The sequence below is a fragment of the Lissotriton vulgaris genome, chromosome 2_2, assembly GCF_964263255.1.
Source record: "Lissotriton vulgaris chromosome 2_2, aLisVul1.2, whole genome shotgun sequence".
NCBI classification, from domain to species: domain Eukaryota; kingdom Metazoa; phylum Chordata; class Amphibia; order Caudata; family Salamandridae; genus Lissotriton; species Lissotriton vulgaris.
In genome coordinates, this window is record NC_141688.1 from 177,572,469 (window position 1) to 177,840,093 (window position 267,625).

General features: G+C 46.0%; 1 protein-coding gene across 1 annotated transcript; it reads left to right on the forward strand.

Moving 5' to 3' along the window:
* Window positions 1–121,488: 121,488 nt before the first annotated feature.
* SVIP (small VCP interacting protein) lies at window positions 121,489–243,087 on the forward strand. Its single transcript, XM_086959493.1, has 4 exons — window positions 121,489–121,727; window positions 136,591–136,641; window positions 215,096–215,209; window positions 241,616–243,087. Exons 1-4 carry the CDS (start codon window positions 121,665–121,667, stop codon window positions 241,628–241,630), a joined length of 243 nt encoding a protein of 80 aa, XP_086815619.1. The 5' UTR covers window positions 121,489–121,664; the 3' UTR covers window positions 241,631–243,087.
* Window positions 243,088–267,625: the final 24,538 nt, after the last annotated feature.

Genomic DNA, 267,625 nt, shown 5'->3' on the forward strand with positions numbered 1-267,625 from the left:
GGAGTAAAATGGTCCTTAGGCTAATAATTTGTCAAGGCCAATACTTGTTGACTGAAGTGGTGTTAATATGTTGTTTCTTAAGAGGGCAAGATGCGGAAAATCCAACGGACAAAGATACGGCCAGAGAAAGTTTTAGTGAACATCTAAGGGAAAGGCACTGATAAGATGAACTGATAAGGTGCCCTAATGAGGGAGAATGCACACGATTAATGTGATGGCCTGTTCCTAATGTATATTGACAGCCTATGAGATACTATACTGGGTACACAGTTATGTGGAGATGTGGAGATGTATTTGAACAGATCATCAGTGGGGGTTGCCCATGGAGCGTCCTGTCATGGATGTAAATGAGGAAGACAAAACCGGTCCAAGGATGCTTGCTTCCAGTCCAGTGAGGACCTCGCCTGGTAGTTCGGGCTGGACTGTACCCATTGGGTGCAGGGGCTAGACTGATTTGCATATGGCTTTGTACAACTGGGAAGGAATGGGGAGCAAATAAAATGATGGACTTAGGCCCAGATCTCTGTACTGGGTGTTTGTATGACATTGTTCTGCATTCTGTCCATCAATTGTTCTTTTTGCATATTAGAAAAACTCATAGGAAAAATAGTGTTTAGTCTCCTAGTAAATGGATGGTGAAAATACATTAGTTAATCGCATGTAGGATTGAGAATGTTCTTAGAATGTTTGTAAATTGAATGTTTGTTTAAAATATTTTTGCACCAGGCAATTAACGTGTATATTAACAAGGCCTTCTTTCACGCGACTCTTGCTCTCACAGTTACACAAATGAGATATTTAGCAAACTGCTTACCATTAGTGATATCTGTGCTAACTATGGGCCCAATTCACAGAACTAACATAAGACAAAATCTTAAACTTACTACCATTTTGGTATTCACAGAAGGCACTTACTCATTTTGGAATTCACAGAAGGCACTTACTCATTTTGGTATTCACAGAAGACACTTACTCATTTCGTTATTCACATAAGTTAGGACTCCTAACTTTAGGACCCCTAAATGCCTCCTGTGAATAGCGAAAGTCTTAAAATTGGAATTTTTCCCAGTTTAGTAGTAGTAAAGTTAGGACTCCTAACTTTAGGACTCCTAAATGCCTTCTGTGAATACCGAAAGTCTTAAAATTTGGATTTTACTCAGTTTAGTATTCGTAAAGTTAGAACTCCTAACTGTAAGACTCCTAAATGCCTTCTGGGAATATAGAAAATCTTAAAATTAGGGTTTTTCTCAGTTTAGGAGTAGTAAAGTTAGGAGTCCTAACTTTACTACTACCAAAATGAGAAAAATCCTAATTTTAAGACTTTGGGTATTCACAGAAGGCATTTAGGAGTCCTAAAGTTAGGACTCCTAACTTCTGTGAATACCGAAATGAGTAAGTGCCTCCTGTGAATACCGAAATGAGTAAGTGCCTTCTGTGAATACCAAAATGTTAGTAAGTTTAGGATTTTGTCTTGAGTTAGCTCTGTGAATCGGGCCCTATAACCTTGTGTTCATCCAGCTCCACCACCCTTGTTAGATCATGCTTTAGAATACAAAGAGCATAATAAAACTGCTTACGTTAAATGATGACGTAGAGATTTTTATGAATTTTGTTTCTGAAATTCATTGATAGAAGTTTTCTACTACTGACTCGCTATTGTTCACACATCCAGCTCATAGTGCAACCTTTAACTTAGGTAAGAGGGTTCTCGTGAGAACTTTCCCTCGTGTAACAAATGCTGCAACAATTGTATTGATCATAACGACAAGTGTACGGACTGTGGGATTTGGAAGAAGCATCAAATGACTGATGACACCACCTTGTGAACTATTCTCATTGGATATCAATAGAGGATGCCTACAGAATTGTTATGAAAGTATGGATCTATATTAATTAGTATTTCTAGCTAGTTTAGGTAGAGGCACCTTTTCTTAATTTCACATTCTTTATCACATCCTTGTTGTCTGAGACTTACCCTTACTCATCATTTCATTAATTTGACTTTCCGGTGGTCCTATCCCTGGAATCTTTCTTCGTCATGAGAATCTACTTTATGGAGAGTTGATTTCCTTGGCTATTTGCATGAGGTGACAACGTTTGGCTTAATAAGGAGCAATGCAACTGCAAGCATCACACTTTTATTTCCAGTTGGTACTGCAGCTGTAGGGAACTCAGCTGGGTTTCCAGAACTACTCTTTATGAGAAGGTTATTTCACACTCGTTCTGCTCCAGAGGAACTGTTCTTGGGTTCTAATTTAGAACAGGCCTTTTATTTAGTTTACAGGTCTTCTTTATGGAACCCTGTGTATTTTTCTCATGCTGACTTCAAACGAAATCTATTTTATATTTCTGTAAACCTACTAAACTGAATAAAGATACATAGAGATTCTAACCTTATGACAAATAAAGGTTTTGAAACTTTCACCACCGTCTCATCATTGACTGATGCCAATTCTAAATGTCATAGATTTTTTTTGTTAATCTGTAAGAGCCCTAATTCATATACAGGGGAAAAGGTCCATGGACCTCTCCGGAGCTGCAAGGATTCTCCTTGGTAAGATTTGAAGTGGGTGTATATTAAGACTGAACCATCTTGGTGAGTCCTTGGGCTCCCGCAGGGCACAGTTTCATTCTGTGGGTAGACAAGATCACTTCATGCTGTGATCAGATGTGGGCTTGGGCCACTGGTCTGATCCTGTTTGCATACCTTATGATGGATTAATGATGTTAATATTCACAGCACATTATGAATGCGCTCCTTTCCTTCTACATGGACCTGCTCAAGGAAAGCAGATGTTCCCAGACCAACAACGCATGCTCGGTCAACAGTAGCAGAACTTGGACAGCTAATACTTTTGCAGTTTTGGTGTGAGCATTGGAGCGTGTACTTGATCGACGTACTCATGAGATTTTGAATAGTTGATATTCACGTCCATGAAAAGGAATATTGTTTGATAGATTTCACTCTATTCAGTGCCAATAAGTCTTTATTAGGTCGTGGGGCAATACCCCCAGGAGACGAAACACGTGTTGACAGAGGGCAGAGAAGCAATAAAGTTTGGGAGTGTGAGTACTGAACCTCAGACTTGTGGAATAATTTCAGCGGACTCTTTGTGCCATGTGTGCCCAAGGACTGGTGGTGTTGTTGTGCTAAAACCTTTGGGTGGTTAAGAGTGTGGGGTGAGCACCCTTCCTTTGGAGCACTGTGATTGTGTTATACATTTTTGCAATCCTTAGTTTTGTGTCATATTAAGTGAGCGGCACCTTTCTCCAGTCACCCTCTGCTTCGTTTCAATAGTTTCAACTACTTGGAATGGTATAAGCTCCAATCTCATTGGAGACCAGAAGATGGTAACAGAACAAACACTAAAAGGATTACTCAAGATACAAATATAGAGTCAAGCTTTAGGGACACAATAGATCTTGTCAGGCTTAAAGTAGGTCCAACATTGTGAGAGCAAGATGCATTTATAGCACCTCGGGATTATTGCTGCTTGAACCAGTTGGACTCAGATTTATTTAGTGCTTTATAGAACGCAAACGTGACCCGTTAGGTTTCAGAGCGCTTTACAGGGATAACACGTTGTATACAAGTATGAAATAGTAAAAAAAAAAACAGGAGTAGAAGGAGGTGAAACATTTGGGGAATAACAGGGTGTATACAAGAAAATTCCATCCAGGAATTACCGTATTTTCCGGCGTATAAGACGACTTTTTAACCCCGTAAAATTTTCTGGAAAGTCGGGGGTCGTCTTATACGCCGGGTACCAAATTTTATGGTATGTTTTCATGCGCTTTTTCATAGCGAGGACTTCACTCGAAGGTGTCAGACCGCTTCACAATAGGAAATAACAAGAAACAACACACCTTATGTTAAAAAATACAGCCACCGGCACTGGCAACGTCCACACCCAGCCCCCGCACCATGAATTGTGCAAGTATCGAAAGCGAGCGTTTTTTTTCATAGCGAGGACTTCACTCGAAGGTGTCAGACCGCTTCACAATAGGAAATACCGTATGTAACAAGAAAAAACACACCTTATGTTAAAAAATACAGCCACCGGCCCTGGCAACGTCCACACCCAGGCCCCGCGCCATGAAGTATCGAAAGCGAGCGTTTTTTTCATAGCGAGGACTTCACTCGAAGGTGTCAAACCGCTTCACAAGCGAGCAAATGGCGCCATGAGTCTTACCTCGACTGCCGCTGCCGCTGTACACGCGCCTCCAACCGCTTGCACATCCCCAGGCAGACGAGGCAGCAGGACGAGGCAGCAGGATGTCCGAAATACGGTATATGGTAACGGGCAGCCAGCGCCGAAGATGGCAGCGCCCGGTGTGTTGACACGTTTGGCACGTTTGGCATGTTTTGGCACGCGCCCCTCTCTCCTTGACATGGGCGTGGGCATAGAAAGGGGACTGTAGAATGTTCCCGAATGTTACCGAAGGCAGTAGAGCACTTGCCGTGATTGGCTGATTGTTGCGAAGAGGAAAGGCAGTCTGGTGAGCAGATACCGTATTTGCTGTATCGTACGTGTGGTGTTGAAGACAGTCTCTGCACCTGTTCATACTGTACAGCACCAGTACATCCAGTGCAAATGGCTGACAGTCAAGAACCCGGCAAGGCTCCAGCAGCACATGTAGTGCAAATGGCAGACAGTGAAGAACCCGGCAAGGCTCCAGCAGCGCATCTAGTGCAAATGGCTGGCAGTCAAGAACCCAGCAAGGCTCCAGCAGTGGCAAGAAGAAGGAAATATGAAGCCAGTTACAAACTTAAAGTTGTGGATTTTGCCACGGAACATAATAACTGTGCTGCTGCAAGACAATATGGAGTGACAGAAAAGATGGTTCGGGCCTGGAGAGCAAATGAGAAAGCATTACGGAGTATGCCAAGGGGCAAGTGTGCATTAAGAAGAGGCACCCCACATTGGCCAGAACTCGAAAAGCATGTAGCAGACATGGTGGCCGAGCATCGGCAAAGCGGTTATGTCGTGACCCGAAATAAAATCCGATTGGTTGCACTTCAGTGGGCCAAATCTAACCCAGATCTCAGCAACAGATTTAAGGCCACTGTATCCTGGTGTACCAGATTCTTGGGAAGGCATAATCTGGTATTGCGGCAAAAGACAAAAATTGCCCAGAAATTACCTGCGGATCTTGATGCCAAAATGCATAGCTTCCATCGCTACGTTATTAGGCTGCGCAATGAACATGGCTATGCGCTAAGTAGCATCGGAAATATGGATGAAACTCCAATGAATTTCGATATGATTGCCAACAAAACTGTCCATCAAAAAGGCGAAAAGACAATTTTAATAAAAACAACAGGACATGAGAAGTCCAGTTTCACAGTGGTACCAGCATGCACAGCTGATGGCGCAAAGCTGAGACCAATGGTTATTTTCAAAAGAAAAACAATGCCGAAACTCAAGTTCCCTGTTGGTTGTTTTGTGCATGTGAATGAGAAAGGATGGATGGATGAAGAAGGGGTAAAGCTATGGCTTGATAATGTATGGAGCAGGCGACCAGGTGGACTTCTACAAAGACGTAGTCTACTGGTGTGGGATATGTTCAGGGCTCATTTAACTCCAAGCACCAAGCAAAGGCTGGCAAGACTAAAAACAGATGCTGCAGTTATACCTGGAGGATTGACATCGTTGGTGCAGCCACTGGATGTGTGCCTAAACAAGCCATTTAAAGATCGCATCCGAGAACAGTGGAATGAGTGGATGGTTAGCGGTGAAAAAACATTCACAAAAGGAGGAAACATGCATGCTCCACAGTTGGATGTTTTGTGCACCTTTGTTATAAAGGCCTGGAACGACATTGATGCAGAAACTGTAATAAAGTCTTTCAAGAAGTGTGGCATATCAAATTCATTAGATGGTATGGAGGACGACTATTTGTGGCAAGGTGAAGAGGATGCCGAAGAAGAGACCACATCATCTGATACGGAATTGGTACCAGATCCATACGATGACTGCCTTACAGATGTACCACAAGATCTCATTGACTTACTTATGAGATCAGATGACGAAGAGGAGGATTTTGAAGGCTTTTAAAGGGAACGTTGTAAATCCTGTAGAAATCGCTTAGATTTATGGAAAGTTATGGAAAGTTTAATCCACTTGCACTGTTTCATGCACTAATTTATGTTTACCGTACCGTACCGTACATGTTTCATGACAAACAGGTATATTCAGAAGTGACAGTTTTTCATATGGTTCTAAATAAAAATATTGCGAGTAAAGCAAGATTGTTTATACAACCAATTTGTTTGAGTTCAGTCTTTGAGTTTGTAAAATAAACGCTTAGGTAACACTGTCCACTGATAAAGCCTTACTGCTCACCCACAGGGAGGAGGACTAGACTAATACGGTAAGTTCAAAATACCGGTACATTCTCGGAATGGCTATGCAGGACTGCGTTGGACTGCGCTGGAAGTGGGGGTCGTCTTATACGGCGAGTATAGCACAAAACCTAAATTTTTTCAGGCAAAGTAGGGGGTCGTCTTATACGCCGGGTCGTCTTATACGCCGGAAAATACGGTATGTTTATTTACACTTGTCAGTGTTTTAACAAACTTGCTTCTGGCTTTCAGTTGTGTCCCTTAGTCAATGAGCCACTGGCATATATCGTGCAGCTATGTCCAGGTCTTTTACACCTAGTGAAGCAGTATTTACTTAGCTTATTTCGTGAATATAATATTTGCTTTTATGCAGAGGGTGGGTGTGGGGAGTCCTTTCAGATAGTGAATCGTGTGTTTTAATTTCTGCTGGAGTCCATACAAGTAATTAATTTCTCTCATTGAGAAAATATTGTTGACCTCTTTCAGAATAATTCTACATTTTGCCTAGGCACATAAAACATTTAAGTATGAAGACACTACATGTAAGAGATATTAATTTGCTATGGTGAGTATTCTGCGGTTTGCACTTTCTGTACAAGAGTGCCCTTCACCATTTTTTTAAGTGTTTTTATATGTGGACAGGCGTGTTAATGTAATTGAGATTATTCACGATGGTGACTAATCAATGTGTTATATCCATTGTGTATAAAAGGGAGAATTGCACTAGTGAAATAGTGAGCGAGTATAAGATTATTTTGTAAATTTACAATTTTAGTTAGGGCTCATATGAATGATTAAAGCATTTTTACTGAATCTTTTTACTGCGTTGCTTTGCATATCAGGAGCTGTATTTCTCATTTGGAAATACATTGTCTTACCTCATTCATCACCACGAGGTAACAGGTGGATGCGGATGCTTGGAGACAGAGTGTCCAGCAGCATGCCCATGCCACTCTGACTGCGCTCAGTTACAGATATTGATCTGGCTCGTTGGACCTTTTGTCTACAATATAATGGGTCTGGACTTTAGTGCACCCAAACCGAGAAGAGTGTTTCGCGAAGGGGAGGAGAAGGTGCAAGGCGGTCTCTTGGGGGAAGGAGGGACTCCTGCCCCTGATTCTGAAGTATGTGACCTGCAGACCAAATGTTTCTGTACTGGCAGGTCTGAATAAGCCGTTCATCGTTCCAGAGTGGATAACCTGTGTCGCTGAGTTTGGTGGTGATAGCATAAAGAGGTAGATGTAAGTAAGTGGCACCGCTGCCAGTGAGGTAGGTCTCCCGAGAGAAGACATAGTGAAGATGTATCAGACATCCTTAGGAATCGGTAAATGCCACTGAAGATCTAGAGGACACGTAAGATTTTAACATCTGCAGGATGCACATTCGACCTAAGAAGCAGCATGCTTCATACTGGCAGTACCCCGGAAGTAAACCGAAAACTAGTTGAGTAGTTTGAAATGTAATACACTTTTTAAATCGAACATAATAATATCTTATGGAGTTTACAATTTCAAGAACTGGATTTTTATTATTTTCCTTTTGGTTTACATTTATATGAAAAAATCCGGAGATAAATGTGAATGCGCATGCATTGTTTATTTCATTACTTATGTATGTCTGAGTTGTACTGCGCAGCCTTCCAGCATTTTGGATATTACTTTCAACTGTGCAAGTGAAAGTTTATTTCCAACAGAGGGCAGCATTTCACAGAAATATTTCAATTAAAGGCTACAAGATTCGAAAAAGAAAAATGGCACGGAGAGGCATTTCTATTTCAGGAGTCCTATACATCAGGGCTCTCTATAATAACTACCAGAGTCTCTCACTCAGCGAGGCCATTCGATATGCACTGTAAAAGGGAATAATTTCGGAAATTAATAATCCTATCTAGCGTTTTCACGCTCTGTGTTTTTCTGATGAGGTGCTGCTGAGTCGTACATGACAGAGACTGAGCGGCCAAAGCACTGTTCACGGCAGAGCAGCAGGAAACGGTCCGCAGGTCGCATCATCACTCCTTTTATTGAGCCGGTGCATAAGGGCTCTGTGCCTGCTTCTTGGCGTTTTGAGCGCATCCAATTACTCGAGCATTTCAAGGTATGCCCTCACGATGGGTGTTCAGGCGGTCCCCGAGGCAGGTTAATAAAACTCCTGCTTTACTATTAGAGGGACGAGGGTGGGCCCTGATGAGACAGAGTGCGGACTGCTCAGCACAGTTTTAGCACCGATGGCTTTATTATCAATATTATTTTTTGTTTTACATATGCTTGTGCAATTCAGATCGCCGGCCTGGAGCTCCTGGTCAACTTCTAATGAAGGAAAGGCTTTGTTTTCAAAACCATATTGTTGTCTTTTGGATTAATTTATAACTGCCAAGATTCGAGTTCGCTTTTCTACAGATTACCACCGAGGTCAGTACCATGCATTGCTTGTCTCCAACCACATTGGCCTTCCTGCTGTGCTTCCCTAGGGCAAAAAAAACGGGCAGGAATGCGCTGTATCTATAAGATAAGGCGCATTGCTGTCCTTTTCCCCTGCGCCGGCGCACAATGGGCTGCCTGCGCCAACGCAGGTGCCTTTGCACGATGGTGCAACGGTGCCTGCATTGCGGGGATGATTATTTTAGTACAGGAAGGAAGACCTTTCTGTAGAAAAATAATCACAAGAGGCTTTTCCTCTTTCTACGTGTGCTCTTTCTGCAGTACACATAGAAAAAGGAAAAACAAGGAGAAATAAAGATATTTCTCCCCGTTGCGCCTCCCTTACACCTCCAAGCTTTTGACGCTGCCTCAGATTTACGATTTCTCGTAAATCTGGGGCAGTGTCAAAAGGCCATGGATGTTGCTGGGAACACCCCCAGCAACACCCATTGCACGCCCCTTTAACGCAGAACACTGCGTTAAAGGGACTGATATTTATCAGGCAGCATTAAGAAAAAAAAGTGGCTTACAGGGGCCTCATAAATATCACGCAGGCTTCTGCGCCACAAAACGTCACAAAAAGTGACGTTCCGATGGCGCAATAGGCCTTATAGCGCAATCCCTCCCACCAGCAAACGTCAGACGCGTCCCCTAACGTGACACTGTTGCAGGGCGGTTCACGGATCTCGGCTGCAGGATATGAATACACCCAGATCTTAATTTGTAAAATATGAAGTGCAGGTGCTCAAATCTTTGTCGGAGGCCACACCTACTTTTCTCTGGCTCCACCCACTTCATTCATTGACCCCACCCACTTTCTATATGAGCTCCACCCACTTCCTCAACTGGCACTGCAAAAAGACAGATGAATTTCAGCAAAGGAGCCTTCCTCATAGTAAGGTTTGATAGGGGGTTCCCCTACTACTTCTAGGAACATCCATGCTAGTGTCCAACGCTCAATATTTCATCAGCCTCAAATCCCACATGCAGTCTGTCTTAAAAAAACATTATTACCTAGCTGCAGGCGGGTTAGAAAAGCACGACATTCTGATAATACAGTGCTCTAAATGGGATTTTACAGCCACAAGAAACTCACTTAAAGAGATATCACAGAAATACTCCTCAGTCCTGAAGCAACACCCAGGCGGTGTAAAATGCACTGAATGCATTGGGCTCAAATAATTAACTGTATGTCATGAGAAGCTGCAGTTAAACATACCTAATGAAGTATTTGTACAAGTCATCCACAGCCCCAGCCTGTGCCTGTACCTCCCTGAGCTGAAGATTCCTAAAATAAGAACCTCTTTCCCAGTACTGCTCTCTCCTCAAGCCCAGGCTTTCCCTTCTGGCCCTGAATATTCCTGGCCTAGGAGCATCTTTCCATAGTCCCAGCCTATCGCCTCCCACAGCACTGCTGCTATCAGAACACCTGTGACCTGTCCACACCCCCGGGTATAGCTCCCTCTGGCAGCTGTCCCTGTTCTAGGAACCTCTCTCCACAGTCCGATGCTGCCTCTTTTGTTGCAGCATTGTCTACTAAGAGCCTCTCTCTGCCTCTCTTCTCCTTCAGACCCTCTGGAGCCTGCTGCACCCCTCCGATGACCCTCCTGCTCGCTGCCAGAAGTTTGAGGCGAACCTCTTTGCCAGGGCCGGTGCCAGCACTTCTTCCTTTAGCCTGCTGCCTGAGGTACCACCGGCTGGGCCACGGGGCTCAGCCTGGTAAGGGCTGGCCTCAGCCGCCATGACTATTTCAAAAGGAGCCTGGGAAGTGGGAACAGACACCGCTGCAGGGGGTGCGTTCTCTCGAATTACACCACCTCTCTCTGACCCCTGAGTCTCTTACTGTCTGTGACTGTGACCTAAGACCCCCTCTGTGCCACCTTAGTGGCCCTCAGACACACTGTGGCTTCGCTGGTGATGCCTCTCTGACCCCTGAGTCTAGCACTCTCTGCGACCCCCCAGTGATGCCGTCTGCCCCCTGTGTCTGGTGGTACTGTCTGAGGCTGCGAGGCACCAGTTCTGTCCCTCTGCCTCCTGCCCCAAGTGTGGTACTCTATGGCCTCTGTGATGTCGCTGTGACTCTGCCCCTTGAGGCTGGCACTGTCTGAGGCACCAGTGTGTCCCACTATGAGTGACCCTTTCTTGTGAGCAAAATCAAGCAATGAAGACGAGGGGAACATATAGATATCAGGAATTGTACCCATTTGAGTCTAGCTGCTAATGTTTCAGATTGCTTATACGTTATGTGTGACATTTTCATACATTCAGCGGATTTATGAGTCATTCAATGACTAAATGTGTGGCACTTTCTTGCGACCAAAATCATGCAATTAATTCAATGTAAATAGACAAATATCAGAAATCACACTCATTTGAGCAACAAGAAATTCGAACTCTGCAGCAGGTGCTTTTAAGGCGATTATTTAATTTCTAAAAAATCAGCACCCTCCACCACAAACTCAGCTTCAGTTGTGGATGAACCACATGTAACAAAGGGATCTCTGCGACAAAAGCTGCAACCCACTGAGCTATCCACATACAATACGGTTAAATACAATACAATATGCCGGTACCAGTAGGCATATTAACCCCCTGGGCTACTCCATGGTTAAAGTAAAAACTGAAACTGCCACTAGATAAAAGTCTGACCTCTCTCCAGCGGGAACATTAATCGCCTGCCTCATCTCTGACATAACAAGTCTCTTTGCACTGGGAAAATAAAGGCTGCTGCTTCATTGTGCCACTGTCAATTACGGATAGTTAACACTTTTTACTAATAAATCATAAAAGCTGCTAGTTTAGAGAAAATTTCCACTTTCGATGGCACTGCATTTACAGCACAGAGAGAAAAGGTTAGTGTGCCCATTTTCCAAGGCGCTATGCTGTGCTGGAGCCCCCTCCCCATTCTAGTAACAAACATACCAAATGTCATCAGTAGCAAATTAATAAATTAATATCTGACTTGCCCGAATCTCTATATAGCTGCCTGTCGGAATGATCCACGGAGAGGAGCTCCTGCTGGCGTGGCACCGTGGAACTATCTTGCCTCTTCAGAGTTTGAGAGCGAGCCATGCTATCTTGCCTCAATCTGTGCCACCTGCTCTCACTATGACCCAGACTCAGCACAAGTTGGGCTCTGCCTGGACAGGGCGCAGCAAAAGAACATGTGGAGGTCAGGAAGAAGTGAAGACCGGCTTCCTCCTTTTACTCTGGGCCATGCAGTAGGAGGTTTCCTGGGTGCTATGGGGCCCGGTTTGCAGACAGGAAATTGAACATCCTGCCACAGAATGCGTGCGGACCGGACATGGCTCCCCCTGCAACAGTGTGTCAATGCGGGACCTGACACTACCTGGGGAACAGTAGCAGAAAGCAGGTTTGACTGCACAAGTTTAAAGAGTGTGGTATTTGATGCATTTCATTAGGAACATACTTGTCTCTGCAGAGAGCAGTTAGAGACAAGCTTGCAGCATTCTCCTCAATAGTATTGTCTGGACACCGACCCTCCTGCAAGGAGAAAGTGCTACTGGAAGTGTGAATCCTCCGCCCTTGATTGCCCCTTACAACATTTCTATAAATGAAAGCAATACCAACCATACGCTGCACGGCGCCCCACCCCCCTCCTCCTGGGCTCATCAGATCCCACCCTGCGGATCAGGCTGTAAATCGGGCTAATGGAAACTTACGTTAGGATCAATCGCCGCTGAGATGTCAGGATGCCCCCCTGGCCCTGTGTATTTATTATTTTAATTAAGTGAGCTGAGGGGAGAGGATCTGATGCCAGAGAGCAGCCCCACCCTGTAAACTTGACTCTGAAGGGGAAGGGCTGGGGGTCTGGGGGCTTGGGGGTCCTTAGCAGAGGGGTGCCCTGCCCTGCCCTGTAATCATGACTCTGAAGGGCTGGGGGCTCAGGGGTCCTGGGCAGAGGGGGCGTGTGTGTGTCCCCTCGGCCCATTGATCGCGCATTAGCTCTTGTTTCTCAGTGCAGGATATTCAAATGAGCTCGGAGGATTACCCATGACCACGAGACAGGCCTCCTTTATTCTCGTGCCACAACAACACCATTGCCAGGGCCCTTCTGGGCCCCGCCCCCTCTCAGTGGGCAATTATCTAGAAATTTGGGTACCACGAGTCTGGGGGCTCCGGCAGCCTCTGAGATATGGGACAGAGTTACACAGAGGGGACACCACCGAAACACGGAACAGTGATCATCTAGCTTTGTGAAGCTCCTGCTTATTGCCTTGCACTTCGCAGCACCGTCTGAGGCATAGCAGAGTGTGATCTTCGCAGTCACCCTCATGTGATGCCAAATTGAGCGAGATGCTGTAGACCCGGCCCTGTAAATGAATACACCTATCTTTTGTGTACCGGTTTCTTTGCATATTTGTGGCCTGTCGGTTACCAATACACATGATTGGGATTTCTACTTTCTTCAGGGCTCGGCTTATTGATGGCTTACTGCATTTTGAAAGATTTTCAACTCACTCATACAAGGTTTTTTCTAGCTGAACATTATTTTCTTGTCTTTAATTTGTGTCACAGCAACTTATTAATTGGAACTATTGATTTTTTTTAAAACTGTGAGTCCTTTACCATGTCTGGCACTTTAATAAGTCAGCCTCCTCTATTTCTTTGCAAGAAAGGTGAACCACTCCTACCATGGAAGAGATGGAAACTTTTTGTTGATTCCTATTTAGTAGCTATTGGTGGTGAACATTTTTACGCTCACAGGAAGCAAGCAATTCTACTTCATAACCTTGGAATAGAGGGACGTAGCATTTATGAGAACATTGAAATAATCCCTGTGGGGGAAGGTAATGGCGAGCCATCTGATGTGTTTGAAATGTCCATAAAAATGTTAGAGATGTATTTTGGGCCACGTATCAATGTTGTTTTAAAGAGGCACAAATTCTTCATGAGAATCCAAGCACCCAATGAGAAGGTTGGGAACTACATAGCTTCTCTAAAGACACTTGCATGCACCTGTGACTTTGATGACCTCACTGACTCGTTGATACATGATCAGCTGGTCAGGTGCACCAACAGTCCTAGAGTGCAACAGAAACCCTTATCTAAAAATCCGTCACTCAAAGAAGCTATGGCCATCGTCGAAGGAAAGGTAAACACCTCTGGCTGGGTCGAAGATATGAAAGCCCATAAAGCAACAACTGAGGATGCTCCAACACCCAGTAGCACTCATGAGCACTCAAAGGGAGATACCTCAAGATTACGTTGATAATGACTACAAAGTTGTGCGTGGAACCAAGCCCAAACCCTCTACGGACTTTTCAAGGATGAAGTGTTACAGATGCGGTAGTAACAATCATTCTTAAACATAAAGATGATCACTGTGTGATATGCAGTTTATGATCATTCGCAATTGTGGGGAGCAGACATGACTTGGAAGAAGCCAAGCTCAAAATGGGCTAATAACTCCTTCACTCCCTCAATAAAGGTAATACATACCACGCCACCACTATCTGCCAGTGCGTATATGATTTGTGGCATTTCTTCCAATCTGTTAGTTGTAATAAAATATATTTAAGCTAAACCAGCATATAAGGTGTTAACTTTGTGCTGAGAGGTAAAATCATATTTAGGAGGCTGTTGTAATAAGGAGTATGCGAGGAAATAAACAGGTTTTAAGTGATTGACAAATGAAAGTGAAACTGTGTGGTAAAGGGCAAAATACTTATAAGGTCGGTCTCAAAGGCGAGAACTATTGGCTATGCCAATGCTTGGTTTTTTCTCTGATTTTGCTGCTTTTGTTGGGGCTCACCCCCTCCCCTAGGCCGCCTGGAGAACGAGCTGTGGTCCTGAGAGGGGGAGCAAGGTCCAAAAATACAGACCGGCTGGACTTTTCTTTTCCCGCATTTACACAGCAAAGCCCCCCAAATCCCCCCCCCCCTCCCCCATGAAGTTTGTGGGCCACAGCAGTGTGGATTTGCAGCTCCATTAAAGGCAACCAGAAGGGAGCTGAGAGCTGGAGTGGAGCTGTGAGTTGAGAATGGCTGTATTTATCCAAGAAGAAGTTGTGAGAGAATAACACTTGCCGCAGAGGGCTGAAATCCCTGTGGCAGTGGACGGGCAAGGGACGACCAACTGACCCAAGGTAGGTGGGCCGAGCATGCGAGTAATTGCAGGGTGGACTCAACCTAAGTATCAGGGGGTACCCAGGCTCCCGAACGTAATTTGACAACAATGCACTAAGCAGCCTGGCAATCCTACAACAACCTCGGTTATACCAAAGCAGCGGAAAAAGATGTCTCAGTACCGGGTGGCAGGCTAGAGAGAGAAGAAGATCCTAGCTAGCATGGAGATGCCATCTACCATGAAAGTACAGCGGGCTCGTTATGGCAGAGTCAGACCATTTATCTTGCTCTACAGGGGAGAAAACCTTTTTAGAGGAAGACGGAGTGGAGGCGTGTAATGAGTTATTTCAAAAGAGATCTCCTTCAGTGATTATTCCACTCACCTGACTGTGGCAGCTTCAAATGTAGTAAGTACCGCCTCAGGGAGGCCTAAAAATTACCCTTTGTTTAAAAAAAGTCTGCCCAAAATAGACATGTTACAGACAGAGACCATCCTGACTCAGCTAGACCTGCCTCAGACTCAGGTTAACATGATTTCAGCTGTACCTGAACCAGAAGGGTTACCAAATGCCACTGAATTAGCTGGTGTCCTTGAGTCAGTAAGTACAGGTCTAAAGCCAGTCCAAGACAAATATGAAATGGTACTGAAATCAGTAATGGAATCAGATAATATAGAACCACACCTGGAAGCTAACTACGAAGTATTGAGACGTCTTCTGGAAGTGATTTTAACAGAGATTAGGAAAACCTTTTGCAACTACCCAAATGCAACGCTGACGCTGAACAAAGAATTTCTGAGCTTGAAGATCATTATCAAAAAATGGTAAGATAATTTTGCCAGAGCTAAAGAAATTGCAAAGGCTGGAAGTTTACACAGAGATGTTGGAGAACCATTCACGAAGTAGCAATCTGAGGTTTGTCGGGGTCCCAGAAGGAAGTGAGGCACAGGGGGATATTCAGAATGTCTCCCAGTTGATGAACTCCCTTATTAAGAATTATATGCTACCAAATGCCCCAAGTGATTTGACCACCATGAAAGCACACAAGATCCCCAACCAGCGCTCTGCTGAATCCAAGTTTTCACAGACAATATTGGTTAATTTTGCTGACTGTCGCATCAGAGAACAGGTTTTGACTACCACACTTTTTCAAAATCATCATAAAAAATATTCAAATGTGGGTGTTCACAGATTTAGTGGCTGCATCAGTCAGACGTCGTAAGGCTTTCCTGGAGCTGGCTAAAGATTTCAAACGAATGGGGGGGGGGCAAGCCTAGGTTGTGCAACAGGCAAAACGGAAAATGTTGGTCAAGGGGCAATTTCACGTTTTCTCCTCTATTGAAGATGCAAACCTTTTGTTAGCAGAGCTATCTCAAGCTATCTCAAGATAAGGCTTGTCTGTACGATAGGAGGCGTAACCTTTGATTGTGGATGAGGGAGTGTATCTCTAGTTCTTGGTTTTCTTTTCTTATTTTTTTCTTTTTTTTCTTCTTTCCGGTGGGAGGGCAGTTTTTATGGGGGGTCAAGTGCAATACCAGGGCACCTATTTGTCAGGGCAGGGCCTAGGGCTGGCGGGTGGGGAACTCCTCAATGCTGGGAAGGGTGAGGAGGAAGGTGGAAGAAGGTTGAGCGGTGTGGGGGGTTTCGCAGTCAAAAAATGAGCAAGGCAAGAGGTCACGGTATTGTTTGTAAAATTGGTACAGGTTTACATTTCTGAAAATAGAAGCAATGCTGCAACAGATTAACACAATTTCTTGCAATGCAAATCGGCTTTAAAATCGATATCAAAGGGGTGCATTGTTAAATCGGTTAGATACATTTGCTCCAGAAATAATTTTTTTTACAAGAAACTCATTTTAGTACTAATACTCCCAGGATGTACCTTCCAAAGAAATATTTTTCTTCCGCCACTGCAGTAGTTCAAGGAGTTGGGATTTTACTAACACATTCAATTGATTGGCAGGTTTTCACAGTAATTCGGAACAAGAGGGGGAGATGGCTTTGGGTTAAAGTGATAACTGAGGAAATAGGGCTACATTTGGTAAATTATTCTTGCCCATTGAAGATGATACTATAGCGCTAGAACACATTTATGAGACGACAATACAATCAGAAGGCACTTTGATTCTTTAACTTGACAACTCCATTAAAACTAAGCGTCAATTAAAAACTAAGATGGTAAGGTTAATAAATACAATAAAAACAGATTTAGCGCTTGTAGCTCCTTGGAGGGCGGGACACCCGGGCTTACCCCAGTTCACCTGTTACTCTTCCAGATATAGAACAGCTTCAAGACTTGATTTTTTTCTGGTAGACAAATTGTTTGCTAATGGACGGTAGGACTGAGATTTTTGGCAACTACTGTTCAGATGATTTGGCATTCTCCTTTATATTCTCACTTCAGTTTACCCTAAAATGGCAGTTTAACAAATCATTGCTGGAGGATTGTACTTGGTTAAAGGAGACAAAAGCTTTTATGAATCAATTCTTCAAATTTAATTTAAATACTGCTTCTATTTTTATGGTTTGGGTGGCATTTAATTCTGCCTTCAGAGGACAAGTTATCTCCTTTAAAGCACGAATTGCTAAACAGCGTTAGCAAAAGATGGAGGGGCTGCAAGGAGCTGTTGACAAAGCCAGACAAAAAGTAAATGTAGCCTCAATTGAAGAACAATCGCAAAAAATATGGCAGCAGGAATTATTTAAAACTAAGGAGCAGCTAAGGGACTTTTCTTGGTAGAAGAAATCATAGGCAGTAAAGCATATCAACAAAAACTTTATGAGGAAAACCAGCAGATTGGCACATTTTTAGCATGATCTTCCAAACGTCAGAAGAGCTCCCAAATAATAAATCAGTTGAGGGATCCAATATCTCATCAATAATAAAAGATAATTAGAAGATTGCAGCTATCTCTCTCTCACATTTTAAAAAAGTGTACACAGAAACGCAGATTATAGTAGAACGTGATCAAAGCAAGTATTTTGATTCTCTAAAGCTGCCATAGGTATCAGGGGAACATATCCGGTAGTTTGACTCTGTTGGACTTGGCCCTTTTGGCAGGTTCACCCCGAAACATTTTGCGTTCTCCTAGCCTTTTTCTGTAACCTAGTGTTGGTGATTTTAGGCCTCTGAGCACTTCAGCTCTGTGGTTCAGTGTAAAGTGAGTGCGCTCTCTGTGTATGTGTGGTGGAGATGTGTGTCCATGGTAATTCCTGATATGAGAGGAGTGCAGGGGCGAGTTTGGTATGTGCGAACTCGTGAGAATAAATGCTCTGTAATGGTGTGTGCAGATGTATTGTGACTAGTAGAGAAGTGCCACTTATAAAAGTTGCCATTTCTGTGTGCAGTGTCTGCCTGCCTGATGTGAATTGCATGTCTGGCTTGTGATTGACAGGGGATGGCTGGTGTGTCTGGCTCCAGGAGCCAGGATGGGTCTGCCTGGTGGCGAATAAGGGCGATCTGCATGTAGATGGGAGGGAGGAGTTGCACCTGGGACCTGAATAGGGCTGTGCCTTCCCTCCACAATGCTGGCTCCACCTCCTGTGGTGCGTCTGATGTCCCTGGGCTTTCCTGTGAATAGAGAGGATAGAGAGCCCTCCGATGCGCTGCACCCACCTCTGAAGAGTCCCGGGTCCCAGGAGGGGGCTGGGGTGAAGAGGAGCAGAGGAGTCCCAGTGAGCCCGGTAAGTGGGGGCTCCATGTTGGTGGTGCCCTTTGGAGGCACCGTGCTACTTCTGCATTTTAGGGTGGCCCCATCAGGCAGCTGGCCGCCACAACGCTTACAGGGGCACCTCAGGGCCTGTGATCAATGCTCGCTCCAACCTCAGGGCATATTTCATTTTAGAGCGCCCGTGGCTCCAAGGCTGGGGACAAAGTTATTTACAAGTCCCGTGTTCTACCGAGGGGGTGAGCAGAGGTTATCTTTGGCGTGTAACTACCCAGCCCTGACTAGAGTGGTGGTTTCTGCATTGCTTTGGCGCAAGCCTTAGCCAACCAGAAATCCCATTTCTAACAAACTCTACTATAGAATCATTAGAAATTGAGGAAGCACTGAAAAATCTGCCTAATGCTAAAGCTTGTGGCTGTGAAGTGGTAGAAGTGTATAAGAGGTTCCAAGATGAATTGCTTCCAGTTTTATTTAATCTTTTTAATCAAATAAAAGAGGAAGCAACTGCTTCTAATGGATTCAAAGAGTCGGTAGTGATTATTTTTAATAAAAAAGATAAAGATCCTTGTGATCCGAACTCATATCGACCAATTAGTCTGCTAAATACGCGACACTCCTGAGGCACAATAATTCTATGTAACTTGGACTCATTTTAAAAACTTTGTTCCTACCTTGCATTGTGCTCCTCTGGGCATCTCTTCCCACTCTGTGACCCCCGCGCAGCCGAGGTAAACGCTGCCGCGGGCTAGGGAAATTAGCATTTGCCGCCATCACCGAGCCTGACCTCAGGCCACGCCCACTCACACTAGGCCACGCCCCCTCCACCTACATAACCGGACTGATTACGAGCCTGTTATTAGATCGTGACACTCCTGAGGCACAGCCGGGGGCTCTGATAGTTGTCTAAAGCTGTTTTTAATAATTTTGTGTAACTTGGACTCATTTTAAAAACTTTGTTCCTACCTTGCATTGTGCTCCTCTGGGCATTTCTTTCCACCCTGTGACCCCCGTGCAGCCGAGGTAAACGCTGTCGCGGGCTAGGGAAATTAGCATTTGCTGCCATCACCGAGCCTGACCTCATGCCACGCCCACTCGCACTAGGCCACACCCCCAACACCGCCTATAAGCAATGTGCTTTCCACGTACGCGCAGCGGACGGGCGCAGCGGGCGTGCCATTTGCACGCCGAAGGCGTGCCTAAGGCAAGCCTGTGTGGGCCCGTCCGGGCCCAGCCGGCCCCAGGCCCGGTCAATTTGCCCAATTCTCCCACAGGCCGACTCACCTACACCCAAGACAGGCTCCTTGCACTTAACCCCTCGAAAAACTTTAAGTGTAACTACATCTATACAGGAGAAAAACCTTTTACTAACTGTGACCTCTGCAACCCGGCCCTTACCGCGGCAGAATGCCACAGCCTACAGCTCGGTTTTCTTAACTGTAGGTCCCTTCCTAAACATTCCCACGAGATCAACCTCCTTGTCCATGATCACGCCATCGACATTCTGTTCCTCACGGAAACTTGGGTCACCCCCTGCTCTGATTCTGACATTGTCAATGCTCTACCACCTGGCTACCAAATCCACTCTCAGAATAGACCCCTCGGCAGAGGAGGTGGCCTGGCAATAATTTACAGAGAGCATTTCACCTGCAGAACTAACGATGGTAACATCGATGACTGCGAAAGCTGTCACTTTGCTCTACAGATCTCTCCTGTAACTTCCCTCTCTGGTCTACTGATATACCACTCTCCTGGAGCCCCAGCCAAATTCTCTAGCGCTCTTGTCGATACGGTTACCCAGATGGCAACAACAACTCCCAACTTTCTAATCCTAGGAGACCTCAATCTCCATCTACTAGACCCCAAGGACATAGCTGCATCCAAACTTCTCCTGGACCTCACGTCTTTTGGCATTCGACTAGTAAACTCAGAGCCCACCCATGACAAAGGACATCTTCTGGACCCCATTTTTACCAACATCTCTGACCTCAAAACCCACACTCCTTTTCCCCTACCATGGACAGACCATTTCTTGATCCCCATCTACTGGCATCTTTTTGTCCCATCAACCCAACCGTCCATAACCCGGGTCACTGATCGACGATGGCACAAACTTTCGCCGGAAGAATGGGCCGCCACACTCAGAGTCACTCTCCCCCCCCTGGCTTCTGACCCAGTCACTGCGGACATCCAGTTTAACTCCTGGCTCACCCAATCACTGGACGATCTCCTCCCTAAAACTAGCACCGTGAAACGAGTCAAAAGAGTGAACCCGGCTCCCTGGTACACTCCTGAGCTTAACCTTTTACGCAAGGAGTGCAAAAGAACAGAGCGCTCATGGAGGAAGGATAAATCCACAGCCAAAAAAGTTGCCTTCCGCGCCTCCTTAAGAAATTATAAACTTGCCCTACGTACTACCAAAAGCCTATTCTTTGATGAAAGAATAAAAAACTCCTCCTGCTCCGCCAGGGAAACCTTCATCATTTTAAAAGAATTAGTCAAAGTCCCAGACCAGCGGCCAGAGAAACTTCCAGATTCCAACACCTCTGAAGAAAAATGCCACGAACTTGCTAAATTCTTTGACGAGAAAATTCAGAAAATTATCGCTTCCCTACCTCCAGTCGACCCCAGTTTCGATGATGAGGGCTGCCCTAAATCTGACCCAACCACCATCCACCTAAACTCCCTCGGCCCGGTAACCATTGAAGAGGTCTCAACTACGTTGCCACAATCAAAAGCGGCTCCCCTAGCGACCCGGTGCCCTTACGCATCCTCCAAAAAGTGGCTCCTATGATTGACCCTCCTCTAACTGACCTCATCAATTCGTCATTGCTCCAGGGAAATGTCCCCCCCAGCTGGAAAGCGGCTGTTGTCAAGGCGCTCCTAAAAAAACCATTACTAGATCCTCTGGACCTGGCCAATTATAGGCCAATTTCCCTCCTCCCCGGAATCAGTAAAATCACTGAAAAATTAGTCAATAAAAAGCTCTCTCAGTTTCTGGAGTCTAACAATCTGCTCAGAAGCTCGCAAACTGGATCCCGCCCAGGTCAGGGCACGGACATCGCCCTGCTTGCTGCAGTGGAGGAGACCAGAGGCATTCTGGACGCAGGAGGATCAGTGGCAGTGATCCTCCTGGACCTCAGTGCGGCCTTTGACACTGTCAACCACCGGGTCCTAATCCAGCGACTCAGAGACATCGGTGTGGAGGGCACTGCCTTGGCCTGGTTCGCATCATTCCTAAACCAACGCTCCTTCCAGGTCTGGGAGAACGACACCCGCTCCCCAGCAACCCCCCTCCACTATGGAGTGCCTCAGGGCTCCTCACTAAGCCTGACATTATTTAATGTCTACATGTCCCCATTGGAGGAGGTGGTCATCCCGTTCGCAGTGAAAATCATCAGCTACGCGGATGACACTCAGTTAGTGGTGTCCCTATCCCATCCCAACCAAAAACCATCTAACCTCCACAGCTGCCTTTCCAAAATTCAGGGGTGGATGAATAATTCGTTGTTGAAACTCAATGGGTCTAAGACAGAAATCCTGCTCCTTGGTCAAAAAGGGCTCTCCCTTCCTCCTAACATCTGGCCCTCTTGTCTAGGTGAACCCCCGGTCCCCAAAACCGAGTTCAAGAGCCTGGGAATCTGGCTAGAGAAAGACCTGTCCTTCAAGACCCAAGCCAAAAAAATTGCTGGGATTTGCTTCGGGCTCCTAAGATCAATCAGGGAAATCCTTCCCCTGCTCCCTCCCGTCTCCCAGAAATTGCTCATCCAAGGCCTCATTCTTTCTAGGCTGGATTACAGCAGTGCCATCTATCTAGGAGCCCCCGAAGCAACCTTCAATAAATTGCAAAGGATCCAGAACGCCGCAGCCCGGCTTCTCACCAACACTCCGGCTAGATCCTCGGCCAAACCAGCTCTGAAGCATCTTCACTGGCTCCCAGTAAGAGAACGAGTTAAATTCAAGGCTCTCTGTCTGTCCTATAAACTTCTGCAAGACAAAGGCCCCCCCATCCTTAAAAAAAATTCATCTGGCCCTACAAGGCTACAAGATCCCTTCGCTCTGACCATGAACACCTTATCACAGTTCTCAGAGTGAAGAAGGCACGCACCGGCGGATGGCGTTTCTCTGTGAACGCAGCCCGCCTTTTGAACGCCCTCCCCCGTAATCTAAGGATGGAACCAGATTACCTCCGGTTCAGAAAACTTCTGAAAACACACCTGTTCCCCTGATCCCCGTTTCTCTTTTCTCCCTTTCACTCCACCCTCTCGACTGTCCTGATCTCAGGGCTGGGATACTTCCGGGTTACTATGCACTCTACAAAACCCTAAAAAAAAAAAATACAGATGATAAGATTTTTAAAAAAATGTGGGCAAGGAGAATTGCACCTTCAGCCCAACAGGTGGTGCATGCAGATCAGAATGGCTTCTTGCCGGAGAGACTACTGGCAACTAACCATGGGCTGAAAATCTGTTATCCTCGAGGAATTAGCGAATATTTTACAATTTTGCGGTCCGCGAATCGCGCAAAATTGTCAAAAAATCCGCAATTCGCAAGCTAGGAGATTTTTTTGCTTGTTCACGCTACAAAAATACAATCTCGCGCGCGCTGGGTTGAATTACCGTGATTCTGAGTTTGGAGAGTTGTTTTTCCTCCCGGTTTGCGTGCGCTGTATCATTTTGGATCTGGCTGCGTGATCGCGTGAGACTTTTCAACCGCGAGTACGTCATAGCAGCCCGCCATCTTGCACTGCGAGAGTTTAAGAATGCGACTAAGTCATAAAGGCCCGCGGTCACGCATCGCGGGAGTAAACAATTGCGAACACGTAGATGCGACGTGCAGCTGATATCCGGCGGGAGATTTGAACAGCTCGCTTTCCCTAACTTGCAAAAATTGCAATTCTGCACAAGAAATGTACCGCAGGCAGCATAAACCTTCTGAAAATGATGATTTGGATCAGAATAAGTCCTCAGATTGACATTTGGCTGCACTTCTTTGTGCAAGGAGTCCATTTTTGGGAAGGTGGGAAAGGAAGGAAGTGCCCCACAGTCTCCAACTTCCTGTTCCTGTCCTGCAGGCTCCTCCCAGTGCTTTGTCCATGTCCTGGTCATTTGTCATTTGATTCTGCAGCTGGAAGGATTACTTTTTGTGGCTGCTGCTGGATATTTGGATTTGAGGACTTTTTGTTTGGATCACTTTTGGATTACTTTTAGATTTGAGATTTTACAAGCAAGTTGGTGTTATTTGTTTGGGGCATTGCAGTTCCTGCAACTACAATTTTTAAACTTTTTCACAACTTTAAAAAAAATATATTCTGGGTAGGCACAGTTTCCAGTAGGCCAAGGGTTAGTCATGGGTGCATAATACAACTATTTCTGTGAGTTTTGTAGAACTTCAATATCATTTATGTCATGGAATTGATTAGCTCACTGTTATATGTGGATTTTTTATTTTTATTTTGGGGTGCGTGTAAAGCCTAGTAGGCCCAGGGGTAGTCAGTGGTGGCTGTACCAAGTCTTTCTGTGTGGTGTCTTGAATTTAAACATGATTTAGGGCATGGATAGCATTGGATTGGGGTGATTTTTGTGTGTTTTTTGATTTTTTGGGGTGTTGTTGGGGCTGGCCATGTGGGTGGGGGCCATTTGGTGGCCTGGTCCAGGCAGGGCCTGGCCATGTGGGTGCGGGTCAAGGGGCCATTTTTCAGCCAGGCAGTGTGCTTTGTGCCATAGGCCTGCTGCACCCAGTATACCTTGCTTTCACCAATTATGCCCAGGGGTACTCAGTGGTGCATGGACCAAGGGTTTCTGTGGGGTCTCTTGAATCTAAACATCATTTAGGGCATGAATGGTATTGGATTGTGGTGATTTATGTGTGTTTTTCGATTTTTTGGGGTGTTGTTGGGGCCTGGCCATGTGGGTGGGGGCCATTTTGATGCTGGGTCCAGGCAGGGCCTGGTCATGTGGGTGGGGGTCAAGGGGCCATTTTGAAGCCAGGCAGTGTACTTTGTGCCATAGGCCTGCTGCACCCAGTATGCCTTGCTTTCACCCATTATGCCCAGGGGTACTCAGTGGTGCATGGACCAAGGCTTTCTGTGGGGTCTGTTGAATTTAAACATCATTTAGGGCATGGATGGTATTGGATTGTGGTGATTTATGTGTGTTTTACGATTTTTGGGGGTGTTGTTGAGGCCTGGCCATGTGGGTGGGGGCCATTTTGAGGCCTGGTCCAGGCAGGGCCTGGCCATGTGGGTGGGGGTCAAGGGGTCATTTTGAAGCCAGGCAATGTGCTTTGTGCCATTGGCCTGCACCCAGTCTGCCTTGCTTTCACCCATTATGCCCAGGGGTACTCAGTGGTGCATGGACCAAGTCTTTCTGTGGGGTCTCTTGAATTTAAACTTCGTTTAGGGCATGGATGGTATTGGATTGGGGTGATTTTTGGTCTTTCAGTTTTTGGGTGTGTTGTAATAATAATAAATGCCTAGTTGCAAATATTAATTGAAGCGCGACATATGCAACATTTTTATTTAACTGATGTTCCTCTGGCTTCCTTTGCTTTTGGGAGCACAAAGAGAACCATGCAGCAGCTTCACCGTTCATCATCAGTGCCAGGAAGAAGTCCTGCTGCTGTGTGTGCAGCATAACGTCACGTGTGGCCACAGATAACTCGGCAACTCGTGCAACTGCGGCCTAATGTTCTTACATCTGAAGAAGATGGGCCCAAAAAAGGGTGGCCGTAGCTCCTCTACCAAGAAAGTTGCCAGTGCCACTGCCAGTAAGAAGGAGCAGAAGATGTAAGTGGCACGACTTACCAAAGAGACTGGTGTGCTCACAGACACTTTTTTTGGGAGAAAAAAAACTATGCCTGCAGCAGCGGGGTCTGCTGGGACTAAGCTGGGATCATCACCTCCGCTTCATTGGGCTCAACGCCACCACGCCAAGTTAGGCCCAGGGCCATCAGTGCATCAGAGGCAGCCACTTTAGTTGCTCAATCACCATAGACCAGTGATGTTGGTGTTGACTCATCGCAAGAAAATAGCATCCAATCAACGCAGGGTGTAACTCATCTGACGAGTGTTGAACAACCACAGCCGCAACGACAACCACAGGTGCAACAAGTACATGCACAAGGAGATGCGCAAGGAGATGCGCAAGTAGAGGCGCAAGTAGAGGGGCAAGTAGAGGCGCATGTAGAGGCGCAAGGAGTGGTGCGTGGAGAGGCGCAAGTAGAGGTGCAAGGAGAGGCGCATGGAGTGGCGCATGGAGAGGAGCAAGTAGAGGCGCAAGAAGAGGCGCATGGAGAGGCACAACTGCCCACAATGCTTGTTCCTCCAGAAGTAGGGGCACATCAGGAAATCAAGATTCAGGCGGAGGTATCATCCGAGGAAGCCACTCCTCCTGATGATCCATTGTCTTCCAGATCCCCAGCAAGAAAAAGGTCAAGGAGGGCTAGTTCAAGTTCTTCTTCAACCCCCCTTCTTTCTGATGATCTTGATCTAGATTGGAACCCACCAATGCAGTCTGAGTGGGAGGCACGCCATGAGCCGACAAAGGTAGCTAAGCCTAAAAGCAAGGTTCCCGCAAGGCTTTCACTTATGGGTGATGACGATGAACATGCCCAGGATTGTTAACCCGCACAACATGGGTTTATAACCGGGAGGGATACTACAATGCACTTCAATACGGCTATAACGTCGTCGATTTTATTAGATGCCGAAAAGGCATTTGACCGAGTGGGGTGGGACTATCTCTGGCACGTTATGACCAAAATGGGGTTTGGGGGACAATTCTTAAAGAGTATACAGGCGCTGTATGATAACCCTATGGCTTGTATCAGTTATGGGGGTCTGACTTCTTCAGATTTTTTAATTTCTCGGGGCACCCGTCAAGGTTGCCCTTTGTCCCCTTTATTATTTGCCCTTTCATTAGAACCACGATGATATTGCTATAGACTCACAAGACATCATCGAGGCACTTCAAGGGATTTCTTTTGAGGCCTGCAAATTTGGGAAAGTATCAGGCTACAAGCTTAACCTACAAAAGACACAAATTATAGCTAATTATACACCAGCGGTGGCGGTCCCTGAGATCTGTAAAGTTGCCACATATTTAGGCGTTAAAATCACAGCCAAAATACGGGAAATTAATAATATTAACTATAATGAACTAATCAAATCCACCATCTCTTCACTAAACAAATGGCATAGACTTCCCTTGAACTTAATCTGCAGAATCAATTTAATAAAGATGAAGATACTGCCTAAATTCGTGTATCTCATTCGCTCTATCCCATTAGCATTAAACAATTCATTTTTTAACCAACTAGATGGAGTATTCAGCAGCTTCATATGGGGGTATAAAAAAGTGAGAAGATCATTGAAGCTCCTAAAAACTGGCACTAATGAGGGCGGTTTAGATTTCCCCGACTTTAAGCTATATTTTTGGTCTTCATTTGTAAAACGTCTTGGTTCCTTATTAAATAGAGAAGACACACTATTCTTCCATGTATTTATGTTGAAAAGTGACTCAAGAATATTTCTGCTCCGAACCAACGATCCCAATTACTACAAGAGGGTAAAATTTAAGACCGCTCGGGACATAACTAAGATTTGGGGCAGTATATTAACATTTTGCAAGACTTCTTTTTACCATCCGTAGCTGCAATTATGGGACATCCCTGGCCTCCCGGGAGTTTTCAATGATGGTACGGTCTCTAGATGGTCCAGGCTGGGAATCAATGTTTTGGGAGATCTTTATGGCACACAGGGATTTTTAGACTTTTGTACACTCAAACTCATATATGATCTACCTGAAACTATGAGATTTAAACATCTACAGATACATGATTTTTTGATTAACAAAAAACAGATCCATGACATTCCTGATTGTGAGATCTGGAACTGCTTATATTCAACTAAAAAATAAATCAGTAATATGTGAAGCCTACAAGCACCTGAGTGTATTCAAAACAAATGACTGCTCAAAATTAGCAGAAAAATGGAGCAGACAGCTTGGCTTAAACATAACACCTAAACAGATAAAACACTCTTTATCGAATATTAACAACTTAGTCCGGTCATCTAGCCTAAGGCTGTAACAATTCAAAACCACATGTATGATATATTATACACCTGAAAGAATCTCTAAATGGTCTCCCAATAACACCTATAGTGATCGCATGAAATGTCCCAAATGTTCCGCCGAGGCAGCAGATCTGGAACACATGTTGTTCTCATGCCCCAATCTTAGGGAATTTTGGGGGGAAATATATAAGGTAATGAAAATCAAGAAGATTGATCTGCCTATAATCACTGCTGCAACAGTTCTACTTGATATATACCCTGTTTCCTCGCCTTGGTTTGCTCTAACTACAATTTTTATGTCATGTGCAAAATTAACTTTGGCCAGAGCTTGGACCTGCCCTGAATCACCTACCGTATGGGATTGGTGGGCCTTAGTAACAGAGATACATTCAATGGAGTTAGCCTTAGCGAATCTCAGAGGAATACGCTCATTGATCAATATGAAAAGAACTGGGGTAACTTTTTCTAACATGATCATTATTATTAGGTTACTAAATCTCTCTCTTCTCACAAATACCTATGCTTTAGCCTTCAGATCCTTGTTATAATTTTTTATCTTTTTATTCTTTTTTTCTCTTTTTTTTCTTCCTTTTGGTATTTATATGTATATACCCTATTTTCAGGGCAGGAAAAGCAGTATTATTTGTAACATGTAATAAGTGGAATGTTCCTAAGAAAGCATCGACCTGAGAGGATATAATTTCTTCCTTCTATGTAGCAATGATTATATTTTTTTCTTTTCTCTCTGTATGTATTAACATATGTCTTCCTGATCGGTCTGTTAAATAAAAAAAAATGTTTAGAAGCAAAAAAAAGACGATGAACAAGAAGTAGTAGTGGTGGATTCTGCTGCTTATGAACAGTCAGACGATGACCACCCAGTCATCACAGTCGTCACTCCAGCCCCAGGGGGCATGCAGCAGACAGACATTTTTACTCTATCCCGAATTGCTGCTGAGCGGGTTGTGGGCGGCGTGGCACTGGTACCACCACCAACACAAACTAATACAGCTGCCATATTTTCTCTTCAGAAAGGCCGTCAGGGACCTCCATCCAGCTCGATCTCCATTACCTCAAGTAGTGGTGCTGTAACTGTAAGGGCACAGCAGAGTCAAATTCCGCCAAGCCCATTCTCCACTTTATCTGGCATTGAAAGTAGCACCTCCACTACCACCACCAAAAATATCCAGTCCCCAGTTTGGGACTTCTTTAGTATTAGCAAAAAGGCAGAAAACCAAGTCATTTGTTCGATTTGTAAACAAGTAGTTAGTCGGGGTAAGCTTGGTACAACTATTGTACCGGAGGCCAGAGGTCATCTCCAAAAACACCACATCATCTAGTGGAAGGGGCACCTAAGTAACATCAGGAAAGCAAAAAGTACAAATCCAAATGTATCCATTGATATTGCATTTTCTGATGACAATGAGCAGATCGTAAAGGGGGAGTTGAAGAATCAAAAGCGAACGACATTTTTTCTGGTACACACAGTACCCCTGGCAGCATCACTGCAGTGGTAGCGCCCACACCCTCTACCCCAGCAACATCTATGAGGCACACTAAGAGTCTGGGAAAGACACCAATGCGAAAAAGTAGTACATCATTGAGCCTAGCTGGGTTGAAGAAGTCTGTATCATCGTCATCACGTAAAACGGTCCAAACCACCATTAAAAGCATGTTTTGGTCGGAGGCGCCATTTGAATGTAACCACCCAATGGCACGCCTTTATAATGCAATGCTGGCTAAAAAGTTAGGGTGGACCTTCTCCCTTTTTCTTTCGTGGAAGGGGTGGGTTTTCGAGCATTTGTGGCAACAGTCTGCCCTAAATGGAAGGTTCCTAGCCGGTCCTGTTTTGCCAGAGTTGCGTTTCCAGCACTACATCAAGATGTGCTGGAGGTGATTGGGGCTGCTTTGCAGAAGAGTGCTGTTCACACTATCCACCTGAAAACAGACATGTGGAACAGTTGCCAAGCCCTTGATTATATGTGCATCAATAAACACTGGGTATCTTTTGCAGGGATTAGAGACAAGTTGTATGCAGGTTGTGACACTGACACAATTTTCAAGCTAGTCGGAAACATGCAACAGTAGCCATGTTTGCCATGGAGAAATCTCATACTGCAGTAAATATTTTGGAGGAGTTTAACAGTAAGTTCTTTCAATGGCTGCATCCAAGAAAGTGCATGATTGGTTATGTTTCCGCAGATAATGGCAGTAATATAGTTAAGGCCATGAATGTTGGTGACTATTTCAGAGTGCCGTGTTTGGCGCACAGTATTAACATCGTTGTGCAAGATTTCTTGAAGAAAGAAAGCAAAGTCAGCAAGTTACTGACCACCTGCCGAAGAATCTGCACACATTTCAGCCATTCTTTTAAGGCCCGGAAGCAGCTGAGGATCATGCAACCTGCCAGTCAAAGGACTCATCCAGGAGGTGGCAACACGTTGGAACTCAACCTTCTACATGCTTGAGCGTCTGTTTGGGCAGTGCTTGGTAATCAATGAGTATGTCTTTGCACGTGGTTCTTCTATGAAAGACATGAGGCTAGAGTTGGAGGAATGGAACCTAGTTAAAAGCCTGATAGACATGCTTTGTCCTTTTGAGGTCTTCACGCGTGAAGTCAGCAGGAAGGACTGTACTTTGGGCAAAGCTATCCCATTGTTGCGCATGCTAGAGCACCAACTGACTGGCGGTGTCTTCAACGTTCAAAGATGAAAGTGACAAGCAAGACTCATATCAGTTGGCAGAGAGCTTATTAACCTGCCTACTTAACAATGAAAGGCTTAAAAAATACATACAGAACAACATTAAATATTTGCCACTATTCTGGATCCACAGTACAAAAAGGCACTGCCCAGCAATGCATTCATTCCTTTTAACCCCTTGCGTGCGGGGCGTATTTTCCGCCTGTGCTGACTCCGCCTTGCGCGGGCGGAGTCATGACGGAATGGTTCCGTCATCAGCACAGCTCAACCGATGATGATGACGGAACCGTTCTGTCATCAGCACGCAAGTGGTTAATGAAGAAGATGTTTCAAAGTACAAACATTGGCTAGCTCGGTCAGCCACTTGGGTCGAAACAGAAAGGCAGGAAATTGAAGGAACCGGCAGAAGTACTACTGAATCAGCAGGCCATCCGGCGTCAAGGTCAACTTCTATGGCCGAAGGCAGTCACTTTCCCTCACAGCTGTTACCGACTCCAGCAACCGTATCATCATCCTCACCTGCAACAGGCCCAGCCATATTATTGTCGGAAGCGGATTGGATAACTCATCAAGGGTTTGCTCGTTCCAGTGTTGATGCAAATGCCTCAGATGGTATGCAAAGTTCAGCAGCACCCCTGGATAACCTTGAGTGGATAGTGCAGGCCTATCTGGATGACCCAACAGAGGTCTACATTGATAAAAACCCATTGCTGTATTAGTATGGGTAAAGGGGTCAATGGTCACTGATCACCAAGCTGGCTCTAAATTATTTGTCTTGCCCACTTGCAAGTGTGTCTTCTGAATATGTTTTCAGTGCTGCTGGTGCCATTGTAACTTCAAAAAGGACCCGCCTCTCGCCCAAAAATGTGGAGAGGTTAACAATGATCAAGATGAATCAGCACTTCATACCACCAGATTGCAAAATATGTGAATCCACGCAGGAAGAAGAGGACACCGACTGAGGTGACGGAAGTTCTTCTCTGTTAGCTGACCTACTCCCGTCTCAATTCACAGAGTTTGAGGACTAGCTCTACTTCCCTGACACCGTGGCCTGAAAATGACTTCCTTTTTTTTCGTCCTTATTCACTTTTATTCCTGTGTGTCTTTCTTTGTTTTGCAACTTTTATCACAACAAAACTCTAATCACAACAAATCCATCAGCAGCACTGTCTTCATCTTATATCCTTAATGATTTGAAGGAGCCACCGTCTGCATTCCTGAGGTTCACAAGTTCACAACTCAGTCATTCTCCTCTATCTTCCTCCTCCAGACTTCCCCTATACATTTCCCAGAAAATTTTGCTTTGTAGGGGACTCCTCTCAAGTGGGACTGGAATTACTGACTACATGCTGATTGCTGACAGTTACTTCTTAAATTGACAGGAGAGGCTGCCCTGTGGGCCTTCACTTTAAGAACAAGAATACGGACAAAATTAGGAACAGGGAATGAATAATGAGAAGATGGCATGCAGTGGACAGCAATGGCTGTCTGGCTCTGATGAAAGCAATTGTTTGTTTATAATGCATGAAATTAATCATATGTCTTCTGTTATTATTTAATCTTTTACACACTAGATGTAACTCAAGTCTACTCTGTTTATTTTACCTTGTTTAATTGAAATTGTTCTTCAACTTCAGGGGCCACTACGTTGCATTTTCCAATATGCAAAATGTCCTTGGACTCACTGTTTGCCAATATACCATGATGATGATAAGCGTTGATGATCAAAGTTAAATAATATCTTTTTTCTTTACAGTCACTCACTGGGATGGATGGATCATCATCGTCGGTTTACGGAAGAACTTTGGCTATTTCGTGAGTGGCAAACAGGTGAACCAGTCAACAACAACTACTACAGCAGAAGTACATGTTTGTCTAGTCGTGGTATGGAGTGGTCGAGCCAGTGTAGTGTTGTTATGCCAGAGTCCAGACAGCAGGTCGTGTAAAATTGAGGCTATGTGGCTTGCTGCATACAATTAGATATGCTTTGTCTATCTGTGTCAAAGAGGTATGCTACATCAGGTTGCTTCACTCAGTGGTGTCTGCCTTGACCGTCTGCATGGCCCTGGCCTGCAGTGTGCTAATTACTATCCTTGAAAAGGAGACTCAGAGTACGCACTTTAGAAATGATGCTTGTATGTAATACTGTCGCCTCTGAAACTGAAGTGTTATTTTTGCACTACACAGCGTACCTTATATATTTTTCTCAGTGGGGTTTTATTATCACTTCCTGTTTTTCCATCAACAATTACAGGCCGGCTTTTACCCTGTGAGATGGGAAAAAAGATTTATTCAGGCTTACTATTAGCGATCTGCATCCGCCAGGCAGGCAGTGGACTGTGTGTCTGGTCACCTAGATTGATCGACGGAGCGTCAGATGGAATGGAGGAGTACTGCGAATAAAGAGGTATGGGTGGATGCATGCAACTTCCCAAATTCAACAGGACAACTACAACATACTGTTACAGTATCCTCTTCACTTCTCCTTATATTTTAAATAATGTTATTGTTGTGAACTTCTATCAGTGTGACTCTGTGCATTTGTTTGCTCTCTGCTTCAAATTCATCCCTCCAGCTATTTTATACGTTTCTTTGCTATTTTTAGTGAAATTGCGTTATTACTGCAGCCCTGTACTGTCACATTGTTTCTTCATAGTTAGTAAGTTGTATAAAGTACTACTTTTCAGTAACCTAACCATCCATTTAGCAAACAACTTCACGCATGCAGTAGTGCATGCACTTCCTTTATGTCCCTAAAAAGATTTATGGATACCTTTGTATTCAAAGATTTGTTTATCTTCATTTGTTGTTTGACCATGCTGTGTTTTTTTTCTCTCTCCACAAAACTTTCCTAAAAACCCCCATTCCCATCCAATTTTCAAACCATAACCCTCTTCCCCCGCGCTGTGTGGTTTTCATTGAGGTTTGACTAAATGACAACAATAATACCACACACTTGCTTGGGAGGATAAGGTCAAAGCAACAGAAAAATCATTCAAATCAGAATTTCATGTGCGCCATCGTGGATTGATCATCAACAACTTCCTCCTCCTACACATGACGAATCGAATGCTTACGCTGCTGTGTCCTTCACCTTCAATACTATTTCTTATAGTAGCCATACTCCACGCAACTAGTACTTATATTTTGAATGCTTTAGCACTGCTTAGGCTACAATTTATGGCACTGTTCTCTACAATACTATCTATCGTACTGTTCTAATGCTACGCTCAGGCCACTCAATGTTTCATTTCCTTTTTTTCATATGCTGCTACTGCCTGTGTGTACCACTACTACTACCACCACAACAATGACATTTCATCCGTCCAGGATTCCATGCCCAACCTTAATCGCCATTTCCCATGCAGCCAGCCCTGTTCCTAGCCCTATTCTCAAACACGAATCACAGGTAAGATAAGCATTTTGGGGAGGTAGAATAATGGGCTAGGACTCAGAGGAGAGGAGAGACTAACAGTAGTACTAGTAAAGTACTAGTAGCGAAATTGAATTCACTAACTCTGTTAGTGGCACTTTTGTAAATTTTTTGACGTTTAGATAATTCATGCTGGTAAGTTTGAGGGAACCAAACATACAGTAACCCCCGCCCACCACCACGCAAAATAATATGAATGCGTACACTATGTCGAAGTATATCAAATAAATAATTATATTTCCCCTTACAAAAATAAACTATTCAAAAGACCCAACCCACCCCCATCCCTAACCCCAACCAATGTCCATAAGAATATCCCTCAAAAAGTCCCTCTAAATCCCCAACGCCCAATTTCCACCCCCCCCACCCCCAACAGTCTTTAAAAAAGGGGCAAGGGACAGTCACTTCCGGCGGTGTCCTGTTGACAGGTGGTCCTGCATCTCTTTGCGGAGGTCCTGGATCTGGCGCTTCAGCTTCTCAACCGCGCGTTCCAGGTAGTCCACTCTCCGGCAGAGATGGTGTTGATGTGCCATCCAGGCTCTGGGGGGGGGCAGCTGCTGTGTTTGCTGCTCCGCAGCGGCGGGGGGGGGGGTATCAGACCACGGCGCTGTACCACTGGAGGCTGCTGGCTGGTGGAGGAGGATGCAGCTGTTGCCGCCTCCTCCTACTGCCTACGAGCCACCAGCCGCCGTTATTCGGCACAAATGGCCTCCAGCTTCCAGGCCCTGGCCCGGACAGCCATCTCCTTTCGGGTGAGTTTTTTGGAGCATCTATATGAAGAAAGAAAGAAAAATACTGTAACCAATACTCTTTAAAATTAACACAAAATAATTCAACATACAATTGTTTCACAGTAACACTAGCAACTTGCAAGCACAGTATAACATTTTGCCATGTATATTTCCGCCATCTTTTTAGGCCTGTAACATTAGTGGGAGTTTCAGGAATTCTACTAGCAGCACTATTGACTCACTACATAGTCAGAGAGTCAGAGAGTACACCAGTCTTCTTTTTTTCTCTTGTTTTGCGAAAACAATTACTTTTACGTGAACTTGTGGTAGCCGGCATAATGCCAGCTCAGTCAGCTTGCACCAAAGAAAAACAGACACAAGCCATGATGAGGCAGAGTCGCAGACTCGCATTACTTTAAGCAGTACATGCAGGTGGGGATAGGGAAGCTCTTACTTTTCTATAGGGGTGGCACTGGCCATACTCGGTTACATCTAGGGCTACTGCTCAATGTAATTTATATTTCGCACTGCCCCCCCGGGACTTGACTACTACAAAAGGAAAATGAAGATTATTCATTTCTGATCAGATATCCAGCCGATCACATGATCTTTGCTTATATGATGGATGACTTTAGGTGCTTTGTTTTGATAGATTGAGTGAACAACAGCGAGAGGCCACCCATGATTGACACAGCTGAAAGAATATTATTAACATAAGGAGTGAGTGTGGTACCCATAATTGCCGGAGGAAGAGACTTGACTTGATATAATGCGAACTATACAATACATACACAATATATGCTGTGCTAGCAAAGTAATCTACTGTACTGTTAGTCAAGGGAGTATTTCTGAACAATCACAACTTCTACTATTTGGATTTTCTCTGCTTTGCTACTCTGGCATGGACATGCTGTTCAAAGTAACACTCTTCATCCACTGAGCGTCTGCTCCATACACCTCTGCTATCTATGAGAAAGAAGATACCATCCCGGCTTCCAAAGTAAATGTCTATCATTCTTCTTAATGTCTCAACTGGATCAACTTTACTTTTTCTCAACAACCAACTAACACCCTTTTTTTTATTTGGTAAACCACTGTCTTGACTTTCATTTGAGTTTCACCCAAATTATATATTGCAATGCACACCACACATGCATTTTCTGATTCACCCACACATGCAGTCATCTTTTCTTTCTCCTCCAACCATCCTTGCTTCAAGCGGCCATGCATCTGATTCCTTCCTATCAGCCACCTCTGCATGCATTCAAAAACACGTATATCATTCTTTACAGTCATAAATGTTATGACTCGCTCGTCCTTCCTTACACCCTTCTTTACCTTTTAGTTCATCACAACCCTTAAGTTCATCTGATCTGACTTGGCTTCACGATAAAAGTTTCACAGCTGAGTTAAAGTTACATAGAGGGGGCCATTGTTTACTCGAGAACTACTGCCGCTAATGCTATTACTAAGTCAAGGGTGACTGTCTTCTCTGTGATTGGCAAAAATGTAGTTCTAAATTAGTAACTGTTTTTAACAGTACAGTGTACTTGTACTAGTGTACTGTCTACTGTAAAATGTAAAACAAAATTGATACTTGTATAGCGCACTACTCACCCGCAAGGGTCTCAAGGCGCTTGTACAAATACCGCTGTGGAACCCATCCTGGCTTTCCCTGTGAGGCGTCCACTCCTGGGCAGCCCCAAGGTGGAGGCCAGGCATCCTTAGCGTTGTGGGGGCCGTTGTGGAGATTAAGCAAGCTATTGCCCAGAGTTGCAGAGTGGGACTCCATGATTGGAATAGGCACCGAGCCGAGAATTATCAGGTCTGTGGAATTTTTGAGCCCAAGACCCGCCGAGGCGGGGAATTGAACCCTGGTCCCGGGCTAGACCTCTGCATCAGGGTCTGCCGCTCTAAGCATTGAGCCACACTTCTCCACTACATCTGTACAGTACATCATATACCCCTTTGCGAGCCTACTCTAAAATGCCAATAAGTAAGGAGTATATTAACTTACCACCGTCATCAGCTGCTGAGCCATCGCCCACAGCAGATCCTCCTGGTGGCACATGTGGCGCCGCCGCATCAGCCACTGGAGTGGATACCTGCACGCTGCTGGCCCCGGCACTGGTGGTGTTAGGTGCCGCAACCGATGTTGTGACGCCTAGAAAAAACATGTCACTTTTAGATGCCATACACCACCCCCTATTTCGTCTCGTAATGGAAGAAAACGTTAATACAGAAACAATTTTTAATTACTGGAACTGAAAAAAAGGGATCGTTTTGGGGAGGGTGTTAACTTTTTACATGCTAAGCCATAACATGCAACACTTTTTTGGCACAACTGATGAATTGCTTTTTAACGTGCACCATTTTTCTAATTACAGACACAAGATTCCATTGCCCTTCTGTCAACAAGAGCTTTTCAATTTTTACCACCTACTCCTCATCAGCACCAGTACTTGAAGTTCAAACAAGGTGAGGGCTCCAGCACAGTTATTATAATAATTAGATGTGTTAAGTTGAAGTATATTCTAGGGAAGGGTGTTTTAACTTTAATGTCATCTATCACCACTGCTTGCTGGGAATACTGCGCTATTAAAAATAAAGAAATAGTTTTTTTATTTGTTATTTGAAAATAAAACTTTAAATCTAAAAAAGAACGGGTGGTTTTTGTTCACTAGTGAGTGAGCGGAAGGGTTTGCAGTTGCACTACTGCACTTTGCAAGCATGCTTCCGTGACTCTGATAGGTTAGGACTCGGTAGTCTTCTTCTGTTCTTCTGGGTCGTTTAACCATTGGTCAGACACACTAGACAGTCAGTCAGGGGATTGGGGGTTCAACTTCTGTTCTGACTGAGCTATGTGGAAAGTCGAACTGCACCTATCATCAACAATGTCCTATTTCTCTTGTCCATACTTCTGTATGTGCAGAATAGTCCCTGAAACACTAGAGGTATGGTATGTGCTCTTATCAAATCAACAAGCCAACTACTAGCTTATTCTTGGTGGACATTGACATTTTGTTGTTTGGAATTGTCAAAGCACTAACATTAAGAATACTGGAATAGTTAGCAAGGGCAACCCAGAGGACTGCACTCAGTGCCTAGAGCTATTGCTGAATCAGAGTTTTGTTTAACACCGTTTGTCGAATGGGCAAGCTTAGCTACCTACACAGACCGACTCATAATAATAGGAAATAGTAGTAGCACAGAGAGTGATAGTAGAGGCAGGATAAGAATGTAGAAACAGTCTACAAGAAGATCCAAGACTATTTTGTAAAAAATAGATTTAGGAAACAGTTTGGAATGAATAGGTGCTGTAAAAGTTAGGGAAGTATTATTATTAATATTAACAACAGAACAACTTACTGGGGCCAGCAAAAGAGACCTCTGAGGACCTATCCTGCCTACCTTGTTCCTCCGGCGTCGCTGTCGTCCACTTGCCCCTGGGAGGTGCGGCTGATGATCAAGAAATAAACACAAACATGGATGATTGTTTTTTTTAAATATTTGATGTCTTTGACCACAATCTAAAATTATCTCGGGGAAACAAATTACCAACAATTGCACTACATGTTTTGACCTATCTGATCTGGTCAACTAGGAGGATAGTACAGTATTGCTGGATTCGCAGACCGTCTACTTGAAAAGTTATGTAAATCACTAACTAAACCAACAACAAAAAGGTTCTACTACGACTGCCAGCACTAAGCAGACACAGTCCGTCATCATGATTGCAGACCACTAAAAATGTCCTACTAATAAATAACAAGTTATAATATGCTCAACCTATCAATCCACTACTATCTCTTCTTAGTGGCAGCAGGAGTACAAAGGAAGGACTAGACTTGAGTCTCTAGTCTCGCTAGCATTACACAGTTCTGTAAAGTACTACACTCATACATAATCTGATCTTATTTAGGTCAATGAATGTAAAAGCTGTGAAATATATGTAAGAACAGTTAGTAATCAGATTGCTGCTATGCACGTTTGCACTTTATCGGGCTCTCTCTTTGTATGTTTTGAGGGCCATGTAGTGACATGGCACCTCTGAATGCATGTACCTTACTCACTGTTCTCTAAGCCTTTAATTGGTAAATAGAAGCAATCACAGGCATGCACAAATGCTGTTTGTATGTTTTAACACTTTAAAGTCAAACCTATAGGCTTTGTCTATTTTGGTTAAAAGGGAACTATGGGGCAGATTTACAAGCCCCCTGTGCCACTTTTTCGTCATTTTTCCCATGTTAAAAATGACGTAAAAGTGGTGCAGGGGGCTTGTAAATCTGCCCCTATGTTTTTACAGTCACAAACAGTCCAAGTTGCTGTTTACAACACCTTTTTTTCCCAATGTTCGAAAGGGATTTTAGCAGTTATTACATTTTTTCCAAGTCTGAAAACTGCTCTGTGTCTCCATCCTAAATCAGTGTTTGAAAGGAAAATCGTGTAGGTGTCCCTTCCTAACACGATTCGATACGAGATGCATCCATATATTGTGACTGATGTGGAAACATGTTAAAAAATAACTGACTCTGGAGATGGGGTGGTAATGCATTTGCAAAAGGAAAGTGAGGCCCTTGGGACCCCTTCCCCATTCAGAATGTAAACAAATATTGAGGAGTAGGCAGTGGGCATGGGAAGCCCGGTCAACTGGTAAACAAGCGTTTAAGAAATAATACACTTTTAGTTTAACTAGAGAATCTTTATCTTTAAGGAAAAAGGTCAGCATTTGAAAAAATAAATCTTACTTTATTAAAAGGTGATCACAGCATGGTAGTTTGATCACCCTAGCAGGTCACCATCTGTGTAATGGTCTTTAATTGGAATGAGTTTCAATTTACAACCTGCCTCATTGATATTTAGGTAGGCGGATTGACAGCCACTCCCAGTCGGAATTTTTCAAACCCACCTGTTAGCACATTGGTCGGTTTTTAATATTCTTCACTGGTCGCAACAATACCGGCCGTGAATTGTGGCTAGTTTTTGTCAAACTTTTTCAAATCAGGCTTTGGGAGTTTGGAATCACAAGTGCTTGATAAGAAGAAGCACCCCTGACTCTTTCCAAGTGAAATTTTAGAAAGAAAAGTCTCACAAGTTTTCTGAAGTAAAAGATTTTAGAAAACTATTGTAGCAGTCTTGTGGCTGAAAGAGGGCAGTTTAGAATCTTCGTAACAAGACACCTGGAGAAAAACATCTAACTCTGCAGGACATTTCAGAAAACGCAAGGCTCACTCATCTCCACAAAATCGAACATTCTGTTGACGCACTGCAGGGCCCCTTACAAAACACAATGCTCAGTGCAGCTGTCAGAGCTAAGACAAATGATAAAGTACTGCAGTGTGTTTGGAAGCAGAGTCCTGACAGTTTTGGAAAGTTTTGATATACTACTGCAGAGCCTCTTGCAAGCAGCATAACCCTGAAAGTCATTGGGGCTTAGAAACCAAGGACGCCTCGCTCCAGTGGCTGTTAAAGACAGAGACCTGCTGTTCAAACACTGATAGTGAACGCACAGAAACATTGCACTTGATGTATATCACCAGAAATGCTTGATATAGAAAAATGTGAGCTTATTCACATAATCTCACACTAATATGTCTTGGTGCACTTTAGACAGAGGTTCAATGAACATAGCATGAAGATTCACACAGATGAAGGATCTTAGTAACTGGGTGTAACGTCATGACATTATGTCATATCTATGCCAAATGTGCTTGGTTAATGTATTTGATAATCAGACATAGCAAATGCACCCACCATCCTTCTTGAAAACAAGATTACCCACAGTATAGAAAAAATACTCCATATGATGTCCCAGTCCAGTTTTCTTTCATTCTAATGACAATAAAATGTATATTTATAACTATTCCTTCTTGGGCAGCTGAACGTTGAGTATTACCTGATGGTTCCTGTGAGGGTGGAAGAACCCAAGCTGAAACAAGTTGGGAAAATGTCTTTTAAAGTTAAAAATCCAGACTCTGTTTGGATAATAATATAGTCTGCATAATAAACAGTGCAACCGTGCTATAGTGCATTCTTGCAGCAGACATCCGAATAACGACTGTGTGTCTTGATCTTGGTGTAGAGCAGTGGTCTTCAAACGTTTTGATGCCAAGACCCCCCATCAAAATTTTTGAGGCAAAAAGACCCCCTCCTGACATACATTTCTAGAACCTGGTACTCCTTATCATTGAAAACCATAAATGTTCTCCAGAGAAACGGTCAATGGGTTGTTGCTTTGTAGTAACTTTTGAACCTTTTGAATAAATAACATTTTTGGGTTAAAATCACCCGATGCAGCAGATGATGGATTATGTAAAAAATGCGGCAAATCTATAGCTCTGCTAAAATCGCTGTGGCCGCACAATCACCTAATTCCAGTGGCCCTTGGGATAATAGCTGTAATGCATGGGCTGCAACTTTATTGCACTGCATTAGAGGAAAACCATATCATATTTCATGGGATGCTGACAGCTTGGCATTAACACAACATTTCAAGAGTTGCAGTGCACACCTTTTTGAACATATTCCTTAGTTTTGCCATTTGCATTCAATTGTCTTCCTTTCGCGTGCAGCCTGGATAGCGCGATTGCCCTGGTATCACACAGTTAACAGTGCTTCTATGGGGATGGAGGGGAGTTTCCCTCCATATCCAGGTGCACAGCATTATTTGCGATCATCATCAAATGTTATCAACAGTTGTCGAGTTTCAACAATAATTCTTCCTTATAATCCAGAGATTTATTGCAATCTTATTTATTTTTGTTGTTCAAATCACTCATGCGACATGTATATTTCAACAGTTTCTCATGCCCAGATATGCCCATCCGAGCCTTTGTCTAGACACGCCATAAAACATAAAACATCCTCAGTTGCAAAATTGCTGTTACCCAATGCATTTCGGGCTTTAATCATTAGCCCTTCCTCAGGGGGTCACTACAAATGAAAAAACATTGCTATTAAAAATTGGCCTCAATCCGCTATATTCAACATTACATATTATTTTACACAAATTGCAATACAATCTTCTCAGAATCATCCTTGTTCAGCACTTTTCCTCTAAAGGCGGTACGCTATACTACCGCTATCTCGCTTAAAAGAACCATCATTTTCACCTCCTGTGCTTCATATTAATATGTTAACCCTTGCATTCACTACAAATCCTTCAGTAAATCACCAATTCTCCCGCCCTAAAATTTTCCTAATCTCTTGCCCGATCTTAAACCCTCAAAGCATAACTCAATTAGCACATACCTTCGCATCCTATGTTCATATCTATCTGTTCCAAGTGGTCCCCCTTGCGTGGCAATGCAAACTGCCTCTAAATTAACCCACGCAACTTAGACACTCCCCCAAGTTTTAAATTACACCTATCACAACCACCTTACAATAGTCTTATTCACGCTGACTACGTAGCCACAATACACCTCTACGTTGTGTCACGAAAGTGTCATCCAGTATTTTCCCCTACCCTTTGCTGCCTCGAGCGATTCAACTAAATATTATGAACAAATATTGTTGAAACTCGACAACTGTTGATAACATTTGATGATGATCGCAAATAATGCTGTGCACCTGCAGCGAGACGAGACGTACCCGTGGGACGGAAGATCTTTGAAATTAATAGAAACCATCGAGTTTTATAATTCTGCACCAGGACGCTAGCGGCGATCCAGAAGCATAGTGAAACCACGGGGAAGGAGGTGTCCCAAACTATTTAAGGAATATGATAATTTAGAGATCGAGGCAAACCGAAAGACTCAACTAGCGGTCAGTAGGAGCCAAAAAGACTAAAGATCTGCAAATTCAGTCTCTGTCTACAAAAAGGAAAAGATTCTATTTTATACTGAATAAATAAGATGAATTGATGATGGAATGCGAGAAGCTTTAAATACAGAGAACTACACCACAGAACTTAGAGAAAGGAAATGGTCGGTTGAACCTGATGACCCCAAACAAAAATACTGTCCTGATGAAGGTGTGACCATATCCACGGGCTACAACACCAAAACGCGTCAACGCACTTTTTTGTACAGAATTCAAAAAAACCTAGGGGATCCTAGAGATATAGCATTGAAAAATACTGGAAATCCCCATGTATTTATGTGAAGGTTATTGAATCAATCAATCTGTAGCAATATCAAGTGCTCTATTGAAACTAGGGGGTTATGTTGTATGTTCTGTCTCATTGACTGATGATATATTGCATGATTATTCTTGTGGCTTGAAATTAATGTACTTTGCTTCCAATTTTTAAATGTGTTATATATATGTATTGTCTTTTTGAATATGTTATACATACGTAATTGTATTATGCTTTGTTTTTAAACATTGTTTTTTTATATTATGAGATGTCTCTAATTAGATGTAGTCAGCAGTTTTCGACAGAATCCTTACTGATTTTTTAACAAGTATATATTTTAAATAAAAAAGACTGTAATACGTTATGTTCTAGTCTGTGACCAGTGATTTAGACGGGTTATTCAGTGTGTGCGGTGAGTGAGTGAGAATAGAGTACGACACTCGGGAAGTAGCTCCCTTGTCTACGAACCTCTCCAGGGATAGCCCCTTGACTTTAAAGGATATTTGTATTGTACCAGGTTAAGGAGGAATACAAATGTAATAACTTGGAGGGCTGGTCGGTATGTATGAGTAGGGCTAATCTAATAGAATGAGTCACTATGGGTGTGCAAAAACAATTTGGAGGTTGGAAATTTATAGACCTAATTCGCACAGCACTCTCTGCAAATGCAGAGCCGCATAAACAAAACTGTAGGACTGGAAGCATGGGAGAGGCGGATACACCTACCACTTAAAAATCAATGCACCTTGTTCTTAAATTGTATAACTTGAATATGATACTATACTGAATGTTTTATGCTTTATTAGGCTGTAGTAATAATTAGGGATTTTAACTTATTTGGTTTTTAGACACCTATTTTATATTGTTAGTATATTGTAATGATTTTAAATAATCGAACAATAAAAGGCTTTTTCACGTAATTTGGAGGTTGTGAAGTAAAGACCAAATCTTGAAAGGAGTACGGGTTAGTTAAGAATGTTCAAATTGATGACAAACGGTAAGGTTGGGATGTGACGTTGCTGCAAGGGATAACCTGATTTTTTATGTTATGTTATTTTATTTTGTAACGAGCACAGATACTCAGGTGTGTCTCATAGCGGGGCCATAAGAGGGGTAGAGAGTGTCACATTAAATAAATAGATGTGTTTTCAGGAGCTTTCTGAAAACCAAAGGATCCTTGATGTTCTGAAGAACAAAGGGAAGGGAGTTCCATGCCATGGCTGGTTTCTAAGTAAGAGAGCTGCCACCTAACCTCTGGCATTTAAAGCGGGGAGACTGTGGAAATTAGCAAAATTAATGTACCTAAGCGGCGTTCATTTGCCCTCTCCCGTCCCCCTCCCTGTAGGCACCACGTATACCCTGAAATGTTGACCGCATCATTCTGCCAATGAAAGCCCGTGCCCATATGTACATGACAGCCATTTTAGGCCATGACCTCTCTGTCCGTTTTTATAAAATCCCCGGCTTCCCTCCTGCACGCATTTGAGCACCCCCCTCCCACTCTCACATGCATAGACCATGAAACCCAGCACTCTGCGCGACCCTGCTATGAAAGGCAACCCTCCTGCTTGACCCAGGCACCCCCCCCCCATTTCCCTCTTGAAGAAGCATCCTTCGCCTCAGCTGACATATCCCCCCAGCTGTATCTGACTGCCCCTGTTCTCTCATGTACGGGTCATAAGACCTCTCTCTCTCTGTGCGACTCTGACCCTGCGCGCACCCTGACCCCCTCCTTCTCCCTCACATGGACAAGTCATAAACCTTCCTCCTCTGCAAGACCCTGTCCTTGGGAGTCACGGCCGCGCCTGACCAACACCTCCTTTCCTTTCATGAATAACCCCTCTGTTAGCAAACCCTCCCTCCGCGATGGACTGTCCACACATGTCCGAGGCCATCGCCTAAGCCGGGAGATACTGTTTACTGCCCTTTATTGTATGGAGTCATTCCTCTTCAAAGGACCCACTATTGATCCTGGCCTCCTCACCCCCTGGGCTACGATCAGGCGCACACATCCTAATAATCAGCGGAACATTCAGCTGCGTCATTGCCCCCTCTCTTATCTACAGTTCAAGGGTCTCTATTGATAACATATGTGGGGTAGGATTGACACGAGGATTATAGGGATGTCTTTTCTTTGTGTCACAATGTCCTGATTGTAACGCCAAGTGTTTTGCAAGGTATAAAAGACTGAGTCTCAGCTCACTTGTTAGAGCACCTCCCGATGGCACCTTGTTTCGTGTCTGACATGACAGGCTCTCCTCATGAGAATTAAACTCTGTTCTTGATTCCTGCTTCCAGCGCCCGTCTCTTTATTTTGGTAATTATTCAGAATGGGAACTAAGAGGCGTCTTGCGCCAGCAGCCTGGGCATCGATGGTAATATGGGCTCCTGTTCCACAATTGGTGTCCCAACGCGGGGTCCATCAGTGACATAAGGTCCAGTAAGAGAGATCCAGACGATGAGGTGAACATCTAAATGATCGGAATATACCTGCCTTGAGAGGGCCCTCGTCCGGCTGCCGATTGAATGAACTTCACCTATTCTGAACGGACCTCTCTTGAGTGACCTACTGTCCTGACTGGAATCCCACAGGACTGCTGCGGTAAAATCATGGAGTAAGAGAACGATCGGGCGCTGGAAGGAGGAAGGCGAAGAACTGCCCACACGGTCCGGTCCGGGTAAGGTCGCATAAATGCGACAAATTGTGAAATGATTGTTTGTTGGATAATACTAGTATTACGCTTTATTGAAACCTCTGGAGATTCACCGTCTGCAAACGGAGAAAACAACAGGCTCTCCCTTTGCAAGCAGTGAAGGATAGGTAACGCAGACTTTTGTCCCCGTTGTAATCCGTCGTGCCTATCTTCCTCCCCCACTGTTTCCCGAACTATCGTTCGTGGATTATTGTCTGGAGATTCTTTGTCTGCAAACAGGGAAGAACAAGGTCTCTCTTTGCAGGTAGAGAAAGAGTGGGTAACGATAACTTTTCGTGCCCACTTATTCTCCCCACTGAATTGTTTGATTGACCGATTATTCGGTATTGGTTCGTTTGAGGTATTCACCGCCGCCAAACAACGGAGAATAGAAATATTCTGCCTAGTCTTTGCCCGCCGTGATAAGATAGGTAATGCAGACTTTTGTCCCCGTTGTAATCCGTCATGCCTATCTTCTCCCCACTGGTTGGTAGCCTGTTTAGCCCGGACCGCTTATTAGAGATGAACCATCCAGCTCCACTGGAGGGCACACCTAATAAGGACATGTTCATTAAGTGTGGACTAGTCGCTATAGCTTATAATAGGTTATGGCATAAAAATACAAGAAAAAGAGTTGAGCGAAATCAGTAGGCCACTGATGAGTCATCAACTTCGCTAAAAATAAAATAAGAAACGATAGAAATAACCCGCAATAAGAAACATAAAAATGGCGAAGGAAGACAAGCTTGACACCAAGGCAGCCACGAGGTAGCTAGGTTCCGTTGCCTATTCCTGCCCTAAACATGTCTGCCTCATTGCCCACCACGCCCAAATAACGGTCACATGAAATAGATACAAATCAATAGGTACCTACCCCTATTCCGGAAACTCCCGAAGTGCCACAGGTCCGCGGTTACGCCCATCCGGTAGGCGAGGCCTCGAGGCATGCGGGGCGCGCCTGGACGCAGTCGGAAGGGGAGGCTGTGGGGCGGACGGCCCAGAAAACCGTGATGGCCTCTCCTTCTCTCCTCTTCTGCTGCCCTGCAGGCCACGGGGGGGGGCTGTCTTGCCTCAGCCACCGACCACCCCCCCCCCTCTGTCTCTCGCCTGGTCCGACCCGCAAAGAAGGCCGAAGCCAAAAGCAAGAACGGCGGCACTTACAGGTAGTCCCGCCACATGTCAAATTCCTGCATAGTTACAGGTAGTCCCGCCACATGCCGACGCCTGGACAAGCGCAAGTAGCCCCGCCACATGTCTACCCCTGGAGAGTTGGAGGTAGTCCCACCACATGTCAAAAGGGGGGGGGGCTGTCTTGCCTCAGCCACCGACCCCCCCCCCATCTTCAATAGCCGGCACGGCCAGTATCAAAGCGGCGGAGCCGAGGATCGGCGCGGGGTCGCTGGAAGGGGGAGGCGGCGCAAACGAGCCTCCCCCACCTCCCTCCAGGTGGAGGCTTCCAGCGACGCCCCAACGCTCTTACTTAAAGAGGGTCCACATCGAAAAGCGGTCCTTTGCCCGGGACGGGCACACGTCCCATGCCTTCTCTCCTCAACTTTGAAGATTCTATGAGAGCCGGGGGGCTACCCGACCCCTCCGCATGGGCGCCCCCGTCCCCCTCACTGGGAACCGCGACATCGACGCACTCTTGCCGGTGCCAGCCTCAGTCTGGAAATGGCTAAAACACCGCCAAGGTACAGACTTGTTCAGTTCCGGTGGAACACCAGAGTGACCCGGTAGGAAAATTGTTGCCGCCCTCCCCACTCTTTGAACTGATGGTCCATATTGTTAGACTGTTACCACATTGCGAAAAACTTTTTGAACTGCCAACGGAAGGTTCTGGTCCAACCATGAGTCATTGGAGACATTCTGACTATACCGGAACCTGCCTGACCTCGCCCAAAATGGCGCCGATACACGAAACGAAACTTTCGAACTCCCTGTTCACCCGGATTGCTCGAATATTGATGCTCTGAGATATGTATGCATTTTTGGGGAATGAAAGTCGATAAGATGGATAGTGATTATGTGCTTAGAGAAGAAAGCAATGTAAGACAGATATTGATCAGGTGTTTGGACAATGAACTGATTTAGGGTGGGTACTAATTATGATTTGGAAAATGAACTGGTGTAATTTAGACAGTGAATGAGCATTTGGATACTGAATTAATGAATTAATTGAAAAACAGAATTCTTGACATGCATCATGCTTGCTCTGTAGAGAAGTTCGATACGATTTTATTGCACTGCTGCACTTTATGCAATGAACTACCACCAACTTCGTTCTTCTTATGTACAGTTCCAATCTGCTCCGTGGCCGGTCCACTGGGTTGTAGGCCTGTATTTATACATCAGCACTTTTTATTAAAAGTATTTTGAAAAAGAAAGCATAGTTGTAGCGGTTGCATTAATGAGTTTTGGATGTTTTGCTACTATGAGCAAAGAATAAGTATGATGAAAGCTGAAGGTTAAAAAGGACCAGATATTTAGCAGCTACATTATGTGTCACAGGCAGCCGGAAAAGGGTTTTAGACGCTTTAAAACGACACCACAGAAATGCCACCTGACCGCCACCCTCGCACACAACCAAAAGGGGTCGCGACCAAGTAACTCCTGTAGATACGCAGATCATCAATGATTATCTATCTGACATTACTGGTCCCTCTGGGCTTAAACGCCGAGATGGTAAAGAAATGCAGTACGTGGAGATAGGTCGAGTATGTGGTAGGTAAAAACATTTTCGGACTACTGCATGCTGATGTGCTTTGAATACTGCCCCCCATCCCTTCTTTCTCCTCCCTTCTGCAGGTCACGTCAGAACGTCGGCTGAAGTGTGGGAGAGCGATGATCGAACCACCGACGAAAAGGGAAGGAGGGAATATGTGCATAGCCCTTATGACGATAAGTTTTTTAAAAAAGACGTAGACTTAAACATGACTGTTCCTCCTTAGGACATAGCAACTGGGAGGATGGACTGACATAGAAACTTGACGGGTACTGTATGACGACAATTGACTAAGAAATAACACGTTAGACAATGTAACTAGACATTTGACTAGGTAGGGTAAGGACAAGGAAAAGTGTGTGGGTAAGGGTTACCACGGCACCACCCGTCTGGAAAGTTAGAAATGTTGCTGATGTTCAAAATGCACTGCCCCCTTTCTCACACTCTTATAGATATAGCCAAGCTGTCCGACTGTTCTCCCGATCAATACTTGACGTTGCCTCAGCCTGGAGAACTTCCCACCAAAGGAAGGGACTGAAAAATGGTTTAAGATCCAACCATGGGTAAATAGCGCGACCAGGTTAATTTCAGATCGACTGACCGAGGTGTAAGTATTGGCAATTGAGAACGCTCGCAGAAATAACAAGCGAGAGGGAAAAGGAGGGAAAGGTAAAAAGAACTAAGCACGAAGATAAATAGGATAGTAAAGACATGAAGGATATAAAAAAAAAAAGAAAAAATAGATTTTGTTGGCCAACTGTTGTTTTGTGTTTTGTCGTGAATGTCTTATATATATGTAATACATGTACTGTCTTCCTCTGTCTGAGTTCGTGTGTGTGTACTGTAGGGGTTTATGTTCTCCCTCTGCTGCGTCTCTCCGTTACCTGACCCCCTGTTGTTCTGTGTTGTGAACGCACTAAATGACCCATTTTTTGTACACGTCTCTCTCTCTTTCTCTATCTTTCTCCCTTTTTCCTATATCTGTCTGTCTCTGTCTCTGTCTGTCTGTCTCTATCTCTCTCTCTACATGTCATACGTGTACCAAATGGCTCGTTTAGATTGCGGACGACTCTCACTCTCTGAGAGTCTCCCTATTTCCTCTTCCTTTTTTATGGTAAAATCGTGCCTCGCTGGCACCAGTCTGATTGGATACTTATTGAACGCGAAGGTGTTCAGCGAAATTGACCGAAACTAAAATGATTGTATCTCGCCATATTACTACCTCTCCTTTCTGCAAAAATGAATGAACTCGAATTGGCTGAGAAGGAAAGGACAGGTAAGACGACTAAGGTCCCCCAATCTGGCCTTTTATAGGGGAACTGTATGTCAATGGCACCATATTTTTTAGTTCATCAGAGACGAACGCCAACGTCTAGATTGACCTCCAATGCCCAGATTGCCCCCCCCCTCCTTTGCACCCAAGCGCTAATGCCCGAAGCATCCCCGCCCCACTTGATTGACCCCAGCTACTGTCCCCGATATATATATCTGATGACCATGAGTAACTGCCGCCCCTCGAGAAAAAACAGTTTGACCCTGTCTTTCAATGATTGCACCCCCGCTCTGTTTGAAAGAGTTAGCCAGCTCTAAAGGGAAATGTAAGACTGTTAAGGCTCGGGTTGGAAGGACGAGTCTCCCCTGAATGTTGTCAATCTTGGGGTTTTTGTTGAAATACGCAGGTGATAAGAGTCTGACCTCTGTCCATATATGTCATGAACGAACGCCGATTAGACTTGGTGCGAACGCAGTAGAAATACCCACCTACTTACTTCATGGTAATAGACTTCTGACTATGACCAATGAGCATAACGCCAGGTGCTAGGATTGCGAGTGGAATTCAAATGTAAAAATCTCTTCTCCTGCCAGTTCTCTAAAACTTGTTTTTACCCATTTAAAGATACTCAATCACCGGAGGAGAAGGGCCGGACGTGACGCACAGCCTGGCTGCAGATCATGAGACACATGCGACCTCGACCAAAGGTGGAGCCGCAGCACAACAAGAAACGGGACGAGGCAGCACTCTCAAAGGCGGTAAAAGAAAGGATGAAGGGCTGTCCTGAAGCTCTCTGTCCGCCAACCCACGTGTGCCTGGAGCCTCTGTCCCTCTTTTCAAGCCCGATTGATGGGCCTGCTTGCTTGTTATCATTTGCTCCCTTGGTCCCTTTGGTGTGTCCCAGGAAAATCTGCCCCCACTCCGCCCTCTCACTCCCATCGACTATCGAAACCACACACCCTCTTTTCCACATGGCTTCTTGTTGAAAGGAAAAACAGCAAATAGATGGAAATGGGGTTACACCACGGAAATATAGGTGCCAAGCTTAAGGCGCCACTAAAAGGATTGGTTAGGGAACAGGACTGTGGTCTAACAGCAGAGGACTGACCGCACCCTGCAACGCGTAAGGACAAGACCCGAGCTGGACCTATAGCTCCACCGCCGGTGCTCAACAGCGCCAACGAAAGGACACGGACTAGAGCCTACCAGTGATGGCTCACTGCTAAAAGACACTGTGACGAAGAGATCTTGTATATTGAACTGATTCCGCCCTCAACTGCTTGGTCAAAATGTTCATTGGTCACATTTTTGAAAGTCAGAAGCATTTATGCTATGTAGTACGTTTGCAAATGCAATTTCCTATGTACTGCATTCTGCCAATCGCACCGACTGTCCACGATTATATGCCAAATGTTAGTATTGACAAATGCTATTTCATCAACCACATGTTTATATGTACGCCCCTTAACTAGGAAGGATAGGAAAATGAACTTTGTTGTTTATATGTACGCCCATCAACTAGGAAGAATAGGAAAATGAACTCGCTTATGTTAAAAGCGGCGACTGTGGAAATTAGCAAAATTAATGTACCTAAGCAGCGTTCATTTGCCCTCTCCCGTCCCCCTCCCTGTAGGCACCACGTATACCCTGAAATGTTGACCGCATCATTCTGCCAATGAAAGCCCGTGCCCATATGTACATGACAGCCATTTTAGGCCATGGCCTCTCTGTCCGTTTTTATAAAATCCCCGGCTTCCCTCCTGCACGCATTTGAGCACCCCCCTCCCACTCTCACATGCATAGACCATGAAACCCAGCACTCTGCGCGACCCTGCTATGAAAGGCAACCCTCCTGCTTGACCCAGGCACCCCCCCCCATTTCCCTCTTGAAGAAGCATCCTTCGCCTCAGCTGACATATCCCCCCAGCTGTATCTGACTGCCCCTGTTCTCTCATGTACGGGTCATAAGACCTCTCTCTCTCTGTGCGACTCTGACCCTGCGCGCACCCTGACCCCCTCCTTCTCCCTCACATGGACAAGTCATAAACCTTCCTCCTCTGCAAGACCCTGTCCTTGGGAGTCACGGCCGCGCCTGACCAACACCTCCTTTCCTTTCATGAATAACCCCTCTGTTAGCAAACCCTCCCTCCGCGATGGACTGTCCACACATGTCCGAGGCCATCGCCTAAGCCGGGAGATACTGTTTACTGCCCTTTATTGTATGGAGTCATTCCTCTTCAAAGGACCCACTATTGATCCTGGCCTCCTCACCCCCTGGGCTACGATCAGGCGCACACATCCTAATAATCAGCGGAACATTCAGCTGCGTCATTGCCCCCTCTCTTATCTACAGTTCAAGGGTCTCTATTGATAACATATGTGGGGTAGGATTGACACGAGGATTATAGGGATGTCTTTTCTTTGTGTCACAATGTCCTGATTGTAACGCCAAGTGTTTTGCAAGGTATAAAAGACTGAGTCTCAGCTCACTTGTTAGAGCACCTCCCGATGGCACCTTGTTTCGTGTCTGACATGACAGGCTCTCCTCATGAGAATTAAACTCTGTTCTTGATTCCTGCTTCCAGCGCCTGTCTCTTTATTTTGGTAATTATTCAGAATGGGAACTAAGAGGCGTCTTGCGCCAGCAGCCTGGGCATCGATGGTAATATGGGCTCCTGTTCCACAAGACAGGGTCATACGTTGAGACGAGGAGCGTAATTGCCTCAAAGGGGCATTAAAAGAGAAGCGTTTTTGCAGGTAAGTAGGGCCCTGGCCATAGAGAGCATGATGGGCAATGACCAATGCTTTAAACCTAACCCTTACAGCCACGGGCAGCCAGTGCAATGAGCGCAAATGGTGGCTCATACTACTTCTGGAGGGCGAGTCAAGAAGAAGACTGACTGCAGCCTTCTGGACCACCTGAATCTTTTTCAGTAGGTAGCCAGGGATACCAACAAAGAAAGCATTGGCGCAGTCTAGCCGAGATAGAATAAGGGCACGTGTGACTGTCTCCTTCGCGGCCCAGCCAGAAGGGGGAGAAAATTCTGTTCTATTTTATATGCTTACACTGTTTTCAAAATTATTATCCTACTGTGTTAAAGTCACACCAATACCTTCATGGCTAGCATCTATGGTGACGCAACAAGATAAGCTCGGGTCAAAAGGTTTCAAAGCAGGACTCTTGTCAAAGTCTGAATCAGAGTTGATGCTCTTCTTCCAATTCACAGGAGCAGAATGCCGCAAGTTCCCAATGCCTTCCCAAGCCTTCCGGCAACAAACTTAGATTGCTTGAATGCCAACAAGGCCTGAGGGGGGAAAGGATGTGGGACAGAGAAGAGACTGCCACACTGCATCACACCTCGTCTGACTCTTCCTTCAGCTTCAGACGTCGTCAGCTTTTCTAGCTTCTTAATGACCTGGCTTATATTCAGCTGTAAGAGAATTCACCATTAGCATTATATCCCACTACTCTCTCTCTGTGATATAATCTTATTCTCTAAATGTTAACCTACCCAATGCAGTTGCGACCCTTGTTCCTCTTCTATTGTTAATGTAGCTTTCAGTGCTGAAAAACTCAATATAATGCTTCATTAGTTTCTAATTATACTTGGTTTCCCTAATTCCCTCTTTCTTGACTTGCAGGTACCTTCCTCACCTGTTATCTGCCCTGCTGCTGTATTAAATGGGGTTCTAAAAGGTAAGTCACTATTTACAGTTTTTATTCTGTCTCGTTCTTCATCTAGAACCTTTGAAACTAACTCTTCTTCTCCATTGCTGCCCTTTTTCTCTAAGAGTTAATTCACTCTTTTTGTTAAGAGTTTGTTTATTATTGTTTGTGGAATTCTTATATTATCTATGTTGTCTTCCTCTAGGTGAGAGGGTGCTCTGGTTTGTGTTCTCTAATATTCCTTAACACGCTCTCTTTTACTTGACTGGTTCTGTCTGTGAATTACTTCTCAACTCGGCACTCGAGACTCTACGAGTATGCCTCTAAACTGTACACCATACCTTTGCACGTAACTATTCTCTGATGCCCCTCAGAATTAAGTATTGCGCACGCTCCGAAAAAACTCCAAACAATTTTGCACTATTGGAAAGGTCTTACTTGAAGGACTCTGCTTGTAAGTGCTCCGCTGTCTGTGAGTCATGAACACTGCAGATTTACGCAACGCTTTTCCCTACTCTATTTACAACGAATTTCCTGTAGCAACAGTTTCTCCTCAAAACCCAGCTGAAGTGCGCAGCAGCGCACACTCGACACCTGGTTCTTCTCGATTGCCTTCAAACACTAGTGCGTCCTCTTGCAGTCTTTTCTTGGCGCACTCGGCGGCTATCTTGGATTTTAGACTAGCCTTCAATCTGTCCGGTTCTTTCCTTCTTTGTCTGGTTGTCCTGTAATGAATAATATTGATTCGATATTTTCTGCCACAATATGTTTTGTTAGCCCTGGCAACTCTCAATTAATTCAGACTTTACAATCTTAAGAGCATTCACACATTCCTTGCACCATTCAAACTTGACTCCTTTCTTAAGAAAGTTGCTAATGGGGTGTAAAATAGATGCGAAGTTGGGAATATACCTTGAATAGCTTTGACATTGCCCTAGTAACAACTTGACACTAGCTTTGTCTTCAGGTTCAGGGATGTCAACAATTGCTTGAAGTAATCCTGGCCTAGGGCTGACTCCATCTTGTGAAATGACATGTCCTAAATATTCCACTTTAGAACACATAAATTGAGACTTACCCTCCTTCAACACAACAACACATTTTTTTAACAAAGTCAAAACTTTTTCCAACGAGCGGCAACATTCTTCCCAAAAATTAAAACATCCTCCTGAAACACCAGGACACCAGCAATATCTCTGAGTATGTTGCTCATTATCCTTTAGAACACAGACGCCGCTGATGCCAAACCAAACGGCATGCGACAGTAGCGGAATGTCCCCAAAGGCGATACAAACGCTGTAAGGTGGCGCGATTCAGGATCGAGTTCAGCCTGGTGGTACACACTGGCCAAATCTAGTTTGGAAAAGACAAGTGCTCCTTTGATGGAGGAGAACAAATCATTATTTTGGTTAGGGGATGAGGATATACCCATATTTCCTTGTTGAGAGACCTCAAGTCGACACATACTCGAAGATCTCCTCACCTCTCTCTGGCTACAACTAAGGGAGAAAGCCAAAGTGAAGAGTCTGTAAGTTCAATTATCCCTTTGGCACAAAGACTCCTCAGCTTCTTTTCCAAATCTTCCCTTACACTAAAAGGCACACCTCTAAATATTTTGTTGTAACCAACTCAACACAGAGTAGAGAATTATGGTCATTTACATCGGTAGCAGAGGTAGGAAGACCATCTCTGCCAACAGCTCCATCAGGAATGCTCCAGCTTAACACAGTTGCTAGGAGTTCCCACATTCTTGAGCACAATTATCCTACAAGTTTAAAGGTGAGGTACCAATTATTATGAACAGTGTAAGCATATAAAATACAACATATTCCTTAGGGTTTTAAGCAAACCGAAGCAAGTGCCAGCAAGCTTATTGACCTGAGTATAGAAGGAAAGGTTCTCCTCGAACCTCACCCCCAAATTCTTGACGGGCTTCCCAATAGAGGGAGGCAGGGGGACTCTGATGGCAGGAGAGTGTCCCTGAACTTTGGTGCAAACGTCCCCAAGAGGAGAATCTCAGACTTCTCTTCATTACATTTAAGCTGCACAGAGAAAAACCATTTAAAAACAGAGGACAAACAGCTGGGTATCATCAGCATAGGTGATAAGTTTTCCCCCCAGTTTTTCTGCTAAGTAAACCAATGTAGTCACATAAACATTAAAGAAGAGGTTGCTAAAAGAAGACTCCTGGGAGACCCCTGTGGTCACCGTCTGAGGAGCGAAAGAGGGTGGCAGAAGCCAAACCTGCTGGGCCAGTCCATCCAGGAAAAACCTGATAGAGCCCCAGGACGTGCCAGAAACCCCTATCTTGGTACGTCGCATTAGAAGCAGTGAGTGCAGGACTTTGTCAAACACTAGCAAAACCAATGCCGCCCTGCTGCTGATATCCAAACACTCCCTGATGGCTTCTGAGACCTCTACCAAGGCTGATTCAGTATTGTAGGAGGCCTAAACCCTGACTGAGCCAGGTGCAAGAGACCTTCGCTTTCAACAAACTCAGTAAGTTGTTTCGTCACCACCTTCTCACAGACCTTTGTTGAGCTGGGCAGGAGGGAGATGGGACGAAAATTCCCTGGTTTAAGGGGGTCTAAAGAAGGCTTTTTTAAGAGGGGAAGAATCTTGGCCTGCTTCTAGACCTCCGGATCACAAGCTTTCTGCAGGGACAGATTAATGATCCCGTTCACTTCAGCATTGATAGTCTCAGCCACTGCTGCCAACAGCCTGGCTGAGCAAGGGTCCGTGGGAAAGCCTTACTTCAGGCTCTTTACGATTTTAAGAGATTCTGGCAAATCCACTGGACTGAAAGCCTGGAGGGAGTGGGTAAGGTGAGCCCGTAATGTCACTGACGCGACCCCAACAGCACTATCGCAAGAGGCAAAAGACGTCTGTATGGAACAGATCTTATCTCTGAAGAAACAGGAGAGATTGTCGCACCAGGAGTCCCTCGATGGAGACGTATTTAATTGGGCAGTTGTCGACGTAAAGCTCTGGACAACTGTGAAGATTTCATTGGCATTATTATTAGCAGAGTCAATGTGTGCTCAGTAGAAGCACCTTTTAGCCTGGATTATGGCTTCATAGTAGGTTTTCTGTTGATGCCTAAGTTGTAGCTTAGCTACTGGACAAAATTCACTGCAACGCCAGATTTGCTCAAGAACTTTACATTCATGTTTAAGCACTTTAAGTTCTGGGGTGAACTAGGGTTTAGACAGAGACTCTTTTGAAAACGTGGGAGGAAGTGACGGAGTTAACGTGTCCACAGCATAAGTCACCCAGTCAGTCAATCCAGCAAGGCCTCCCTCAAGATCACCCGGGAGTACGGGCCTAGAAGCGTCCAAGGCCTGATTGAAAGCAAGCAGATTATTTTTTGCTGAATGATGGTTTGCGGTGACTGAGAGGCAGGGGGATCAGCATTGAGGATTGCCCATGAAAAATAGGTTAGAAAATGATCCGACCAGCGGACTGTACACGGGTGTTCTACTGTGATGGGAAAATTGGTGCATATAGGATCTATAATGTGTCCCGCTTGGTGGGTGGGACTGCTTATCCACTGGGAGAGTTGAGCAAGATGAAGAATATCCACAAACTCAGATAAATCCCTGACCTCTGCCTGGTCAAGATGAATACTTCCAAATGGATGAACAATTGCCTCAAAACACTGACAAACTGTACAATTATATTAAAACTAAGTTTTTCATTTTTAATATTAAAAGGGACATAAAGAACCAACATTAATCATTTAAAAAAAAAGTGTAAAAAGTACAGCTTTATGCAACCACCATATGGTTCTTAAAACATATATATTTTTTAAAAACATATGAATATACATCAACACAAATCTCACAAAAATGTTCAACAATAGAAGTAGAAACGGTGACAGTCTCTACGTGCGTTTTGGCGTTGAACCGCCTTCTTCAGGAGGGCACCGAGATTTTCTAAAAAACATCATATTATATTTTAAGATACATTCCAATGAGCTCCCATACTGAAATGAAATGAAATAAAATGAAAAATTACATTTGTATAGCACATAGACTACCTGGAGGCCTTTCAGAGCTTTAACTGAAATCCAAGGCAGCAGGCTGGGGTGATTAACAGGCTCTTCCAGACAAGTGAGTTTTTAAAGACCTCCTGAATGGCATCCGGTTGTTGTTCTCTCTAAGGTCAAGCGGGAGGGAATTCCATATTCTCGCAGCATTATGTGAGAATGAGCGACTGCCCCAGCGAGCTTTGTTTATCTTGGTCGTGGTGGCCAGATGCAACGAACTGGAGCAGAGAGCTCTGGGGGGGAGGTAGGGAATAGCTAGAGTGTACATTATGGCTGGACCTGGTCTATGAATGGCTTTTTGGACAAGGCACATGGCTTTAAATGTACCCTAGATGCCACAGGAAGCCAGTGTAGCTTCCTTAAGGCATGTTTGGCCGACTGCCAGCGTAGAATATGGAAAAGCAGTCGGGCCGCGCAGTTTTGGGTGGCCTGGAGTTTGTTGATTACTGCCACCGGGGCTCCCAGATAGAGAGCATTACCGTAATCCAGGCGGGAGAGTATCAGGTTTTGAAACATGACTCTCCTCGCCTGGAACGGAAGCAAAGGGAGCACTTTCCGGAGCATTCTCATCAGCCCAAAACAGGTGGATGCAGTTTTGGTGGCCTGGGTAGTGAAGTCCAGTGATTTATCAAGCCAGACTCCCAGGCTCTTTATCTGAGGTTTGGGGGGAGGGAGGCCTAGACACGTGGGCCAGATGGAAGCCGGAATGGTAGGCGAGGGGTTGCCAGTAGCATGATTTCTGTCTTCTCCCAATTTAGTCTGAGGCAGGAGGAGTCCATCCATTTAGCCACTGCCTCTAAACATGGGCCCAGAGTGCTGGGCGACCCCTCAGTGTGGTCCAGAGAGACCACCAACTGAGTGTCGTCTGCGTAGGTGACAATACGAACGCCAAATGGATGGACTATCTCCCGTAGGGGCCTCATGTAAACGTTAAAAAGTGTGGGGCTGAGGGCATAGCCCTGGGGAACCCCACATCTGAGTGGCTGCTTGGTGGATACAACCTCCCCCTCAAGCACCTGGAAGAAGTGCTCATCCAGGAAGGAAGTGAGCCATGCCTGGGCCGCGCCCGACACTCCCATGCCCTTCAGTCGATGTAATAAGGTGGCATAGTTAACCATGTCGAACGCGGCGCTGAGATCTAGTAATATGATGGCTGCTTTCCCTCCCCGGTCTAGCACAGTTCTTGCTTCTTCGGTCACTGCTAGCAAGGCAGTCTCAGTCCCGTGTTGGGGAAGGAATCCCGTCTGAGAGGCACACAGTAGACTATTAGATTCTAAGTAATCTACTAAGATGTTATTGATGTGCTTTTCTAGCAGTTTATTCATCCAGGGTAACAGGGAGATAGGGCGGAAGTTAGCTAGGTTACTTTGGTCTAGGGTCTTGACCATTGCACATTTCCACGAGGTCCGGACTGTGCTTGAGGTGATTGAGATGTTAAGAACGTCAAGTATGAATGGGCGGATAACATCAATGACCATGGTAAGGAACTGTGGGGGTGCTGGATCATTAGGGGATCCTGAGGTGACTTTAGGAATTATTTTGTCTAGGAAGGCAGAATCGAAAAGAGTGAATTCTTCCAGCATACAGGGGGCTAGAGTGTTGGGGCCTGCTATAGTAGCAACATCTGATTTGATTCTATCAGCGGCAAAAGAAGAATAGATGGTCTGAATCTTCTGAAAGAAGAAAGTTGCTAAATTGTTGCAGCGGGCTGGTGCCCCATCTAGTGACATTTGCTCAGGGGGAGGAGAGATCAATGATTTAGCTATTTTAAAAATTTCCTTAGGAGCGTTTGCACCCAGGTTAATTTTTGATTTGTAGAACTGGGCTTGAGCCGACTTTATTTCCTTTTTATATAGCCTAATTGCGGCTCTATAGTCCGTCTTCTTAAGCTGTGAGCGATCTTGTCTCCAGGCTCTTTCCAATTTACTGTGGAACAGAGAAGGTTTTGGATCCTACGTCTACCCAGCCCGGATCTCAACAACAGAGTAAACAGAACAAGGTGGCTGGACAGGAAAAATTCATATCATGAGTAACAGCAACGCAGTCGATATGTACTACGTAACCACGGAACTTATGTACCAAAACAAATTTATTTTCTTTTTATCTAGTTTTTCAAAATTTCAAAAACACAAGGACAAACCAAAGACTGTCACGACAGTGAATTCATGGGTACAATATCTACACATATACAAGAGTACAAATATACAGTATTTACAAAATGAATAAAGCACAACGAATAAGGAAAAATAGAAATGACACACCAAAAAACAATGAAGTAATTCAGTATTCAAAAATTAATTGCATTTATATACAGTGAAAAAATCCGTGCAAGAAGCAAGGGTACAACCAGTCCATGGGAATATGACACCAAGGGACAGGCGGGGGGCAGATGGAATGGGACGCCTGCCTGCCTGACAAAACTGTGGTTCAATGTTTATATTGGGTTGCACAACTAGGATACCAAATGGTGGACAATTTCTTTTCCTAGATGCACCCTTTTGAGTAACCACAGGGTGGAAGTGTCGACGCGTGTCGAACCAGAGTATTAAAGGTTCTCTTCAGGACGGGGACTGGGAACAGTGAGTCTGTAACAATATACAGAATAGGTGTCAGGGTTGTATACCATAGTATTGTAACGAAAAACAATGACTCCACACAATGAAAAGGACTTTTACCTGCACGTGGCAAGGAGTATGCCGTGGTGTTGGTAATTCGCAAAGGGATGATTGTTTCTGGAAAGACATATACAAGGGGTGCTTAGCACACTGGTCCTTTGAGGAATAATAGGAAATCTAGGCTGGTACAAGTCACCTATGGCCATAAAGGATGATAGCTCATACCTGTGGTTAGCCGAGTGTAATTCTCGTAGATATGTTGCCCGCCGTGCGGTACAAACTCAAAGGAGGAAACGGCTCACATTTTAACTGTATTGTCTTTAGAAGGCTGGAGAGGACACATAAAATTGGGTATGCAAGGTTAGCCGGATTTTCTTATGTAAACCGGTTGTGGCGATTGCGGGACAGAGTGGTAAATCCTACCTTGGTAAGTAGCTTTAGCAGAATAGGGCGTCTGATCATAGAGGCCAATTTGGAGCCGGCGGGCGGTGTCTCAGTGAGCCGGGACATGTATTTAAACAAAGCGAGTGTATTTTTGAGAAAGCGTTCCCGTTAGGCGGGAGCCACAGCGGTATAGCGCTTAACACGGGTGCAGAAGGCCTGCAGTACACTTACTTGTTTAGGAAGATTCAATCTCTCTCAGCCGAGGAAACACACAGTCTATCAGTGAGACGCGAAGCTCAGCCCGGGTATTTAGAAACTACCGGGTCGGTGGACTGGTGGGAGTGTCTGGGGGCGGGGTTAGTAGAGCATCATGGTACATGTAGTTTGGGCCATGTACTGAACAATGGAGTATGTCAGACTCCCAAAGTGAGTGACGCATTGGACAAGATTGCGCTTCACGGCCACTAAAGGCTGGCGAGTGCAGCTATAAACCCGAGCTTGGTCCTACCCTGGAATAGATCTTTGCTTACAAGGCTAGAGCTACAGTCATGTGTACAACATAAATACTGGGCACTAAACATCAACACAAAAATGGCATGGTAAATTAAGAATACAATAGACATTTCCCAATGAAACCAGAGTGCCAAGAAAGGTTGAAAAACAGCAGGAGTTTGTTCAGTGTATAGGAGGTGGGAGAAAGAGAATTCTAAACAGCAGCATAGCCAAGCTCAGCCGGGCGATTGAAAAATAGTTCATAGACTGGAAGTTTCAGACATTTCACTCAAGCCTGTGTTGGTTGTGTCAAACTTCAAAATGAGGTACGCTTCTTTCTGGGACAGGCGGAGATCGGGGTCTCCACTGCCACCCCTGATGACTGCCAGGACTGTCCATCTAATGTCTTGACTGGAATGTTTCTTTTGTGAAAAATGTGATACAAGTGGAGCTGTCATGGTTTTATTGTTGATTCTTGAACGATGTTGGATGATACGCTGGCGGACCTCCTGCGTAGTTTTGCCGATGTACAGCATGTTGCATGGGCATTGGATGGCATACACGGCGTATTTGGTTTTACAGTTTGTGTGTTCATTGTGACGCCAGAATTTCTTCCCATCTGTGAAGAGTGACCCCTCTATTGTAAGTTCGCAGACGGAACATGTCCCACATTTGCGGTGCCCCGTGACTGGGTTTGCTCCAAAGATTGTATTTTGAAGATCCCTTTTCGGTGGAGGTCTGGTGGATGTTATCATTTGCCCAATGCTCCTGTTCTTTTTGAGAGCAAAGAGAGGGGAGCCTATGTCAGGGAGGATTTCCTTGACCAGATGCCAACTTCTCCTGATAATTTTTTGCAATTGGTTGGTGTGGGGGGCCAAAGGTGGAAACACAAACCATCCTATCCGTCACAGGTTTGGATCTTTTTTCAAGGAGATGTTCCCTGGGTGTCCATCTCGCTCTCTTCATAGAGTGTTTCAAGAGTTTCTGGGGATAGCCACGTTCCTGTAGCTTGGAAGTCAGGCCTTGACCATGTAGTTCAAACTGCTCGATGGTGGTGCAGTTACGTCTCACACGGAGGTATTGGCCATAAGGGAGATTGTCCCTTAGGCTTCGCGGGTGGTAGCTCTTGTAATGAAGAGCATTGTTCTTGTCCGTCTTTTTCTGGTACAGAGAACATGACAGCACATTATCTTTGACTGAAATTTAAACATCCAAAAAGGGGAGAGTTTTTTCATGTTAGCTCAAACTGAATTTGATATCCGGGCTTCTGTTGTTCAGCCACACATGAAATTCTTCCAATTGTATAGATGTACCATTCCACACACACCACACGTCATCTATAAATCGGAGCCATTGTCCAATGAAGTCTCTGTAGGGGTTGTTGTTCAGAACAAATTTTTCTTCGAACTGGCCCATAAACAAAATGGCCATTTCGGGGGCAAAGGGGCAGCCCATCGCCGAGCCTTTAATTTGTAAGAACATTTCATCCTCAAAAGTGAAGAAATTTTTCTTGAGGGCCACTGTTTCCAGAGAGATTATGAGTTCTGTGGGCACTCTGTGGGGATTGGGTCGACCCTCCAGGTAGAGTTCCATGACATCCAATCCGTCTTGTTGAGGTATTTGTGTGTATAAAGAAGACACATCCATGGTGGCTAGTAATTGACTGGAAGAATCAAATGGTAAGCCCTCGACTTTGTTGATAAAGTCCATGGTATCCCTCAGGTAGGATGGTACCTGTACCACGAGGGGTTTCAAGAATACATCCACGAATTTGGAGATGGGCTCGAGGACAGAGTCGCACCCAGAAACTATTGGGCGACCAGGTGGTACTTTGGGGTCTTTATGCACCTTGGGTAGGAAGTACAGATGTGGAGTCCGGGGGTGTTGTTTTATGAGATCTTGCGATTCTTTGGGTCCAAGAATCCCTGCTTTCTTGGCTGCATTCACAAGTCCTCTTATTTGGTCCTGGATTTGGGCAGTTGGGTCATGACTGATCTTGCGGTACCACTCCTGATTGTATACGTGGTTACGTCCCTCTGTCCTGTATAAATCTTTCGACCAAAGGACCACCGCTCCCCCTTTGTCCGCTTGTCTGATAACTGCTTCCTTCTGAGTCTTTAGTTCTTGAATGGCTTCTCTATGTTTCTTAGTGATGTTTCTTGGAACAAAAGGACGTTGATTCTCTAACGCGTTGAGTGATGACATGACTGAGCGTTCAAAGGCTAGAATGTTTTTGAAAACGTTATGGTTGGGTGGACAAAAGGAGGATTTGTTCCTCAAACCTGAAGCTTCCGTGGTAGCTTGTTCAGTTGCATCCTTGAAGAACCATCTCAACCGAATCTTCCGAAAAAATTCCATCACTTCCAGTTTTATTTTGGTGAAATCCATTGCAACCCCGGGTACAAAGGAAAGACCCATTTCCAGAACCTCTTGCTCAGCTTTTGACAGGGTCTTCTCGGAGATATTGATAATGGCAGATGGTTTTACGAGTTGTAGTGCTTCTTGCGTGTGGTCATCTCCCATTGGGGCTTGAATCTTGGCCTCTTCGGCTGTTGGCCTTGGCCTAAAAAAGGCCTCTTGGGGGTATTCCTGTTCTGCTGATTTCTATTCGATGTGCCCTCTCCTGCATCAGAGTCCTCCATCGATTCAGAAGAAGATGTTTCTGAGAAGGTGGTAAATCTTCTCTTAGATCTCCCTTGGTTGGAATTCAAGTACCTAATTGAGTCCGATCTACTGTAGAATTCATCTTTTAAGTAAAGATACACATTGTCAATATTAAAGTTTTTTTGATCTTTTTCAAACTTTGTTGTCTTAAAGTTGATGGTGTTGTCTCTAAACGTGACCAGTTCCTTTTCAATTTTTTCCAGAAGAGCTTTAGCCTCTATTTCCGTATGGTTGTCTCTGATGGCTTTGAGTTGTTCCTCGATTTCCTCCTCTTCTTTTTTAAGGATTCGCTGGGCAGTTTCGACCGTGTGTACCATTAAATCCCTACTGCATTTAGTGCTGATAAAGCTGAACTCTTTACGGTAAACTGGGTCATCGGTGAAGATGACAGGGACGTTTTTAATCTGGAGGCCCCAAGGGATTGTTCCGGCTCTCAGATTTGCAAGTAGAAAATGGCCATTTAGTTCCGTTCGGACATGTTTTTTGCGGAGTCTAGTCAATTTCTCGGCATAATTGAGCTGTTTGGCTGTGCTGCTAAGTTTGACAGAAGAGAAAAGTGTGGAGTCAGAGAGTAGTTTTTTAACATGATCCTCACTAAACGATAACGTGTCCTGTTCGTCCATGTTAAACTTTGAGGGAAGGAAAGCCTTCCCTAACACAATTAATGAAAAACAATCGACTACAATTTTATGTCGAAAAACAAGGAAAACCTTGCAAGCGAGCGCCCGCTCAACCAAACTGTGGAACAGAGAAGGTTTTGGATCCTACGTCTACCCAGCCCGGATCTCAACAACAGAGTAAACAGAACAAGGTGGCTGGACAGGAAAAATTCATATCATGAGTAACAGCAACGCAGTCGATATGTACTACGTAACCACAGAACTTATGTACCAAAACAAATTTATTTTATTTTTATCTAGTTTTTCAAAATTTCAAAAACACAAGGACAAACCAAAGACTGTCACGACAGTGAATTCATGGGTACAATATCTACACATATACAAGAGTACAAATATACAGTATTTACAAAATGAATAAAGCACAATGAATAAGGAAAAATAGAAATGACACACCAAAAAACAATGAAGTAATTCAGTATTCAAAAATTAATTGCATTTATATACAGTGAAAAAATTCGTGCAAGAAGCAAGGGTACAACCAGTCCATGGGAATATGAAACCAAGGGTCAGGCGGGGGGCAGATGGAATGGGACGCCTGCCTGCCTGACAAAACTGTGGTTCAATGTTTATATTGGGTTGCACAACTAGGATCCCAAATGGTGGACAATTTCTTTTCCTAGATGCACCCTTTTGAGTAACCACAGGGTGGAAGTGGCGACGCGTTTCGAACCGGAGTATTAAAGGTTCTCTTCAGGACGGGGACTGGGAACAGTGAGTCTGTAACAATATACAGAATAGGTGTCAGGGTTGTATACCATAGTATTGTAACGAAAAACAATGACTCCACACAATGAAAAGGACTTTTACCTGCACGTGGCAAGGAGTATGCCGTGGTGTCGGTAATTCGCAAAGGGATGATTGTTTCTGGAAAGACATATACAAGGGGTGCTTAGCACACTGGTCCATTGAGGAATAATAGGAAATCTAGGCTGGTACAAGTCACCTATGGCCATAAAGGATGATAGCTCATACCTGTGGTTAGCCGAGTGTAATTCTCGTAGATATGTTGCCCGCCGTGCGGTACAAACTCAAAGGAGGAAACGGCTCACATTTTAACTGTATTGTCTTTAGAAGGCTGGAGAGGACACATAAAATTGGGTATGCAAGGTTAGCCGGATTTTCTTATGTAAACCGGTTGTGGCGATTGCGGGACAGAGTGGTAAATCCTACCTTGGTAAGTAGCTTTAGCAGAATAGGGCGTCTGATCACAGAGGCCAATTTGGAGCCGGCGGGCGGTGTCTCAGTGAGCCGGGACCTGTATTTAAACAAAGCGAGTGTATTTTTGAGAAAGCGTTCCCGTTAGGCGGGAGCCACAGCGGTATAGCGCTTAACACGTGTGCAGAAGGCCTGCAGTACACTTACTTGTTTAGGAAGATTCAATCTCTCTCAGCCGAGGAAACACACAGTCTATCAGTGAGACGTGAAGCTCAGCCCGGGTATTTAGAAACTACCGGGTCGGTGGACTGGTGGGAGCGTCTGGGGGCGGGGTTAGTAGAGCATCATGGTACATGTAGTTTGGGCCATGTACTGAACAATGGAGTATGTCAGACTCCCAAAGTGAGTGTCGCATTGGACAGGATGGCGCTTCACGGCCACTAAAGGCTGGCGGGTGCAGCTATAAACCAGAGCTTGGTCCTACCCTGGCATAGATCTTTGCTTACAAGGCTAGAGCTACAGTCATGTGTACAACATAAATACTGGGCACTAAACATCAACACAAAAATGGCATGGTAAATTAAGAATACAATAGACCCTTCCCAATGAAAGCAGAGTGCCAAGAAAGGTTGAAAAACAGCGGGAGTTTGTTCAGTGTATAGGAGGTGGGAGAAAGAGAATTCTAGACAGCAGCATAGCCAAGCTCAGGCGGGCGATTGAAAAATTAGTTCATAGACTGGAAGTTTCAGACATTTCATTCAAGCCTGTGTTGGTTGTGTCAAACTTCAAAATGAGGTACGCTTCTTTCTGGGACAGGCGGAGATCGGGGTCTCCACTGCCACCCCTGATGACTGCCAGGACTGTCCATCTAATGTCTTGACTGGAATGTTTCTTTTGTGAAAAATGTGATACAAGTGGAGCTGTCATGGTTTTATTGTTGATTCTTGAACGATGTTGGATGATACGCTGGCGGACCTCCTGCGTAGTTTTGCCGATGTACAGCATGTTGCATGGGCATTGGATGGCATACACGGCGTATTTGGTTTTACAGTTTGTGTGTTCATTGTAACGCCAGAATTTCTTCCCATCTGTGAAGAGTGACCCCTCTATTGTAAGTTCGCAGACGGAACATGTCCCACATTTGCGGTGCCCCGTGACTGGGTTTGCTCCAAAGATTGTATTTTGAAGATCCCTTTTCGGTGGAGGTCTGGTGGATGTTATCATTTGCCCAATGCTCCTGTTCTTTTTGAGAGCAAAGAGAGGGGAGCCTATGTCAGGGAGGATTTCCTTGACCAGATGCCAACTTCTCCTGATAATTTTTTGCAATTGGTTGGTGTGGGGGGCCAAAGGTGGAAACACAAACCATCCTATCCGTCGCAGGTTTGGATCTTTTTTCAAGGAGATGTTCCCTGGGTGTCCATCTCGCTCTCTTCATAGAGTGTTTCAAGAGTTTCTGGGGATAGCCACGTTCCTGTAGCTTGGAAGTCAGGCCTTGACCATGTAGTTCAAACTGCTCGATGGTGGTGCAGTTACGTCTCACACGGAGGTATTGGCCATAAGGGAGATTGTCCCTTAGGCTTCGCGGGTGGTAGCTCTTGTAATGAAGAGCATTGTTCTTGTCCGTCTTTTTCTGGTACAGAGAACATGACAGCACATTATCTTTGACTGAAATTTCAACATCCAAAAAGGGGAGAGTTTTTTCATGGTAGCTCAAACTGAATTTGATATCCGGGCATCTGTTGTTCAGCCACACATGAAATTCTTCCAATTGTATAGATGTACCATTCCACACACACCACACGTCATCTATAAATCGGAGCCATTGTCCAATGAAGTCTCTGTAGGGGTTGTTGTTCAGAACAAATTTTTCTTCGAACTGGCCCATAAACAAAATGGCCATTTCGGGGGCAAAGGGGCAGCCCATTGCCGAGCCTTTAATTTGTAAGAACATTTCATCCTCAAAAGTGAAGAAATTTTTCTTGAGGGCCACTGTTGCCAGAGAGATTATGAGTTCTGTGGGCACTCTGTGGGGACGGGGTCGACCCTCCAGGTAGAGTTCCATGACATCCAATCCGTCTTGTTGAGGTATTTGTGTGTATAAAGAAGACACATCCATGGTGGCTAGTAATTGACTGGAAGAATCAAATGGTAAGCCCTCGACTTTGTTGATAAAGTCCATGGTATCCCTCAGGTAGGATGGCACCTGTACCACGAGGGGTTTCAAGAATACATCCACGAATTTGGAGATGGGCTCGAGGACAGAGTCGCACCCAGAAACAATTGGGCGACCAGGTGGTACTTTGGGGACTTTGTGCACCTTGGGTAGGAAGTACAGATGTGGAGTCCGGGGGTGTTGTTTTATGAGATATTGCGATTCTTTGGGTCCAAGAATCCCTGCTTCCTTGGCTGCATTCACAAGTCCTCTTATTTGGTCCTGGATTTGGGCAGTTGGGTCATGACTGATCTTGCGGTACCACTCCTGATTGTATACGTGGTTACGTCCCTCTGTCCTGTATAAATCTTTCGACCAAAGGACCACCGCTCCCCCTTTGTCCGCTTGTCTGATAACTGCTTCCTTCTGAGTCTTTAGTTCTTGAATGGCTTCTCTATGTTTCTTAGTGATGTTTCTTGGAACAAAAGGACGTTGATTCTCTAACGCGTTGAGTGATGACATGACTGAGCGTTCGAAGGCTAGAATGTTTTTGGAAACGTTATGGTTGGGTGGATAAAAGGAGGATTTGTTCCTCAAACCTGAAGCTTCCGTGGTAGCTTGTTCAGTTGCATCCTTGAAGAACCATCTCAACCGAATCTTCCGAAAAAATTCCATCACTTCCAGTTTTATTTTGGTGAAATCCATTGCAACCCCGGGTACAAAGGAAAGACCCATTTCCAGAACCTCTTGCTCAGATTTTGACAGGGTCTTCTCGGAGATATTAATAATGGCAGATCGTTTTACGAGTTGTAGTGCTTCTTGCGTGTGGTCATCTCCTATTGGGGCTTGAATCTTGTCCTCTTCGGCTGTTGGCCTTGGCCTAAAAAAGGCCTCTTGGGGGTATTCCTGTTCTGCTGATTTCTATTCGATGTGCCCTCTCCTGTATCAGAGTCCTCCATCGATTCAGAAGAAGATGTTTCTGAGAAGGTGGTAAATCTTCTCTTAGATCTCCCTTGGTTGGAATTCAAGTACCTAATTGAGTCCGATCTACTGTAGAATTCATCTTTTAAGTAAGGATACACATTGTCAATATTAAAGTTTTTTTGATCTTTTTCAAACTTTGTTGTCTTAAAGTTGATGGTGTTGTCTCTAAACGTGACCAGTTCCTTTTCAATTTTTACCAGAAGAGCTTTAGCCTCTATTTCCGTATGGTTGTCTCTGATGGCTTTGAGTTGTTCCTCGATTTCCTCCTCTTCTTTTTTAAGGATTCGCTGGGCAGTTTCGACCGTGTGTACCATTAAATCCCTACTGCATTTAGTGCTGATAAAGCTGAACCCTTTACGGTAAACTGGGTCATCGGTGAAGATGACAGGGACGTTTTTAATCTGGAGGCCCCAAGGGATTGTTCCGGCTCTCAGATTTGCAAGTAGAAAAGGGCCATGTAGTTCCGTTCGGACATGTTTTTTGCGGAGTCTAGTCAATTTTTCGGCATAATTGAGCTGTTTGGCTGTGCTGCTAAGTTTGACAGAAGAGAAAAGTGTGGAGTCAGAGAGTAGTTTTTTAACATGATCCTCACTAAACGATAACGTGTCCTGTTCGGCCATGTTAAACTTTGAGGGAAGGAAAGCCTTCCCTAACACAATTAATGAAAAACAATCGACTACAATTTTATGTCGAAAAACAAGGAAAACCTTGCGAGCGAGCGCCCGCTCAACCAAACTGTGGAACAGTTGTTTAAATACAGGTCCCGGCTCACTGAGACACCGCCCGCCGGCTCCAAATTGGCCTCTGTGATCAGACGCCCTATTCTGCTAAAGCTACTTACCAAGGTAGGATTTACCACTCTCTCCCGCAATCGCCAAAACCGGTTTACATAAGAAAATCCGGCTAACCTTGCATACCCAATTTTATGTGTCCTCTCCAGCCTTCTAAAGACAATACAGTTAAAATGTGAGCCGTTTCCTCTTTCAAGTTTGTACCGCGCGGCGGGCAACATATCTACGAGAATTACACTCGGCTAACCACAGGTATGAGCTATCATCCTTTATGGCCATAGGTGACTTGTACCAGCCTAGATTTCCTATTATTCCTCAATGGACCAGTGTGCTAAGCACCCCTTGTATATGTCTTTCCAGAAACAATCATCCCTTTGCGAATTACCGACACCACAGCATACTCCTTGCCACGTGCAGGTAAAAGTCCTTTTCATTGTGTGGAGTCATTGTTTTTCGTTACAATACTATGGTATACAACCCTGACACCTATTCTGTATATTGTTACAGACTCACTGTTCCCAGTCCCCGTCCTGAAGAGACCCTTTAATACTCCGGTTCGAAACGCGTCACCACTTCCACCCTGTGGTTACTCAAAAGGGTGCATCTAGGAAAAGAAATTGTCCACCATTTGGGATCCTAGTTGTGCAACCCAATATAAACATTGAACCACAGTTTTGTCAGGCAGGCAGGCGTCCCATTCCATCTGCCCCCCGCCTGTCCCTTGGTTTCATATTCCCATGGACTGGTTGTACCCTTGCTTCTTGCACGAATTTTTTCACTGTATATAAATGCAATTAATTTTTGAATACTGAATTACTTCATTGTTTTTTGGTGTGTCATTTCTATTTTTCCTTATTCGTTGTGCTTTATTCATTTTGTAAATACTGTATATTTGTACTCTTGTATATGTGTAGATATTGTACCCATGAATTCACTGTCGTGACAGTCTTTGGTTTGTCCTTGTGTTTTTGAAATTTTGAAAAACTAGATAAAAAGAAAATAAATTTGTTTTGGTACATAAGTTCGGTGGTTACGTAGTACATATCGACTGCATTGCTGTTACTCATGATATGAATTTTTCCTGTCCAGCCACCTTGTTCTGTTTACTCTTTCCAATTTACGGCATGATTGTTTCATATCCCTTAGTCTGGGAGTATACCAGGGGGCTACTTTTTGCCTTTTTATAGAATGTAGGGGTTCCTTCGGGAGGACTAGGTCAAGGGAGTTAGTAATCCAGTTATCAAAATTAATACTGGCTATATTGGGATTTGTAGCTTTAGAAGGCTTAAGTTCAGCAAGCGCCAATTCCCATTTGGAGGAAGGAAGTATGGCCCATTTCCTACCCCAATGTTTTTTGGGATCTTGTATGGGAGGGGAATTTCTAGTAATCCATGTGAAGGGTATTAGGTAGTGGCCGGTCCAGGGCAGTGGCACAGGCGACTCAGTGTTTAGATTGTCAAGATTACTATAGATGTGATCTAGAAGATGACCTTTAGTATGTGTAGGGAGGAATCCCTTTTGGGTCAGGTCAATAGGTTGGAAGTTCAGTCGAAGACTGTTGGCTGCCGGGTCAAGCGGGTCATCTAAGTGCAGATTTAAGTCACCTAATACTGTAAGATTTGCAGAGGTGAGCACAAGGTTAGCAACTAGGTCAGACATGTTTGAGACAAACTGGCCCAGCGTTCCGGGCGGCCGATAGACCAACACGCCTGTGAATGTGTTGGTAGGGGATAGTTCTAGTGTAAATAGTAGGCTCTCACAAACTGACATAGTAAAGGGGTGATACAACATTTATACTGCTCTCTATAGACTCCCTTGGTCTGCTTGTATAGGTTTTTCCCAAATTGAAAAGTGTTCTCAGTTAGAACAATTTTAATACACTGTAACAGAAAGTCTTTTGGGCAAGGCACTTGGTATTCATCAATAAACCAATCGATTGCATTGAGTGCTTTGTCTTGAGGAATATTACTATATAAAGCCTCGATATCTAATGTAACAAGGATATTAGAAGATTGATTAAATGTGAGTTGTTCCACCTTGTTAATAATGGCAGTAGTGTCCATGATGTAAGATGGTATTTTGGCTATATGTGGTCTAAGTAAAGCATCTGAATATTTGGAAAGAGGTTCAGTAAAAGAACCAATAGTGGATACTATTGGTCGATAAGGGGGATCTAAAACATATTTATGGATTTTGGGAATTCCATATATACATGGCATAATAGGTGAAGATTGATTCAGGTAGTCAAATTCTTTGTCGCAAATATGGCCATTATCTAGAGCTGATTTAGTTAACAGCTGAATTTTCTTTTTCACTAAGCTGGTAGGGTCTTTTTGTTGCAAGGCATAGAAATTAGTATCATTCAGGAGAGTCTTCATTTTGTTTTCATATTTGGGGGTGTTGATGACTACTATACCACCCCCTTTATCGCATGTCCTAATAGTTAAAGTAGAATCCTTGGATAATGTTTGAAGTGATTGGAATTCCTCACGGTTAATATCATACAATGGTCTGGGTATACATTTTGTTGCTTTCTTTAAACAATTTAATACCGTATGTTCAAAAACATGAACCTCTGGTCCCAGGACGTCCCAACTAGGGGTAAAAGTAGAAGGGTTGGACATACCTGAGAGATTGGTAGGTGAATTGTTTAATTCTTCTTGACCCAAAAAGAACATTTTAAGTCTGACTTTATGAAAAAAAGTAATCAAATCTTCGTTAAGTTCAAAGACACTGGTCGAGGAATGAGATACAAAAGATAACCCTTTTGATAGGAGGTCAATAGTAGATGAATCCAGAGTTATGGGGGAGAGGATAAAGATTAAAATTAAGTTCCTCTCCTCCAATATTGAGCATTTCGTGCTTCCAGCATCTGATTGCTGTTGTATTGGTAGTATGTGTTCTGGTAATTTCCTCTGGATTGATCATTTCGTGTTTCCAGCATCTGATTGCTCTTGTATTGGTGGTATGTGTTCTGGTAATTTCCTCTGGATTGATTCTTTTATTGAGATATCATGGACTTTTTGTCTTCTTGCAATTGATCTTGTCTTTATCAGGTATATGCTTCACTCATCAATAAATTATCTTCTACTTCCTGTGTGTGTCAAGAGATTATATGTATTTAGTTTAGTATGGATTCTTAGATCGCTGTTTTTTGTATCTTCTTTGGTCTTTATAGATATACATTATTCAAACCCTCGAGACTTGTCATGTTAACATACAGTCTTTTATCTGTATATATAAGACTCCATATTCCTGATGTTATTTTAAATCTTTGGGTATCAACACTTTTCTGTTCAATCTTTACACGATCATCTGATCATTTCTTCTACAATTACATTTCTATATATATCTAAATCTATATACACGTTCATTTCATCTCTATTGTTTTTTTTCACTTGGGTGATAGGGGATAATGGTATCTCTTTGCTCTATATCCATAGTGAAATTGCAAATAAAAGTGGAAATCTTCTATCTCTTGCACCACCATTTGTTGCCTCATGTACTGTTAACTTCATTGGAATGTATCTTTATATATTATATAATGTTTTTTAGAACATCTCGGTGTCCTCCTGAAGGAGGCGGTTCAACGCCGAAACGCGCGTAGAGACCGTCACCGTTTCTACTTACATTGTTGAACATTTTTGTGAGATTTGTGTTGATGTCTATTCATATGTTTTTTTTATAAATATATGTTTTAAGAACATATGGTGGTTGGATAAAGCTGTAATTTTTACACTCTTTTTTAAATGATTAATTTTTGTTCTTTATGTCCCTTTTAATATTAAAAATAAAAAACTTAGTTTTAATATAATAGTACAGTTTGTCCGTATTTTGAGGCAATTGTTCATCCATTTGGAAGTGTAACCTGACTTTAGACAGGTTTTCAGTGGCCTAGGAAAAATGTGTATAAATACTATTGTTGCCCTGTCCTAGGAACTGTATCTAGACTCAGGGGGTCCTTTTTCTATATTGGTCAAGATGAATATTAGGGTCTCCCAGAACAATGTAGTCGGAAAATTGGAGGGCCAGAGGGACAACAGCGTCCCCAAATGACTGAAGAAAGGACCCAGCGGGCCCTGGAGTTCCATAGATCAGAGAGCCCCTCAGGGTAAAATGGGCCGAGAAGTGGCTGCTGAAGTCAAGTGCTTCACAGTCCCCCCATGGATTGACATACCCTCTACGAAAGTCCCATTTGTCTTTATAGATAATAGCCACTCTGCCTCCTCCTCCATTTGGGCGATCCGCTCTAGAGATCTTGTAACTCTCGGGCATGGCCAAGGTGGCAATGGGATCGGACGTGGAATCTAGCCATATCTCTGTAATAACCATAGTTCCAAAGGTATGTCAACAAGAAAATTTGTCTAAGTGTAAATGCGGAGGGGAATTTCTTAAAATTCAGGAAATTTACCCCAGCATTATCTTTAGACTCTTGCAACTTGGATGGTGAAACACAGGGTTTCCATTTATTCCATAGAAATGATGTTAATAAAGTATTAAGAGATTTAAAAAATAACTGCAGGAAATTAATAGGGAGCATGGATAAATAAAAATTAACAATGGGTAATGTTAGAACTGGGGTTTCTGGTTGGCAGAGATATGTCCCTTTGTCCAAATAGGGACTCTAGTCAGGGTAAGGGGGATAAACAATCTAGATAACCCCTGCTCACCCCCTTGGTAGCTTGGCACGAGCCGACAGGCTTATCCCAGGCAATGTGTAGAGTATGTGTAAAGTATTTGTGCTCAAAACACACAATAATGCAGTGAAAACATAAGCATAAAGCATAAAAGGGGTCCCCATCGGCCAGGCGCTTGATTGTGTGTGTCTGAGCCCCTCCTGAGGCGGAAGCCGGAAGGCTGTGTCAATGTGTGCTGCATTAGTTTTAACTTGCTTTTAATACTGAAAATAACTGCAAAAATCGGCGTTTTTACAACTCACTCGTAACTGTGCCTAAATAGCTTGATTTGAAGAAGCTTAGCTCACTGACTCCATCCCCCCTCTTTCCCCCTGCCCAGGGCCACTCCCAGCCGAGTATTGACGCTGTGGAGCTAGTCCCGGGCACCGAATTGCGGCGGCCATCTTGGGTGTGGGTGGGTTCTTCCGCGCTCTAGTTGAGCATAAAAGGGGTCCCCATCGGCCAGGCGCTTGATTGTGTGTGTCTGAGCCCCTCCTGAGGCGGAAGCCGGGAGGCTGTGTCAATTTGTGCTGCATTACTTTTAACTTGCTTTTAATACTGAAAATAACTGCAATAATCGGCGTGTTTACAACTCACTCGTAACTGTGCCTAAATAGCTTGATTTGAAGAAGCTTAGCTCACTGACTCCATCCCCCCTCTTTCCCGCTGCCCAGGGCCACTCCCAGCCGAGCATTGACGCTGTGGAGCAGGTCCCGGGCACCGAATTGCGGCGGCCATCTTGGGTGTGGGTGGGTTCTTCCGCGCTCTAGTTGAGCATAAAAGGGATCCCCATCGGCCAGGCGCTTGATTGTGCGTGTCTGAGCCCCTCCTGAGGCGAAAGCCGGGAGGCTGTGTCAATTTGTGCTGCATTAGTTTTAACTTGCTTTTAATACTGAAAATAACTGCAAAAATCGGCGTTTTTACAACTCACTCGTAACTGTGCCTAAATACCTTGATTTGAAGAAGCTTAGCTCACTGACTCCATCCCCCCTCTTTCCCGCTGCCCAGGGCCACTCCCAGCCGAGTATTGACGCTTTGGAGCTGGTCCCGGGCACCGAATTGCGGCGGCCATCTTGGGTGTGGGTGAGTTCTTCCGCGCTCTAGTTGAGCATAAAAAGGGATGTCTACTCCTCCGCGCAGCGGACTCGCTTTGCGGGCGCGCCTGACCCGCGCCGGAGTCGTGCCAGAGTCCTGCCCGTCTGCACCCGTCCGCGGCCGACCGGGCCCAGGGACCAGGGACTCGGCTACCTCGGTTACATATTCTCCCTCTGCCCTGAGAAGTCTTCAACCCAAGCACTGTAATTTACCACCTGCCTGCCTGGATCGTATCTCCTCACTGGGCATCGCGCACACAATCTCTTCTCCTCACCCTACTGCCCATTCCCTAGGTTGCACGAATAATCAAGACTCACGCATACGTGTCTTATATTTAAATACACGTTCTTTCGTAAAACATCAGCTGACCTTTTTATCCTACTCTCCAATGAGAGCCCTGATTTTCTTTTACTCACCGAAACTTGGTTTAACTGATGACTCCCTCACCGATATCCTGGCAGCCATACCCCCTTACTACTACATGTTTAACATCAATCGTCCCCCCGGCCGTGCCGGCGGTGGGGTGGCAGCTGTCATACGAAAGGAGCTTAAATTCATCTCTACATCCTCCCTCACTCTTGTCGATGTAGATAATCTTATCATCAGTCTTGAAACAGGACAGGGAGCCCTTACTCTCATTGTCCTCTATCGTCCCCCGTCCTCCATGCCTCTGTTCCCTGCCTCATTTAGCGAACAATTAGCCAGTCTGATCACCTCATCCGCCTGACTCGCTATCTTTGGCGATTTTAACTATTGGTACGATGACAGCGCTGCCGGCCCACATGCTGCAGAGTTGTTTGAAGTCCTCTCTAACTTTAACATGCACCAACGTGTCTCTTCCCCCACTCATGTCAGGGGTCACATATTAGACCACATCTGGACCTACAACCTCACTCTCTCCTGTCCTGTGGTCACCCGCTGTATTTGGTAGGACCATCACTTAATTGACACGGTGATCACAGTCAGGGGTCGTGTTAAAGCTCCTGCCGTAGCAGGTGGGGTCGCTCGCAAATGGGGCGCCCTAGATTCGAAAGGTTTTCTGTCCTCCCTGGCTGACACTCAACCTCCTTTGCGTTGCAATACAACAGTCCAGGTTTTGGAAGACGATCTCTCCAGCTGGATCACCAAAGCTAGTGATCTCTTCGCCCCTCTTTCTAAATATCCCCGTTCTCGCCACAGCAAGTCACACAGGTGGTTTAACACCTCCCTGAAATCCCTGCAGCTGAAACTGCGTCAGATGGAACGCAGGTGGAGACGTTCTTACTCACCACCCGACAGAGAGGCTTACGTCGAGGCACCAAAAATATATAAGAGTGCAATTTTAGCTGAAAAATCCTCATACTTCTCCGATAGAATCTCCGTTGCCCCCAACCAGTCCAAGGAAATATTCAGAATTATGGGCGAGTTGACGTCTGACGCCAGAACCCTCCCTTCCCAGGTTCCCACCCAACACTCCTGCGATGCTTTAAATAGCTTTTTTATTGAGAAGATCATTAAGATCATCAACACTATCCCCCCCGCCCCTCCTGCCGCTTCACCTGCCCCTTTCCGTGGAAACCCATGCTCACTATCACACTTTCCCCTCCTCGATTCTCCCTCCCTCGCCAAACTTGCCTTTCGAGTAAAATCCGGCTCCCCCAATGATTGTTGCCCTCCCTCTGTCTTCAGGGACATCTGCGTGGCCCTGCCGATTTGCATTTTGCCTCTACTAAACACCTCTCGAGGCCGACACTGTACCCAACTCCTTTAAGGAGGCCGCCTTGGTACCCTTGTTGAAAAAGCTGATCCAGAGGACCTCGCCAACTATCGGCCTATTTCTCTCCTGCCTTATCTTTCTAAGATCTTGGAGGCACATGTAACCAGTTGCCTCTCTCAGTTCATCGAGTCCTCCAGCCACCTCGAGCCTAACCAAGCCGGGTTTAGACCGGCCCATTCCACTGAGGCTGTGATCCTGGCGGTTATGGACTCTCTTAGGAGCAATGCCGATAAAGGGTCCCCTCAGGCTTTGATCCTTCTGGACCTGTCGGCAGCGTTCGACACGGTGGACCATAACATCCTCTCTGTCTCCCCTGCTTTTTAATCTTTATCTTCGCCTGCTCATCCATTCCCTGAAGAGCTGGGACATTACCGTCTTCAATTACGCAGACGACCTGCAAATCATTTTTCTTCTTAATACCTCTAACGCAGCTCTCGATTGTTATGCGGTCATGTTACATATCCAGCAATGGATGAACCTCAATCAGCTCAAGCTGAACCCAGGGAAGACAGAACTAATTCTCCCGGGCAGTAGCTCCACCCATTGGGGCCCACAGTTCTGGCCTGCAGAGTTGGGCCCCCCGCCCATCCCGGCTAAGACGGCAAAGAGCCTAGGGATTATCATAGACCCAGAGCTCTCCCTCAAGCCTCAGGTTGGTGCAGTTGTATCCTCCTGTATGTTTCAGCTCAGGAGAATCAGGAAAGTTTCCCACCTCCAATCGCTTGAAGCCCTGATACAAGTCATGATCGCCCTAGTGCTCTCCTGCCTGGACTTCTCCAACTCTTTGTATCATGGCTTACCGAAATATCTACTTCATAGGCTGCAAGTCGTGCAGAACCAGGCGGTCCGACTAGCATATAAGACCCCTAAGTGGCAGTTTTCAAAACCACTGCTTCGCAAACTCCACTGGCTGCCGGTCGAACAGAGAGCCGCATTCAAGATTGGCTGCCTGACCTACAAAGCTGTGAATGGTACATCTCCCGCCTTTCTAAGATCCTTAGTGACCCCTTACCGTCCAGCCCGTAACTTACGGTCCTCCCATCATCAACTCCTGACTGCAGTCTCAATTAAACTCAAAAAATATGGTGGCTGTAGATTTGCTCATCTAGCTCCCAAACTTTGGAACCAGTTGCCGTTATTGCTCAAATCTTCCTTGTCTCTGCTGGAATTCAGAAAACGTCTTAAAACCAACCTCTTCACACAGTCTGGCTAGCTCCCCTCCTCTACATCTCTTAGTACCACCCAGCGCCAGGAAACTTATGGTGGCAGAGCGCTATACAAGTTTCCCTTAAGAAAACACCACAAATGGACACAAAACCAGCGTAGCAAAATAAAGTCTCTTAATCTAAACTCAACAAGAACAAAACATCAAAAATCCACCATACATGTAGTATAATATGACTTATTTCAAAAATAGAACTTGGAGAAAGTATGTAGCTCCACCTGGGGCTTTTACGATGCTGTGACAACAATAAGTCCAAAGTACGGTGCCATAGACGAGGTGAGCGGCATCGAGCAAGGAGTCACACAGACCCCCAAACAATAAGTATGTTGGAAAGTTAAGTCTATGATGATGCAGAGCATCGTGGAGGTGAGGCGTTGGTGCCAAGGTCAAGGCCTGCTCCCTTGTGGCCACAGGGGAGGCAAGGCGTTGTGTCCGCGAGGAGGCAATGTGTTGAATCCAGGACAGGGAAAGTCAGTACATCAGGGGTGAGGCATCAGTTAACGTGAGGTGATGTAAAGTCGGCGAGTTTGTGGAGTTACCCTCAGTGGTTATCGGTGCCACACTAACTGGATGCATGCGCTGGGGTTGACAGATTCGGTGGGAGCTCAGGGTTCAGGAAGGCCAACAGATAACTGTTTTCTTGCCTCTCTTGGGTTTCTTTCAGCTCCCAACAGCAGGAACAAAAAAATCCAGAGGCTCAAAACTGAAACAGGCTCCTCCTGGCAGGTCAGAACTCTCAGCAGTAGAGTTCAGAGGAGAGGGGGGTGACGTCTTTGTATCCCTGAGACTTCAGAACAGGAGGCCAGCACACACAAGCTCTTGCAGATTACTTAGCAATGCTGCAGTCTTTGTCCTTTCCTTGGCAAAAGCAGCAACTGCAGGCCAACTCCACACAGCACACAGAAAAGGGGCAGTATTCCTCATCACAGCTCTCCAGTTCTTCTCCTTGGCAACGGTTCCTCTGGAGTACCGAAGTGATGTAAAGTTCTGGGGTTTAAGGTCCATTACTTATACCACATTTTGTCTTTGTTCTTCTTTGTGTCAGGGTCCCTGAGCCCTGTCCAAACCAGTTCTGTCCTCACTGGTGCTGTGTGATTACAGAGGATGGAGACAGCATTGTGCAAGAAAGACAGGCCCTATTCAGGTGCAACGAAAATCCCTCCCATCACTCTACATGCAGCCAAGGTCTATTCAGCTCAGCTCTGAGCTATCCAGGAAGGGCCAGGCACACCTCAACCCCCCCTCCCCGAGTGGCTGTCCCCAGCCCCAGTCACTCCAAAACCAGACAGTCAATCCACAACAGGCAGGGGCACACAGAATGGTTTAACAAGATAATGCTTACTTTCTAAAAGTTTTTTTCAAACAACAAAGCACCTAGCCGTCACTTTAAACTGCATTGACTTAACCAGACTTGGATCATTCTGTGATTCAAATGGTCTAAATTATTTATTTAATTCTCTTTAAATCTTTTACATATTCATATCATTCATCAAACATGTTAATCTGAAAGACAGACCTTCTACTACAATTCATAAACATACATGAACACAACGGTGCACATGAAACTCACAATACAATATATACAATGTACAATGTAAATGGGATTACAATCAAGCTAGATCCAGTCAATACTCAAAGCATCAGCCATTATAGTGGTTATTTATTCAGTTACTCACTTTTTCTGAGAGGCTGCTACCTACTGAGGACAGAATTTTACATCAAGCTGATCCCTACCGGAAAGTAATGTTCATTATATATGTTTGCCCGCTATGAATAACTGGCATTTCAGACCATATTTGCTAAAGGAAGTGTTAATAAATTCTGAGTTCAGAGAGCATAAACTTTATTCCTCCGTCTTGTCCCAATGGGAAGTTAGATTTGTAAGAAGTTACAAAGTATCTCCCATGCTATCCTTTGGGAAAAATTTAATTGCCAATTTTTCACTATCAGGACATGTCACACACATCAGTACATGTCCTACCTTTCACATCACACCCTGCCAATTGGTGTACCTTGGGCCTACCTGATGGGTGTCTTACATATAAGAAAAGGGAATGTTAGGGCCTGACAAGTGAGTGCACTTGCCAGGTCGACATGGCAGTGCAAAACTGAGCTCATACACCACACTTGAGGGTCTGAGATGCATTACCTTGCTGGTAGGTCGCTCCCCCACCACACAGCTCCGTCTGTGTGTCCTAACCCTGCCCCAGTTGCCGCTGCTGTAGAAGTTGAGGCCCTCCTCCATACACAGGCTACCACGTGTGCCTGATCCCTCGTGGACAGTTGTAGGCCTTAGGTTTGTATCACTGTCTCTGTCTGTCTTCCATGTACTGCCCATACTGTCTTCTGGTATCTGTGACCGCTGTTGCCTGTCTAACCTCTATGCCAGAATTCTTATCTGTGCCCGTTCTCGTGCCTTCTGTTCCCTGATTGTGCTCATTTTCTTGCCTTCAGCTCCCCTGATTTGTACTCCTTTTTCGTGCCTTCTTCTCCCCCTCGCTGCCCCTGATTTGTGTCCATTTTCTTGCCTCCTGTTCCCTGATTGTGCCTGTTTTATTGCCTTCTGCTCCCCTGATTGCACTCGTTTTTTTGCCTTCTGCTTCCCTGATTGTGCTCATTTTCTTGCCTTCTGCTCCCCTGATTGCACTCGTTTTTCTTGCCTCTGCCTCCCTGATTGTACTTGTTTATCGAGCCTTCTGCCTTCTGCCTTGTGCACGTTTTTCTTGCATTCTGCTCCCCTGATTGCACCCGTTTTTCAGGCCTTCTGCTCCCATGATTGCACTCGTTTTTCTTACCATCTGCTCCCCTAATTGCACTAATTTTTCTTGCTGTCTGCTCCCCTGACTGTACACGTTTTTCATTCCTTCTGCTCCCCTGATTGCACTCGTTGTTGATGCCTCTACTGCCCTTTGTGCCTCTATGCCACTCGTTTACCCCGTTTTTTGTGACCTTTCTGCCCTTTCTTGGGACCTTTTTGCCTCTGTGCCACTCGTTTCCCCCTGTTTTTTGTGACCTTTTCTGCCCCTTCTTGTGACCTTTCTGCCTCTGTGCCAGTCGTTTTACCCTATTTTTTGTGACCTTTCTGCCCTTTCTTGTGAGCTTTCTGCCTCTATGCCACTTGTTTCACCCCGTTTTCTGTGACCTTTTCTACCCCTTCTTGTGACCTTTCTGCCTCTGTGCCATTCGTTTTACCCCGTTTTTTTGTGACCCTTCTGCCCTTTCTGCCTCTGTGCCACTTGTTTCCCCCGTTTTATGTGACCTTTTCTGCCCTTTCTTGTGACCTTTCTGCCTCTGTGCCACTCGTTTCTCCCCGTTTTTTGTGACCTTTCTGCGCTGTTTTGTGACATTTGACCCTGCTTGCAGGCTGGTCGCCCCCACGCTGCTGCTCGTCACCTGACTGCCTGGTTCCTGCCTCCTTGCTGCCTCATTGTTTCCTGTGTTTTTCCCTCCCCTCTGCCCTGTGCACCAGTTCCCCCTGCCGCTCCCGATCCGACCCTTTCCCGCCACTGCATCCCTGCGGCCCCGCCCCCCCTGCACACCCATTTGCCTCCCCGCTCCCGCCTCCTAGCTGCTTCTCCCTCCCAAGCCACCTCATATGCAGGCCGAGAAGCAGCCTTGCAAGGGACGCGCTGCTGGTGCGCCAAGTCAATCCGCGCATGGACCACGCCCAGCGCCAGAACCCCTAAACCCCGCGAACGCCACGACACCAGAATCCACTACAACGCCAGCACCCTCCACGTACTCAACGCCGGCTAAAACCACACCTCCTTCCAGGCCACCCCAAATGGACCCACGTACACTTCTCCTGCCACACCTGCAGCTTCACCTGCGACAAAACCACCAAACCTCCAAGGACTGGACCCAACCACCTCCGCTGCATTATCCTCAGCACCCGCTCTGCATGCAAACACGCCGTCAAGCTCTGGGATCTGCTCGACACCTCCGCCCCAGACGTAGCCTTCCTGACTGAGACCTGGTGGAATGACTCCTCGGCGCCCGACATCGCCATAGCCATCCTGGACAACTGCAAGATCACCCACAGGGATCACGCCAACGGAATTGGAGGAGGAATAGCCATTGTCCACTAGTCCACCCTCAAGGTCGCCACCCACGCAGACGACACCCACAACACCGCCGAACACCTACACTTCCGGATCCACACCGACCCAAACACCACCATCAGAGGAACACTCATCTACAGATCCCCCGGGCTCAGTTCAGGGACTCCATCGCCGACCTCACCAGCACCCACGCACTCGCCTCCACGGACTACATCTTCCTCGGGGACCTGAACTTCCACCTCGAGAACAACAACACGCCAACTCCGCCACCCAGATCGCCAACCTCGCCAACCTGGGCCTCGGACAACTCATCACCGCCGGCCACAGACTGGATCTCGTCTTCTTCACAGGCTCCCACGTCGCCTTCGACCCCACCACCGAACACCACTGGACCGACTACCACTGCATCTATTTCACCTTCAAGAAACCAACCACGCACCACCGCACCCAACATCTGCCTCACCGCTGCTGGAGCAAAGTCACCAAAGACCAGCTGATCACCTCCCTCGCCAAGAACCCACCCACTGACCCCACCAACCCAGACGCCGCAGCCCGAAACCTCAGACAGACGACCGTCGACTGCGCCAACACAATCGCCCCGCTCAAGAAACTCTCCAACATCCACGCCAACAAGAGAGCCACCTGGTTCACCGACTAGCTCCAGACCTCTAAACACGCATGCAGGAGGAAACTGGAGAAGACATGGCTCCAGGAATGCACACCCGACACCCACGCAGCCCACAAGGACGCCGCCCACAGACATCACCACCTCATCAGATTAGCCAAGAGATCCTCCTTCAAAGATCGCTTGGATAACAACCCACACAACAGCAAAGAGCTCTTCAGCATCGTAAAGAAACTCTCCAACTCCAGCGCCAACGACATCCTGCCCTCACAAGAACTGTGCGACTCACTAGCCATTTTCTTCCACCGCAAGATCGCTGACATCTACGACAGCTTCAAAACCACGAACGCCCCGACCACGCCAGACTACACCTCCCCTGTGAACACCAACAGAGCCAACCACCTGACCTCCTGGTCCAACGTTAACGACGACGAGACACACAATGGCATGAACTCCATTCACTCAGGATCTCCGTATGACCCGTGCCCACACCACGTATTCAACAAAGCAGATGCAGCCATCGCACCCCAACTATGGAAGGTCATCAACATCTCCTTCGAAACAGAGACATTCCCGGAAAGCTGGAAGCACGCCGAAATCAACGCCCTCCTCAAGAAGTCCAAAGCGGACCCCAATGACCTCAAGAATTTGCGGTCCATCTCCCTGCTCCCGTTCCCGGCAAAGGTCATCGAGAAAATCGTCAACATGCAACTGGCCCCCTACTTCGAAGACAATAACATCTTCGACCCGTCCCAGTCCGGATTCAGACCAAACCACAGCACCGAGAAAGCCCTCATCGCTGCCACCGACAACATCAGGTGCCAACTAGACAACGGCAAAGCATCAGCCCTCATACTGCTGGACCTGTAAGCCGCCTTCAACACGGTCTGCCATCGCACTCTAAAGACACGCCTCCTAGAAGCCAGAATCCAAGAGAATGCTCTTGACTGGACCACCTCCTTCCTCTCCGCTAGAACCAAGAGCGTCTGCATCCCACCCTTCCTTTCTGAAGCCACCAACATCATCTTTGGCATCCCCCAGTGCTCATCCCTGAGCCCAACGCTGTTCAACATCTACATGGCCCCCCTCGCACAAGTGGCCCGCCATCACAACCTCAACATCATCTCCTACGATGACGACACCCAGCTTATCCTCTTCCTCACCAAATGCCCGCACACCGCCAAAACCAACCTCCACGAGGGAATGAAGGCAGTCGCCGATTGGATGAGGAGCAGCCGTCTGAAGCTGAACTCAGGAAAGATGGAGGTCCTCATCCTCGGACCCACCTTCTCAGCCTGGGACAACTCTTGGTGGCCGACCACACTGGGAACAGCACCAACACCCACCAACCATGCACGCAATCCAGGATTCATCCTCGATTCCTCCCTCTCCATGTCTAAGCAGGTCAACGCAGTCTCCTCCTCCTGCTACAACACCCTCCGCATGCTCTGCAGGATCTACAAGTGGATCTCGACCGAAACAATAACAGTGACACAGGCCCTCGCCAGCAGCAGACTGGATTACGGCAACGCACTCTACGCAGTAATCCCAGCCAAACACCTACGATGACTTCAACTCATCCAAAACGCCTTCGTCTGACTGATCGTCAACGTCCCCCACCGCAGCCACATCACCCCCCACCTAAGAGATCTACACTGGCTCCCCGTTGGGAAGAGGATCCCCTTCAAGCTCCTCACCCACGCACACAAAGCACTCCACAACGCTGGTCCAGCCTACCTGAACAGCAGACTCAGCTTCCACACCCCCACACGCCAGCTCCGCTCTGCCAGCCCCGCCCTCGCTGCTGTCCCCCACATCCAACTAACGACCTCCGGTGGCAAATCCTTCTCCTACCTTGTCCCCAAGAAGTGGAACACCCTCCCTACCCGCATACCGCAGACCCAAGACCTACTGACCTTCAGAAGACTCCTAAAGACCTGGCTCTTCGAGCAGTAGCAGCAACCCCCCGCCCCCCTCAGCACCTTGGGACCCTCACGGGTAAGTAGCGCGCGTTACAAGTACTCTGATTGATTGATTGATTGATTGATTGATTGATTACAGGGCTACTAATGTAGGTGGTACAATCAGTGCTGCAGGCTCACTAGTCAATATAGAAAAACAGTGGTCCTGGTTAGGATACGACTTATATACTATGTCCAGTATCTAACACATCAAATTAGTACCCACCACAAATTCATTCGTCATACATGAAACAGTTGAAGTAATGTATATACATTAAACCAAATATATGTTTTGTATGCATTTATTTATGCATAGTTCGTATTGACGCAGTATTACTTTTGCGAGCTTTGAGCTTATATCCAAAAACATGAAAAACACATAAAGACTAAAATGCAATTGTATAGTCATTACATTTCAATGTGCTCTCAGAAGAAAGGAAAGGGAAGGTGTGCAAGTTGTGAGGGACCGGGTAAAGGTGGTGTGACTGGTTTAAGAACATCACGTAGAAATCAAGATGCCTTTACAATCGTTAGGTACATGGTTCCAAAAATGCATCTAACATAGGTTTAAATTCATTAATTTCTTTGTGTCCTATGTTGTGCTCGAGTGGCGTAGTCTATGTTTCGACCCCCAAAGTACGCTGTAAGGGTGACTGTTGCCTCATGTTGGGGTCTTCATCAGGACTGAAAGTTGTGAGAGCCTACAAAAATAGTAAGGGAATCCATTACCTCTATATTGTGGATCGGTGGGTGCGCTTGGTTCAGTATATATACAGTGAAAGAATTAATTATTTATTTACATACATCATCAGAACGGTAGGGATCTTTGCCGTCTGGGAATGGGCATGGTAGTGCTCCTCGGAAATCTGTTAAAAAATTAATAGAGACTGGAATTCAGTCGCTAGCTAGCCCAAGCTGCTAGGTAAGGAAAGCTCATGGCTGAAAGGGGAACTTACTTGTGGAACTGCTCCTGACAAGTATAGACGAGTTGCTCCAGGCTTACGTCCTGTTATTCATAGTTATTGGGCGCGCTGTGTGGAAAGATATTCAAAGGATGTATAACCCCACGAAATGTGGACTATCGTTTGTTAAGAGAAAAGACAATTAACTGCCCGTAAAAACGCTCAGAGGCGCTACAATGGTAAGGGAACTCCTTTAAAAACAGATGAATCCTGTGCGTTTAGACGCGCTAAGCATAAGTGAAGAATCAACCCATAATCAGTATCTTACGCAGACATATGTGTGTAGTCTGTTGTTTAAATTGGAAATAAACTAAGTACTGCCGGGCGAGCACGCTAAGAGTTAAATCATCAGAGTCGAGTGACAGCAGGACATATTTCAAATGTGCCGCTTATGGTCTGACCTCTGGGGTTCAGGGCTGGGAAGTAAACTAAACATAATCAGGCATGCACGCTAAGGGTTAGATCATCAGAGTCGGGTGACAGCAAGACTTACTTCAATCGTGCCGCTCATGGTCCGACCTCTGGGGTTCTGGGCTAGGAATGAACAACTCGCGGTGCAGCCGCTGAATGATAGTCGGGTTGGAAGCTCGACTTCAAAGGGCCAATCACTGTAGAGACGGGGCTTAAAGCGCCGGGCTCTTCTAACGCGTCCTGCGTGAGGGAGGGACTTTCTCCAAAGAGCGTCATGTAGAGTAGTAAGGGAATGTCTGCAAAGTGTCACTGTAACCACGGTGGAAAGTAGTACCGTGGTGAACATCCATATTGTTGACAAATAGGTATGAGCAAATCCCAAATGATTTTTCTGTGACTGCATTTACAAATGAACAACAAATAGTGCATTATTTGAAGACAGAAAGAACAATTCACATAAATCAAAGATTACAGGGAAAATTAGTGGTTATTATTGGATGTCATTGAGGAACACAGTTAAGATATCTCTCTTCCCATTGGATGGTGTAAATCAATGTTAATGTTATAAATTACCACTCAATGCTATCTCAGTGTTAGCAGCCACTTGGATTTGTCTCAGAGTAGTTTGGTCATATGGAGAGACAGGGTTTGGCCAAGTGGTCCCAAATGGAATATGTTCAATGGAAAACATGGTTGATTATTCAAATTATCAAATCGCCCGTTTTGGCAAGAGGTCATTCTGGGTTTAGTCCGGCCATTTGTGCAAAATTGGCATCCATTTCATTGAGTCCATGGCTCACAGATTTCAATAGGTGCATCCATTTGCATTCTCTGATGTTCATTATAGAGTTCATATTCCCCCCACGTGGTCCTAGGGAGATCTTTTCCAGGACTAACCATCTCAGTGATTCTGGAGTGTGGTTATGTTCCTTGAAGTGTTCCACAAGGGGTGCTCCAACTGTAGAGCATCGGATTCTGCTGGAATGCTGGAAAATTCGGTTTTTCACTTTCTGTTTAGTCTGTCCGACGTACATCAAATTGCAGGGGCATAGAATGGCGTAAATGACTCCACTTGTGTTGCAGTTTGTGAAAGATTTGAGATCTATGGTCAGTTCATTGTACATCAGTTGTTTAGTTTCCCAGCATGTTGGACATGCTTTGCATGTTGTACATTTGAAATGGCCCACTACATCGGGGAGATTCCACATCCGTTGTATAGTAGGTGCTGCAGGGCTTTCCAACATTGAACGTACTACATGGTCCTTTATGCTTTTCGCTTTTTTGAAAGCATGCATCGGAGGGTCCGGGCTGTCTAGAGTGTCTGCGATAAGGTTCCAGTGTTTGTTCACTATTTTGCGTATTGCATTGCTCTTAGTGCAGAATGTAGTCACACAGATCATCCGTGATTTTGGGAGGTTCCGTGTCTTTGGTATCAGAAGAGATGATCGATCTTGGTACCAAGCTCTTTTCCGTGATCTTTTTACCAGGCGTTGCGGGTATCCCCTGTCCACCAAACGGTTGATTAGGTCATCTGATTCCTTAAAAAAGTCCTCTTTAAGGGAACAATTCCTCCGTAGACGGAGGAATTGACCAAAAGGTAAATTGTCTCTCAGGGCCCTTGTGTGGTGACTAGTATACCTCAAAAGTGAATTCCGCTCAGATGGTTTCCTAAAGAGGGTGGTATAGAGGTGATCCTTGTCCACTTTGATAGTGATATCGAGGAAGTCGATAGATTCTGTGCTCATCGTCATGGTGAACTTTATATCTTCTGATTGGGTATTCAACCATACTAGGAATGCATGTAGAGAGCCTTCATCCCCTGTCCAAATCATCAGGACATCGTCAATGTATCGATGCCAGGTGGAGATCATGTCACGATAAGGGTTGGTTGCTGCCAATATACATTCATGTTCATATTCAGACATATAAAGAATCGCCAAGTCCGGTGCGAATGCAGCACCCATAGCGACTCCCTTGCTCTGGATGAAGAATTTGTTTTGGAAAATAAAGTAGTTTTTGGTCATTGCAATTTCAAGTAAGTCCACTATGAATTCAGTGGGGACTGTGGCCGGTTGCTCTCGTCTTTCAAGAACTCTCTTGATACAGTTCAATGCAGGTCTCTGGGGTATGCTGGTGTAGAGTGAAATAATATCCATTGTCACCATGATTTGATTGGTCTTGTTGAAAGGTGTTTGATCTATGAAATTGATGACTTGCATAGTATCTCTGAGGTAAGTAGGGGTGGCCTCAGCAAGTGGCTTTAAGAAAACATCAACATATTTACATAATGGTTCAAGAAGTGATCCGCATCCAGAAATGATAGGGCGTCCAGGTGGTTTGAGTGGGTTCTTGTGGACTTTTGGTAGTACATAAATTGTAGGTGTCCTTGGTTGTTCCACGTTGAGGTATAGTAGTTCTTTGTTCGTAATAAAGCCTAACTCTAGGGCTTGTTTGGTAAGTGTTTGGATCTCCTTTCTGATTCCCGGGGTCGGGTCACCCATCACTGGTCTGTAGCTGATGCCATCCATCAGTTGGGAATGGATTTCCGATTTATAATCCTCTGTGTTGAGCATGACAATGGATCCCCCCTTGTCCGCAAAGGCATCTTGATTTCTACGTGATGTTCTTAAACCAGTCACACCACCTTTACCCGGTCCCTCACAACTTGCACACCTTCCCTTTCCTTTCTTCTGAGAGCACATTGAAATGTAATGACTATACAATTGCATTTTAGTCTTTATGTGTTTTTCATGTTTTTGGATATAAGCTCAAAGCTCGCAAAAGTAATACTGCGTCAATACGAACTATGCATAAATAAATGCATACAAAACATATATTTGGTTTAATGTATATACATTACTTCAACTGTTTCATGTATGACGAATGAATTTGTGGTGGGTACTATTTTGATGTGTTAGATACTGGACATAGTATATAAGTCGTATCCTAACCAGGACCACTGTTTTTCTATATTGACATTTGGACCCCGGTCCTGGAGTTTTTAGGGTCTACCCCTTTCATCCGCAGGCTCACTAGTGCCATTTGTTTTGCAGGCCCTGGCACACTCAATTATTATTATTTTTATTATTATTTAAATTTATATGGCGCACAGCTACCCCGAGGATTCCCAGCGCCTATGGACTCGCACTACAAAGAAAGAAGGGCCGGAGCTCTAATGATTGAAAAGCCATGTTTTTAAGTCTTTACGGAATTTGTGATAAACCGTTTCATAGCGTAGTTGAAACGGGAGTGAGTTCCAAAGGGAAGGAGCTAAATAGGCAAAGGAACGACCGCGCATACGTGCTCTTTTGATCCTAGGGACTTGAAATTTTAACTCAATGCACTCTCCACCACTCTTACCAATATGGCTACCTCTCACAACAATTTGATCGTCTTGGGCGATTTTAACCTTTGGCCTAACGGCAGCCTAGACTCCGCCCTTAACAATCTGCTACTTTCCTGTGAAGTAATGGGACTTTCCCAGCTGGTGAATAAACCCACACACTCAGCAGGGCACCAGCTCGATTTAATTTTCTCCTCCCCCCAGCTAGCACTTCTGAGTGATATTCTGCCGATGTGCTGGACCGACCATGCGCTTATTAAATTTCACATAGCAGGCAGCAGGTCTTGCAAACCGGCACTCCGCCCCGGCCTTGACCCCCCGTACAGAGACTGGAAGGCTCTGGATAAACTAAGACTGACTGGCCCAGTATTTGAGGTGGAAGACAGCTTTTCCATCACTCAATCAGTAGAGGTTAATTATCTGTCCCTCTGCACAAGGATTTCCAATATCTCGGAACGCCTCGTCCCTCAGAAAAAGGGCAAACCAAAGAGACGAGTACCTGCCCCATGGTTCGACGACTCATTAAGAGCTCTCAAACTAGCCTGCAGACAAGCAGAGAGAAGATGGAGGCATGGCTATTCTGACACTAACAAAACTCTTTGGAAAGAAAACCTCCGGGAGTACAAAACTGCCATCGCCCAAAATAAGGCCAAATATTACTGTTCCATCATTACCAATGCCACCAATAGCTCAAAAAGTATTTTTCAGATACTTAAAAACTTAACCAATCCAGACTGTGTCATCTCCACACAGCCTCCTACCCAAGCCCTCTGTGATAATCTTGCAGCGTTTTTCATTAACAAAATAAACACCATTATTCAAAACCTGAAAACACCTCCCTCCTTGGGAGCCCCCAACATGCAGGGACCAAACATCAGCTCTCATAACTTGTCGTCTCTAGGCTCTGGCCTTATGGCTAGATTACGGGAATTTCCCCCAATCCCGGCCTCCGAGTTTGAAAGACTGGCGCTTGGTATCACCTCGGGTTCTCCACTCGACCCCCTGCCTCCAAAAATTTGGAAAAATTTTGGAATTGAACTTTTTGGCACCATGCGCCTAATATGTAACCAGTCCTTACACAGTGGTTATGTCCCAACCCCGTGGAAACAGGCGCTTGTCACTCCCCTCCTGAAAAACCCCTCCCTGAGCCCAGATTGTCTTTCAAACTACCGACCCATCTCCCTACTGCCATTTCCAGCGAAAGTCGCCGAACGATGGGTCAGTTCGTGCCTTTCTGGCCACCTAGAACAGAACAATCTTCTAGACGATCATCAGTTCGGGTTCCGTCCTGCCCACTGTACCGAAACAGCGGTCTTAACAGCCATGGAGGATCTTCGCATGCGTGCAGACAGGGGCCAGCCAGTGGCTTTGATACTGCTGGACCTGTCTGCCGCATTCGACACGGTCAACCATGGTAGGCTGCTGCAGAGACTCGGTGAAGTGGGAGTGGAGGGCACCGCACTGCTCTGGTTTCACTCTTACCTTCGGGACAGAAGACAGGCTGTCTCCCTCCCCCCATTCCAATCCACCTTTGCACCAGTGCCCCAGGGAGTTCCTCAGGGCTCCTCCATCAGCCCCATTCTTTTTAACGTGTACCTCATCCCGCTAATCAAGTTAATCAAATCCTTTGGGATCAAAACAATAAATTACGCTGATGACACACAGCTCATTCTCTCTTGGGAAGGTGAAGATTCCATTCCTTTTTCCACCTTCCACGACTGCTTAAGAGAGACGGCTGGATGGCTACACAGAAACTCCCTCCAATTTAATTCCTCTAAAACAGAGGTCCTGTTTTGTTCAGGCACCAACATACCCCGCCAGTTTCCGAGTGAATTCTGGCCCCCAGAGACTAGAGACAAACCTCTGCCAGTTGCCTCGGTTCGCAACCTGGGAGCCATGCTCGATAACAAACTAAGTATGGAAACCCAGGTAACAAAAACAGTGGGGATCTGCACAGCCCTGCTACGCTCCCTGCGAAAAATCATGCCACTTCTCCCTGCACAAGCCCGGGCGTCGATAGTCAGGTGTACGATACTTAGTCGCCTCGACTATTGTAACGCCCTGCTCCTGGGGTCTCCAGTCACGCTGATGGATCAATTACAACAAATTCAATCTGCCGCCGCCAAGCTGGCTCTTGGCTGGACGAGGAGGGCTTCGGCCACAGCAGCTCTGGCCGAGCTACATTGGCTGCCCTTAAAACAACGTGTGGCATTCAAGTCCCTCTGCATTGTCTTTAAGGCCCTGCATGGACTCGGACCCAAACCTCTGCAAGCCCTGTTTCTGTGGTACACTCCCACCAGAGACCTACGCTCATCCTCGGCCTGTCTGGTAAAGGTACCCAGATTTAATAAAGCCAGAACTGGGGGCAGATCCTTCAGGGTTGCAGCGGCCAAGTTATGGAACAGCTTGCCCACTGATATACGCCAGATCTCACAACTTCTTCCATTTAGGAAACGCATCAAGACCTGGCTTTTCCCCCAATAAATGCCCGTCTGACAGTTTTTCCCGGTTATCCGGCAGCAGAGTATTCTCCAGCGCCAGGAAGCCTGCAAGGTATCAGTTGCGCTTTACAAATACTCAAAATAAAATAAAATAATAATTTGCTAGGGGCTTACCAGTAATTCAAATGCCAATCAGGGATAACCAATCATAACAACAATTACCCAGGGAGCACTTGCATTTTGACACTGATCAGCAGTGGCAAAGTGCCCAAAGCATCTAAGCCAGCAAAAACGAAATCCAGCACAGCATCAAAAATACAGGTTGTCGAGGCAAAAAGTCAGGGGAAAACATGCCAAAGATGCTAAGTCTAACAGGTAAATTCATCATTTTGATGTTGGTTAGCCTCCCCCATCAGAAGAGAAATAGAGAAGAACAACAGTCTGACATGGCTGCTATTTTTGTTTTGACCGCATTAAGATTGTCTTAGATAGTATCTTTAATGGGAGTAGAGTAAAGAATAGCTTAGCATTGAATGTATTTGGAATTTTATAAGAAACCTTATAACATTTCTGGAAAACAGCAATTTTTTCAACTTCTGATTTGGTTATGTTTACTTAATAACCCAAAACATCAGAATAATCATGCAGAATGTGAAATAATTCAGGGATGGTATGTTGAGGTTCTGAAACATAAAACAGAATGTTCTCTGCATAAGCGGTAAATTTGATTCCTACAGCGTTTTGGTTTTGTTTGTTACCAGAAAAGGCAGAAGTCTGTTTGATCTTTTCCAAAAAACACTCCAAAGATCAAAAGAAAGAAGATGGAATTAGGGGCAGCCGTGTCGAGTGCCCCTGTGTAGTTGAAAATATTGTGGTTGCTTACCATTCACATAGACAGAGGTAGAGGGGAGAGAAATAGTACACTGATGAATTTAAGTATAAGAGGACTATAGCCATGCCAATGTTAAGCTTGAAACATAAAATCCCAATTAATACGAACAAATGCTTTTTCTGCATCTACTGTTATTGTGGCCTTCGGGTGGTAGATTTGGAGGTGTGATGGATAATGTTGGACCTGGCACTTATTTGGCAGGTTCACCCCGAAACGTATTGCTTTTGCCTAGCCTGTTTCTGTAACCTGGTGTTAGGGATTTTAGGTCTCTGTGCACTTTTTCACTGTGGTCCAGTGTAAAGTGCGTGCGCTCTCTGTGTGTGTGGTGAGAATGACCTGCCCTCCCATAGGAATGCATGGTGAATATGTGTGACCATGGTAGTTTCTGATGTGTGGGGAGTGCAGGGTCGAGTTTGGTATGTGCGAACTCGTGAGATTGAATGCTGCGCAATGATGTGTGCAGCATGATTGTGTCTAGTGTGGAAGTGCCACTTCTAGAAGTTGGCGTGTTAGTGTAATTTGTGACTGGCGTGTTATTGGCTGGAGCTGGCTGGTGAGCCTGGCTCCAGGAGTCACGATGGTTCTGCCCCGGTGGTGAATGGAGAGATTAGCATGCTGATGTGAGGGAGGGGTAAATGTAAATGTAAATGTGTTGTATTTGTATAGCGCGAACAGTAACCCGTAAGCATCCCGGCGCTTGTACTCCTACCACAAGGGAACCCCTCCTGGCTTTTCCTTGTGAGGTGTCCACTCCTGGGCATCCCATGGTGAAACCAGGCATCCCTTGTGTATCGGGGGCCGTTGTGGAGACTAAGCAAGCTATTGCCCAGAGTTGCAGCGTGGGGCCCATGCTTAGATTCGGCACTGAGGCGAGAATATCCAGTCAGAGGAATTTAAGCCCGATCCCGCCGAGGCGGGAATCGAACCCTGGTCCCTGGCCAGCGTTCTGCATCAAGGTCTGCCGCTCTAACCATTGAGCCACACTTCTCCACTACACCTGGGACCTGAATAGGGCTGGTCCTTCCCTTCACAATGCTGGCTCCACCCTCTGTGGTGCGTCTGATGTCCCTAGCCTGGCCAGTGAAAAGGAGTTCCCATTAACCAGTTGTAGCTGGTTCTTACATTGCCTAATCCCTGCTAGACAAATGATTTTGCTGTATAAATGAGGGGCTGTGACACCATGTCAGTGCTCTTGTTTTTCCTAACTAGAATCTACCAGGGGCGTGCTGCTGCTGGGGCCCAGAGGAAGGCTTGCCTCCCTGGGACCTGCAGAGCCCCTGGATGGACATGGATCCCAAAGGACTTTCCTTGTTTTGCTTGGGAGCTGCTTGCTCCATATTTTTTGTGTCCTGGACTGCTGGGATCCTTTCCTTTCTAGAGGATTCCTTCTTTTGGGGTTTGTAATTACCATGCCCCAGTGACTAGTGGGCGCTTTACTTTTCAGTTATGGGCAGAGCGCTGTTGTGTTCCCTGGGGGGGAAGCGCTCCGGCCCTTTTGTGACCCTCATTGCTGCATTTGCTCGCAGCAGCGCGAGTGCCCACCTCGCCATTGTGGTGGTTTTCAAGCAGGAGCCTACCTTGCGTTTATGCCCAGTTTGTTGTTTCATAGCAGGAGCCCACCCTGCTGTATCGACAAAGTTGGAGGGAGCCTACCCCTCATGGCGCTCTTTGAACGATGATGACCAAAGCGGGTGCCCACCCTGTGTTTCACTGCCATGGCCCGAGCTGCGTTGGAAGCTCTCCGCGGCCTGCCTGGTTGTGGGCGGGGCCAGCGGGAGGCAGAGCGTGGCCAGAAGAGGCCGGCGTGTGCTTTGGCGCAGGGCTCCCATGCTCTAGGGAGAGCCCCGCGATTGCGGCCAGAGAGACAAAGCCCCGGGTCCCAGGAGGGGGCCCGGGTGAAGAGAGGCAGCTCAGGGCTCCCATAAGGACCGGGAAGCCCCGCAGGTACTGCAGACCGCCAGAGAAGTGCCGCCATGCCCGGGAATGAGGAGTCCCCTGCACCGGAGCCCGTTAAGTCAGGGCTGGGCAGGGGACAGGGAAGTCTTCTTGTTTCCGTTCCCCAAGGGAGCAGATAGTGTTGGTGGTGCCCATACAAGGCACAGTGCCGAGCGGCCCCGGATGGCAGTGGGCCGCTCCAATGTGCCACATGGCTAGTAGGGCTCCCGTGGGAGTACAGAGAGACCCGGGGAGGGCCCATGCCCATTTGTTTAAAGGTCCCCGTGAAGGGCCTGGCCTCAGGTTGTTCCTCCAAGCCCTGTGTGGCTTCCATGTTTAAAAGGGCCAGAGGAGCCAGAGTGCTCCAGTGGACAGTATTTGTTCCCGAGCCCGAAGGCTCCAACCCTTTTGTTTGCGCAGTCTTTTGTCCTAGGGGCACATTGTTTTAGAGCCAAGAGGGCACCAACGATGGGGCATTTATTTCTTTTCGTTCAGGAGCCAGTGTGCTCCCAGGCCCCTATTTGTTTTACCAGAGCCCAGAAGGCTCCCACGTGCGCAGTTGGTGTCCTAGGGCCAGTGAGGGCCCTGTCGCAGTTTTGCTGATTCCCAGCTGCCCAGCAATTAGTGGGCAGCTGCACCATTTAGATGCCAAGGGAGAGAGAGTCCCTGTGAGGGACGGAGAGGGCACAGAGGTGCCAGGCCTTCTACAGCTGCGCAGCACTTAGTGCCAGCTGCAACGTTTAGGTTTGCGCCAGTGGCGCACCCCTGACTGACACAGGGCATTTTGAGCCCCTTCTTGAGATGGCCAGTTGCCAGGGGGGCTGGTATGTGGTTAGGGCGCAAGACCCTAAGGTGATTGTTGTGCAATGTGATTACCTGTTAGGTTTGTGATGATAATTGCCTAATGGGTTTTATGTGCTACAGGTGATATGTGCTTTAAATGTGGTGCTAGGAAATGTAATGTATCTAGTATGTTTTACGCACCCTGTGTTGATACCTCTAGAGATGGTTTTACCTATGGAGGTTGGTGTTAGTGAGAGTTTACTTCACAGTGAGTTACGCCCCTAAATGTGAGTTATGCTCAGGGGGTAGGGTCTAATGTGTTTAGACTAGAGAGGAGATTGCCTACTGTATTTTTACTGGTTAGGCCTAAATGTGATTTTTGGGTAATGTGCAATGCCGTTATACCTGTGATACCTCTAACTGTGTTTTCATGTTTAGGAGGTTCTTTTGCCTAGTATAGTTTATACTAGAGAGGTTATGTGTTCATGCGTGATCTATGCCTATGGTTATTAGTATTGCGTAGTGTGTACCTACCTGTTACCAGTGGTTACTGGTTGTGATCTTTAATTGTTATTTGGTGTGACAGTCATTCTAAGTGCTAGTTCTACTAAGTGCTGATTCTGACAGTGGCCCACGTGGCCCTGTCCTGTTGTAAATAATCCCTTGTGAATATTGCCCGTGCTAATTGGCACAATGTATATTGTGTGATTACTATCTTATATGTTTTGACAATACAAAAGTTATTTTTATATAACCTTGTGTGTAGTTCCTTTTGTGGTGTGCCTAGGATGTTGTTGCTGTTGTGTGCGTGCACAAATGCTTTACACATTGCCTCCGGGATAAGCCTGTCTGCTCGTGCCAAGCTACCAAGGGGGTGAGCAGGGGTTATCTTCCCTTGCCATGACTAGAATGGTGGTTTCTGCCTGGCTTTGGCGTAAGCCTTAGCCAACCAGAAATCCCAGTTCTAACAGATAATATTTAGAATAGTTCTGGAGTTGTCTGATATATTCCTCCTCTTAACAATACTTGACTGTTCCTTACCAGTAGGGTATGGAATAGCTTGGTTAACATGTAAGGCCAATACTTTTGCAAACATTTTACAAACAGTATTTATTAAGGAAATATGTCTATAGTTCATGCCGAAACAGCAAGGCTGTATCCTTTTTTGGAAGATGGCAGTGCATGGACTCGAGAAATGTACCTTAAGCCCTAATATGGGAGAGAAAGTATTCAAGGAGAAGCAATAACTTTGGTATTAAGATATGGAAAAAAATGAGTATACAAATCCACAGAAAAATCATATGGACCAGGGGCATTATCTTTTGCAAGTTTGGAAATAGCTGAGAAAAATTCCACTATAGAAACATCAGCATCTAGAGAGGAGAGGTTCACTTGAAAGGAAGGCTTTTGAATGTAAAAAATCATTGAGATCTTCCTCCATGGGAGTTGAGTCTAGTGCATATAGTACAATATTCTGTAAAACACTCCAACATCTGAGAATCTGTAATACGTCTATTGTTGGATGTATCATTAATGACTGTTAACTTGGATTTTTCCTTCCGTATTTCAATATAATTAGCGAGTTGTCTTCCAGCTTTATTATGCCCGCCATAGTATTTGGCATTTATTTTTAGCAAAATGCAAGCATTATTTTATGTTAGGTTTGCTTATAAATTGCACGTCACCCCAGCACTGGTCAACCCAGATGTTTTGTTATAATGTAATGTACCCTGAATAAATTGTGTAAAAGCTTCCAATCAGGAAAAAAATCCTTGAACATTTACAAATGTAAATGGCACAGCACCACAATTCAAATAACATGTAACAAACTCCATTCATGACAAGTCAGCACTGTTATATATTGCAACAGAGATGTTGTCTATAGTTCACAGACTCCGTTAAGTGTTTTTACAAGAGACTTCTTTATTCCCATTCTTCTTTAATTATTGTTTTAAAAGAAAATCTCTTCTTTACTTCAAATGTAACCAACACGCTTTGTAACTATGGACCGCTTCAGGGCTTTAGGTATGGATCCTTCTTAGTATAAGAATGTGATGATATCATAAAATTAAGAGTTCACCTAATTTCTCAGGAGTAAATTTCAATTAAAAAAGTGACACTTAAAAGACAAAATCTAATAAGGGGAAACAGAAATGTGAATTTTCAAAATGTTAAGTGAAAATATTGGCAAAGAACAGAAGGTGCCAATGATAGTCCATAGGAGTGGTTGATCAGGACTTAGGCACAATTTTAGGCCGAGCTAGACAGAGCATGCTTTCCTCTGGTCAAAATGTTTACTTTCCTTTCAGCAGGGTAAGCCTTAAGCTGTATCCAATAAGGCTGAATCTAAATCGGACAGCTTTCCTGTAAGTTTCTTCTTATTGCTCTGGACATCTTGGGAGCCCAAATATTTCTAAAGCTCAACAAATCATAACAATGTTACTAGACCTGCAGGTCTAGTTACTAAAAATGTACTCAACCTAACTGTAATGTACTTGATCCCTGAACTGATCTCAAAGCAATTGTCACACAGTTCACTTTAAAAAATCCTCTTACTTCAGTGACAGAAAGAAAAGTAAATGTAGGAAGACTAACTGGGTTTTGACCTCTGTGAGCAATAAAGATGCCTTTAAATCTTGTTATCTCATCACAATTGCTCGGTTTTCAGAGACAGAGGCCAAAAGTCAGTTTGTACTCCTACATTTACTTTTCTTTCTGTGACTGAATTTAGAGGATTTTCAGCTTGTCAGAAAGGGCAAAAAGGCCCTAACAATGGCTCATCCTGATTAAATCTGGCTTGCAATAGTGAATGGATTTCTCAATCCCTGATTTCTATTTCCCAGCTTTTCAGGGTTTCTGGAGCAGTTCCTCTGGGTCACGTATAAGACTCCCAGCACCCCAAAGAGAGCACTTAGGGGCCACGACTCACGCCAGCAGAGGTCTCCAGGAAGATCCAGTCACAGTCCAATTGGTATTGGTCAGCTGGTCACTTCATCAAGCAAGCATATTGCAATTTGTTGTGCCTTTGTAGCTACACAGGAGATCAGCCTACTAAACTTTGGAGTCTACATCTTTGCCAGGATACAAGAGGGACTATGTCTAGTCCTTCAATACTCCTCTAAGGTCACAGACAACAGATCTAATCCTATTTTGATGTTCTGCAGGCCCAGAAAGTTTTCTAAGGAGAGCTCTTTGAGATGCCGCCCTTATGGCTGACACTAGCCAGTGGGTAGGGGTGGCTCCTGTACACTCTGTAACCAATGGAGGAAAGGTTCCTGGGGGCAAGCATTACCACTTTTGTAGCACATCCTGTGTGTCATATTGCAATCAATCTTACATTGCACATAACTCCAAATTCAAGATGCATGAATCCTTTTTCCCTTGTGCAGAGCCATTGTCTCCACTCAGAGGATTGACCAGTGTATTGAGCAGTTTCCTCTCTAGGTGCTGCAATCCACAGGTGACATTTAGCTTAAGGACTTTAGATGCAATTTCTCCCTTCCCTATCCTCTACTGTCAGCTTGTTTTATTAGTCCATGCAGAACTAAACTTCTTATCAGCACTCATCAAATCCATACTTCTGGCAGTTCCTCAACTATGGCATCCAGGTGCTTCCAAGCCTAGAAGGTTTTACCAGTACCTCTAGGGATTTTTATGAGATATTGTCATTGAAGAAACTAATATAACTACTCCTGGGAAAGTGGACTAAGGGGCTTGTATGATAAATGCCTGTAGTCTCGTAGATTTCCATTGTGTATTTCTGATAGACAAATCACATGTAAGTCTAGATTACCGATGGACTTACAGGGACATGTATCAAGCTGAAATGGGCTCACAAAAATAGTGAATCGCTGTTTACGAGCGCAATTTAGCCTTTTCCAATGCAGGATACCAAATACCGAATAAACGACAAACTCGCAAATATAAAGAATTGCAAAAAATGCGAATTCCACTTTAGCGAATCCTCATCGGCGAGAACCCAAATACGAAAGCAAATAGCGATTCGCAAACCAATGCATGTAACCTCGCAAATAGCAATTTGCAAGAAAATTGCTATTTTGCAAGCGCACATTAAGGGGATTCACAATCAAGCGGTAAACAGGAGTAAAGAAAATCAAACAGGTGCAACCACTCAGAAACCTATTTAAACTGACCCAGGAGGCCTCCAAAGTTTTTCACAATGGCAGCACTCTACATGATGGCGAGGTGGATGAGGATCCATGCAGCAGCCGAGCGCAGGAGAATACAGCTTTGGATTTTCAGAGTGCGCAACACATTGTTGCAACAAACACCAGATGAAATCTACGACAAGTACAGGCTGAACGATGCAATGATCCTTGACCTAATAGCAGAATTAGAACCCCTAATGTGGCGCCAGACCCGCAGGACCCATGCCACCCCCACTCATGTCCAGCCTCTATGTTGCCTGCACCTACTTGCGTCAGGCAGTTTCCAGGGGGTAGTTTCTGTTGCTGGAGGGGTATCACAAAGCTTCCTTTCACATTTCTGCAAATCCTTCCTGGACGCCATGATGACAAGGATCCACACCACATCCACATAACCTTCCCCACAATCCAACAGGAATTCAACAAGAATAAACTGGACTACGACCAGGTTGCACAGTTCCCTCATGTGAACGGTTGCATGGATTGTAAGAATGTTGCCATTTGCCCTCCAACAGATAATGAATACACTTTCAGGAACAGGAAATCCTATCATTCTATCAATGTACAAGTGGTGTGCAAACCAAAATATATCATAACAGACATTGTGGCGCCATACCCTGGTAGCACCAATGACTCCTATATATTTTGACCCAGCACAAGGGCAAAGGAGACGTACAGACGTCTCACAACATTAATTCTGAGGTATGTAATGATGAGACATGACAATTAATTTGTGAACAAAAAGTATTTACTACCATGAGAGCATGTAGTAGTGTGTAGCCACATATAGAAGGTGCTGGGTAGTACAGTGAATGCATGCAAAAAAATAGCAGATTAAACTATTCCACGACCTAGAACTCAGTCACTATCATGTTTTGTCCATTGTTATGTCACCATAGGCAAATAAAGAAGGACAAATCAGTCTAGAGCTTCTTGCCACACATCCCCAAACACCTTTCTCCTGCGTCTGCAACATCCCCCACGGGTGCCCCGGATGGTGTCTTGCTGTGGATACTGTGCCTCCTGGCAGTGGTTACTGGCACTGACAGGCTGCTAAGGCTGGATGCCTCATCACTCCCCTCCTCCCCCGTGACATTGCTGCCCCCAACAGTAGCAGCCTGGATCTGTTCCACAAGGAAACTCTATCTCCTTTTGTTAATTAAATTCACCACCGACCAATTGCACTTCCACATTGAGCCCTGAACAATGGCAAAGAAGGCAATACTAAATCACGCAAGCACCAATAGCCCTAATTGCCACTGAAAGCAAATGTAACAATTTATTTATTTAACAGCTGTACATAGCAGTTCTGCATTAACTGAAGTATTAGGGTGCTTCGCATTTGAAACAAGGCCTAATCACTTTTCTTACACAGCAGATCAGTTTCTGGGTCCAGATCACATCTGAGTCACATGCTCTATACCTCCATTGACTTCTGCACATTAACAACTACCATTACTCCATGACACTAATTTATCACAGTCATCTCTCACTGTAGTGCCACAACAACTACAGCTGTCATCTTTAGACAGACTCCAACCTTGTCTAGCTGATTCTACCACATCACATCTACCTATTTCTAGCATACCTTACGCAGGATTTTTGCAGTCTTCAAGCTTGCACACTCTGACTCACCCCCCTGCATTTCAAACCACTCACTTTGGAACAATGAGGAAATTACACGTCTTTTACACAAGAACTGCCACAGAAGTACACTCTTACCTAACACTCTCAGAAAAACTCAATATTTGTCCTTTACCCATTACGTATGAGTTTCCACTCCATTCCCAAAAAGGGAACACAAGTCTCACTCACGTCTACCCTTGATTAAGCAAGCTTGGCACACTCAACATAAACACATCAGCAGCTAGGCCTCACATTCCAAAAACAACATTCTTCCCTGTTTGGCAACTAGGATCATGGGTGTGACACTGGCTCATGTAGCATCTGCAAAGCAGACGGACCCACAATACTTCTCTGAACTCATATTCCACTTGGCTTCCCACATGTAACACAAGGTAATACAATAGACATGACAGCACGAAAAGTTCAACTCTGTGTGATCTGGAAGTTTTAACAATTACTTGGTGCACATGGGTATGTGCTGCAATGGCAGGCCTATAGTTCCATTTTGAATGGTCTCCCATGAGTGTTATAATGTGCGCTTCAGCCCATGGGCGACCTCTGGGGTACCTATGCCCTGGGTACCTTAGTACCATATACTAGGGACTTAAAAGGGTATCCCAGTATCAAATCTGGGACGTATCTAAGTACTGAGCATAAGAATTTAGGGAGAAAGCAGATAGACTGGAGTCCTGATTAGCATGATCCCAGTCAGACTAGTCAAAAACAGCTTAGTACCAGGAATCTTACCCCCTCTGAAGGATCAGTACTACAGAAGGGTCTGGGTTATGTCCCCACTCGTAAGATTGATACATTTCGGGACACTTGTGAAATTCAAGGCTTTTTTCGCAAAATACGCCTCAAAGCCTACTTCCAAGACAAATCCAGTATCCCAACTGAAGATTCAACGCTACATAGACCATCCACGTTCATTCCAGATAGGAGCATGGTACCCAACGAGGTGTTGACATTCGAACAGGCTGTACTGAGGGAACTAACGAGCTACACAAAACCTACCACATGTCACAATGTATCCACAGCTGAACTGACGGCCTTCAGGACACTGGCGGATGATCCAGAGATTACAATCAAAAAAGCCGACAAGGGTGGTTTCACGGTTATCATGACAATCATTGACTATGACAGAGAATGTCTCCGGCAACTTAGTGACCTGAGATATTACACCCCCATAACAGATGATCTAACACCAAGAATATCCACCATCATATCTACTATGGTATTCACGGCTGAGATAGAGGGGTGGATTTCCTCAATACCAAGGACCCCAAGACACCCTATTTCTACATATTGCCCTAGATCCATAAAGGGGTTACTCCTGTCCCCGGAAGGCCCATTGTCTTGGGGATAGGATCGATCTTGGAACCACTTTCTACGTTTTGCAATCATTTTTTGCAACCCTTGTCCGACAAATCCAATCCGCCTGATTGAGAGGGTCCAACATCCAGAAGAAATTAACCTACTGGTTACTCTGGATGTTGAGGCCCTGTACACCAACATATCACAATGGGCCACACTCAGTGTTATAGAGGATGCCCTCACAACAATAGACTGGGAATCATCTACCCCTCCCACATTTGTGCTCGAATGTGCCAAATTGGCTTAAACTGAAAACTTTTTAAAATATAAAATACAACTTTACCATCAGACCTAGGGAATATCCATGGGCAGCCCATTCGTGCAGAGCCTGGCATGTCTGTATATGGCTGCTTTTTAGGCGAGGGAGATCCATAGTCCATCTAATCCCTACCTCATGAACGTGATCATATGGAAGAGGTTTGTCGATGACATCCTCAATTTTTGTAAAGGGGGAAAATCTAGGTATGATGAGTGCTGTCATTGGATCAATACCCTAAACCCTTACCTCAAATTTACCAGCACTTTCTCTGACCAAAATGTCCCTTTCATTGACCTACTAATTAGGTTGGATGAAGGCCAAATCAGTACTACCCTATACAGAAAGCCTACTGACAGAAATAGTCTGCTACTATTCAGCAGTCACCACCCGAGAGCCATGAAAGAAAACCTGCCTTTCGGCCAGTTCCTCCGCATCAGGTTCTGTGACTGACTTTAAAACCGAGGCAGCTGTTCTAGCATAAAACTTGTGCAGAAGAGGATATCCCAAACGCAATGGTGCACTGTCAGTCAAAAGGGCCAGGAACAAAAATCATGAGGCACTATTGGAGACAAAACAGAAAGACCCCAGCGAGGTGCTCACATGTGTTACTACTTTCACTCCAGACTAACAGGATCAGGAGCATAATCAGGAAAAACTGGGGCATTCTCAATACCGGCACTCTTAATCTGCCAGTCCCAAGATTTGCATTTAAACCCACCAGCAACCTCAAGGATATGCCGATACACAATAGGCCTAAGATCCGTAACACCAACACACAAAGATCCCATTGGGACCTCCCACCGGTAGAGGGACACTACCTACGTGGTACCTGCAATGCTTGACCCCTTACAAAACCCACTAAGGAAATAATATTCAACTATGGCTTCAGGAGGCAGCTCAAGAGGCACACTCACTGCAATACAGCCAATTGCATTTACATGCTCAAGTGTCCATGTGGACTCCAGTACACAGGCATGACCATGAGACCTATCAAGAAATGCATTACGGAGCATATGAGTAATATCAGATGTCACAAAACCAACACAAAAATGACTGCACACTTCGAGTCCATGAAACACTCAACAGATTCACTAGATTGGGTGATTTTAGAAGCACACGCTTAGATGAACAAGGACATAGTGTTTCGCACTGAGCAGAGGTGGGTACTGAGGCTGTCTTCCGACAAGGAGGGATTGAATAAAGATATCCTGTGAAGCCTACTGATGGGATAACGAGAATTCTTGAACATCACCTACTTATAACCATACTGGCATGCTCAGAATGAAGTCTAGCTGACGACTTCTCCTGTCCTGAGCGTTATAAGACTTTCCGGGTTTTAACTCAATTCTCTCAAACTCTAAACATTCATTTTGACTACTTGAGTGCCATTATAGTCAGTGGTTTCTCGAAAGACGCTAGAGACCCTTACACATCTATGACCACTTTATCCACTACAATATGGCCGACACATCACGAGGCTCTCTGGTCTCTCCCCTCTCCACATGGAATTTCATCATGGTGCTTACCATCCTCAATCGAGGTTTGCGCTCCAGTACATTTCCCAGTGGAACTGAGGACCCCGCCCCCCCTCAGCTGCCGGCCGGGAGTTTAACAACGCCATGGCCCTGCTGGCAGTTACCTCCCAGGTCCAGTAGAGTGAGGGGTAAATCTTCCGCCATTGCACAGAGAAGATGCATAAGCAACTTACTTCCTGCTGCATATGTGGCAGTTTCTTCGCATTTCCTGATACTTTCATCCAAGGTGAACTCTCTGAGTTTGTGATATCACAGAACGTTGGCTGTCCTTGCTCCTCTTGACACTGCAGTACGGCTTAGAGGTTGGCGTGGTCGCCCTGGTGCCATGGAGTGCGCTGGTTGGACATTTCCTGGTGTACTCGTTATGGGCATTGAGCACCACTGAGCGCTCTTGTGCACCGTATCGACTTGCTTGAGCCTTCACAGCCCCCCTCTGTACCCCACCTGATGGGGCACATAACCAAACTTCTTTAGACACCTTCATTTGATGGTGTCCGGTGAACCCCAGGCCACTGCTATGGGTGGGGCCACCATCCCTATTGCACCCAATTTTCTGACTATGTTATTCCTATTCTAAATCCACAGGGCACTAGTTGTTCCAGTGTCCATACCTGCTGGAATACGCTGACACGAACCACTGACCCCATTGAGGTGAGTTACCACAAAATTGTTGCCACTACTCTGATTTTAATACCATGGCCACTTGTTTTATCACAGCACGTGAGCGAGAAGCATGTCTTCCTCACAGTTTGAGTGCTGCATGGGCATATTTTGAAGCTGTACGATGAAATGCCAACTACACCCTTTAATTATGTTGTGAATTTCCCTTTTTATTTTAGATTGTGCTTCTAGATTGACAGGTATCACATTTAGGGGGCTGTATGTGCTCTTTTACTTACACTCCAACCAACCATAATTATTAGTGTAGATAGAAATTGCTACTGGTCCTGAAGAATTGCCGTCCACATGACACTTTGAAAAGAAAGAAGTTGACCTTGGAGCGCGGTACCCTGTAAACATTACTGCAGGGGTGCGCCATACCTTGTTTTAACCAGGAGAGGGGCCATACTCATTAAAACCCCCCACTTCCGTTTTAACCTCACTTTCCTTTACATCTACACTCACTATGGCAATGAATTAAAGATCTCCGCCAAAGAGCCCCTTCATGGGTACCCGTCGGATATTGCAGCGCTGACCTAATGAGGAGCAGACCCATTGATGAAGCATGACACCTAGCTGGCTGGGTGGGTGTGTGTGTGAGGGCCTTAATTCCAAGAAGAGGAATTCCCCTCCTTTATCTAGATATTAAGTGAGCGGCTGCTCTCTTACACAGCCTGTTTAATTCAGTTAGGAACGGCAAACACTGTTTGTAGTATTGATCCTTTGTTTCGGCGTGTATGCTGGACCTGCTATAAAAGCCATGAGCTCCCCCTCTTTGTAGACACACACACACAAAAAGTGAGGGTTACCATGCAGAAGGATCCTACCTTCCTAGGGTGTAGAAAGTACTTACCAGACTCTGGCGCTTCTGGTAGTCGATAGACGCTCTCCAGTGGAAGGATGGCACACACCTTCTCCTCCTAGGAAGTGAATGTACAGGTGGTGCAGGAGGACCACCGCCAGTCTGCAGGTTTTGAGCTTGATCTTTTGCTAGCAGTTATTTTACACTCCTTCACACCTCATAGTACTTATTCCTGATATCATCCATTGTACGCAGGACAAGTGCTTCAGCGCTCACCTTGTTTACTATCCTGTCCCAAATTCTATTTGTCTGGGCAAGGGGGGGTCTTTTGGACTTCGTTCCCAAAGAACTGTGGCTCTACTCTGACTACTTAATCTACAAGCACTTCCAACTCCTTCTCTGTGAAACATGTCTGCTTCATCTGCGGCATGGTGTGGGTGAGAGTGAAGGTTAGGATGTATATAAAAAAGAGTATTCTTGTGATAAGTTGTTTGAAGTGAAATCTGTGCAAGGTGTGTGGTAGGTGAAGTATGAGTGTGTAAAGCAGAGAGGCGTTAATCAGGGAATATGTAGTGAGACCTGGCAGCCGTTGTGTTGTAGCAAAGAACCATGGTCATGTTTTTGGCCCTTTATATAGGTGGATTGGTGGACATGGCTAATAGCTGATTTTTTATTCTATTTGGAGGTGACAATGCTTGTTGTAACTGTTTTATCATTTTCCATTTGTAAAACAAATCAACAGTGTTCTGAAACTGCGTCGGATGCATCGTTATCCAGTCAGCAGGTAAACCAAGTCTGATTCAAAACCGGGTTGCCTATTCTTTGGCTTTTCCGAATGAGATCGTCGGATCGCGCTTGTTTCCGGACAATTCAGTTGTGTGGTTAGCTTTCAGACTGACTCTGTAGGAGTTTTACATGCAATGCACCGTAATCCGTCGGTCAGAAACCATTCCTAAACTGATTCGGTCAGAAGGCTTTCTGCACGACACTGTAATCGGGCCCATAGTACACACTTTGTGGGTGTAAAGCTGTAGAAAAGAACAATATGGTCTGTGTTTGAGGAGACTGCTTTGACGTGTTAGTCTGAGTGTCCTGATCATTTAAACATTAACAAGCCAAGCCCTGCTAAGCTCCAAGCTGAGGACAAATTTTTAAACACAGTTTGGAGTATCTCAAGCTTAGCATAGGGTCTGTATAGGGTCTGGAGAAGTGTGGCTCAATGATTAGAGCGTCAGACCCTGATGCAGAGGTCTAGCCCGGGACCAGGGTTCAATTCCCTGCCTCGGCGGGTCTTGGGCTCAAAATTCCACGGACCTGATAATTCTTGCCTTGGAGCCTATTCTAATCATGGAGTCCCACTCTGCAACTCTGGGCAATAGCTTGCTTAATCTCCACAATGGCCCCCACAACGCTAAGGATGCCTGGCCTCCACCTTGGGGGTGCCCAGGAGTGGACGCCTCACAGGGAAAGCCAGGATGGGTTCCACAGTGGTATTCGTAAAAAGCGCCTTGAGACCCTTGCGGGTGAGTAGTGCGCTATACAAGTATCAATTTACATTTATACAGCACAAGGAAGGTGCTGTAGTCTCCTTTGTTAGGCAAGGGCTCATTTAATGATCTTTTCTCACTATCATAATATTACTGCACCAAAAGGGTGTTTCACTCACGAAAAATATTTTTGACACTGACTAAGAGCATCTTACAAATATGCAGTCAGATCTACTTATGCTATCTAATCCCATTGTAGGGTGTTTCTACAGCACATCACAGCAGATTAACTACAGATACATGAGGTGCCTACTACTAACATACAAACTGAAACAGCTGCATGTTACATGCACCGTGTGTATGAGTGTACCAAAGTTACAGAGGCCTATGGGATCCACCTGGCCTTGTGCACTAGATGAAAGTGGGTTTGTTTTGAAAGATAGTGGAAGTGTATTGCCAAATTCCTGAAGCTGGAGGGAGGAAATAAAGAAACAACCTCACCCTGGAGAGGAGGTAGACAGGATCAGAGGTCCACAAATATGGAGTCAACAATTGGAGACAATTCTGAAGGTTCCAAAAAGAAGTTCACCATACCTCATGAACAGGGGACTGAGGTCACTCGAATGGTGTAGGACCTTCATGTGTTGGTACCCAAAGGTTCTGACCCATTGCCAATCATAAAAAACACCTGATTGTGATTAAAGCCACTTTTAATAAGGCGTGCCTAACCATCGCTGAAACCCTGTTGACAAACGTTTTGCAGCAGTATGGTTCTACCAGTTCCCTGACTGTAGTGTGATAGATGTTAAGCTCCAGCAAACTCATCTGTGAGAACCTTGCCTACTTCTTTAGAAAGATTAGGGAAATCCACGTAGATGATAAAATCCCAAATTCTACAGTTCCAGTGCTACCTTACCCTCATTTAAGAAAGAAAGACTCCCACAATTCCTGAGATCACCAATTAACCTGTCAAGGCCATTACTGGAATAAGCTCTTTATGAACAAAGCTCAAGTCAGGATCACCTAATAACATCTCTCCGGTACATATGCCACAACCTATTGTTCCAGCCATCATTCTAGCCTGTGTAATATTATTAACTCTTCATTGGCTGGTGGTTTTATGTCAGGTCGCTGTAAAAATTGCAAAGTCAAACTTTCAATGCATTTACAGGAACACAGTGACAGAGGTTCCTGTAAATGTAAAAGATGTCTGCTGGCCTGGATTACATCTCACAATGTGGGGGTGGGTACACCCACCAGGTGACAGAATACTTCACTCTGGTGCTCTGAAGGAGTAAATGCCCACCATCAAATTCTAAATTAGACACAAAGGGCCATATGTAGGAAGTCCAATTGCGATTGCAAACGCCGAAATTCGCAGAATTTCAGCGTTTACGAGCGCAATTTGGGCAGTGTGCTATGTAGCAGACAAAAACCCACTCGCAAAATAAGTTATTGCATAATTTGCGATTCTCTATCTTGCAAATGCATTTAGGGAATCCCAAATTGCGATTCCTTAAACGCATTGTAGGAAACACCCAAGTTGAGCAATTTTTGGATTAAAGAATCGCAAATTACCACCAACTTCAGGTTGGTGGTAATTTGCGATTTCTTTGAAAAATACATTTTTTTGCATTTTTCAAAGTGCCATGTGGTGCACACACATGCCCTTAGCGCATGTATGTGCACCACATGTGCACAAATGCTTATTTCAAGGGTGCAACAGGGTGTCCTATTGACACCCTTGCAACCTTGAAATTGCATTCTCAATTTGCGATTTTCTAATTGGGAATCACAAATTGAGAATGTCTTCCCATTCATTCCTATGGGCTTTCTAGCCCATAGGAATGAATCGGAAGGTATTCCTTATTTGCAAATCTTTTTTTCTGCAATAAGAATACACTTTACGAACAGAGAGACACGTTGTGATTGCTTGTCGACATGTTCTCACCCCAGTTTCTTTAAGAATAGATTTTAATATTCTAATAGTCGAGGACAAATGGATACAATATGAAAGAGAGATTCATTATAAATACTACATAGCCTACAGCTGTTTCTGGGCCAATTTTGTTCCCATATGGGCGTTCCACCGTTTGTGGTGTATCTCCCCAGTCGTAGCAGCATACATTTGTCTCTTATAAATAATTTGAAATGGGTAATAAGATACAATTGTGGTTCCTATTTGGTGAATGAGTTAATAACTGACCAGTCATGTCTTATTTTTAACGAACTTATCCTTATCTAATAGAGTCAATAGAAAGTTAACCAATTGACTTAATGGCTGTCTTAACACAGCTTTCTTTCTAGATACATCTTCAAAGGGTAAAATTATTTATGCTCTCTGTTCAATAAGATCTCCAACCCTTGGCGAGCTCAGACCTCTTTATTTCCTGCCAGCAATGGTGCACAAATGTGCCTGGGTCAGAAAAAAAGAAAGAATATAAAGATTTTAAAAATGCAGATTGAGAGAGAGAGAGAGAGAGAGAGAGCGCTTGACTGCTTGTGTGTATATCTGAGTGTGAGAGAGAATGCGAGCTCAGACAGGAAGAGAATCAAGACACTCTCAAAAGAGGTAGTTTCACGGAAATGCATTGAATGCTTTTGGGTGTGCATGTCTGCTTGTTTCTGTGTGAATGTGTGTGTGCACTCTAGAAAATATGGATTTTGTGCCAATTGCAACCAAGTAAGAACAGTATGATAGTAAGAAGCTGCAAATATTGCAAAATAGGGAAAGATGAAAATATTGTGTTTGGCCTTCATTTTGTGTAATGAGTGAACACGTTTTGTTTATATTGATTCATTACGCACATGTTTTGATATGTCCTGCAACTGGTGTACCACTCATTATTAATGCAGCCTTTTCGAAAGTCTCATTTGTTCTGAGGCACACTGATTATTAGCCTTCATGGTCAGTGCTGTTAATGGCTCGACTGCATTCATTTAAAAGCTCCTTCCATTATGATTTAGGGCCCATTCCCAGCACGTCTTCACACCACCCTCTATTAGCGTATCCAGATGTTAATTTGCAGATATGGGAAATGTTAAACTACTATAAACGGAGATGTAAGGTAAAAAGGAATACTCAATAGAAATGACTATCATGTTTCACCCTGACTCCAGCCCCGTCCACTAGCCACGCTCCTAGCTCAATTTAATGAGTACGTGCACTTATCTTTCCCCTTTGAAAGCACCGCCGCTACCCAAATGGGTAACCGCTCCACCGACCAACTTAGGGTCTTTAACGCATACATGCTAATAGACCAGATTCAGGCAGGAGACTACCGATTTTTCAAGCCAAAAATGGCTTTCTTTGAGCTCTCCCGCCTGAAATTGCATGTTTAGGTTTCGCCTGAGTAAGTGCATGCGCTGTCTTGGCGAGACATTTAGTAGGGCTCTGAGAAATTCTACTTGGCCGGCGATCAGTTTGCCAGAACGCAAACACGCATGCGCGCTTGCGCGCACATCCCTTGCGTGTTGTAGCTTCTTCGCGATCACGCACAAGCACGCATGCTTGTGCGCGCATCCTGCTTCGGGCGTGTGCGCGTGACCGGACTCAAAGGCAGCTCGAGTCGCCTCCCAGTGATGTGTCTTTAAGAGCAGTTTTACTCCAGCCTGCTGTCAGATACAGACCAATAGCGTGTCCCGTGCCCGCCATCGGCTACACAGACCAACAATGTTTTACTATAGCTCACACAGACTAATCTTGACAGAAACTAATAGCGCACCCTGTGTCTGGCATCCCTCACACAGTGCAACCCTCACACCGACCAATAGCACAAGCTATGTATGGCATCCCTCACACCAACCGATAGTGCATTTGGTGTCTACCATCGCTCACACAGACTAACCCTCACGGACCAATAGCGTGCCCTGTGATTGTGATCCCACACACAGTCAAACTTTCACATAGACCAGGGTCACACAAATAATACACCCTATATCTGCACTCCCTCACAGACCAACCCTTACACAGATTAACAGCATACCTTTTTTCTGCCATTACTCACAGAGACCAATCTTCACACAGACAGTATCACACACATTCGCCCTGCCATCACTCACAGAGACCAGTTCTCATACAGATTTAAAGCACACCATCTATCTGCCATCACTCACAGAGCCCAAACGTCACACGGAGTACCATCTCACCCGCTGTCTGCGATCACTCGTAATACCATGTATAGAACACACTGTGTCTGCCATGATCATGACATACATAGACTCACTGTACACATGTACACATCCTTTGTCATAACTCAAACAGACCCAAAGCCCAAACTGTTTTTGACATCACTCAAACCGAGCCTTGTCATCATTCACACCTATGCAAAGCACATACCACCTGTGTCATTACTTACAGAAACCTAAACGACTCCAGGTATCTGCCATCATTCACAGACCAAAAGCGCACTCCTACTGGTAGGAACAAATTGTTAAACTTTTGTAGTAAGATTGCTTCTTGATCTTTCTTTACTAATAAATATGGTGTGTTTTTGACATCCTGCATTATTTTCATACTCGTATTTTTGGGCTGGTGTGTTTCTTAGAATTATTAGTCAAACTGCACATTTCACTATGGCATTTCCTAATGATGGTAAGACCGTGAAGAGACACATGATGCTGAATGCGGCTGTAATTCATAAATGACTTAAAATTAATGTGTACAACACTGATTCCAACTACAAGGTCATGTGTTTCCTGTCTCCCTCACGTATACATGTATGTATTCCAGCTTTGTCTGGGTACATGCACAAGCTCCAATAACGCAAAGCCACAAGCATAAAAAATGCGATGAAATAAGCTTTAGCAAGATAGTCCCATATCCTCTGTAATCGTTGTGGGAAGCTAATGTCTCCTGAAGCAATTGGTCCAAAATGCGCTGGGCACAAAGTCTTCCTACATCCAAATTTATTTTATTTATTTATTTATTTATTTAATTGTTCGATTTATATCGTGCATGGCTGCCCCAGCGAATGGGCGTCCCAGCGCAAATCAACAACTCCAAGACCAGAAACCGCAACAAACAGCCTTAAGCCGGGAAGAGCCAGGTCTTAATGGCTTTCCGGAACGCAAGATGGTTTTGAATTATTCTGATAGACCCGGGGAGAGAATTCCAGAGTTGCGCAGCCAGACAGTGGAAGAAACGACCCCCGCTCTGGCTCTCCAGACGCGCGGAGTGCATGCCAGCGCTAAGGTGGCAGATCTTAAAGGACGTCGGGGTGCGTAAGACTGCAGCAAACCCCTCAGACCAGCCAGTGCCTGCGGTGATAAAATCTTATGTGCCAAGCAAAGCGTCTTAAATTGAATTTGCTTTGCTACCGGCAGCCAGTCAAGCCTCTGCAGGACATGGGAAACTGAACAGGTATAGGGGGGGCCAGCAACATGCGAGCAGCGGCATTCTGAGCCCTCTGTAGACATTTAACACTAGCTTTGTTTGCGCCTAGATATAGGCAGTTCCTGTAATCTAGTCTTGACAAGATGGTCGCCCGTAGGATGAGTTGGCGGACTTTCGGGGGGAAGAAACCCAATAACGGTTTCAAACCCCCTCAGGATGCCAAAACACATTCCGGCCACGGCTTTGGATTGTGCGTCGAAGGATAATTCACTGTCAAACCAAATGCCCAGGTTGTTCACTGTCTCCTTAGGCAATGGGGCAGGTTTCAACTGGTCAGGCCAGTAACTCTCAGACCACATTCCCCGATCCTTTCCGAACAGCAGGATTTCGGACTTGCCAGCGTTTAACTGCAAGCAGTTTGCTGCCATCCAGTCCGCTATCACCGCGAGATCCTCCTTAAAATTCAGCAGATTAATAACATTGTGTTTGGAGAAAGCGATCACCAACTGAGTGTCATCAGCGTAAGATACCAGTGCCAAGCCCCTATCCCTGGCCAACGTTGCCAGAGGCTGGACGTAGATGTTAAACAATAGGGGACTTAACACTGATCCCTGCGGTACACCCTGGCACAAAGCAAACTCCTGTGACTGAAACAGTGGAACATGGACTTGGAAGGACCTTTCTGCCAAAAAAGCCACTCCAAGGCCAGATCTCTAATGCCGATTTCCTGAAGGCGTTGCAAAAGAATTGCATGAGAGACAGTGTCGAAAGCGGCACTTAGGTCCAACAGGACCAAGGCCGCTAAGTCTCCAACATCCAGGTTAGCCCGGATGGTCTCCGTGACCACCACCAATAACGCAGACTCAGTGCTGTGCCAGGCCCTGAAGCCATGTTGGAACGAGTCAAAGATGTCATTTTGCTCTACAAACTTGGAGAGTATAGCATTCACATGTGATTCAGATACCTTGGCCAGGAAAAGCAGTTGGGAAATTGGGCGGAAGTTGGCAGGCTCGGAGGGGTCCAGCGAGGGTTTTTTAAGCAAAGGAGTGACCTTGGCATGTTTCCAAGCCCAGGGGACACACGCTGAAGTCAAAGAAAGGTTGACCAGGTTGAAATTTAGCGGAGCAAGACACAAATGGAATTGGCTGAAGTGAGTAGGTGTCAGAGGGTCAGCTGGCGAAACGGATTTGATTTTAGAACAGAGAGCCACGAACTCAGACTCAATCAGTGGCGGGAAAGAGGTCAAGATATTAGTTCCACTTAATCCCAGAATCCTTGAATCCAACCCCACTGAGGTGCATTGGGGGTGGGTAACCCCTGGTAGATTTTGTCGACTTTGTTCACAAAATGTGAGGCCAACTCGGTGCAGTTTGTTTGACGAGATCATAGAGGTCTCCATGGCTCCACCGCTTTTAATATTCTTCAGAACAGCGAAGATGGTTTTAGCAGGGTTGGTGCTGGACAAAATTTCATCGGCCACGAACTTGGCATGAGCTTGATGGATAAGCTTATGATAATGCTGAATCGTGGCACGATATTTCCTTTTTGCCATTAAATCATAGGAGCGCCTCCATACGCGTTCCAGCTGCTTGCAACCCTTTCTAGCCAAGACTAGAGTCGTCGAACCAAGGGACTATTACATCCAGAGAAAAAAGACACGTGTCAGACAACACCCACTAACAAAAGCAAAGACGCACACAACCAACGGAAGTAAATTAAAGAAAAAACAAACACTTTCGCATAACCATCCACAGACGCATCTGATAAAACAACATCACACAAAGTATTCTTTATGCAGCGCATCTAAGCCCAATGAACAACCCCACCGGTAATTAAATTATAAGAAATATATCGCTGTCCAGCTTATGTCGGTAAGATAGCTCGGTGAGCTGAGCACTCGATGCAGAACTGTGACTTGCACATTTAGAGTTTGAATCCCGGTAGGATCACCTCAGTCTTTTATCCTGCCAAGGTTGATCAATTGAGTAGCATTAAAATGGGTCTAGCTTTCAGCATACTCTCTATGCATGCTCCTTAAATCCTTTTTACGCCCTTCTTTCCTATTGTTGTCACAATATATTCTTTATTTATGGTCCTGTCTTCTATGCAGTCCCTGTATTTTCCCCTACACCAGTCCTTCAGTGTTCTGCCTTCATACTTTGAGCATGTCCATATTCCTCAATATATACGTTGAAACTTGCATCGCCTCCTTGTAAAATAAGATTTGAGATTTCAATAAACGTACTTTGTGCAGTGTTTCTTTTATAGCCTGTTAAATAAAGTCATATTTGTCTCTTATAAATATCTTTTCCACAGATTGAATAGTGTAGTGCCCTCCCATACGCTCGCGCTACTTCATCGGGAGTATTACCCTACATCCAATCCTTGGTCTAGTATTCCCACTACCCGATATTAGACTGTTTTCGGTTTCGCTATTTAGCGGTTCCGGTCCTGCCAGCATTCGCTCGTTTCTTGCATACCAGCTAGAATGTATCCCAGATACTACGCATTAATACACGGCCCCAATAAGAATAACTGAAGTAAGTTTGCCTGGCTTTTGCCACTTGCAGGCCTTTTGGGCGCACTAATTGCTGGCCTTACTTGGCATTCGCTACTGGGCATTTATCGAACTTGGATGCCGGTCACTCTGCCTTTTTCCTTTCCCAAAAATGTAGAACCTCCTTATCCCGATAAAAGATTTAATGTATAGAGCAAAGTGGGCAATTTCCCAGTGCCCCACCTTCCAAGAGCCACACTGTGAAAGTGAGCTTTCTCTTTCTCACCCCCACCCTGACTCAGTCTCACACCTTTCTCCGTATGCCTGACTCCGTCTCAATCCTTTCTCCCTCTGCCTACCTCTACCCCACCCCACTCAGTCTCAAACCGTTCTTCCTCTGCCTACTTTTACCCACGACTTAGTCTCTCTAAATTGTGTCATAGTAAGGATTTTTGGGGTCCTGGATCAAGATATTGTTCAACTGTTGTGTGCCACTGTTAAAGTTTAACATTAAATTTAGCAGTTTTTTTGGCATCATGGAGGGCATGAATTATCAGGAAATTGGTAGTATAATTCAAATGTATAGAGGTCCCCCCCAAAAATTGTCTTGCCTGGGATGACACTACTTTCCCGGTTTCCTAAAATCCCTAGCAAGATAAAAAAAAAAAACATACTTCTCAACGCTGTTCGTTTAATAGTTGCACGCAACCAGTCACTTGTTTACAATAAAAGTCATTGGGGAATTTTCATTCTCCCGATGTATTATTTTAATACTCCCACGTCCCTGTTCTAAAATGTTGGCATGTATGTTAACGGTACATAAACGTTGCAAAATATAATAACGTGCTTAAAACCACTGAATGATTCAGTGTTGTTCTTTCTGTACCCAGCATTTGCCAAACGTATGTAAAGAACTATGCTGCACACTTCAATACACAAATTTTTAGGTCTCGCTCTCGAGACCTATTGTCGTCTAGATGCCTCTCAAGGGAGACAGACCGGGGCACGTGCGGCGATTCGGGTCTGTGGACGCGCACGTACAGGCACGCGCGCACACACACACACAGCGTTACTGAGGCCAGCCGGCACGCACACATGCGCATACACACACAGACAGACACACATACACAGACACACATACACACACACCACCGCCCCGCCCCCCCCATGCACACACACACAGACGCACACACACACCGCCGCGCACAGAAGCCAATAAATACCCTCAGGACCTACGGTCCCCTCCCAGGGGTCCTCTGTACTGCGCCATACGTACTCCTGGGACCTTCTCCCCTTCAGAGCGTCGTACTCACCTCTCCCTCCGTCTCCGCCTCCTCCTACTGCTCCTGCGCCAACAATTGAGAATCCTGGGAAGTCGAGGCCTGCTCTCCGTCCATCTCTACGGGGGTGCAGCTGGCTACCTCCATTTAACTCTCTATTTACACTGCGGCCTGCGCGCACGCCTGTTAGAAGCCAGCCTAGTCTGTCAGTGCTGTCCGTACGTGCGACGTCAGCTTATTACGTGCCACGTCGACTGTCTGACTCTTCGTCAAGGAAAGTGTGCTACTGCAGGAGTCCGTTTTAATTTTTTTGGTCTCTTCTGCAAGACCATTTGTAGGTTGAGTGTCAGCTGTAGCTAGGGCTGCTTTAAACACTCTACCATAGTGTAATCTGGCAATATGGCCTGCTTCTTGCAATTGGCATTTTGTTTCCTTGGTCCTTATTTGTTACTGGTCCGATACATCATTTCCGATTTTACCCGGGGAGCACCGGCTAATCACTGTTCCCTTACTCTCGTAAGTGTTATTGTGTTATTTGGGGACTACTTGTTATTTTGTGTCCTTTCTATGGTGCATGCCTTTCCGATAGCCACACCCCGCTGTTCTATGTCACTGCTGAAAATCCTCGTGCACGGCAGCCCTTTATTCTGCCCGTCCAGCGAAATCCGCCCACCCAGCATCCCTCACTCACTGCTTTTCACATCTCTACTCCACGGTTCTGGGGAGCCCCCGGGGGAAATAATATGGCATAACAACGACCCATCCCAAATGGGACAGTCGGATCACATCTGACCTGTTGGTTCAGAGCCGCATCCCCTCCCCCCGCAAGAAACAAACAGCGTTGTAGCAGGGCCTGCTCCCAGGAGCATTGCTACGATTCGTGCTTTGTGCTGTAAGGCGCCTCTTGGTGCAGTCGGGTACAGCATTCCAGAAAACATCTTATATTCATGCTATCATTGTCACACTAGAATCGCCGGCCTCCCTAGCCGCACACCCCTGCTGGTCCAACTTAGTCTTTTGCTTATAATGCTGCCTACAAGCAACCGTGTTATGGAATATATATCAGGGGTTTCTGGACAGATTCGAGTGTGGCTCTGCTGTCCCCTGCTGTGTTAATATATTGTACAGACAAGTCCCTCACCTCCAAAGGGGGTAGATCACCTCCCACCGGACAGGGTTTCTCTAACTCTTAAATCAAAGAGGTACCCAATCCGACAATCTTAAATAAGCTCTCTCTGATACACATCAGTGCTTTCATTGTCAGCCGCACCCCTCTGCTGCATACTATATATTTTTAAACGTACAGCATACATCACACAGCCCCCCAGCTCCTGCTAGTGTGATCTATGTGATCAGTCAGTGCATGCATAGATCTTTGTTATAACACAGCCATGGCCATCAGCTCCTGCTAGTGAGATCTATGTGATCAGCCAGCTCCTGCATAGATCTTTGTTATCACACAGCCATAGCCATCAGCTCCTGCAAGTGAGATCTATGTGATCAGTCAGCTTCTGCATAGATCTTTGTTATCACACAGCCATGGCCATCAGCTCCTGCAAGTGAGATATATGTGATCAGTCAGCTCCTGCATGGATCTTTCTTATCACACAGCCATGGCCATCAGCTCCTGCTAGGGAGATCTATGTGATCAGTCAGCTCCTGCATAGATCTTTGTTATCACAGAGCCATGGCCATCGCCTCCTGCAAGTGAGATCGTTGTTGAGTACACTTTACACATCAACTCCATACACATGACATTTTGCTAGTACTAAGTACAGATCACACATGCGCAAAGAGCCTGCGCGTGTGACCTCTGTAACGGGGCACAGATCAAACATACTTCAATGAAGGCACAGACAAGAGAGGCCACCTTGGCTATTGCAGATACAAATTTGAGGAGTTCACATACCAGATCACTTTGACCTCGCGCTCAGGTGCCTGAAATCTATTTGAGTATGGAACTCAGCCTTGAGGAGGCCTACGTCTTCACAAAGATGGCATGTCCAGGAGATTAAGAACTGTGTGATTTATAGACTGCATTCACAGGGCCCGAGAATTGCTGTATGATCTCTTTGTTCTCTACTTGTGCAAGCAAGATCTTTGAGTCTGCACAGGCTTCAATACCCTTCACTTTTAGAAGCACACATCACACAACCCACATACTCCTGTGTATGATGTTTTTGCGAGGACAGTGTACAAATGACAGAAGCCTCAATTTCTTTCATGTGTGTGTGTGTGTGTGTGTGTGTGTGTATGGCTCTGTGTGTGGCTCTCTGTGCATGTGTGTGTGCAAATGCAATAGGTCTTGCATTTGCAAGAGATTAAGCTATTGGCATTGTAAATTACAATGCCATTTATTTATCTGTTTTCAAAATCAACCCATAAATAAAAAGTTTGTCATTTACAATGCCAATAGCTAACTTTTTCGAAGACGAGACCTATTGCATTATAAATGCTTGTATTTTTTTATTTATGCGTTTTAATATAGCGTGGACTGTACCCGAAGGTGTCAGAGCATTTTACAAAAGGAACAGAACTGATATAAGGGAACAATACAAGTTAACAAATTGCAAAAGTTACATTACATGATGCAAAAGTGACAATCGTGAGTGAACAAAGTACAAGTGGTAGCAAACGGTGCATTACAGGAGGAAAAAGTGACATGTGTGCAGGTTACAAAAGCGTACAAAGTACAAGTAGAGGTATAATACTGCAATAAATGGAGGACACTCAAACACAAGAACAAACGTTACATAGGCAATGGTGGCACTTGGGCAAGTATCGAGAGCAAACAAAAAGTAAGAGGTAGCAAACTGTGTGAGCCGGTACAAACAAAAAGGCACACCACTTCACCTGCATGGAAGTGTACACACAAATATGGCTTGTTGTGATACCTTCCAAGTAATGCAGACCAGTGCGTGAGCAGACTTTGGTCAGTGAACGCGCTTCCCACGAGCAGGTCTGTGAACGTGCTTCACATGAACAGCTTTTGCGCGTTCATTCAATTTGAGTGCTCCTCTCCGGAAGACCTGCTGCGTTAATTATAGGTCCTTTCCGGGAGAGGTGCTATTATTTAGCAGCGTGGGGCGCCTGTTGGCATGCTGGTTTAATGACTTTCTTTTTATTGGAATGCAGGCGATTTCTCTTGCTCTTTTTTAAGATAAATGGAATGCTCCGAAATAGTTCTTAAATAGTTCCTTTTCCTTTAAATGCCATCACAGAAGACCTTTCAGTTTGATCTATGCCAGGGTTTTTTGAAAAGGACAATGCTTTCTTTTTCACAGAAATGTCTTTGTTCTCACTGCATTAGGTGTCTACTACGTAAAGTCACATGGTGTAACCATATGCTTCCTAAAATGTAGCTCAAATTGCCTCCAACCAACTTCCTGTTCTGATGTGCGTTTTTTTCGCCCCTTGCTGCGCTCGTCCGCTCGGGAAACTTCCTCCCTGCACCAACAAATAAACAGGACTGGTAAGCAACTACCTCAAAGGGTGCACTTACATTGGAACTTTTTATTTAAACAAAAACTTTATGGAAAATATCTTGAATGGTCAACACCATGGAAGAAGGACTCATGCGTACACTAGTTTATCACAATAATAGACAAACATGAAGGTCCCTTGCAGTCTGCCAACTAGTGCTCAGCACTCACCGTGGATGTGCTGTCAGAACTTCACCTGCCACCGACTGATTCGTCGTCATTTGTTTTTTTCCTCTGGCTTGTTCCAGTACGTCAGCCATATAAGCCCCACCTTCTTGCTTGCTGGCGTCTCTTTAGATTTACTCAGTCGTCATCTCGATGCTTCTGGTGAGTCTATTTCCAACCTCGATTGCCCTTTTGGTTTGTGCACAAGCCTCAGTTAATTTTTCCTGCTATGCCTCCATAGTGCCTATGGTTTTGGCAATCTGCTACGTCCCCTGACCTCCCGGTATTTTGCCCAGCTGTTCTCTAGCTCCCCACTCCCACCTTAATTTGCCAGGGGTCACACCGCGAGATTAAAAACACAACACGGTATTAATACTTACATTCACACGGCCCATTGACTAAGTTTGATTTTTCTAAACTGCTCTCTTCCCTGCTCTTTCTGCTGTGCTTAATTGTGTCCTGCGAACCAATTGGTATTGGTCTTGGCCTTGAAGGCTCATTATTCCTGTAACCCCACATGCATTCAGTGCTTTTCTCTTTTCACAACACACAGACCCAACGTTGCCTGGTCGTGGTACACGCCGTACTAACGTGGGCTTATGTTGTTTTGTACCTCCCCACAAAATTAATGTCTCTTATTCACGGAAATCCACCTGTACACGGTTGTGCTTCACACAGTGTTTATACAGGATTCCTTTAAATGACCCTATTCACTTGCGTTTCCCTGGTATTTTGTCACCTTTAGGGGGACTAACATTCAGGGCGCAGGGTTTTGATAACATTAATAATTCGTTTTCCAACCCAGTTACCGAAGCCTCCCCTTTGTTTTAAGGTTTCCGCCCATTCTGGTTATTTCTCCTCTCACTCACAAGGGCCTGTGTGTTTGCTCAATCCTCCAAATAATACTCTGCACCCATCTGCTGTTTTCGTGTGCCTCTGTTGCCTGCTTGTGATCGGGTTTTCGTGCTCCTCTGTTGCCTGCTTGTGATCAGGTTTTCGTGTGCCTCTGTTGCCTGTTTCTGATCAGGTTTTTGTGCGCATCTGTTGCCTGCTTGTGATCGGGTATTCGTGTGCCACTGTTGCATGCTGCTTGTGATCGGGTTTTCGTGTGCCTCTGTTGCCTGCTTGTGATTGGCTTTTCGTGTGCCTCTGTTGCCTGCTTGTGATCCGCTTTTGGTGTGCCTCCGTTGCCTGCTTGAGATCCTGTTTTGTGTGGCTCCAAATGCAATAGATGTTGCATTTGCGAGAGATTAGGCTATTGGCATTGTAAATGACAATGCCATTTATTTATCTGTTTTCAAAGCCAACACATAAATAAAAATGTTGTCATTTACAATGTAATAGCTCTAACTACTGCAAAGGCGAGACCGTTGCCTTGCAAATGCTTGTTTTAACACTCCAGTCGAAATGTTCCACCTACCAAACAAAATTCAGATGTGTCCATTGCCATTACTTCCTACACAAACCCCTTGTTCAGAGGCGAGCTAAAAGCTGATTACAGGAGTTAAGGTTTTGGTTGATGGAACTGCAGCAAAGCGACACCGCTCGCAGACTTCCCATTTTCGACATTCACATTACACGAACGCAGACATAAGTATAGTGCTTCAACACAGATTTCAGCCGGAGACTTCCTTTAAGAGAGCTGACACTTCCGGGAAGCTGCCATCTTGGGAGTGAAATATGTCATCGACTACGAAATAGAGCAGGCGAGTAAACAATCCAAATCTGCAGTTCCATTGGTTCACTGTTATTCCGTTGCCTACGTACGATGGAACCCTCCTCCCGGATACGGCCGTCTACACGCGCCGTCTAGTGTTTACGATTTCTAGGGGCGGGGTCCGAGTCATATGCTGTTCCGTACAGCCTGGCTATGTGGTGACAGGTGTTATTGCCACAGTGGACGAGACTGCGATCTGACAGCGTTGTTGCTTTATTCGTTCTAGACACGAACCGGTTCCGAGAGCCGGCGACTATGGGGATGTGCCTGCCATGCCTTGGAGGTGCAGCTGAGGATATAGCGGACACTCCCGATCCGGTAAGTGCATTTAGCAGAGCCTTTCCCAGAAAGTCTATTGTCATTTTCTGGTGTGCCCCACTATAGCTGTATTCATGTTTTTTTTGTTTACTTTGGTTTTCTGTAATAGTGTTGTCATGTTCGTTAATAGTTATTTTCTTTCCTTTTTCAGTTTTTAGATTATTGAACTGAACTCTAGTAGCACATTGTGACTTCTTTCGTATGCAAGTTAGCGAATAAATTACACTTGTGCGAGAAATATTTATAAAACCATTGCTACATCAAATTACATCGATTGTAATGGAATCTTCGTATTCCTGAATTTCTCATAATTGAAATGGAGGTAACACATTCTCCTTCATTTATGTTGAATAAATAACTGTATGTATGTATGTATTTTTTTATTCGTTCATTCATTGTTTTGCAATTATATATAGTATCGACAAGTCCGAGCACGTCGGAGTATATTGCATAGACCAGTGAGCAACATAGAAGCATAGCAATATATATCCAAAATAGTTAGGCTGGTGATACTATCTAGCATGTTCAACCAGATTGTGTACGGTATAAACAAATGCACCGGTACAAACCTGAGTAAGCACGAAGTGCACAACAAAACACAGTTGTTCCTAGGGAACTGGGTGCCTCCATCAGAGTTAGAAACGAGGGAGGTGCAGTAAGGGGTCAAAAGTGTATATTAGAAACAGGCAACAGAAAGGCACGTCAGGTTGATTGAATAATAAATAGTTCATCAATCTTTTGAAGGAGGAAATTGAGCGATAGAATTATAGGTTTAATTTATTTCCTCTTTTGTATATCTCACTTCTGAGTAAGAATCAGAGATCATGTAGTATTTTGACGGATACAATAGAAACGTCACTGTTTATCCGTCAGCAGACAGACATTTGTTTTATCCATTTCAAAGGGTATTTGCCATTAGAGCAACTCCCTTGTACACCATTTTTTACAGTGACCTATGAAATTTTCACTTACTGAAAATTATATTTTCCCCTGATTGGCGAGTGCAGCACTGTACTTCTACCAGTGTAAATTGCTGAGTTGTAGTGCAAAGCATGTAACCTGGCCTCACTGGGATTCTTGTTTATCAACTGAAGACTGAAAAACAAGTGATACATGTTTTTAGTTTGTTTGAGTTACACTAAACCACCTTACGAATTTGGTTGCTCTACTACTAAAGTTTTTGCTTCAAACTTTATTATTTATAAAACATCCATTGTATCTTTTGAGCATTCTGTTTTTTCAAATCTCTAGTGACGGACATTAAAGGCCCTGTGTTAGAAATTGTATCTCTAGATGGCATAGGTATGTACCTTGTCCAAGTAGGGAATCACAGTCTTAGTCAGGGTGAGTCACAACACACCCTAAATTATTTTGTGCTCACCCTCCGGTAGCTTGGCACAGAGCAATCAGGCTAAACTTATGAGATAATATGTAAAGTATTTGTGTAACTCTTAAACCAGTAACATCACAAAAAGGCTCCACACCATGTTAGAAAAAAAAATTAAGAATTTATAAATAAAACAAGACCAAAACGTCTAAAATACATCGAATAGAAGCTGAGATATGAATTTTTTAAAGATGAAATGCAAGGATAGCACTTACAAGCAAATATCCCTTAAAGAGTTACTTGGTCGAGCTGCACCGGGGAAAGAATTCAAGGGTTCAAGGTGCAGGCCGGATGCAGGACCCACTGAGCAAAAGTATCTTAATAAATGTCTTAGCACGAAGTGCGTCGATGATCCCCACGCAGTTGTGATGTTGTGTCAGAGTTCTGCATGCAACAGCAGCGCTGTGGTGGTTCTGAATGTGATGGGCTGAGTTTCTCCCCTCTGTAGAGGCGATGTGTAGATCTTCTCCTCATAGTGGCCGTAATGTGTTGGTTCCAAAGTGGTGGTTCCGGATGCAATGCAGTGGTTCCGAATGCGATGTGCCAGCCCTGTTCCAGCAACCGTGGCGATGCGTTGATTCTGCCCTCGCAGGAGAAGATGTGCTTGTTCTACTGAAGCAGACCAGTAGGTCCACTTCCAAGGGTCCAAGACTGAGGTGGCACCACTTGGCAGGACAGACTCGCAGGCAGATGACCCCAAGCGTTGGACCAGGAAGGTTCTAGGATTTTTCTGTCCCCGTGACCTAGGCAACATGAGGCAAGCCAAACCAGCCCTTGGAGTCGATTTGGATTCAAGTGATACAGATCCATTTCTTCTCACCCAGGCAGAGGAGCAGCTGGCAGCAGGGTACCTCAGCAAGGTAAGACCACAGAAAGGCGGAGTTCAGCAAAGCAGCAGTCCAGCAGAGTGGCAGTCCTTTCATCAGCACAGCTGTTCTTCTTACTGGCTGAGTAGTTACAAGTACAGAAGTGTGCTGAATTGGTGGTGTCAGGGGTCCAGTACCGATACTCAGTTGTGCCTTTGAAGTGGGGGAGACTTCAGAGAAAAGCGTTGAAGTGCACCAGGTCCCTGCCCTTCCTGTCCTGACACCAGACTCACTATAGGTCTTTCAGAGGGGACATACACAGCCCTTTCAGGTGCATGTTTTGGATTCTCCCATCCAGCCCAAGAAGACCCCTCAGTTAGGTGATGGGCGATAAGAAAATGAATGGCCCATCAGGCACACCTGAGCTTCCTTTGTGTGTGACTGTCCAGAGGGAATGCTGAAAGCTCAGCTGTCACCTACCCAAAACTTGTATCGGAGACAGGCAGAAGGCACAGAATGGTTTAAACGTGAGGGAAATGGCCACTTTCTAAAAGAGTTATTTTTAGACTTGCAACTTAAAATCCAACTTCACCATGAGTTGTGATTTTAGATTGTGAGTACAGGGACACCAAACTCAAAATTTCTATTTTGTCACAATTGGAAATTACTCTTATATAATATAATAAGGTAAGCCAAAAGTTAACCCATGGGAGGGATAGGCCTTGCAGTAGTGAAAATCGAAAATGGGAGTTTTTCACTACCAAGAAATGTAAAGTCCTGCCTTTTGAATACACATATAACTCTACCCTGTGGGTTGTACCGGACCTACCTTAGGGGTGACCTATAAGCAGAAAATTGGAGTGTTTAGGCCTGGCAAGATGGTTTATTTCCAAGTTGACATGGCAGTGTGAAGCTGCAAATACAGTTTCTATTGTGGCAGGTCTTATACATGGTTAAGGGGCTACTTATGTGGGTAACACAATCCGTGCTGCAGGCCCGCTAGTATATAGGCCTCAGGAACATGTATTGCACTCTACTAGGGACTTATGAGTAAATTAAATATGCCAATTGTGTATGAGCCAGTGTTACCATATTTTAGGGAGAGAGCTTGTGCACGTTAACACTGGTTAGCAGTGGTAAAGTGCTCAGAACACTAAATCCATCAAAGACAAGTTCAGAAAAAGAGGAGGGGGAAAGGTTTGGAGGGGCTCTTCAAAGAGGGCCTTTTCCAACACAACCCCTCTTCAGCCCATAGCCAGGGTAGACTAATCAATACCTTGATGGACCACTCTGCTTGGGGCAATAGGACATGATCAATGGACCACTACTGCAGTGGCACGTGCTTGCTCGAAGCCTTTCTGAACTCAGTTGGATCCCTCTGTCTATGCTCTCTGTATCCATTTGACTGACTCATGGGGAGACCTTCTCCACACCTGCGGACCCCATCTGTGAAGCACTTGACTTTAACCTGCTCACGGATGCCTCCCAGTAGGCAGACAGTACAACCATGGCCAACAAAGTGATGTTGCCCATTCCATTCCTTGGGTCTGACTTCTGTCCCCAACCCAGAGAAGGACAGCTGGAAACCCACAAGGACAGTAACCAAAACAGAGGCCACTGAACGCTGTCAATGTCAAGAGCCAAGCCCCTGGCCAGCCACTAGAAAGTGGAGACCTTAAACGGTGCCACTGGGTAAACTTCTCTCCCGGTCTTAGGGCAATGAGTTCCCTAAGGGCTCCTCAGGTTTCCCTGACCTCTGAAGTGTCTCAAAATTGGGGGCAGTAGCCGCGGGTGTCTGCCATCATTCTTCCACTCTACCTCCCACTAGTTGAGGGTCGGTATCCCAACACTGAACAATCAGCCCAGTGTCTGTATCCTGAGGCTGAACAGGAGTCTGGGGTGAAGCCTTCCTTCCCTACCTCTACTTCTGGTCTCCTATACCCTCTGTTTGAAAGTGGTAACTCAAGAAAACTGAATGATCAGACTGCATTTCCCAGTTCTTCTGACACCAAGGGAAACTCATTCCTCAGTTTGCAGTATATTAGCTTCTTGGGTCTAATTATTACCCTCCTCTGTGTCACCTCCTCACACCACTCTAGGGGTACCAGGGCTATAGAGCGGAAAAAGTCCTGCCCACGGTATGGAGTTAGCCCACACACCTGGCCGGTCTGCTGCTCTAGGGAAACTAGCCTCTCTACCATAGTGTGGCTAGCCGTAGTGTCCCTCAGAGCAGTGACTAGAGCCCCAGTCATGTCTACCTGGTGGAAGTGACGACTCCCACCCTCAAGGATCACCAGCTAACCGTCTGTGTCTATCTCCCTATTTGGGAGCTCATGACACGATCAATAACCTGCCCCTAGGGACTGCTTACCCCTAAGGCCATATTGACCACCACAGAAAAGGTGCTTTCTTTGGACAGACCGAGTCCCCCTGCTTGTGTCCTAACTTTGGGTAGCTCTCCCCACTTTTAGATGGGGATGGACACATGTTAGACCTGACAGCCTGGGTGGTCTTCCATCACCTTTTTGCCTCCCTCCCTCCATTTTTCTGTACTCGATTTTTCTGACTTTAGGACCCTACACACTTTATCACTGCTAACCAGTGCTACAGTACATGTTCTCTCTCCCTAAAACATTGTTACATTGGCTCATAACCAATCGCCATATTTAATTTACTTTTAAGTCCCTAGTAAAGTGCACTAGATGTGCCCAGGGCCTGGAACTTAAATGCTGCTGGTGGGCCTGCAGCACTGCATGTTCCAGCCACCTACATAGCCCTCTATCCATGTCTCAGACCTGCCACTGCAGGAACTGTGTGTGCAGTTTACTGGCACTTCGACTTGGCATTTAAATCTACTTACCAAGCCTTCAACTCCCCATTTTTTACTCAAAAGGCTCCACTAAGGTAGACAAATCCCCAAATTTGATTTTTCATTGCTGTGAGGCCTACTCCTCACATAGGCTAACATTGGGAATTCCTTAAAATAACTGTAAGCTGTACTTCCTGATTAGAAAAGAGTAGCTAAATCATGTTTCATGTCGTTGGAATGGTAATGATAAAATCTTTCTACTGGTAAGGCTGGACATTACTGTTTTAGAAATATCACTTTTAGAAAGTGGACATTTCTCTGCTCCTAAGCCCTCTGTGTGCCTAATAGTCTGTCTCCAAAATACGTCTGAGCTGGGTGACAGCTACACTTTGTGCATTTTCTTTCCAGACAGCCAACAATACAGGAAGGCTAGGTAGGGCTGAGTACCTGTTACCATACATCTGCATTTTGATGGGCCTTCATTGGCAAGAGCCAACAGTTATACTTCAATAGATAGTGGCCTGACCCCACACAAAGGACTGATTACCCCCCACACCCCAGTAAGCCTGGCAGAAAGAACTGGGTTATAATGGATACTTGTGCACTTCAGGGCCACTCTTTGAAGTCTCCCCCACTTCAAAGGCACATTTTCTTGTAAGTGCTGGGTCTCTGACCCTATCAAGATAGTACACTTTTGGACCTGTAAACACTATACCACGAAGAAAAGCTGTGATGCTCCTAAAAGCACTGCTATGCTGCCAGACTGTTGCTTTGCTGAAATCTTCCCTGCTGTGTTCTTGCTGTGCTAAGTCATCCTGCCGCCTACTGTTCGGCCGACTGAGTGAGACAGAAGTGACCTGTATAGCCCTAATAGCGTTGATTTTGAAGCCCGAAAAATGTTCTAAAAAATGCGGCTCATTTCGCCCCATTTCCTTGCTAAACAGCGATTACAAAATCTACACAAAGATACTGGCAGATAGATTAAATGGCTTGATGGCTGATTTCATCCATGATGATTAAAGGGTTTTATCCGGGGAGAGTTTTTGAAAGATCTGACCTTCTCACTGATTGCTGCAATTGACCTAGCGTCCACCTATCATCTTCCTTTTGCCTTGGTGGCCTTGAATGTTACAAGGCTTTTGACCGGGTGAATTGGGTATATCTGAAAGAAGTCGCTATATCTTTGAACCTGGTTACAAACTTCAGTAATGCTCTTGCCAGTCTTTACAAAGCTCCGCAAGCTCAGATTCTGGTGAATGGCTCTTTATCACAACTAGTGAAGATATCCAGAGGAACCAGGCAGGGATGCCCTCTATCGCCTCTGCTTTTCAATCTATACATACAGCCACTGGCAAAAAAGATCATAGAAGAGCCGGTAATTCAACTCTTTAAGTTTGCTGATTGGGATAAAAAAAACTGGGGCTATATGCTGACGATATCGTGATTTTCTAGAAAAATAACAGGACAAGCTGGCCTTGTTTGATGGCTTTAACGACAGACTTCGGGAGTGTCTCAGGTTATGCGATCAATGAAGATAAGTTCGAAGTCATGTCCTGGAATATCGAGTGAGAATCTGGAAAGGATGAGATCAGGTACTTGGGGGTCATGATATCTCATGATATCGGCAAGGCAGCAAAACTCCACTTCTACAAACTTCGAAAAGAGATTACGAATCTTTTGAAATCCTGGTCTTATCTTCAATTATCGATCTTTGGAAGAATCAATTTGGTCAAAATGGAAATTCTACCTAAATTAACCCTCCTTTCTGATGGAGTACCCCTACCCTTTAATACGGTCTAGATAAAAAAAATACAAGGGGACTTAGGCTCGTTCATCTGGGCAAGTAAAGGAACAAGGATAGCTTGGAAGAAATTGCGAAGTAGGGTTGAGAAAGGAGGAAAAGCTTTGCCAGATCTACTTTTTTATTCATGGGCTAATCTTTTAAAGAATGGGAAATATCTTTTCAACTCGCCTAATCCCTCCACGACAGGAGGCCTGTGGTATACAATAGTGAATCTAGAACCAGGTGGGAGGAGTTTGTTTTTAAATATGCAGACCCCAATTTTTTCAAAAAGTTTAGGCTGAAGATCCTGACGGGGTTTGCCGAGACCTGGTACAGAGTGAGAAGACCCTTGAAAATTCCTTATCATCCCTTTTTAGCTTCTATTTGGGACAGCCCTGGTTCCCCAGAATGGACAAAAGATGGCCTGGCCAAACCTCTATTAGAGGGGGGTCTTAAACAATGGAACCAGATAAGTGATGGCGAGCTTATTTCTTGGGAGAGCTGCAGTCAGCTTACAAATTTCCCCCTTTCTAGGTTTAAATATGCACAGATGCAGAGCTGGTTTACTGACCCACTAACAAAAATAGGGGAACAAAATGAGTTCGAGTTTAGATTGAAGCAGCAATCGAGCAAAAGGATTATTTATTGGTTATTGGTGGAAATCGAAGATAGAGACTTCATGCTTCCGACGGAGCTGTGGGGAAAACACTTGCCGGAATCATTGCTGGAAAAGTGTTGGCAAGTATCTATGGCTATGCTTTTTAAATCGGTTAAACCTGTGCATCTGAGGAAAAATCATCTCTTTTCCATTCATAGAGCATATTGGTCACCCTTGAAGCTGTCTAAGTTTGGGAGGAGAGGTGAAGTCCGCTGTCCAAAATGTGGTAATAAGGAGGCGGATGATGTCCACATGTTGTTAGACTGTATGAAACTTCAAACTTACTGAAGTGAATTAAGTAGAGCACTGTCCCAAATGATTAACCTTCAAGTTAAGGTAAGCGCTCTACTACTTATCTCTGGCCAGATGATGCCTGAAATAAAACCTACTAAGGGTCAGGCGAGACTTATTTTCTATATTGTATTGCTGGTGCAAAGGGAAATTTGTAAACTATGGGTGTCTCCTCTCTCTCCAAGTGTGGATGATCTGTTGAGTTTGGTCAAATACATATCTATTTTAGATGGAAAAGGCTCTAGAGAGGTGAACTTTTGGCTGCCCTTTATTGAATGATGTGACATTTTAAACGATAATAGTTAATTTTTTAATTGCCCAATGATTTATCCCTTAAAAGCCTCGCTTGGCAGTGGGTTTCGGTGGTTTTTTGCTCTTCCGGTTGGAAAGTGAGAGGGGAGAGCAGGAAAACAACTTACATCATCATACCTGTACTGCCGAAGAGCATAAGAAGGGCAGAGGCGTCTAAGGCCCCTCAAGATGTGCAAAGCGGAGGACCAATATTGTCTTTTCTTCTATTAAAAGAGGCTTAAGAGGACAAAAAAAACCCCAAAAAACTGTGGTTATCAGTGGATACAAATTTTCCCGCCATTAAAAACTGATGTTTATTGAAAGTTTTGTTTTAATCATTGCTTTCTTTTTGCAATGATAGTGTGCGGTCTATAGACAGTGTATATAATGTCCACATACATTTTTACAAATCAAACTTATTGTAGTACACTATACAATACTTCTTCAGTGAGTCTTTGGTCATGCAGCTCGTTCTTTCCTTCGCATGCAAACTTAAGGCACGTAGCTTACGTGCCTTATGGCGGGTAGTGAGCAGGACGTGATAAAACCAGCATATGCGTGAGCAATTTTGAACTCTACTGAACGCGTTCCAGGGTATTGCTTTTGTGTTCCAGCTAACAACCTAGTAAGTTATCGAGTGTGAGTCCGGTGGACAGAGGGTGCGGGGTGACTGGTATTTATTTCACGTAGTGTTTGTACTCCATGCAGGTAGAATCACAGAATCTACGGTTGCTTAGCGTCCTGATTTGCCTCGGAGTCGGGCCACCAGCCAGCAGGTGAGAGTCATGAATAATGGCCACAGGGGTACTCGGTTTATATTGAGGGCTAGTTGCTCTATGCTCAATTGTCAGGAGATTTGAGGGGGTTGGGAGAGTGAGGGGACGTTTGTCTTACTACTTGTTTGCATTTTAGGCAGATTGTGTCACAGAGAATTACTCAACATCATTTTTTGTCCAAAGTAAAGATCTTCTTTGGTAGTCGGCATCTATGTGGCAGGTAAGAATCATGTCAGGTGGTGGGAGAGTCGCACAGTCATACAAGATGCAAATTACACCACAGTGCATTTTATTGCATTTTAGAATGAAGAAGGGATATCTTTTGAGTGTTCTATTACTATCTTGGCTGGAGTAACAGAAGAACCTGTGGGCTGTGCATTATCGTTTAAGACAATTGGAGGTACAGGGATTACTTTTACATCTAGGGTGTACAAAGCGCAGACATTCACCACAGCAGCAGGATCAGTGATGTTAAGCATGGCAAGGGTACAGTACTCTACTAGTACTACTAGTTACTCAGCTCACTTGAATGGTGTTGAGGCACTGTTTTTTTTCCTTTTCTCATGGATCTTGCATTTCATCTCTTCGTGGCAACACGTGGTTTGCTCTAACAGTTACTGCTCTTAATATTAATATACTGTTTTTTCCTTTCCCGGATAATGAGAGGCCTGTATAGCCATTACTTTCAAATATTCATTGTGTATATGTTTTGTTGTAGATTTCCCCTGACGAAGAGTATCTGATACACCCGAAATGCATTGGGAATGATTCTCTTCATGATTGTCAGGAATTTGTGCAATGTACATTGAAGCCTTTGCTGCAGAATAAAAAAAAGCGTTGAAAAAAACGTCAGCAGAAGTCATTGTTTCATGTTGATTTACAGATGCATTGATATACGTTTTGTGTTTACGCTGAGTACCTAACAAAGCGCTTCTAAATTGTATTATGTTTGATGTATAAATTGATGATACACTCATCTCTGAGTGCAATAGATAGTGCCCACTCTGTCTAGGACTGCTCTGCCTTAGTCATTTCCTTCCTTTTAGAAAGTTTCTCTGGAATACACGTCTGGTGCAGGTGACAGCTGGCTACCTCCATTCTCTCTAGACAGCCACAGACATCCTAGTGCGGGGTGGGCTGATTGGTCATCTGTGCGCAGATGGTCCTTCCTAAAGCAGAATGGAAGGGAGAAGCTGCCACTTGCACCTGAAAGGGCTAGGTCCTGTTCCCACACAAAAGATTGATGACCCCAGTGGAGTGTGTCTGGAGCCAAGGCAGGAAGGGGGTGCCTTTGTGCACTTCAGAGTTTCTGTGAATTCTCTCCCACTTCAAAGGCACCACCGGGTATAAGTACTGGACCTCTGTGACTACCAAAACAGTACACTTGTGGACTTGTGACTACTCTGCCAGGAAGAAGAACTGCTGTGCTGCTGACAGCACTGCCACTCTGCTGGACTGCTGCTTTGCTGATCTCTTGCCTTGCTGAGCTGCACTGCTGCTTGCTGTCCCCTGCCGGGGTTAGGACAGAACCAGCATCAATTGAACCCAGAGTGACTCTAAGTGTTTGCTGGCTTGCCTCCTTTTGCCAAAGTCTCAGGGACATAAAAGACTTAGAACCCCCATGTTCCAACCTCTGGGCTCATCTGCTTTTGAGTCTCTCCAGCTAAGTCTTGCCACCTCTGTCCTGGACCCTTGGAAGTTGACCTAGGGGCTTGCTCCATTGGAACTGCTGCATCCTCTGCTGCAATTGCAGAATTGCTGCACCAGCACTGATGCGGGAATCGGCGTATCGCACTCTGACCTGCTGCATCGTATCCGGAACCACCCCTTCAGAAGAAGTATTTGAATTCTTCTACAATTTCGAGTCTCAGACCTTCCACTCTCATCAAAACCAGTGTGCTTTCATTATCTGATTTATTACCATCACTTGGGTTTTGCCTAAGTTTATACGTGGTGAAGAAGTTGCTTGTGGTGTTTATCAGATGTTGCAGGCGAATTGACGTACGGCTGATTAGTACGAGGTTGTTGGCGTACAGCATATTCGAGAGGGTGAAGCCTCCCAGATTAGGGCCGCGGTGGTGGCAATGATCCAGTTCAGACGAGAGATCTGCCATGAATAGATTAAACAGAGTCAGACCCAATAAGCAGCCTTGCTTCAGCCCCTTTGTTGTTAGTGTTCTCCTCGAAAAGCAGTGCCGGCACCCAACTTTATTAGTATCCATGTGTCACTGTGGAGTAAAATCAGCTGATACAGCAGTCTTGTATTGATTTTTATTTTAGATAGTTTTGACCAGAGTTTCTTCCTGTCGATATCGTCAAAGGCAGATGTATAGTCTATAAAGCGAACGTAAAGCGGTTTGTTGATGTTTTTAAAGGCATCTCTTAGAAGCGATAGGGCCCATATAAATTGCTGGCACCAGGCACCCTCAGAGCAACTCTTCAGTACACTGCTGGACCTGTGACTGACTTCAGAAAGAATGCATGACCCCCAGAGGACTTCCCTGCTGCTTGGAGGGCTGCCTTGCTGCTTGAAGGAGAAATGGACCATCTCCTTGAACTCAGGACTACAAGAAGTGATTCCAAGGGCTAGTTGGCTGGCCTTTGTTGCCACCATTAAATTGTGGGATACATCTGTGTACATTAAAGCTCAACCCACTCTTCTGTTGATTTGGAAACAACTTAAAACCTGCCCCTTTTTCCCAGGCCCTGCCCCTCTAGTACATCTTCTCTGTTATCTATACAGGCTTGTTTTCACTTACATCATTTCAGAAGCTAGCACTCGGATGCCCTCTGGCAATCGAGCGATTTTCAAACCATCAATATCAGTATCCTGTGTATGCTACAGGGACATAGCAAGCTCCTGAGACCTTGAATCTTGCACTTGGACGATGCTGCTGGTGTGAGTCCTTACCTCCACCCCCCCCCCCCCCGACCCCCTTACAAGTGATGGTGTGGAAGAAGCCTGTGCCAAATCGCAAGGTAAGCATTTGTTACATTTTTTAATCAGACCAGATTGCATCTTCCTTGCTTTTTGTGGTTGTGGAAGTGGCCTTCGGGTATCGCTTGGTCCTGTAGTAGACCGGCTCAGACAACGTTCTTCTCTCTCAAGATTTCTTATAAAATAAACAAGGTGGAGATCCGGGTGCTGAATGTTGCTGGCAGGGAGCAGATAAAAACCACCTTCCAGCCAAGCAGACGTCCATGGAATATACAGAACACAGTTCCTGGGACAATGTATATGGATGTTGATTTCATCTTGTTTTATTCAGCTCTCTTAACCCAGTGCATTTTATTTAACGCTAATTCTCTACCCAAGATCCCAGATACACATTTTATATGTATGAACTAAAATGAATGCTTTATATAAAACCTTACTAAAATAGTGGTGAGAAAACTGCCTTTAAGGAAATATTCAGGGACTATTTTCCCCCGTTTGCTTATGTGTTCTGTTGGACCTGGCCCTTTTAGCAGGATCACCCCTAAATTTTTTGCCTTTTAATATGACCTGATGATAGTTGTTTTTGGCTTGTGCGCACTTTAGCACTGTGTCGCAGTGTAAGTGTGTGCACACTCTGAGTGCGTGTAGTGAGATTGGCCTACCCTCCCATAGGAATGCATGGGGGAGATTGTGGTCCATGGTAATTCCTGGTGTGAGAGGAGTGCAGGGGCGAGTTTGGTATGTGCAAACTCGTGAGAATAAATGCTGCGCAATGGTGTGCGCACATTTATTGTGACTGATGGAGAAGAGCCACTTTTAGAAGTGTGCTGTGTGTCTGCCTGCCTGATGTGGAATGCATGTCTGGCTTGTGATTGACAGGGGCTGGATGGTTGGCTTGGCTCCAGGAGCCAGGATGGGTCTTTCCGGTGGTAAATAGAGAGATCTGCATGTAGATGGGAGGGAGGAGTTGCACCTGGGAACTGAAGAGGGCTGTGCCTTTCCTCCACAGCGCTGGCTCCGCCCCCTGTGGTACGTCTGAGCACCTAGCCTCCACCTGACAATAGAGAGAGGAGCTGAGCACAACAAAGTGCTCCAAAGCTCCCCCAAACCAGTTGCATCTGGTTTCCCCCCTACCCTGCACCTTTGTGACATAGGAAATCTGTGTATAAGAAGGGGCTGTGATCCCATGAAAAAATGTTCTCTCTTGTTCCCAACTTAAGGGGGGCCTGCTGCTGCTGCTGAGTGCCAGAAGGAACTGCCACTAGGGACTGCCTCCCAGCTGGAGGGCCCTGTGAGCTGGCCTGCCTGGGCCCAGCCCTTGCCCCCCTTCATCCCACAAGACTTTCCCTGGACTTGGGGGGGCTGCAGCGCCTGTGAGCGCTTTATTTTTCCTTCTGAAACAGCGCTTGACCTTGGTGCTGGAACGCTGTGTTTATACCCCCAGGAGGACGGCTGGCGGCCTGCAGCGTGAAGCTTCACTTTGTGGGATTCCCCCCGCAATTGCTACTCCTCAAGCAGGCGCCCACCCTGCATCTCTGTACTGAAAAATCCAAGCGGGAGCCCACCCTGCGTTGGTGCTGCTGACTGGTGCTAAAAACCGAGCTGGAGCCTACCCCGCATCGGTAACTCCATAGCGGGTGCCTACTCCGCATTGTGTGCAGTTTTTTGCCCCTAGCGGGAGCCTACCCCGCATTGTGCCAGGAAGGAAAACACAAAGCACTGCCGCGACCCAAAAGAATCAGGAAGCCAGGCAACCTGTGTTGTGATGTGGGCGGGGCCACGAGAAAAGAGGTCGACGGGAGTCTACCCTGTGCTCCGGTGCCCAAAGGAGAAGTGAGCCGGTCGGTACTCAAGCAGAGCTGGGCCGGTGTCCCGGGAAGCGCTGTATTGAGAGACCTAGGCGGAAGCCCACCCCGCACTAGGATGTGCTGGCCGGGTCGGGAAGCAGCCTGTCCGGCAGCAGGGCTCCCATGCACTGAGGAGAGCCCCGCAAGTGCTGCAGCGATCTAAGAAGTGAGGCGGAGGGGGCCCGGGGCACATTGTCAGTGGCTGCCCCCGCCCATACCAGTGGGAAGCTGCCACGTTTAGGCCTAGACTCTTGCGCACCTTTGCTTTCGCTGCCTAGGCAGCGCGCCTGACTATTGTTGAACATAGGGCATCGGAGCCCTGTGAGAGGCTGGTTGGCCTGGGGAGTGTTTTCCTGTGCTGTGCCCCCGCCTGGGCACACTGTGTTTAGGATGGTAAATGCATAATGAATTTATACTGTGATGCCTAGTACGTAATGTGATTTAGGCTTAAGGTGACTCTTGTGCAAGGTGATTTGTGCATACTGTGTTTATGATGGTAATTACCTGATGCCCATGTTATTTATGTGTAATGTATTTATGCCGTTTTATACCTCTAAATCTGTTTTATGATTAGGAGGTTGTTTTGCATATTATGTTTATGCTAGTGAGGTTATGTTTCACTGTATGAGTTAGGCCTAATGTGATTCTTGCCTCAGGTGTTTATGCCTACAGTGGTTGCATATTGTGTTTTAGGCCTAATATGTTTTATGCCTAATGTGATTATTATTGCATAGTGTGTTCCCAACTTTTACCAGTAGTTACTGGTTGTGCTCTACATTTACCATTTGTGCTAAATTTACAACTGATGATTTGTGATTGTTCTGACAGTGGCCCAATTAGCCCTGTCAGGTGTATATAATCCCCTGCATATACTGCCCAGTGCCAGTTGGCACAGTGTAAATTGTGTGATTATGATCTAATGTATTTATTTTAATACAAAGGCTATTTTTGATATATAACCTTGTGTGGAGTTCCTTTTGTGGTGTGCCTAGTGTGTTGCTGTTGTGTGTGTGTGTGTTGCGCAAACGCTTTACACATTGCCTCCGGGATAAGCCTGACTGCTCGTGCCAAGCTAACAAGGGGGTAAGCATGGGTTATCTTTGGCGTGTAACTCCCCAGCCCTGACTAGAGTGGTGGTCTCTGCCTGGCTTTGGCGCAAGCCTTAGCCAACCAGAGATCCCCTTTCTTACATGTTCATATTATGTGTTTTTTTTAGCCAAGACCTCCAAATATGTTTTTTGAAATACTGTTTTCTTTTTTTTTTACTTTTCATCCAGGAATTGAAAAGAAGACAACTAGCTGAAGCTGCAGAAAAAAGACAGATGGAAGTAAGTTAATAGGGGACATGCTGTTAAGTAGCATCACACCTAAAACCAATTTCTTCAAAGATTTTCTATTTCCATATGTATTATGTGTGTGTCTTTTTATAGGCCACAATTCAACTGTGAAAGCGATGAGGCTCTTTTATTCCTTAGAATTGGTCTGACTGGAGTTGCCCTGATTTAGTCATTTGGAAATTGTCCCAGTATGATAAAGTTCTTATGCAGTTGTATAGAGACTCGTTTGAGGTACATGGAAAGATCTGCCATTTCTTTTAACCGCATGCGCGCTAGCTGGTTTTCCCGCTGTGCGCTGAAATTTGAAAATCGCGGCTTTTGTGACAAAGCCAGCTCATCATGCGCGCAGCGCAGGTAACGCCCATGACGAGTTGGCTTTGTCATCCGCATCGAAGGGGTTAATATCTTATATTCTCAAGTCAAGGGTAACCCAAATGTCATGCGGACTTCGGTATTAAAACAAAGCTTGAATAAGCGTTTACATGGAACTCATAAATGCAGTATACAGTCACTTCAGACATTAATCTGCCTTTGTTATGCACTGTCCTCTCCTGGTGTACTTTCTCCATGATGTTTTTCTTATATTTAATACAATTTTTAACCTAACTTCAGTGTTTTAGTAAGTCTGTCAGGATGCCGCCCAGATTATGTATTTTATTTTAGAATGCGTTCTTTTACAGTTTTACTTTTTGGAAACAAATAAAGATATCACTATTAAAGTTTACTGAAAGACAGCAACTTTATTGTCATGATTATATCAAGAGAAAACCAGCATGTAAGAATTACTTTCAAGAAACTTAGTTGAATTTAGTTTGCCTAAGAATGAAGTTAAATAAACAGAATTGAAGAATCAGTGTAAAGTGACGTACCATAACCAAGAAAAAGGTGGGAAAATAGTGTGTGTAGTACAGGTATGTTGGTAGTATCAGACAGCCATATACAATATTAGTATCTAAAGAATACAGGTACTCTATGGAATGCTCTCATAGTGTTCTGGCTAACAAATGGTCTGTCTGTTGCAGTGTTGACAGCATTTCGACCCTGTTGAAGCATAAAAGAGTCTCTTCAGGACTGGGGTTGACCTGGGGAAGTAATTAAATGGGCAGACCATTTGTTTTTCAAAGCACTACGTGAACCTATTTTTGTGTTCTTCTATTCTTCAGAAAATAATATTGATTATAGCTGTCTGATACTACCAATATACCTGTACTACCTGCAATTTTTTCACAACTTGTTCTTGGTTATGGTATGTTACCACGGGTGTAGGGAACCTCTACACTTTAACCACTTGAGCGGAGGCTCCCACTTAGCCCGATGAGCTTGGAACTGGGTCCACATAAACATTTACTTGTCTATGGGACTCTTATGTCTGCAGACTAAATGCTGATAAACAGCACCGCTAGGAAATATCATGAGAGAAGATTATGAGATTTCAGCTGGCATGCACAGGAAGGAAACACATAAAAAAAAAATAATGCAGAGAGGAAAACATTGGAAAACAATGAGCATGACAGAGAAAGATATGAAATAAAAAGTAAGGCAGAGAGAAAAAAGATGGGTAGATACAAAGGGAAAAAAGAACGGAAGGAGAAAGGAAGGGGAGACTGGAAGGAAAGAAGGAAAATTAATTGAAGGTTCTAAGAAAGGTGAAAGGATTAAAGGGGGAACGAATTTGTGGATGGAAGAGTGAAAGGTTTGAATGGTGAATATGTGAGCCAATAAAGAAAAAGAATTGATGGATGGTTAAAAGGCAGATGGATTCATGAACATATTGATGGGTGGATGGGTGAAAACATTAATGGGCCAATTGGTGGTAAGATGTAAAGGTGAAGGTATGGACAGATCGATGGATGAATGGTTGGATAGATGAAAGGAGAGTGAAAGGAACTCTACTTAGGAGGGTTGTATTTCACACCGTGGGTCTGATAACAAGCAAGATATTTTAATTTTCTGGCTACTTCCCTGTATGTCACTTGGGGTAATGCACACTTTATACTAATTGTTCAATTCCGTTTATTTTACTGCATTCATATGCACAATAAATTCAACCCAATTGTTTGAAAGTAATTCCGACATGATGTTTTCTTCTTGATTTAATCATGACCGTGATTTTGCTGTTTTTATGTATACTGCATATATGAATTCCATGTGAGCAATCACTTCAATATCATCATTGAATGAATGTAATAAACTTTAGGATAGTTTTCTGTTGTCATCATACGTGGAGGGTACATGCCTTGGGAGCATTGAATTTAGATTGTAATAAAAAGAATTACTCATGATTTAACACACAGCAGTTTGCTTAATATAGAAAAGACTTCAGGTCGGGACAGGGAAGAATGTTTTTTAGGGCATGCCGCCAGCCTGTCACTACAGGTTTGTAATAGTTTCTCACTTTTCATAGCGTAGTTGGCTCTTACTTGGATGTGGATACAAAGAGCGTATGCTAGTCCCTATTTATCTTAGTCACAGGGCTTCTTACAGTGTTTGAATGGCCTCATCAAATTTAAGTCAGTGTTGTGAGCTGCAACAGTGTAAGTTTGCTGTTCTGGAGAGTTATTACACAACATCCTGATACAGTGTGACAATTTATTTAAAGGTTTTATCTAGCTCTGGCTAGACTTGGGGGTATCTGAGGGAATAACACAATTGTTCATAACGTGGAATTCAAAGAGGGTTAGATTAAAAAGGGCAAATCAAGTAAATTAAATTTACATATGTCAGAGAGCAATCTACATAAATAAAATGGATACAGAATCATATTATGTACAGTAACACGAGAAGGAGGTAAGCTTCATGGTGGGAGGAGTAGAACAAGTGAGAAATGAATAGGATTATGGACCCCAATATTTGTTGAGCATCTGCAGTTTGAGGTCATTTTTAAAGCTGATGTTATGTTATTTATACTTATAGAGCGCACGGTTACCCTGGGGTGTCCTGGCGCTAAGTACTGGTTACCTGGAGGGGCTGATAATGTGCTACTGAGAAAAGAGCCATGTCTTTAAGCATTTACGGAAAGAAAAAAGGACCGGGGCATTTCTAAGCTGAAAAGGGAGCTCGTTCCAAGCTCTAGATGCACAAAGAATTCATGGCCAGATATAGGTGGCTAAATACAGGTCAGTAACGCCGAAATTCAGTAAATTTCAGCATTACCGACCAGTATTTAGCCATTCCTAATGTAGATAAGGAATCGGTAAATAAAGAATCGGTAAATACCGATTCCTTAATACCGATTCCTTATTGCTCTTGCATTTAAGGAATTCGGTAATACCGTATCGCTAATACTGAATGTCTTCACATTCATTCCTATGGGCCTCCATGCCCATAAAAATTAATGGGTAGGTATTGCTTATTATCAAATCTCAATTACCGATTCGGTAATAAGGAATATTAAGGATTCAGTATTTTTTTTACTGAATCTTTACTTACATAGGAAACACTGATTTCTTAATAGCGAATCAGTAAAATTTGCTATTAAGAAATCTGATTTACCTACATCTGGCCCAAAGCATCTACCTCCCAATTGTTTTTTTTGAAAGAGGCAACTTGCACTTGTTTAGCACCAGTTGATCGTAGCATCCTGTCTGGAACATACCATTGAAGTTTACGTCTGAAAAACTCAGGACCTGTTCCATTAACGGCCTTAAACACAATACACAAAGCCTAAAACACAGGTCTTTAGAGAGGGCATGCCAGATGTTAGGGGCGTTTCTGGAGAAAGAGCTAGATTGTGTGGATTTCTTTTGTAACAGAGGTGGGACAAGGATGAGAGCGTTGGTGCTCCTCAGTGGACTGGAACAGCCCGCTTTGTTGAGTTTGTTAGTGAAATACAGTTGGCATTTTTATGAAGGGCTTTGTGTGTAATGCATGCAATCTTGTAGGAGGATCTTCCTTCGATGGGGAGCCATTTTAGGGCTTCAAGGGAAGATGTGGTCAAAACGTTTGAAGTCAAAGATTACCCTGTCCGCAAGGTTGAGCACAGATTTGAGTGGGGCTAGGTGAACTTTAGGAGTTCCGGAGAGGAATGCGTTACCATAGTCTGAGGACGATTTAAGTCGTCAGCTGGAATGAAGGGTTTAATTTTCTTAAGATGGCGGAGAGTGAAGAGTGCTCCTTTGGCCGCGTTTTTTATGTGGACATTAGGAGTTAGGCAGTTGCCATTGGAGATACCAAGAGATTTTACAGAGTTGGATTAGGAGACCAGACAGTTGAGGACATTAAGGTCAGAGATCCATGTTTGGATAGGTAGAGGATTGTTTTTTGGAGAGAAGAGAATGATTTCAATTTTTTAAGGGTTGAGTTTGAGATGATTGGAGCGGAACCAGGATTGTGTCTTTGACAGGATGTTGTTAAGATGCAGACAGGGACACATCCCATGGAAAGCGAGGAGTTGATGATATTAGTCCAATAAGGGGCAATGATGTGCTTTAGCTCATGGACAAGGTTATAAAAGAGAGGGGGTCTTTAGTGTGAGAGGAAGGTTTGAGTTTAGAAATGATGGTAGAGACTTCAAGCTCAGTTATGTGGTGGAAATTATGCCAGGAGGCATTGTTTTTAAGTTGTGAGTTTGAAAGGCTGGTATTCGGAAGGGTAGTGGCAAGAAGGTGAGATAAGGAATCAGGGGGAGAGTTATTAGGGAGGGTGATTTAGAGTTAGAGTCAGTGGTAGGTGGGGGTTGGGAGAGATCAGAGTTACAAGGAAGGATTGATCTATTTTGGCGATTTTTTTCGGAGAAGAAGTTTGCAATTTCTTCGCATTTTTTAGTTGAGGCCATCAATTTAGGAGGGGCCGAAGATGTTTGGTTTCAAACTATGTTGAATGGCTCTCTGGATTTGTTTTTGGTCCGATCAAGTTGTGTGCGGAAGAAGAAGGCTTTTTCAGAGAAAATGTGTTTCTTGCTAGTGGATCTAGTGGATCTGAGGAGGACAAGATAGGCGGGAGATGGGTTTTGTCTCCATGTTCTTTCAGTTAGTCTAAGTGCACTTCTTTTGTTGTTGAGTTTTGAATTGAACTACGATTTGGATGGAATATTTCTTCAAGTTCTTAGTTTAGATGGATCAATTTGGTCTAAGACATCAAAGACGGTTTAGTTTTATTAAAATGCTTGGTGAGTTTGTTAGCATTTTGGGAGAGAGGGGTAAGAAGAAGTTGTTCTTTGGGTATAGACTCCAGTTCCTGGGGGGGGTGTGGGGGGGGATACAATTAAGATTTCTGGTTCATTTCTTGGATTGGATGTTTTTGTTGGGGTTGGGGGGGGGGGTGGAGCCTTGGTGGTTATTGAGGACAGAATGAGGTTAGGATCAGACCAGTTGTGGGGATGATGTTAGAAAGGGAGGCCAAGTCATTGTTGGCTATGATGTCGTCAAGACTAGCCCCTTTGGTGTGGGTTGGAGAATGGCAGAATTAATACAATAGAACTATGAAATCAACAGGTGCATCTTTGTAACAATTCTTTTTTTGTAACTCTTCATCACATTTTTAGGTCTCGTAGACCTATTGCTGCCAAATTGCCTCTGAAGCGACCTTCACAGGTGGACGAGCGCCGATATCCCAGCGTGAACGCGCACGCCCAGCCCCCGGAGCCGTGCACATCTCCGATCTCAGTCAGCCATGCCTCTCTCAGTTCTCAGTTGCGCGCACACACACACACACTCTGCATACACACACGCAGGCACACACACACTGTATACACACACGCAGGCACACACACTGCATACACACACCCTCACCCCCCCCCACCCCCACCCCACCCCCACCTACTCACGGGCACACACACACAGTCACACACGCGCATCCACACACTCGAATCCACACACTCGAAGTGCCCATCTCCTGTCTCGCTAGCCTGATGCACCAAAAACACAGTATTTACACGCCCCCCCCCCCCCCCCCCACTCACCGGGCTGACTCAGGAGTCCCCCGCTGCTCTCGAGGCCGGTCTTTCCTCCTCAGGTGTGCAGGGTTAGCGGCTCAGGCTCGGCAACAGCAGGCGACGCAGAAGGTGATGACGAGCTCCCTAGACGTCCGATGTGAATGCTCACGGCGTGACTTGCTCACGTACAGCTGAGGTGCATGCTCACGTCGTTATCCTTCGCTTGTATTTATTTCATTTCGCGGCCGCAAATGCTTGTGCGGCCGCCAATGCTTGTTATGGACCAGCGCTTACTTTTCCTCCACAGCTTTTGACCCAGAGCAAGAGGGAGTAAAACACACAAGAAGGAAAGAAGGGGGTGGGGCGGGGAGAACGACGGTAAAAGTGAACTGGAGCGAGAGCAGGCATATGTAAGATTGAGACAGAGAGGCGGGTGGTGCCTGGTAATGGATGAATGAGACATGAGGTGGTGTCGAGACCACGCTCCACTGGTATTTGGCAACTCAACATTCGATAGCGTGTGCCGCGTGTTTCTGAGCAAACCGTCTGGCCCCGGCACTTATTATTTTACAAATTAAGCCCCGTGGATTACTAGTGCAACACTGTGTAATGTCGGTTGGTGCAAATGTTTCTTGGTAACTGGAACAATATTGTGCAGCACCCGCGCATAATTGCCAGACAGTGGTGCAATTGGCATGGCCTGGCCCGAGGAAGCGTGCGAGGGACACACAATGGGACATTTGATTCTGAAGGCCTCTGCGAGAGCCGCATATCCCGCCTTCCTGTCTGCTCGCGGGGTGTCGCACAGAGCTGTCATTGAGGTGAGGCCTGGTCTAAGAGGACATGCTAAGCATACCGCCGAGGCCAGTCACGCATGGATGTATTTCGGTGGCCGCTCCCAATGGATTCCCCGAGAACGTGAGAAGTGTTTGAAGCGGTCTATTTTTAAGAGACGTCAGTAATAACTTGGCAGCAGGCCGGCCCATCTCCAAGCCCAGCGAGGGTCAGATGACACGAGGCACCTTGCTTGCAGGCTTGGTCCAGTGGCGAAGCTGCCCATACGAAGTAACCTGTGATCTCCAACCTAACTTCTTCAATGGACTCCTTCAGCTACGCTTGCTGAGCAAAATCTCCCAGCTGCCGGAGCAGTGATGTGCATGACAGACTTTCTAGTGGATAGGAGCTGAATCAGATTGCCAGAATGCCGGACGAAACAGGTACATGGTGGGAGGGGCGGCCTGCTTGCTGATTTGGACACAGACTGATTTGATTTTTTTGTTTTTTCACCTGTTTTCAATTTGTTTCAGCCCTGAGCAATACACTCTTATGGGAAATGGGAGACTTGAGGGGGTGGGGGTCCTAAGTGCATCCTTTTGCTGAGCACCTGTACGTAGTCAATGTTTTTGATAGTTAGTCCAAGCGATGGCGGCGTTAATCTTTAAGGGCAAAGTACTACTGTATTCCTAATGCTGGGGGAACATTTGTGTTTGTAAGAAAGAGCTATCCCGAGTCTCAATTTAATTGACAAAATACAAGTTTTTCCGAACTTTTGACTTTCTCAAAACTGTTTCATAATAGGACTAACATGTGGGATAATTTAACACATTTTGGGCGTGCTACAAAAAAAAAGACTCATTCATTTTATTTTTAGTGATATTTTCGGTTGTGCTAATATAGTTTTACAGATATGTGCCAACATGTGTGGACTTTGCTAACTACAACCGCATTATGTGTGTAATGCTGGAGTCGGGGCAGTCCTTCTTGATACTTTCTACAGTCTGTTGTAAAGATGAAGCCCTTATTTGAGCATTAGAATTCATCATGAGCATATTAAAAGTAAAAGATTTGATAAATGTCAAGGCTATTTAAGTTCACGAATTTCCTTATGTATAAATGTTCTTACTTACCAGAGGCTATGGTCTTTGGGTGCTAATTAATTGAAAAAGGCCTGCGATTTAAAGTGAATATTTAGCTTGTAAATTATTGTAAATAACGTTTTAATGAATTAGGAGTGTTCAACACTAAATAACAAACTAACAACAAACGTCACATCAGACATGTATAATCTAGGCCTGTAAAAACGCAAAGGATATTTTTCTTCTTCCCTTTTACATTTTCTGTGTGTTCTTAAAAATCTGAGCTGGCTCTACATGCCCCACAGTTCAATGGAGTGTAGACACAAAACATGGAGGTGCACTACCATTTTTAGACTTCACCTGCATAGCTCTTACGCTGTTCTTGAGAAATCTATTGTTTCTAATATAAACTTACATCCCACCTCCTCTCTTTCCTGTGCGTGCCACTTACCTTACTTTCCTCCATTTCTATTGGCTGTAGCAGATTTTCCTGCATTTACCCATGCTTGTTCCTCGTCCCCTTCTCTTATCAGTTTCCCGCCGCCAAAATACTGCTAAAATCTGCTTTGGTGGAACTATATTTTCATAAAGTTTTGCCTTTTAATCTTGCAGCATATTTATATAACCATTTATCACCCAGGGAGATTAGGTGATTTGCATGGAACCACAGAATGTTGCGCAGCGCCGCAGAGACTCGAACCGGGATCACCAGCTCGCGAGTCAGCAGCCATGGATGCTGCTCCATGTCCTCTCCACTCCTGTGTTCCTTCTCCTTCCCCAGTTTCAGCATTGAGACATTCAAATATCCCTTTTATCCACTGTTTTTAGGTCTCATAGCGAAAACACAGCGCGTCAGCGCTGTGTCTCGCTAGAGATCTATTGTTAGCGACTGTGCTTCCCAGGAGACAGTCCCGGCCGCGCGCATCGCCTTGGAGCCGATTTGAAACTGGAACGCGCGCTGTGGCCAGGCGCTGTCTCCTGGGAAGCTCCAGCACCACACACGCATGCGCATACATACACACAAGCGCCCATGCACGCACGCACATACATACATACAGAGACACCCCCCCCCGACACATACACACACGCGCGCACACACACAAGTGCACCGAGGCCCCCCCTCCCCCGCCGTCACCGTCGCACACATACATACACACACGAGCATACACGCACACACACACACACACACAAGTGCACCAAGCCCCTCCAGCCTTTTGGAACTTACCTGGCCAATGTCGGGGACTCTTCTCTCAGCACGCGGCGCCCAACCTCCTGCTAGCGTGGCCCGGGGCTCCACACCGCTCACAGGAGCCCCGGGCCGCGAGACACATTGACTTCGCCTGCCTCCTCTTCCGGTCTGGACGTGGCCCAGCCCCCGTCACAGGCGACTGTGCCTGACTTCCAGGGCGGCCTCGGCGGGATTCCGGGGTGTACGGAGAGGTTTTCTGTTTGGTAGGTGTTTGTATCTATCTGATTGTATTTTTAGGTCTCGTAGCGACATGCGTGTGTGGGTCTCGCTAGAGATCTAAAAATACAATCAGATAGGAAGCAGAGATAATGTAATTGGAGAAAACGAGGCTTGGCTGCAGGGTGGGTCTGTCTCACCAGCGCTACATAAGGCAGCATCGAGTCTTTTATACATTGAGAAACTCCCGCTAAAACAATGGCTTGCGCAATAAAATCTTATGACTTGAATGTGTTTATTTATTCTGCTGACAAGGTGTCCTCTATTGCGTGTAAATAAAGGTGTGTCTACAGTTTTAGAGTCCACGCGCCAAGACTAGAATTATTATATTTCCGATTGTTTCTAGCCGAGCGCGTCACCTCAGAGCACACCATAAAAGACGGCACAAAACAGTCAGAGTACAAATTTCATCATCAGCGGATTCAAGTGTAAGGCGTGGCCGCCTGGTCCGTCAGGTAGGTGCGGCCCGTATGTCACTTGGTGCGTGCTCCCGGAGGAGTGCGTTCCATCCGGTTAAAGATATGTCCGTGACGTCGGCCTTCGCAATCTGTGGGTGGGTGGCTGCACCTGTGTAACTTCTTAGAAGCCGCTGTCAGCGTGCGCGCGTAAAGCGTAATGTGGGAAGCGGAAGTGGTATCACGTTCAGTGCTGCGTCTTCCAAGCAGAATACTTGCTGCTACATGCAGAAAGGAGCCAATGCATTTCCCTTCTGGGGAACAGGGGGTGAAGTCCTCCGTGCCAGCTGTGAATTTATCACAATGTCACATTCTCCTACGTATTTCTAATTTATGTTGTGCAACCTCTTAGTTGGTTGTCATATCGCAGGATTTCATGTCTGGCAGGCTCAAAGAGGCCCTGACTTTTTGGCCAGCGGCCATTTCATGCTGAAATGTGTAAAGCTGCACTATAGTATGCAAAGTTAGACTTGCAAGCTGAAGAATGCAAAAATGCAAATGCCTAGAAGCCAGGGCTGTCTTAATCTTAAATGGCTACAAATGAAATGGGACCACTTGGCATCTGATTGCATTTTGACATGTGTGGTTTTAATTTTCCCATACTTAACACGTTTTTAAAAATGCAAACAAAAAGTGGTGACTAAAGATGTTGTAGGACTGTTCCAGTGCTTCATTGGTAATTAAAAGAAAAACGAAGGTCCCCAAAATTCTTTTGAGGCTTGAATAAGAAGCAATTGCCTCAAGTTACCGCCTCTGCTGGAGGACCCAAACACCTCTGCTAAATGAGGAACTAAAAGAGAGATCAAACCCAGAGTTACCTATTTCCTGGTAATTCTTCATTTCTTGGTGGACTTTCAGGATCCAACTTGTAATGGGCTTGTTTATCCCCACCACTGCATGTATGCCTAGCCCAGGTATCGGTAACACCACAGAGCTGCCTATACATGCTTTTTTCTAACTCTTGAGGGAGAACTTCAGCTGGGGTGGGGAGGGGGGTCGGGTCGAAAATCTAGGCCATTTAGCAGACCACTCATAATGAGAGCTTAAGAAATGAGGAATTCCCACAGGAATCAGTGAATCTGGTTGTCTTTTCCATGGTAAATTCTCATTTTGGTTGGACTTTCACCAGGCTTGTTGGCTCCTTTTTAGCAACTCAAAACTCTGGGTGACCTATAAACGTGATTCAAATGAACATGGTACCAGCCCCTTAGGAATTAAGAGGCCTCTTATACTGAGGACCTTTGTTTGGAGTCTGCCACCCTTGAATGTAGCAGTCATAGCAGACAATAAAAACCACAACGGAGGTTTTCAGTATTTATAGGGTGTGGTAATTACTCGGGGACACCACCACTTCACTCGGGGACACCACCACACCACTCTGGGACACCACCACATCACTCAGGGGCACCACTCGTCACTCGGGGACACCACCACATCACTCGGGGGCATCACTCGGGGACACCACCACATCACTCGGGGACACCACCACATCACTCTGGGACACCACCACATCACTCGGGACACCACCACATCACTTGGGGACACGACCCACTTCACCCTTCCACCAACTCAATTACAATAACTTTTATTTAAGTATTAAAAAAATGAAAAGCCATTGTTATTTGTAATATCAATACATCTAAGTCATGTAAATACAACTCATATTGCATTACAAATGCTATAGGTGTCACATTTGCAAATGTTATAGCTATTGGCATTGTCATACACAATGCCAATAACTCAAACTTTAATGCTGCGAGACCTATTGCATTGCAAATGCTTGTTAGAAATAGCAGTGTGCAAAATACAGCTTACTCCACCAGACATCTATCAAGCACTGTTGTTTCCCCTTAAATATATAGGAGAATTGGTTTCCTAAAGTTATCCTCCCCTTCCCTCTCCAGTCTAAGGAACTCATCAATTAACTTGTCCCAGTCTGCCAAATTTGTGAATGTTTTCTAAGGCATGCACAGGCCAAGTATGCCTTATCTTCTGCAGCTGCACAGAAGTGCATTGCTCATGTCCACTCTATCATAGGCGGGGTGGTCACCGATCAGCATGTCCGTGTTATCTCCTTATTGGCCTTCATCAGACCCATTGTGACCAATTTCTTCCATGCCCAATTCCTGTACTATCCTGACAGTATCTACAGTAACACCATGCAGGAGTCCAAATCAAGTGGCAACCTGGTAATTTCAGCCTAGCGTAAGTAAATCTTTGTCTATTATCTGGATATCACCAGACAGTCATTTGCAATGCAATAGGTCTCTCATTATGAAAGTTTGAGCTATTGGTCTTGTAAATGACAATTTTGTTATTTATGTGTTGTTTTTGAAAATAGCTAAATTAATAGCTTTGTCATTTACAATTCTAATAGTTATAACTTTCGCAAATGTGACACCTATAGCATTTGTAATGCAACATGTTTTGTATTTACGTGACTTAGATGTATTGATATTACAAATAACAATGGCTTTTAATTTTTTTAAATAATTAATACTTAAATAAAATTGATTGTAATTTATAATGGCAATAGCTTAAACTTTTGTAAATAACTTTTGTGAAGATTATGTTCATTGTATTTTATTGTGACGAAAATCCAAGAACAGAAGTGAAATATTAACATCTTTTTGTGACATTTGTCATAAAGCGTGAAACATTAAGAGACCATATTTGAACCAGTGATGGTGTGGTTGCGCTGAGTGATGCTGTGGTTGCGCTGAGTGATGCTGTGGTTGCGCTGAGTGATGCTGTGGTTGCGCTGAGTGATGCTGTGGTTGCGCTGAGTGATGCTGTGGTTGCGCTGAGTGATGCTGTGGTTGCGCTGAGTGATGCTGTGGTTGCACTGAGTGATGCTGTGGTTGTGCTGAGCAATGCTGTGGTGGTGCTGAGTGGTTCTGTGGTGGTGCTGGGTGGTACTGTGGTGGTGCTGAGTGGTGCTGTGGTGGTTCTGAGTGGTGCTGTGGTGGTGCTGAGTGGTGCTGTGGTGGTGCTGAGTGATGCTGTGGTGGTGCTGGGTGGTACTGTGGTGGTGCTGAGTGGTGCTGTGGTGGTGCTGAGTGGTGCTGTGGTGGTGATGAGTGGTGCTGTGGTGGTGCTGAGTGGTGCTAAGTGGTGCTGTGGTGGTGCTAAGTGGTGCTGTGGTGGTGCTGAGTGATAATGTGGTGGTGCTGAGTGATAATGTGGTGGTGCTGAGTGATAATGTGGTGGTGCTGAGTGGTGCTGTGGTGGTGCTGAATGATGCTGTGGTGGTGCAGAGTAGTGCTGTGGTGGTGTTGAGTGATAATGTGGTGGTGCTGAGTGATAATGTGGTGGTACTGAGTGGTGCTGTGGTGGTGCTGAATGATGCTGTTGTGGTGCAGAGTGGTGCTGTGGTGGTGCTGAATGATGCTGTGGTGCTGTGGTGGTGCTGAATGATGCTGTGGTGGTGCTGGGTGGTGCTGAGTGGTGCTGTTGGGGTGCTGGGTGGTGCTGTAGTGGTGCTGAGTGGTGCTGTGCTGGTGCTGAGTGATAATGTGGTGGTGCTGAGTGATAATGTGGTGGTGCTGAGTGATAATGTGGTGGTGCCGAGTGATAATGTGGTGGTGCTGAGTGGTGCTGCTAAGTGATGTTGTGGTGGTGCTGTGGTGGTGCTGAGTGATAATGTGGTGGTGCTGAGTGATAATGTGGTAGTGCTGAGTGATAATGTGGTGGTGGTGCTGAGTGATAATGTGGTGGTTCTGGGGTTGTGCTGAGTGATGCTGTGGTTGGGCTGAGTGATGCTGTGGTTGCGCTGAGTGGTGCTATGGTGGTGCTGAGTGGTGCTGTGGTGGTACTGAATGATACTGTGGTGGTGCAGAGTGGTGCTGTGGTGGTTCTGAGTGGTGCTGTGGTGGTGCTGAGTGGTGCTGTGCTGGTGCTGAGTGGTGCTGTGGTGGTGCTGAGTGGTGCTGTGGTGGTGCTGAGTGATAATGTGGTGGTGCTGAGTGGTGCTGTTGTGGTGCTGTGGTGGTGCTGAGTGATAATGTGGTGGTGGTGCTGTGCTGAGTGATAATGTGGTGGTGGTGCTGAGTGATAATGTGGTGGTTCTGGGGTTGCGCTGAGTGATGCTGTGGTTTTGCTGAGTGATGCTGTGGTTTTGCTGAGTGATGCTGTGGTTTTGCTGAGTGATGCTGTGGTTGTGCTGAATGATGCTGTGGTTGCGCTGAGTGGTGCTATGGTGGGGCTGAGTGGTGCTGTGGTGGTGCTGAATGATACTGTGGTGGTGCAGAGTGGTGCTGTGGTGGTGCTGAGTGGTAATGTGGTGGTGCTGAGTGGTGCTGTGGTGGTGCTGTGTGGTGCTGTGGTAGTGCTGTGGTAGTGCTGTGGTTGCGCTGAGTGATGCGGTGGTTTTGCAGAGTGGTGCTGACTGGTGCGGCTGAGTGATGTTGTGGTGGTGCTGAGAGATAATGTGGTGGTGCTGAGTGGTGCTGTGGTTGTGCTTAGTGATAATGTGGTGGTGCTGAGTGATAATGTGGTGGTGCTGAGTGATGTGGTGGTGCTGAGTGATAATGTGGTGGTGCTGAGTGATAATGTGGTGGTGCTGAGTGATAATGTGGTGGTGCTGAGTGATAATGTGGTGGTGCTGAGTGAATCTGGGGTAGCGCTGAGTGATAATGTGGTGGTGCTGAGTGATAATGTGGTGGTGCTGAGTGATAATGTGGTGGTGCTGAGTGATAATGTGGTGGTGCTGAGTGAATCTGGGTTAGCGCTGAGTGATAATGTGGTGGTGCTGAGTGATAATGTGGTGGTGCTGAGTGATAATGTGGTGGTGCTGAGTGAATCTGGGGTAGCACTGAGTAATAATATGGTGGTGCCGAGTGATAATGTGGTGGTGCTGAGTGATAATGTGGTGGTGCTGAGTGATAATGTGGTGGTGCTGAGTGATAATGTGGTGGTGCTGAGCGATAATGTGGTGGTGCTGAGCGATAATGTGGTGGTGCTGAGCGATAATGTGGTGGTGCTGAGTGATAATGTGGTGGTGCTGAGTGATAATGTGGTGGTGCTGAGTGATAATGTGGTGGTGCTGAGTGATAATGTGGTGGTGCTGAGTGATAATGTGGTGGTGCTGAGTGAATCTGGGGTAGCGCTGAGTGATAATGTGGTGCTGAGTGATAATGTGGTGGTGCTGAGTGATAATGTGGTGGTGCTGAGTGATAATGTGGTGGTGCTGAGTGATAATGTGGTGGTGCTGAGTGATAATGTGGTGGTGCTGAGTGAATCTGGGGTAGCACTGAGTGATAATATGGTGGTGCTGAGTGATAATATGGTGGTGCTGAGTGATAATGTGGTGGTGCTGAGTGATAATGTGGTGGTGCTGAGTGATAATGTGGTGGTGCTGAGTGATAATGTGGTGGTGCTGAGCGATAATGTGGTGGTGCTGAGTGATAATGTGGTGGTGCTGAGTGATGCTGTGGTGGCGCTGAGTGATGATGTGGTGATGCAGAGGGCAGAAAGACACAAAAATGAGTCTAACAGAGGGCAGAAGGGCAGAAAAACAAGGGGAAAACGAGTCTAACAGGGGGCAGAAAGTCACAAAACTTGATTCTAACAGGGGGCAAAAAGGCACAAAAAACCAGTCTAACAGAGGGCATAAGGGCAGAAAAACAAGGGAAACTAGGGAGCTTAGTTGTACCTTTAGAAAGGAAGCGAGGACCTATGAGAGACCTAACTAGTACAAGAGGACTTGTATTTCCTGAAGACAGAAGCCTATTACCGGAGAGGACGATAGCAATGACAATGAAGTTGATACCTTGATCTAAGGTTAGTAAAGAGTCTCAATTGTTATCAAATCGAACGCACGATGTCTGTAGAGGAAAAAGGCGGAAAACATAAATATGCTAATTATCGTGCCATAACGATTAATAATACGTCAGAACAACAAGGTGTAATAAGAGATCAATATGAAAATAATAAATAATTCTACGATAACAATGGGCGTGCTGGAGGCGGCATTCCGCTTGTGAGTGATGTCAAGGGGGTAGACATGAGCAAGGTGGCAGTTGCAAGGTAAAGGTAGTGAAACTGACCATAGCAAATGATGATTCGATAAGATAGGCATCCCTGAGTTTGATGCGTGGAAAATCTATGCGTTCTGAATGAGCGGCGTGCAGTAGCTCAGTCGGCTGCATTTACGTAAACTCTGGGCCGGAAGGCAAATGCCAGTAACAGACGGTTGCCGTAAACTGACATGACAGGGTCACGGTAAAGACCCGATCGGCATGAGTCAGCTGATACAACTGATTTAGCCTAGTAGATCCAGTATGGTGAAAATAAAGACCAATTACTGGGGTCAAAAATAACAGACAATGTCGAGGGATAAAAAGGAAAAAGAATATGGATGTGCAAAAAAATATTTAGATAAATACTACGAGCTCATGGCAGGAAATGGGTCATGACCTGGGCCACATGGGGAGCACCCAGACAGGATCTGGATGAGCCAGAGGGCAGTGCATGTCACGAATACACTCAAACAAAACTCAATAGTAAAAGCCACAGGAGATGGCATACCCGAAGGACGATACGCCAAAATGCGAAAGCGTTCACGTATGGCGACAGGAAGCCTACGCAATAGTGTGTAGAGTCTAGTATAACACAGTAATATGGATCTAAATTGTACAATTACAGTAAATCGAGGGGCAAAAAGGGACGAAGAATAAAATGTGGGTGAAACATTATTATAACAAGCATTAGCGCTGCGCAGCTGTAAATGTGACGCCGCGCTGCAATAAAAAAAACAAGTCGGATGGGGTGGGGGGCGGGGGAGAAGGAGAGTGAGCGAGTGGGAGGAAAGCGCTGTCTCTCGACATTGCGTGGGCGGGGGGCGCATTCCTTTGAAGTGTGAAGCAGGCAGGCGGCTCGGGAAGCAAATGGAAAGCGCGTGCACGGACACGCATGCACTCGACGCAATCCGCCTTGTTTACCTTTCCTGGTTTCAACTCAATAGTCTCGACATCTGCAATGCACAGGCACATTGGCAGAGGTCGAGACCTAAAAAAGGTACTCTTGCCCACCACACATCTAGTGCATTTTGGTGAGGGGTTCCTTCCAGTCCTGTACAGGTGTGTTGGTGTAAAATATATTGTGTGAAAATATGTTAACTGAAGTTGATGTAGCCTTGCTGGACTCACAAGCTCTCTTGCATCCATTTTAGCCTCAACCTAGTCCTCCTTTTCAGTGACCCCAGATCACTCTCCCAGTGCTCTTTAAGTGACTGCATCGATTCTGGCAGGTTGACAATAAGCACTTTGTAAATGGAGGAGCTAAGCCCACCTCCCCTGCTAGTCAAACATCAGCTTAGATTCAAACAGATTAAATTGTGGCATGTCTAAGAGATATCGGGAGGATTTCTCTAGAGCCTGTTGGTGCTGAAGATCTCAAAAAAACATTATCCTATGAAGCACAAATTTTGTTTGGTGTTTCCCAAAGGACCTCATGTAGTAATACTCCCAGACCTCACCTAGAGTGGAGATCCCAATAGTATTTCTCTGAGCAAATTCGTTGAGCCATGGGGCCTCCAGTTGTGCGGTCCCATGCCTAATCTTAATAAGTCTACCATGCCGTTTTTTAGCCCTCAATGCTTTATGTCAACAATCAGTTAAGTTTCTGGTAACTTTGGGTATATGCTTAGAAGCCCGGTAGCAATATAAATGTGCAAGGAAGGTTGGTACGATGACCCAGGACACCTATAGTTGAATAGATGAGTAACCCCTATCGGCATACAGCCAATTATTGATAGGTAATAGTTGCAAGGTGTAATAATATTGTCGAATGTCCGTCATTCCGTCATTCCCAACCCCTCCATCATATAGGTTTTGCACACATTTATTGAATGCAACTCTGGCGGCCTCGCCACCCCATATAATTATTGATGACAGATTGTAGAGATGAGAGCAAATCCCTCCAGGAGGGCATATGTATAATTCTGGAGGATGTATAACCATTGGGACAGGGTGATCATTTTTAAGAGGGCCCGCGACCCGTTAACAGGGAGTGGGAGCTAACTGCAAGCATCAAGCTGGAAATGTAACTGTTGAAATATTGGCTCAATATTAAGGTCCTAGCAGGGTTTTGGAAATGGAGTAACATGTATCCCTAAAAATTTAAAGGTGGAGACCCACAGCAGGGTGCCCCAGTCTACCCCTCCCTCCGGAACCAGCGAGCAATTTATGGGAAGCAGCACTAATTTATCTCATTTGACCTTAAAGCTCAAATCTTCCCCAGATGTGCAAAGAATCTGCAATAAACTCGGGATAGTCTGCTCCAGGTATCATACATATATAAGGAGGCATCGTTGGCTTAAAAAGCTATATGATCCTCATGATCCTGATGTTCACGCATCCCCCAAAGTTGAGCATCCACACATATCCATTCTGCCAGCAGTACAACAGCCAACTCAAACAGAAGAGGAGAGAGGACATCCCTGCCTGCAGCTAGAGATCGTACCATTAACACGCACAGCGGCCAACAGGAGGTTAAATAAGAGGCGAGTCAAGGCGCAGAATTTTGGGCTGACATTCAGTTTTTCGAGGACGTCAATAGAAATCACTGCCTGTAGTTCTTTCACTCTTCTAGCAAAATCTAAGGCAACATATATGAGGCGCTTCTAGTGCTTTGTCCCCCTTCTTAGGCATAAAGCTATTTTGGTCCCAAGGAACATGGGAATATATCACTCTTGTCAGGTGACTGGCAAGGACTTTGGCTAGGATTTTAGATTCAGTATTATTAAAAGATATGCACCAATAAGAGGCACATTCAGTAATGGGCTTGCTCTGCTTACATGGACCAACTACATGGGCACCACGTAAATCTTGTGGCAAGGCGGTCAATCGCAGGGCCTCCTAATAAATTCGGGACTTCTGTGGAACCAATTGAGAAGTACATCTTTTAAAAAATTCGACTGGGAAACCGCTGGGACCTTGAGTTTTCCCAGAGGGCAGGTTATGTATTGCGCTCAGGATTTCCTCCTCTGAAATTTCCTGATCCAGTTCTTCCTGGTCTTGAAGGGAGAGCCTGGGGAGAGGTAGTCCTAAATAATGGGGTTATGGATCTCCGGTAGCCGCTGGTCTCTTTCCACAAACAATATTTTATAGTAACTTGCAAAGGCTGATGTGATTCCTGGGATTCGTGCCAGTGCCCCTGCCATCAACACAGATACCTGGAACAAACCTTGATATAGCTTCTCTGGTCACAAACCAGTATATCTATTTACCAGCCTCATCTATTCTACATTTAGTGGCCAGAATCGCCATTTTGGTCTTAGTACAAGTCTTTAGCGATTCCCTAGCCATGTCCAAAGTTAGGACAGGGGGGTGTTGTCTGGGGTCAGCACTGCTCTGTCTTCCAGGTCTCCGATCTCTCACTCCAATGCCTGGACATCTGCACTCATGTGGAGTTTACTAGGTTTGTTATAGGATATAATGTCCCCCTTGATGACCGCCTTAAGAGCTTCCCAAAAAATAATGTCCGAGAGGACCTAAACCGTGTTAAGTATTAGAAAGCACTGTATTGCCTCCAGAAACTCCTTCTGGAGTCTGGTTTCCGCTAAGAGCCAGCCCGGCATGCACCAAGCCACCTATCCCCCACCCTATGGAAACGAATAGTCAGCTCAACGGGGGATTGTTTGGACAGGCACCTCTGCAGGATGCTGGAGTCTGTTATCTCATGGACTAGACTTACTGGAGCCAAAATAAAATCCAGACGGAATTGTGATGTCTATAGGAAACGGAATAATAGTATGTGTATTGGCGGAGTTGCAGGTGCATCGGGCACCACACGTCAAATAGCATGGTCGCCTGCAACAAGGTACTCCGTTTGTATCTCTTAGCGTAAAATGTGGTGCTTTTAAAATAAAGGCTGGGGTCCTCAGATAAATTTAACGCCTCACCCAGTATTGGTGTACTCTAAGGTAGTGTATGTAGGACCGCAAGTAACTCCTGAAGAGTAGTGTAAATCAATGTAGGTGGGATATACACATTGTCAGTGGTCCATGGTTTGCCCTCCCAACTCCCCACTAAGGAGTATCCAGACCTAGAGGGTCATTTTGTATTTGGGTCACCTCAAAGGGAAAAGGACGGTGAAGGATTACAACCCCCCTATAGTCTCGGTATGCATGCATGAAAGACACTAGTATATCCATGCCTTCTCAGGAACAGGCAACTCATGCCTAGGAAATGTGTTTCTTGTAACAGTAATCAAAAAATCTAAACATTGTATGGCACACTCGGTTTATCCGATGGTACTCAGTAATCTGAATTAAGTTTTCTCAAAAATGCATTCAGTTTGGGTGCATGTATGTATCTCCCTCTGACCTGAGGGCGTAAGAGTAATAATTTTGCAAAGCGCTGTGTAGACCATAAACAGTACTTCATAAGTACAGCAGGTTGTCTCCGCGTATACCCATGTCACAGTCTCCTGTGAGTCCTAGCACCGCTGCATGGTCTCCTGTTCTATCTTTTATGAGGGGGTGAGGCCGCCCCCTCAATGTCCAATGTCGGGTGTTGTCCTTCTCATACACTCAACCGCAGCTTCCCAGGAGCAATGGGGGCCCTGGGCGCAGGGAGACAAGAGCTGCATTGGGTCCAACAGCGTCTGTCCAACATGGAAAGGAGACCGGCCACAACTACTGGATGAGAGCAAGCCCCGATCCACTTTCTCCCTACGCTGGTCCGACAATCGACTGCAAGCAGTAGGGCTCACACTCATCATGGCCTAGGCAAGGCCAATTCTTCCATCAGCCCTATCCCCTGCACCATCTGAGGACCCTGGAGGGAGGTCTGTGCGGCACTCTGGTTCCCTCAGTGGTCTCCGCAAGCGCATCACTCATGCCCAGGCCCTGACTCCACTCCACCAGTTCATAGAGGAGATTGTCAGCCTCTCCTGGTAAGCGGGGCCGGCTCCCAGGCTCCAAGGGGAGAGAGACAGCAGGCAGAGGCTCCAGATTAGCCCTTCAGACACAGGATTCCGGCAGAATATAAGTGACTGATTACCAATCCTCCGATCGTTGCGCCCGCAATCTTCAGCTTCCAAGCCCCAACATTTCTATGCAATTCTTGACCACAATAGTACATCCAGATGCAATATGTCAATGTAATTGTCTTTTAATTAGTGGTTAGTACTTTCTAATAAAAGTATTTAAGACATTATATAATTCCTTTGAGGAGAGCACCACTAGTGTAAAACTGATTGAGGCTTGACAACAGCTTCTTTAGTCTAAGTGAGTCAGAGATTCAGAGTGTATTTTCAGTCATAATCCAGACTGAACCTCACTGTGCAATTAGTCATTTAAAGGAGAACAACATTTGCTTCTACATTCTTTATTAATACTCACAAAACAAACTGATACCTGAAAATAATTAGCCTTCTTTATGGACACACTTGTTTGTCCACAGCATATAAAAGTAGAGTTAGCCTGGATACAGTATCTGCTCTAAGGTGTGAAACTGGTGTTAGAAGAAATGGATGAGTTGTCATCATCCTTCACCTGGAGGTTGTTGAAGGGGCCATCACCCCTCCCCTTCATCCTCTGAAGCGGTCACCGCCCAGGCCTTAAGGAACCTAACCAGCTATGCCTTTGTAATCCGATGTTCAGCTGTCAGACCCCTAGCACTATACTGTACCTTAAGCACAGCTACTGTGAGTTTAAACAGGTTTGCCAGATCTAGCTCCATGGTATCCCTAGTTCACAACACAGAGATAGAACAATTTAGAAACATATCCAAATGTCAAAAATCACTTTTTGTTCTATGCCAATTTAGAGGATCCTCACCATAGAACATCAAATGTTGGAAAGTGGTTTATTAGTAGTGATAAGTAGGGACTTACAACTAGTGATAAGGTCACAAATAGAATAAAAAAGTTCAGTAAAGGTCTCAATAAGGTATCCCCATTCTCAACCCTTGGCAACTGGCAGTGAGCAGGCAGGCTTAAAGTACGAGAAAGGTATGCAAAGCATTTAAAAACACTAATACATTAAATAAGTAAGACACAAAACTCAAAAATTCAACACCAATTTCTAAAAATAGGTTATATTTGTAGGTTATATTTGTAGGAACAAAAAGATACCAAAATGACAAACCTCCAATGTAGAAAACCAGAATATGAATTGTTAAGGAATAACCACTTTCTAGCACTTAAAAGCCCAAATTGTCACTTTGGGACATCTGGTCACGATTGACCGGGACAAAGTCACAGTTTGAGACTGACCTTGGTCAAATTGTTACCTTCGCACTTAGAAGCTTTTTTTCTTGATGTCGAGTAAGGCACTTCTTCAAGCTGGATTTGTGTCACTTGGTTCAGTTTGATCAAGTGTGTGCCCTCAATAAAATCTTGAGCTCTGTAACTTTCAGCTGGACGAAATCCAGCTTTGGTTGTGGTTCAACTTCGCCGACTGGACTCTCAATGGGTCGGTCACATGGAGCTTTTTCCTAAAGATGCTCCAAACTTCTGGATCTTCTTCCAGAAGTTCTCCTTGTGGGCTGAAAGTGTTTACGACACCAACCCAGTGGTCTAGCATCTCTGAGATGGTCCTTGAGATGTTGGGACTATAAATCCCACAGAACACATGGCCAAATCCTTAAAGGTTCCCTGGCACACTCCAGATTGGGGACTTCTTGGCGAAGATGATGCAGGTGAGCTCTGTTAACCTGTTGCTTTTAGGGAGTACACTCCTTATTCCTTGTGAAGTCAGGCAAAGTTCTTAGAGTTTTAGTTCCAGATTGTACAACAGGTGCAGTCCTTCGAAGTGCAATACGTTGGGTGCAGATCAGAGTTCCATTAGGGCAGTCCTTCTTCTCCTTGTTGTTTCTGGAAGGTGATCTGAGGTGCTGTGCAGCTCTCCCATTTTTAGGTCCCGCCTAGAGCATAGCGCGCAGCGCTGCTCTAGAAGTGACCTTTAGGAATCGGTCAGCTCTTTTCAAGCACTCGTGCTTGTGCTGGCATCCACCTTGCAGGAGCGAGCAGCGGCGCGCATGCTAATTGAAAACAGATGGCCCACGCGCCTCTGCTTGATCCCGCAAGGTGAATGCCAGCACAAGCACGAGTGCTTGAAAACAACTGTTTGCATTTGCCTGGGTTTCTTTTCTCCATATTTTGTCTTGCCCTCGCTATCCCTTATGAAATGCCAAAATGTCTATGTCTGTTCTATTCGGTCTAACATCAAAATTAGATGTTTAAGTACATGTTTTAATGCACCATAAAAACAGGAACGGGTTTGCATATTTGTTATTTCCTCTGCTAATACTGAATCATTTTCTGTATTTATACTGTGCACTGGTTTGCTTTTCTCAAACAGTGCAATGAAAATGTAAGATGTGTGTTTACGGGTCTGCTTCTGCTGTCATCACACAGTAAATATTCCCTATTTAAATTAATGCTCTGCCTTAAATTCACGATGTGTTGTTTATGCTGCTCTGCTATAATTTCACTGCCCACTGTTTCTTTACACGTTTGCTGGTTCCTCTGCTATAATTTCACAGGTGTTGCACTATCTTCGGCATGAACACAACTCCGCGTCAGCATGCTAATCAACCTGAAAGTTAAAGTTACAGGCTTTATTCATTTGCCTTTTGAAATGTACATAAATAGACGTAATATACATAAATGATACATGCTGTTCAAACCTGTGTTTATACTGAAGGCCCCTGAATCGTGTTAAAACTCTATAGTCTAGTGGCGCTCTCAATCCACTCAAAGCAAGACATACGTGGGCTAAGCAGGAACTTGGAACGCCTCGTATCAACAATTTAAATACATAGCTCTTCTACTTCATATGTCTGCAGAATAATTAAAGGGGTGACCTGCTTCCAACCGACTATACTTTTGCATTAACATCAGAAATATGGTGCACCATCTTTAAACGTTAGCAATACCCTCATGGACATGAATTGCCTTACAACAGGCTGAATATGTTATAATTCAAATTTAAATCAATTTATAAGCGCAAAACTCCAATCACATGTGGTTACAAATTTGTCAAGAACAACTACCACTGTTAATCGAAATGTGACTGGTTGGTCTGTCTTCTTTCTGATGTTTAGCCATGCAGCACAGAAGGTGTGTGTTTACAACCACTTATATGGTCCCAAAGGCGAGACCTATTGGCTATGCCAATGCTTCTTATCCAGGGTACCTGGGCGAAAAGCAGGTGGGCTCCCCTGATCAATGGAGTATAGGGTGTCACCCAGACGTGCAACAACTTCCTCCAAAGTGTGGCATATTCTTGTTCCACAAAGCACTATCCTTCCAAAATTTAAAATGGACAAACTCTCTCCTGGAGCGTTAGATCTGGCTAAGCCAACCCACTGGTATGGCTATGTTTGCCTAACACTCCCCTTCCAGCCCCTCTGCTAATTTAATTACAGCGGCTCCTTTCTGGCTAGGGGTGCTGGATGTGGGGGTGAGCCTGTGCTGCACTAAACTGTCATTCGTTCTTCGAAGACTAGTTTGGCTTCTCCATCCCCATTCTGCCTTTTGCTCTGCATCTTGCAGCTCTCCTCCCACAGAAATCATTTGTCTGCAGTCATTCCACTTCACACTTCATTTAAACAGCGTGGCTCAGCCTGGCAGCTGCTTACCGATCAGAGTAGGGCTGCTGGAGGCTGGATTTTGGCTTACAGAAAGTAAAGTGTGATAACTTAATTTCTGTGATAGTTATAATAAATGTAATAGTGGCAGGTTGTTGGGCGCATTCTAACTGTCATTTTAATCATTTGAAGTATATTTTTATCTCTTTTCTTTCAATAGTTACACTTTAATAAAGGATTCCCATGTTAGCCCATGGAGCCATTGTGCTACAATGAGGAAAACCGAAATTGGCAGTTTTTCCCTCACCAGGGCATAAAAAACATATTTTATAATGTCCTTGCTTATAGTTACAAGGCAAATTTTCCTGGGGCACAAAGGGAAGACCTTGTGGGTGACTTGTGTGTAGTTTGAGACTTTGGGAGTACCTTTAATTCCAAATTTGAATGTGCATATAATTGCATTTTAAAATCAGCCTGCAGAACAGGGTTGGCTTTTAAAATGACAGCAGGCGCCATAATAGTGCACACTTAAGTACATGAATTCTACTGGGCCCTAAACCTACGTGCCCTACAATATATACAAGGGACTTGCAGCCACCAATTGTAATTATAATTAATTATCATGTACTTTTAATCAGAGCACAGGCCAAGGGTCTGGTTAGCAGAGCCCAGGACACAATCCGAGTCAGAAAACCTGCTTCTAGTATTAAAAAATAGGGGCAAAAAGTGGGGTGATTTTGCAAACAGGTCCTGGTTTCTCACATAACTCCACAGTATAACAAGTCATTGTTTAAGAAAAAACTAAATTTTAGGCGGTAAGCCTTGAACCTTGTCAAGTAAATGAAGTTTGCTCTTGTGATAAGTTCACCTTAAAAACTTTGATTAGTTTTTATTTGTTTTATCTACTCTTTTGTATCCTCTGGAAGAAAAGAAATACGATTACCCTTACTTAGGAGCACTGTCAAGCAGTCCTGTGTCTAGGGACCCAGGAGTTGCTAGGCTCAGTTATTTTTGTTTTTCTCTCTTGCTCTACAACAAGTTGCCTTGCTTGGTTACTCCGGGCAGTGTCTGTCCCAACCTGATGCAAGGCAGCGGCCATTTAGAGCCACTAGGCTTGCACTCTCTGGAGATTAGAGACAATTCTCGTAATTGCTCTTTTACTTTACTAAGCAGGATGCTTGGGTCACATAGCGCATGCTTGCTCATTTGTAATACTAATTTTATGTTTTATCCTTTTATCCTGATATAGTGGTCTTATTTATTGTAATTTTACATGGATATGCCAATAGGTGAGGTGCTTAGGAAGCTAGGCACCGACACCAGGAGTTGTTGAGCTCCATTATTGTTCTTTCCCCACTTGTTCTGTAACTCGTTGGAGTTCTAAATTACTTTGGCCCACACCCATTCCAGCACGATAGGACGCATTGGCCATTTTACAGCCTCTGGCCACGCTGACTGTAGATATTGTAGAAGTGAGGCTCCACCAAGAATTCTATAATTGCTAGTAGCACCTGTTATTTTCCTTGACTAAGCTGGATGCTTTGCTTGTGCCGAGCAAGCTTGCTCGTTTTGTTATACTGATTTCATGTTTTAACCATTCTCTCAATTATTAGTACCCATATTAATTTGTATTTACATTTTTCTGTTAGTAGGTGTGGTGCCAAGGGAGCAAGACCTCAACACCAGGAGTTGCTTGCCTTCCTTATTGTTCTTCGCCTATAATGTGCTGTATTTCTTAGTAACTTTGGGCCATGTTCCCCAGCTTGATGCAAGGCATTGGCCTTTTAAAGACATTGGGCTCTTGGATATGCAGTGGACATGCGCAGTGGGTGTGCCATTGGCACGTCAAAGGCTTACCTAAGCCAAGCCCTTCTACACCTTTCCGTGTCCTGGCTGCCACCAGATCTATACACGCTGCATCTTTACCTCCAATAGATCCTGAGATGAGTGGTAGAAGAACACAGTGCATACTCCAGAAGACCTCTGATAGCCCTTAACCTTGCTCTCGCCCACTCCGTCAATCTCTTTCCATTCCTTACACTCCCCTGACTTCCCCCGACCCAGCTTGAGGGGTTTAAGCCCACCTTTTGACAATGCATACTCCAGGTAACTCACCCACCATAACAGCTTGCACATTGTTTAATGCAGGATCCTTCCCAAAACACACTGTTGAGATCTCTGACCTCTTCATACTCACAAACTCTACTTACTATTCATCACTGAGTCATGGATGTCAAATGTATCCTTTCCAGACTGGCATATGGCCTCTTCCTATCACAGCACTGCCTTTCACGTCCCTGGCATAAATTGCACAACAGGCAGCTGGGCAGTCATTATCCGTAGGTTCATAAATATTACCGCTTTTCCTTGCTGTTATGCAGAGCTCCTTGGCTTCATAATAACATTATCAACTCTGCAACAGTCCCTGTGTTCTATGTTGCAGAGCAGCACCTAGCTGCAACCATTTCGGCAAGGCATTTCTTTCTTTGGGTGATTTCAAAATATAGGCTCACAACCCTGATGACAACCTAGCCAAAACCTTTATTTAATCTCTTAAGGACATGGACCTATGTAAATGTATGTAAATGTATAGGCATTTATATAGCGCACTACTTACCAGTAGGGTCCCAAGGCGCTTCGACCGCTGCGAAACCCTTCCTGGCTTCCCTGAGAGATGGTCCCTTAATGGGTATCTCCAGGGTGAGACCAGGCATCCCCGGCGGTCTGGTGGGGCCGTTAGTGAAGATGAGGCAAGCTAATGCCCAGAGTTGCTGAGTGTGATCGCTGATCAGAGTGGGCACCGAGGCGAGAGAATTATCGAGTCCGCTGACCCTGGTCCAGAAACCTGCCGCGCCTGTTGAACACTTGTCAGCAAAAGACTCAAGACCAAATCAACAAACTGATCAGCAGGACGTTGTCTCTTCAACGGATCCTTTGTTCGACGAGCAGACACGTCCCGGGAAACATCGATATTCTTTGCGTTTTCACACTAAGGACAAATAAAAAATTTTTTCTTGCTTTGCTGAAATTGATAACTGCAATATCCTCGTTTCCCATGATCAATTTTGAACACTCGTATCATTGAAAATTGTTTTGTACATATATCAAGCTTCTTTCTTGTATCTTTTTCCTTCCACAGCTGAGAAATATTGTGCTACATATATACATATTGTGTATTGAGGGCCGTAGGGCCGCGCGCGTACTTCCTTCTGGACAGTAGGTCTTGACGTTAGGTTAAAGGCCGTCGGTTCCTAGGAACTCCTGGGAATTGACTATTGCTGCACAGAACGAAGTGCGTCAAGAAACGTTGCGGACGGTCGTAGGGAAATGGCATTTTCGAAGCTGAATGATTTGGAGGGAACTCAGGCGTATAGAGTCCAGCTGCAGAAACTTAGTCGTACTAAATGTTTTGTATTCCAATTGTTTGTATTGTTTCTGACTGCTTCTGCATTTTTGGCGGGTGGGGTGTATTACACTATGTCTTACTTTTTACTTCCTACCCCTACTCCTACTCCTTACCCTAACATTACTTCTACTGCTTCTCCTCATTCCTTTCACATGTTACCGGAACACGAACAGGCTAGACGTGTAGAATTCCGCAACAATTCCTTTATTCAGCTCCTCCATCAGCATCAGTTAGTGGTTAACACTACTAATTGTTGGGTGTGTGGGTTGATGCCACATACTACGGGTAAGGGAATTCCATATCTGGTGTTACCGTATAGTTCCCAAGGGTCAGCTCGAGCATTCCAAACAATGCTTCGAAGCGCACTGGGTTTCCACCCCACTCAAGAACAACGTTCCCCCAACTCTGGTCCTACCTCGTATCAGTGGTTGCTATCGATGGCAATAGAGGATATGGAAGATGAGATCCATGATCCTTTTCTCATCCCTAAAGAAGAGGTACAAGCCTATAGGGTCCTAAGTAGAGGGGAATATAGTATGTTCACTAATGAAAAGCAGCTTAAAAGCTCGCCTCCAATATGGGTCGTACCCCACACTGGTAATCTTTGTCTTGTGGGTCGTGGTTCGCAAGCCTCACTTGGAGCAAGTGCTTGCACTGAAAGTTACGTTCTGCCAATGTCCCCGACCCCTGTGTTTCTGGCTGCCAAGGGTACATACTTTATCTGTCATGATCGTGCATACACATGGTTGCCCGCAGACTTCATGGGCTCATGTTTCGTTGCAAATCTGTTGCCTCCGACGTTCACTGTAGATGCCGATTATCATAAGACTAGAGTTGTACGAGGCGTAATCAGCGAAGAGGATACTGCCGGTCAAGAGGCAGGAGACTTTTTCAAGGGTTTCCTCCCGTTTTGGGGACCTATGGTTAATAGTAGGAACCTGAGACATTTGACTCGAGTGGTAGAATCGACAGCTAACATTACTGCCAGTGCCCTTGGTAATATCACCACAGAACTTCAGGCGGAGAGACTTATGACGTTGCAAAACCGTATGGTTTTAGATGTCGTCTTGGCAGATCGCGGTGGGGTATGTAAGGTGATCCATTCGAGCTGTTGCATTTTCATTCCAGATAATGCTCCTACTGTCTATCAAGCCATCTCGAAGTTGCATAAGATCTCCGAATCCATACACGTGGATGTAGGGGATTGGACATTACTTGGATGGTTTTGGGGCCTGGTATCGACTTGGGGTTGGAAGATTCTGATGATCATCGGGGTTGTGGTAGTGTTCCTGTTCACGTGTTGCCTTTGTGTGCAGTGTGGTCCTGCCTTATGTGGCCTCTGTGCTACAACGTGTATGAGACAACCATCTGTTACCAAGGGGACTCGGTTGGACAGAGCTATGCTACAACGACATCTTGATGGTCTGATGAATATCGAGTATGATTCCGACTAGTGCTTGCCTACATGAGGGCAAAAGGAGCGTCTGAGGTTCCGTGACAATTATAAGTGGTGTTTTCGACTCGCACGAATATGGTCGAGTCTAGTATCTATGAACCGCAAATGACGAGTTTAGTAAGTGTGCGCAGTTTCGCTGTGCTAACTTAAACCGTTCGTTTGTTACGTGGGTTTTTCATCTGTACCCACGGGTTCCATCTTAGATACGGCATCCATTTTGTCTCTTGCCCTCAAGTAGTCAGCGAACGGACGCTGTCCGCTTCGCGACCCTGGGACTCCCAAGATATTTGCGGAAGACACATGTTCTTTGAAAGTGTCTTTATGACGAGGGGGTTGCTGCTGTAAGGCAGATGGCGCCGCTCGAGGCTCATCTTGCCGCACGGACTTATTGTCTCAGCCGTGCATCTCATTAGGCACGTCCCTTTGATGCCTGTATCTCGTGCTTCTCGATACCTCCCCTTTTACACCCTTTCCGATCTCCCCACTGTCTCCGTCTGCAGCCACCAATAAGTCATCGACGTATTGGATTAAAGCCGCACCAACCGGCAACCTAAACGCATCTAGTTGACCCTTCAAAGCTTGACTGTAAATCGATGGACTTTCACAGTAGCCCTGAGGAGCGCGTTTGAACCGGAAGCTACGTCCACCAAGAGAGAAACCGAAAAGGTCCCTGCTCTCTTCGGCAATCGGGATGCTGAAAAACGCATTTTTCAAATCAATCACCGAGAACCACGAAGCAGTAGCTGGAATCAGAGTCAGTAGCGCCGTGATGTCAGGCACAACAGGGAATTGAGGAACCACAATTTTATTTACCTCCCGTAAATCGATAACAAAACGATAAACAGGCGGTTTGGTAGGATCAGTACGTTTAAGAATGGGCAGTACAGGGCTATTGCACACGTTTCCCCGAGTCTCCTCAATAACATCTTTCTCGATCAAATCATAGATGATCGCTAACAAAGCTCGTTCACCATCAAGGGAGATACGGTATTGGGGAATACGTGGCAATCGCACATTCGATTTCAACTGAACAACATAAGGGGAGATATCAAGTAGGCCCACATCATTTGGACCCGTCGCCCACAAAGACGCAGGAAGAGAATCCAATTCCGGTGGAAGCTTATCGAGGGACAAATACATGGGAGAGACTACTCTCTCTCCTAACGTAAGCTTTACACCTGCAGGAGAACAATACAAAGTTGCATACAAACGTTTAAGCAAATCCAGACCCAAAAGATTTTCACCACAACCAGTGGTCAAAATCAACGGAGCTTCGAGCTCACGAGGCCCAATTTTAAGGGGCAAAGGGCGTGAAACTGGATTGCTAACGGGGGCGCCAGAGAATCCAACGGAAACATTTGTTAAGCCAGACAAAGGTGCGCCAGGGAGTTTCGAATGCATGATAGAACTTTTCGCTGCACCAGTGTCCAACAGAAAAGGCTCAACGACGCCCGATGTAGCAACTGCGACGTAAGGCCCTCTCTGATCAACCGGAACTGATACCACTCCCTCTCCTTGTCTTTGGCTGTCCTAGTAATTACTATCGTCAGTTCCCTGATCGACGTAATAATCATCTACATTGTACTGCGCAGATCGTCCTTGTGATGATCCACGTTGATCGAAACAGTTATTAGAATTTGATGAATTGTCAGAACGGTCGTTCTGAGCACCACGACCTCTACCACGTGATGCATTCTGCGAACCACCACGGCCTCCCCTAGACGAATTACCACTATTACGGTCATTTAAAGCAGGACAATCAAATTTAATGTGTCCCTCCTGTCTACAATAAGCACATTGATTGTACCCTAACGAAGATCGTTGAAAAGAGGAATCATTACGCGGCTGCGATCGATTCGATTGCGACTGTGATCTATTCTGCTGAGGCGCATTCTGATTAGAACGCGGCGGATATGCTTGTTGCAACAACACTTTAGTTTTCAGCTCTTTCGTCTTTTTATCAGCACGGTCAGTTTCCTCTTTTTCTCTATTTTCGTAATATTGTGCCGTAGCCAATATCTGAGCTGAGGTAGAAACGGCCCACGCACTTTCTGAATTTTTCAATTTATGGCTCAAGTCGGGCAATAAGTTCGATACGAATTTATCCACAAACAACCGTTGTCCACCCTCAGTACCCATATCCTGTCCACTATGATCAACGAATGTTTCCTCGAACCTCGTGAAGAAGTCTGAAACACTCTCATCTTTCTTCTGCTTACAGGCTGACAACTTGTCCCAATTTACCCTCATAGCTGGCATAAGCGTTTTCATTAATGTAATGATTCGCTGGGGGAGAAGTTCAATTAACTGATCGGGTTTAGTAGCAGCCACTTGTCCAGCGTCTGCCGCTGTAATGGCAGCCCAATCACCACCTAATTCATTTGCGTGATCTTGGTGACGAATCTTGGCCCATACCGGTTGCGGTACGACATTGCCAAACAACATGTCGATATCGGCAAGATTCATTATCGTAGCGTCTACGAGCTGCGATAATTCCTTATAATACCCTGCAGGATTTTTGCGAGGATCGGGCAAAGTTTGTTTCACCTGAAGCACTTCCGATCGTTTCCATGGGAGGTGTATCCACACTCTCTGGAAATGTGCCGGAACTGGCTGGGCAGCAGTATTATCAGCTGGTACCCAAACCGGCGGAACTTCACGCATAGGATATTGGCCAGACTCATCTTGTTTCTCAATGTCCTCAACAAACAATGCATGAGGAATAGGAGCGGGACGAAGAGATAGCAACCGCTCGATAGCGCGTCGGACATTAGTGTCGACTATCAGGCCAGTTGCGAACTGAAGCCGAAGTTCAGACAGGGCGGTCAGCACCTCGTCAGGCGCATAGGCCACTATCTGATCATGTAAGAACTTGCACATTTCATCAAACACATATCTCTGAGTTGGTATGTTGAATTGATCAAACGTTTCGAGGACAACACGAGGTGGGTTTCTAACAGGGTTTACTATCCAACCCATCGCCATATTGCATAGCGCAACACGTTCTCTATTAGCAGGAAGCTGGCTACGTCTCTGAGGACCATCAGAACCAGCAGACCCAAAAACAGGTCCGAGCGACTGAAAGAAGTTAGACACACTGGGAGAATTACGGTTACGAGCAGAGGGACAAGAGTAAGACACAGGACTAACAAGAGAAGGAGTAGAAACATTAGCAACAACAGGGGTTAACAACACAGGAGCAGTAGCGGGAGCAGGAGTATGTGGAAGCGGAGGAGCAGTAGGAATAGAAACAGGCAAAGGAGCAGGAACAGTCGGAAGAGCGGGTGCAGGTTGAGGAACTGGTGGAGGAATAACAGGTGGAAGAACAGGTACGGCAGGGACCACAGGAGCTGCGATACCCTGTACGTACGGAGGTGGCGACTTCATAAGATAGGACATTAAAGAATCCTCAACTGCCTCTTCCTTCTTATCCGACTCCGTAGGCAAAGCAGGATAGCATTTATCTATGGACATACGCTGTAGCCTCTCAAACACTTCCTTATCCTTATCCTCCTTATCACGCTGAAACTGCTCAGCTTTCTTCACTATGGTAGCAACATTATCTCGCTCACTACGTTTATTCTGTCTGATCTCTTTCTGTCGGGCTTCTTTGCGCCAGAACCGAAAGGCATCAAACATGGCCGGCCTAGATTTGCGTTCGAACAACTTTATTTCCAAATTATCTAAGATCGACGCTTCGAAGCTACCGTGAGGTGGCCAACGAAGATCGCCGTCTTTCTTTGTATATTTTATCCAATAATCGTTAAAAGCAATCGGGCCTAGCCCATGTTTGCTATATAAGTCATAAGTAGGAGTTCCAACCGGAGGTATCGGACACGAGTCCTCCAGCAGGGAATCCGCACCACAAGGTCTAAAGCAACTGAACAAAGTACTGCGACCAGGCATCTTGCACACTAGCCGAGTTTCACAAACTTCAAGGGTTACGGGATTTACCAAGTCCCAGCAAAGAACAAAACCCTCGGTCTTTGGCGGCTGCAGTCGTCAAACAAATACAACAACAAAGTACGCTAGCAAAGTGTCACCGACAAAAACACTCACACAGCGTGTACAACAAAAACACTCGCTAAAGTGTTTACAACAAAGACACCCGCTAAAGTGTCTACAACCAAGGACTCTGGGAGCGACCCACAAATACTTAACTCAAAGATCAATGGCGTCCTCAGGAAGGCCCGTCAATCGTCTCGCTATACCAAGGTCTACGCCAGGCGCCAAAACAGGTCTACAGTCAGGGCAGCAGTCCGTCGCAGCCGTTAGGAGGCGGGAATCTTCGCGGGAAAAGTCTTCGGGCCACTTATTTCGACAACAGGATCGATGAAGCGGGGTGCACCTTCCCTCGGAGATTTCACACGAAGTTCCTCACGATCGTCGGGCTTGGACCGGTACCACTGATGCAGCCCGACGTTGGGCGCCAACTGAAGGACTGGGCTCTTTTGGACCCAGCGGTGCCAGGGCACAACACCTGAAACCTTCGTGGGTAACCTGCTCCGGCGTACAAGTCACAGAGACACGGGACACTTCCTTCGGCGTCAAAGAGTCAAGGTTTATTTACTGCAGGGAACACAGAAGTCACAGGAAGTACATCGAGTGTAGTTCGGGGAGACTGCTTCAAATTGGTTTTGTGGATCGCTCCTTTTATACAGTTTTTACCCATAAGATAACATGAGACACAATAGTTTACAACCCGGTTCCCACATTTAGCTCTCAGAGGGGTCGCTTTGGTCACTTTGAAACACATAAGGTCCGGAACATAAGTGCGGAAACATTTGGCGGTTCCCAACTGTAAAAACCCATCTTCCCACCATTAGCAAATTCCAATCAGCAGTAAAGTAGATCGAAATAGGAACGAAGACAGGTGCAGAGGAAGACGGAGACAGTGGGGAGATCGGAAAGGGTGTAAAAGGGGAGGTATCGAGAAGCACGAGATACAGGCATCAAAGGGACGTGCCTAATGAGATGCACGGCTGAGACAATAAGTCCGTGCGGCAAGATGAGCCTCGAGCGGCGCCATCTGCCTTACAGCAGCAACCCCCTCGTCATAAAGACACTTTCAAAGAACATGTGTCTTCCGCAAATATCTTGGGAGTCCCAGGGTCGCGAAGCGGACAGCGTCCGTTCGCTGACTACTTGAGGGCAAGAGACAAAATGGATGCCGTATCTAAGATGGAACCCGTGGGTACAGATATAAAACCCACGTAACAAACGAACGGTTTAAGTTAGCACAGCGAAACTGCGCACACTTACTAAACTCGTCATTTGCGGTTCATAGATACTAGACTCGACCATATTCGTGCGAGTCGAAAACACCACTTATAATTGTCACGGAACCTCACCGGGCCGTCCTCTGCTCTCGGGTCTGCCGCCTCTAACCAGTGAGCCACACACCTAAATCAGCTTGTTTCAAGCTGCACACATTCAGCAGGCAATTACATTAATGTTGTATATTTTCCTTCTGTGCTGTAAATTTTAAATTTGTAAATTTTATTATTCTTGCTTAATTAAAACATTGTTTATAATACATAAACAATAAAATCAAGATTACGGTAAATGAAGAATTTACAAGGTTAAAATAACTGCATTGTGTTATCCATGAAAATTTTTTTTTAAATTACATTACTAATTGAATCATACGTGCTAAAATCCCTTACTGCTCAGTCTGTAAAAAGTCAGTTTGATAAGGGTGATCAGTTTGAACTTATGGAATGCTTCTGCGCAGCATGAGACGACTGCCTGGTGTCCCTGCTTTGAGTTTCACGTTGCCAAATTGGGAAAACATAATTTAGCATTACTGGCCAAGATCTTGAGGAGCCAGGGCCATTAAACGGATCTAGTCCGTGACAACTGAAGGTTGATTTTTCAGCCTTTTTCCAGTTAATTAGAAGAATTTTGCAAGACGGCAATTTAGATGTACTAAAGTTGGATTAAAGCACAGCTTCACCGCCTGACTACAAGACCTAACGCCATGCAGATTAAAGAATGGTTTCAACAAGGAGATCTGTATGCCCTTTAAGTTCTTGCAGATACATATGATGTGAATAAGACTCTCCGTGCCGCAGGTGCACAGATGGCAAAGCTGGTCACCTCCTTTCTTTCCCAATCAGTATTTAACTAGCTCGACCAACACAAACTAAAGCGGTTCTTGACTTCCAGTTTTAGGATCCTTTCGTACTCAAGTTTGGTCTCTGACTCGCATAATTTATATTCTTAGTTTTAAATATTTGTCTACCGCCTAACACTCTGAAGACGTATTTGTGAAGCTAGATAGAACCTTTTATTAGTAAATGCAAATTGACAACGTGGAAACTCAGAAGGAAATTTGTTTTGTTCGTAATTGTTATTTTGCTCCAAATATACCTTTTTAAATTCTGCGTTGTAATAAAAAGTTGTTTTTGATTATTACTGTTTAATAACTTTTTATATTGATGTTTACTGCATGATAAACATTGAGTTGATATCATTATCTTTTTTCTTGGGGGAAGTGCAAGAACAGCAAACCAAATCTAGTATTGTCTATTTGTGCCTCCAACTGAAGCAACCCTGGTACAAATAAAATCGGCACCCACAACGGATTAAAACAGGGGTGCGTGTTAGCCCAAGTCTTTTTAATCTGTATTTAGCTGATCTTGAAGAAGCACTTATTGGAGTAAACAGTCATTCACCAACGTTAGCCAAAGAGGAAATTAGGTATTTACAGTATGCTGACGACATAGTGCTTTTCAGCCAAACCCCGTTAGGGCTACAGCGCACTATGAGCACACTAGCGAATTATCTGGATCAGCATGGATTAGAATTAAATCTATCTAAAACAAACGTAGTGCGGTTAGTGGATGCCAAATTAAAAAAACGTGTTGTTTTTGGATGGGAAAAAAGTTGAGGTTGTTGCCTTATACAAATACCTGGGGTTTAAAATCGAAAGAAAACTAAGTTAGAAACATCAATCTCTAGCAATGAGGGCTAAAGTGCAAAGCCTTATCTATGGCATCAATTTATTAAAAAAAGAAATTAAGCTGTCCATCTAACAGCCACCTATTATCTGTTATGTCTGCACAGTTAATGCCTTCTGTCACATATGGTAGTGAAATTATGACGGGTCGTGAAATTGCAATCTTAAATAATATCCAAACGAAGGTCTATAAAAATGTTTTCCTCATACAGCAAGCAGCATCACCAGCTCAAGTCCGTTTAGAGTTTGGTTTGACCAATCAAATAAATCAGACCAAAAGTGCTTTGATTAAATTATGTGGAAGGCTTAGAGCAGCCACAGCTGACTCTATTGAGAGTTTGTGCTGAAAAGAAATAGAAGCCCAGAAAGAGAAGAAAATACAAGGTTCCTGGGGCTGTTACTTAGCACAAGTGATTGTGGAGAAGTGTGGCTCAGTGGTTAGAGGCGGCAGACCCGGAAGCTGGGATCGACCGCGGACCAGGGTTCGATTCCCCGCCTCGGCCGGTCTCGGGCTCAAAATTCCACGGCCTCGACAATTCTCGCTCCGGTGCCTACTCAACTCATGGGGTCTCACTCTGCAACTCTGGGCAATAGCTTGCTTAATCTCCACGACGGCCCCTCGCGGCGGGATGCCTGGCTTTCACCCTGTGGACACCCTGCCGGGGATACCAGGACGGGTTCCCTAAGCAAGCGCCAGGATCCCCTTTGGGTGACAGGTTGCGCTATATAAATACACCTACATTTACATTTACAAGTTATTGAGGATCTTAGTGTTCAAGAAATGTGGAAATCAGGCATGGGGAAACAGGCCTTTAATAAAGCATTAAATCTGTCGACAAAAATCCTGTCTAATGTAATAGATGAAAACAGCTTATTACAAAGACGTCATGCCTGGACGGTGATTAATTCATATGGCACCAAGAAACCACAGGTTTATTTATTAGCACATTTCTCAAAAATTTTAAAGAACCAATTTATGAATTTACGTTTTGGTATGTGGGAAACAAAGGATTTGATCCCCCCTGAAAACAGCATTACCAAAATCAAGACTGCAGACTGTGCAACTACAAACATGAATCTCTATCGCATATTCTCTGTGCATGCCCAAAGTTATTAAAAGAAAGAAAGATCTTTTTTAAAGAAATATTCATTAGTATGAACGTACGAACATGCAGGAAAGCTGCGACCACCTGGTTGGGTGGGTCTTCGATTCCGCTGGTCTGCAGTAATTTCTGGAACACAAAGATCCTCAATAACTTGTGCTAAGTAACAGCCCCAGGAACCTTGAATTTTCTTCTCTCTCTGGGCTTCTATTTCTTTCCTAAAAAAAGGGGGTGGTGATGAACAGAGTGTCTGAGTTAAACAGACCACTCTTACCCAGTCCAAAGATCAGGGCTTGATCCATCACCGTTATTTATCTCACTGCCCCATCCCAGCTCAGAACCTGGCTATATGCAAATCAGTCTGTCCCTGGCCCAGTGCATCATGGGAACAGGGCAGACTAAACTACCAAGCCAATTCTTCACCAGAAAGGAAACAAGCTACCGGGGACCGGTTTCTGGCATTTCAGCCTTCTTCGGCCCGGCTTGCTTGAATCCTGATGGAGCAGTGAGAAAGGGACTCATGTCTGAGTATACCCTGCCACACCTATAGTGGCCAAAATCGATTTAAAAAAAGGGGGGTGGTGATGAACAGAGTGTCTGAGTTAAACAGACCACTCTTACCCAGTCCAAAGATCAGGGCTTGATCCATCACCGTTATTTATCTCACTGCCCCATCCCAGCTCAGAACCTGGCTATATACAAATCAGTCTGTCCCTGGCCCAGTGCATCATGGGTACAGGGCAGACTAAACTACCAAGCCAATTCTTCACCAGAAAGGAAACAAGCTACCGGGGACCGGTTTCTGGCATTTCAGCCTTCTTCGGCCCGGCTTGCTTGAATCCTGATGGAGCAGTGAGAAAGGGACTCATGTCTGAGTATACCCTGCCACACCTATAGTGGCCAAAATCGATTTAAAAAAAGGGGGTGGTGATGAACAGAGTGTCTGAGTTAAACAGACCACTCTTACCTAGTCCAAAGATCAGGGCTTGATCCATCACCGTTATTTATCTCACTGCCCCATCCCAGCTCAGAACCTGGCTATATGCAAATCAGTCTGTCCCTGGCCCAGTGCATCATGGGAACAGGGCAGACTAAACTACCAAGCCAATTCTTCACCAGAAAGGAAACAAGCTACCGGGGACCGGTTTCTGGCATTTCAGCCTTCTTCGGCCCGGCTTGCTTGAATCCTGATGGAGCAGTGAGAAAGGGACTCATGTCTGAGTATACCCTGCCACACCTATAGTGGCCAAAATCGATTTAAAAAAAAAAAAGGGGGTGGTGATGAACAGAGTGTCTGAGTTAAACAGACCACTCTTACCCAGTCCAAAGATCAGGGCTTGATCCATCACCGTTATTTATCTCACTGCCCCATCCCAGCTCAGAACCTGGCTATATGCAAATCAGTCTGTCCCTGGCCCAGTGCATCATGGGAACAGGGCAGACTAAACTACCAAGCCAATTCTTCACCAGAAAGGAAACAAGCTACCGGGGACCGGTTTCTGGCATTTCAGCCTTCTTCGGCCCGGCTTGCTTGAATCCTGATGGAGCAGTGAGAAAGGGACTCATGTCTGAGTATACCCTGCCACACCTATAGTGGCCAAAATCGATTTTAAAAAAAAAAGGGGGTGGTGATGAACAGAGTGTCTGAGTTAAACAGACCACTCTTACCCAGTCCAAAGATCAGGGCTTGATCCATCACCGTTATTTATCTCACTGCCCCATCCCAGCTCAGAACCTGGCTATATGCAAATCAGTCTGTCCCTGGCCCAGTGCATCATGGGAACAGGGCAGACTAAACTACCAAGCCAATTCTTCACCAGAAAGGAAACAAGCTACCGGGGACCGGTTTCTGGCATTTCAGCCTTCTTCGGCCCGGCTTGCTTGAATCCTGATGGAGCAGTGAGAAAGGGACTCATGTCTGAGTATACCCTGCCACACCTATAGTGGCCAAAATCGATTTAAAAAAAGGGGGTGGTGATGAACAGAGTGTCTGAGTTAAACAGACCACTCTTACCCAGTCCAAAGATCAGGGCTTGATCCATCACCGTTATTTATCTCACTGCCCCATCCCAGCTCAGAACCTGGCTATATGCAAATCAGTCTGTCCCTGGCCCAGTGCATCATGGGAACAGGGCAGACTAAACTACCAAGCCAATTCTTCACCAGAAAGGAAACAAGCTACCGGGGACCGGTTTCTGGCATTTCAGCCTTCTTCGGCCCGGCTTGCTTGAATCCTGATGGAGCAGTGAGAAAGGGACTCATGTCTGAGTATACCCTGCCACACCTATAGTGGCCAAAATCGATTTAAAAAAAGGGGGTGGTGATGAACAGAGTGTCTGAGTTAAACAGACCACTCTTACCCAGTCCAAAGATCAGGGCTTGATCCATCACCGTTATTTATCTCACTGCCCCATCCCAGCTCAGAACCTGGCTATATGCAAATCAGTCTGTCCCTGGCCCAGTGCATCATGGGAACAGGGCAGACTAAACTACCAAGCCAATTCTTCACCAGAAAGGAAACAAGCTACCGGGGACCGGTTTCTGGCATTTCAGCCTTCTTCGGCCCGGCTTGCTTGAATCCTGATGGAGCAGTGAGAAAGGGACTCATGTCTGAGTATACCCTGCCACACCTATAGTGGCCAAAATCGATTTAAAAAAAGGGGGTGGTGATGAACAGAGTGTCTGAGTTAAACAGACCACTCTTACCCAGTCCAAAGATCAGGGCTTGATCCATCACCGTTATTTATCTCACTGCCCCATCCCAGCTCAGAACCTGGCTATATGCAAATCAGTCTGTCCCTGGCCCAGTGCATCATGGGAACAGGGCAGACTAAACTACCAAGCCAATTCTTCACCAGAAAGGAAACAAGCTACCGGGGACCGGTTTCTGGCATTTCAGCCTTCTTCGGCCCGGCTTGCTTGAATCCTGATGGAGCAGTGAGAAAGGGACTCATGTCTGAGTATACCCTGCCACACCTATAGTGGCCAAAATCGATTTAAAAAAAGGGGGTGGTGATGAACAGAGTGTCTGAGTTAAACAGACCACTCTTACCCAGTCCAAAGATCAGGGCTTGATCCATCACCGGTATTTATCTCACTGCCCCATCCCAGCTCAGAACCTGGCTATTTGCAAATCAGTCTGTCCCTGGCCCAGTGCATCATGGGAACAGGGCAGACTAAACTACCAAGCCAATTCTTCACCAGAAAGGAAACAAGCTACCGGGGACCGGTTTCTGGCATTTCAGCCTTCTTCGGCCCGGCTTGCTTGAATCCTGATGGAGCAGTGAGAAAGGGACTCATGTCTGAGTATACCCTGCCACACCTATAGTGGCCAAAATCGATTTAAAAAAAGGGGGTGGTGATGAACAGAGTGTCTGAGTTAAACAGACCACTCTTACCCAGTCCAAAGATCAGGGCTTGATCCATCACCGTTATTTATCTCACTGCCCCATCCCAGCTCAGAACCTGGCTATATGCAAATCAGTCTGTCCCTGGCCCAGTGCATCATGGGAACAGGGCAGACTAAACTACCAAGCCAATTCTTCACCAGAAAGGAAACAAGCTACCGGGGACCGGTTTCTGGCATTTCAGCCTTCTTCGGCCCGGCTTGCTTGAATCCTGATGGAGCAGTGAGAAACGGACTCATGTCTGAGTATACCCTGCCACACCTATAGTGGCCAAAATCGATTTAAAAAAAGGGGGTGGTGATGAACAGAGTGTCTGAGTTAAACAGACCACTCTTACCCAGTCCAAAGATCAGGGCTTGATCCATCACCGTTATTTATCTCACTGCCCCATCCCAGCTCAGAACCTGGCTATATGCAAATCAGTCTGTCCCTGGCCCAGTGCATCATGGGAACAGGGCAGACTAAACTACCAAGCCAATTCTTCACCAGAAAGGAAACAAGCTACCGGGGACCGGTTTCTGGCATTTCAGCCTTCTTCGGCCCGGCTTGCTTGAATCCTGATGGAGCAGTGAGAAAGGGACTCATGTCTGAGTATACCCTGCCACACCTATAGTGGCCAAAATCGATTTAAAAAAAAGGGGGTGGTGATGAACAGAGTGTCTGAGTTAAACAGACCACTCTTACCCAGTCCAAAGATCAGGGCTTGATCCATCACCGTTATTTATCTCACTGCCCCATCCCAGCTCAGAACCTGGCTATATGCAAATCAGTCTGTCCCTGGCCCAGTGCATCATGGGAACAGGGCAGACTAAACTACCAAGCCAATTCTTCACCAGAAAGGAAACAAGCTACCGGGGACCGGTTTCTGGCATTTCAGCCTTCTTCGGCCCGGCTTGCTTGAATCCTGATGGAGCAGTGAGAAAGGGACTCATGTCTGAGTATACCCTGCCACACCTATAGTGGCCAAAATCGATTTAAAAAAAGGGGGTGGTGATGAACAGAGTGTCTGAGTTAAACAGACCACTCTTACCCAGTCCAAAGATCAGGGCTTGATCCATCACCGTTATTTATCTCACTGCCCCATCCCAGCTCAGAACCTGGCTATATGCAAATCAGTCTGTCCCTGGCCCAGTGCATCATGGGAACAGGGCAGACTAAACTACCAAGCCAATTCTTCACCAGAAAGGAAACAAGCTACCGGGGACCGGTTTCTGGCATTTCAGCCTTCTTCGGCCCGGCTTGCTTGAATCCTGATGGAGCAGTGAGAAAGGGACTCATGTCTGAGTATACCCTGCCACACCTATAGTGGCCAAAATCGATTTAAAAAAAGGGGGTGGTGATGAACAGAGTGTCTGAGTTAAACAGACCACTCTTACCCAGTCCAAAGATCAGGGCTTGATCCATCTCCGTTATTTATCTCACTGCCCCATCCCAGCTCAGAACCTGGCTATATGCAAATCAGTCTGTCCCTGGCCCAGTGCATCATGGGAACAGGGCAGACTAAACTACCAAGCCAATTCTTCACCAGAAAGGAAACAAGCTACCGGGGACCGGTTTCTGGCATTTCAGCCTTCTTCGGCCCGGCTTGCTTGAATCCTGATGGAGCAGTGAGAAAGGGACTCATGTCTGAGTATACCCTGCCACACCTATAGTGGCCAAAATCGATTTAAAAAAAGGGGGTGGTGATGAACAGAGTGTCTGAGTTAAACAGACCACTCTTACCCAGTCCAAAGATCAGGGCTTGATCCATCACCGTTATTTATCTCACTGCCCCATCCCAGCTCAGAACCTGGCTATATGCAAATCAGTCTGTCCCTGGCCCAGTGCATCATGGGAACAGGGCAGACTAAACTACCAAGCCAATTCTTCACCAGAAAGGAAACAAGCTACCGGGGACCGGTTTCTGGCATTTCAGCCTTCTTCGGCCCGGCTTGCTTGAATCCTGATGGAGCAGTGAGAAAGGGACTCATGTCTGAGTATACCCTGCCACACCTATAGTGGCCAAAATCGATTTAAAAAAAGGGGGTGGTGATGAACAGAGTGTCTGAGTTAAACAGACCACTCTTACCCAGTCCAAAGATCAGGGCTTGATCCATCACCGTTATTTATCTCACTGCCCCATCCCAGCTCAGAACCTGGCTATATGCAAATCAGTCTGTCCCTGGCCCAGTGCATCATGGGAACAGGGCAGACTAAACTACCAAGCCAATTCTTCACCAGAAAGGAAACAAGCTACCGGGGACCGGTTTCTGGCATTTCAGCCTTCTTCGGCCCGGCTTGCTTGAATCCTGATGGAGCAGTGAGAAAGGGACTCATGTCTGAGTATACCCTGCCACACCTATAGTGGCCAAAATCGATTTAAAAAAAGGGGGTGGTGATGAACAGAGTGTCTGAGTCAAACAGACCACTCTTACCCAGTCCAAAGATCAGGGCTTGATCCATCACCGTTATTTATCTCACTGCCCCATCCCAGCTCAGAACCTGGCTATATGCAAATCAGTCTGTCCCTGGCCCAGTGCATCATGGGAACAGGGCAGACTAAACTACCAAGCCAATTCTTCACCAGAAAGGAAACAAGCTACCGGGGACCGGTTTCTGGCATTTCAGCCTTCTTCGGCCCGGCTTGCTTGAATCCCTTGCTCATTGCACCATCAGGATTCAAGCAAGCCGGGCCGAAGACGGCTGAAATGCCAGAAACCGGTCCCCGGTAGCTTGTTTCCTTCCCAGTGTAAGAATTGGCTTTTGTAGTTTGGTTTGCCCTGTTCCCATCATGCACTGGGACAGGAACAGACTAATTTGCATACAGCCAGGTTCTGAAACTGGGATGGTGCAGTGAGCTAAAAAACGGTGTTGGATCTAGCCCTGATCTCTTGACTGGGTGAGAGTATTCTGTTTAATTCAGAGACTCTGTCCCTCACCACCCCTTGTTGTAAATATTTTTGTCCACCCTAAACGTGGAAGGGTATACTCAGATGTGAGTCCCTTGCTCATTGCACCATCAGGATTCAAGCAAGCCGGGCCGAAGACGGCTGAAATGCCAGAAACCGGTCCCCGGTAGCTTGTTTCCTTCCCAGTGTAAGAATTGGCTTTTGTAGTTTGGTTTGCCCTGTTCCCATCATGCACTGGGACAGGAACAGACTAATTTGCATACAGCCAGGTTCTGAAACTGGGATGGTGCAGTGAGCTAAAAAACGGTGTTGGATCTAGCCCTGATCTCTTGACTGGGTGAGAGTATTCTGTTTAATTCAGAGACTCTGTCCCTCACCACCCCTTGTTGTAAATATTTTTGTCCACCCTAAGCGTGGAAGGGTATACTCAGATGTGAGTCCCTTGCTCATTGCACCATCAGGATTCAAGCAAGCCGGGCCGAAGACGGCTGAAATGCCAGAAACCGGTCCCCGGTAGCTTGTTTCCTTCCCAGTGTAAGAATTGGCTTTTGTAGTTTGGTTTGCCCTGTTCCCATCATGCACTGGGACAGGAACAGACTAATTTGCATACAGCCAGGTTCTGAAACTGGGATGGTGCAGTGAGCTAAAAAAACGGTGTTGGATCTAGCCCTGATCTCTTGACTGGGTGAGAGTATTCTGTTTAATTCAGAGACTCTGTCCCTCACCACCCCTTGTTGTAAATATTTTTGTCCACCCTAAGCGTGGAAGGGTATACTCAGATGTGAGTCCCTTGCTCATTGCACCATCAGGATTCAAGCAAGCCGGGCCGAAGACGGCTGAAATGCCAGAAACCGGTCCCCGGTAGCTTGTTTCCTTCCCAGTGTAAGAATTGGCTTTTGTAGTTTGGTTTGCCCTGTTCCCATCATGCACTGGGACAGGAACAGACTAATTTGCATACAGCCAGGTTCTGAAACTGGGATGGTGCAGTGAGCTAAAAAACGGTGTTGGATCTAGCCCTGATCTCTTGACTGGGTGAGAGTATTCTGTTTAATTCAGAGACTCTGTCCCTCACCACCCCTTGTTGTAAATATTTTTGTCCACCCTAAGCGTGGAAGGGTATACTCAGATGTGAGTCCCTTGCTCATTGCACCATCAGGATTCAAGCAAGCCGGGCCGAAGACGGCTGAAATGCCAGAAACCGGTCCCCGGTAGCTTGTTTCCTTCCCAGTGTAAGAATTGGCTTTTGTAGTTTGGTTTGCCCTGTTCCCATCATGCACTGGGACAGGAACAGACTAATTTGCATACAGCCAGGTTCTGAAACTGGGATGGTGCAGTGAGCTAAAAAACGGTGTTGGATCTAGCCCTGATCTCTTGACTGGGTGAGAGTATTCTGTTTAATTCAGAGACTCTGTCCCTCACCACCCCTTGTTGTAAATATTTTTGTCCACCCTAAGCGTGGAAGGGTATACTCAGATGTGAGTCCCTTGCTCATTGCACCATCAGGATTCAAGCAAGCCGGGCCGAAGACGGCTGAAATGCCAGAAACCGGTCCCCGGTAGCTTGTTTCCTTCCCAGTGTAAGAATTGGCTTTTGTAGTTTGGTTTGCCCTGTTCCCATCATGCACTGGGACAGGAACAGACTAATTTGCATACAGCCAGGTTCTGAAACTGTGATGGTGCAGTGAGCTAAAAAACGGTGTTGGATCTAGCCCTGATCTCTTGACTGGGTGAGAGTATTCTGTTTAATTCAGAGACTCTGTCCCTCACCACCCCTTGTTGTAAATATTTTTGTCCACCCTAAGCGTGGAAGGGTATACTCAGATGTGAGTCCCTTGCTCATTGCACCATCAGGATTCAAGCAAGCCGGGCCGAAGACGGCTGAAATGCCAGAAACCGGTCCCCGGTAGCTTGTTTCCTTCCCAGTGTAAGAATTGGCTTTTGTAGTTTGGTTTGCCCTGTTCCCATCATGCACTGGGACAGGAACAGACTAATTTGCATACAGCCAGGTTCTGAAACTGGGATGGTGCAGTGAGCTAAAAAACGGTGTTGGATCTAGCCCTGATCTCTTGACTGGGTGAGAGTATTCTGTTTAATTCAGAGACTCTGTCCCTCACCACCCCTTGTTGTAAATATTTTTGTCCACCCTAAGCGTGGAAGGGTATACTCAGATGTGAGTCCCTTGCTCATTGCACCATCAGGATTCAAGCAAGCCGGGCCGAAGACGGCTGAAATGCCAGAAACCGGTCCCCGGTAGCTTGTTTCCTTCCCAGTGTAAGAATTGGCTTTTGTAGTTTGGTTTGCCCTGTTCCCATCATGCACTGGGACAGGAACAGACTAATTTGCATACAGCCAGGTTCTGAAACTGGGATGGTGCAGTGAGCTAAAAAACGGTGTTGGATCTAGCCCTGATCTCTTGACTGGGTGAGAGTATTCTGTTTAATTCAGAGACTCTGTCCCTCACCACCCCTTGTTGTAAATATTTTTGTCCACCCTAAGCGTGGAAGGGTATACTCAGATGTGAGTCCCTTGCTCATTGCACCATCAGGATTCAAGCAAGCCGGGCCGAAGACGGCTGAAATGCCAGAAACCGGTCCCCGGTAGCTTGTTTCCTTCCCAGTGTAAGAATTGGCTTTTGTAGTTTGGTTTGCCCTGTTCCCATCATGCACTGGGACAGGAACAGACTAATTTGCATACAGCCAGGTTCTGAAACTGTGATGGTGCAGTGAGCTAAAAAACGGTGTTGGATCTAGCCCTGATCTCTTGACTGGGTGAGAGTATTCTGTTTAATTCAGAGACTCTGTCCCTCACCACCCCTTGTTGTAAATATTTTTGTCCACCCTAAGCGTGGAAGGGTATACTCAGATGTGAGTCCCTTGCTCATTGCACCATCAGGATTCAAGCAAGCCGGGCCGAAGACGGCTGAAATGCCAGAAACCGGTCCCCGGTAGCTTGTTTCCTTCCCAATGTAAGAATTGGCTTTTGTAGTTTGGTTTGCCCTGTTCCCATCATGCACTGGGACAGGAACAGACTAATTTGCATACAGCCAGGTTCTGAAACTGGGATCTTGCAGTGAGCTAAAAAACGGTGTTGGATCTAGCCCTGATCTCTTGACTGGGTGAGAGTATTCTGTTTAATTCAGAGACTCTGTCCCTCACCACCCCTTGTTGTAAATATTTTTGTCCACCCTAAGCGTGGAAGGGTATACTCAGATGTGAGTCCCTTGCTCATTGCACCATCAGGATTCAAGCAAGCCGGGCCGAAGACGGCTGAAATGCCAGAAACCGGTCCCCGGTAGCTTGTTTCCTTCCCAGTGTAAGAATTGGCTTTTGTAGTTTGGTTTGCCCTGTTCCCATCATGCACTGGGACAGGAACAGACTAATTTGCATACAGCCAGGTTCTGAAACTGGGATGGTGCAGTGAGCTAAAAAACGGTGTTGGATCTAGCCCTGATCTCTTGACTGGGTGAGAGTATTCTGTTTAATTCAGAGACTCTGTCCCTCACCACCCCTTGTTGTAAATATTTTTGTCCACCCTAAGCGTGGAAGGGTATACTCAGATGTGAGTCCCTTGCTCATTGCACCATCAGGATTCAAGCAAGCCGGGCCGAAGACGGCTGAAATGCCAGAAACCGGTCCCCGGTAGCTTGTTTCCTTCCCAGTGTAAGAATTGGCTTTTGTAGTTTGGTTTGCCCTGTTCCCATCATGCACTGGGACAGGAACAGACTAATTTGCATACAGCCAGGTTCTGAAACTGGGATGGTGCAGTGAGCTAAAAAACGGTGTTGGATCTAGCCCTGATCTCTTGACTGGGTGAGAGTATTCTGTTTAATTCAGAGACTCTGTCCCTCACCACCCCTTGTTGTAAATATTTTTGTCCACCCTAAGCGTGGAAGGGTATACTCAGATGTGAGTCCCTTGCTCATTGCACCATCAGGATTCAAGCAAGCCGGGCCGAAGACGGCTGAAATGCCAGAAACCGGTCCCCGGTAGCTTGTTTCCTTCCCAGTGTAAGAATTGGCTTTTGTAGTTTGGTTTGCCCTGTTCCCATCATGCACTGGGACAGGAACAGACTAATTTGCATACAGCCAGGTTCTGAAACTGGGATGGTGCAGTGAGCTAAAAAACGGTGTTGGATCTAGCCCTGATCTCTTGACTGGGTGAGAGTATTCTGTTTAATTCAGAGACTCTGTCCCTCAACACCCCTTGTTGTAAATATTTTTGTCCACCCTAAGCGTGGAAGGGTATACTCAGATGTGAGTCCCTTGCTCATTGCACCATCAGGATTCAAGCAAGCTGGGCCGAAGACGGCTGAAATGCCAGAAACCGGTCCCCGGTAGCTTGTTTCCTTCCCAGTGTAAGAATTGGCTTTTGTAGTTTGGTTTGCCCTGTTCCCATCATGCACTGGGACAGGAACAGACTAATTTGCATACAGCCAGGTTCTGAAACTGGGATGGTGCAGTGAGCTAAAAAACGGTGTTGGATCTAGCCCTGATCTCTTGACTGGGTGAGAGTATTCTGTTTAATTCAGAGACTCTGTCCCTCACCACCCCTTGTTGTAAATATTTTTGTCCACCCTAAGCGTGGAAGGGTATACTCAGATGTGAGTCCCTTGCTCATTGCACCATCAGGATTCAAGCAAGCCGGGCCGAAGACGGCTGAAATGCCAGAAACCGGTCCCCGGTAGCTTGTTTCCTTCCCAGTGTAAGAATTGGCTTTTGTAGTTTGGTTTGCCCTGTTCCCATCATGCACTGGGACAGGAACAGACTAATTTGCATACAGCCAGGTTCTGAAACTGGGATGGTGCAGTGAGCTAAAAAACGGTGTTGGATCTAGCCCTGATCTCTTGACTGGCTGAGAGTATTCTGTTTAATTCAGAGACTCTGTCCCTCACCACCCCTTGTTGTAAATATTTTTGTCCACCCTAAGCGTGGAAGGGTATACTCAGATGTGAGTCCCTTGCTCATTGCACCATCAGGATTCAAGCAAGCCGGGCCGAAGACGGCTGAAATGCCAGAAACCGGTCCCCGGTAGCTTGTTTCCTTCCCAGTGTAAGAATTGGCTTTTGTAGTTTGGTTTGCCCTGTTCCCATCATGCACTGGGACAGGAACAGACTAATTTGCATACAGCCAGGTTCTGAAACTGGGATGGTGCAGTGAGCTAAAAAACGGTGTTGGATCTAGCCCTGATCTCTTGACTGGGTGAGAGTATTCTGTTTAATTCAGAGACTCTGTCCCTCACCACCCCTTGTTGTAAATATTTTTGTCCACCCTAAGCGTGGAAGGGTATACTCAGATGTGAGTCCCTTGCTCATTGCACCATCAGGATTCAAGCAAGCCGGGCCGAAGACGGCTGAAATGCCAGAAACCGGTCCCCGGTAGCTTGTTTCCTTCCCAGTGTAAGAATTGGCTTTTGTAGTTTGGTTTGCCCTGTTCCCATCATGCACTGGGACAGGAACAGACTAATTTGCATACAGCCAGGTTCTGAAACTGGGATGGTGCAGTGAGCTAAAAAACGGTGTTGGATCTAGCCCTGATCTCTTGACTGGGTGAGAGTATTCTGTTTAATTCAGAGACTCTGTCCCTCACCACCCCTTGTTGTAAATATTTTTGTCCACCCTAAGCGTGGAAGGGTATACTCAGATGTGAGTCCCTTGCTCATTGCACCATCAGGATTCAAGCAAGCCGGGCCGAAGACGGCTGAAATGCCAGAAACCGGTCCCCGGTAGCTTGTTTCCTTCCCAGTGTAAGAATTGGCTTTTGTAGTTTGGTTTGCCCTGTTCCCATCATGCACTGGGACAGGAACAGACTAATTTGCATACAGCCAGGTTCTGAAACTGGGATGGTGCAGTGAGCTAAAAAACGGTGTTGGATCTAGCCCTGATCTCTTGACTGGGTGAGAGTATTCTGTTTAATTCAGAGACTCTGTCCCTCACCACCCCTTGTTGTAAATATTTTTGTCCACCCTAAGCGTGGAAGGGTATACTCAGATGTGAGTCCCTTGCTCATTGCACCATCAGGATTCAAGCAAGCCGGGCCGAAGACGGCTGAAATGCCAGAAACCGGTCCCCGGTAGCTTGTTTCCTTCCCAGTGTAAGAATTGGTTTTGTAGTTTGGTTTGCCCTGTTCCCATCATGCACTGGGACAGGAACAGACTAATTTGCATACAGCCAGGTTCTGAAACTGGGATGGTGCAGTGAGCTAAAAAACGGTGTTGGATCTAGCCCTGATCTCTTGACTGGGTGAGAGTATTCTGTTTAATTCAGAGACTCTGTCCCTCACCACCCCTTGTTGTAAATATTTTTGTCCACCCTAAGCGTGGAAGGGTATACTCAGATGTGAGTCCCTTGCTCATTGCACCATCAGGATTCAAGCAAGCCGGGCCGAAGACGGCTGAAATGCCAGAAACCGGTCCCCGGTAGCTTGTTTCCTTCCCAGTGTAAGAATTGGCTTTTGTAGTTTGGTTTGCCCTGTTCCCATCATGCACTGGGACAGGAACAGACTAATTTGCATACAGCCAGGTTCTGAAACTGGGATGGTGCAGTGAGCTAAAAAACGGTGTTGGATCTAGCCCTGATCTCTTGACTGGGTGAGAGTATTCTGTTTAATTCAGAGACTCTGTCCCTCACCACCCCTTGTTGTAAATATTTTTGTCCACCCTAAGCGTGGAAGGGTATACTCAGATGTGAGTCCCTTGCTCATTGCACCATCAGGATTCAAGCAAGCCGGGCCGAAGACGGCTGAAATGCCAGAAACCGGTCCCCGGTAGCTTGTTTCCTTCCCAGTGTAAGAATTGGCTTTTGTAGTTTGGTTTGCCCTGTTCCCATCATGCACTGGGACAGGAACAGACTAATTTGCATACAGCCAGGTTCTGAAACTGGGATGGTGCAGTGAGCTAAAAAACGGTGTTGGATCTAGCCCTGATCTCTTGACTGGGTGAGAGTATTCTGTTTAATTCAGAGACTCTGTCCCTCACCACCCCTTGTTGTAAATATTTTTGTCCACCCTAAGCGTGGAAGGGTATACTCAGATGTGAGTCCCTTGCTCATTGCACCATCAGGATTCAAGCAAGCCGGGCCGAAGACGGCTGAAATGCCAGAAACCGGTCCCCGGTAGCTTGTTTCCTTCCCAGTGTAAGAATTGGCTTTTGTAGTTTGGTTTGCCCTGTTCCCATCATGCACTGGGACAGGAACAGACTAATTTGCATACAGCCAGGTTCTGAAACTGGGATGGTGCAGTGAGCTAAAAAACGGTGTTGGATCTAGCCCTGATCTCTTGACTGGGTGAGAGTATTCTGTTTAATTCAGAGACTCTGTCCCTCACCACCCCTTGTTGTAAATATTTTTGTCCACCCTAAGCGTGGAAGGGTATACTCAGATGTGAGTCCCTTGCTCATTGCACCATCAGGATTCAAGCAAGCCGGGCCGAAGACGGCTGAAATGCCAGAAACCGGTCCCCGGTAGCTTGTTTCCTTCCCAGTGTAAGAATTGGCTTTTGTAGTTTGGTTTGCCCTGTTCCCATCATGCACTGGGACAGGAACAGACTAATTTGCATACAGCCAGGTTCTGAAACTGGGATGGTGCAGTGAGCTAAAAAACGGTGTTGGATCTAGCCCTGATCTCTTGACTGGGTGAGAGTATTCTGTTTAATTCAGAGACTCTGTCCCTCACCACCCCTTGTTGTAAATATTTTTGTCCACCCTAAGCGTGGAAGGGTATACTCAGATGTGAGTCCCTTGCTCATTGCACCATCAGGATTCAAGCAAGCCGGGCCGAAGACGGCTGAAATGCCAGAAACCGGTCCCCGGTAGCTTGTTTCCTTCCCAGTGTAAGAATTGGCTTTTGTAGTTTGGTTTGCCCTGTTCCCATCATGCACTGGGACAGGAACAGACTAATTTGCATACAGCCAGGTTCTGAAACTGGGATGGTGCAGTGAGCTAAAAAACGGTGTTGGATCTAGCCCTGATCTCTTGACTGGGTGAGAGTATTCTGTTTAATTCAGAGACTCTGTCCCTCACCACCCCTTGTTGTAAATATTTTTGTCCACCCTAAGCGTGGAAGGGTATACTCAGATGTGAGTCCCTTGCTCATTGCACCATCAGGATTCAAGCAAGCCGGGCCGAAGACGGCTGAAATGCCAGAAACCGGTCCCCGGTAGCTTGTTTCCTTCCCAGTGTAAGAATTGGCTTTTGTAGTTTGGTTTGCCCTGTTCCCATCATGCACTGGGACAGGAACAGACTAATTTGCATACAGCCAGGTTCTGAAACTGGGATGGTGCAGTGAGCTAAAAAACGGTGTTGGATCTAGCCCTGATCTCTTGACTGGGTGAGAGTATTCTGTTTAATTCAGAGACTCTGTCCCTCACCACCCCTTGTTGTAAATATTTTTGTCCACCCTAAGCGTGGAAGGGTATACTCAGATGTGAGTCCCTTGCTCATTGCACCATCAGGATTCAAGCAAGCCGGGCCGAAGACGGCTGAAATGCCAGAAACCGGTCCCCGGTAGCTTGTTTCCTTCCCAGTGTAAGAATTGGCTTTTGTAGTTTGGTTTGCCCTGTTCCCATCATGCACTGGGACAGGAACAGACTAATTTGCATACAGCCAGGTTCTGAAACTGGGATGGTGCAGTGAGCTAAAAAACGGTGTTGGATCTAGCCCTGATCTCTTGACTGGGTGAGAGTATTCTGTTTAATTCAGAGACTCTGTCCCTCACCACCCCTTGTTGTAAATATTTTTGTCCACCCTAAGCGTGGAAGGGTATACTCAGATGTGAGTCCCTTGCTCATTGCACCATCAGGATTCAAGCAAGCCGGGCCGAAGACGGCTGAAATGCCAGAAACCGGTCCCCGGTAGCTTGTTTCCTTCCCAGTGTAAGAATTGGCTTTTGTAGTTTGGTTTGCCCTGTTCCCATCATGCACTGGGACAGGAACAGACTAATTTGCATACAGCCAGGTTCTGAAACTGGGATGGTGCAGTGAGCTAAAAAACGGTGTTGGATCTAGCCCTGATCTCTTGACTGGGTGAGAGTATTCTGTTTAATTCAGAGCCTCTGTCCCTCACCACCCCTTGTTGTAAATATTTTTGTCCACCCTAAGCGTGGAAGGGTATACTCAGATGTGAGTCCCTTGCTCATTGCACCATCAGGATTCAAGCAAGCCGGGCCGAAGACGGCTGAAATGCCAGAAACCGGTCCCCGGTAGCTTGTTTCCTTCCCAGTGTAAGAATTGGCTTTTGTAGTTTGGTTTGCCCTGTTCCCATCATGCACTGGGACAGGAACAGACTAATTTGCATACAGCCAGGTTCTGAAACTGGGATGGTGCAGTGAGCTAAAAAACGGTGTTGGATCTAGCCCTGATCTCTTGACTGGGTGAGAGTATTCTGTTTAATTCAGAGACTCTGTCCCTCACCACCCCTTGTTGTAAATATTTTTGTCCACCCTAAGCGTGGAAGGGTATACTCAGATGTGAGTCCCTTGCTCATTGCACCATCAGGATTCAAGCAAGCCGGGCCGAAGACGGCTGAAATGCCAGAAACCGGTCCCCGGTAGCTTGTTTCCTTCCCAGTGTAAGAATTGGCTTTTGTAGTTTGGTTTGCCCTGTTCCCATCATGCACTGGGACAGGAACAGACTAATTTGCATACAGCCAGGTTCTGAAACTGGGATGGTGCAGTGAGCTAAAAAACGGTGTTGGATCTAGCCCTGATCTCTTGACTGGGTGAGAGTATTCTGTTTAATTCAGAGACTCTGTCCCTCACCACCCCTTGTTGTAAATATTTTTGTCCACCCTAAGCGTGGAAGGGTATACTCAGATGTGAGTCCCTTGCTCATTGCACCATCAGGATTCAAGCAAGCCGGGCCGAAGACGGCTGAAATGCCAGAAACCGGTCCCCGGTAGCTTGTTTCCTTCCCAGTGTAAGAATTGGCTTTTGTAGTTTGGTTTGCCCTGTTCCCATCATGCACTGGGACAGGAACAGACTAATTTGCATACAGCCAGGTTCTGAAACTGGGATGGTGCAGTGAGCTAAAAAACGGTGTTGGATCTAGCCCTGATCTCTTGACTGGGTGAGAGTATTCTGTTTAATTCAGAGACTCTGTCCCTCACCACCCCTTGTTGTAAATATTTTTGTCCACCCTAAGCGTGGAAGGGTATACTCAGATGTGAGTCCCTTGCTCATTGCACCATCAGGATTCAAGCAAGCCGGGCCGAAGACGGCTGAAATGCCAGAAACCGGTCCCCGGTAGCTTGTTTCCTTCCCAGTGTAAGAATTGGCTTTTGTAGTTTGGTTTGCCCTGTTCCCATCATGCACTGGGACAGGAACAGACTAATTTGCATACAGCCAGGTTCTGAAACTGGGATGGTGCAGTGAGCTAAAAAACGGTGTTGGATCTAGCCCTGATCTCTTGACTGGGTGAGAGTATTCTGTTTAATTCAGAGACTCTGTCCCTCACCACCCCTTGTTGTAAATATTTTTGTCCACCCTAAGCGTGGAAGGGTATACTCAGATGTGAGTCCCTTGCTCATTGCACCATCAGGATTCAAGCAAGCCGGGCCGAAGACGGCTGAAATGCCAGAAACCGGTCCCCGGTAGCTTGTTTCCTTCCCAGTGTAAGAATTGGCTTTTGTAGTTTGGTTTGCCCTGTTCCCATCATGCACTGGGACAGGAACAGACTAATTTGCATACAGCCAGGTTCTGAAACTGGGATGGTGCAGTGAGCTAAAAAACGGTGTTGGATCTAGCCCTGATCTCTTGACTGGGTGAGAGTATTCTGTTTAATTCAGAGACTCTGTCCCTCACCACCCCTTGTTGTAAATATTTTTGTCCACCCTAAGCGTGGAAGGGTATACTCAGATGTGAGTCCCTTGCTCATTGCACCATCAGGATTCAAGCAAGCCGGGCCGAAGACGGCTGAAATGCCAGAAACCGGTCCCCGGTAGCTTGTTTCCTTCCCAGTGTAAGAATTGGCTTTTGTAGTTTGGTTTGCCCTGTTCCCATCATGCACTGGGACAGGAACAGACTAATTTGCATACAGCCAGGTTCTGAAACTGGGATGGTGCAGTGAGCTAAAAAACGGTGTTGGATCTAGCCCTGATCTCTTGACTGGGTGAGAGTATTCTGTTTAATTCAGAGACTCTGTCCCTCACCACCCCTTGTGGTAAATATTTTTGTCCACCCTAAGCGTGGAAGGGTATACTCAGATGTGAGTCCCTTGCTCATTGCACCATCAGGATTCAAGCAAGCCGGGCCGAAGACGGCTGAAATGCCAGAAACCGGTCCCCGGTAGCTTGTTTCCTTCCCAGTGTAAGAATTGGCTTTTGTAGTTTGGTTTGCCCTGTTCCCATCATGCACTGGGACAGGAACAGACTAATTTGCATACAGCCAGGTTCTGAAACTGTGATGGTGCAGTGAGCTAAAAAACTGTGTTGGATCTAGCCCTGATCTCTTGACTGGGTGAGAGTATTCTGTTTAATTCAGAGACTCTGTCCCTCACCACCCCTTGTGGTAAATATTTTTGTCCACCCTAAGCGTGGAAGGGTATACTCAGATGTGAGTCCCTTGCTCATTGCACCATCAGGATTCAAGCAAGCCGGGCCGAAGACGGCTGAAATGCCAGAAACCGGTCCCCGGTAGCTTGTTTCCTTCCCAGTGTAAGAATTGGCTTTTGTAGTTTGGTTTGCCCTGTTCCCATCATGCACTGGGACAGGAACAGACTAATTTGCATACAGCCAGGTTCTGAAACTGGGATGGTGCAGTGAGCTAAAAAACGGTGTTGGATCTAGCCCTGATCTCTTGACTGGGTGAGAGTATTCTGTTTAATTCAGAGACTCTGTCCCTCACCACCCCTTGTTGTAAATATTTTTGTCCACCCTAAGCGTGGAAGGGTATACTCAGATGTGAGTCCCTTGCTCATTGCACCATCAGGATTCAAGCAAGCCGGGCCGAAGACGGCTGAAATGCCAGAAACCGGTCCCCGGTAGCTTGTTTCCTTCCCAGTGTAAGAATTGGCTTTTGTAGTTTGGTTTGCCCTGTTCCCATCATGCACTGGGACAGGAACAGACTAATTTGCATACAGCCAGGTTCTGAAACTGGGATGGTGCAGTGAGCTAAAAAACGGTGTTGGATCTAGCCCTGATCTCTTGACTGGGTGAGAGTATTCTGTTTAATTCAGAGACTCTGTCCCTCACCACCCCTTGTTGTAAATATTTTTGTCCACCCTAAGCGTGGAAGGGTATACTCAGATGTGAGTCCCTTGCTCATTGCACCATCAGGATTCAAGCAAGCCGGGCCGAAGACGGCTGAAATGCCAGAAACCGGTCCCCGGTAGCTTGTTTCCTTCCCAGTGTAAGAATTGGCTTTTGTAGTTTGGTTTGCCCTGTTCCCATCATGCACTGGGACAGGAACAGACTAATTTGCATACAGCCAGGTTCTGAAACTGGGATGGTGCAGTGAGCTAAAAAACGGTGTTGGATCTAGCCCTGATCTCTTGACTGGGTGAGAGTATTCTGTTTAATTCAGAGACTCTGTCCCTCACCACCCCTTGTTGTAAATATTTTTGTCCACCCTAAGCGTGGAAGGGTATACTCAGATGTGAGTCCCTTGCTCATTGCACCATCAGGATTCAAGCAAGCCGGGCCGAAGACGGCTGAAATGCCAGAAACCGGTCCCCGGTAGCTTGTTTCCTTCCCAGTGTAAGAATTGGCTTTTGTAGTTTGGTTTGCCCTGTTCCCATCATGCACTGGGACAGGAACAGACTAATTTGCATACAGCCAGGTTCTGAAACTGGGATGGTGCAGTGAGCTAAAAAACGGTGTTGGATCTAGCCCTGATCTCTTGACTGGGTGAGAGTATTCTGTTTAATTCAGAGACTCTGTCCCTCACCACCCCTTGTTGTAAATATTTTTGTCCACCCTAAGCGTGGAAGGGTATACTCAGATGTGAGTCCCTTGCTCATTGCACCATCAGGATTCAAGCAAGCCGGGCCGAAGACGGCTGAAATGCCAGAAACCGATCCCCGGTAGCTTGTTTCCTTCCCAGTGTAAGAATTGGCTTTTGTAGTTTGGTTTGCCCTGTTCCCATCATGCACTGGGACAGGAACAGACTAATTTGCATACAGCCAGGTTCTGAAACTGGGATGGTGCAGTGAGCTAAAAAACGGTGTTGGATCTAGCCCTGATCTCTTGACTGGGTGAGAGTATTCTGTTTAATTCAGAGACTCTGTCCCTCACCACCCCTTGTTGTAAATATTTTTGTCCACCCTAAGCGTGGAAGGGTATACTCAGATGTGAGTCCCTTGCTCATTGCACCATCAGGATTCAAGCAAGCCGGGCCGAAGACGGCTGAAATGCCAGAAACCGGTCCCCGGTAGCTTGTTTCCTTCCCAGTGTAAGAATTGGCTTTTGTAGTTTGGTTTGCCCTGTTCCCATCATGCACTGGGACAGGAACAGACTAATTTGCATACAGCCAGGTTCTGAAACTGGGATGGTGCAGTGAGCTAAAAAACGGTGTTGGATCTAGCCCTGATCTCTTGACTGGGTGAGAGTATTCTGTTAAATTCAGAGACTCTGTCCCTCACCACCCCTTGTTGTAAATATTTTTGTCCACCCTAAGCGTGGAAGGGTATACTCAGATGTGAGTCCCTTGCTCATTGCACCATCAGGATTCAAGCAAGCCGGGCCGAAGACGGCTGAAATGCCAGAAACCGGTCCCCGGTAGCTTGTTTCCTTCCCAGTGTAAGAATTGGCTTTTGTAGTTTAGTTTGCCCTGTTCCCATCATGCACTGGGACAGGAACAGACTAATTTGCATACAGCCAGGTTCTGAAACTGGGATGGTGCAGTGAGCTAAAAAACGGTGTTGGATCTAGCCCTGATCTCTTGACTGGGTGAGAGTATTCTGTTTAATTCAGAGACTCTGTCCCTCACCACCCCTTGTTGTAAATATTGTTGTCCACCCTAAGCGTGGAAGGGTATACTCAGATGTGAGTCCCTTGCTCATTGCACCATCAGGATTCAAGCAAGCCGGGCCGAAGACGGCTGAAATGCCAGAAACCGGTCCCCGGTAGCTTGTTTCCTTCCCAGTGTAAGAATTGGCTTTTGTAGTTTGGTTTGCCCTGTTCCCATCATGCACTGGGACAGGAACAGACTAATTTGCATACAGCCAGGTTCTGAAACTGTGATGGTGCAGTGAGCTAAAAAACGGTGTTGGATCTAGCCCTGATCTCTTGACTGGGTGAGAGTATTCTGTTTAATTCAGAGACTCTGTCCCTCACCACCCCTTGTTGTAAATATTTTTGTCCACCCTAAGCGTGGAAGGGTATACTCAGATGTGAGTCCCTTGCTCATTGCACCCTCAGGATTCAAGCAAGCCGGGCCGAAGACGGCTGAAATGCCAGAAACCGGTCCCCGGTAGCTTGTTTCCTTCCCAGTGTAAGAATTGGCTTTTGTAGTTTGGTTTGCCCTGTTCCCATCATGCACTGGGACAGGAACAGACTAATTTGCATACAGCCAGGTTCTGAAACTGGGATGGTGCAGTGAGCTAAAAAACGGTGTTGGATCTAGCCCTGATCTCTTGACTGGGTGAGAGTATTCTGTTTAATTCAGAGACTCTGTCCCTCACCACCCCTTGTTGTAAATATTTTTGTCCACCCTAAGCGTGGAAGGGTATACTCAGATGTGAGTCCCTTGCTCATTGCACCCTCAGGATTCAAGCAAGCCGGGCCGAAGACGGCTGAAATGCCAGAAACCGGTCCCCGGTAGCTTGTTTCCTTCCCAGTGTAAGAATTGGCTTTTGTAGTTTGGTTTGCCCTGTTCCCATCATGCACTGGGACAGGAACAGACTAATTTGCATACAGCCAGGTTCTGAAACTGGGATGGTGCAGTGAGCTAAAAAACGGTGTTGGATCTAGCCCTGATCTCTTGACTGGGTGAGAGTATTCTGTTTAATTCAGAGACTCTGTCCCTCACCACCCCTTGTTGTAAATATTTTTGTCCACCCTAAGCGTGGAAGGGTATACTCAGATGTGAGTCCCTTGCTCATTGCACCATCAGGATTCAAGCAAGCCGGGCCGAAGACGGCTGAAATGCCAGAAACCGGTCCCCGGTAGCTTGTTTCCTTCCCAGTGTAAGAATTGGCTTTTGTAGTTTGGTTTGCCCTGTTCCCATCATGCACTGGGACAGGAACAGACTAATTTGCATACAGCCAGGTTCTGAAACTGGGATGGTGCAGTGAGCTAAAAAACGGTGTTGGATCTAGCCCTGATCTCTTGACTGGGTGAGAGTATTCTGTTTAATTCAGAGACTCTGTCCCTCACCACCCCTTGTTGTAAATATTTTTGTCCACCCTAAGCGTGGAAGGGTATACTCAGATGTGAGTCCCTTGCTCATTGCACCATCAGGATTCAAGCAAGCCGGGCCGAAGACGGCTGAAATGCCAGAAACCGGTCCCCGGTAGCTTGTTTCCTTCCCAGTGTAAGAATTGGCTTTTGTAGTTTGGTTTGCCCTGTTCCCATCATGCACTGGGACAGGAACAGACTAATTTGCATACAGCCAGGTTCTGAAACTGGGATGGTGCAGTGAGCTAAAAAACGGTGTTGGATCTAGCCCTGATCTCTTGACTGGGTGAGAGTATTCTGTTTAATTCAGAGACTCTGTCCCTCACCACCCCTTGTTGTAAATATATCTATTTCTTTCCAGCACAAATTCATGATTTTGTATTTAAAGGAATTAGAAAGAATTGTGGAAGAAAACCAAACAATTTAATATACAGTTTTACGATGATGGTTTTTAAGATGAGGATGATGTTGTGGTGCAGCATTTTTTTGGATAGGTTTTTGTTTTTATGAAGTGTAGATTAATGAACGAAGATTCTTTTTTTCATATATATATATTGGATGTTATATTGGATGTTTTAAGTAATTTAATGATATTATATAGTGTAATGGTTTTAAAAGACCGAACGTTTGAATAAATTTGATTTGAATTTCGTATGCATCAACAAAAAGAGAGTATGCATCAGGATCTAAAAACACAGTGATACACAATAGTAAAGCATATTGCTTTGTCTTTCGAAATTAAACTGCAATTTGAAAAGTTACATGCCTCGTTTTAAAATTAATATGTTGATATTTACATATCTTTGTCTGCAATCTAAACTAAGTATTCCACAATTTGTGTATTTTTTAATACTTCATTGTTTCTCTATTTTTTTGTATTGTTTTGAGCTTCAGATCATAGAAATTGCTTAAGTGGGGGTCCCTGGCTTGATTCCTTGGGTGTCTACTAAAGTTAAAAGGTTAGAATTGCTGGTGTAGAGTGCTCTTTAAGACCATTTAGAATCTGGATTTCCTCTGAGAGAGCAATATTAGGGCAACTGATAGAGGTTGCTTAAAAAGGGTTGTTCATTAAGGATTGCTAACACTGGATTACCAAGTTACTATCTGCATGGCGCACCCAACGTTTCCATTAAATAATACCACTCCAACATATTACCCTATTAATGTTTCCTGCTTAGTTCGCTAAATGTATGTAACCTCTTTTTACAAAAGGGTTTTATTGCTGCCATGCCATAGTACATGGCTACAATTCTGAATGACATAGGTAATATCAAAGCTTCTCTATATAAAGTCTGTCAAACAAAACGTTTTCTAGCTCTTATAGAAGTCTAACACGTTTAATGCAAAATAGCTAGCAAGCGCACAAATAAAAGGTTAGGAGCGAAATGCCATTTCAACAGACCTTACCTCCCCTCTCTGGTCAGTGGGAGCATCTAATGGTAAAATCCATACATTTCGGTGCTATATTTATACACTTTCTTCTCAATGTAAATAATGAAACAACATTGTGATGAAAAGATACTTCATATCTTTTTCGATACGTTTTTTTGTACTGAGATGTATAATGGTATTTTGTATTTTTTGTGATACTTTCCTAATTAAAATAAAATATTTAGCTGGGAACTAATTTCCTTCCACTTTTAGGTAGTGAAGAATGTGTTCCCATCGAAGGTATTTGTGTGCGAGTCATAGGCACACACAGAACACTGTCTACAAGGGAATTGTCCCTTGAATTACGCTAAACTCCACAGAATGCTGGCCTTATGTAAATTTGTCTTTTTTGTCTTATGCGGACTTTTAAGTCCCTTAGACTCGTGTTGCACTTAAAGATGAACAATGGTTTTCCAAGATAATAGCTACGATTATTCCGTGTTTTCCAGTGCCAGTTAACATAGCTGCCAAGGTTTCAGATTGCAATGTGTGACATTTTCATAACTTCAGTGTAGAAAATAGTGACATGTCAACGATTATGAGTGACACTCGCCAGCAAGTTTACCTAGACTGAATAAATGCTACAATTAACCAAGAGTTAACTGTAGTGGAGCACATTTAAAACCTGTCTCTGCATTAGCTTGCACTGTGCACAACATGAAAATAGCGTAGCGTTTAGAGTTTCAGTCTCTGCCTCGAGCCTGCAGTCGGCATGCTACAAAGTGTGCTAATGTCCTATTCATCAGTGGCTCTCCTTCAATATGTGAATGACCCATCATGACTCTACCTGAATGTATCCACGTCACATGATTATCAAATTGTCAACTTATTATAAACTAATTGTCTTACCATCATCCAGGTATGCATGTCAATTGCCTGCTGATGAAACCCTGGACATCTTCAGAGGCAGTAGATTGGGCTCCCATAACTAACTAGTTCTGGCCTTGCGCTTTTGGGTTTTCCATTGCAGGCAGCGACTTTGGTGTGCAAGGCTGGCTGTTGGCAGGCAGGCTCAGGTCGCAAGCCACCGTTGGACGCAGCAATTCGGTTTGCCGGCCCAAGAAATGAGGCGTTTACTCTGATGAGGCAGGGCTAGAGATGGGAACGGTGTTCACTCGATCACTGCCTGAGCAGCCATGAATGGACTTGGGGTGGGACACTCCTACCTTGGTCAAACCACAAAAGGTTTTTGAAGTCGCTCCTCGTGTGCTCTGGGGAGCCTCCGCATAGAGCTGGTAGCTCACTCAGAGCAGGGCTGGCAACAATGTCCAAGCCAACCCTACTCCTTCCCTTCTTTTACTCTATCTTTCCAACCATCCATTATCTGTCTCTTCCCGCTCTCTTCTGCCTGTGATCGCTTATGTCTGTCTCTAGCAGGGCACAAGTCCTAAAAAAGAAGTGGGGGGATTCTGACGTCACGACAGGAAGTGACGTCACGAAAGCTGGCTTGTCAGACTCATTGCCTCCCCTCGCTCACCCCTTAGCAAATGGAGCCACACATTCACTCTTTGGCCTCTCTGGGGCGAGATCTCACCCCAGAGAGGCCAAAGAGTGAATGTGTGGCTCCATTTGCTCCAGTTATCGAGCTCCCAGTAAAATAAGTGGGTGGATGCCGTCCACCCGCGTGGTACCCCGACTCGAGCCCTGGTCTCTAGCCTCACACTCCCTCCCTCTCACTTTGATCTGTTTTCCCTCTCAGTTCTCTCCCTCTCTTTCCCTCTTTCTCCAAAAGCCCCTGCTGCTTGAGCTGCTGTTACCTCGAGGGGCTGGAGACCAGCGTGAGCTGCGGTCCAGGAGCGTCAGAGCCTGGCCTCTAGTACCTGCCTGCCATAAAAGTTACCTTTATGTGGGTGGCGTCATTGTTATCGTCCTTTAAATGGCAGAGTTAGTGATAAACGGCATTTCCTAAGCAGTCCTGCTAGGGTAGGGTAAAAAAATAATTAGATCAACCTTAATACAGCAACTTATAAAATTATTGTGAAATTCAAGAAAAATTAAAAAGTTGAATATTGAAATGGTACTCAACAGAGAGAGCAGTGTATAACTGTGCACATCTATTTAAAAAAAGAAAAAAAAACGTCACACACCCTCGTAGATTTTACTCCCTAATTCACCTCTCCAAACGTGTGGTGGTGGGTTTCTTGATTTCCATTTCTCTGGTCATAAAAAACGTGGCTCGCGCTTCTGTGACAAATATTATCCTCCGAGCCATCAGCACCGCATGACTTTTTGGTGGAAAAATCAGACATTTCAAGTGCGATTTATGTTTTGTATAGAATAATGGCTTTCTTCCGCCACAGACAACGCCTTGAAACAATTCACAAACACCTTCTGATCTCCAGGGGCTGATGGCACAACAAACAATTCATAAACGAGCCCTGCACGTTGAACTTTTGTAAGAGGTTGGAATACAAAGCCGAAAGCACAAATAATTTGGAACTGTTTATTGCCAGCAAGTACTCTTATTTTACGCCCCTCTCTAACTCCGGCCCAGGCACACACTTACTTGAAAAAAAATTCCAACTGTGGCCAGCTTGAGAGCAGCTGCATTTCACGTGATGCAGGCCGCTTAGCTTGCCTCTCCCAGTTGTGACCGACCGCCCGCATCACGCTCGCTCAGCTGCACAGTTCCTGGTGCTCTGGGGCCACGAACGAACCGCTCCTCGCGCAAGAAATCACTGTCCACACCTCTTTAGGAGCAAGAAAGGCCACTTTATTTTAAGACAGGTGCATCATAAATTTCGTGAACACATTCATTATTTATTTATTTACCATAATTCAACTCTACAGTGAGCCTACAAAACCTAAATCCCAAAACCCCGAACTAACTCCTGCCTACTACCCCTAGTACTACCCAACGAGCTACCCTTCAGGATGGCCAACCCGCTCCAGGCTGCCCACCCCACTAGCAAAAAATCCGCCTCCTAAAAGAACAAAGACACCTGTCCTAACAGTGGCAAACCTAAAAAACAAAGCAGCACCTAGAGCACCGCAAAATAAAAAACCCAAAAACAAAATAAAAAAGAGGGAGGGTGGGTGGGGCAAAACAAAACCTCCCTTCTCTAGCTTCCCGCCACGCAGTTCCCAACCGCCAGCCTGCCTCCCTTATATCTACTCCCCTAATCAGTCCAACCTGTTGCCCTGACTCTCGCGCGAACATACCCAGGAAGAGACCGGCTCGCGCCTAGCTCTCCCTGGGTCCCCCCTCGCGCAAGAAATCACTGTCCACACCTCTTTAGGAGCAAGAAAGGCCACTTTATTTTAAGACAGGTGCATCATAAATTTCGTGAACACATTCATTATTTATTTATTTACCATAATTCAACTCTACAGTGAGCCTACAAAACCTAAATCCCAAAACCCCGAACTAACTCCTGCCTACTACCCCTAGTACTACCCAACGAGCTACCCTTCAGGATGGCCAACCCGCTCCAGGCTGCCCACCCCACTAGCAAAAAATCCGCCACCCAGGAAAACCTTTAGCGTTTTCCTGCCCCACCTAAAAATGGAAAGGAAGGAGCACACCACAACTGCACCTGAAGAACTTTGCTAATCAAATCCCTGAGCTCCAGAAGGTAAAAAGAAATGCCCAATGAAGACAGATGTACACCGTCCTCACAGAATAAATGCTGTTCAGAGACTTTTAAATGGTAATGATCCAAACTGTAGATACCCAAATGGTGACAAAAAAGTCGCATTGTTCTATTAACTTTCCGTCGAGCCTTTTCCAGGGCGGAATGGTTCCTCGCCCCACTCCATTGCAAACGAGGCACAAACTCAGTCCATATCAGCATGGTGCTCACCCATGTGGTCTTGATGATTTCCAGGTCTTGTTTCATTAATTTCAACAAAGTCAAACCAGAGAGTGAAACTAAGTCATTTTCGCCCAAATGCAGCACCAGGAGATCCGGAGGGCCCCCCAAACACTGTGAAACCAAAGCAGCCAAGGCGGGAAAAAGCCCACCCCAGCGCATGCCCCCCGTTCCATGCCAGGAGACTTCATGAGTCATGCTGTTTAAACCAAGTGATCTCCCACAAAGCTGACTGGCAGCGGCTAAAGCTGCCCGTTTAACAAAAGAGTGCCCCAGAATCCACACCCTCCTTTTGGATCCGGCGACTGAGGGCCAAGGACCTAGGAGAAAAAGAAATGTTAGACAAGCAAAAATTGTACTATTTTCTCACATATTTTTCACTACACTTGGAACGCCAACGTCCAAAGCGACGAATTTGTGACCAGTCCCACCCCAACCTAGCGGCCTCCGTCGCCGCACCAATTCTGAATGAATGGGTACCAAATTGAACAGGATCCCTCCCCAGGCGCAACAAAACCTTGCGTAATACAGCCAACAATTGAGGTGCAACTATAGGGCTACCATCAGCATGACAAAAAATGGGCCCCTGGACAAAATGTTGGGAGGACACAAAAACTTCCCATTCCCCCACCGGGCAACATGCAGAGACACCACTCCTGCCAAGGAACACCCACTTACCCCTCCCCATCTGGTCGGTTTTGGACGTCCGCAGCCACAGTCGCACTCTGTCACTTTCCAACACCACCTCACTGCTGGACATACCCACCCTACCCCGCAACCCCAACAACTCTGATGCCCGAAATGCCCCAAAGAATAACCAGACAAAACACAAACGAAATTTGGCACACTCAAAAGCATCATGGCAACACACCTCTAATTCCGGTAACAGCAACTGGAGCAAATCAAAAGTCACTGGCTGCCGGAGCTGCTGACCACCAGCCCGAAGCCTAGTCAAACCCTTCAACATTTTACGAACCAACACCCCCCCAACAGGATCCCTCCCCCACCAAAGCTGCCCATAAAAAGAAACCCCAGCCAACTTGCCAGAAATGGTTGTGGGCGAGAGGCCCTTGTCCGCCAAATGTAAAACAAACTGTAAGAGGAATTGTTCATCGGACAACCCGGCCCTGATTGGCCCCGCCAAATCCTTACCAAACTGCAGAAACTCATGCCAGGCCTTCATATAACCCCGCCTTGTGGAGTCAGCCACTGAATGTTCGACCAATTGGTGTACCCTCAATCCCCCAGGTCCCATACGTACTGTGGGATCGCCGTTGGATCCAGGTCCGCCCCAGGAGCCAATTTGCGGAATTCGGACCACTGAAAGCGAGACAAAGAGTCAGCGATGCAATTAGAAGTACCAGGAACATGCCGTGCTTTAAAGACAATATTTAATTGCAGACACCGCAGCATGAATGCGCGCAGGAGCCGCAAAACACGCAAGTCACGAGCCTTTTGGTGATTGACAAGGTGGACTACTGCCATATTGTCCACATGGAACAAGACGGAGCGATTCTGAAACTCCTCCCCCCAGAGATACAAAGCAACCAGCAGCGGGAAGAGCTCCAGAAACGCTATGCTGCGGCCCTGTTCCTTCCAGTGCACCGGCCAGCCGGCCGCGCACCATCGACCTTCCCAAAATACACCGAATCCGTGAGCTCCCGACGCATCCGTGAACAACTGCACTTGCCACACCATGTCCTCATCCGCAAAAAACAAGGACACGCCATTGAACTCCTGCAGGAAACGAAGCCAGGTAGTCAAATCGGCACGCACAGCGGTGGTAATGCGCACCCGATGATGGGGAAGGCTTGCGCCAGACATTGAAAGACCCAGACGTCTACAGAACGTCCTGCCCGCCCGAACAACCCGGCAAGCAAAATTGAGGTACCCCAAAAGCTTCTGGACGGTCCTCAAAACCACTTTCCGCTCCCCCAACACCAGGTGTATGAATGCAGACATTTCCCGCACTTTAGCCGCAGGCAATCTCGCCATCATAGACATGGTATCAATTTCAATCCCTAAGAAAGTCAGGGATGTACAGGGACCTTCGGTCTTATCCGGCGCCAAAGGAACGCCCAATTCCTCCGCCAGAGCCTGAAAGATTGTCAAAGCCGACTGACACTGCCCAGAGTGACCCTCACCAATGAAAAGAAAATCATCAAGGTAATGGCAGACCAGGACGTGGCCACTGACAAAAGTGAAGCGCCACTGCAGAAATGTACTGACTGTCTCAAAGAGGGAGCATGACACTGAACAGCCCATGGGCAACACCTTATCAACGTAGAAACTACCATCAAAATGCATGCCCAGAAGACTGAAATCCCAAGGATGGATGGGCAACAGCCGGAAAGCCGACTGAATGTCGCTCTTCGCCAGCAAAGCCCCAATACCAGCCGTGCGCACGAGCCGCAAGGCATCGTCCACTGAAGCATAATTGACAGTTGAGTCAGCTGGATCAATAAAATCGTTAATGGATGCACCCTCGGGCCATGACAGGTGATGGATAAGGCGAAACTCCCCCTCCGCCTTTTTGGGTACCACACCCAGAGGCGAGACGATCAAGTCAGGGAGAGGACAATTCAAGAAAGGACCAGCAATCCGACCCGCTGCAAGCTCGGCATCTAGCTTCCTCCGCACAACATGGGGACTCTCTTTCGCAGACTTCAGATTGTCAGACCACCTACCCACCCTGGGTCCCTGATACCCAATCCGAAACCCAATTCTGAAACCCCAAGACAAAATCTTAGCAGCCTCAAAATCAGGATAATCCACCAACCAGAGATCCAGAACATCTTGCTTAATAGGAGTAGGAGCCCTTGTAAACAGCGTGCTGAGGCTGTCCCCTACCCCCTGAACCCCCTCCTTGATCAGCAAAGCGCTGTCCGGGAAAACACTGGGTGAGCGCATGCCTTCCCCCACACTGCGAACACTCATGCTTATACCTGCAAGCTGGTCGGTTACAGGAACCCCTGTTAAAATGCCAGCATGTGCCAGAGGAGGATGATTGACCTCTGCCCCAAACCCCCGCCCCAGACAGAGCGGGGCGAGCTGGAAAGGGCCGATAATACACTGGCTGCCCGCTAGCCGTGTGGGTCGTAGCGGGCGGGTGAGCCGATGCCATCCACTGTAGCCACAATTCGGAATCAACCTCACCCCACGAACGCTCAGGAAAAACACTCATGCGCGCCCTGAATTCTTCATCATACGACAACCAGGCAAAGCCTCCAAAATAACTGTGAGCTTTGCGAATAACATCGGCATATTTGAACATGTCAACCGCCTTGCCCGGATGACGTTGGCAATAAACGCTGGCATAGATAAGAAAGGCCGAAGTCCAATTCTCTATCGACTTCGGAACACGAGGCCTCCGAGCCAATTCTAATTCTTCTTCCTTCGACCCTTCTTTAGCTTGGACATCTCTATGTAGAAGCCGAAAAACATCCACAAATGCACCAGACCATATGTGATTCTTCGTTTTTTCAGACAAATGGGACCCCAAAGACATCCCCACCCCAGAATAAGGCAGTTTTTTAGGTAGGATACTATCCTCCGTAACAGATGTGGCAGCAGCCCCCCCAGCCCCTGCAGTAGAAACTTCCCCCGAAAATTGCACACTAGAAACATTTGAAATCACCGGCCGCTCAAGCCTCGGTGCCAGAGCGACTCGCTCACCAACAACCCCATCCCCCGTACCAATTGATCTTGTACTCTTAAAAGGGAGACTCTCCCTAGGTTGCCACACGGACCACCACCCATCCTTACCTCTTGGCAACTGCTCCGACTGTGGTTGAACAGCCACACGATCCCCTTGAGAAGGTCCAGACCGCACTGCCCCTCGTACTGCTGCATGGTCCGCTCGAGACTCCTGCAAAACACGAGAAACAGTGGGTTGCCCCAACCCGCCCCTCTGGGCCCGTGCTGCCAAAAACCCAACATCTTTGTCTCTCAATTCCCCTTCTTCCAAATCATCATCATGAAAATTCCCATAGAAAGCTTCATCAGAAAATGCAACTTGCGAACTGCCACTTGGCATAGCCCCATCACCAATACCCCCATCATAAAACTGCCAGTCAATGTTCTGAAAGCTGTGAGCACGCAAAGCTGCAGAAGAGATATCCGCTCCAGATAACTCCCCTGTAAGCCCACCACTGGAAACAGCCGTGGGGACAGTTCCCGGGCCCGTGGAAACAGCCAACCGACGCCCAGCCGGAGGCGCAGCTTGAAAACTGCGGCCGCTCAAGCCAGGCAATGAAGAAGTCGCAAAACCATCCTCCCTTAGAGCTGAAACACAATCACCCCCCGATGGCCGAACAACCAACGCCAGACCATTCGCCGGTCCGCCCTGAAGGACACCTGGCCGTTCCCGTGGGACCGGGAACAGAGCTTGCCCAGAAACCGGGGGCTCCCCCCTGTGAACCAAACCCAACCCACCAGAAGCCAAGGGCGTGGGGGGGGCAGTGTGGGGGCCCGTCGCACCGGAGGCCGCAGACTTGGTGACCGGGGGGGCAGCATGCGGGATGCAGCACCTGCTGGGACCAGAACAGGAGCATAATTAGGAGCCCCAGTGGAGGAAAGGGCAGGCGGCGCAGCAGTAGGTGGCCCAACATCTGCACAACCCAGTAGTGGTGTGCCAAAAGTGTGGGGGGGGCAGGGCCAGGCACCGGCGTTGCAGGGGAGAGCAGGAAACATTGCCCATTAATCCATAGGTACGGGGAAACCCCCTCCGGCAAGGCAGACACTGGAGCCGGTGTGTCCCCATGCTCTGCAGCAGGGGAGGGCGAGCTAGCATGCCCTTGCAAGTCCAGGCTCCGCCCCCGCTTTGCTTTGGGACCCGCCTGTGGCTTCCCAGACTTCCCCAGGGCGAGACCGCCTGAGCGCTGTGCCTGCCGGCCCGCAGAACGCCCCCGCCTCCCCCCGGGCGCCCCACGTATGCCAGCACTGAAAAACGGTAAAGCACATACCTGCTGGAGGGCGCCCGGGACACCCGGCGGGGGCTCCACAGCTGCGGGAGGCGGGACCGGCATAGGCCCATCCGCCGGCATAGCCGCCTCGCCGTCTTCCTCCTCCGCCGGGACTGGGGACAAACACGCCGTCACCGCCCTAGACACACCCTCCGCAGCCTTGCGAGGGGGGCGGGCCATTCCGACCCACGCCGGTACACCAGGCCGCAGCAGGTCCTCTCGCCCGGCCTCGCATAGAGTCTGCACAGCCCTCCGCACCTCCGCTGCTTCCTCCATGGAGCCAGAAAGAGGTAAACACACGCGCGCCGCAAAACAAAACCTCCCTTCTCTAGCTTCCCGCCACGCAGTTCCCAACCGCCAGCCTGCCTCCCTTATATCTACTCCCCTAATCAGTCCCACCTGTTGCCCTGACTCTCGCGCGAACATACCCAGGAAGAGACCGGCTCGCGCCTAGCTCTCCCTGGGTCCCCCCGTCTGCCGATGTCTGCCCGGGTGTTTTAAGTGACCCTGCCGCCGCCCGGGCCATGGTGGGACAGGCTGGGTTGAGCACGCCATGATGCAGTGGACCGCGGGATTCATTATCGCGCCAGCTGTAAGCTCATCAAGACCAGCCTGGAGCCATTCGGAGTTAAGCTCTCGCCCATCATGGACTCACGAAGGTAAAAGTATGCCGCGCTACTGCACGGCCAGCGATTCAAAACAGTTTACATTGCATCAAGTGGGCCACTCAGAGCCCAGCCCCCAAGAACTCTGCGCAACTGACACTCGTATTTTATAATAACAGCGCTTGATAGGCACAGGCTCTTATATGCGTGACTTCGTATTTCTGTGCGCTGATGCGGACCACCTCACTGAAATGCATTAGCATCACACTTGATGTGTGATACTTGGCGGGGCTAAGTTAATGATCTATTTCACCTCATTTGTGTAAGTACTCACACAGATAATTTGTTAGCGTCTTGTTTTTTTCAGTTTGTCAGTAGTATTTTCCCACAGCTATATTTTCTTTTTTATCTGCTTTTTCCCCTAAGTGTCTCGGGTAGTTTCTCGATATTAATTTGCTGGTCAAAGTTGCTGCTTGTGATACATAATCACTTTGGGCCAGATGTACGACCAGTGGATTTTGGGACTTGAAAATTGCGAGTCGCAATATGTGAGTCGCAAAATCCAATGTACAACAGTGTCTCAGGCAACGTTCGAGATTCCCACTCCCTGCTCTTAAAAAAATGTTTGCACACCCATTCACAAGGGGAAGAGGTTCCCTGGAGATCCCTCCCTGTTTTCATAACTGCAAGGGTTTTGCGACCGCAAATGTGGTTGCAAAACACTCATACATGGCAATAGCACTCGCTATTAGGAAGGGGCGCCCTTGGGACACCCCCTTCCTAATAGAGAGCCGCTTAACCTATTTTGCGACTCACTAATAGATTAGCGACTCGCAAAATAGGGTTAGTACATTGTGCCACAGTTTACTGCGGTCACAAACTGGCAAGATGCCCCTTTGCGACCGCAATAAACAGTCGTACATCTAACCCTTAGATCTGAGCAGTACTGCCTAATGCACAAAAACTGCACAACTGATAGATTTTCTTTTAATTCACATAGGTGTGCGCAGGTGAAGTGTAGTAAGCTGTTTCTATAAGTTGGCTTTGTATATATCTTTGTTGTGAAGGTACCTACCTGCTTCAAGGAAAAAGAGTTTCTGATTGCTCAATATGTCGGTAAATAAAAAAAAAAATTGGGGGTTTATCCACACGGAAAACTTCTGGGCTTTATCTTTTGAGCCCTGTCATATTAGGAAGACATTATCAATAAAGCATCAATACAGTCTTATGTGTTCATGATATGGGTTTTTGGTCCATATTTGATCTTCCTCAATGGGGGGGGGGAGGGGGAGGAGAGGTGTGTTTGTTTGTTTGTTTGTTTGTTTGTTTTGACCAAGGCAGACTTGTCCGCCGAAACGCGTCGGGTCGTTTATGAAATAAAGTATTCTTTGATCCTAATCCCACGGAGTCGGTGCCTGCTTTATATGTGGAAAACCAGGATTGAAACCATATATATATATCCACGCACAACAGATGTGGTCTCATCATTATACAGACAACACACCTTGGCCCATTCGTTGCTTCAAAGGAGGAGGAATTGCCATCGTCCATAGAAACACTCTCAAAATCTCGACAGACACCCTTGGCACCATCGAACACCTGCACTTCCAGATCAACACCGACCCAACAACACCCTCAGGGGTACCCTCGTCTACAGACCCCTCGGACCCCGACCGCAGTTCCGCGACTCCTTCGCCGACTTAATCTGCACACACGCCCTCACCTCTACAGACTACATCCTCCTCGGGGACCTGAACTTCCACCTCGAACAACAACAACACCAACTCCACCACCCTGATAGAGAACGTCGCCAAACTCGGACTCAGACAACTCGTCACACCACCCAACCACTCCGCTGGCAACACGCTCCACCATATCTTCTCAGCAAGCCCCCACGCCTTCTTCAACGCTCCACTAAACTCCAGTGGACCGACCAACGCTGCATCCACTTCACCTTCTGGAAACCCACCACACAGCACCGCACCCAGCAGATGCCTTGCCGCCGCTGGAGCAAGGTCACTGAGGACCAGCTAACCACCACCTGGGCCCACCCTCAGACCCAACCAACCCCGATGCCCGCAGCCTCAGGCAATGGATCGATGACTGCGCCAACACCCTCGCCCCGCTTAAGAAGCCCACCAACACCACACCAGCAAGCGAGCCAGCTGTTTTACCGAAGACATCGAGGCCTCCAAGGGAACATGCCAGAAACTCGAAAAAAACTGGATCTGTGAACGAACACCGGAAAGCTACACAGCCCACAAGAACGCCACCCGCAGACACCACCACCTCATCAGATCCGCCAAAAGGACCTCCTTCACAGACCGTCTAAACAACAACGCACACAACAGCAAAGAGGTCTTCAGCATCGTGAAGGAACTCTCCAACCCCAGCTCCAATACCAACGACATCCCACCATCACAAGACCTTGGCGACTCGCTGGCCACCTTCTTCCATTGCAAGATCGCAGACCTCCACAACAGCTACAACGCCGTCACCACCCCGGTAACAGCCGAGACCCCCGCCCCCAACACCACCACCCGCACCAACCGCCTGTCCACCTGGACCAACATCGATGACGACGACACCATCAAGATTATGAGCACCATCCACTCCGGATCCCTGGAAGATCCGTGCCCACACCACATCTTCAACAAAGCCAGAAGCACCTTCGCACCCTATCTCCGGAAAACCATCAACATCTCCTATGAGACAGCGACCTTCCCAAAGAGCTGGAAGCACGCAGAGATTAACGTCTTACTCAAGAAACCCAAGGCAGACCCCAAGGACCTCAAGAACTTTAGACCCATCTCCCTGCTCCCGTTCCTGGCGAAGGTCATTGAAAAGGCCGTCAACAAACAACTGACCAGCTTCCTCGAGGAGAACAGCATCCTGGACCCATCCCAGTCCGGGTTCCACAGCAAACACAGCACCGAAACTGCCCTCATCGCCGCCACCGACGACATCAGGACATTGCTGGACAACGGAGAAACCGCGGCCCTCATCCTCCTGGACCTGTCAGCCGCCTTCGACATGGTCTGCCACCACACACTAAGAACACGCCTCCACAGCGCCGGAATCCAAGAGAAGGCCCTGGAATGGACCACCTCCTTCCTTTCAGGCAGAATTCAGAGCGTCCGCCTCCCCCCCTTCAGCTCCGAAGCCACAGAGATCATCTGCGGCATACCCCAAGGCTCATCCCTGAGCCCAACGTTGCACAACTTCTACATGGCACCACTCGCCCTCATCGCTCAACGGAACAACCTCTACATCATCTCCTACGCCGACGACATCCAGCTGATCCTCTCCCTCACCAAAGACCCCACACTGCCAAAACCAACCTTCAAGAAGGAATGAAGGCCGTCGCCAACTGGATGAGCAACAGCCGACTCAAGCTAAACCTAGACAAGACAAAGGTCCTCCTCCTCGGATACACTCCCTTGGCCTGGGACGACTCCTGGTGGCTGACTACACTAGTAGCACCCACTACACCCACCGACCACGCACGCAACCTAGGGGTCATCCTCGACTCCATCCTCTCCATGACGAAGCAGGTCAACACAGTCTCCTCCTGCTTCAACACCCTCCGGATGCTCCGCATCATCTTCAAGTGGATCCCCACAGAAACCAGAAGGACTGTCACCCATGCCCTCGTCAGCAGTAGACTGGACTACGGCAACGCACTCTACGAAGGAGCCCCGGCCACACTCCTGAAACTGCTCCAACGCATCCAGAACGCCTCCGCACGCCTGATCCTCGACATTCATTCGCCGCAGCTGCATCACACCCCACCTAAGAGACCTGCACTGGCTCCCAATCAACAAAAGGATAACCTTTTAATTCCTCACCCATGCACACAAGGCACTCCAGGACACCGTACCAGCGTACCTCAACAGCCGACTCAGCCTCTACACGCCCACCAGCCAGCTCTGAAACGCAGACCACGCCCTCTCCACCGTCCCCCGCATCCGAAGAGTGACCGTCGGTGGCAGATCATTCTCCCACCTCGCCGCTAAGACATGCAACACCCTCCCCACCCGCCTGCGGCAGACCGAAGACCTCCTAACCTTCAGGAGACTCCTCAAGACCTGACTCTTCGAACAGTAGCAGCCTCCCCTCCGCCCCCCAGCGCCTTGAGACCCTTGCGGGTATGTAGTGCACTTTACAAATGCCATGATTGATTGATTGATTGATTGATTGATTGCTTGATTGATTGATTGAAAGTGGAAAAGTCACTTTGAAGCAACGAATGGACCAAGGTGTGTTGTCTCTATATTGATGAGACGATATCTGTTGTGCGTGGATTTATTGGGGTCGGAGACCCCGCTGCGGCCCGCCATTGTAAGCGGCATTAGTTTCTCTCCAGAGCTTGGTTGGAATATATATATATACATATTTATATCCCTCAAAAGTTCTGATAAAAACTGCTAGTCAAACGGTTATTGTTGCACTTGCCTGCTGTGGTGCTTATATACCAAGATAGCTTTTTTTCAGGCTGTTCCTACTTCTTAAACGTAAGACGACTGTGTGAAGTGTTTTTAGGGGGAGGGGGTATCAAATGGTTGGGCTCTGTGGTCATGGCTTTGTACCTGTTAAAGACATTTTGTATTGGGAAGGTTTCGACCAAGCGGATTGCCGTGATATATTCTAGACGTGCAGCTTTGGTACACATAGACCGGATTATCTCAGCCTCCTACATGATATATAGTGGGATCTTGCTTGGATGCTGTTTGTCTCCACAGTTGTTTTCTATGACAGTAGAGCCCACTGCTGCTATGTTGATGGCAGTAGGACGACTAAGGGTTATTTTACTAGGAAGAATATAGCAGTCGGTATTGCTTTATGCGGATGATATGATGTTATTTATTTGGGACATGGGACCAGACCTGGGGAAAATATCTAGGACCCTGAAGGAATTTGAAATGGTGCATGGGCTAGATGTGTTAACGGGACAAAGACTAGCTTATTGCCCACCAGCCATCAACTACCCGAGAAAGAAATTTACTTGGGTAATTAAGTAAGAGCTGGTTACATTCCGGTAGGGATACAAACTCTACCACCCAAATTCATACTTCCTAGTAGACCAAATTGGGGTCTCTATGGTAAACGTTGCCGGTCAGTAATCGTGTACATTGCCAAAAGAGAATGATGCTTCCCTGTGTCCTCTATTACTTTGCTAATCTCCCACTATGGATGCATAAGAAAATATTCAGAGAACTGGTTAATATCCTTAGGGTCCCAGTCTGTGTTCGAGGTAGACAACCGGTATCAATGGCTAGGTTGAAAGTCCTGACGATGCAGACCAGTGTTGTTGCACTCGAATTTGACCTATATTGCTTGGTAGCTCAGCGCAATGGGCAGCCAGGTAGCAGTCTGTGATAATTGGGGACAATTCTATAATGTATTCTAGCATGAAATCTGTGATGGAAGAGTTGTTTTGTGAGAGTGGCAGTCTTTTCTCCAGTTTGGACAAAACCGTGAAAAGCTCACAAGATCAAGTGTGAATATAGACTTAACATAGACCAGCGACCTGAACCAGTGTAGGAATTACCACAGGCTGGCACTGAATCACGAATTCCTTCTACATACTGCAGTTAGCCATGATTTATAGCCTGGACCAAAGTTAACTACTGCTTAGTTTTGTTGTTGTTTGTTTTATGTAATTGGATACAAGAATGACATATGCACTGGTGGTATCTAAATGTGTCTAGTGTAGCAGATAGAAAACCATGGGCATATGTGTAAACTTTAAAGAGAAGAAAATGGAATAAAAGTCCATATAGCAGGAGATCGAAATTATGCATTATACTAAACATAATGTTTGTTTTTTCATTTCTTCGTCTAATCTGTTTTAAACAGGATTATTTGTTTTTTAATCATTTGTATTGTAACCCAATAACGATGATTTAAAATAATTACACACAAAAAACAGCTTGGCGTGAGTCATAAATGCCTATGTGTGCAGCTGCTCAGATAGTAATGTGGTATTTACATTTCTTGAGGGAGGGCATCATGGCTCACTAGAGGGAGGATTTGCCACTTCCGAGTGTGTATATACTTTAAACGATGATGGATTTATTAAAGGCCAGTGACCCCTGACTCTCCAGTTATGTGCACGGTACAGGGAGATATGCAAGAAGAGTGAAAGGCTTTTTAGCACTGTAGATGAAGTAAACTTCTGCTCCCACTGAACCTGCCAATGGGTTAATATTTGGTGGTCGTAATGGCAGTGTAAAATCACATTGATACTGTTGCCTTAGGCAGGGCCGGGATGGTCATTGCGGGCATCGGGCAATCGCCCAGTGCGGCGCAGGGTTGGCGCCGGTTTTGGGCCCCTGGGGGCCGTATTTGTTACAGGGCCGTTTTTGCAGCATAGCTGTAAAATCGTCTCTGTACCAAAATCAGCCGAAAACCAGCCTCGGCAAAGAGCTCAACGGCACCTCCAACACCCCTGAGTGGGGAGGGGGGGCCGGCCAAGCACTTTGCCAGGGCCAGTTGTGGTACCCGGTCCGGTCCTGGTCTTAGGTCGCTGTGTAGTGGGCCTAATTTTTGAAACGCCATTGCATGCAGCAAATCAGTTAAGGAATAATTGAAATTAAATCTGAATCATTAATTCAAAGGATGCGATAACACACTTAACAGATTACAATATTTCACTGAAACTAAAGGGTTGCATATTAAAACGACAAACGCAATAATTAGGACATAATGCCATAGGAAAGGATTTGGAAGGTGAGAGTGAATTCATTCTAAGGCATTACCTGCAACATCTACAATATCTATACAAGAAAAAATAGGAGAGTTAGATGAACTAGAATGCTACAACAGTAGATTACTCTCAACAGATAGTTAAGGCGAGATTAGATTTCCTGCACAATGGCCCCTGTTTGCCCTCTTTCCGACCCTTGGGAATAGCGCCATGCCTGACTTCCATACAGTAAAGTAGGTGCACGTCACTGGGAGCGCGGGGCAAGCACATTCGGAGCTGGAATGTACAGAACCTGAGAAGAAAAAACAATGAAATATTGGGCACAACGCGCGCTTTTATTTTTTCGTAATCCCGCTCCACGCACACGCCCCACGCCCACAGCTCACCATATGAGACATGGCATGAAGGGCGGAACGTACCCTACGCCCCCAGCGTTTGTCACACCCCCAGCACACGGCCACAGCACAACGCAGACATGCCAACAAGGGACAACTTTGCTGGCACAGTTCTTTTACCTTTTAAATGTATATGGCGGGCGTCTGCATAGCCTATGTCCTTCTGCTGCAACTGCCCTTTCCAACGCTGTATTGGGTGTTGTGATTGGTGCTGTGGTTCCTGGATTACCCGTCACAAAGGTTTGGGCTCTCTCTTTATTATATTAGTATAGATTACAACTATCAAATTAACCAAGAAATTGGGTCTGAAAAAGACAATACTATTGAACTCTTATTTTCTGCAAATACCAAGATAATCGACCCGAAACTCCCTCGAAATGTTAAATCTAAAGCCATTTTAGATTTTTCTAGAAAATAACACTGTAAATGGCAATTGACTGCTCAGTACATGGTTTTAATTAGATGAACAATGGACTTGTTCCATTATCAGCTCACTGGTGACTAATTTTAGGGAAAGCAACAAAGACACAGAATGTTCACTTGAAGGTTTACTAACCTGTTCTTGATTAAACATATTTTTAGTTAGATTCAAGGGACACCTAAAACAATATGCATAGCAAAACATTCAGTTTTGGCAAACAAACACATTGCTTGATGTATGGAAGGGTGTCAATATATAATTACCTGCAAAGTAATGGTACTTACATTGAAACCCATATAATGTAAGCTAACAACATTCTCTACTTGTATTGGTACTTGTGGAAATTAGTCTGCAAACTGTTCCCATCACCTTTCATTTCAACTGATTTATGCTTGGTTATTTTATTGGAGAGCATGGTGTGAGGGCTGCCAAGAGGCATCTCAAAGCCTTTATAGCCACATGCATTTAAGACTGAATCATTAGCTTTAAGTCAGACAGGTACAGGGAGATTATTCTCCTTGCCATGATCTAACTTCTAGAGCTCACGAGTATATTAAGGCGCGTTGGTTCCAGAACAGAGCTCTAGGTCATGCTCTAGACCAAATCAAAACGTATTTTCATTTTTTTGATCAGCTTTGACATATTATCAGCGTGCAATATCATGATCACTTCAATGATAGCAAACTCATGTTCTACTAGTATATCAAACCCAAGTAATTGAGAAATTACATTAAATATTGTGTTTAAATAAAGACCAGGAATGCTGCACAATACTGTAAGAGAAGAGCAGTCCTGCTGCTGCCATTTAACAGTATGCTCTCTATCGACTGACCAGGACCAATTTCCTAACTAGCCACATGTCCTGTATAGCAATTTAGTGTGTTTCATTAAATATATTAAAGGTCGGAACTCTCATCTTCTCTCTTTGTGTCATGTATTCAATCCAACGCAGACTGTCAGTCTAGCAGGACAACGAACAATGATAAATTGCTTTGTTTATAGAAATCAGCTGAGGGAATCACGTTTATGCACAATCACATTCACAGACTACATTATGGTTCTTTGTGCATTTGAAAAAAAAATTGATATTTAGTAATATCATATGCAAATAAACTTACACATTCCTTGTAACTTAGTTCAATAGTGGACAGTTTTTTGTTTAACAATAGTATGCCATAAGGACTGTTTCAACAGAAAATTGAGAATGTCCTTTCAACAACTGTACTAGCTGTTGATTGGTCAAATTGGTGTGATTCTATCTCATTCTTGTTAAGCAAAGCTCATGATTGTGTGTAGATTGTGTTCTTCAGTTTTGATTTATTTTCATATGATGTATTGTTACTTTGTCAACTAGGTGATAACTGATATTGTACTTTGTAGGCGAATGCACGCGGGATTAAGAACCCACAGTCTGTGGAACAGAAAAAGAAAAGGCAGGAGGAAATAGAGAAACAGGCTTCCAATTCTGTTCCACCAGCTGGTGGAGGACTTCGGGTAGGTGGAGTGATTTACTAGCAGCTTACTGTGTAGCATTCACAAAGCCTTTTGCTGTATCCTTGTTAAGATCATTTTCAGTTTGTTAAATGTAATCCCAGACTTGATAAGTTCATGGGTAAACCATGAGGCTAACCAAAATGAAGAATGCATCAGAAGCAAGAAACTTTCCTGCTACTTATGGTACTTGAAAATGGAACATCAAACAATCATTTGTTAATGTTAATGTTAATGTTAAGGGATCTTATATAGTGCACGGCTGACCCAGTAAAGGGGCATCCCGGCGCTTTGCACAAAGAAGGGAAGTAAGCTACAGCGGATGGAAACATGAGATTCACACACCTAGAGGTTTAGCAGAAAACGTGGGTTTTTATGGCCTTTCTGAACAACAGCAGGTCGTTAAGGCCGTGAATTTGGGAGGGTAGAGCGTTCCAGAGCTTAGCCGCGAGGTGCCGGAAGGAGCGGCCGCCATCCGGGCCAGCTTAAAACAGGGGACAACTGCCAAGTTTTGGCCTTCCGAACGGAGAGCACAACGGGGTGTGTATGCTGTTAAAAGAGGGCTTAGCATAGGTGTTGATGTAGTTTCCAAGACCTTAAATGCGAGACATAGGGTTTTAAAATGAATCCTCCTCTCCGCCGGGAGCCAGTGGAGTTTATTGAGCGTGCTACTCACAGATTTAAAACGAGGGAGGCCTGTCAGTCTAGATTTTTCACTGATAAATCATATGTGCCTGATTACATAAATCAAGTTTCAGTTCCACAATGGTGCAGGGAAAGGAAGGTAATGGATAGCACAGAAGCATTTCTGTCTCAGTGTACATAGAGGATGTGCTTGATTCTGTACCCACCATACCCCTGTTCACTCGGTCTAGTGAGAACTGCATTCTTCCATCTGTATGTTGTGCACAAGTTCAAAGGTTTTTGAGTGTCTGAACAATGTTAGTGTAAAGGCACATTCAACACATGAAGATTGATAAATATTTTGATGCTTTTGGTTGTAGACGGGAGTTGAATATCCAATGAGGATCGTATGTGCTACTGAAATTTAGAACACATCAGGAATTGCAGAGGCTACGCTTGTGTTAAGCTTGAACCTGATTGATTGTCCACCACAAGCCCGTCAAGGCAAAGTGACTGACTTCCCACCCTATTTGTGACAGTGCTACTATCACTATTCAATTCAAAATAGTCTTTATTTGATATTTTTCAATCATAAAAAAGACATTTACAAAATTGACCCCCCACACCCAGCAAAATACAAGATCCACAATAAATCATTTCAGTTTAATCTAAAATTATCAGACTAGATCTTCTCTATTAACAACATTTTTAAATATGTTATATTAAAAAAGAATAAAAACAATTATTAAAAGACGAAATTCATCGAAATATATCAGTTGCTCAATACAGTGTGCAAAATCGGATAGCAGCATGTGACGACCAGCCCTAGGTTATTCCAAACTCATTTTACGGGCCCGAATTTTCCACATCCAGTGAAGAAATATCGACATGGCTATAACAACTGGCTGTCACTATATTTCCGTGCCTTTGACTGCCATGCCAGGCATGGTGGTCCCAGGAGAGGAAATCCATAAATGGCCCCTCTGCACAGGTAGAAAGCTGCGTCTGTGTCACAACCAAAGCTTTTTTTTTTTTTCAAGAACGAATAGTGAGTTGGTGTAGGAACATGATGCCTGCTCAACATACACACCAGCCTTCAGGTTAACTTTATGGGAAGGTGTAGACATCCCTGTAAATATTGATATTTTAATTAATGTAATACTGTAAAGTAGGCACAAGTATCAGTTTATTTATGGTCACCAATGAAACCTATATCCTGTTGTTACTTGCTATTTGTCATACATTTTATTTGTGCAGGTACTGAATCTTGGTTTCTTTCATGTACTGAAACAAATGTATCTGATGAATGCTACGTTTTTGTTCTTATCCTGCTACAACTGCTAATGTCTAATATTGATAAACCCAAATAAATATTGTTTAATTGTCTGCCAAAGTACAGTAGGAGTAAAGCCATCACTGTAGCATTGTGCACTAAGATTAAGGTAAACTGTTGCACCCAGCACTTTTTGCATGGTTATTCCCAAACCTTTTGCCTTCTTCCTCCTATTTTTCTGACCTTTTTTTGTTGACTTTAGATTCTGGGCACTTTACCACTGCTAAACAGTGCCAAAGTGCATGTGCTTTCTCCTTAATACATGGTATGATTGGTTAACACTTGTAAGGCATATTTAATTTTCTTGTAAGTCCTTTTCATATACACAGGGTCTTTAAATTAAATGCTACTAGTGGACCAGCAGCGCTGATTGCCCACCCACAGAAGTAGCCTTTCAAACTTGTCTCAGGCCTGAAACTGCAGTGCCTGCATATGCAGTTTATGCCACTTTGACTTTCCATTTAAAACTACTTTCCTAGCCTTAAACTCTTTTTTCTACATATAGGTCACGTGTAAGGTAGGCCCTAGGTAGCACTATAGGCAGGGTGTGATGTAGTTAAGATAGGACATGTGCCTTCATTGTCTGGCCTATCCTGGTAGTGACAAACCTGTTTTGTTTCTCACTACTGTGAGGCCTACTTCTCTCCTTGGATAGCATTAGGAATTCCCTTATATATGTTTAACTGGTAATTCCTGATCTGAAAGTGGTAGCGCTGCCATGTTTTGTATGTTCAGAATGGTAGTTAAAAATCATGCTTACTGATTTAGGTAGATTATCTATTACTATTTTAGAAATGCCACTTTTAGAAAGTGTACCTTTGTCTGTGCTTATAGCTCTATATAGCTCCATGTGCTTTGCAGCGTGACTCCAATCCACGTCTGGGCCTGGTTGACAGATACATTTTGTGCATACTTTCCAGACACCCACAACACAGGAAGGGCAGGGTGTATCGAGAAGCATCTGCATACTAATAGTCTTCGTGGACTTGGTGAGAGGGAGGTGAGGCGCACGTACATTTGTAGAGGCTGTGTCCGGCCCTCACACAAAGGGCTAATTTACCTCCTACTGATGTCTGGATGCAAGGCAGGAGAGAAGGGAATCTCTTGGAACTTCACAGACCTTGCTGGAAACGTGTCCCACCTTCTAGAAACAGGGTACCCGGGTATAAGTACTGGGGATCTGACCCCATGATTTTAGAGAACTTTTGGAACTGGGACTGAACATCTGTCAGAGGGATTGCTGCGTTGCACAAAGGACTCATCTGGACTGCTCTTCTATTGTTGCCCTCTTGTCTGCTAATTGCTGGGTGACCTAAATGACTCACTGGATTGCTTTGCTGCCAGCTGCTCCCTGATTCTGGTTTGCCAGAGGTTTGTTGTTAACCAGAGGAACTGCCATCAGCACTACCTGTCCAATGTGCTGGCCTGCTAATTACTAGCCCCACGCCTAGTGTTCTCACAGGGCTAGCTGAAGGACCCCTGCTGTCTGAGTCCCCTTGCTGGTTGAATTTGGGGGTTGACACTCTTGTTTCTGCAAATCTCAAATGTAGTGCATGGTGAGCACTTAATTTTTCATTGATCTGGGGCCAGAAGCTAGCGATTTATTTTCCCTCCAGCCACGCCTGCCATTGTGTGGTTGCAAACCTTCTTTTAGGCCACAAAACTTGCTCTGCAAGCCATTGCCTGCTGTGTGGCCCCTGACCCTTGCAGAAATGACCAGAGCTCTCTGCTGCCTGAAAACTACCGCTTTGCTTGTGCGCTAAAAACACTAAGGGATGCGGGCGAGCAAGAATTCCACCCTACCACGCGTGTTGCCTAGGAGATCATGGGCTGCATCACGAAGGAGTGAGAATCCCCTGCCACTTGACACTGCACCGGCTTGATGCCTGTATCTTGTTTTTCTACAAGGCCAGGGCGGCTTAGAAGAGGAAATAGCCATCGATCCAGCATGGGTGTCCCAGGCTGCCTCAAAGTCTGTGAAGCCCCCAGTGTCAGTGCACTGCATCCCCAGGCCACAACAGGCCTGCAGATGACACCTGGCTGTAGGTATTGGGTGTTGATTGGGACGAGTTCTTGGTGTCCTCGGTCCCAAGTGCACTGTAACTAAACCTTGCCCTGGTGGTATTTAACAGCTACACTGCAGATTCACGGGTAGCTGCATGGGTCTTTGATTTCTTTATATGCAGGAAGGAACAAGCAGAGTCTCCCATAAAGATCACCGTATGTGTACTCCTCCCGCATCCATGTTGACATACCGAGGGAGGAGGATCCCTCTCTGCCAGGTGACAGGAGGAGGTGAACCATGAGTTCCTTACTGCCACTTGGGTGAAGTATGTTGCCTATGTTTGCAGAGTACTGGATAGTTGGGTGAAGGGTAACCAGGTAAATTATTTTCAGGGGCTCTATGATTTAATGACATGGGAGCACTTGCCTGCTAATAGTTATCCAGAGCTACACCAGCACTTGATTGACAGTAAGCTGACTGACCATAGGAAGCGTGCTGTGGAGGCGGCCCACTGGGGCATGTGGGAGATTCAGCCAATGCTCGGCAGGGTCCCCAGCAGAAAAGTGGGGGGTACAAGGGTAAAGAAAAGGAGTTCCAAAAAAGGCCCCAAAGTAATTCTCATGGGAAGCAAGGGAAAGGTTCCCAGGCCCCCGGTGGTAAGAAACCATGGGTCTCTTCAGGTAAGCCTGCGTAGAAGGCTCCCCGCAAGTGTTATGCTTGTAATCCGGTGGGTCACTTCATAGGGCATCCTTTTGTGTCCCAAAACCACCACTGCACCCACTAGTGCACCGCCCTATGGGTTGACTAGTGTAGCCTTGGGGGAGGAGTTGGGACCCCAAGGAGGGTGGGAGCCAGTAGAATTGACCCTTGTCTCACTAGGGGACAGTGGGATGGTCCCAAGGACCCACCTGCCCACAAACAATAGGAAATACGGGCAGTAGATGACCATAAATGGCCATAGGGTGCAGACTCTGAGAGACACGGGAGCTAGTGTGACACCTGTCAGTTTTTGACTAGTGTCTGAAGAGCAGGTGGTCCCCAACGTACTTTACCCTCTAGTTGCAGCTGGCAGCTCAGATTGCCTCTGCAACATGGCACAGTTTCCCTTTCAGTGGGGGTGAGGAGGTCTCGGGTACCTTGAAAGTAGTTGTGAGACCAGCCATCCCTGTTGACTTGACTGTCTGCTTGGTAACGATCTGGAGAGTTCCCCTTGGGAGAAGGTGGAACACTAGTCTCATCTCAAGACGTTGGGTCTGCCTAAGTAGGTATGTGTGACCACTCGGTCAATGGCAGACGGTAAGGTCAATCAATAGGACCTGGAGCCTGAATGAGTGTCCCAGGTCCCTGCAGAAAGAGAAGAGGCAGGGGTGTGGGAAACCAGCCACCGAAGTTCCCACGGTCCAGGAGGAGGCAGACCTTGAGGGGGGGATGCCCTGGAACCTATAGGGGAGCAAGTGGCAGCAGGAAGGGGGCCCCTCAAGGGAGATATTCTGCAAAAAGCAGCAGAAATGCCCCTCGCTTGTTGGGTTGTGGCAGCAGGCTGCAAACCAGACAACAGGTGATCAGTCTGAATCATATTGGATTTACTTGGAGAAGGGTCTCCTGAATCGTGAGCCTAGGACAACTGAGCCTGGGTCAGCCAGTGTGCTGGTGGTACCATAGCTCTTTAGTATTATTATTATGGAAGTTTGTAAAGCGCCTGGTTACGCGTACCGGCGTGTCCCCGCGCTAGGGTGTGAGAGAAGAGGAGTCCTAACTGGATTTGATTACACAAGTGCAGACCGGAAAGAGTGGGTTTTGAGAGCTCCTCGGAACTTAGTATAGAGCCTTTCTGCTGGGCCTGGCTCATGATGTGCATTTGGGGCAGGACAAGACCCTTGAGAGGCTTGTCACCCACTTTTACCGGCCCCAAATGCACAAGGACTCTGACACACATTATAGGACTTGCCAGGCAAGCGGTAAGAGTGGGAGGAAGTACAAGGCTCCTCTCCAACCATTTCCTGAAGTCAGCACCCCCTTCAAAAGGGTGGGTATTGACATTCTGGGGCCTCTGGACCCCAAGACCGCCATGGCCAACAGGTTCATCCTAGTCTTGGTGGGCCACGCCGCCCTGTACCCAGAGGCTATCTCTCTCTGGGCCACAACAGCCCCATGCTGGGCTGGGCATTGATGGGGGTCTTTTCCCATGTAGGGTTGCCCAGAGAGTCTGTATCTGACCGGGGTACCAACTTCATATCAAAGTATATGAAGTTCTTGTGGCAGGAGTGCAGTGTTACCTATAAGTTCACCACTCCTTACCACCCATAAGGTAATGGGCTGATTGAGAGATTCAACCGGACCCCAAAAGGCATAAATAGGGGTTCCGCAGAACCCATGAGGCGTAAGTGGGATGTCCTCTATCATGCCTGCTGTTTGTTTACAGGGAGGTACCCCAGAAGTCTTTAGGGTTGAGTCCCTTTTGATGCCCTGTAATCTGCCTTGTGCACGGCGCCCAACTTCTCAAACGAATTTGTGGTGCAGACAGATATTTCCGAGAATGGTGTGGGGGCTGTTCTCTCACAACTGAATGATGAGGTCCTGGACCAACCCCTAGCCTTCATTAGTAGGAGGTTACTTCCACTGGAACAGAAGTGGAGTGCGATTGAGCGTGAGGCTTTTGCAGGGGTCTGGGCGCTCAAGGAGCTGAGGCACAACATGTTTGGGACTCACTTTTGGGTTCAGATCGATCGCAGGCCCCTCAGATGGTTGATGCAGATGAGGGGGCGAGACCTCAGAACTGTTGAGGTTGTCCATTTCCCTACAAGGGTTGGAATTCATGGTGGAACACTGCCCTGGTAACCAACACGCCAATGCTGATGATCTGTCCATATTTTCCTGCCTTAGTGAAGAGCACTCCCAGGAGCGCGGGTCGTTCTCCCCACTTTTCAGTTGGAGGGTACACGTGTTAGACATGGCAACCTTTCTGTGGTATTCCCATGTTTTTTTTCCTCTGCCTCCTGCGTTTTTGCTATGTGCTGTTCTTCTTTTTTGTTGGTGGAGATGCTTTGGGCACTTTGCCACTGCTGATCAGTTCCAAAGTGCAAGTTCTCCCTATGTAAATTGTGAATATGGATTGGTGTTTCCATGATTGGCTTGTTTGACTTACTCCTAAGTCCCTAGTAGAGTGGAGGTGGGCATGGACTATGTTACAGACAGGCTCAACTTGGCACCGCTGATCTTTTGGTTAAAGACATGGCTCAATAAGGACTTAACTCTGAATCACTCAATCATAGAGGACGTCATGTCGCTAGACTATTCTAAAAAGAGCCCCTGGTTGGAATATCTGAGGAAGTCATTTGCCTAGGTGGGGAGACCAGAACTTTTTGAATCCCCTTCCTGTATTAGCAACGTGGATGTGGCCTCAGTTAAGAGGCAGTTTATGATCCTGGCGAGATTAGCCCGTGAGGAAAGGGAACTGCAGAAGTCATCGGTGAGGTCTCATTACATACCAAAAAGCTCGACCTCACTGGAACCCTACCTCAGCATTGTCACTAGGCCTTTCCACAGATTCCTTTTAATTAAGTTTAGATTTAACCTGATTCATTATTATTTGGGCAATTACCAGTCCTGGGCCAGACCAGAGTCCGCCCCTCCCTGCTCTTGTGACGACTTTTCAACCCAGGATACCATGCATTTTGTCATGTTTTGCTCTTTATTTTCAGTTCCCCGCAAAAAACATTTGTTACCAATTTTGAGGGAGGCTGGTTTCATACAAGTCAGACCAGCTCTTCTTTACCTCCAGTCCATGAACAATACTCGCACTATATTTTGTATGGGACATTTTTTGGTTGCAGCATTACGTTTCAAATCGATTATTACAACTATAGCCAGCCCCTAATTTCTGTCCATCCCCCGCAGTCCATATTGTTATTCAGTATGTGGTTCTTTGCCTTTTTTGCACAAACTTTCTACTAATAGTTTTTTACTGAACCCCTTGCAGTCTATAATGTTATTTAGTATGTGGAACCCTGTTTTTTGCACAAACTCTTTTTAATAGTTTTATTTACTGAATATACTGTATTGAAACAATTTTAATTTTTGAAAATGTATTTTTTACATTTTTAACATGTATGAAATGTATGTCTTTTTATGATTTTATTTAAAATTGAATAAAGTATTTTGACTGACTGACTGACACTCCTAAGTCCCTAGTAGAGTGCACTATGTGTGCCTAGGGTCTGTAAGTCAAATGCTGCTGGTGAGCCTGCAGCACTGATTGTGCCACCCACAAAGGCAGCCTTTTACAGAGTTCTCAGACCTGCCACTGCAGTGTCTGTGCGCAGTTTGGTACTGCCATGTCGACTTGGCAAGTTCACCTACTTGCCAGGCCTTAACCTTCCCTTTTATTACATGTGAGTCACCCCTAAGGTAGGCCCAAGGTACCCCTGTAGGCAGCGTGCAGTGCATGTGAAAGGTAGGGCATGTACTGATGTGTGTGACATGTCCTGATGTGTGTGACATGTCCTGATCGTGAAATCGAGTGTATTTCGTTTATCACTATTGAAAGGCTATCTGTCCCATAGGATATAATGGGAGTTTATTTATAACATCTTATAAGTATAACTTCCCATTGGGATAAGAAGGAAAGATGGAGTTTAAAATGCCTCAACTCAGAATATAAAGATGCATATTTTAGTAAAGATGCTTTTTTATTTATTTATTTTATTTGCAGAGTTTTATATAGAGTGTGTGTTTGAAAATACCACTTTTAGAAAGTGGATATTTTCTTGCTTAGCCATCCTGTGTGCCTTCTGGTTTGTGGATTGACTGTCTGGCTTTGGAGTGACAAGGGCTGGAGGTGTGCATTTGCTGTAGACAGGCACTGGGGGGGTTGAGGTGTGTCCTGCCTTGCCTGGACGAGTCCGGCTGGGCTGAATAAATCTGGGCTGCATTAAGGGTAGTGGGAGGAGATTTCCTTTCACCTGAATAGGCCTAGTCTGCCTTCCACAATGCTATCTCCATCTCCTGCTGGGAAGCAGGTCCAGAGAGGACAGAACTCGTTTTGACTGAGCACAGAGCCTCTCTGTCATAGAGAACAAAGATAAATGGAATATAAATATGAGGGCCCAGACCCCAGAACTTTAGTTTTCTTCTAGACTCAAGAGGAACCTCTGCCAAGGAGAAAAGCTAAGGAACCTGAAGGAGACGTACTTTCCCTTTGCTGTGTGCTGTCTTGGGTTGGCCTTCAGTGGCTTTTTCTGCCAAAGAGAGTAGGACAAAGACTTTGCTATGTGCTGTGTATTCTGCTTAAAAAAGATCTCCAATGGCTTGAAGTAGAGCTTCCCTCCTGTTCTGAATTCTCAGGTACACAAAGACTTCACCAGCTCCCCTGATCTTCCATGGTGGGAGTTTTGACCTGCCAAGAGGTGTCTGTTGCTGAGTTGGGCCTCTGGAGGTTGTTCCTGCAGTTGGGAGCTGGAAAAAAGACGCAACTAGGAGCAGCGCAACACATCTGCACCAGTTTCCGATGCATCGCCGCTGTGCGGGAAGAATTTCCACACATCCCCATCATGCCCCTAAAGAAACCGACGCAGCGCCTGCCCGCAGCTGGAAAAATTGATGCACACCGAGTCCCGTGCACCGATCTTAGAAGTCCAAGATCACCGCACCAATTCTGATTCAGGCTCTGCTGTGCGGCTGCAAAACTAACGCATCGTGAGACCACGGCTGGAGAAAACAAAGCAGCGCTATTGCCGCCACCGCTGCATTGATAACCGACGCATCCCCAATCCTCACACATCACACTGGTGCGCCAAGTCTCAATTAACGCCGGGGCAGCAGTAAGAAACGGACGCATCACCTCCCCGCACAGTAAGAAACCGAGGCATCACCTCCCCTGCGTGGCAGTAAAGAACTGATTCATCACCTCCCCTGGAGTAAGGAACCGATGCATCACCTTCCCTGGGCATAAGGAACAGACGCATCACCTTCTCTGTGGCTGTTTTTGTTTATGATTTTAACGCATCCAATGTACTTTGTGTTTAAAGTATTGCATCTATAGTTTTCTATGGACAGAACTGTTTTTACCTTCTGAAGATTACATTTTAAATACTGTGTTGTTTTTTTGTCGTTTTAGTCTTTTTTGGTTTAGATAAAGATAGCTTATTTTTCTAAACTGTTGTGGTGTCCATTTGTAGTGTTTTCACTATATTACTGTATGTGAGCACAAATGCTTTACACACTGCATCTGACACAAGCCCATCTACTCCTGCCAAGCTACCAAGGGGGTGAGCAGGTGTGATTTTAGAAGTGTATCCTCCTTACTCTGACTAGGAAGTAGGGTCCCTACTTGGACAAGGGTGCAAATCATTGCCAACTAGCGACCCCCATTTCCAACAGACTTCATTTCTAACAATGCCAATGTAGAGAGTTCATGGATGAAGATAGAATACTTTTTTATTATGTTGCAAGGAATAATCCTCTACCAGCATCAACCACTCTTACTGCTTGCTCCACCTCGTTCTTTCCCACTCCTTCCACGTTCTACTTCCCACATTCTACTTAGAGGCTCTAGAACCCAGCAAGTAAGTGATGGAATTCTTTATTCAGAGGTTACCACAGTGGCCCATGTAGTGAGTCAAGCTCTATCTCAGAAGTTTTAAAGCCCAATGGTATAAGTTATCATCATCAGAATGTTGAGGGGGTAGCAAGCCATCTTCCTCACTATCATCATCAGTATCTTGAAGTTCACCTTTCTTTTGTCAGGATCACAGTATGAACCAACAAGAAAATGAACCCTCTGCTGATACTTGCCCTGTGGTGGAGACACTAGCTTAGAGCCGCACTGCATGATCATATGCTGTATGTTTGTAACTTTGTAGCACTTCATCGGCCCAGCTTGAGCTGATTACAGTTCGGGGTCTAATATGGGTGTTGACACCGGAGCATCCATTGGCATCTTGACAGGCATCAGGCAACAGGAACCAGCGTGGATCTTGGGAAAATAGTAGAAGTCTGTACTGGAGTCAGTATGGGCCTAGTAATAGGTCCCAAGGGTCAGACAGTGCGGAGAGGGATCCATAGAAGGTAACCAACCGAAGGCCCCTGCAAGTACAGTGGCCCAAAAATACACCAGCGGGAGCAGACCGCACAGTGAAGTAACATATAGGCACCACCCCTGGCTCCACTCGATGAAGTGCGGGGCAACATGGAGTGTGCGCAGATTTGCATGATGCCACGTATTGGCGTGTGAGAGTACTGCTACAAAATACTCAGGCTCTATTCTGGCTCCTGGGGAATATTCTAAGCTGAGGAACCTGTAGTTAGAAGCAGCCTTCAGAAATATATGTACACAGTACAATTCGGGGCTCCAGATGAGAATTTGAAATAAAAATGTAGTAAAATCAAGTTGTGCTGAATATGGAATGATTTTTAACATGTTTTTTTGATCGATTTGAATTACTTGAAACCACAATCAAAGGACCTATGGAAGTCCCCATTAAAAAAGAAGTGTTTGCATGCAAACTCCTGTGAGACCGCAGTAATTTCTGTCAACTGATCTGTAAGACAGTCTTTTGACATTAAGGGGGTCATTATGATTGCGGATTTTCCGCATCCTCGGGGCCGGCGGAAGCCACCGCCGGCCCCGAGGATGCGGAAAATCCGCAGCGGACTGACCAAAGACCCACCGCCAGATTAGGATGGCTGGTGGGTCCTGGTTTCTGTCCGCAGCTTTTCCGCTGCGGTCGGATTACAACCGCGGCGGAAAAGCTCTAATATGGTGACGGTGTCTTCCAGACACCGTCCACCATATTAGGATGGCCAGTAAAGTATGCTTTTCCGCGGCGGGTTTTCCGCCGCGGAAAAGCATACGGAACTTCACTGCGGGGGCCCGTTGCGGGCCCCCTAGGTGAAGGGGGGTGGGGGGTGCACATGGGGGGTACCATAGGTACCCCCCTGCATTTGCATGCAGAACGCGGCAGGCACCGCGCGGTTCCTGCCTCTTTCTGCATGCAAATGCAATGCGTGCATTTTTAACATTGCCGCGGGTGCAGCTTGAAGCTGCACCCGCGGCAATGTTAAAAATAGAGGATGTGACCGCCAGGGTGGCGGTCACATCCTAATTGCACAGGAGGGAACTCCGCATGCCATGCGGAGGTTCCCTCCTGCTCTGGGGTCGCGGACGGATGCAAGTCCGTCCACGATCCTAATCGACCCCTTAGTGTGCATATTGTTTCAGTGAATAGGACACCCATGCACAAGCAGACAAATGCCAATGAGTATAGGGCCATGCATGAGAGTCAAGGCATAGAGGCTGGGTGCTGCTGTGGTACCAGACCCTCATTTTTTTATGATTTAGGCAAGCATTACAAGACAACTATAGGTCAGGTGTGGAAGATTCTCACAACCTTACTACTGTGTGCAGGATTGCATTGAATAGTGAGTGGGCAGAACTGGTCAGTCACTGTGCACAGTCAAGCGGTTGATGAACTCATGGGTGATCTAAATACATGAGGCCAACAATCGGACACTGTCCTGTTTAGGCAACATGAGGCATATGTATGAAGAAACCGCTTTGTAAATTTTTGTGATTCGCTATTGAGGAGTAGCAAAAGGGAATGTATGTAGGTTTGCACAATAATAATAATAATTGCGATTCCTACATATTCCTTAATTGCGAATCGCAAATTGCAATTCACAATTAAGGAATACCTTCTCATTAATTCCTAGGGGCCTAGGGACTCCTAGGAATGAATGGGAAGACATTCACAATTTGCGAGTACCTATTAGGTACTCGCAAATTGCGAATGCAATTTCAGGGGTGAAAGGGTGTCAAAAGCAAGTGTGCACATGTGCCGCACATACATGCCCTAAGGGCATATATTTGCGCCATATGGCACTTTGAAAAATGCACAAAATTGAATTTTTCGAAGAAATCGCAAATTACCACTGTTAGATCTGGGGGTCTCTAGTTGGCAGAGGTGGGTACCAATGTCCAAATAGGGACCCTTGCTTCTAGTCAGGGCAAGTGGGATACACTCTTTAGATAACCCCTGCTCACTCCCTTGGTAGCTTGGCACGAGCAGAGAGGCCTAATAAAGGCAATGTGTAAAGTATTTGTACCAACACTTACAGTAACACAGTGAAAACACCACAAATGGACTCCACACCAGTTTAGAAAAATAAAGCATCTTTATCTAAACTACACAAGACCAAATTGACAAAATCCAACAGTTCAAGAATATGATTTTAAAAGAGTTCTAGGTTTTGCGTCAAAATAATCCACAGTTGCGTCACTTTTAGCCCAAAGTACCTGTAGATGCGACAAAAGTTCCAAGTGGAAGCTGCAGCGATGAAAAACAAGCAATGTGTCACTCCTGAGACCCTGAGAAGGCAATGCGACAACCCTGCTGCTAGCAGTGGGCGTGTTGCGACGAATCCGGTTTGTATGGGGAGGGATGCGATACCTTGTATGGATTCTGGTGCCCAGGTTCGGTAGGAAGAGTCTCGCACAGGCACGATGGAACGATCTCCGGGACAGCGAAGATCTCTGGTGCGGCGACGATGCGCGGTGCAGCGTTGATCTTCTCCTCTCGCGACCCCTCGATGCATTTGCTCTGCAACGATATTCGCCGCGACGGGATGCGATCCGCAAGCAAGCGATGCAACGGTTTCTCACAGCGACGACAGACTCTACGACGATACTCGCAGCGACAGGAATCTTCCCGCACCAGGGCGATGCGCTCCGCAAGCAAACGATGCGTTAGTTCTTGCAGTGGCAACAGACGCTGTGATGCTCTTAGCGGCGACAGGAATTTTCTCGCACTGTCGACAATGCGCTCCGCAAGCGAGCGATGCGTGCAAATTGTAGATCTTCTGTTCTTCTTCTTTTCCAGCTCCCCAAACAGCAGGCAACAACTTACAGAGGCCCCACAAATGGCTCAAGCACTCTAGGAAGGGCAAAACTCCCACAGTAGAGTTTAGGGGGAAAGCTGGGGGTGAAGTCCTTTTGTTCCTGGGACTTCTTAACAGAAGGCCAGCTCTCCTCAGGCCCTGGGAGATCTCTTCAAACAAGGGGACACAGCAACAGTAAAGTCCTTCCCCTCTCCTTGGCAGAAAAGCAACTGCAGGTCAGCCCACAAACACACAGCAGGACAGTCCTTCCTCTTCAGTCTTCCAGCTTTCTCCTTGGCAGAGGTTCCTTCTTGATTCCAGGATGATCTAATTTTCTGAAGTGTGGGTAGCCCTTTTTATTATACCAATATTCCCTTTGTTCTCTGAGGGCAGAGAGGCCTTGGCCTAGTCAGAACCAGTTCTGGTCTGTCCTCAAGCACTTTGTTTACTTGACTTCTTCTTTCTTTTGAGAGAGAGAGGCAGGGTCGTCAGCCGCCCAGCAGGAGGTGGAGCCAGCATTGTGGAAGGCATGCACAGCCCTATTCAGGGCCAGGGGCTATCCCCTCCCACCACTCAAGATGCAGCCTCTGGGAGCCACCCCAGCCACTGTCACTCACAAACCAGACAGTCAATTCACAAACAGGCCAAGGCACACAGAAATGTCAGACAAGAAAACAGCCCCTTTCTAAAAGTGCCGTTTTCAAACACAGGATTTAAAGACCATCCTTCCCAAAAGATGTGTTGTTAAATTCTGAGTTCAGGGATACTAGACTTTAATTTTCTATCTTGCTCCTAGGATATGCCGGTAAACATTATACACAGCATACCAATTATAGCCTATTGGCAAGATAGCCTTTCAGTAGTCAAAAACGAAAATAGCTGTAATTCACTACAAGAGCATGTCACCCACACTAGTACATGCTCCACCTTTCACATACACTGCACCCTACCTAGTGGGGTACCTGGGGCCTTCCATAGGGGTGTCCAATGTGTATCGAAAAGGGAAGGGTTAGCCCTGGCCAGTGTGGACACTGGTCAGGTCAGCATGGCAGTTAGTAACTGCACACAGGCCCTGCGGTGGCAGGCCCGAGACACCATTTTAAGGCTACTACTGTGGATGGCACAATCAGTGCTGCAGGCCCACTAGTAGCATTTGAATCACCAGCCCTGGCACACTCAGTGCACTTTACTTGGGACCTACTGGTAAAACAAATATGTCAATCATGGATAACCAATCAAAATAACAATTTACCTAGGGAGCCCTTCACTTTGACACTGATCACCAGTAGCAAAGTGCCCAAAGCATCTAAACCAGCAAAAACAAAATCCAGCACAGTGTCAAAAATACCGGAGGTACAGGCAAGAGGTCAGGGGAAACCACACCAAAGATGCCAGGTCTAACAACCACCAACTTCAAATTGGTGATAATTTGCAATTTCTTAAGGCAAAATCGCACAACTTATGTGCTTCCAGAATTGCGTTTAAGGAATCACAATTTGCAATTCCTTAAATGCATTCGCAAAATAGTGAATCGCAAATGTTGCCATTCCCTATTTGCAAGGGCCTTTTGGGATAATACATCGCAAAAAGGCTTTTTCCAGTTCGCAAAGGGCCGATTCTGAGAATCAGCCTGTTTGCTAACGGGAAAAGGGCTTCATACATATGCCCCCAAGTCCTGCAACTACTGCTACACTGCCAGACATGCAGTTGTTTTCTGCAGGCATTCCCTAGGGTGCAATAGTGATGTTTAGGCACTAAATAGTGAGTGAGCCCATGTTGGTAAATTAAGAATCTCTTGCACAATAAGGTCTCAGTAAGTGCTAATGCCTACCAGATGTTGTGTGCTGCATAGATCTGCCTAAGATCAAACCAGACCTCAGGAATAGATCAGGCCCTGTACTAGGGCACAAGTAATAAAAAAGAAAGAAGTGGGGGGACAAACCTAGTAACTCAGAATTCAAATGGCATCACGGTGCGAGACATCTCTGTGTGTGACATCTCGGTGCGTGACATCACAGGCAGTTGCATCATAAGAAGTGACATCAGATCCTAATTTGTTTATTTGTGGGTTTGTATAGCGCTAGGAATAGACTCCCGGAGGAGTATCTCCGCGCTCAAAGACAGCAGGCAAGCATAGAGCGGACAATGACACTGGTATTCTAAGAGCATATGGGTCAATTAAATATTTTATCTTTAAAAGAACAAAGCTTCGGCTAGTTTTGCTTAAACAGAAAAGTATTCAATTGTTTCCTAAAGAGGAGATGGTCGGAACACTGTCTCAATAAGAGTGGAAGGGCGTTCCACAAGATGGAACCCACCACTGACAGAGCCTTACCACCCAGTCTAGTCCTGCTGATCTTGGGTACCCTCAGCAGCAACTGCTCACTTGACCTGAGTGTGCGTGTTGGGACGTATGGTACAAATTTATTAGCCAAATAGGCCGGTCCCACATCATGTAAACCTTTATGTATAATACAACAGGTCTTAAAATTCACTCTTTGGCGTATGGTCAACCAGTGAAGTTTATCCAGCAGTGGTTTGGATGGAGATCTCGGGGGGGCATTGAGGATTAGCCTGGCTGCTGTGTTTTGCACCACTTGCAGTCGGTCTAGCACCTCTTCATTTGCACCTACTAGAAGACCATTACAATAATCAAGTCGGCTGATCACTAAAGCCTGAACCAAAGTTCTTCTGATGGAGTCGGGAAGGAATCGGAATATCTAGCGGAGCAGACCTATCATGTGAAAACAAGATCCCACCGTGGTATTACCATGTTGTTTCATAGTCAACTCCAACTCCAACCGTACCCCCAGGTTCTTGATTATTTGTTTAGGTTCGGGGACTGGACCTAGGTCCAGCGGCCACCAGTCAGGGGACCATTGGATCTTAGCCTCACCGAAAAGCATCACCTCAGTCTTACCGACATTGCACTGAAGAAAGTTGGAAGACATCACTGGGATACTGCTTTCATCCCCTCGGAGAAAGATTGTATAACCTCCGGAGTTAGTAATTTAAAGGGAAAAAGCAGCTGAGTGTCGTCAGCATAGGACACAGGACAGAAACCAAAGGCTCTTGTTATATCTGCCAGGGGGGCCACATAGGTGTTAAAAAGAGTTGGGCTCAGACACGAGCCCTGTGGAACCCCCTTGGTGATCTTAACCTCCTCCGACCTAAAGTCACCCATGGTGACACATTGGGTGCGGTCGGAGAGAAAGCTCTTTATCCAGTCCAGTGCCTTGCCACCGAGTCCATTCATAGTCAGTCGTTCGATCAGGATGTTGTGCGAGATGGTATCGAACGCTGCCGATAAATCCAGCAGCACCAGGACAACGTAAAAGCCATTGTCCTGGTACATGCGGTGATCATCAGTTATCGACAGCAGGGCCGTTTCAGTGCTATATTTCGGCCTAAAACCTGACTGTGAAGGATCAAGGCTTCCCGATTGTTCCAGGAAGTTGGACAGATGCTTATTTGTGTGCTTTTCAATGATTTTCCCCAGAAAGGGCAGTAAGGAGATAGGCCTAAGATTTGACATGTTAGTCCAAGGGGAAGAAGTGTTCTTCTGAATCGGTCTGACTAGGGCCTTTTTCCATTTCCGTGGGACACATCCCGTTGTTAGTTGTTAGTTAAGACCTCACATGTATGTTTAGCAGGTCTATCATGAGTACATTCGAGCACATTTCGAGTACTCATGGAAACCCTCCTGATTTAGGCAGAAGATTCACACTTTTGAAAGCTGCACATAAAACAATGTTGCCTTTTGTCAGCGTAAACTTCCTCTACCCATAGTGCTTCATAAGAAAAATAAATTATTTCAATGCCTCCTCCGGGGTAGTAAGCACTATATAAATTACATTTATTTTGTGTAAATACAGGGAAAAACCAACACATCTGACATTCTTACAGTGCATGCAACAGGGACTAAACAAAGTGAAAGGCTCCCTCTCCTAAGAATGTATGAAGTACTAACAAGGTGTGAGCATTTCTTTCCCCTCCACTGCATTGGCATCTTGATGTGAGGCTCCTGACTGCTGCCAGCCAGGATGCTCGAACAACAGATGACCCCTCAGATTCGCCCCAGCAGGAGTCTGAACTAAGAACGCCACCTCCCACCTGCACGTTGTTGCGGATCGAAAGCAGACAACAACGGTGCAGGCGCTGCTGAATGTGTCCCAGTGTTTGCAAATTGCACTTGGACGAATTCAGCTTACTTTTCAGTGGGGCCCAACTTCTTGACAGGGGGGACGGCATCCACCCAGTGAAAATGGTGGGTGGATGCCGTTCACCCACCCTGCCTTATACTGTTGCATGGTGACTTCATCCCCACCACTACTTTTACTCTACCTACAAATTGCTGCTTGCTCACTCTTTGAACGGGACCAGCCCCTTTTTTATCATGCTTTAATTAACTCATATATGTGGTATTTCCTGTCCTTCACCAGGTTTATCCTCTGCATTGGTAAATGCTTTGTCTCTCTCTAAACCCCGGGCCTGCATGTTTCCTTTGGAAAAGATTTGCTTTCGCCTACCGCCTGCTCCCTACCACCACCACCACCCTATCTATAAATGAATGCCACCTGCGATCACTAGTGACTTGCTGGTGAGGCCTGTCTGTAGTGAATGCTTATCACCTCTCATCTTCTATGAGTCACCAGGAGTTTAACCTCAGTTTGTGTGCGGCTCCTCGTTTGTGATGTAGTTGGCATGCTAGGTCTTTGTTTTTAATGTTTAGTAATTGTGGCTCAAGTACTATTGCTCTCACGCTGGTAATCGGAATCCCCTGATGCCATGAGTGCTGTGGCAGGTTAGTTGTGGTGGTCTTTGCTGTCTGTTTATACAGTAGGTGTGAGGTTACAGCGTTCTTTATTTGTTCCTGGACAGGGCTCGTGCCACAAATATCCTGGAGTTCATGGTCGTCATTGCTCCGCGTTATGCGCATCTGCCATTGATTCCGCAGAATAGTCTTAGTGATTACTGGGTATGGATCCTTATTGCATTCTACGGTGCAGCTTGTCTGTGTGTCTTAGCTATCCCATACACGAGAGTGGTTCTAGTTTCTAGGGTACAAGTGGGCCTCCCCTGTTCTCCGCAAGGGGATCCTTCCCAGACTCCTTTGTACAGTTCCAGTTTCTAGGGTACAAGTGGGCCTCCCCTGTTCTATACAAGGAGATCCTTCCCAGACTCCTTTTCGTGGTTCCAGTTTCTAGGGTATCAGTGGCGCTCCCCTGTTCTCCACAAGTGGATCCTTCCCAGACTCCTTTGCTTGCAGTAATTCATTGTCTAGGTTAGTGAATCAGTGGAGCGGTCCCTAACTGATCAATGATAGTTATAGGTTACTTGTATTTCCTTACTTCCTGTGTAATAGCTTGATGCATCCTGAGTGTCTAGTGCTGCAGTTGTGTCCAGATGCTCATCATGTATACAACAGTGCAGCATCTTAGCACTATTCTGGCCGCCTCCTAAAATATGCAGTAAAGTGCAAACTGGCAAAACCTTTTTCCCTCTGCACCTCCTCTGCCCCAGGGACCCTGTCGTTGGGGTAGTTTTATTTGTGGTTTTCGATTACAGCTGTCCTCTGCTGGAAAGGAGATGTCTCTGTTAACCAGGAGGCAGTTTCTCGGCCCTCCTCCCCTTGTGTTAATGAAAATATTCTAATGAAGATTTTCCAAACTATTGCAAAGGAAATCTGACATTTAATTAATGATGAGGAGCCGGAGGTGAATGGGATGGACAGTCAGTATTAATGTATTAGACCCTCCATTAGCAGCATCAGAGAAGACCTGGAGACAGGTATTATTTTCTGGTGTTCACGGGTGAGATGGGCGCCGCCCTGCCACCCTTTGGGGATTAAAAAAATGTTAGCTGTAACACCCAGCAGCTTGCAATAAATTGTGCTGGCTGCTCGGTGAACAAACATGGGCAAATCCAGATTTTTCTTGGAGGGAGTGGGGGATGATGGCTCTTGGCTCTGCTGCGCATGCTTTTGGCTGGGCAAAGATTTCTTCGACCTGGAGCCAGAAAGCAGAGCAGTGACGACACACAGGGGGGCCGGATCTGTGTATCACTGCCAGAATACAGCTTTTAATTTGGGCGTTGTTGGAAAAGTCCAGGGAGGAATCAGAAGCTCCCCATTAATTCCAATGGTTGGGGGCAGGCCAGTCCGGCTTTGGGAAAGTAGTGGGGTGTGGCCGTGGCCTCTGCTTCTTCCTTCGAGCGACCCAGTAACAGTTGCTGTTTATTCAAGTGATTGGTGTGCTAGGGTCTGGGGGAGGGGTCTGCGTCATTTCCACGCTGTCTTCTGCACTCTGTAGTCACGACTCAGAGCCCGGCGAGAGAGAACATATCGAGCTCTGATTGAGGTAGATGTGTTGGATTATTTTTTCGGTGTGACTGTGTCAATTTACGAGGACTTTCTTTATTGTGTCGTCATTTTAGCCTTTAATGAGTGAATAACACAAAAAGACACACTTCTCATTACAAACAGGTTTGTGGTTCGTGAACCCCCCCTGGATACAACAGGGGCGGGAAGTGTTGTTTATTCCCTGTTGCGTGAGAATCTCGACAAAGCATAAAGACAAACCAGAGGACTCATCGTTTGGAATACAACCTACATTTAATTTCTAATTTTGTAAAGCCGCGGAGCACGCTTTGTCTCCGAGCATGAAAGCGCACGGCCTCTTAAACACCAATCCAAAAATCCAGGCCCTGCATCTGAGGGAATTAGTACAGGCCTCCGGCATGCCTCTCGGGTGCGTGTTCTTGCTTCGCGTGAGTCCCTGCACCTGCACCTGCACCTGAAGCTGGGGATGGGGGTAGGGGGCTTCCTTCTTGATTACTGCCAGATGGCATTTAGTACCTTCTGAGTGCCGTGGAAGTAGGATGTGCCCTGCTCCCAGGACCTCCTCGCAATTTCAGACAAAGTGAGACATTTTACAGCAAGCAATAATGGGAACTCTTTTGTTTACAACAGGAGGTCATAATCTGGTAACATAAAATATTACGCAGTAGACCCTTCACAGATATAGGCATGCCCGCTGGAATTATGTGGCAATGGAAAACCACATTGTGTAGCACATTAGACTAAATGATTTAGCAAACAAAGATCTATTATGCAGCCTGTCAGACAACGCAACTTGTTCAGCATAGTGTGTAGCTATTTTGATATTTTGACACACACCTGCACACATAGAATGTCAACTCCTTTAGAAAATGCATTTATTTCATGAGAAAGAATAGCATACTCAGTTAGCAGGTCCAGGTCAAACTGTGATTATAAAATAATTTTTTCTTGCATTGCATCTGTATTCAGGCTTTTTCCAAAACAAAAGTGCCATGCAAAACAGAATATTTCATTCCATGTATCTGAGGCACTTTAAGATACCAACTACAAACCCGCAATTGGAATTGTCAAATATCTGGATGTTTCTAACAGCGTGAGGTCCTGAATAGAGTGGGGCCTAGGGCAAACAGTCCAGATGGCTCCTCCCCCTTTATGACGGCCTGGCATCAGCTAGCAGGCTTCCGGTAAACAAATAACTGTGAACTTCCTGCCTAAATTGAGCCCAGAGGAAAATGTCTCTAGCTTTCAGAGCTTCCAAGAAGAGATCCTAAAAACACCTATGTTGGTCTGCTGAGTTTGGGGAAATGCCAGAGATGCAACATTAGTTCTGACTGAATTTGTAGGATTCCACAAAAGTCTACATTTAGAGGAAGACGCTAAGTCCAGAGTAAATGCCCCCGAAATGTTGAATATATTAGTTAACACTATAAACACGCAAGAATGCAATAACTTTGCTTATCAAAAAAGACTCCAGCGTTAAGGTAACTTGTAGTAGTTCAAACACTCCTGTACGCCAGAGAGCCACCTCCCAGGCACTGCACATGCCTGAACCCTTGACCCTCTGAACTTTGCCATTACCCTGTGTTTGATCTGGGGGTCTCTAGTTGGCAATGGTATTCACCTTTGTCCAAATAGGGACCCTTACTTCTAAGTCAGATAAGGGGATTACATTCCTTAATAACCCCTGCTCACCACCTTGGTAGCTTGGCACGAGCAGACAGGCTTATCTCAGAGGCAGCGTGTTAAGCATTTGTGAATTTACACAGTAATATAGTGAAAACACTACAGATGGACACAACTCAGGTTTTATAAAAATAAGTATTCTTTTTATAGACTTAAACACAAGACCACAAAAGACAAAAATCCACAATACTACACTTAAAGATGACTTAAAAGATGATTAAAGTTGCTTAGTTCAAGATGATGGTGAATGCGACAAAGTTCTCAACAAAGTACCTGGTTGCGTAACGCAAAGTAAACAAAAGGCTCGCAAAAGGAGAGATGCGTCGGTTCCGTGATCCTGGGGAGACGATGGGTCGTGCCTCAATCCTTGCGCAGAGTAGGGGATGCGTCATGATCCTTACCGCTGCGGAGGTGATGCGTAGATACTGGGCCTGCGGGACCGCTGCGGTGCGCAAGATGGAGCCTTGATGCAATGATCTGGTTACGATTCGAGAAGAAGGCGCCCTTGATGCGGTGATGCGATGATGATGCGCAGACGCCCTGGCAGCCTTGCGATGACTCTGTACTTTGAAACCGCGAGAGTCCCTGAGACACGATTCTCTGGTGATGCGATGGCGACTCTGTCGATGGTGTCACGCTTCTCCAGTGATGCGACAGCAGGCAGCTTCGATGAACACACGCTTCCAGGGAGATGCAGCGAAGGCTCGCTTCTCTGGCGATGCGACGATTTCAGCTGCGGTGGCGACGTGCTTCTTCTCGATGCTTCTCGCTTCCAGCTCCCAGTGGCAAACAAGTGTCTGGAGTCAGAATTCCCAGCAAGGAAATTCAGTGGGAAGCTGAGACTTCAGCAGAAGGCAAGCACAGTTCTAGCCCCTGGAGTACATTCTGTAGATGGAAGTCCTTACAAAGTTCCTTCTCCTTTCCCTTGGCAATGAAGCAACCACTGCAGGCCGAACCAGCAAACAGCACACTGGCAGAGGGACAGTACAACTCCTGCAGCTGCCTTGGTTCTTCTCCTTGCAGAAAGGTTTCTTGTCCAGAAGTGATCTAATTTCTTGGGGTCAGAGTCCCAATATTTATACCCCCAAATCCTTTGTTCTCTGAAGGCAGAGAGGCCTCTGGCTAGTCCAAACCAGTTCCTGAGCACTTTGTTTACATGAATCTCTTCTTCCTTTCACTGTGCAGGGCAGAGACATCAGCCGCCCCACAGGAGGTGGAGCCAGTATTGTAGAGGGAAGGCCCAGCCCTATTCAGGTCCCAGGTGCAACTTCTCCCTCCCATCTAGATGCAGATCTCTCTATTCACCACCGGCCTGCCCCAGCCTGTCTCCTGGAATCCCCCAGCCCTGTCACTCACAAACCCAGACAAGGAATACACAACCTAACAGAGGCAGGCCTGGACAGTTAGGCAAGAAAACACCTACTTTCTAAAAGTGTTATTTTCAAACACAGAATATTAAAACCAACTTTACTAAAATATGTATTTTATTATTCTGAAATCACGCATACTAAATTCGAATTTCTCTCATGTTCCCTGAGTCAGTTAGGATTATAAGGATGTAACTGACAATTCTGGCCTATGGAGAACAGGTAGCCTTCAATAGTGAAAAACGAAAATGGCTGTAATTCACTATTAGGGCATGCTACACACATCAGAGCATGTCCTACCTTATACTTACAAGGAACCCTGCCCCCGGGCCTACCATAGGGTGTCTAATATAAAACAAAGGGAAGGTTTAGGGACTGGCAAGTGGGTGCACTTGGCCAAGTCGACATGGCAGTGCTAGACTGCACACAGGCCATGCAATGGCAGGCATGAGACACACTTTACAAGCTTCGTCTGTGGGTGGGACAACAAGTGCCTCAAGCCCACCAGCAGCATTTGATTTACACGCCCTGGGCACACATGGTGCACTGTACTAGGGGCTGACAGATAAATCAAATAACCCAATCATGGAATAAACAATTAGTACATGAATTTAACATAGGGAGCAATTGCACTGTGGCACTGAATAGCAGTGGCACAGTGCCCAAAGCATAGAAGCAGCAAAAACATATGTAAACTGAGGAGGCAATCCATCAAAATGGACGTGAGACTCGCGCCAATGATGCCAGGTCTAACACCCTGCATATGGGTGTGCACTGCACATTAATAGTTAAAAAGCAGGTCTTCTGATGCTAAATGTTAGTGATGTGAAACACACAGAAAAAACTGGACAGTGACCTATGCAGTTTAGAGAACTGAACGCTTTGACCACATTTTCCCTGATGCTAAGTAATGCCTTTGTAAAATAAACAGTAAGTTTGTCAATTAATTCACGTCCCTATACGTGTGCCTTTATGGTCCTCAGAATACATTAGCATTCACTTCTTGGAAGCCTGCGCCAATATCTGTAATAGCTGAAAGCATTGTATGGTGAGTTTGTGTCTGTTCATGTCAACCTCTCGGTACAGCAAACCACCACCAGGCCTGGCGCACCACAGTATGCCACTTAATCATGCATTTATCAATTTTAAAACCTCTTATTGACAGAGGCGGCCGGTTTTAGTCCGGGGTTCCAAGGTTAAAGGGGCAGAGCCCTTAAGCAGTAACGAATCCCCTTGCTTTCAGAATATAATTAAAGGGCCCTGGGGCTCATGTGAAGGCGTATCCAAAACCTGCGAGACGGGTCTGTGAGAGCTGCACTTGGAGGAATCACTAGGAGAGATGCACTTGTGGGAGCCGCTCAACAAACATTCACGCACATAGACTCTCTATTTGACATGGTAGAACCACACACAATAAGGCTGCTTATAGACAGGTGCCCTGCGGGCTGCATAGGAATGAACACACAAGGCATGCGCGTGGACCTATTTCATGTGTGACACATTCCGCCACCACAGGTGTCCAAGCCAATATCAAGATGCATTGTCGTGGGGTTGTAGCTTTTTTTACCGAGCATGCATGGCCATTAAAATCGCTGCATGCACACTTTGGTGGCCTAAATCCAGGACTGGGTGAAGGTGGCGCTCATGCTATTGGACTACTTGGCAGTTATACGAAGGCAGGGAACTGTACCTATAGGACAAAGGCAGAGATGCATAAACATGGACTCCCATGGCACAGGCAAAGTGTGTGGGGCTGCAAAGGCAGCAAATAGACTAGCCAAACTCAAGGGGAAGAGTCAGAAATCTGGAGAGTCATACACAAGGCGCGTGCCAACTCTGAGAAAAGTGCAGACATGAAGAAGGCATTGGCACTGGAAAGGCTGCACACCTGGCAAAAGAAGTGACCCAATGAGCAACACACGGAGAGACATTGAAAGCATAAAAAATAAGCACAGTGATTTGCCATAAAGCAGAGTAGAAGATGAACATGCAGGTTCCACCCAATAGGCCTACAGCGCTGGCTCTAGTGCTTTAATAACACAGTAGTGCCATTGTGGGCTAATCATGACACATCCCCATCGGATCCCATTAGGCGCAGTTACCTCACCAGACACAATGACAACACTAAGCACAGTCATCTCATAACTTGCAATGACTCCACATGGGCATAATAATAGCATAAGCCACAGTGACACCACAGGGCACGATCACCCCTTCAGCCACAATACCCCACCTTGTGCAATATTGCCATCAGCCCCAGAAACTCCAGCTGGCTCCGCCCAGGACCTGTTTTGTAGGACGCTGCTCATTATCAATTTAATTATGTCCCATCTGGCAGGACTGGGATGTGCACTGTCCAGATACAGTGTGTCTTAGATTTATTAAAGTATGGTGTCAACTCAGAGGAGTTGATGGGTGTTGGGGTATCAGGTTGTATGTTGTCATGAAGGGGTATGAAGAGTGGAGTTCCGTGGGCGCTCGGTGTAGTTCAACTCTATAGCTTCTATGAGCTGTGTTGGATGAAGAATAAAATACTAGAAGGGTAGCTTTCCACAACTGGGGTGTTTCCATTGACTGTTCTATCCTAGTCATGAGAAGAGAAGCTCGAATTATCCCAGATGTCATTTTACCCTGAATGAAGAATACCCACTTGTTGACAACTGCCCACCTACAAATTTTATGTTACGCAAGAGAAAGCTAAGCATTTAATATTTACAACGATTACAACGACTGTTATTTTAACTATATCTAGTGCACTTGCCATAAACTGCATCCTCTCCATAGTTAATTGCATACTATTTTGTAATGGCGTGCTTTATATTTTTATACCGTTTTAAATAATTAAATAATGAATGTTTTGGTCTCACTTGTGCTTTTAAATGCTATATTTGGACCCCATGTTTGCAACATTTTGAAATAAATATGTGGGGTAAAAGCCATCATTTGAATCAATTTTATGAAAAATGTTCTTGCGGGCTCGCTCGTTATACCAGTATACAATTTTTTGCCTCACCACTTTCAAACCCACCAGCCGCCCCTGGTGGATCCATAGCACTTGTGGCCCATTTCAGAATTCACCAATAGCCTCTCATTGTTCAATAAGTTGTAGCACACAACAAATGAAAAATGCACGTTTTGTTTTTCCGTTTGAGTCATGTCATACATATGTTTCATTGTCTTTCAGTGGCAGGTGGGATAACGCAGCACGTCCGGTGTACACGTCAGTCACATTGGAATAGACGATTCTTGGATATGGTCTACGCAACATGCCAGTTCCGCTGCAGCAGATTGACGCCTCTCCTGCCTGTGGCTCGTGTCGTTGTGCTCTTGGGTGCTTTGCCATTGCGACTACAACAGATGGGTGATTGCAGCAACTATGTGCTGTGAAGCCGCGAGCGTTCAAGAGGAACCTGTGCTTACCTGTCGGAAAGTGGCAAGCTCCATTGATTACAGCGCAGCCAACATCGATACCCGCATGGCGGGAATAGGCCCATGTTCCATTGTGTGCAGTTGTCCAGGTGAAGAAATATAATATATATATATATATATATATATATATATATATATATATATATATATATATATATATATATATTTATAAATATACCAATTACATATTTTGCTGTAAAAATCATTCAGCTTTTTCTGTGAAGTGAAGTGAAGTAAATTAGCCACATTTATGCATCTTTTTGAAACAGTTTTGTTAATGTTGCAACAAGTCTCCACTGCTTGTGATTATTTAATTGCTGGTATTTTTACATAATTCTGGTTTTCTTGTAGAGGTAAACACTGGAAGGCTAGTGCCTTTAAAATGTCAAGGGAACTGCAGTAAAATGCTGCAGTCTCGATGGGTGTTGTGTTTTTGCCAATTTTGTTGATGGATTTTTAGCAAAGACTTAACGGTTTAGTACTTTTTGAATACATTTTTGTAATATTACATGTAAAATGTGTAATATGCGTGGGTGCTGAATTTATCTTAAGAAGGCCTTAAATGACATGGAGGACAGTTTAGGTGTCTCTCAGATGTGAGGCTTATTTTTCACTTACCAAGAATGAATGTGGTGCGATGCTGAGTTCTCATTCTGTGCCACAAGAGGGCAGTATCACACCGCAGGAGTATGGTTGATTGCAAAACTGAACATTAACTGTCACCTATACTTCAGTCTTCGCAAGCACTCCTTTCACATCATTGCAATATGACTGGCACTGTTGTGAAGGATTTTTCATTGGCCTTTTCCTCTTATAGTCTTAAAACGTACTGGTCTCTTTAAGTCTGTGATTAGTTTAAAGCGTGTCCCGTGTCTGTAGTCCCAGTTCTCCATTGTGAAAGCAAAAATGTCTGTTTCAACATTACCAATTATCTTTATTTGATCTTTGGTGCACAAACGTAGTTATGTTACAAAAAGAAGCTACACGTAATGTTGCTCAAGTGTTTGCAATGTTTTATGATACAGTATAGTATGGTTAAAACTAAAAGTCAAAACACACTGTTGTAGTCTGGAACAAAATGTAACAGCTGCAAGAAAGTATTGTTATACACCCTCAACCTCAAAAGTGTTGTAGTACAGCCTCAAAAATGAATGTGCTGAATTTCAGTGGTCTTACTCGCTGGTGCCTGAGTCAATTTACATGAAATAAAGTGCTGTATAAATATCCGCTGGTTGTCTTTTGGGTGCTAACTTGACACTGTGGATGATAAATGCAGTTTATTCTTGGAAGTGAGTTGTGTAAAGTTAATTATACAGCGATTACGTGTTTGCGTCTGATGACCCTCGCATACCCTGAATTGGGATGAGACCCGATGTTTTCAATGCATTTTTGAACAACAGAAATTTGGAAGTGGTAAGTGTAAAACATGGTATTTATTTTGCCTTCTTTGAGTACATGAGCCCTGATTTTTTTATTTTATAAATATAAATTAAGCTGCTGGGAAAAATGCACAGTGTATTTGTAAATCGGCAGTGAAGAACCAAGAGTTGCAGTAACAATTCTGGCCATGGGCGCTGCAGCGTATAGTCCGAGAGGGGACGCCCTGACAGCTTTCTACTCTCGAGAAGCTTCTTCAGTCCTCAGACTCGGAGAGACCTCTGACCCCTGACGGCCGGCACATGCTGGCGGAGGTCCCAGAACGCATAGGAACATTAGTTGGGCATATAGATGGGTGACGTGGACTCAGTGAGTATAATACACAGGGCTCGAGTCGGGGTACCACCCGGGTGGACGATGTCCCCCCACTTATTTTACTGGGGGGACACCGTCCCCCCTTCCAAACAGCTGGACTTCACTCTTTGGCCTCTCTGGTACGAGGAGCTTGGCACCTGTTGTGACGTCACTTCCTGTCGTGACATCACTTCTGATGACATTGTTCCCCCACTTCTTTTTTTACGACTTGTACCCTGATAATACATAACACAGCCAGGGTACAACTCACGTAGATGGACGAGCATCTGGATGTCTGCTCCTTTTTCTTTTCACCGACTCGAGCTGAGACCCATCTGTAGTCGTGAAAAGATGTGGAGCTCGGCTGGAATGTAACCCCGGTAGATCAGCAGCTTCCATGTGATCATACAGCAGTACCCCAAAACCCAAGACCCCCGGCAGGGAGGACTCAAAGTCAGACTCTGTCACAGGTATTCCAGTCCCGCGACGGCCGTAGCCCAATGTTGGGAAGGCGGCCTGAGGCTCCGCAGGGATTGCTCATAGGTCTTAGCTTATTATTCATGCCGCAGCTGCCCGTGGCCATGAGACTGTACTGGGAAAGCGCTACACGCTGGACTGGAGTCATGGACTGTAGAGGGTCTTGGGACTGGAGAAGATCTCCCATGGAGTGGAGTGGATCAAGAGGGAACTGTGAAATGCAAGTAGAGATGTAGATACATCCAGGAGGAGATCTAAGTAGAAAGCGTTCTTTATTATTATCAAGAGAACCGCCATCCACGTCTGTGCACTCCCAGAAGGTCTCCGGGCAGCTGCCTTCACTGCTCCTCCTTAAGCCCTTCCACCATCACCATTCCAACACACAGACGAACCTATGGTGAAACTAATTTGCCACCGGAGACATCTCTTAAAATAAAATAGAAGATTCTCATGACTGGACGCTTTAGCCAGCTTCTCGGACCAACACAAGCTGTTACTTATCCGTCTTCTTGAAAGACTTTTAACGTGGACCACTTACATCATCTGACACGGTCCCGCTTGTTTTCATTAAGGGAGTTCTTTACAGCATTTGAATAAACATCGTCCTGATGATGGTCTTATTGATGAATACAGCAAAGACCGAAACGTCGACATCCTGTCATCATCTCCTTCAATGTTGTCTTTAGACACTAACCTACAACCACCTGTTATTGTATAATTTGGGTTGTTTGTTTCATTTAGCTGGAGTTGATGCATAATGTTATGAACTATAGAAAAAACATTGTCTATCTTAGTTCGTAACTCCTGTTGCTCTAATTGATTTTTGTATCTACATCCCCTTAAACTTTTTTCAAGTAAAGAATTAATTTGAAACATAACCTCTTTTGTGCTCTATTTCTTCCAACCTTCCATGAATTTATGTTATGTCAAGCAAGATAGATATCCTTAGGATACAAAAGAGTGTGTGACTGGGACACCACTCAATAATTCATATAAAACATTCTTGAAACAAATCCCTTGTAGCACCCCATGTTTTGAACTACAACTATGCACAACAGGCAACACATTGGAAGATACCAATTATACTATAACACGCATCACCATCCCGCAGGTACCCAGCAAGCAATGGGATCCATTCCTGCCATTCAAGCTTCGGAGATGCCCAAGGCCCTTGATGGCGCCCCAGACTGCGTCTGCCTCTGTGAGGACCTATAATGCAGACCCAGGAGCTCGCGCCATCTCCTTGGAACTTCAGGCCCTCTTGTGGACTGAGACCTGGACAGACCCTGTGGACTGGTTGGGGCAGATGCACTTATTCTTAAACTGTTCTATGTTCATGACTTTACAGTGAAACTCAATCAAAACTGTTGAATCAAAAAAAGGCCCATTGGGTGAAGCATAACATTGCTCAGCATCACTTGCGTTTCTGCACAAACAGCAGTAATGAAGTATCTTTTCTTCTTTTCACCTTTGTAATGTTCTCGAGCAGCACTTGCCCGCTCTTCATTTTAAAGAATATCAAAATGCTGTTTTAAGTGATATACGAAAGAATGTTTTTATTTTATGAAATAATTTGCATTTACATATGATAGACTGTATTATTAGTATGTTTATTGTAAATGCTTACTTGGATTGTTCTGATTAACCTGATTTAAGTACAACAAAATCCATTCATAATTGACAAACGTGTGTCAAAAACCATCATGAAAAGCAAACTGGCAGAAGAGTGCAGAACTAACCACTCGAGTAGTTGAGTTGTAAGAATCTCCCCCACAGCATTAGGAGCAACAATAGACTTGAGGGACGCTGGTGTACTCTGCTACCAGGTCCACCATCGCCACACTCCACACAATCACTTCCGTCACTACCAACAACATTCATGAGGTACGTGAAAGAGGCGCACAAGGCGCTGTGGACACAAAACCTTCTGCAGATCGGCACTGCCTCACACTCACACACACACCGATCAGCTCACTCTAAATCACTTTTTTGGATCTACTTCAAACCACACAAAACTAATGGCATTGCTATTTACCGCATAATTAAGCAACACGTACATTGGTCGAGACCAGGTGTATATATGGATAAGTTGGAGCAAAAAGATCACACCAGGGACCAGTGAAGGATTGTGGGTGAAAACAGATCACGTGGGTTAGGATGATGTCAGACATGTGGTGATGGCAAGGACGTGTATCCAACAACTGACTTATGTGCATACACGCTTACTGTACGTCAGGCTGTTTTATTTCAGCAAATCTTCTAAGCGTTCCCAAATTTGTGAAAACAAGGATTGCTGGTCGAAGTTTTTTTTGTACACTCAGCAAATCTGACATGTATTTGAAGCCTCAGTAAATGCACACATGATCTCAAAAACTGCTTTTTCAGGAGAGCTTTACAACATTTTTTCAGTGGCATTTTTGGTGCGTGATTACGTCATCTCTGAGGTGCAGTCTTGCGACAGGAAACGTTGGGTGAGAAGTTTTATAAACATAACCGGTGAGGCTTAGTGGTTAATACAAACTAATTTCCTCGTTGACACACAACACATTGTCTTGAGTGAACATAGGCAGGTGATCAGCAGGGAAGACGCATGCTCCCTGCCATAAGCAGAAACAACCAGATCACCAGTAGAGGGTTCATTCTCAGCCCCCCTCTTCGAGGCCTGGGGTGACAGACCATGGCACACCAACTGAATGAACTGACAGGCAATGATTAGGGCGTAGCCCCACTAAGCCCCATGGACCTACCGCGTCGTCACTAAAAGGCCAATACAAATATTTTTAAGAAATCGCGCTATCTGCCGGCCGGGAAAGCGGGAGACACCCGACTTTCCCGGAGTGCGCAGAGGGGGTGGGGTGGGGGGGGGGGGGGGAGAGGATGGGCCTGCTGCAGCTGCGCAAGTGTATTTTTGGGCACAAGCATGCCCGCGCATGCGCAGATCGTTTTCCTGTGAATTCCCCATTAGAGAGAGGACCAGGGGGCGAGCCGCAGCCCCCAGGGTTACACAGGGCGACTGGGCGAGCAGTCATGATGCCCCCCCCAGCCAATCCTGGCGCTGCATACAGCGCCAGGATTGGCTGATCAGTACATAGCCCGGGTACATAACCCCCTGTATGGGGCGGGGGGGGCAGAGCTCTCTCTCCCTCCCTCGTACTGCGGCCTCTGTATGGGGTTTGATTGAAGACTTGACCTCTGACCTGACCGGACCCAGGAATACGACAAGTTCGGAAGGAACCGCTCGTAATGAATGTGCACTATGGTGCTCCTGCCTCTTGTGTGGGCCTATTCCATGTGCACTTTCCATTTCAAGCGTGACCACTGTCTGCTGACTGCTCACTGGATGTCCATGAGTTAACAGTTGCTGCAGTGCTGAATTGTAAGCTGGAGGGCAAGCCTTTTTAGTCTTTGACAACGAGGTACTTGGTTGCTTCGCGTGTGCCTGGGTACCACATCGAGAGAGAGAGAGAGAGTGCATCTGCCTCCCAAGCAGCATCAGACGCTGCCCTCTTCAGTGACGAACAACGCATTACAAAATGAGCTTGCATGGGAGAAAGCGGGGGACTTTGGTGTGAATATGTACCATCAAAACTGAAGGCCCACACCAAAGGGGATAGGATGTGGTCTGACGGTTAGCGCGTCCGACTTTGGTGCTGGGAAACCAGGTTCGAGCCTCTTATCAAGCCATAAAAATGTATACATGACTTACTTTTGTGTTAAATAAATAGATATTTTAAAAAACAAATAAAAATGATGTTCCAACTAAGGATGCAGGATGAATGATGGGTGGATGCATGAATGAATGATGGGTGGATGCATGAATGATGGGTGGATGGATGCAAGGTGGTTCGGGCTCGCCCTCTCGCTGCGGTGCAATATGCAAATTAGTTTACGCCACACCACTTTCAAATGTCACCAGCCGCCCCTGGGTGGATGCATGAATGAATGATGGATGCAGAATTGGTGGATGGATGGGTGGATGCATGAATGAATGATGGATGCAGAATGGATGGGTGGGTGGATGCATAATGATGGATGCAGGATGGATGGGTGGATGCATGAATGAATGATGTATGGATACAGGATGGGTGGGTGGATGCAAGGTGGTTCGGGCTCCCTCTCTCGCTGCGGTGCAATATGCAAATTAGTTTACGCCCCACCACTTTCAAATGTCACCAGCTGCCCCTGCCTTAGGGTGTTACTCTCCTTACTCTATTTGGAATTAAAGATTTCAAAAAGTTCATGAAAAATTAAAATTTCACTCGATGAAAGATCCCAAGAAGCACATTTACTCTGGAAGGGCAGGACCAGATCACAGTTCTCTCTTGTTATCCCACATATTTGCAGGAGACATTAAGACAATCAATGTGGATCCATAGGTCCCTTACATATGGTCTTCTGGGTTGGGGCCCAGTGTGTTTTCTATAAGGCGCAGCCCACTGGATGCCTTCTTCAGACAACATTGCATTATGCCCGATGTCTAACACTGTCCCATACAGGAAGGCAAAGCTGTGCTTTGGTAGTAACCACATTTTCACATAAGGCACCTGATGTCCTCATTGAACTGGAGGCTGTGATTGTTGAGTGCCTGGGTTAATGTTGCATGCTTGCTGACTTTACTTACAGTGATTGAAGGGCGCCATATCCGCCTCAATAGTGAGCTAATCTAACTTGCGTCATTTCCTTTGGACACATAATTAATCTAGGGATGACCTGATTCTATAACAACTCCTCAAATACCTATATTGTCAATTATGTGTATGTGACTCTCTTGCACCTCTGCCAGTCCTTCTTCTTTCCTGGTCTGTGTAGCAGGAAAATCTTCATCTTCCATCCCATTAAATTAAGTTGATCTTTGGAAGGTTAGTAGACAGATATCAATATTCAATCCTTTGGAACCACTTCCCGAGCAACACCATGACCCTAGAGAATAGTGTATGGCAGTATAGCAGGCTTAAGGTTGGAGCTGCACAGCTGCAATATAAGAAAGTGACTGTCTGCTCTGCAGCTGCTGTGATTGTCGGTATAGGGGACACTAATTTAAAGAGATCTATTGTTGATTAGTCTGATAAGCAGCAGCTCTGTAGACATGCAACACATTTTGAGAGTGTCCAAAAAGATAAGTGCAGCATTGCAGATGACCAGGCCAGTGTAACAGAAACATGATGTCTATTGAAAAGCATGCAAGAAAGATGTAACATTCGTGGGACCTGGGTCAACTGACTCTGGAACCTTCATGTGATAACAAATACAGGTTCAAGTTCAAGAATTTATATAGCGCACTACTCACCCAGAGGGTCTCAAGGCGCTTGGGGAGGGGGTTCATTATTTATCGAATAGCCAGGTTTTAAGTTCTTTTCTGAAGGAGATGTGGTTCTGTGTAAGGCGGAGGTGAGTGGGGAGTGAGTTCCAGGTCTTGGCCGCCAAGTAGGAGAAGGATCTACCTCCCATGGTGGATCTTTGGATACGCGGAACTGCGGCGAGGTCTTGATTGGAGGATCTCAGTTGGCGGGTGGGTGTGTAGAAGGATAGTCGAGTGTTGAGGCATTCGGGCTCTAGTTTGTAGAGGGCCTTGTGTGCGTGGGTGAGGAGACGGAATGTTATTCTCTTGTTGACGGGAAGCTAATGGAGGTCTTTCAGGTGGCCGGTAATGTGATCTTGGGGAGGGATGTCCAAAATGAGTCTCGCTGATGCGTTTTGGATGCGTTGGAGTTTGGTCTGTAATTTGGCTGTAATTCCGGCGTAGAGGGTGTTTCCGTAGTCAAGTCGACTCGTAACCAGTGCGTGGGTGACAGTCTTTCTTGTCTCGGCGGGGATCCAGTGGAAGATTTTTTTGAGCATACGAAGTACGTTGAAGCAGGAGGATGAGACGGCGTTGACTTGATTGGTCATCAAGAGTGAAGAGTCTAGGATGAAGCCAAGGTTACGTGCGTGGTCCGTGGGTATGGGTGCTGAGCCCAGATCCGAAGGCCACCATGAGTCGTCCCAGGCAGAGGGGGTTGATCCTAGGATGAGCACTTCCGTTTTGTCTGAGTTAAGTTTAAGGCGGCTGTCTTTCATCCATACGGCTACTTCTTTCATGCCTTCGTGAAGATTGGTTTTGGCGGTGTTGGGGTCTTTGGTGAGGGAGAGGATCAGCTGGGTGTCGTCTGCGTAGGAGATGATGTTGAGGTTGTGTTGATGCGCGATGGAAGCAAGTGGAATCATGTAAACGTTGAAGAGGGTGGGACTGAGTGATGATCCTTGTGGTACACCGCAGATGACTTTGGTGGCCTCTGATTTGAACGGGAGAAGTCGGACTCTCTGAGTTCTCCCAGCTAGGAACGAGATGATCCAGTCCAAGGCTTTTCCTTTTATGCCGATGTTGCTGAGGCGTTGTATGAGTGTGCTGTGACAAACAGTGTCGAAGGCGGCGGAGAGGTCGAGTAGAATGAGGGCCACTGTTTCTCCGTTGTCCAGTAGTGTTCGGATGTCGTCTGTTGCTGCGATGAGGGCGGTTTCAGTGCTGTGTTTGGCTCGAAAGCCAGACTGTGAGGGGTCGAGGGAGTTGTTGGATTCGAGGAAGTCGGCGAGTTGGCTATTGACGGCTTTCTCGATGACTTTGGCCGGGAATGGGAGGAGGGATATGGGGCGGTAGTTTTTAAGTTCAGAGGGGTCTGCTGTGGGTTTCCTCAGGAGGGCGCTGACTTCGGCATGTTTCCAGCTTTCTGGGAAGGTGGCAGAGATGAAGGAGCAGTTGATGACATCACGGAGATGAGGTGCGATGATGGAGTCTGCTTTGTTGAAGATGTGGTGGGGACAGGGGTCGGTTGGCACGCCAGAGTGGATGGAATTCATTAGGCGGATGGTGTCCTCGGTGGTGATTGGGTTCCAGGCGCTGAGGTTGTTAGAGGGCGGTTTAGGTTCTGAGGGAGGTGGAGAGGATTGTTTGTTGGAACTGTTTTCCAAGCTGTTATGTATGTCGGCAATTTTGTTGTAGAAGAAGGAGGATAACGAGTCGCAGAAGTCTTGGGAGGGAGTGATGTCGTTTGAGGCTGCGGTGGGGTTGGTGAATTCTTTGACGATGTTGAATAGTTCCTTGCTGTTATGGGCGTTGTTGTCGAGTCGATTCTTGAGTGCTGATTTCTTGATGGCTCGGATCAGCTGGTGGTGTTTGCGGGTGGCTGCCTTGAAGGTGGTCATGTTGTCGGTGGTTGGGTTTTTTCTCCATGTTTTCTCAAGAGTGCGGCATAGCTTTTTGGATTTCTTAAGGTCATCGTTGAACCAGGGGGCCTTTTTGCTGTCTTGTTTGGTGTGATGGTTTTTCAAGGGTGCTAATTCGTCAGCGCTGTGAGTGATCCATTGCTTGAATTTGATGGCAGCTTGGTTTGGGTCCGATGAGAGGGCGGGTGGGTTTTGGTTGAGCGATGTGAGGAGTTGGTCGGTGGTGATTTTGTTCCATTTTCCTTGGGGGATAGGTTGTAGGGGGTTGTGGGTCGAGGTGGTTTTGTAGCTGAGGTGAACACAACTGTGGTCCGTCCAGTGGAGAGCTGTGGTGCGATCGAAGGAGATGTGTTTGCTGGAGGTGAAGATTGGGTTAAGCGTATGTCCGGCTACATGGGTGGGGGTGTCAACAAGTTGTTTGAGGCCGAGATTGGCCAGGTTGTCAAGAAGGGTGGTGGTGTTGCTGTCGTTTTTCTTATCCAGGTGGAAGTTGAGGTCTCCTAATAGAATGTAGTTCTCGGAGGCGAGGGAATGTGGACTGATGAAGTCAGTGATGTCTTCGCTGAATTGTTTACAGGTTCCTGGAGGCCTGTAGATGAGGGTGCCTCTGAGTGTGGTTCTAGGGTCGGTGTGGACCTGGAAGTTGAGGTGTTCGGCAGTTGTAAGGTTATCGTCGGAGCTGGTCGTGATTTTGATGGTGTTCTTATGGACGATGGCGATGCCTCCTCCTGTTTGGTTGGTGCGGTCTTTTCGGATAATCTTGAAATTGTCCGGGATGGATATGGCGATATTGGGTGTTGATGATGAGTTCATCCATGTTTCAGTAAGGAAGGCGACGTCTGGTGATGTAGTGTCGAGTAGATCCCAGAGTTCGGTGGCGTGTCTGTGGACCGAGCGGGTGTTCAGCAGGATGCACTTCAGGTGGTTAGAGTCGGAGCTGTGTTTGGGGTTAGTGGAAGTGGTATGGGTCTTGATGCTGGTAAATTTGCAGGAGTGGCAGGCGAAGGGTCCATGGGTGTGACCTGGGGTAGCTACGCAGCATAGAAGTGTGCGTCCAGGGTTAAGGGCTAGGAGGGTGGCGGCGTCATACGTTATGCGGGAGGAGAGGGGTTTGCGGGGGCCAGGGGGTCTGGCGCTGGGCGCGGTCCAGGCGCGGACGGGCGTAGACGGGCTTACCTTTGGCGCGCTTGGGGCGCGTCCGCTGCGCGTGAACGCTGCACGAAAAGACATCTGTCATATATAGATAGTGGAGGGGGGAGGGGTGAGGGCGGAGCAGCTGGGAGGCGGGAGACTGGGTAGGGATCCGGGGAGGGAAGGCAAAACAACAACAAGCTACACAAGATGGCAGTCGGCCAAATTCAAAGCAGGGTTGGGACACAATTAATCAAAAAGTTAAATGCAGGCAGCACAAACAAAGCAGAGCGTTGCAGCGCGCTATGGAAGGCTAGCGCTACGCTAATATGCTAATCTGCACAAATTGTAAGGTAATGGAGCGCTATGTGGCGATCTGGCTCACGAAGGAAAATAAATCAACAAATCAGGCGCAGTTAAATGCAGGCCACGATACCACAATGAAGGTCGGGAAGCAGTGTGAGGAGGAGCGACAATACTTAAACAATGGAGTACCACTGATCCCCGACGGTATTTTGGGAATCTGTGACAGGGTGCTACAAGCTCTATTTCCTGTCCAGTCCCCCCCAGGGGTCCAAGCTTCTCCGACTGATTTCTCTGGCCCCTTAGGGACCATTTACATGATCGTGGAATCGTTTTATGCCCGGTGGCTAGTTGTAACCACCAGGAGTATTTCCTTCAGTTTTCCTGACCTCTAAAATTCGGTTTCATTCCTAAAGCTTGATGTTCTCATCCAGCAACTGCACCTGTCTTCAGTCTGGGTTTCTGGCACCTGTCCTTGCCCGGGAGCTACCTCAGCAGTCCGCTACCGTCTGCCACCAGAGTACCCTACCTGCCGCATTCCCCAGGACCCATGACTTGAGACACCTTACAAGGTATTGTGGGTCAGCAGTGGAGTCCATGGTCAATCTCTTGGTGGGTGTCACCCATCTGTGTGGCCAGTCCACAGAAGATCCAGGGGATCCCTCCAGGGTCACCCCAAGCAGGTCGATCCCTATAGTATTCATCAGAGAACATAAAGGCGCCAGTCCCACTGGCTGTAGATAAATCCAGGTAGTTCCAGTGTGCTAGCTGGAGTCGAAGTCCTTAATCCCATCCTTGCAGTGGAGTCAAGTGGCTTTCCAAGCTTTCTGGGCATTCTGCCATCCTCATCACTCCCTTGTCCAGGGAGTTGTCAATAGCTTCTCCCATGTGCAGGAGTTTTTAAGTGGGGGTGGAAAGTTCTGGAAGGTAGGCACATCTGCTGAAATCTAGGGTGATACATCATCATTTCAACCCACCTGCACACCATTCTAGGGAATTTCAACATGAAAACTTGAAGGGATCCATTAAAAGATCTTGCATAAGAGCCACAGCCCCGCCTCCAACTGTCACAGCAGGCTGATCCCTTTCGACCAACACATCAAAGGAGAGACTGTCCAGTGTTTGGCGCCAGAGGTCTGGCTGTTTCCTTAATCTCTGAGGGGCTGCGTCTTCTCAGACCAGTTACTGTGTGAACGGTAGCATGCCGTGTCCGTCCCCACCTCTCCATTCTCCAGGAACCTGCCCAAGAACTGTCATTTGACTCTATTGTGAGCAGTCACCTTTGATATTCCTGCTGGCCAGCAGGATAATTAACTTGACACAGTAGGACGGGACAAAGGCCTGGAGTCCAATTATAAGCTTGAGACAGGATAATTAAACAATTCTCTACGTGCCATAAGGAATACAGTTTTCACAAAAGGGATTTGGGTCTGCACTTAGGGTGCATGTTTACCCTAGAATTGATACTTGCCTGGTATTTCTAGGCTTACGTAGAGCAAAACTATGTTGTGGCACAGATTTCACCAGTTGTGGCCAACATGGTTCACAGGTGGGGGATCGAACTGGGAGAGGGAGAGTTTTAATTTAACAATTAAAAAACTTACCTTACGGGAGAGAACTGCGCCGTGCTGACCTGCAGACAGTTTGAGGGGCAGACTTTGAAAGGAAACCACGTTCCCCTGCAGTCTGTGCGGTCCCCTACGCCACATCTCTCGTTTCCCGCTTGCAGCTGGGGGTCAAAGGAGCCACAGGGTGAGGCAATCTACAGCGCCCACAAATCTCCTGGCCTGCTGAGAGGCGTGCTACCGCCAGGACATCGCCAGGCCACGCCCCACAGGTGATCAAAACCGGAGCCAGCCTCCCGCACCGCTGGACGCACGAGGACGGCGCCGGGCTAAGCCCGGGCAAAGGGCGGGCAGTCTGTGGCAGTCAGGGGCTGTCTAAGGCTGGGCTGGGCCACCCCTCTGAAATCGTTATTCGATACTCCAGACCCGGTGTGCAAATTAACGCTAGTAAGGGTATCTGCTCTTTCTTAACAGCCTGTGCCAATGTCTACCCGCTCGGGGCAGAGCTTGAGGGGAGGGGGCGATGATGGACCTAGTAGTGTTATATGTACTATGGACAAATTTATCACACTGGTTGCAGCCGTCATAGAGAAGGAGATTGTAATGACGGAGCTGCGTCTTTCGCAGGAACATCACCCGTGTAAAAGATCATCCTTGGGCCCCTTAGCTCAGGCAGTGTCACCTGTATGTAACCCTGCTCCCCTTTTAGCCACTCCTCATGTGTCTGACGAACCGCAGGTTGCATCTCTGAGGGCTAGTATCGATAGATTGGAGAGCCTGGCTGCATCATCCATACCCCCTTCTGAGGATGGTGGCAATCCAGCCTTGTCTTTTACTGTATCCCCTGTATCCATAGCAGGTCCTGTCTGCCCCTCCCCCCAACCCCCACAGTGGAAAATCCTAAGACACTGGGCACCCCGCTGTCGGCTCCTAAGATCCCTGTAATTACTAAAAGGAAAAGGATTGCTGGCCCAAGTAAAGGAAGTTCCCTGAAACTGTTTAAGAAAACAAGGGACCAAGGGCATAGGTACCAAAACGGGTGAGGGCTTGGGCACGATACATTCCTCTTCTTCTACCAAGGGGAGTGGTTCTATCCTAGAAATAGCAGGTGCAGCTCCCTTTCCCAGCCACCAGCCACCACCTCTCTGTGTCCCTGTTAATATTGCACAAATCGAGGAGTTGATGAAAACACTGTTGTCCCTGATTGTTGACAGAGTAACAGGGCTGGGTAATAGGCTAGATAGGTTTGAACAATCAACCCTAGATAGCTTTTTCTCGTTGAAAGCACTTATTAAACTGCACTCTAGGTTAAGGGAGGAGGGTCAAGAAGGGCCCACTGAAAACAGGAAAACTACGGAGCCCCAGCAGGCTTTGCGTGTTGTACCCACTGCGGCTATTTTGGTAACTCCTCGTAGTGGCGCTTGTGGCTACTTCCGGGAGCATTGGACAAAAAGCGCAAGTCCTTTCAAATATCCCCAAACCCCCCAAAGCCCCGGGAACAAAGCCGGGCCGGGTTGAGTTACCGGGGGGGAGTGGTCCTGCTAAACTAAAGGGAACACCAAAGGGGACGGGTAAAGGTAAAGTTACTAGTCAGGCTTGTTCAGCCAAAACCTCGAATAATAATCCTGCTCTTATCCATCCACAAACACTACTAACAAAAGCTGTCCCAAAAGTTTCATCATCCAAAGTTGCTCCAATATCCCCTCCTGTGAGCTTGCCTCCAGACTGTCAACCGTATGTTGCTGTCCTTATAAATGTACCCACCCTGAAGGCTGATCAAAATGAATCCTCTCAAGCCTTAAAAAATAAAACGTTGCACTGGGTAGAGTCCAACAGACCCCTCCCTAGGGGCCTTGATGGATCAATTCTAGGAGTCAGAAGGGTGGGATGGGTGGGTTATGGTCACAAGCATTTGGAAGGAGACTGCGTGGTGGTCAATTTCATGGATAGTAGAGTAGCACAAACCATCTGCAACTATAAACCTAATCCCGGGGGGCCGGGAATTGGTATAGTGGACCTAACCTTTTTTTACCCAAGATCAGTCACTACCCCGATTGGCCGAGAATTCGGAATGGTTTGGAGCAATAGCTCTGCCTAATCTGAATTTCCTGCTAATCCACAATTCCACCCTCAGGCAGTCTGGCCATCGCCTGGGTGTCGTTGGGGAGGTCCTCGGAGTCGGTAACTCAGGTGATGTCACTGAGCTGAGTGGGCTGAGTGGGTATCGTTGGGGAGGTCCTCGGAGTCGGTAACTCAGGTGATGTCACTGAGCTGAGTGGGCTGACCATTGATTATGGCACACTTCCCCTTAGTATAGTAGTTCCCACCCCTGTACCAGAGAGTAATCAGATTCACGGGAGGCAAGGTGGGGTTGGCAGCCTAACGACCCAGGACCTGCTGGAGGGTGGAGGAGGCCTCGTCTCTGGCGGTGACCCAGCTGTGGCGGATCCAGTCCTCAGGATTTTCAGCTGGAACATCGCAGGAATCGATGGGAAGTTGGGGTTGCCTAACTGGAACGCTCTAGTTGAGGGATATTCCATCTGTATATTCCAGGAGACGTGGGGTAGGGAGCCCTGTCATAAGGTGGGATATTCATCCCACTTTGTTCCAGCTGTCCCCCCTTTGTCAGTGAGGGGTCGCCCTTCGGGTTGTCTCCTCATTTGGGTTGCTGTCTCTTTAGATTGCAGGGTGGAGGAGCACCCCACACACTCACCTGATATCCTCAACATCACGTTAAAGGATTCTCGGGGATGTCTGCTCCTAGACATCTTCAATATCTATGCTAGAGGTACTAGGGGAGGCGTACAATCGCCCACCATTGCTCTTTTGGAAGATCTCCTTAGGCAGCGGCCAAAAAAATCGTGCATTTTGGTGGCGGGTGATCTAAATTGTACGTTCGAGCCCCTAGGCCTTGATGACATGCTAGGCACAGAAGAGGAGGATTTGAGAAATGGGATTCCGGCCCTGACTTTGCCCCCTATTAAAAGGTGGTCACAAGTGGCGTTGCAGATCAACGCACTCAATATGGAATTTGATCTGAGGGCGGTCAATGGGAGGTCTAAATCTGACTTGATTGGTGCACACACTTACAACAGGCCCAATCATACGTCTAGAATAGATTATATTCTTCTCGACGTATGTTTATGGAGCACCCTGAGTGACATGGAGATTATTCAGACCATTGAGAGTGACCACAATCTTCTCTCTCTTGTCTTATCGCCTGAGTGGCTCAAGAGCAAGGCTGGGTTACAACCACCGTCGGCATCCAACTCTCAGATGGCCAGTGTATCTAACTGTGGGAGGCGTCTGAAGTGGGCCAAGCTCGTCTTATCTGTTGAGAAAGTCACAGCCATAGGGGCACTGCTGGCCGCAGCCCAGAGCAATCTAGGCTCATTGTCTCATGCGCCTGAGGAGGCCACGCAGATTTTTTGTGACCTAACTAGGGCCCTAAGTAAGCTTTTCATCTCACCTAGTAGTTCCTTTGGTGCGACTAACAGGACTAAACCCATGAATAGACAGGGATGGTTTACGACAAAATGCAGGACCATGAAAAAAGCCTTGATAGGGGCAGTCAAATCCAAGTCCCAACTAGCAATTAGGACAGCAAGGAAGGATTACTCCCACACCCTAAGGGCAGCGAAAAAGTAGTGGGAAGAGAAGTTTTGGGAAGACCTTTTGTTAGCAAGCAAGGAAAGGATGCAAAGGGCTTTTGGAGCTTGGTTAGAACAAGGACTAGGCCAGATGTATCGCTGGTGACGTGTAACATCCCGGCCCAGATCTGGTACAACCACTTCGAGGCCCTGTATTCTCAACCTGAAGGGGACCTTAGGGAGCCTTTTTCCTTGGAGGATGATGTTATTGTTAGTGGCAGTGATGGCTTTACCGCGAGGGAGGTGGAGGCCGTAATTAAGTCCCTGGTCCCATTAAAAGCAGCTGGGCCGGATGGGATACCAGGTGACTTGCTACGAGCCGATCCCAAGGAATGGGGACAACTGGTCGCTACACTACTAAATGCAATTGTGAGGGGCGCATTAGTACCTGATTCCTGACAGAGGGCCGAGGTTGTCCCGATATTCAAAAAGGGGTGTCGGGACAACCCCACTAATTATAGGCCCATTAGTCTCATCGACTCTTCCCAAAAGGTGGTCGGGAAGGTGATTTTGGGGAGGGTCCTCCAATGGGCTGATGACCACAAGATACTGTCTGACTTTCAGGCAGGATTCCGTTCAGGTTCTGGGACGATTGAACAGGCCTTCAGGCAGATGCTCCTGTATTGGAAGGTGCTGGTGCTGGGCAAGGGTAGTCTTTATTTGCCCTTCATTGACCTGAAGACTGCCTTTGACCTAGTACCTAGGGAGGAGCTATGGAGGGTTCTGCAGGGGCTGGGGCTGCCCCCCTACATCCTGTCGCTTTTGATTAAAATTCATACAGACAATTATGCACAGGTGCAGTGGGGCAAGAATGGGGAGAAAACCAATAGGATCCCGGTGTGTAGGAGCGTCCGCCAGGGATGTGTGTTAGCTCCCACACTATTCTCATTGTATGTGAATGGTGTGGTAGAGCACCTGCTTAAAGAACCAGCAGATGCTCCGTCCCTGGCGGGCACTCGGATCTCCACCCTGCTCTTTGCCGACGATACCCTTCTCATTGCAAAGACACCCCAGGGTCTCCAAAAGCTCCTCAACCTCTTCCAGGAGTTCTGCTCTCTCAGGGGCTTGACGATCAATGTAGACAAGACCAAATTCCTGACCATGAACCCTCCTAAAAAGCTAGGCCCCCCCGGTTCTAAATACTGTTCCCCTGGAGAGGTTCTGCGAGTTTGATTATTTGGGGATCCGCCTCAGCAATTCCATGGGCTGGACCCCACATATTCAAAAGATGCTGCTCAGCCACATATGGGTGACTGGCGTCCTACTCAGGGAACATCGCTCATCCTCTAAACATTGCATTTCCTCGGGTATAGACATCTACAAAGCTAGAGGGGTTACTGCCGCCCAGTAGGGGGCGGAGTTGTGGGGCACCTCAAACCTTGAGGTATTAGCTAAAGCGGAAAGTAAGTTTCTGAAAGATCTTATGGCTCTTCCATTTAGCACACCTACAGTCCCAGTGCTACTCGACTTGGGCTGCTGACCAATTGCGGATTAGGCGCGACTCCGGCCTTTGCTCTTGTGGGCTCGCTTGTGGAGGGTCCCCGAGCTAGCCTCATATGCAGCAGGCCTGTCTGAGGTGATCGCAATGGAGGGATGGCACCGAATAAAATGGCTAAGGAAGGTTAAGAGTCTATTGGAGGAGCTGGGTCTGGATGACTGTTGGGCTACTCGTTCTGCTCCTCCCAAAGCCACCTTGAAGAAACTATACTGGGATTGGGTATCTTCCAAACTCATTGGCAATCCTCGAAACTGCAATTCGACCGCAGCATTCCTAAGAATCAAAGATGTGGTTGCATATGAGCCTTATCTGGACCTTATCTCTATCCCACTGGATAGGGCTCTCTACTTTAAGCTCAGAGTGGGTACCTTACCTCTGGGTAACCTGGTGTCCAGGTGGAAATCTTCTTCCCAGTCCTCGCCCTTCTGTGCTTTGTGTTCGACACGGGTGGAGACGGTGGCACACCTTCTTTTTGAATGCCCGGACTATTGTGCTCTAAGGAGGCGCTGGCTCATACCATTTTGTAGACTCTTAGGTACACACCATCATTTGGTGGCCCTCCGTATCTTACTGACTGATACATCCTCCCCCATTGTCTGTGGTGTTACAACATTTTTTAAATGGGCAGGGGTGATCCGTTCAAAAAGGCTTTCCATTTCAATTTATTTCTTTTTAAATATTTATTGTAATAGTTTCTGATTGTTTTATTCTTTTTAAATTACATTGTATTTTATTCTTGGCCTTGAGAATGTATTTTTTAATGTATGTACTGCTTTTAAGATATTTATGTATCGAAATAAAGCATATATCACTCACTCACTGAACTTACCTTTCTGCCGGCCGTGTCTCAAGTCTTCTGGGCTCCAGCTTCTGCTCTCCTGCCTCCGGCAGGAACAGGAAGCAGGCAGCTTTCCTCCCCTCACCTAAGCCAATCACAACGCTGCAATGGTAGCATTGTGATTGGTGGGGACGCCGCCCAGCCAGGGACCTACGGGGAAGCCATGTTCTCCATGCAGGCTTCATGGAGAAAAGGCAGATTACGCATGACTGGTTTGGGCAGCCCAAGAAGACCAACCAAATAGTGAAGTCATTACGCCCTCAGGAGAAGGTACACCACTCCTCCCCTGCTCGCAGGGCAGCCCTGCCCACCCACCGCAACTAAACATAAAATGGTAATAACAGGAAGTTATTACCATTTTATATTTATGCCGCTGGATTTCACTCATAATGGTAAATCAATAAAGCACACAGACTTTTCAGTAATCATTACATATGCACATTATGAATGCCCACTCACTTTATTAGGCCTGTAGCAGGTCGGCACCAATCCCTGAAGGATCCCCTCTGTGACAGGATATCTGGGTGTAGCAGTAGCAGCACCCCCCCCCCCAAGCGCCTTGAGAGCCTCCGGGTAAGTAGTGCGCTCTATAAATGTCTTTGATTGATTGATTGATTGGGTGCAGATATCAGACTGAGCAAATTGGTAGATTCACTTTCTCAGGACGCACATAGGTGCTCATGTGTGTTCAAGTATTTGAGTGTAACCAGCCCAGTTCCTCTTACCCAGCTGCATGGCAGCGGGCCTTATCTTAAAAGGAAGACTCGGTCGGTTAGCACTCTCTGTCCATTTCCACATAATTTACCATGAGTGAGATTCACTCACATGACTCACAGTAAAAGTAAAAAAACAGGTAGTTAAAAATACGAAACATCCTTGAGTATTAAATTAGTCTAACCCATTTGCTGCAGTGTGGTATTCTGGTCTTTGGAGGCTGAGTAAGAGAAGGGTCTTAAGGGACACATGGAGAATTCAGCCAGCAGACAATATTTCCAGGGCAGCAATGGAATGCTCAGTTCCTGAACCATTTCGCCATGCAACTAGCATGGTTGTACAGTACCCGCTAAGCATGGGTGGAAAATCCGTTCCGCTCGCGGATTTTGCGGATTTTCGGTAAATTCGCAATCCGCGAACTCTCGTGAATTTACCGAAAATCCGCAAATTCGCACGCAGCGGATTTTTTTGCTTGGTGATACAATATTGCGGCGTGCTGCGTTCACTTACCATCATTCAGCGTTTGCCAAGTTGTTTTTCTCGATATTTTGTGAGTTCTGCGCCATTTAGGATCTTGCTGCGGGATCCCGCAGGAGTTTGGCGACGCATCGCGAGAGTTCGCAATTGCGAACATGTAGATGCGGCGGGCAGCAACAATCTCGCACTCGCGAAATTACAAAATTTGCAATTCTGCACAAGAAATCCACCAGCAAGCAGCATAAACCTTCTGAAAATGATGATTTTTATCAGAATAATTCCTCAGGTTGACATTTGCCTGCACTTTTTTGGATTTGAGGCCTTTTTGACTTTTTTTGGATCACTTTTGGATTAGAAATCAATTTTCACAAGTAAGTTTGTTTGGGGCATTACAGTTGCTGTTCTGCAGAAAAACGAGTTTTGCAAAACTGAAAGCAATCAGCAGGTGCAAAAGTTCAAACTCATCATTAGTAACCATTCCCTGTAGTGGTTCCTGAGGGGGCCCTCCAGAGTTCAGTTTCCTACGTTTGCTTGGGGCATTACAGTTGCTGTTCTGCAGAAAAACGAGTTTTGCAAAACTGAAAGCAATCAGCAGGTGCAAAAGTTCAAACTCATCATTAGTAACCATTCCCTGTAGTGGTTCCTGAGGGGCCCCTCCAGAGTTCAGTTGCCTACTTGCAACTATTCTATGACCCTGCTCTGACCCTCACAGCAGGCTCATAGAATAGCTACAAGTAGGCCACAAAGGTCCTGGGAAAAAAATTGCACTGCAACAGAAAGCAAATTACAGATAAGGAAGCAGGTGCCAGACAGGAAGTTTAAATTCAGTGACACATTAATCAACCCCAAATTTATTCATGTCAGTTGAAGCAGGGCAGGTGTGCTTGCTTTTCCCCCCATAATCTACAGTAATGAATCAGAGGGTGGCAGTGATGTACCAGAGGGTGGCATGGGTGAATCAGAGGGTGGCACTGGTGAAACAGAGGGTGCTGTGATCCTGTGATGGTGAACCAGACGTAGAAACAACAAAGTCGTGACCGTTGCGAGCCGACAAGTAAGTTCGCAATTGCGAACTGGTACAAAACCATCGCAAACTGGCAGAAACCCTTGCGAACACAAAAAAAAATCCGCAAATTTGCGAGAGTTCGCGGATTTTGCGGATTGCGAGTTCGCAAATACGCAAATTCGCGAATGCCAGATTCGCAAAATTCGCCCATGCTTAGTACCCGCTGGCATTAGTTATTTCTCTGTTTTACATCCAACCTTTGTTATTTTCCCCCTGTCCTTCTCGCTTGTGTTTTCCTTCTCTTTACCCCTGCCGAACCAGTATCATCAGAATTGCTAAATGTGTTTGCCTAACAAATCTTTTTACCAGAATTCAGCAACTCCAGACTCCTGTCAGTTCCTCTTTAGTGTCCTGGTTCTCCCGAGCCTTGTTGTTTCTTCCTGTGCCGCCTGAGGTCATTAAGGGCTATTGCCATTGGAACATAAGGTAAGACTTTACTCTTTGGGAATGGATTAAGGTATATACATATGGCCAAGGTCATATTCACAAAAACCTGCTTTGTGTATTCTTCACAAACCACCATACAAAAAGGCATAGTATGTAGTCGAAGTATGAGGTCTGTGAGAAAAAAGCCAAGACTCTTGTGTTTCTCTTACCTTCCCTCTACCCCAGTTCTGATTTCCCTCTGGGATATTGAATTACAACTGTGATTCACACTCTATACCCTGTTCCTATTCTCTTCTGGGGTTGAGAATTGGAGTATTGTCTTCCGAGTTTCTGTCGCCTAGTACCCAAACCTACTCAAGAATTGTGATTGGCAAAGGCTGTTGTTCCTGGCAGTGTCAGTGTGACTTATTGATAAAGTGACTCGTTAGAGGCTGTATCCACTCTAAAATAATGATATGTCTGGAGTACACTTAACATAAAGTTTGTGTTACGAAGAAATGCTCGTAGAGCAATTACCTGTAATATATTTATTTTAGCTGTGGGCATGGAAGGACACAGCTTCCAATATGGTGTCCTACCTCCAACTGCCTCTACAACAGCCTAAAGAATGAAGTGCAAACATTTCATTAATGCCAGTTTGTCTAAACATTTCGTGTAACTAAGCAACATAAAACTCCCCCCTACCCACCATACTACAAAATAGAAATAATTAAAGTTAGACATTATCAAAAAAAGTTGAAAGAGGTTACACACGAATTCGTGACAATTACATCACCGAACTTGAATCTTTAGAATACATAGCAGATGCTTATCTCAATGTTGGCAGAGCCAGATTGCAATATGAGCAAAACCGATTTATTTTTGACCATATATTCTTTCAACCAACCCGGAACCTTCCTTTTTCCTCACCAAACTTTGGTTGAATTTGAGGTCCGCTATAATGTCCTAAATTTGCACCTTGAGCGTCCAAAGTAGCTGGTGTGCTTACACTGAATGGCTTCGTCAATTTAGCACTTGCATCATCTAAAACACCTGGAGTGCTTACACTGGCTGACTCGTCCGCTATAATAATCAACTCCCCGCTCTTCCACCATATAGTCATTGTAAACAACCCCCTGTGTCGAAGTTTCACACACACACAGTTAGCTCACTCATTCCAGAAATATTCCGATTCCTTAACAATGGTTTCATCCTGAAGCCAGTCAAATGTACCTCCAGTACTGCAATCAGTCTTCCTGCTCATGGCAATCCGGTTCAAATTCCACACCTTCCCATTCTTTAGACACACCCCATTCTGCAACACCTCCACAACCTCTTCAGAGTCATTAAACTGACTCTCTCCGCCTAAACACCAATCCCGGTTTCCTTTCATCCACCCAGCCACCCACTTCTATCTTACCAGGTCTCATTCCATGCTAAGCATTACAATACATCTAACTTTTGTTGTGCAAAATTTCCATCCTGTTCCGTACCTCTTCCTTAGACCACAGCTACACCCCTGTAGCAAACAACTATACAGGATTACATTTAGATCTTGGCTTTCGTCTTTGTATAATCACAAATGGTGGCAAACCGGTTGCATCATTGCATGTGACCTGATGGGCCCAAACTGTCTCACCAACTTGTTTAATCCAATGACCATTTTGCCCCATAGCTATCTGAATGGTGCCTTTCAATAAGCTGTTAAATTTATCAACTCCATTGCCTCTTGAATTGTATAATGATGTAGTCCTATGTTTTATACCAAGTCTTTCAAAGTACGTTTTGGCTTTGTTGGAAAGAAATTAAAAACAATTGTCATTCACAGTTGATGCAGGAATACCCTCCTACATTTAAGTGTCATCCAAAAATTCAAGAACCAAATCACAATCAGCCTTTTTGACTTCTTTCACCACTGGCCATCGTAAAAAATAAATCCATTAACAAAATGGATACTTCTGTTGCTCAGCCACAGGACCCTTGATGTCACTCTCCATGGTCTCCCATGGTTCCTTAGAAGGTAATCCTTCACTCTTAGGAGGACACAAGGTGTGCGATGATTTATCTGCAGTGGAGCATGCACAGCACTCTCACAACTCTTTCTGCAGCCATATCCAACCTACACCACCAAAATAATTTCCGTTAAGAACAGATTTAGTTTTGAGGATGCCGGAATGCCCATCATGGTGTAATTCCACAATCATCCCACATAAACCTTCCAGAGAGGAAGACTCCTGTTTCTTCTAGACAGGGTTACTTCGTTAACTGTCAATTCTGACCCCACTTCCCAAAAAGGTCTGACTAATATGTCAAGTGACTCCTGTTAGAACTGGCTATTTCTGGTAGGCTAAGGCTGACGCCAAAGCCAGGCAGAAACCACCATTCTAGTCAGGGCAAGGAAGTCACACGCCAAGATAACCCCTGCTCACCCCCTTGGTAGCTTGGCTCAAGCAGTAAGGCTAAACTCGGGGGCAATGTGTAAAGCATTTGTGCCAGCGCACAACAGCAACAACATACTAGGCACACCACAAAAGAGACTCCACACAAGGTTATTATAAAAATAACTTTTGTAGTGTAAAAACACATCAGATAAAATCACACATATACATGGTGCCAACTGGCACGGGTAATATTCACATGGGATTATTTACAAGACAGGGCCACATGGGCCACTGTTAGATTCAGATATAGCACTTCTAGAATAAGAAATAATAAACATAAAATGGTAATCACAAAGATCACAACCAGTATCCGCTGGTAACAGGAACCAGGACCTTACTAGGACCACCTGTACTAAAAAGGACAACCACCTAAGAATAAAATACATTTAGGGGTATACCAGAACACATTACCCATGATGCATGTAACACATTCAGAGGAGTAATAAAGAGAAACACATGATGCCTAAAACATTCAGAGGTGTTAAGAATAAAGCACATGAAGCAATAAAATACATTCAGGGGTGCAGCGCAAGAAGACACATGATGACTAAACATTCAGAGGTGCAGCGCATGGAAAGGAAGACACATGATGCCTAAAAACATTCAGAGTTGCCAGAACAACACAATAGCGCAAAAACACACAGTAGGCAATTACTATTAAAACCATAGAAATCACATTGCGCATAACTTACATAAGCCACCACAGGTGGCAGTCCCTAGGCCAACTGGCCTTGTGGGGCAAGGATGCCCTGAGTCCAATGTCAGAGCGCGCTGCCATGTAGCGCCAGTCGCAAAGTACAAAAGCCTAAACGTGGCAGCTGCCCACAAAGTGCTGGGCAGCTGGGAACTCACAGAAAAGGCCTAAACGGTGCAGCTGCCCACTAATTGCTGGGCAGCTGGGAATCAAAATCTGTGGCAGGGCCTTCACTGACCCTAAGCAAAACTGCACCACTCTGAGCCACACAGGCTCTACAGCAAAACATGCCCCAAAGCGTTGGAGCTCTCAGGCTCTGGCCACAACAATGCCCCTTGAGCCTAACAGGCTCTCCAAAGAAATATGGGGTCGTTGGAGCCCCCCCTGGGGCTCGACGTCCTGAAAATGGTCCCTATGAGCCTCAACAGGCTCTAACAAACTGCGGGGGTCGTTGGAGTCCCTCACCGGGGACTCGAGCAAAAGAAATGCGGGCAGGGAGCCCCTCGGGCTCCAAACAGACCAAAATGCCCCCACGAGCCTCTCTCAGGGCTCAACAACAATGCCCTCGACGGTGGGGCAGCCCGCTGCCATCTGGGGCCGCCCTACATGCTAGCAGCCCACGGGGGGGGCGGGCACCGGTAATGTGCCCGACGCCCCCCTCTGCCACCGCCACACCGGCCCCACTCTGCCCAGCCGGCCCCAACTCACCGGCTGCTTTTCCTCTCTCTCCGGCGTCGGGACCAAGGCAGGCTCCTTCCTCCGCTGCGGGGCCGGCCTCGCTCTCCCGGTCTGCTCCTCTCGCTCTCCAGGCGGCGGGCGGTGCTCTCTTTCCGGGGCTCCCTCTGGTCATGGGAGCCCCACAACACGGTCATCAGCACGCTCTTCTTTCCTTCCCCCGGACTGCGGGGGCGGGACCTTCCGGCCGGCCGCGCCAGGATTTGCCGGCCGGCTAACCACTTCCGGGTCGCCGCGGGCAGCGCAGCGGCCCGTCTCTAGCTCAGGCAGGCGGGGGCTGATTTTCCCGAGGAGTGGGCTCCCTCGAGGAAAATAAAATTACGGCCATGAGCGAGGTGGGCACTCGCGATCAAAATAATAATTAAAATGCGGGCAAAATTGCAAGGTAGGCACCTGCCAATCCCCACGCAAAATGCGTGGAGGTAAAATGCTCGCAAAAAGCGCTCTCCAGCGCTAGGGACCCACAAAAGTTCCAGAGGTCACCACGAAGCGCTCCCTGCACCAAAGGCACATAAAGTCCAGCAACCAAGTCCTCCAGGCGCTCTTTAGGCTATAATAAGCCTTGGCAAAAGCAAAGTCCTCAGCAGCAAGGTCCCAGCACACAGGACAGGGCTACCAGGGCAACGCAAAGTCCACCCATCAGCCCAGGCAAGGCAGAGGGGTCCCCCAGAAGTCCTCCAGGCATCCAGGGGCTGGGCGGCGCCCGCCCCTGGTAGATTCAAGCCAGAAACAAGGACATTTTGGAAGGGGACACAGCCCCTTCTTATACAGCCAAAAGTCTTTGAAATCCTTTGAAGCAGGCAGTGTGGGAACCAGCTAGAACTGGTTATAGGGAAGTCCCTTCAGTATCAGGGACAGAGGTGACAGTCGCCCAGCGGG

Coding starts and splice junctions, on each gene's coding strand:
- SVIP (XM_086959493.1), top strand. CDS start 121,665: ATGGGGATGTGCCTGCCATGCCTTGGAGGTGCAGCTGAGGATATAGCG. Junction 121,728..136,590: donor TAGCGGACACTCCCGATCCG/GTAAGTGCATTT, acceptor CTTTTCATCCAG/GAATTGAAAAGAAGACAACT. Junction 136,642..215,095: donor CAGAAAAAAGACAGATGGAA/GTAAGTTAATAG, acceptor TGTACTTTGTAG/GCGAATGCACGCGGGATTAA.